Genomic DNA, 223,078 nt, shown 5'->3' with positions numbered 1-223,078 from the left:
AAATGCCCAAACAAAAGAGGTGTGGAGCACTTAGTAGTTTAAGGAAACCAGGAACAAACTGTAATTATCAGCTCTAGAAAAGCCATCCAAAAAATAGTACACTGAGAGCAGGAAGTGAAAAGGCCCAATACCCTGCTGGCTTTAGGAATTACAACTTATTGAACATCTGAGAAACTAAAAGGGTAAATATTTTTCACACCATTCCCCAAAGTTCCATAAGAATTTTATATTACAACCTACAGCAATAACGAGCCAAACTTTTGACAAGGGCCAGCTAGGTGTGTGAAAATCTGGAAGACTTGAAGCCTGAGATAAGGTATTAGAGTTAGGCATAAATTTCATCTGTTAATATAATCTTCATTTAGAAAAAAAAGTTGCTTTTTTATTGAAGATTTTCAGTTACCGTACACAGACTAAACCCTGGGGCAACTCTTAACAGATCCTATAGCTAAAGTGCAGTAAAAAGTTATCAGGGAGTTAGGGCTCCATTTCTGGGTGCATTACAGCAGTTGTTCTCAACTGGTGGGCTGTGGAGACCAGGGTCCCTGAATTACCCACTAGATATCTGCAAAAGGCAACCACCACCCCCAGTAGGCCTACATTTCGTATATTTTAATTACTTCTTCAGCAGAAAATTTTAATGAGCCAAAACAGTTAAAAATCACTGTATCACTCAGTTCCTGTGTTTAACTTAGCTTGATTCCTAATTTACAGGCCATCATATCATAAGAATTTAATTTCGGTACTAAAGCAAAAAACATCAGAGAGAGGTGTGCAAAACACCTCTGCTGCTTTAAACTCCTTTGTAACCCTGTCCTTTCCACCCAGGTACATTAACTATGGTGCAACAGTATTACCTACTAGACCCTTCTCTCAGCTGCATTAGAAGTTGTATCTGGGTTCATAATCACAAAAGAAAACTATGTGTCCTAGTTGTTCACCAGCCTTTACAAACTATGATCATGACTGAGTAATACCTTGCAGGAGTCCCACTAATTCTGCCCCGTTACCTGGTGAGGACTAAATAAAAATGCACAGAAAAATGCACGTTTACTATTGCTGCAGCTCACTCTATCAGCATAATACATTTATAGTCTTGTATCTCTCAGGTGTAATCATTAGCAGGTAAGCAGAAACATATTTAATGTTGGCATGTGGTTAAATCTGCACAAGGCTGACTATTACGAAAACTTGACAACACCTTTGGGTTCCACAAGCTCAATTCAGCTACGTATGCTATACAACTGAGAAGCCTAAAATTGCCTTTAAATGTTGTAAAAAAAAAAAAGAGACACAGAGTTCCCCTTGCAGAACACTCCCCCACAGGACCTAAATTAGAATAGGTACTGAAGTGTCTTGTGTTACAATGCAACAACTGCTTTTGTAGATGCCTCCGTTATTCTACTTTCCTTCTTCACCTCTCTCTGAATTTACAGCATAAATGACTACCCCATTTTTAATGCATTGGAGAGTTTCACATGCAAACTTACTCATTTTTTCCCATGCAAACCTATTCACTTGTACTTCTTCCACATACAAACTTGAATAATTTTTGTTAGCTTTATATGCTCAAATGATTCCAAAAGGCATTTCCTTTTGATGTACCTCACCTTGCAATTTTCCTCCACCACAGAGGAATACATCAGAGAAAGAGAAACAAAGCTTGCTTGGGCAGATTCCCCAATAGAGCAAGGATTTCCTCAGTAGCTGAGGAGAATAGCCAGGCTGAATGAGGATTAACTAAACCCTCTAGTGGACTGGCTGTTCACCCCACCTTTCCTCCTGCCTCATTTTGTCGTGGAAGCAGCTCCAATCTTCCATATATATTTTTGCCCTGCTTCTTCGAGGAGCTTAATGCAACCTGAACAGGGAAAACAAGATGTCATCCCAGGATACAAAAAGAACTGACATATTAAAAGCACCAATAATCTTTTTAAGTCTATCAACTCTAGCATATAAAAGAGAAGAGACTGTACCTGTATTCAACAAAGGGAACAATAAGGGCAAGCTGAGAATTATCCATCTGGTGTGAATGACACATAAGGATTTGAAAAACATTTTTAGAAAAGAACAAAAACACTTTGGTAAATGGGAAAAGGGGGCAATATAGACTAAGTTGAATAGAAATGCATTTTTCTTCATCAAATGACTGATATCCTAAACAAGGGAAATATATTCATGTGGGTTTGTTTTTTGCTTTTTTAACTTGACATAGTATTTCACATTATGCCATGGAAGATATTAAGATGAAGAAATGAGGATTAGTACAGATGGCAAGGGATGTGAACTAAAGTGTGGCAGTGGATGGTGCTCCAAAGAAAACAAACTGAGGAGATACAGTAAATGGAGTCCCTGAACAATCAGCCATGATACTTGCCTTTTCAATATTTTTGTTAGGTGACCTTAAAACAAAAACATGAGTGTGGTAATAAAGTTTGCTGACAACACAAACTTTAGAATCAACAATACAGCCTAGAATCAAAATAGATATATCATTCAGAAAAGAATGGATGACCCATGGAAGCAGACCATTAAAAAGAATAGGATTAAATATGATAGTACAAAGTTAAAAGTGATGAATTGAAGGACTTACAAATGTTCATTTTCAACTGAAGACATCAAGTAAAAAGAGAGGAGGAGAAAAATCTGTATCTTTCAGTCAGCAAGAGAATACCCACAAGGCATCAATTTGATGAGATCCTGAAAGAAGTTAATATTCCCAGAATTTCAAAGAGAGATCTGGAATGTAAAAGTGTTGCAGTGGTATTGGGAAGACTTCACCCAGAATTCTGCATACAGTTGTGATCAATTACATTAAAGCATGGTAAATTAAACTTGAAATGGGCACTGAGGAGGGCCAGGAGAGAAAGACATGACTGTCTATATGTTACTCTATTAAACAAACACAGTAATTTTGGCCTATTTTATTTGGTGCATTGGGGTAGGGTCCCTTCTTATGCATTTCATAAAAAGTTTAGCATTATAAAACCCTAGTTGTTCAAAGAGAGACCTTTGAATATGTCTACAATATTAAAAAAATCAATTAATATAACTTGCTCAACAAAGACCACATTAGAATATTAAAATAAATAGCAGCTGGTGGAAATACTTCCAAAGTCCCGAGGCTTTTCAGACAGGTGCCTTAATGGCAGAGATACAAATTTATATCGTTTTTAGCTTAAATCTACAGAGACCCCTGCCATATGTACTTTCTTTAAAACCTTTTATCATTTCTAAGTGTGGTCTCATGAGGAGTTTAAGTAAGAGGACAGCACAGCAAAGCTTAAGCAGTCCTTTTTTGTTGTTGTTGCAAAGTTCAATGGAGACAACATTCAAATATAGAGTTCTTGAAAAATGTGAAAGAATAAGGGAAAATCCATCAAAATATTCAAGGTCTTAAACACAATTTATCTCTAGAGTCCCAAATTACTTCCATGCTATCACCCTTCATAATAAAAAATACAGCAGAGGTTGCTGCAAGATCAAATGTTAATTCTTAAAAAGAAAAAAACCAAACAAAATAACAAAACCAAAACCAATATAATTACAGCATAATGCCTCCATTACTGTGTGTAGTTCTATAAAGGAACATGATCAAATATTTAAGTCCTTTTACTCCACTGAAAAAATAATTTCAACCTAGACTTAAGTATAGAAAAATACACTGCAAGAATATTACGAATATACTGAGGGGTTTTTCTTTTTTTCTTATGGTTTTCACGAAATATAATACAATGATAGAATGCAGCTCTAGGTCCAAATAAAATAATTTCAAAAACATCCCGTACTTTAACGAATACCTGATTAGGGATCTCACTGATCATTTTAATCCTAGTTTTAGAAGGACACAAAATGAATTCCAGATGTGAAAGGTCTAGTTAGCCTTATTAGCACCCCGGTTTCCTATGTTTGTTCCCCCTTGAAATCCCCACCACCTGCTTGAGGCTTATAATGCTATTCAGCATAAGGACTCCAAAACATCCCTTTCCTCTGTAAATTGTAAGAAATATTGTTGGGTAATGAAGAGTATCTTTCTCCCAAAAGGTGAGCATACTGTAGAATCATACAATCATTAAGGTTGAAAAGGACCTCTCAGATCATCAAGTCCAACTGTTAACCCAGCACTGTCATATTAACCATTAAACCATGTTTCCCAGCTTCCACATCCACATGCCTTTTCATGCCTTTTGAACACTTCAGGGGATGGTGATTTGACCACTTACCTGGGCAGACTGTTTCAGTATGCCTGACGACCCTTTTGGTGAAGAAATTTTTCCCAAGATCCAACCTAAACTTCCCCTGGCACAACTGAAGGCCATTTCCTCTTGTCCTATTGCTTGTTACCTGGGAGAAGAGACCAACCCCCAACTCACCACAACCTCCTTTCAGGTAGTTGTAGAGAGTAATAGGTTCTTCCCTGAGCCTCCTTTTCTCCAGGCTGAACAACCCCAGCTCCCTCAGCTGCTCCTCATAAGACTTGTGCTCCATTCTGTTCACCAGCTCTGTTGCCCTTCTCTGGACACGCCCCTCAATGACTTTCTTGTAGTGAGGGGCCCAAAATTGTACACAGTATTCGAGATGTGGCCTCACTAGCGTTGAGTACAGAGGGACAGTCACTTCCCTGCTCTGGCTGACCACAGCATTGCTCATACAAGCCAGGATGCCATTGGCTTTCTTTGGTACCTGGGCACACTGCTCATGTTCCTGCTGGCTGTAACATCTCCAGGTCCTTTTCTTCTGGGCCACTTTCCAGCCACTCATCCCCCAGCCTGTAGTGCTGCATGGGTTATTGTGAGCCAAGTGCAGAATCTGGTACTTGGCCTCACTGAACCTCATAAAGTTGGCCTCAGCCCATCAATCCAGCCTGTCCAGATCACTCTGGAGACCCTTCCTGCCCTCCAACAGATCGACACTGCTGCCAAACTTGGTGTCACCCACAAATTGACTGAGGGTGTCCTCAATCCACTTGTACGGATCATTGATGGAGATATTAAGCAGGACTGGCCCCAACACTGAGCCCTGGGGATCACAATTTCTGACCAGCTGCCAGCTGGATGTAACTCCGTTCACCACCCACTCTGGGCCCAGCCATCCAGCCAGGATTTTACTTAGCGAACACTGCACCCAGCCAAGCCATAAGCAGCCAGTTTCTCCAGAAGAATGCTGTGACAGACAGTGTCATAGGCTTAACTAAAGTCCAGGTAGACAACATCCATAGTCTTCTCTATTTGTTTTTATGACTTGCTTTGATTATGATATTCATGTAACTGTGATGATGATGAAAATTGCACTACATGAAAGCCTCCTTCTGTTTCAAATTTAGAGGTGTAGTGGGTTTTGTCTTGTTAGAAATTCAACCAATAAAAGTTCTTTATATGACCTTCAGAGTTCCCTTTGTTTTGTATTACGTTAAAATATGAGCTACATGTTGAAAAGGCAATCTCAGCTTGGTCTAATTTTTCATACTTGTAGCAAACAACTTCAGGAACCAACTTCTGAAACACATACACCCTCAGAAATCCTTCCTTCCCACTCCATACAGCTCATTCTGACACATGACGGGCTAAAGCGGCAGAAATAGCTTTACAAAATGCTACTCAAAGCCAAAAGGGGAAACATTTACTAATTCCAAGGCTTCAGGTTCTCAGGACAACATGACAGAATTGTTCAAATGCTTAGCTTTGCCCACACATCTTCCCTATTCTGTTTCTCCCCTTAAATGCTGTTTGCAGCTCCCTCTGCCCAAATGCTGACCTGGCCAGTAGCAGAAAGCTGTCACAGTCCTCTATCACACTGACTTTGTCATGGCTGTGCTTAACAATATCCATTCCAAATATTCCTTAAGAAACCACGCCTCTTTTGTCTTCAGTTTTATACTGACTTTATAACTTTCCTAAAATGAAAAGATAATGTTTGTTTTGACCAAAAGCAAAATCAAATAGAGGGAGCATGCTTCATTTTACAGCTGAACAGAGATTTTTCTTTTGTATTTTAATTTCAAGCTTTTTGATGATACAGAAGGCCATAATTATTCCAGGGTTACTCATCCCTGCTGAATCTCTAGCTTCTGGAATACCTGTATATCTAATGATATACATACAACACGCATGCAAAACACATTTTATGCTCAGTAGAGTTGCCAGTGTTGGAGAATGCAAAGATTAAAAGGAAGTAAAACTACACTATCATTCCATGTGAAAAAGTGGTCCCATCCAGGACAGGTAAAATAATAGGCATAAAATTAAGAAAACTTGCTCTCCCAGTCCTTGGGTTACATTGGCTCTGATGATAAATACAGGACCTTTTGTAAACCAATTAAGTTCTAGTTAATTGTAAGTCTATTTTTGGATACAAAATTAAAATTAATTTGGTGTAATCTCTTAGTCTTTATGCTCCTTCTGATTTTGTTCAATTTCAGAATTAACAGGAAATAATAGTTGCAATCCTGAAACACTCTTCCCCTCTTTCCTGCCTTCTTGCTTTTTCATCCTCTGATCTCACCCCTCTAGCTTTGATACATCAGGAACACAACACACAAAATGGTGACAGATCATAGGGCCTTGTTTGGTATGTGCATCTCTCACTACTAACAGTGTATCCCCTATGCCAACATTGTAGAAATGCAGAATTCTTCCTTATCTGCGAGTGATCTCTTCACAGCTGCAAGTGTACCCAATGTTCTGCGTGTCCTGTAATTTACAATGGGGGCCATCTTTTCTGTAATAGAAAAATGAACAACTGTATAGCTCTGACAGACAAATCCTTCAATCTATAGTCATCCAGCAATTTCGCTTGCTGTTTCTTTCCTGAGGGGCTAGTTATGTGGCTAATCAAATATCTGTCAGTTTTGATGTTGGATGGATTTTCTTTGGTGTGTTCAGGTACATTCCTGCATGGATATTATGAGTCTGCTTTTATTTTGGAAAAAGAAAAATATTAATTTGAAAATGACATTTCTTTCAGGAACCTTATACTTGTTACTAACAGGTAAAATTGCTCAGGTACAAAAAGCTAAAAGCTTACAGTAATACTCTAAAATTTTCACTTTTAAAATTTGTTCACTCACAGCAATGTTATAGTCTGTTTCTATTCTGTAGTTAATTTTCTTATTACTGCTACGCAATCAGAAGTGAGAAAATTACTTTTTCTGTTTATATGAGAAATACAATCACTAATATTCAAAGTCCTGAGGTTTTTTTCCCCTTCTTATTAAAACTTAATTGGTATGTGTTGTGGGGTATTTGTTTGTTTGTTTAGAGAACATACTGAATTTTACATTTATATAGGTGTAAACTAATAAAGCTATTCATTTGGGGGGGGAGGGCAATGAGGGAAAAACTTTCCATGTGTCTCATTTCCATGTAGTATTAGCAACACTGTAGGGATAGGGATCCCAAATCTTCGTTCACGAAGCCTAGCCATGATGATGAGGGATAGGGATGCAGAAATCCCCAGCGCAGACTGGAATACAGTAAGATTGAATGTTGTATATGTCTTCCATACAGTATGGTGCTTGTGCTCTGAGTAACAGCTACGCTACAATCACACGCATTTTGTACTGTGAAGAAATAAAGAGGGAAAAAATGCATAAATGTTACTTCTTATAAACAACATCTTCTTTTGATTTGCACCCACTAAAAATTATTTAACTTAGAACAATTCCTAAAGTAGGATCTTGGTGTGGAGATACACAGACCTACCGGTTAACATTTGAAGGAAGACCATACTTCAGACTCATCCTTTTAATGTAACATGACTGTGTACCTAAGCACAGAAAGAAAAAATTGCATAACTAAACATCTAAGAAATTTCTGAGCTAAAAATACTACATTCCAAAATCTCCTACAGCAAATAACTTTTTAGAAGGATCCTTTGAAGTTGAATGTTCATCTCTAGCTGAATGCCTATCTAATGCTCCAAAGCACCCTAAGTCTTTGACTCACCGCAGCCCAGGCTGCAATTTTTTTAATAGCAGCTTAAAATGTTGGTAAGAGCTCCCCTTACTGGTCTGTCTTTAAACTGTCAACTGTTTAGCTTTGAAAACCTGAAACAGCAATGTGTAGAATACTACTTCTATCCCACATAAAACCACCCCAAAACAAACAAACAAAAAACCCCAAACAAACAAAAACAACCCAAACCCCCCACAAAACCCAAAAAACAGCAAAACAAAAAACCCAACTCCACATCACATTTCTATCAGATATCCTATTTTTTAAAGTTCTTATTAGTTGTTAAGTCATAAGACCAAAGATAATTACTTAGTTTAGGAAGAATTTGTTCTTCCATCACCATGACTTTCAATTTATTGAATCCTTAATTCTGTATAATCTAATTTTGTAGGCCTTGCCACAGTCTGAATTACAAAACACACACAAGACACCCAATTTTGACATATTGAGTAATGCCTCATCTTACAGTAACCACTACCAGCTTTAACAGGATCATTTGTGGGATAATCAAGGAGTCAGGGTGGAAATTTGTGTGGAACTTGGAACTGCAAAAAAATTTATTACAAAACTTTACTGTTTTCTTCAATTGCTTGATTGGAAGAGCAAAATATACCTCTCAGACTGTGTTGGTTTATATGATGAAAGACTTGTCCATTTATATATATATAAACATATACACATACACATTACATACATTTATATATGCTTTTTAGAGTCCTATTTTTGCAAGTTCAGCCTAGGGGCTGACTGAAATTGGACAGTTTTATGGTGATGATGCCAACTAAGAAAGGTTAACACAAGTCACTTAAATGATACCATGAAATACCATTATCTTCAATTCAAAGTAAACAATCCTGTTAATGCATAAAATACATGTTCTCTAGATTGTTCTTGCATATGTGAGGTGGCCCTGCAGAGTTGAGTGAGAAAAAACAGTAAAAACTGTTGTTATGGCACATTAGGAAAAAAAAGAGACTCAGAAGATATGCTTTTGAATGCACCCTATAAACCTGGAAAGACTGTAAAATAGGATTTCTTAATGTACAACAGCACTTGGAGAAGGTTTAGTGTAGCACATCACGCAGACACCTAGATCTTTTTGTGCTAAGTAGCAAAAAAACCCCCAAACTACCATTATAAGCACATTAAACAAATAAACAAAACCACTGTAATTTCAAACGGATTCAGATGCCTCCCATTTTCTGAAGCAACACTGGCAGTTTAGATACAAAATCAAATCCACTCAGTCTGGGTTCTCTCAGATAAACTGGTAGAATTCCCTGAAGCATTCTCTATTTTCTTTCAATACAGTTTTCTTTCTTGGTGCAACATCCATTATCTCTAGTGATTATTTCCTCCTTTAGTTCACTGGACAATTATTCTTCCTGGGCTAGTTGTTGTACCAGAGAAAAGGAGAGGGGACTTATGAATTCGGCACAAGTAAACTAAGTTATTATAATCCCTATCTATACCAACTAACCAGGATCATATTCATTGTGCTGCCAAAACCCATGCTAAAATAACCCACTCTCCACAATTAGCTGATCCCACAATTTGTCTAAGTATCTAAATATATGGCAGCATTTAGGCTTATTTGCTTTTTACACGGCTTTCTTTGAAGTCCGTTAATAAACTTGAAAAAAAAAAAATCTAAGACTTGAACAAAAAACTCAAAATGCTCAATAGTATAATTTTCAATAAAAATGAGGTGCTTTAACAGGAAGCTGTATTTTCAGTTTCCACCTTCTCTTCCCATATAACATACTTTGTTTGAATTATTCAAATTCTCTTCTCTTGCTTTAGAGATCTCTCATCTTTCTGTCAAATATTAGTCTTTAGCTTCTGTATTTGTGTTAAGGAAAGCAGTACTTATGACCATGTTCAAGTTACAGTAACTACCCAAGTGCAACTTGGCTTACATCACAAAAGGCAAATAAATGAACTTGCAATCTTTTTTAGATTTAAGTATAAATAAGTAGCAAGTAATAAACGAAGTTCAAATAAGTGTCCTTTAGGTAATTGTTCTAACCAAGTTCTTCTTCCAGTAGACAAGATATTTTCAACTCAGACTGAAAGCAGAAAGTGAGATAAAATTTGGTGCTTTAACAAGCAGCAACAAGAAGTCTGTCGTTCGAGTTCTCTTTTCATTGCTCAAGCAAAAGCTGAGCAGAGCGAAGTTCCTGAGCTAGATATTAGCAAAAAAGTGAGCTTATTAGTAATGGATAAAGATGCTAAATTAACATAAAATATTCAAATAGAGTGAGAGCCTATTTTCTCACAATATCAACTCTATAACCAAAACATGTATATATTAACAAAGATCTCCTTCAGTTTTTTTATTCTCAAATGCTTCGTCTTTCAAATGTATTCTTAACATGTTTCACTCCAAGCTCTACTCATCAATATTTCACACCTAAATGAAAAAGTGTAAATGCTGACTACCTCAAAATGTCTTGATATTTTCAACACTCATATCTACTTTTCTCCCATCGGAGCATTATAGATACATATTTTTTAAATTATTCTTTGTTGTTAAAGCATGCAACTTCCAAGATTATATGCATTTTAAAAAAACCAAAACCTTTCAGAGGTCCAAGTTTATTCAAATACCAGAAACCGTTGGGTGTTTTGTTTGTTTAATTCATATACTTACTCAAGTTTCCTCATTGGATTTCCTTCACCATACTATGTGATTTAAGACCCTTTTTTCCCTAGGGACTACAAAGAACTCAGTCCCTTAGACCACATACAATGATACCGATTTGCTTCTTTACATCGTTTGTTTATTCTTACAGTACAGAATCAGTTAGGCCTTGTTAGGTTACAGAAAGGATCAAATTATTGACAAGTTTAGAAGTTAAAAGTCCATAAACTTGTTTGCTCAAAATAAGAAAAAAAAGTTACAAGCAGAGTATAAGAATGCATGCTTATTTAGTTTATACAGTTTGGAATTTCTATCCGTCTGTATTACATAAGCCATTATCAATTGTAAATGTAAGCCAAAACACAGGTAATGCAACAGCAAAGCTGTGCAATTAACCAGGAGAAAAACCCAAGAACTGCAAGAAGTTTATTATAGACCTAAAAAGAAAATCATAACAGAAATGGAGCACTAGACATGCTAAATATAGAGAAGCTTAAGAGGTGGAATTCCACACATGACTTTTCAAATGCTGTCATTTGAAGGAAGAGTGGGGGATGATTTACCTTTCAGCAAAATCTGGATGGAAAACAAACAAGGATTCCAAAGAAAGGAAACAGAAATTACACGATGCTAAATTCTACAAGCCTATTTGCTCATCCACGTGAGCCTGAATATATGCAATTCTACAGAACTTTCTTTGGACAGCTTTTTGATTAAAAATATCTAGTGAAACTTTCTCCTGAAGCTTCCCTATTCCTGAGGGGAAAAAAACAAACCAAAACAACCCCCCCCCATCAAACCAATGACCAACCAAAACAAACAACAAAAACAAACCCACCAACTAATCTGATAGCTAGTGGACAAAAAAAAACAAGCAGCAGTGGGAGAGTCAGCAAGGAAAACTGTTCCTTACAAAAGCTTTTCAACTGATACTTGTTTTTTCCCCGAAGATAAAAATGTGTCTGATGTACATGAGAAGCTCTGAAAACCAAGCTTCCCTTTGATGTAATATCCCAGAATATCAATGATTACTTATAGATCCAATAATTTTTACTATTTTGAGTAGGAAGTAGGATAAGAGAAAAAGTAATACATATTATTGTTCTTGTTTCTGTAATCTGTATGTGCCTGACCTGCAAAAAGGAATCTTCACAGATTCCATCATCATACACTAGCTCATTTACTAAATAAGCCAGTGTCTGAACTAGAGTTACAAATACAATGTAAAAACTAAAAACAAAAACAAAGCAAAAAAACCAAAACAAAAACCAAAAGACTATGAAACTATGAAACTTTTCCTTTGCAGCAAAAAGCAATAGGGGAGGAAGAGCCTAAGATGAAGGAAAAAACACAACACTCAAAAAAAAAAAATCCCAAACCAGCTTTCCTCTTTGCAGGTAGAGCACGTGAATCTCCTTCCTGATCACAAAGCTTACTGTGACCAAAGCAATTATATATAGGATTGGTCTCCCATTTCTGTTACCCCTTTAATTTGTGATTTGGTAAAAGTAGGCAAGTAGTATGGGGCATTTGTTAAACTTTTGGAAAACAAAACAAAACCACAACAATAAAACAGTCACACCGACTTTCATTCTGGTGTATAAACCCCATTAAGTTAAAGCACTATCTGACCATGCCTTCAACTTACAGAGATGTTCCAACAAGCACAGATCATACTTTAACAGATATGCTTTACTTTCTTTCAGTCACACTATAATCAGAGTCAAACAATTCTACAGAAACATAACATGTCAGAGGAGTCCATATAGCATTTTAATGCATAAACACTAATTTTTGGGTCACACCATTTTGCAAGATAAAAATCCTAAAGGAAAAACACAGAGCATGCATCAAAAATTTTTAGGCAAGTCCTCAACTGCAGAATTTTAAGGATTTTAGTAAAGATACCATAATCTTTCAAAATAAGAAACAAAATCCAGTTCCAGAGTATTTTGTCTATGAAAATTATGCATTTTTCAGAGTAGCCACTTCTATGTAGAACTCACAAATCACAGTGTTATCTATTAAAACAACCCATGCTATTGAAATTCACTTTCCTTTCAGTAATCCCATTTCTCTTGTCTTTTCACTTCTGAGTAATAGGAAATGAGTTCTGATCCATTAACTCGCCTACTCTCTCCTGGAGGAAGTTAACCAATTCAGCTAATACAAAGACATGAGTTTCATCCAGGTCTTGTATGATGAACTTCTTTCCCAAAGCATTTGACTCATCCAAGTAGAGCAGAAACTGCTTCATTGCTGGGTCACTGTAGAGACAAACATCCATCAGATCTCACCCCAGTATAATAAGATACAGTTACAAACAAAAAGAAGAAAACACCATTTGAAGACACTCCCAAAGATTTTAGGGAAATGATTACTAATCTCAAGAGTCACTCACAAGTTAAATACAGTATATGAAGCTTTTGAAAAGGTTGTTTCTTTCACAGTACTAATTTTAGAGACAAAAATAAACTGATAAAGTCTAATGACTAGAACCAGGTGCTTGAATAGCAGAGTTCTCCTATGCTGCTGCTAAAGCATCTTAAAAAACCCCACAAACAACTAAAACCCAAAAATCCAACCCTTAATAAACTAAGCTTGAACTTACATTTTTGTCTTCAGCAATAGTACTATGAAAACATGTTTTCTTAAAGCATACTTTTGTTTAGGGATAACCAAAACCCAGGAGAACACAGTTCTTACTCAAAGTAATATAGCATGGAGAAAAATTCAAGTATGAATTGTACATTTATCACACCCTAACCGAACAGTCACGATATCACCTCTTAAGTTAAATGTTTAGAAGAAAACGTTTCGGAATTATGGAAATTACAGGTAACTTAAACAGTTGCATCACAACAATTCCTTTTGTCCAGATTCTTAAGTTACTTAAGGTCTGGAGAAATAAGCAGGTTTTGACACAAGGAAAGGCGGTAAGCGCTGTCACTCACCACTCAATCAGAACACCTTTCAGAACATTCACCATCTTCTCGGTTCTCTTACAAACGCCGGGAGGGAGAGGCCGCAAAAACAACCCCTTGCTTCGGGTCGCACACGCGAATGGAGCAAACCTGCAAGCACCAGAAACAAACAAACAAACAACGCTTTGGTTAACCTCGTAAATTCTTTAGACAACTCACCTCCCCGGACCAGCAGCGCTGCTGGTCCCGCCCGCCTGGGACAGAGGGGCTCCCAGAAGCTCCGGTCCCTGCCTTGCCCCCGCCTCGCACCGTGCGACTCCCGCAGGCCACGACCCTCCACCTCCAACTCCGCCGCTCCCGGACGGCGGAAGCGCCTTTTTCGCGCACGCGCGGCGCCGCTCCCGGCAGCGCCCGCGGGTTGGCGTCACCGGGCGCGCGGGCGCCGCCATCGGGAGCGGCGGCGGAGGCGGAAGGTGGGAACTGCGCTGCTGGAGCGGGGTGGGGGCATGGCGGCCGGGACACAGGGACGGGGAGGGACACGGGGGGCGTCTCGGGCTAGCAGGTTGTTTTGATTCTGAACCCCTTCGGAAAGAAGCACAGAGCCACCCCTGCGTACGTTTTTCATCGCCTAAAATTGCGATGATGTTTGTTGTGGGTTTTTTTTGTTTTGTTTTTTTTTTTTTTTAAATAAGCCGCGGTGGCGCAGTCCCGAGGCAGCGGCGCCCCTGCCCCACGGTGGGTTCGTGACAGGCAGGTGGGCAGCGCACCCGCCGGTGCGGGAGGGGGCTCGCAGCTGTCCGGACCGGCTGTGAAACGGGCTGCAAAATGGGTCCTTTCGCGTTATGTTTGCGTATATCCCTAAACATAAAATCCTCAATATGAGCCGGCAATGTGCGCCCACAGCCCAGAAAGCCAACCCAAATCCTGGGCTGCATGAAAAGGAGTGTGGCCAGCAGGGCAAGGGAAATGATTCTGCCCCTCTGCTCTGCTCCGGTGAGACCCCACCTGTAGGTGCTGCATCCAGCTCTGGGGCCCCCAGCGTAGGAAGGACATGGACCTGCTGGAGCCGGTCCAGAAGAGGGCTGCGAATTTGATAAGAGTACTGGAGCACCTCCCCTGTGAAGACAGGCTGAGAAAGCTGGGGCTGTTCAGCTTGGAGAAGAGAAGGTTCCATGGAGATCTCATAGCAGCCTTAAAGGACTTGAAGGGGCCTGCAGGGAGGCTCTCCATCAGGAACTGCAGTGATAGGACAGGGAATAATGGGTACAAGAGAAAAAGGAGAAATTTAGTTTAGATATTAGAAAGAAATGCTTTACTCTGAGGGTGGTGAGGCCCTGCAACAGGTTGCCCAGGGAGGTTGTGGCTGCCCCAACCTTGGCAGCATTCAAAGCCAGCTTGGAAAAGGCTTGAGCAACCTGGTCTAGTGGGAGGTGTCCCTGCCCATGTCAGGGGGGTTGAGAATAGATGATCTTTATGGTCCAGTCAAACCCCTATGATTCTATGTGCACTCTTGGACCTGAACAGAGGCTCCTGGCAGCAGAGAAATGGCACTCATTTTGGCCTCCTGTGTTTGCAGGTGCTTGTTTCAGATTCAAGTAATTGTGGCACCTGCTGTCACTGAACCACATGTTTATTGCAGTTATAGACTGTGGCTAGGGAGAAGAATAAATGCATGTGATTCTGTAAATAAAGGTAGTAAAGGAACTGCCATCAGACAGAGTTTGGAGGCGGGAGAGGTGTCTCTAGAGGACTGATTGTCAGTGTCTTCACTGTTGGGTACTCTGCTGAAGTGAACGTATAAGCACAATGTTGAAATGACGGAAGTCAAAAAGTAGTCTCCTGGCAGTGATTGTGGGAGTGCTGAGGTAATACTGACGTTTTTCAAAAATGCCCCAAACACAAGCAAGAGACAAGTGAAAAATCAAAACTTTGGGGGAAATGAGAAAAGAGGAAGACACATTAATGGAAGGAAACAAACAGAAACCCCTTGTTTAGAGGAATTGGACACTGACAATAAAAGTGATATAAGTGTTTTTCTTGGTCTTAAATTCAAGGAGCTTATCAGGCTCCCATGTTTCAAGATCAGATTTACACAAGGGACATATCATCATTTTGAGTTAATTGTGATTGTGGTGATATAGACTTAATTTGTTATTTAATGAGAATGACTATCTTTCCAACGTAAAAGTGATTGATTGATTTGATTGATATGGGAGAGATATTGGTGTGGTTTTAAATCCACTTAAACACATTAACTCAATATTTCAGTTAGTATAAATGCACCAACACAGACACTAAAATTTCACTTATAAAATGCAAGTTTCATGTCACTGCTGCAGTGTATGCAAAAATGGTTTTTTTGCGTATTTTTGTGATTATTACGTTTCATATTCTTTCTGGGTTTTTCCATAATGCTTATGCTAAAAATACTATATGTTCTATCAACTAAGACTTGAGAGGAGGTCTTCGTCAGAAGTAACATGCAGAACTTTGTTGTTATGGGTTGCCAAAGCCAGTTTTTAAATTTTCCTAATTTAGACAAGTTTTACTTATATAAAGAAAGTAACTTCTTATATAAAGGCAGTAACTTTTGCTAATACATAAAATGGTAAGTATGTGTGAGTGGTAGGAACAGGAATTGGTGCTTTTGCCTGGCCTAAATTGACTTGGTTTTCTGTGCTTGACTAATGTAACTGTATTTTCTTTTAACTTCATTGTGCAGAGGTTAAGATACAGACTTGATCAGTGGGCTAAAGTGCATAGTCCTTCGTGAATAGTCCCACTTGTTAAAAGAGTCAAGGTAATATATAGGAAGTGTATGGAAGTTACAGCAAATTTTTCTTAACTCGTCTTCCTGCCTATAAAACCAGGAAAATTGAGTGCCTAATCATATATCTTAGAAGAATAAATCTTTTCATAATTCTGAAGGACTCTCATATTACCTTCATGAAGACTGCTACTGTCAAGAAAATTCATGCTTGCATTGGCTTGCCTGTACATTCAGAACTTTGGTAGTTCTAATATATGTATGTTTGTGACTTCGAAAAAAAATCTAGTTTTATTTCAGCATTCAATGAATACAGAGCAGTTATTCTGTTGGTATCTTGTGACTTCATAATGTTGAATTGCTAAGGTCTTGATTTTAGAAAGGGTTCTCTTCTTCGTGACTCAGGCTAGATTCTCGTTCTTTTGCACATGTTAGAACCTTTTCAGAATGAGATACATGTTTAACCTGTAAGCATGCCCTGTGAGTTTCATGAGCCCATTAAGTCAGAGCATTTGAGAAACAGTACTAATTTTTAATAACTGTAGAGGTTTCACATTCTTTAAGTATTAGTCAGATTTGCCATTTAAAGCCAAAAATATGTAGTAGTTCCTTGAGCCTTATTAATCAAAATGAAAGACTTACTTGCTAACACGATCAGTTATAAACTTTAAAAGCAGTTGGTTGCTGAGTTGTATTAAATCCCATGTCATATAGAGTAATGTCTTGATGGAGACATGAGCATATCTGGTATTTTAGGGGGAGTTACTAAGAAGTAGAAAAGGAAATTTAGAAGCAGAGAAGTTAATTGGAGATACGTGCTTACTAAAATCAACAGTAACACATAATTGATGAAAAAGTGCTTTGAACTTTTCTTGTAATTGAAATGCAGCCCATTAAATTAAGGAGTTTATAGATTTTTTTAATTGGAGCACTTTATAGGGAGTAAAAGGACACAACTATGGTTTATTGGGACATTTGCTATCATGACCTTTTCTGTAAAAAGACAGGAAAATCTGCTGCAGGTTTTCTGCTGTAACTGTCAAATCAATCATTACTTTTTTTTTTTTTTAATATGCAGAATGTCAGTGTCTGCTTACTGTATATTTTGCTACAGACAAATAGGAACCTCAGGTTCAGCCACGAAAACACACCTACCCTGGAATATCAGTAAGTACAGTTCACTATGTATTGATCTGAAGTGTTAATAAAAAGGAATGGTATGATATCATACATTATTTAGAACTAAAGTTCTAAATCCCTGAAGACTTTGTGATTAAAAGCTCCTATTAACCTAAAGTGCCTATCTGCGTCTGACCTTGCTTTGTGTAGTGATCTGTAAAATGACACCAGCAGATTATTTGGGAACAGATACAAACGTGATGGGAGGTCCTCTCCTCACTAAATGTGGTCTCATTAAGCTATCTTAAACCTCACTTGTATCTGATTTTTTTGGTAACTTCTAGAGCCATGAAATAATTACATCAATAAATGGGGAATAAAGTTTGTTTCTATTATTTATTTTATATCGTGTTGTTAATTCTGCAGTCTTTCTTGCTTAGTCCCTGCTTTCTTTGGTGCTTTCTGCATAGAATGACGATTCTTACAAAGTTTATTTCTGAGCATTAAAGATAGGATATTTCGATTTCTACTCTACAGGAAGCATTGCATTTTTTTTCTTTTTCAAACTTCTCTGCCAGTTATTTCTTCAACATGTAGCTGCTGCCTCTTGTCTGCATGCCAAATTCTTATGGTCTCACAAAGACGGAAGCTGGTAGCAGTGGTTGTGGGGCAAATCTCCCAATTCATGCTGAGGAAAAGAAATTATTCATGATAGGTGAGATGGGTTCCATTGGGTTTGCTGCTACTGGTAATGATAAAGAGTTTCTCTGTATAGAGATCCTTATATTCAGATAATCAGATCAATGTGGTAGGGACAAAATAGCTGAGATCTGACAGGAATTATTAGACTTAAAAGGAAAATTGTTGCAAGTAGTATGTGTTTATTAGCTCTTTGCTTTATAAATTAGATTCAATGGAATTATTTTTAAAAATAATTTTCTTATGGAGACTGCAGGACTTTTCAAAGAATGTACGTACTCCTGTACGTAATAATATACGTTGAAGATATAGCTACACCATGTAAGAAAAAATTAACTTCTTAAAATAATTTAGAGTTCAAAATGATTGCTAGTGATACAGGCAGAGAAAGTTTACTGTTGATTCCTGCAGCTGAGCAATGAATGCAATTGAGAGGTAGCAATATTCAAAGTAAATAGCAGTGGCAGGATACATGTTTTATCATCTTGCTTAGGAGAGCAGGAAATTCTAATCAAGTAATGTTTTCTCTGGTTGTAAATTTTGGTTAATGATTTCCTGAAAGGTGGAGAGCAATAGAAAAATTTTTAAAAGCTTATTCTTAGTGACTGGTGTTCTTACTGTTTGATAATCACATGGTAATTATGTTAATATTGAGGTGATGCACACAACTTTGTTTGACATGAGTTTTTCATTTTTTCAAGGAAAAATTGGAAAGGTAACTGGATCGCTTATACTAGGGTAAGTTGTAACTGACAAGCATATAAGTAATTTATGTACACAGTTAAAAGTTTAATATGTGTATCTCTCAAAAAATGTGACAATATCAGAGGATATTGTCCATTCCACCACAATAGACGTGGTGGAATATGGCTTGGAAGCATAATTTCTGATAGTCATTATTTATTTCAAGTATTTTATAGCCTTTTCTCTACTTTGTGAAATGAAAATAATTTGCAGACTATTATGTATGTGGTAAAATCTGGATGATTTATAGCAAAGTGATTGTTAACTTTTTTTGCCATCATATTTGTTTAGTTAATATTCATATGCAGTTCTCTTTCCTTTAAAGAGGTTTTGTATTCATTACGTATGAAGTCCTGTCCTTAAATAAGTTGCTGCAAATTGATACTCAAGCTCTACATCAAGAAAAACTTAAATCATATGTGTACGTACGTACAGCTTCTCTAAATCCAAGTGAATATCAAGGTAAGGTGCATAATTGTTTGCGTTTTAAAAACAGAATTTTAAGAGAATAGAATGTTTCTGGAAGTCACCCTTATATAGTAAGGAAAGTTATATTTCCTGAGATCTGTTATCAAAAAATGTCACCAAATTTATTTTAAGCTGGTGACTGATTATTTTTTTTTAAGATTGTTCCTTCTATACATAGTTCTCTATATATGAGATAATTTTCTTTATATATGTCCATATGTATATGTGTGTGTATTTTTTTTCATGTATTTACAAGGGAACTGTCTGTCAGACTTCCAGTAATACAAAAATACTCTTGTAGGGATCACATACAAAGCCAGAAAAGAAATCCATAAAGCAGTGAGGAAAATTCTAGAAACTGAAGCTAAAATATTCCGGAGACCTTTTAATGGTAGGTATTGAAAGCATGACTTTATCTATTATTATTGGTTTTTAACAGTGAAAAGTAAGACTTTTAGAAAGTAAAATATTTTTTCTCACAAACTTAACATGTTCTTTTCTGTTTGAAACAGTGATAACTTATAATTTCTATATTAATATGGATTATCGGTTGTCTATTTTCTATGTATTAAAACCATTCTTTTTCTTAAAGTAAACAAAAGCAGAGGTTAAGAGGGGATTTGAGGGTTGTTTTGTTCCTGTTTCAGAAGAGATTTAAAGCTTAAGATACCGGGCTAATATTTGATACCAGTTTTGTGTACAAAAGGTATTTGTGGGATGAAATACTCTCAAAATCTCATTATAGAAAAGTATGTTATGTTTTCATCAGAATTGATAATATTAACTGAAAGCAGCACAGTCTATTTGTAACACTGTCACTGCTTTTTAGAGTAATTTACAATAAGAACTTCAATTTGTATAAGAAACTCTGTTCCTGAGCCATACTGTCTATTCTCATTTAACTGTCTGTTAAATAATTATAACAATATGCATCTCCTATGAAATGTCATGTCATCCTATGAAATTAATTGTTCAAGGTCAGAGCCTCAAAAGTTGCTGGTAATTCTGGTTGATAAGTGCCAGCCAGGGGTTGTCACATATATTTGAAATACCAACTTGGTGCCACTAAAATGAATTAAACCCACCATTTAAGGATCAGCATTTTACTTATGTCATTCTGTGATTGTTTATTGTACTAATTTAATATTAAAACATTACACTCTCAATTACTGTTAACAACTAATATTCAGATATTAAAAGAAATGTATTTCCTTACTCAACAAATAGCAACGTGACTGTTAAAATGCTCATTAATAATAACATGTTTCATTTGTTTCTTGTTTATAGAACAATTCAGTACATTTGATGGAGAAGAGCATGAGTGTGCCTTATGGCTTCTCTTAAAGAGAACTCAGTCAGAAGACAAAATGGTCCGACTGCAGGCTGTACAAGACCTGGCAAGCAACAATCACTGGCGTGGTAATGTGTGCTGATGTAGCCTAATTCATCCCAGAAATGCAACAAAGTCTCAGTTAGCTGTTCCAAATCTGCTGCCAACATGAAGGAAAGCTAGTAGCTGCAAGAAGCATAATTATGCTCTGAAATTTGGTCTAAAATGTGGGGGAGTTATTTACATTTCAAGTAGCTGTTCTTTCCTAACACCCTGACACAGAGTGTGTGTCTGCAGTGCAGGCCTCTCTCTGTTTCCCACCAGAGCATTCCAACCATTGCTGTGTTGTGGGAGAGCAGTTCATGCTCCTTATTCCTAGGATTTTCTGTTGGGACTGCTAACACAGTCACTAGTTCTGAGAGTGATTTTTTTATAAGGCTCTGTAGGAGTGAGTTTAAAGCCATGGTTAAGTTGATAAAAATTGGTTAGGAGCTGATATGTAGTAATGACAAACCAGAGGAAAAGGACTTGTATGTGTAAACATGATTTGTAAGCCATTTTTTGTCCTAGTTATTATTTAGTAGTAATAAGTTCACCCTGTTGCTCTAGCAGCAAATATCCTTGAAACCCCAAGGGGAGGTGTGTGTATGTGAATATGCGTGTCCTTCTCCTTGCTCCATCACTAGGCCACATAAACTAGGTGACATTCTGTTCTGGATTCTCATTAGTCTGATAATTCAGTCAGTTGAGGATCTTTCACTCTTCCAATGCAACTCCAAGCCATGGGATTTATTTTGTTTCAAATCGCCTCTTTAAAAATCTAATTAATTTCCATGGGGAATTTACATCAACAAGTCGTGTTTGAAAAGATCTGAAAGCTAGGATGTACCAAAACTGAAGCTTTGCGTACTAGTTTAGTGTAACTGTCTGGTGTTTGTAGGAGAATACTATCTGTTAGCGGGTGATCTCAGGATCTCAGAGCACAGGGTGTCCAGTATTAGGAATTTAGTTGCTTTTTGTTATCTCCCTTTCTCTGTAGTGCTCATTGTTGTAGTATTTGGACGTTTCACAAACACTTATTGTTCTTGCCAACTGCCTTATGAGGGAAACAGGCTTTTTTTTAACCTGATACTTCAAAATGGAGTCCAAGAAAATTTAAGATTGAAAGTATGTGCTAACTTTTCACAACTAGAACCAAAGTGTTCAGCTTGTCCAAAGCACAGTTCCAGTGAATTCAGTTTGCAGATGTAAGTGATCTACACTGAAGAAAAAATATGACCAATCTGTGACTGTGAAAATTATATTTTAAATGGCTTGTCGGTTTTGTTCTAGAATTGGATAACAGTAACAAGAATAGAAGCAAATTTTTATTTTCTTTCCCTTCGGTTTGCCACTGAATTTCAGTATGTAATTTTTAGGTTTTCCAGCTTAAAGTAAGTAGGTTTTGGAAAGGCAGAGTAGTTGCTCTTTAAGTCTGCTTTCCCTTCAGTAGAGTAACTGAAAGTCTCTCTTGTATTTTCATTAAGGAAGGGCTACTTAAAACTGTGCTGTGCTATCAATTTTATTGAAACATGGCTTTTTGTATCATTTGAAATTTGGGGTGATCTCTTTGCACTATTTGGATTTAAGGCTCTGGTTTTTAATAATGTATGCAAAAGAGCATGCACGATGCCTTTTAAATTTTAACTCAAGCTTCGGTTTGTAGTTCTTGTATTCCTTTCACAGTGGCAATACTGAACATTTGCTTTTGCTTGTGCTCAATTTATAGCTGAGGACCTATGTTAAACTGGTCTATAATGAACAGTTAGTGCCCAGGTGTATTTCAGTTCAGCATAGTGCTGATCTAACATCTGCAGTTTTTAACTTCTGGAATTTGTGGTTACAAAATCAGAACTTGTTTAAGTAGATTGCAGAGAGGTGGTTCTTTTTTCAAGTGTATTTACAAAGTAGATCAGAAACTTAATTTAAAACCAAATGAAATGTTTAAGGTTAGTTTTAACCCTAACATTGAAATTCTTGTGTGACAGATTATCAATATGGTACAGTTGCTCAAACCTGTGATCAAAGGACTGCTATAGGTTTGGCTCGATCTAAAGGTGTTGACCTTCGCTTTTTCCTGCCTCCACCACCATTGCCAAAAATAAAGACTGTAAGTAAATGAAAAGTAGGTATTAGATGATTCTTAGTTGCTTATTTGTTTTTACTGCTTTTGTTATTGTTGTTTGTTGTTTAAAGTAGAGTTCTTCTAAAGTAACTAACTAGTAGTAAAATTAAGACTAAAATACAAAACCGTAAGATATGATATACCCCTGGGGTATATCTGCATTAGAGAATGGCATGATGGAAAGAAATAAGGTTGAACACATTGCTCAATTACTGTTCTTGAACTGTATATCCACAGTATATATTTACCAGCAGTGAAGTCTGAACCAGTTACCAGTATGATACACACACTGCTTGTCTGTACCTAATGGGCAATGCGAAGAAGTCATCCTGGATTGCCTTGTTGATCCTGACAAAATCCTACATATAGGTAGTGTTCCTGGAGGCCTTTGCATCCTCAGTGCTAGTGTGGTGCTCTGCTCTAGACCCACCTCTTCATTTCCAGGTTTTGGTTGTCAACAAATCTTTATTGGATAAACTTGGCCTTGTTTTTTCTTTCTGAGGTAATTTTTAAGGGTGTGTATATATATTATATACATGATGGTCAGAGCAGTCATGCCATCATCAGCTTCTTCAATAAACAGAATTGGCACACAAAGCATAATATATGAGGTGTTTTGTAATGCTGATAGAATGACTGGCAGAAGTCCCTGTCAAAAACTACCTGTCAGAAACTACCTGTATATGTTAACCAACAAAACTCTGAAACACCAGCTTAGATTCATGGTGTTATGCTCAGTTTTTCCTTTCTTATCTTAGGTTATACTAGTATATGGTTGTGTATATATTTCTACAGGAGTATGATTACTAGGTGATTGAAGCTAAGAGTTCCCAATCTACTGCTTAGCAAATTGAAGCAAATCATTGTGGCAGTTCTAATCATCACAAAAGTCTCCATGTCGGATTGCAGCCAGGATTAGAATAACTGTGAATTCCATGACAGTGGGCAAATAAACTTTGTTATTCAACTTTGTTGAATCTATCAATTGATCTACGGATTGTTAAATGAACACCTGTATGAATATTTTGAATATAAAAGCTTAAAAGAAATGTTGTCTTTACTTTTTACTAGTAATTTATACATTCATTTTAATGGAGTGTCACCAAAAGCACAGCATCATGAGCTAGTTGAGGAGGGTGATTGTTGCGCTCTACTCTGAGCTGGTGCGGCCCCACCTGAAGTACTGTGTGCAGTTTTGGGCACAACAACATAAAAAAGATATAAAGCTATTAGAGAGCGTCCAAAGGAGGGCAACAAAGATGGTGAAGGGCCTTGAGAGGAAGCCTTATGAGGAGCAGCTGAGGTCACTTGGTCTGTTCAGCTGGAGAAGAGGAGACTGAGAGGAGACCTCATTGCAGTCTACAATTTCCTCATGAGGGGAAGAGGAGGGACAGGCACTGGGGACCAGTGACAGGACCGAACGGAATAGCCTGAAATTGTGTAGGGGGTGGGTTAGGTTGGATATTAAAAAAAGGCCTTCACCCAGAGGGTGGTTGGGCACTGGAACAGGCTCCCCAGGGATGTGGTCACAGCACCAAGCCTGATGGAGTTCAAGAAGTGTTTGAACAAAGCTCTCAGGCACACAGTGTGATTTGTGGGGTGGTCCTGTGCAGGGCTAGGAGTTGGACTTCAATGATCCTTGTAGGTCACTTCCAACTTAGGATATTCTATGATTCTAGGAAAATTACTGTGTAGTTAAGGGTGAACTTTTAAGCTTCCTGTGCCAAGAGGAACATACCAAAGTATGAAGTGTAAAGTATGAAGCTTTTCATCACTTATTTGGTGGTTTTAGAATTACCAGTTTTCAAAGCCTTTACAGATATAACTACTAAAGAGTTGCAGAGCACTTAAGTCCAGGGTTCATATTTTATGGTCTCATTAGTATGGCTGATTCCATTATGTCAAATATTTATTTTCTCTGTGTTTTGCTTCATGCTTTGAACAAAACTAGAAGATACTTGTGCTTATTTCTTGCAGGATTATCCCATAGAAGATGAGCTTCGCTTGTTGTTAGTATCTTTACCTCAGACTGGTCTTGATCCATGTGTCCAGTACTTCACATCTCTTGCTTTACGTGAAAGTAGCCAGACTCTTGCTGCACAAAGGGTGAGTTCCCATCTGCAAAGTAGAACTGTTTGGGTTCTTTGTTCCTGCAGAGCTCAAAGATAAAAACCTATTTCCACATTTTTGAGCATTGTAAGAGGAAGAGAAATACAGAGACTTTGTGACCGCAGAACATAAGCAAAATCTCTTCTAAATACAGACTGTCTGCTTGAAAGCTTGTTTGTGTTTCCCAGCTGTATTAGTGGAAAAGTCTAGTGAAAGATTGTATCCTTCAAATCTTCCCATTAAGCAGATATTTCAACATTTTATCCAAAACATTCCTTTCCCTTGTAGTGCTCATAAAGTGATTTTTCACATTTTATCTTACTGTTGTTTGAATTTTCACTTACTGCAGACATGATTAAACCTCTGTTAATTCTTACTAGCAAACTAGTAGTTGTTAGCACACCTCAAATAGTAAACTCTGTTATATCACGTGGAAATTCCTCACTGGAACAGATCCCCATTACCAAACCAGAAATGGAATAGTCTAGTGGTCTGTGTGAACTTGGAAACTAATGGTTCTTCAACAGTGCAACAGCTTCTTTAAGTGGCTTTAGGAACATCATTTAAAGTACCATTATTGCTTAAAAATAATAATTGTAATGCCACTTTCATCCACTCTTTCTTGTGAATTTTATTTTTTATTTAAAAGTTGTGACTTCTTTAATGAGTGATTATTATTTTTTATAAGATGCAATAGCAAACATGAATTCATTTTAATAGTGATGCTTGTCAGCCTACATTTGGAGATTTCTAAGTGCAATAACTCTATAGTTCCTCTAATAGAGTTATGTGTATTATTTTTATGCTATCACTCCTTTATTTTTTTCACAGCCAGAGCTCTTGGTACAAAGTGAGCTTTGGTAAGACACTGCACTTGTAAGAATTTTGATTTTTGTTGAGGTTATGCTGGTCTTTCTGCTCTGTGATTGAGAGACTGGTTGTCAGAGGCTATGCCACATATTGGAGACCTTTTTTCCTCCTATTTTTAGTTTTGCAACTATGGAAGTCTAAATTTAGTTTGAGTCTTGCTTTTCACGCTTAAACAAATGATCTTAAAAGAAGATGTTCATTAACAAAATGAAAATCCTACATTTTTTCCCTTTATTTATGTTTTGAAGTTAATAGACTATGGAGACTACTGACTGAAAATCTAATTAATATTTTCAGTTAAAAACAGTAAATATTTTTGTGGTGTACTGTTGTGTAGTTTGTACATTTTGAAAAGTGTATGCGTGTTGTGCACTCTTTAAAGTCATTTCTATAGGTCATTACACACTTAACGGTTCAGTTTAGACATCCTTGTTTTATGTAGCCATTTGAAGTGTGTTATGATTTTTACTGTTTCTCATTTCAGGGAGGCTTATGGTGTTTTGGAGGAAACGGACTTCCATATTGTGAGACATTGAGTAAAATCCCTTCAGAAACAGTGGAACTCTTTTGCTTGCAGGCTTTAGTACAGCATTCTAAGGTAATTTGTCCTTTAAACTATCACTGAAAAACTACATTTATAAACATTCCTTTTTAATACTCTCTCATGTATTGGGAAGGAGTTGCCATTTCTTTGTCTCCTACCCCTCACTCCTTCTGTAAGGGTGTTCAGACAACCGAGACTGGTGTGAAACAAAGGCAGTGTAACAAGCTAATTTTTTTTTCTCATGGGGAAGTGTATGTAAGTTCTGTTCTTGTTTCTAATTAGCCCTTACAAGTTCTCCTGTAGTATACCTGTGTGTATCTTTCAAGAAGTAAAAGGGCAGCTCTGAGACAGAAAAGCAGGAGAGAATGCCTGAGGTCCGGGTGGCTTAAACGATTTCATCCTATGTGGGGCTACTTCCCACTGACAGCTAAAGTCATCGGAGATGGATATCATGAGGCAACAGTGTTTCCACTCTGCAGCTTCTCAGTAATCGAGATACTGATGATGTGAAATTCTCAATGCAAAGTATGTGGATTTGTGTGAGTGTACATCAGTTCAGAAAGCTTACAAGCAGGTATCTTCTTGCGGCTCTTAGTTCGACTCTAGTGCCCGGTTTTCACAAAGTAAAGTAGCCTGATGAATTCAAACCTTATCTATTCAAAAAGCTCCCTCCTTCAGGGGCCACTGCCTTTGGGCAGACTACTGCACAGCAAGCATCTAATACAGTGCCCTCCCAGGACCAGTCTGTTCTTTGCAGACACAGATGAAGAATATGGAAGACTTTTTTTAACAGTGATTCTTCTTGTTTCCTATTGCTGCACTCTTCTGTGTGCACTTCATTGCTCAGAAGCTAAACCACTGAGAAACAGTGTTGAGAACACCAAATTGTTATTGATAGTAGGGGTGGATAAAGTGCAGTTTGCTGGTATTTCTTTCACATCTTCCATATACATAGAAGTTCTGACTTAGTCTGGAATGTGTTATATTCCAGATTTTCAGTTTAAGCAAGTTGTGACTGTACTTGTTCGCACAAGTTGTGACTGTTGAAAGCCACAGACTTGAGGATATCAGCAGTTCGGTAGCTACCATGCATTTTTAAGCACTGTAGACAGTCTGTTCAAATCATAAGCATTTGGCCAATATTGGTAGTTGACACAACTAATTAGCGCATATTCATCTGCTTAGACTAAAATCTGTTGTTGCCCTTAGAATCAATAATGATAACGGTACTATTTGGAAGTAGAAATACCTTTGCATTTCAGTGCATTTTAGATGGTGGACAGGAAGACAAGTGGCTCTGGTTGAGATAATGCTCTAACAAATGCAGAATATTGGCCTGTTTCAGACTCTTGAACTTAAGTTGAAATTTGATCATGCCAAGTGGAGAGCAATCTCATCTCCCTAAGATGGGGAGGAGAGTAAAGTGATGGTACTCGGTGTTTTCCAGGTTGTCAATTCATAGGAATCATGCATTTATCATATTAAAATATTTACTTCCTCTTTAACTATGGCATAATAAATTCTAGATTAATAATAATTTCCATGTAATAAGTGCTCTTCATTATATCGGCTCCTTGAAACTCCCTAATCTGTGAATTAACAGCATCTAAAGAACCTTTTGCAGAATATCTAATTATTATCACTGTATTTACTGTATAATGCTAGATTTCTTCTCACTGTGATAAAATTGAAGCTAAAGGAGGCCTTCAGCTACTACAGAGGATATACCAGCTACGTAAAGATTCAGCAAAGATACAGAGGAACATAATTCGCATTATTGGAAATATGGCTTTGGATGAACATCTTCATTCGTCCATAGTACGTGCAGGTAAAAGGAAAGCAAGTGCGAGTAGTCTGAATGTCACATTTCTGTTCTGAAAATTTCTGAGGATTTGGTGCTTATGTAAAATGAAGAGGACCATGGTAGTGGTGTGGGTTTTATATTTGCAGGGCTGGGGAAGTGTTGTTCGGATTTTTTAACACAAAAAGTTTAGACTGTTTAGATGGTTTTGATTAAGAACTCTTGTTTGCTGTCTAGCCAATGTACGTCAATGAGAGCTGTCCAAAGTCTGATGGATGGTGAAAATTTGGACTTTGTTGATGTTTGGTTCACATTACTGGCAAAAATCTTTTTTGAGTTTCCTGCTCCTACAGATCATCTACCTTGTACATTTTTTTTTTTTTAATTTACTGTGTTTTAGTCTTGTATGGGAACAGTCCAACTTGCAATCCTCACCTTTTGGAACAAAGTGAAACGTGATGCCTTTCCCTTCCTTGTTTTCCTACTAACTTCTGCTAAGCTTTTCTCTCATACCCCTTTTTTAATACCCTCTAAATATCACAATGAAAGTTCTGTACCAAATAAATAAATCTCAATGTTTTATTAGAAAATAAATAAATAGAAAATATCAATATGCTGTTGTATAGGTCCAAGCTGGACCTTTTAAACACTGTGCATTTTTAATCTCTGTTACACAAGGGAGGAGTAGCAAAGGCACAGGAAAACACTGTGAGGATGATGAAAAATTTGAAATGGCTGTGATGTAAAGAACAAATAACTAAACTGAGATGTTTAGTATGAAAAAAAGCGACTGAAAGAGAATACAATGAAGATTTGTAAAATTCTCTTTGCTGGCATAGAGAAGGCAAAGAGGGAATGGTCATCTGCTGTTTGTTGTGATGCAAGATCAAAGGTTCTTGCACATTAAATTATGAAGAGACAGAACAAATAAATACATATTTTTCAATATATTGCATGACCAAACTAAAAATTGCCTTAAAACATGGTGATAGTTGAAGATTTACAAATTCATTAAAAGAAAAGTCCGTAAAGTTCTACACATGGAAACCAAGCTGACTGCAGAAAACCAGAGGGTATAGAGTAGAATCAGCGCTGTACAATTGTCCTTTTACTGCTCTATTCTTCTATTGTTCTGCAACTTCCACACTGCTCACTTCTGAAGAAAGGCAGCTGGACTACAAAGGCCTTTGTTCTGAGTTGTAGCACCATTCCTAAATTCTTATGATTGTTAAAAGCATATATGTAGAGGAAGAGATTGAAATAGGAGAGTCAGCAGCTCCCTGGGACAGAGCTCTTAGTACAAAATGAATTTTAGACAGTGAACCAAACTCCAGAGATGAGCAGTCGGATACTGCTGATCCAGAGTTGATAGAGCTTCTCTTTTATTGCTGGATGATGCATAAGAAGAAAGAACCTCTAAGGCTTTTTTACATGCAAAAACTGCTGGCACAGGAAGAGGAAGAAAAAGTGATGCCTTTTGTAGTAGCTGTGATGAGGTATCTGGAAACAGAAGGATTCTGAACACTATTTTTGACTCTTCGTCTTGGCTCATTTAAGAGAAATGCAAGTTTTAGTCAAACTGGCTTGGCAGTCTCCATTGTATTCGGGGAACTGAAAGTAGACTTTAGGTAGTATTCTTCTGAAGGAGAACATGCACAATGGTCAACATATATTCTGGTTAGAAATGTAATTTAAATACATAATTCTTTTAAAAAAATTTGTTTGTTTAAATCAAAATTCAAATGTCAGTTCATTCTCTTCCTCAGTCTACAGTGAACTATCCTGAATTAGCAACTTACTGAGTATACTAGTAGTAACATATTGTACATGATTTTGAAACAATGCTCATGAGATATATTGTTCTTTTTTTAAACCAGCCTCCATTTGATAATCTCTCTTCAAGGTTTTCCTTTTGAACTTGACTGTAATGTAATTGTGATTTATAGGCCACTTTTGCTAGCAGCAGCAAGATTTATCCGGATTTGAAAGAGACATATATATTTGCGTGTGCACATAAAAGATATTCCTTTGAATTTTTCAGTAGTCTGTGAACATCCCCATCCATGTTTAAGACAATTTTACACTTTAGGTAGAGTATTATAAAGTGTTTGTAAGTCATGGTAGCTATGAATTAAAATTTTATTGACAGTTGTATCAAATCTAATTATTATATGTTTCTGTGGTATAAATAGTATAGTATTTTTAGAATAGCAGGGATATTTTGATTCCATAATGAGTTTTTCATACATTGGATTTTAAAATAGAAATGGTTGTACTACTCTTACAGGGAGCATCAATTTTTTTCATCTACCATTGCTCCTGTAGGTTGTTTTTTATGCCTCTCTTGTGCTTTAAGATTCATTTTCACCATCTTTCTTGCATTTTATCTACAAAAAGAGACCTGAGATCTGTTCTCTCTCTGACAACTGTATTGACCTGCAGATACACTTCCTTTTTCTTCTGAGAAGACGTTCTCCTTCAGATCATAAGCTGAACAGTAATAAAATACATTGCCTCCTTGCCTCTCTGAATTTTTGAATTTTGGAGATTCCACTTACCTATCTTTGGCTTTCCTGAAGTAAAGAGTGGATTGAAATAATTTATTTTGATGTTACCCTTCTTAAGTTTTAACATCTGTTTTCACAAGTATAGTTTAAAGGGTGATGTTTCTGAATTCTTTCATTTGGGTGATGTTTCTATTAGTTAACCGGCTGCTTTATTTTCTCAATGTAGGTTGGGTTTCTGTACTTGCTGAAGTAATGAAATCCCCACATATCATTCAGTCTTCTCATGCATCCAGAGCTTTGGCTAATCTAGACAGGGACACGGTGGAAGAAAAATATCCAGATGGCGTTTATGTCTTACATCCACAGTATCGTAGCAGGTAAAGCAGAAGGAGACATTGTAAATGCTGTACTTTGAGTTTTTTACGCTGTTCAGTTACAAAACCTTGGAAGAGTTGAAATCAGAGTGCTGCTGTAGTGTTATCACCTGCTCCTCCTGTTTTTTGGTGGGTTGAAAGGACTGAATTTACATTCTCAAGTAGAAGAACAACAGGAGTGGTTGGAGTAGTCCATAACCATGAAAAGGGTATTACTGTAATGCATGGAAAAATCCGAACACAAAACATGAGATTAATTACTGCTTTACATGTGTTGCAACCCTTTAACCTTTGCACTGCATGTCTTGGATACCATGCCTTGTAATTATTCTACTGGCATCAGCACATGTTGGCCTAAGATGCAGTAAATTTTCATCTTAGCCTCTTTAAACAGCAGTTGTGGATCTGGGACTGAAGCAGTCTCCAGCATGCTATGTCACTTAGTAGCAACTATTCCTGGGCTCATTGGTATTACTCAGATTGCAGTGAAGATCTAATTAGATGATAAAGCTGCATTAATAGTAGCTGGAGGGAAAGCTGGTTTTCATTATAGAAAATTACGATTTGTGAGGTGGGTACTTTCCATACCTCTTTTTATATCTCTTCTAGGTGTATCCCTGTTTTTTGTCTTGATCTGAGTGTACTCTTGGAAATACCATGATATACTGTCCACAAGATAAGAAATCACATGTAGTGTTAAAAGAAGTGTTTTGGCATCCCTTAGGTTAAAAGTTCTAATTTGCTAAAAGAATATGTAACACATATCTCTTAAAAATTCCTTTTTCTTTATCAGTCAGCCCATCAGAGCAGACATCCTTTTTGTTCACGGTCTTTTGGGAGCAGCATTTAAAACCTGGCGACAGCAAGACATTGACAGGCATTTGGATAAAAAGGTCTCAGAAGGCGAAGAGGACTATAGTCAGTGCTGGCCAAAGGTAAAAAGGCAGTAACATTTTTACACATGGCTGCTGTTTTCTCATTAGTGAGAGCTGTCCAGAGCATCTAGCATCTGTCTGGCAGATGTCTTTTTTGAATCACATTAGTTGTAATGTGTTATACAAGTAGCACTTTCCAAGTTCCTGATAGATTTTTGTTAGTGAGTTGTTTATTGTTTGTGCAAGGAAAAATCTCTGCTAAGTTTAGTGCTTTCAACATCATTCACGTGCTAGTGAAATAGAAGGCCATGGCTGCTTTCCTTATGCTCTTTTTTTTTTTTTAATGGAATGTTATTGCTGAGGAAAAGATATATAAAATTACATTTTAAATTAAGTACCTTCTCTTACATAGATGTCTGAGTATGTGCAGATTGCTATTTAAGTATTGTCGGTGAATAAGGTGTTAGTGCTTCAAGTGACTCACACTGGTATAGCCACTGAAGTATCTCTGTAAAACTTGAACTGATCAGTCCTGTTGATAATCTTAGTCTTGTTTCACCCAGGAGAGGGAGCCAGGAACGCACGAGTTAGAGATTGGTTTTCATCCTTTGCCTACTTTGTGGCTGGGGAACAGCCTAGAGTTCCCCAGCATATAATAAGAATAATAATACAGGTGTAAAATGTATTTGGGGTTAATTGATGAGTAAAAGTCTTGCTTGATATTGTCCCCATAGTAACATCTTTGCTTCATTGCTGGTAAGTTGCTTGCAAGAGTTTAAGTACCCCAATTATAAGTTCTTTGATTTTGCTTTTCTTTTAATTTAGACATGGCTGGCTTCAGACTGTCCTTCCCTTAGAATCCTATCTGTAGAATATGACACCCATTTGAGTGACTGGAAAGCAAAATGTCCTGTTGAGGCTCACAGGTAACAAATATAGCATCTGCAGTTTAGAGGGGGGGAAGGAGGGAGACCTGTAAAGCTGATCCTTGGGATCTCCTAGTGTGAAACAGTGAATTTATCTTATGTGGCATTGGAAAATCAAATTTGGAAAAAATTAATTATAGTCATGATATGCTTGATTTTTTTTAGCCTCATGAATTACTTCTGGCAATTTCATGAATTCTTACAGGCCGTTCTACTCATGTTTAGGGGAGACTAAACTATGCTATTAGTTAATGCAAATCTTAAAGGGGATATTTCTTGAAGTGACCCTATAATGCTTCATAAGCACAGCATAAAAATCACTGTACTGTGGCTTTGAACTCCTGATAAAATGAAGCATATATTTTCATAGAATTGTTTAGGTTGGAAAAGACTCTTCAGAATATTGAGTCCAACCATTAACCCAGCATTGCCAAGTCCACCACTAAACCATGTCCCTAAGTCACATCTACACATCTTTTTAGTACCTCCGGGAATGGGGACTCAACCACTTCCTGGGTAGCCTGTTTCAGTGTTTGACAACCCTTTTGATGAAGAAATTTTTCTAATATCCAATCGAAACCTCCCCTGGTGCAACTTGAGGTTGTTTCCTCTCATCCTGTCATTTGTTACCTGGACCAAGAGACCAACCCACAACTGGCTGCACCCTCCTTTCAGGTAGTCATAGAGATAAGGTCATCCCCATGAGCCTCCTTTTCTCCAGGTTAAACAACCCCAGCTCCTTCAGCTGTTCCTCATAGGACTTGTTCTCCAGATCCTTCACTGGCTCTGTTGCCCTTCTCTGAACATGTTCCAGTGCCTCAAAATCTTTTTTGTAGTGAGGAGCCCAAAACTGAACACAGGATTCAAGGCATTGCCTCATCAGTCACTTCTCTCCTCCTGCTGGCCACATTATTTCTGATACAAAGATACTTTGTTCAAAAAGTGTTACTTTGACCCATAAAATTCAGCAACTGTATCTGATTTGGTCAGATAGTGTAATTGTCGGAGGAGTTGCATTTTTGCTGTTGGTGAACTGGATAGGTCAAAGGAATATGCAACCATCAAGCATTTTCTTCCTGAAAAATAAAAATACTTTGAGCCTGTAAGGGTTCTTTTGGCTTGAATGAATTTTAGACTTAGTAATTGTGATCTTTAAATCAGAACCTAAGTCCTTCAAACACTTATGCAGATACTTTAGCATGTTACTAGTACTGTAGATTCAACTTGTGTACTTCAATGGAGGTATGTGCATGACTGCTCACAGGTTAGGAACCTGAAAGTGGATTATGTTTTGTGCAGGGAAGAAAAAATTTCAGCGTGTTTGTAATAGACTGGGAACTTGCTACTTGTTCATTCCCTCCTCCTGGTTATATGAAAACTCAATGCAATTATTGCATTAAAGAAGATATATAAGCAGGGAAAAAATAAGGAAGGCATGACTGTTAATATGCCTATTTGAAATGAGGCAGAAAAATGACAGTAAGAAGCATGTAGGTGGTTACAGGTGGTTACAGGTCCAAAGAAAACTGGAAATGGCTTTAAGTTGTACCAGGGAAGGTTTAGATTGGATAATAGGAAAAAATTCTTCACTGAAAGGGTTGTCAAACCCTGGAAGAGACTGCCCAGGGAAGTGGTTGTCTCCCCATCTCTAGAGGTGATATGAAAATGTGCAGATATGGCCCTTAAGGACATGGTTTTGTGGTAGACTTGGCAGTGCTGGGTTAATGGTTGGACTCTATGATCTTAAGGGTCTTTTTCAACCTAAATGATTCTGTGATTCTAAGAAAACTCTTTTCTGTGTCTGTCTGAAGTATGTTTAAATAAATAAACATTTATTTCTTTCACTAAGATTAATGTCTTTTTTATTACAAAATAGAAAATTAATTACCTGCTATTTATGGTCACCCAAGCATAATATTTGATTATTTTATAATTTTATATGTTTAATAATAAATGAAAAATATTGAAGATATTTTTAACTTCCAGGAACAAAAATGTGGCAATAAAATCATAAACTTGGTTTGCTTTTAAGTGTATGGTCTCATTCACTGTTTCAACAGTGAATTTTTATGCCTCTCTGCTAGCCTAAAGCCTGTTGTTCAGCTGAAAAGACACACTTGAGTATCCTTTTCATATGTGTTATAAAGCAATTTCTAGTGAGAATGCTGAGACCAATAGAGATGAAGTGAATTATTTTGCACAGTGGTTGCCCCAGTATCCTGATGCTTTCATTATCCAAAGGCTTTCTGTGTTTGATTCTTGTTACACTGCAAGGCATAATGATGTTGCACTTTCAAGCTTGGATTGAGAATTGGGGTTGGTTTTGTTTTGGTTGTACCACAGATTCGTTTTCAGCCTCTAAAGTGTAGCTTATCCTTTCCAGAGTTCAGTCTTTTCATTTATAAAGTGGAGATTGTTATGCTTTCATACTATTCCAGTACAAAGCATTTGGAGATTTTTGTCTGGAAAGTCTAGCAGACATTAGCTGTGATTTTTTTTAATGTGTTGGTTGATCATGCACTTAGTTGTTAAGTTTCTGTACATTGCTCCACATTTGGAGCATTATTTAGCAAAATACATTTTTGTCAGACACTAGGTATGTTCCTGTTGCAAGGGATAAAGTTCATTATGTGTCGATGTTGCGTTCGTAAAATGAAAACATCATTTTGTTACAGTGCGTAAATGAAATTATTTAAAACTCCATAAAACAATTTGTCAAGCTAAGGGAAATGATTGGTAAGTGAAATTAAAACAAAACTTTCTTGCAAGAGCAAGAAACTGAATTTAGCTCAATTTCTGTTGTCCTTGTGAAGCCAACCTTAAAAAGTTTTTGCCATTTTTCACTGTAGTAACAATAATTAAATAATTAATGTTTCTGTAGCTAATTCACTTCCATAAACACACAGCACTGAAAATTCATTGTGTTTTAACGTTGCCTTTTAACCTATCATGCTTCATTATGCCTGTGTTCATGTTTCCTTTGCAGGAAATCTATTGCTTACCGGAGCAGTGAGCTGCTTGACAAGCTCAAAGCTGCTGGGATTGGAGACAGACCTCTGGTGTGGGTATCTCATAGCATGGGTGGTAAGCATGTTGCCTGTTTGATATAAAGTATTTTTTTGACTTTTTATTTCAGAATAAGCTGTTAAACAAATTCAGATTGAAATACAATTATTCAGAATAGTTTATTTTAAAATTTTGCAAAGACCTAAAAATGAAAAACAAATTTCTATTTTCTTAATGTGTTATACTCAATAGCATATACATTTTGAAACGATTTTTGTTGCTGTTTGGTTTTACATGTTGATTTAAAAACTCACTGAGTTGAAATTCATGTAAATGGAAATCCAGAGGCAAAATTTTCTCCATGATCAGGCGTATAGTAAATGTCATTAGCAACACTTAAAACAAATCAAAATTGGATTTGCATCATTCATTGACATTTTGTATTAATGCCTTCTCAGGTTTGGTTTGGTTTTTCTTCAGCTTAATCTTATATATTTGACTGTCAAAGGACTAATCAATGAGGCAAGAATACTGTTAATTGTTTCATGGATAATATAGCATGATCATTATTTTCACAGTGGTTTAAATCCCTGCATTAATTCAGTTTCTGTTGCCAGGTCTTCTAGTCAAAAAGATGCTGGTGGATGCTTCCAAGAATCCAGAAATGGATAAAATTGTAAACAACACCAGAGGAATCATATTTTATAGTGTACCTCACCATGGTTCCCAGCTGGCTGAATATTCTATAAATGCCAGATATCTTCTCTTTCCGTCTGTGGAGGTTAAAGAACTCAGCAAGGGTACGTTCACTTTGCTACCATCTAACAACAGGGAACTCTGCTAATGTGTTCACAAAGCTTTGTTTTTTCCATCGTGTTGTCAGAAGAAGCTAGGTAAAAACAACAAACCCCCTTTTTATGTTTTGGGTTGTGTGTTGAATTATTGCAAGTGATTCTGAGTAGCTGTTTTGTTGATTGCAGAGGTGAGGAGAAAAGGGGGAGTCAGAATAAGTTTAAAGAGTAGTTTGGGTCATTCAGCAAAGTAATAACTAACATGTACCAGCCCTTGGACTCTTATCTTCCAAACTAATTCTATGCTATGCAGAATTAAACAATTGTTGCATATGGTAACTGGAAAAAAGGGATTACAGACTAAATGCTACTCCTTTTACTGTCGTATTAATTTTTCAAAACCAACTCTTTAGCAATGCAGTCTTGCCATACAAATGCTATAATCTTATGTTCCAGATAACACTGCAAAAATTATGTTGCTCTTTCTTAGATTCTCCTGCACTTAAAGAGCTGAATGATGACTTCTTGTCTTTTGCCAAAGACAAGAAATTTTCAGTGCTGAGTTTTGCAGAAACCTTACCCACGCACATAGGCAGCATGTTAAAACTGCATGTCGTACCTTTGGAATCAGCAGGTAAGTCAAATAGCCATTTAATTTATTTAATTTTGTATATATTCATGTAAACATCGATAATGAGAAAGGTTTATAAATGTTGTGGTAGAAAGACCTAGAAAAATGCATCTGTTATGTTGTAGGGTATTTCACTTAAACTTTTGTCTGAGTTTAAACTGCAGTTTCCCTGCTGAGATCTGAAGCAGCTACATTTAGATTTTAGAACAGCAGTTGATTGTTTTGGTTTTTCTAAATGCAAGTAACATTTGCTTGTTGAAAAAAGAAGGATAAAACCTGGTCTAATGTTACACTGTTGGAGTCCTTTCCTTTGGAATTATGACTAATTGTGGTTTATATTTGTATAGATAGGCTGAATAGTGTTTCAGATGCTTCCACAAATTCTAGCTATTTCCTCCTTTAAGAAAATAAGACAGAAAATTAGTAAACTGCTAATGGAGAAAAAAATTCACAAAACTGGGTTTCAGTGTTAGGAATCTTTTAGCACATCTTGGATACTCAAGCCAGTAGAGTTTTCTTCCTGAAGAGTTTCCTCCATCTTTTTGCCTTTCGTAGGAGGAAGGAAGACCAGACAGTTTTTTCCCTTGCTTTTTTTGTGGGTGCTCAACTTAGAGAATTGTTTTAAGTCTTACATTTTTGGGTTTTCATGAAGCAAAACCTTCTTTTGCTCTACCCAAAGTATCTGTAAGGCCCTGAACAGAAACCATTGCTTTGCTGGGTTTCATATCAGGCTTTCCACCAGCTAAATTCACTACCTTAAGTCCAAGGTCAGTTGCTCTGAAGAAGGTGAGCTATACATCCCTGTTTTTCTGAGTCAATATTTAGCAGTATTTTTACAGTATGTCTTTTTGAGCAGCAATTGTTTGCAAAAATGTTGCTGATGCAATTTGATTGGCAAGGACTGAAAAACAGGACTTCGGTTGTTTTTTTTTTTTTGATTTAGCAAAATAAAATTAAAGAGAGGACTGAATGACAGAGCCCAAATTAATACTGTGTGTGCACTTATAATTTTGTAGCATTTCTCATCTTCTAGAGATGATACACAATGCAGCATGTGAGCACTCTTGCAAACCTTTAGAGGGTACATGACAATTCGGCAGCACAGCACTTGTTCTGTTCAAAATGCAGGCTGATGAGCAGTACACTCCATGTTTCTTGCATGTGTGCTTGAGCACACAAAAGCAAAGCTTCATTCTGCTCTAGTGTAATTTTACATGGTTAAAGATACAGAGTTCAAAGCAAAGTGAAGGATTTTGAGGTTGCTAAGTGAATAGATAATAAACCGGAATGTGGCAGTCATGGCATCTTAACTGGAAAGTTAGTAGTGATAGCTGTCAGGAAAGAATAAATGCCATAGTGTTAATATTTCATTTGCCCAGAAATGTGTGTGGTGATTGTGGCATATTTCAGGTTAATTCTAGTCCAATTTTTAATCTCCACATCAAAGCATTTTTGTGAGGAATAGGGGCAATTAGTGGTGATCAGATTCAAGATACTGTGGATTAAACCCTATCCCTGATCATATCAATGCTTAAACCTCAGTCACAACTGTGCTGTCTGTCAGGTGCTGGTAAATGATGTTTTGTGTCATCAGAGTTGTCTATATGAAAAAAATGTACATTTATGTATATCAAACAAACATGGTAGAACTCTGGCCTAATGGTTTACTAGTGTGGATTTTTGGCAGTGTATAGCTCTGTCTGACCGTATCAGTGTGCACTGATGTTTCTAGCACATTAAAAAATAATGAGGACCAAACAGTTACACTGAAGACAGGAGAAGTTGCTTTTGAGAGAGAAATTGCTAATACAAGATGTGCTTTTCAGTCTAGGTCGTCTTATGAACTTTAGTAGTTTTTTCTTCTTTTTTTTTTTCCCTCTCCCAGACTTAGGAATTGGAGACCTTATTCCAGTGGATGTTAATCATCTAAATATTTGTAAGCCAAAGAAGAAGGATGCTTTCCTGTACCAACGTACACTGAAGTTCATTCAGGATGTTTTAGCCCAAGAACTTAGAGATTGAGTATTTGCTATCCTTGGCTATTTGTGCCCTCCATTTGGTGTGACACAGAAGGTTCTTATTTGTTAGGGGATCTGCAGAACTACACGAGTACTATGTCAATAGTATCTGCGGCTGAATAATTTTCAGTACATCTCCAACTTAGACACCTCTGCAATTTATTTCTAAAATACATTCAAAACAAATACAGACCTGGCAAAAAGAAAATGTGTGCCCAGGATATCTTCTTTTAGCAAAAAGACACAACCTTGCTTTGGAGACAGGTAAATATACATCTGGGACAAAGTCTTATAGAGAGGATTAGAAACAATTAACTGAGGTGATTATTTATTGTGACAAAAAGGCAAAGAAGCTGCCGCAAAGTGTTGGTTTACTGTCCATGCTAAGTAGTCTGACTGGAGCCTGGAGAAACAATATCCAAATAAATGAAGGTAGCATTTTTGTCTAGTGGCCCAGTTACAGGAGAGAGAGAGTCATTTGCCTTTTCATTTAATAGAGCACCCAGATTTGTCAGCAAATATGGCATCTGTTTTCTGCATGAGAAAGAGATGGGTTGGTAGGTTGTCTTGCTTAGACAACTGTCATGGTTTTTACCTTGTCTGTATTAATGAAAACAAAAGAAAAGAAATATTCACCTTCTTGTACATTTCTCTCCTAATCTTAGCAATGTATGAGATTCAGTCAGACACAGGGCAGTTCTGTGCCTGTTCACAAGGAAGATACAGAACAGAGGCTTAGCTCTTCTGCTTTACTCTTGGGATGTTCGGAGAAGATGGTATATGTTCAAATCCCTGGCTCCCGTTTCTTGTACAGAACCTTTTCTTTGGCTGATTTAAAGAAGAGCGTTGAAAATGCTCAGGTGGATTAAGAAAAATGTAGGCCCTGACAAAAAGCTGATGTTTTAGTAGAGAAAAGTAAAGCAGGAAAAAATTCGGATGATCATAAGGCACCCCTGGAAATGCGGATCACCACAGATGTTTTGGTTTCTTGGGGCCCAAGTATATTTATTGGTGTAGATACAGAGAAAACCAGCAGTGTTGTCTTATTTGAGTTTGTTTATGTTTAGGGTACCTTAACAGTACTGATGAGAAATCAGTATTTTTAGACAAAAAAATGGCAGTGCACAGTCACTTTTTGAAGTCTTAGATAGTTTGCACTGTAGTTAAAAGCAACCTGGTCTAATTGTGGTCTCTTTCCTTCCTTTCTTTACACCCCTAACCCTCTTGAAAACAAGCATAGGCTATGATAAAGCTGTATTACCTTTGCTGACCATTTGTTAAGTAAGGCCTGTACTGATGACAGGCCTGGGGTGTCTCCTAACGTCACTTATGTGAGATGGATCTAATGTTACTGGCCTTAAAATTATGGCTAGGAAAGCTACCAGAGAGGTGGGATGCACCTCGTGGTTCTGTGTGGGCTTGGTTCTGGTGCCGGTGGGCGCTGCAGTCCTGCCAGTCCTGAGGCCACCTCGTCTGTTCCCACTTCAGAGCACTCCAGCCCAGGAAGACACTGCATCTTAAAATACACTTTTAGAAGTTGAGCCTTGACATGAGGGGGTCTGGTACTAAAATTCACAAGAACAGTACAGAGAATGTACAGCACTACACTGGCAAAAAGAGCATTCCCCCCCCCCCAACCAAGATGTAGGTAAGAATGCTGCATTGCAGTGTTTCCTGTAGAAAATGTAACAGACCTGTTGTAATTTCTAAACAGCTCTATCCTTTTTACACTGTGGTTTGACTTCAGAGTCTAAATATATTAGTACACTTTGTATTCACAAAGAAGAGAGTATGTGGAATTCATTGTGAATAGACAAGACTTCTAATAATTGACTGCTTGTTTAGTGTGACAAATCTACTGATTTTAATAGACTTCTTTGGCTTACAGGGATTCAGATCAATGACACTAAACATTAATCTTAGTAAATACATCTATGTTTTGTTACTGGAACTGGAATTCCTAAGGCAATGTTTTGCTTTTTGTAACTATTTATATATGTGTAACTTTTAAAACTAATATTTGGCAGGGGGGTTGTTGGATTTGCGTTTTTTGTTGGTTTTTTTTTTTTTTTGGAATACAGTAATAAAATGTGATTTAAAAAATGTCTTAGATACATCACAAAATGTATTAAAGGTTAATGATCTGCCAAATGAATGCTCTGGATCATGTTCACTTTTGTTAAAGTTCTGCATTATGGTTTAGTGATTGTGTCATGCTGGAACAATGTAATGTTCATCTTCGGTACTGAGGGGCAGCTGGTCAGTGATATTTTGCCAAACTGAATAGTTTTTCAGTTTCGCTTTTGTATTTGCAGTAGTGCCTCCTGAAGCATTTACAGACATTGGTTCAAGTGCCAGCAGGTCTGTTGCGTAGCATTCGTGTTTGCTTCCCATTAGGAACTTTATGTTTTTTGCTTCCTGGTGTCACATTAATTGAGAGCAGTGCCTTTATGTAAACTCTTAGATCTCAAACTATGCCCTTAATCCCATCTAGCCTGGGCCCCAGCTGCAGGTGTGGTTAGTGGATGTGTGTGAGTTGTCTGAGAAGATGGTGTTTCATCTGCATTGTGGCATCCAGGAGTAAAACAGTAAGACAGGAAGGGAGGGCTAACAGGGATTGGTCAGTCCTCTTGCACTTGTTGTCCAGTACTCTTGTATGACTGTACTGGTATTTCTAGTAGCAACAGTCATGGAGTTTTTAATGGCTGTGATTACAGTAGTGTGAACTGGCTTTCACTGTGATTTGTGCTTCATGGTGCCAGGTGGAGCAGCTGGCAAGAAATGAGAAATTCTCCATCTGGTGAAAAAGGCAATTCCAGACAAAAAGGAGAAAAGCAAAAATCTTTGTTTGGTCATGGTGAAAGTTCCCAGTAATATTTTAATTTTGGTTCTCTTCCTTTTTGTTTGTTTCAGTGATCACTCACCTGAAAAAACTAAATCAGGCAGTTGCTATACCAAGGAGAACCACTTCCTCACCCCAAAGCAGGATGCTTGCTGCAGCTTGAAGTTGCAGTGTAGTGTTAGTCTACTCTTCCCAAAATCTCTCATTAAATAAGCATGCAGACACTTGTATACTTGCACCTGGTAAATTATTCATACCTGGCTTTGCTGTCAACAGTTTTTAGATTCCAAGTGCTGGGTTCATGACATGAAAAATGTCATGGAATAGCCATTCCCTCCCACCCATTATATGGCCCTGAAGACTGACAGCTGTCACTGACAGCAGGAGTTTCCATTGATAATGTCTGAATGAGGATGAGCAGCAGATCTGAGGATAGCTGTGGACATTAGATAACCATGGTTCAGGTTACTTGGACTCTTTTCTCATGGTGCTGGGGCCTGGCTTAATTCTGAATAAGAAGGAATGAATTGCTGCTTCCTGCAGTCTAGTTTTCTGTGGGAGTTCCCCAAACACAGAGCAAGTCTGGCCCTCCTTTGCTTCCCCTGACCATTGAAACTATAACCCAGGTCACAAGTACCTGCCTCTGAGAAAACACTTGGCTGGGATGTTGGGCACCAGTGTGGAAGATAATTTATTGAGACAGGAGATTCCTCATTCTGCACTGTAACCTTTTCAGCTGGACTGTCTGTCCCTTTCCCTTGATTTGCTGCGATCGAACAGTATATGCTGTCACTGACAGCATAAACCAGGCTAGCTGCTGGGATTCATACTTTACTGGGCAGCTTGCCACATACATAGACATAAGATATAATGCTAAAGGCCACATCCGTCTCTTATTCAAGGAGGGTAATAAAGCAGATTTTATTTGACTTGTATAAATCCAGTTTAATTGGCTTTCCTGCTAACACTTTCATTAACATGTAAATTAGCTGTCCTAGAGCTGTTAATTATCTTTGCAGAAAATGTTGGATATGGTCATATAACGTACTCTTTCTTTTTTACTGCTCATAATCTTTTATACTGAGGTGTGCCCATAAATATTCACTGTATTTTTTTTTTAAGGAGGACAAAGAGGCAAAGGCTCTGTGTCATCTTGTAGGGAAACGATTATCTTACTTAAGCATTATTCACCAGCCTGCTGCCATGTTAAACTGACACTCACGTAAGAAGCTTAGCACTGGGTTTTATGGGCTTGGCCTTTGAAGGTTTGGGGGATTTCTTTTTAAGTGTCTGGCAAACGAGAGAGCAGAGGAGGATGACAGGTTCTCAGACAAAGGTAGCATCTTCTCTTCCAGGATGCCTTGTGTTCAAAATTTGGCAGTGGCAGTGAAACAGGTAGGCATTACAAGGAAGAAAATGGCTGAATTCCCAGTGTCCAGGAAGCTGAGAACAAGCCAATTAATTTTCTTATGGGAAAAAAATCCCCACCCTTTTTAAATGCATCTTTTCTGAAAAAAAATTTCCAAGTGAGGGTTTTTTCGGCTTCACCAACTGCTTAAAAATATTCTCCTTCCTTTAATAATAAAAGATCTTGATGCTTCTCTTAACAAGTTACCACGACAAGTTGCAATCTGTTTGTTTTTTTAGCTGCCTGCTTTGCACAAATGGCATCTGTCTTGTGCAGTTTTACCCCAAAGGCAAGGCAAAAGCCTGTGCAGCTAGAGCGGGACACATTTAGGTTCCAAGACCAGCTCTTTCCTCATCTGCACTGTAGAAATAAAATACTGACATGGCATTTGCTTATGAAGACACAGAATGGGAACAGGGACACAACTACTGAATTGCTTAAGTGCCTTTAGCATAAGACATCAATAAGTCAGTGACTGTGTCATTGGCTGCTCTCAAATGTTCACCATATTTCTTCAGGATTTGCATAGATAATATACAAGCAGACTGTGCCATTTCTTCCAAAAGGGACTGTCATTGTCCAAGTGCTTTTTCCCTGCAAAGTATGTTGTTGGACATGGGCTTATGAACAAAAACCAGGTGAGTTTTGGAACTGTGGTAGAAGACCAACTAGTGCTGATTTTGAGCTCACTGTAGGTGAGAGCAATGTTTTGAGAGGCAGCCCAAGGCTTCTGGTGTAGCTGAGGCACATTACTACAGTGTCATGAACAGCGCAGCACTTATGTCTGCTGTAATACAGGGGGCCACTTGCCTGATTTGGCATAAAACCAGGCATTTCCTCCTGGTCCCAGGCACCACCTCTCCTGGTTCTGCTTTATATCCAGGAAGTGGTACACACCACTCATTTTACTTCCAGAGAGGAATGTGTCTAACAGGGTAAGTGCTGCCAACACAGCCACTGGTAAAGATCTACAAGCAGATATGTCTGAGCCTTGTTTCCACAGCAGAAGTAGCAGACCAATACCAGTGTTACTGCTGTCTTTATACTTGTGTACATTCCCCTTCTGGATGTTCATTCCAGAATAACTGTGGCAATCTAACTATTAGAGGTAAGGATGCTTTATTTCAAACAATTGATTATAATATAAATTCCACAGGAAAATGTTTTTCTTAATGTCTTTTTTTCCATACATCATTACATGTTCTTACATATGATTCGTACCCAAAATGAAATAAAACATCTTAAGATGGATTAATAAAAAGAAATAACTTAGAATAAAGAATTTTTCAAACAAGCTGTGGATAATGTTAGGTTGTATGTACTCTATATACTTCCCTCCAGGGGCAGTATCTTTATCTTAAACATGAAAATGAAATGTAGCATGGACAGATGATCTATTTCATTAAATAAAAAAGATTAATTTTTTATTTTGCATCATAATTATGATTTCTGTAGGAACATTAAGGAGGCAAAATTTACAATTCTAAATCAGTATTTGTCTTCATCAAGTATTTTTGTTTTGTTCTAAGACAAGCAGTTTGTTGAACCCTTCTGACAATGCACTGCTGTCTTCATCATCACTAAATGTAACCCAATGACTGAAATCTTTCAGGTTGGGGTGTTTTAAATTCTCTGAAGTGTGTGCTGAAGAAGTAGCTGATGTTGCCTTTATGGAAAGAGGGCAGGAAGAGGGCACGTCCAGGTCCAAAAGACTGGTGTGCTCTGGAAGGGAGCTGGTATCCAAGCGTTGTGGATGCTGGCCTGCTGTTATAGGAAGGCCCTGGAGATTAGCATTCAGTTCTGCAGCAGTTGGTGTCAACAGTTTTGTTGTGCTGTTTTCTGGGCTGGTGGAGGCTGTAGGAGCTGAGCAAGCAAGGACATCAGTCTGGGGGCAGGACCCAGGGTTGTTGTTGTTGGAGTTGAACATTGACCCACTAAAAAGTGGGCTCTCACTGCTCTGGAGAACTTGCAGATGAAAAGCTGCAGGAGCAGACTTCTTCCTTCGTGGTGGCACCTTTGGGGCAAAGGGAACACTCTGGGGAGGCAGTACAATGGCCTCAGCCATGCTTGCTGAGGGGGGCTGCTTTTCAGTGTTTCCCCGGCTCTCCTGGGGCTTTCCAGCTTGTGGTGTTCTGGGTTTAGGGACTGGAGTGATCTTGGTTGGACAAAGAATAGCTCTGTCTTCTAGATGAGGCTCTAGCAAGCCAAAAGGAGACTGTACTATCTGTTGGTCAAACTGCTCTTCTGTAGACGTGGCCTGAGGGGGAAAAGGAAGAAGAAATGTGAGAAAAAATGGGTACCTTAAAGTTTGAGTCACTACTGTTGCAAGTCTTATTGATGGCGTTACGAAGAGAAACTGGCTGTCCTGGAAGAAAAAAAAAACCAGTCCAAAAAGGAGGCTTGACAGCACAGTTCTACACTGAACCTGCTGGGCTCTGTGCTCATGCATTGTGCCTTGCACTCGTGTTCATTTAGAGAGAGCTATTTGAGGACAGCCTTGTTTGCTCCCTGTGTGAGAAATACATCTCTTTCTGACCATCTCCCTTTCACATTAGGATTTTGCTCTGGGCCAAATTAACACAGTTCTGCAAAGAGTTATTTATTTGTGACATCTCTCCGCTGACTAATATTATTTAAGCAAGAATGCATAGGGAGGCCTAAATTAATGGGCACGTGCCTTTGGGTATATCCTGATAGATAAGAATGAAGGACAATTAGCTAATGCTAACCCAATAAATGCATTAATGGCTCTGCCCTGTCTCACTGATGCTAGAAACCGAAGATTAAAGTAAGCTCTCAAAGTACAGTCTAGCACATATCCACCATTTAAAAATATATAAATAATGAGCCCAGCTCAGTCTAAGAGGGCAAGGGCTCCTTCAGATTTCTCACGCTTGGTGTGATTGAATGTAAGCATTTAAATTCTTTATTATTTTTGCATAGAATTAAAAGATAATATAATTCTAATGCAGGCAAAATATTTACTCTGTATTTCATGATGGACATATCCCCTGCCACTTCTGTCTATATGCTGTTGTTAAGTTGCCTACATTTGACTGCACGCTTTTAGCGAGGTGGATTGGGTAGAGGTTTTCAAGTACACAGCTCCCATCTGACCTCCCTCAGGTGGAGGAAGGCGTGGAATTCCAAAGCAGAATCAAACTGAAATGGATCTATTCCTGCAGAAGCTCTCACATAACTAACACCAAAATAGCAATCCCTCTCAGCACCTTTCAGGAGTGACCTGGGAATGGTGACAAAACAAACAAACTGACTACTACTTGGCATGTGCTTTCTGGTGGGTATTTCTTTTGTTTGGGTTTTTGTGTGTGTCTGTTTTTTTGCTTTTTTTGTGTGTGTGTGTTTTTGGTTCATTGGTTGGTTTGTTTTTTGTTTTTGTGTGGTTGGTTTTTTTTTTTGGTTTTTTTGTTGTTGTTGTTGTTGTTGTTTTTGTTGGGTTCTTTTTTTTTTTTTTCTTTTTTGGTGACTCTGCTAAGTAAAGATGGCACAAAGTCCATTATAGAGAAGGGGTGAATGCCTTTAAGACAGGAAGGTAAGGCAGGAGCCCTGACAACTCAGAATAGAGTTTTCTTAGCAGAGGTTCTGTTAAAGGAAGAATATAAAAGGTTATATTTGTCTTTCTCTGGTACTTAAATTGCTTTCAACATTAAATAATTATTTCAGCAGCTCTAGAGGTGAACTGTTATCTTCACTATAGAGACCTGACAGAGATTAAAACCTGAACACCTACAGGTTTGTATTTTTAAGAACCTGAACTCTTGAGTAGACTCCAAAATTCAAATTGAAAGGCTGAATCCCATTACAAGGTGTGCAAGAAAAGCGAGGACACAGGATGCAGAACTGATGAAGAAGCTGCCTCAAGTCATTACAGAGTAAATCACTCATGGTCAAAAGTAAACACTGTGATGAAGAAGAGGTGAGTCTTAAATCCTGAGAAGGTTTAGACAAACCAGAAAAAAGGTAACAAAATCTAAGAGAATGAACTGACAAACAGAAAAGCGGAATATGGCTCTCTTTCCTTTCCAATCTTTCTTACATTTTATGCAAAATCATTTCAGTGCCTGCTGACGTGACAGGACTTCATACAAACTGTTTAACAGCCTACCCCTCCTGCCATTGTTCACATTGGGTAATGGAGGCTGGATGCATTTGGCTGCAACTGTCTTACATTTTCCACCTTGACTCCAGTCCTTTGCAGGGGTACTGGCTTCTTTGGAGTTGGAACTTTGGGTGGTGGACGGTGAGGCACAGGCACTGGTCCTGCCTGCGACCCTTGAAATGATGCTGACTTTAGGTTGCTGGGAAGAGGCTCGGGTTTCGTGAAAGTCTGGTTTCTGCTTGGAACAGGCTTTACTGCATCTTCCTGTAGTCCTGAAAAGCAAAACCAAATATGGCATCTCAGCCTGATTAGAATGCAGCTTCAAGGTATTTTCTTTCACGATCATCTTTCCCATAATGTTCAGGCCTAAAGGGCTGACTCAGGCCAAGAAGGTAGGTTTTAGAAATAAGCACAGACCTTTGCAATTCTATCACGTTTGTAATAATAAGCTGTTAGGGAAAAACTCCCATCTGAAATAATTTTATGCGAACTAGCAGTACTGTGCCACCATTTGGCCAAGTGGAAAAAACACTGGCTGGGGGTTCAGGAGTACTGGCCTAAAGTCCTGAGTCTCCTTTTGCTCCAATGTGAAAAGTCAAGATAATGATACCAAGCATGTCTTGTAGAGTACTTCGGGAAAAACTGTGAATGCCAACTGGTGGTACAACATAAGAGACTGAAAGTGATGCTAACCAGACTAGTTTTCTCACCCACCTCAAGAGAAATGTTTAATGTGAATTTCAAAAGTAATGGGAAGTAAATCTGATTTCAAAATGAAATGAACAGCACTGAGGAACAAACAGAAGAATTTATGCCTTTATGATATTTCTAAATAAATGGAATTAGTCCATTTCATTTTTCATTTTTATAAATGAAAAAGTGATGTTTTTCTCCTAAACTGAGAGTCTTGCAAACTCAGGTAGCCATTCTCATTCATGCACCGTCAGCAGAAAGACTGCATGCAACCCTGGAGGGTACATTCACAGTACCTAAGCTAGTTTCCTGCTCTAACTTGCCCTTGCAAAAGGCTCTCTATCCAGTCCCTGGAGAAGAGAGAGCTAACAGAGTAGCCTGTTAGCTTAACTATTCAAGCTGAAGCGCTGCAAGCTTCTATCTAGGTTACAACTATACTTGCTGTCCAAATGTGAACAGAATCCAGGTTATTTCTCCTGCAGCTGTATTTGCTCAGTAGTTCTGCTTGGAATAATAAACATTCACTAAATAGAGCAGCAAATATCTTTTACGCAACTCTGAGCTAACACAGGCACCACTTACTTTAGTAAGATCCCATCTTTATATTTTAATTTTTCTGACTAAATCTGGACATAAATAACCTAAGGTGCTCCTAGTAGCAGGTTCTACCACAGAATATAAAACTTTAATAATCTTCAAAAAAGGTTAATATTACCAGAACTGACAGAGAATACCATGTACAATTTTGCAAGAATGTGTTCAGGTGAAATTCTGAATAGAAATATGTGCATCTGGGCTATGATGAGATGGATGAATACACCTACAGTTTTCTTTATTTAAAGATTTTTAGAAGTCAGTAAGAAAGCTGTGCTCACCTCCTTTGGCTTCCATAAGACATCTAATAGCTTCTTCTGCTTCCTCAGCTGTGGTGGTTTTGATCTGCTTGACATTGTAAGGTTTGCTTATTCCAGTCCGGACTTTAGGCTTTAAAAAAAATATGAGAATGAGTAATCTTGAGAAAATTGATTTTTCTTGTACACCTGTAATTCTACAGCTAAGATCATACACCTGTAAAATTCTGTTCTTGCCAGTGGCAATTCAGAATTTAGTATAAATTAACTTAAGAATCTTTTGGCAAATATTACATTTTTGCTACCAGCACTATTCATTCATTCTCTCTCTCTCTCTCTCTCTCTCTTTGGCCTTCCTAATTCCTGGCACTTTATTAACTTTTTTCTAGTGTCTAGCAGGGCCTACAGTCTAGTATTACAGTACTAGAAGTTATCTTAGCATTTTCAGCTCAGACATGTGATGGACTTCCTTCCTTGTATGACAGGTGCATCCTGTACATGATGCTCAGTGTCAGTGTAGATGGAAGAGATCAGGACAATGGCAAGAGGCCATGCTGAGCAGCAGGACTCACTGGCTGCTGAGGGGCTCCAGGTAGCAGCTTTGCTGTTGCCAGGATGGAGCAGGTGGAATGGCTTCCTGGAGAGAGGGAACCATCTGAGGGGGACTTTTTGACTGATGTTCCGGCTGAAAGAGGAATAAAAAGAGCTTTTTACATTCAAGAGCTGGTACAACATTTTATCTGCAATGGAGCAAAAACAATGTGCTTGGAAACTGTTTGTGATAAATAAAAGAGATGAAGAGATGCCATCACCCTCCCTGCTCCTCCAGGGACAGATACATTAAGCAAGACCTTCCTGTAGGACACTGAGGACCTTGAGTCCCTCTGCGTGAGTGCCAAGAGTCAGACACTTTAATCTAGGCAGAGTGATGTGCTTAACGGTCACTGGTCTAATCTAAGGTGAAAAAAAAATCTCAACACAGAACAAAATGCTGAAATCTTGAACTGTTTCAGGAAGCAGTTTCCTAGTTAGTCTTACTTTCATTTAATTAATTAGATAACCTCAGTGCACTAACATTGCACACTAGGCACAGAAATGCAGATACTGGTGTTGCCACTTCTGTGCAACAGACTCAGAAATGAATGGGAATAGTCCTTCTAACAGGGAGCCTGACAGAACCTTTAATTTAAGACTGGAAAAGGTACACAAAAGAGAGATTTTTGGGCTGCAAGAAAAACATGATGTATAGCTTGTCTAAGACAGAAAGCGAAGATGATGTTGCTGATCTCGCAATCAGCATTCACCAAGAAGTAGCCATAAAAAAGGAGCAGCACAGCACTGATGGCATTTCAGGTGTGCAGAACTTAGGTAAAGAGCATCACTTCCCCTTTGTGCCTCACTGAAAATCATAAGCCACTTTGCATTTCTTTCATAAACACAAAAGCAAGCAAGAATTGCTTGCAAAGCAGGAAAGGAAAAACTGTCCAGAACAAGTATTTTGTCAAAGCTTTTTATAAGTATGATTACAATTAATTCAGAAACCACGAAACTGTAAGAAAACACTCAGTAACTTTGGAAGTCAGTAGGCATAAATACCAATATTTTTATTGCCACAAAGTGGCTGCTCAACTCACTAACCTGAGCGATGAGTTCGTGTGAAACATATAGGCCATTCTATCTTACTACAGGCACTTTTTTTGTGGAGTACCTGTCATTCTAGAGACAAACTTCTCCCAGCAGCCATACTCAAGCTGAAACAGGCTGGGAGGCAAGTACAAGTACCTCAACAGCCTGACGTTTCAGAACAAGAAATGGCAGGCAAAACCTGTTCAGCTGGGGCCAACACAGCATTAAAGAAAGTTAAACTCACCAGGAGGTGGAGGCCTCTGTGGCGGCTGAAGTGGCCGAGGCCTGGTAGGAATGGACAGAGACCTGCTTGGAATCCGGCGGTGGCATTCCCCACTTGCCTCCAGCTCCTGCTTCAAATCAGCCAGGTCTGTATCATCTATGGAAAATTTTTGAAGTATTTTTATTATTTATTTTTGAAGTATTATTGGGTGAAATGCACCAAATCCAAGTGATCAGGAGAGAGGTGACTGTGAATGGCTCACCTCAACCAGGTATCTCAGCAACACAACATGGCTCCTTTCATATTGTTTTGTTCTCCCCCAGTGTCTGCCTGCTCCCACTGCAGGAAACATCTACCCTTTTGTCAAATGCTTCTCTCTCTCTCCTTTCCCACCATTTATTAACTGTTTGTACCAACACAAAGACTTGCTTGCATATGATTTCAGGGTTACTAGTCACCTTGTTAGATTCTGAGCTTTTTACAGCCAGACTTGGTGGCAACCTGCTCTCATTCAAACTGCCATGGCTAATCATGGCCAATTCCTTGCTCTTCCATCCCAAACACAGGAATTTCATCTGAGGATTAGACACCTTTTCTTGCTCAGGACAACTGTTTTTATGCCAGACAAAAATCTGTCTGAATGGCTCACTCATCACATCTCTGCTTTCCAGCAACATCTCCTAATAGGTACACCTGCCTCAGTCTGCTAGACTTTGGCTGCACCTTCCATCACTAAGTAATTACTGCCTTTCATCTCATCTAAGCCTCTCTGACAGCTGTAGAGGGGAGAAGTAAGGATTGCTTTATTGTCCCTGTCTGCTATAGTGAAGATTTTCACTTCAGTTCTCTTGCCCTGCCATGGCTGCCCTGCCTCTGTTCTTTAGGGCTCCAAGATTCACTGGGTTTAGTTTCGTCCCTGTGGTTTGGAGGAGATGGGGAAGGAATTGTGTAGCAGCAGTCTCTCATACTTCAGGTATTTTTAAACAAGTTGTTGTTTTTCAGAAAGCTTTGTTCTGCAGGGAATACCAAGCTGCCTCACAGCCTCCTACTCCCACTCAGCAGCGGATGGCATCCAGAGAGACAGAGCCTGTCATCTGCCCAGCCCACCCTCCCTCTTCTCTGCATTTTTAATACTTCTGAGCTGCAGAAACGGGCTCATCGGTAGGATCCAAGCAGTCATGCAGGCACCTAGAAGCACGGTTTGAAGTTCTGGCAGTGAAACTGAACATGAAAAAACCAGCCATCACCACCCAATCCCTTCCCCCAAAAGGCTGCTGGCAGAGACATCAATTTTGTGAGGCTATGCCCTTCTCTGACCTCAGAAACACATACACACTGTTGTGCCTGTCACTTGTTTCCAGCTGTGTCTAACACCAGCTACACAATCATCATACCTTCAATTAGGAGTTACTGAGGCAGAATTGGAAGCTTATGGAGGCATCTGAAATTGCAGACACTTTAAGATGAATTGAATATATCATATTTTGAGTTGTGTGAGATCATGACCCCATCCTGACCTCCTTCAAACTATACTCCATAATCTCTATTTACTTTGTGATATTTTTTGAGGGGAAGAGTTAATGTGGGCGACAAGAGTCACTGCAGTTCTCTGTGGCTTAATGAATCATCACACAGTAGGCCAGAGGTGCTTGGAGGGCAAGGCACCCTATAATAAAAGTGATTGGCTTCACAGTATTTAATAATGATTCCTTGACTCAGGGCTAGGTTTCTGGGTCTGGCCACGCTGCACCGAGCCTATGACTCAAGATGGGCAAGAAAGCCATAAATCACTGTTGGAAAATTGGTCTATGTAAATGTAGGAATTTCATTTTATCTTTTTGAACCCTACTTCTGACTCAACCTTTGGAGGTATTAAAGTTTTCACTGTTATGTCAGAGGACAAAGCACTTCTGAGAGAGTGGAGAATCACAGCTACTGAATCACTTGGTGTCACAATCAAGTGTTTAATACGCAACCCAGCCTGTCAATGCTTGGCCACTAAAGCATGTCCTGATCACATCCCACTGGCTTAGCTAGTTCTTGGTGCAGTTTTTGTCAGTATTCTCTTCACAGTTTTATCTTCTCTTTACTGAGTCATGTCACAATAATGTGCAAACAAGCCATGTGACCAAGAAAAAAGTTAACGCACTTATGAAGTACTACAAGAATGAATATATATTTTCTGTGAACCTCTACTTTCTCAGAAATAAATCAAATAGGAACAAAGGAGAAACTTTAGGCCTCTCAAGTAATATGAACAAAACAACCTCCCAGCTTACACCTGACTGCTTTTACACTGCTACTACTCAAAGGAGAGTTGAGCCCATCACTGAATCAAACAGGATTCCTTTGGTTTGATTTTGCACTGGGCCTAAGAAGACAACATACAATCTTTTGTTGCATGCTCTGGTGCCAAACAATATCAAGTGGATAAAAAGACTTAGTTTCTCATGGCTATAAAACAGCATTTTTCAGCACTCTTGCCTTGCTCTGGGCTAGAGAGAAGGAGAATCTAAGCTTTATTGCTGTTATGCCTGAGGGCCTCAGTTACAGTCACTAACTCAATGGGAGTTGAGCATGAATAGCTACTACAGGAGGACCTAGAATGAAAATAAAAATGAATAGGAAAATACAACAGGAGAACAAACAACAAACCTTCAGGTCTTACTTTAAGGAAGGTAGATACTTTACCTTTATACAGCCGTGGGTTTTGTCCAGATTTGTTTGAAAGAGCTACAGATGCACAATGTCCGGAGCCATCAGACATATCTTCTGCTGTGTCTGCTACTAGGTATTGACACAAAGCGTCATCTAAATAATCATCTTCATCCTCTATATCACCTGGATTAAAATATTAGATAACACAGAATTAGTGAGCAAATGCATTCTCTATCTCTCCCTAGTACCAATGAATTAACCTATACTATCAATTAATTTAATACACAGGCTGGGCAAGATTCTTGTGTAACCAACCCATGTGTTTCATTACAGTGTGTCTCTATACAGACAACTGTACCATACACTGAATTTGCTAACATATATCAAAACACTAAATTGATAGGATGATCTAAGTAACAGGTCTCTGCCAAAGCACAGTGCCAGGTCATGACTTTAGTTACAATCCTCTCTTAAAAAAGTGTGGCTTTGTTACAAATCAAGATATAACTGACACTCACACTGTACCTTCCCTGTGTAACCAAAGTCAGCGAAGCAATTTCTCACAACTTTGCTTAGAAACCTGTTGCTTACCTTCTGAGTCATAGTCCAAACTTGAAAAGTCAAAATTTTCTTCCAGAAGATGGGAATTTGCCGTAGGGGACATGGGGACAATGCTGTCCCGTTTTCGAGCAATTTCCTCATGAAGGCCCTTTAGCCAGTCTTTAGTCTTGGGCTGGATCTTCACTGTTCTGCCTCTAACCTAATGCAAAGAAAGAATTGTTCCCCTTTGCCAAGCAACTGCACAAAACAAGAACACCTGAACAAAATAAGCAAATGTTGCCTGCTGTACAATTGCTTCAGAAACTGATGCAACTTCAGAAGCTAAATGAAAAGGAAACACTCTTCCTACCCCCATAACCCTGTTTTCAGACTGTAGCAATATTCTTGAAAGAAAATGAACTTCACAGCTCAAAAGCACTGCTGCTGCATTTGGGAAATATTGGAGAAATAGGTGAAACATCAAATATCATCAAAAGGATACTATGATAGTAATACTGGTGTGGGAGGTTTCAATTTTTGAGTCAGCGGTTTTAAAACACACAAGAATTTGTTGCCTGCTGCCATCTGTAAGGAGACTCTCTGATCATATATGGTTGATGTGTATGCAAAAGTATATTATTAAACAGGTTAGGACTACTGCTGTCTACCTGTGTTGCTCTATGACATTTGGGGTGAAATGTATCCAAGCCAGCAGGATATATTACGACAGGAAAATTAGCTTAAAAAGTTCTCAGCCCAGGTTCCCAGCACCTTCACACACTGTGTATATACAATTGTGTTTCAGTCCATGCTATCAATGGCATGAGTCAAAAGAGAAAACTGCAAATATTAAAGAAGAATGAGAGTTAAATCCATTACTTCAGGGTTGTGTTTACAGGGCAGCCCCACAAACAGTTTTGTCAGCAAAAATGAGGGGGTTGATGAATTGCAGAGTACATGCGTGGGAAGGAAGAGCAGGGGATGGGAAGGTAAACGCCTACTGCTAATGCTGAATTTGCCATGGAGGCCAATGAATCATGTTGTTCCAGCTTGGTAGAAGGAGTTTATTTGATACACTTAAGAGAAATGAAAAATCTCCAAGCCACAATCATGAGGATGCTTTGGCAACAGTATAAAGTCACACAGAATCTCAGGAGAACTTCTTCAAGTGCCAGAACAGTGACCAAGTCCATGTATTCTGCAGTGGTATCAGAGGCCAGATCCTAAGAACTGCTTAGGAGCTCCATGAAAGATCACCTCATGCCATCCTGAAACTGAAATACTGCATTGAAAGCCTCAGACGTGGTGAAAGCTAAGGACTTTGTGAGCACTAACTTCCTTTGAAATAATGCTACTTGATTTACCTAGAAACTCAACTACCTTATTCTAAGCAGCCACTTTTGAGAAATTTGTTATGAAATTATTGTTATAGGTTTGAGAGAATCTTACTTTGACACCATCTATATCCATAACATGAAGAGCTGACTTGCTGTCTGCAAATGTCACCAGCATTTGACCTCCAATGATCCTAGTGAAAAAAGGCAGAGGAGAAAAAACAGTGCATTTTACTCCACAATTGCATAAAACCCTTAAAGGCAAGTATGATAGTTTTCTATCCTATATAGATATATATCTCATATGATATATAATATATATGTATCATATATATATATGAGATACATAATAGCTATGTATTTGGTTTTAGTTGCATTTTCCTTCACAATTCTATTTTTTGGGGAGGAGTAGGTGATCTGTGAATCCCACTTCTCTCCCTTCCTCCCTTGTGTGACCCCAGCACCCTGTCCTTTACTGGATCGCTCCTGAAGCAGCAGTACAAACATCCCAACAGCTGTTGATGGGGCACCCAGTCCAATATCCACACTCCCTCTGTACTGACTTCTATGGTTCTGCATACCCTTCACCTCAGAGGACATGTTCCCAAAGACTAGTATACCACCAAGATCTAAAGCAATTAAAACTAACTAAACCAAAACCACCAAAGCATGTTCTTTTCTTGCTCATTTTCTTCACAAGCAAGGTGATGCTGCTGTTCCTGCAGGGCTGCTTTTGAACCCTCAGTTAATATTGGTACTTCACAAAACTACACAACAACAGATTATCAGCTTTCTCCATTAATAAATGGATCCAATACAACACAAACAAGTTTCTGCTGGTGTTTCCCAGAGGTCAACTGTTAGGTCTTTTGCCTGTATTTCTCAAAACAGAAGTCTCATAGCTGTGCTGGAGCCCTGTACAATCAGAATGAAATTAAGCTGCTCTGCCAGAAGGTATCACACTCTCCCTCTCAAACACAGCACATGACAGCACTGCAAGAAGCTGTACTATTACCAAAACAGCAGTAGACCCCCAACAGAAAGGAGACCCAGCCAGGAAATCCTACTGAGTGTGAAAGAGTTGTGGAAGAGAGCAGATCTCCTCAGAGGAGGTGAAGCAGGGCCCAAAGACCCATCAGAAACAGAAATGCATGGAAGTGAGGTCTGAATCTAAAGGTGATAATTTACATCAAAGCCTCTGCTTTATGATGGTGTCTTGAATAAAATTCTCTTCCACTCAGCCAAGAGAGCTGTTAGACTATTTCTTTAACAGGTTGTTGTGAGGTATAAGGTATTCAAAACATTTGTATTACATTTCTAATGAAGAATTCAACATGCAGGAAAGGAATTAAACATAGTACCTTGCAAAACAAAGTTAACTCTGTCAGGACAAAAGGGATTTTCTAGTCTGTGCTTTTAATAGATAACATACCATTTCAGATCCCAAACTTACCTGACCAGAACAACAGTGCCATAATCCTCAAACATTTGCATAAGCTCTGTACGCAAGTCCTCAGGAAATTCATTTTTCTCTTCAGGTGTTGGTGATAGCAGATTTACCACTACTGTGGCATCCAGTGGTCCCTGGAAAGATGACACTTCCCGGAAAACACTCTCACGGGCAGCTTCATTAACCTCCTGAACTTCCACTTCTACAATAGCTAACACTGGCCTACGTGAAACAAAGGAAAAATGCTTATTTAAAAATAAGAAATGCTTATATAAATCTAAAGTCTATTTCAAGAAGTAGGGCAGGTAAGCTTCATTTTTTCTGCAGTGGCCAAGATCATGCCTTGAGCACTATTAATTATATTTCCCAGCCCTGCATTACCTGAATGTAACAGTGAGGACACACCATAAAGGATTTTAAATAACAGTTGTATGTAGCACTTTTGGCAAACCCGCAGACTAAAAATACCAGGATACTTCACTCATTATCAAACAGCTGTGTCCCAAAACCTCTATAGATGAGGATGGAAATATATTATTTTCTGTTAGACAAGGCCACATAAAGATATCTTCTTCCAAAAATTAAGGACAAGGTACTCTAAGTGTATAATGTTTTTATGTAGCAAATATATGTCAATCATTATAAGCTGCCAAGGCTGCAAACTTGCTTCTTGAGCCGTTTCTTACAAATTACCTCTCTGTGTGTTAGATCTGAATAAAATTGAGAGAGCTGTCTGAAAGAGTAAAACTCATCTCAGTGGAAGCAATCCACATTCTCAGATTTCCACCTGCACGTACACACAGAGCAGTAACAGGAATGGCAGCTCTTATAACTATGTTAAAATTGCTGCCTCCTAGTTTTAATAGACCTGGCTCTTGAATACTCATTACCAGGGCATAAGAAAGCAACAATAGCAAAGCTAGAAAGGGATAGTAAAGGGGAAAAATGTATAGGAAGCATTACTATTTCCTTAAGCACTGTGAATCATAATGCATTTCCATATGTCACAAAGATACAGCTATGCCCTTTTTCTAGCACAGACTTTGGGAAAGAAAACCTGCTGACTGTAATTAAAAAGCAGTATTTGCAACCAAGTTTGCTGAAACAGAAAGCCATGTATAACAGCCATGTTTCACAGATTGCATCCTCAGGGTCCTGTATAATGAGTGCAGTAGCTCCACTGTGCTTTTTGGAACACAGCAATGTCAAAGCCTTGACACAGATAAATTGATTGCAAGAGGCATGTTCTTCCATTGCTGGAGGAATACAGAACAGTCCTTGCATGCAAGAGCACTATGAGAAGCACAGAGACAGCTCCTGGGAATCAATGAGCACTGCTAGGAGGAACAATATTGTAGCATTTCCACAGGGCATGCAAGGGGTGAGACAAATATTATTCTGAATGGAAGGGACCTTTCAAAGCATATTTATTACCAAATTTGTTTCTCAGAAGTGAAGCAGAGAACAAGTTTAACAAAGAAAGGTCATCATATCCCTAAAGAGAAGTTAATGATATGGATCAACCAGAAGCACTGGTCTTTGATTTTTCTTCCTTCTCCCATCTCCATTTTTAAGGGAGGTGCAGAAGACCCACACTTGACTACTGTGAAGAGGTCAAACCTGGCCCTATGTGGCCTGTCTTACACCTGTTCAGGTCACACAGTCCCAACCTCCTCCTCTCCTGCAGGAAGCTGAATGGAAGTCCATCAGAGCAGCTTCCTGAGGTGTCAGAGCTTTCTGAAACCAAGCAACAGAAAGCCCTGTTTTCTACAGCTGTTGCTGCAACTTATCCAGTGTTTGTTGAGATCACAGTGCAACAAAAATAAATACATGACTGTAGATACTTGCCACCCTGGTATAAAACCCACTATGAGGGGAAAAAACCCCACCAAACAGGTACTGAACACAGAATAAGGGTGTAATTCCTGTTATAATTAGACTTGGTCCCTCACTCATTCAGTATGACACAATCTAACCTGGCAGTCCTTTCTCTGATTGTTTGCGTAGGACTTTACCTGTGGTCTGATGCTTGCAGCTCTGCTCTCCCATAATACATCAAGGCTCCAGGGGTCCAGGTGTGCCTCACTTTAGTATCACTATTGAGATCACTGTCTAGAAGATTGATCTCTCCAGCTGTGCAGGACAAAACATGATTTAAAACTCACTCAAAGCTAGTTTTACTAACAGTTAAACACTATTTTATAAGAATGCTCTTCACAGACCCCAGTAGTGGGAGGTGGGTTTTTTTTGTTCGTGTATATAACATTCCAGGAAGAGCTTTTATCCTAAAAGATTTACAAATTAGGGACTAGAATGAAAAAATACAGAAAGGACTGGGAGTGCAACCAAGACAGCTGATCACTAGAATAAGAAACTTGCAAAATGGTTGACCTGAATGTCACCCAGTTAATTACTTGTACTCTCTCTCTTTTCTGGGTTGATAGAGTCTTATTAGTATTTTGCCTCCTGTCCCATTACTGAGATGGAAATTCTACTTGGAAATGACATTGCAAATCTGAATATTACACAGGTATTGGAGAAATAATACACAAGAGGTGGGAGAAAGCAAACCCATGCACATCCAGTCTCCAAATACTTCTTTTGCAATGCATTAAGGTGACAGAAAGTGCTCCAGACATTATGCTAGAGTGAGGTATTCTATTGTTGTTAATAAGAGGAAAGTTTTTAGGTCACTGTTTGGGCAAATGGATAACTATCTCTTTTCTGTCGAGCAGAAAATGAGTTAATATGGAATATGGCATTTCTGCCTAATCACTCACACTGGGGCTACACTTCTTTCTCAGAAAGCAAGTAGTCTTTTAGCCTATAACAGTACACAAAACAATTAGAACTGAGAGGCAGAAGAGCCTTGCCACCAGCAGTAAAGGAGAGGAACTCTAGTAGTGAACTAAGAAAAGCTTTGCAGGGCTTGGAAGTTGGGTGAACAGATAAGGGGTCAGTAATATACCCGTGTGAAATAGCTGTGAGAGGCCTACAAGCTCTAAAGAAAGGAACCCGCCTTGACTCCTGCAGACCAGCCAGCTAAATTCTACATTCTGTGTGTATTCCAAATACTAAAGTCCCCCAGGGGCAAGCTTTGCCATACAAAATAAGGAATATGCATCAAAAATGCGGAAGGGTGTTCCTTCTCTAAAATGAAAAGAGTCAGCACAAGAGGGCTGTCTTAACTTCCTTATTATGTCTCACACAGCTTTTTTTCCCAGATTGCATCTCTTATCGATGGGTTAAGCTCCTCATTTTACTTTGTTTTTCATTCCTTAAATAAGAGTGCATAACTGTATCCCATTGATATGTACTCTCTGATTGCCCTATTTTTGCTTTGTAGTTTTTACACTTAACATAATCATGGTATGACTTAAATTCCAAGCAGAAGTTCCCAGGCATGTGAAAAATCACATCTGCAGGGATAGGCCAAATTAATTCTCCAGTGATTATACTTTTAATATGAATTCATTCAAATTTAGAAACATCGGGGCATAGATTTTTCACAGACTGAGAGAATGGTTATGAAAACTGTCCCTGGATATGCAAAGAAATACTTCTTATTTTGTAACTGTAACTTTTGAATAACAAGTGAAAACAGCCTTCTGTTGTGCCAGTCATTCATGATCTCAAAGTACTTTGTAAGCACTAATTAATGAAATCTCCCCCAATTGCCAGCAGAAATATTCCTAAAAATTACCAAGACAGAAGAAATTACAGAAAACTGCTTATACATCTACTGAGGACAGCAGTTATAACAATCTAGCCATTATAAGACAGGAACTTCATGTGCACTACTGATTCTGCTGAAAACAACAGAATAATTTCTCCATTGCTACAGGTGATTTGTTTTCAGTTCTTCAGTGAGCTCCCAGCACCTTTTTGATCTGTAGCATGAAGCCTTTTTTCACACACTCAAGAAGAAAGGGCTTTTTCTATCTCTGCAAGTTAATCCAGTGAAACAGAAGGAACATCTGCTTTAATAAAGCACCATTCACTAATTCTGGATGAATTCTAAAACAACTTTCCAATTACAGAATCACAGGATATGCTGAGCTAGAAGGGATCAAGTCCAACACTTAGCCCTGCACAGGATCATCCCCAAGAGTCACACCATGTGCCTGAGAGTATCATCCAAACACTTCTTGAACTCTGTCAGGCTTGGTGCTGTGACCACTGCCTTGGGGAGCCCGTTCCAGTGCACAACTACCCTCTGGGTGAAGAGCCTTTTTCTACTATCCAACCTAAACCTCCACTGACAAAACTTCAGGCCATTCCCTCAGGTCCTGTCACTGGTCCCCACAGAGAAGAGATCAGTGCCTGCTCCTCCTCTTCCCCTCATGAGGAAGTTGTAACTGCAATGAAGTCTCCCCTCAGTCTCCTCTTCTCCAGCTGAACAGACCAAGTGATCTCAGCTGCTCTTCACATGGCTTCCCCTCAAGGCCCTTCACCATCTTCGTTGCCCTCCTTTGGACGGACTCTAATAGCTTAATAACTTTCTTTTATTGCAGGGACCAAACTGCACACAATATCCAAGGTGAGGCCGCACCACTGCAGAGCAGAGTTGGACAATCAGATAAAGGAGGAGGAAAGATTCTACGCACCTGTTTTTTCAAAAGGCAGTTTCTTTCTCCACCAAAGCACTCTGTCAGTCCATGCTGGAGTTCTGCACTTATCACTTGTATCATAAGCTTCTGAGCCAACATCATATTTATATGTTGGTCCAAAATTAATAGTCCCTTCATGGAAGTCTTTAAAAATCTATTAAAATAAATAATATTTCTTTGATTAAGTTACAGCTGAGGTAGGTCCCATTCTGAAGTATCAATTTCTTTGCAAACAAATAACATACTGAGTTTTAAACAAAGTGTTACATTCACGTGCTACAAACAAGGGTCTGAAAACACAACTTCTTCACTCTCTCAAGGAACAAGGGCAAGACAACATGCAGGTATTCAAGAAAATTAGATATACTGCCTTACTTTTCCACTGGATTTTTGCTGTTGCAGTTGATCAAATTCCAAAAGTGTCTTCCAATCTTGACGTTTGAGAAAATAAAAGACTTCTTCGTATGTTAGATCAATGCGATAGTTAAAGTCACCACACCAGAAGACATAGTCATGTGAGAACATGCTCTGCCCCTAGTTCAGAGGTACAGAATACCGTTAATGTTAAATCACATCCATGAAAATACCTTTAAAATGCACTGAAATGTACAACTCAGTCTCTCTGAATTACTAAATAGTAGACCCACTTGTCACATTCTATTTGTTCAAATTGATCTTGTGGTAAAATAGAATGGTTCCTTCACTGTCTTTGGCATCCTGCTGAGCTGAATTTTGTAAACAAGAGTGTCAGACTCTGACCCTTCTTTCCTGAAAGTATGTCTAAGCTGGAACCCAGCTTTATATTCACAATTTGGCTGTCATGAATATTTAAAATATATGTTTGTTTCTCTAACACATTCCACATGTATATATTTACATATTCTAAATATAACAGCAAATGTATTTCTGCTACCAAGGCACATTCAGCAACAAGGCTCCTGAGTAAAAACAAGCTCCAAATTTGATCTTATGTGCACGTCATAGTTTTATAAATGTATTGAAATAAAACGTCAATGAAAATTCACTCCAGTTCTAAATTTAGTATCCTGTCCTCTAACCAGTCTTCCCCCCTCCCTCACTCCGCCCCCCCCCACAGTTAAGCTATAAGCCTCCAAACCTGAGACATTTATCAGGGAAACATTACGGAGCTCTTGCTGTCATAGCACTAGAGGGCACTCTTTATATGCGTTATACACACAAGGTACGTTTAGCTATTGCAGATGTAAAGGACATCAAATAGTTAATAAGGTATTAGAAGGAAAAACTACCACAAACACAACTTTATGGCCATTTGGAACAGATCGTCTATGCAGGACGTCCAGTCTGTCAGTATTAGCTCCTACATAAACCAACTGATTGATATGCTGCATGTGCCAAGCCTCTAAACCTTGCAAACAACAGGAAGTTAAAATTTTATGCTTTGCAACCTAAATGCCATTTTTTGCTGACTAACCAGAATACAAAAACTGGTCCAATCCCACCCCCCCACCACCACCTCCGGCTTAGGACCTCTCTGGAGAGGTCCAAGAAAGGAAGTATTGTGGAAATTAAAGCAATCAACATTAAGGGAACCAAAGGAGTACTGCTATCAAATCCCATGGGTTATCTACTGGCCTGAGGAGACAAGCTGGAAATAAAAAACTAGGGTGATTGATTTGACACAATTTAGGGGAAAAGTTATTCATACAGACCAATAGTGCCTACTTGCCACACTCTAAAAAAAGCCAGCAGTTCCTTGACGCTGACACATTCACGAGGACAAAATGAAAGGAATGAAAAGTACCGTGTCAGTGACCAAGAACTGGTATATCATACCCGAGCAGGAGCAGCTAAAGCACTGGTGTACTGAATAGCATGGATGGTCTTTCAGGAATTCTCACTACCTAGTGCCAGCAAGAGCTATCAATATCATGCTCTCCAGCTCTAACCAGTCACTTAGATCTTATCCATGATGCCTTATAGATGCGTCAATTAAATTGCATTATTTTGAAAGATTGACTTGAAAACTGTGCATAGCTGAGGACTTTTCAAGCACTGCAGTAACTCAAATTTTGAAAGGAGTAATACTTTTGTAAAGCAAGTGCTATACTGGGTGGTATCTAGTCTCCTGTGAAACAGTTCCTTATTGTATTTTTTTTACCATTTTTTTTACCATTTTCTTTTATTCCCATTCTCTGTGGCACTGAGATGACTTCTTTGATGACCTGTCACCAAATACATCCTGAGGCCAGCTTTCACAATGTAAAGACACCACCTTTATCTCCAGTGTTTTTAGCATACATACATCTACACTTACCATTGGGAAGCTGAGTTTCTGTGTGATTTCTTTATAATCTTCATTCCTCTCTTTCACCTGAGTCTGCCCAGCAGTTAAGTGACTGCATATAAAGCAGAAACTGGTACTATAGAACTGAAAACGAATGCTCACTGCCCCTTTATTTCCAGCTTTTCCTCCCATTCCTGTTTTCACAGTGTCTATTGCTACATCCCTGGATTAAAAAAAAAAAATAGAAAGAGAACAGAGTAAAGGACTGCAGGGACAAACATTCAATTAACTTTGACTGCAACATAAAGGAAAAGCCAGTTTACTACGCCATGTTTTCTCTCCTCCAGAAAGCTTGCTGCTTTTAAGCACATCTTCTAGTTTCTTGATGATATTCAAGTACTTATGTTTCAAATTAAGTATAATACAATAGTACAGAAATAAAACTATTTGAAAAGATTTTCCTCCTCTACTTGTCCCTTCCAAACAGACCAGCAAGACCTGATTTCTGAAATACTGGGAATTTCTACAGAATATACTTTTCAAGTTTACCTCTACCATGATCCTTAAAATAAGGATAATAACTAAATTTACTGTTATGTTTCCTTTTACTTTTGAACATAGCAAAATCTGCTTTTCAGACATTTAAAAAATTAATTAGTGTTCATATGTATTGGAACCCAACTTCACAGTTCATGATGGATTTTTCATTCAATTAAACAGCAATAGATCATAATCCAGAGTTTATTAAATCAGATGTGATAAAATCAGTGATTATTGGATACAACTATTTATGTTTAACTCCTAAATGAGTTCTGTACTCATGACAAATTGCTTAGGGTCTCTATGTTGTTAATTACTTAGTATTTCAATGTCATGATTAGCATACACTTTACTACAGAAAGATAACTTGGTAAAAAGACTACCTGCTCTCAGGATAATTTCTCCCAGATATCCAGCATGGCTGTCTGATCAGATAAGTAAATGATGAGATCATTGCTGTAACCAACCCCAGCATCATGCCTATACTTCCCAGTGAGAAAATTTTACTTTCCAGAGAGAAGTCAAGTAGATCTGGGCTAGAATGTTACTGATTTTTAGAAGGGGAATGCAGAAAACTGCTAAGTCTCATTTGAAGTATTCTCAGAAATTCATGATCTAGATGATGCCGGATGTTACAGGTCCTCATTCCTCATGCCTCACATTTTCTCCTCTCTTCCTCCCCCATCTTTTGTATCTTTCTTCTCCCTCTTTAATTTCCTGTCTTTTCCTCACAGTAGGACACCACCAGACGACACCCTCAGGGAGGGAAAGGAAGAACATCTAAGTTTTCCATGAAACAATGGGATTTAAGCACTCTGAAAGAAGCACATGTTCAGGCTTTTCACTCTAAAGAGTCCTCCCTTCCTGCTGCCTGCCTACCCAACTCCTGATTGATATTCATCTGATTTGCATTCACGGCAAAGGTTATGCTGAGACAACCCACTGTAAATTCACTGCTTGAATTTCATCAATCCTATCACTGCTGTATAAACTTCAGCTACTGTCTCATTTTATTTCTCTATTCTCTCTTATGTCTAAATCTCTTCAATCTCTGTAAGCACAGAAGCCTTTTTTTGCACTTCTGATCATCTTTGTTTTCTTTTTCTAGATATGGGACAACTACGCAAGCATACAGGTTAGGTTTGATTATGCTCACGTAACACATAACAGTGCATTTGCATTAAATGGTGAAACTTAGTCACTAAAATCAAACCCTTCCTTTTTTCTCTTGAGTTTCAAAAGGCTACATCCAATTTTTAGCAGTTTGACAACTGTGACAGAGCCACTGTACTGTTCTGCTTTTGATTTTCATTTAAACCATGCACTTCCTACTGGATTACTCAAATTTTTTGTAAGCCAGGTGAAAAGTCAAAAAAAACAGAGAAACACTTCTCCTCTGGAATGCTTCATAGCAGGAAAAAAATAAATTTTTTGAAGAAAGATTACTGGGAAGGCAATGCAAGACCATCAGTTACCTGGATTGCATTCCTCTGCCTGGCCTATAGCACCTGATGTCACACAAGCTCTATTCTGATCTTTTCAGTAGATATGAGATCAGAGGGAAGAAACAGGCAGCTTTTGATATTTTAATCACAAAATGCAGTGGCCAATCAGTGTCCCTAATCGTAGAGAGGACTGTTTGAATCATTCTGGGCTTTATGGTCAGATGTTCAAAGATAGTTTTGGCTAATTATTCATTTCCTAACCATTTACACATAGCCTGCATAATTCTTGCCCAAGGCAAAGGCATTTTAATGCAGATATCCCTGTGGCTGGGTAATCATGGAGGAGTTTGATCACCCTCCAGGGACATCTGTGCTAGTAACATGAGGATCTGGAGCTCTGCACCCTCCTGACTAGGCACATAGTTCTGGTTCTCTGTGGCATCGGGGAGACAAAACACTTAATAGCTCTCAAGACAAATACTCTTTGCTCTCAATTCTATAAAATGTCAGGGGTCAAAATTAGGTCTCTTTTCCCCAACTCCCTTTCCACCTTTTCAATCATCCTTTTCAGATCTGGAACTAAACCTGTTTCCATAAGGAAACAGTAAGGGGAGGGTTCGAAAGTAAAACCTGCCCTTCAGGCAGAGGAAGGCACTTGCCTTCATTTGGTGCACCAAACATTCTTGGACTTACTAGTCCAGGTCATTCCTTTTCCAGAAAGACAGTACCCAAACAAGGTGCTCCACCCTGACTGCCCACCTGGAGCATACCTAATGCTCCAGACTACTGCCTCCTGGTAACATGTCTCTCTCCCACAAGGAGCAGAGACCAAAATCCAGGTCTGCATGACTCTCACCAAGCTGAAAAATCACTCCCACGCTCTCTGGCCACGCTCCAACAGCAGGTGTTACTGAAGACACAGGTTGGGGTTTTTTGTGGTGGGGGTGGGGGGCAAAGTTGGTTGGTTGGTTGATTGGTTTGGTTTAGTTCTTTTTTTACCTGATGAAGGGGACATGATATGGTCGTACAAAGATGAAAAGACAAACACCAACAAGCTGTGCTGATGTCAGCTGAATGTAGCGATGAGTCCTGGAAATAGCTTTTTGAAGCTGCTCTCCCCACATTTTTCTATTTGTTGTACTGGAAAAAACATAAAATCATTTAATGGAATCAAAACAAACCACATACAGTCAATAAAATGAACAGATTAACTGTGCCTTAGGTTTACAGACATCCCATTAGGCTGTAGAACTTGAGGTGCTGTAGGATGCATGGCAGAGACAGATAACACCTCCTCCTAAGCTAGCCCAGAGTTAGTAGGGTCAGTGAGTTCAAGAACAGCACACAGTTATCCTGCTCCTGGATGTGTGAGGGATTTTATTTACTATGGTTAGAAAGATCCACACTCACAAGACTCTTCATACACCCATTCACTGGAGATAACTGGAAGCTGATTATAGCAATCATAACTGTAAAAGCAAATATCCATACCAATCTCATGACTTGTAAGATTTCTTGTGCTCACAACCACATCTGTAGACTTAGCTTTTTCTTATCTCCAAATTCAACCGATCCATGTAGATATATCACCAGCCCTGCAGCCATACTAAGCACTGCCGTAAGTTGTCATTCCCAGAACAGATAACTAACTGGCCAGCCTGATGAATCAGCATTGGAAACATTATCCTCAGGGATCCCTCCCTTTCAGATTCAAAAGGACCAGTACACACAACAGCCTTCTGTACATGCTGACATGCCAAGCTCTGGCTTTGCCTTTAACTCCTTCTCTAGCCATAATTTTCACAAATACAATTAGCCACAGAGACATTTCATTCATTTTAGAATTTCCATATGAAGGCCAATTGTGTTTGTAGTCACTGAGCACATTTTTCCAACATCAGACAGGGGTTTAAGGACAAGTGTTAAATCAATGTCAAACATCAGAATTCTTATCTGCCAACGTAAGACTTAAGAGACTTAGAAAACACAGTGTATTCTACTGTGCAGAAGTTCACAGAGAAAGAACACTTTCAACACCATCCCAGTGACATTTGTTAACGGGAAACATATTTCCAGCCATGATTACAAGCAACAGACTAGGAAGGAAATATTCTATACATTTGACCATAAAAAAGAACATGGCTGGTTTCTTTGGGGAAGATGTTGCTCTTTTTGTTGGGGTTTTGGTTGGTTGGTTTGGTTTGGTTTGGTTTGAGTTGCAGGGGGTGGGGAATTGTTTGGTTGTTTTTTTGTTTGGTTGGTTTTGGGTGTTTGTTGTTTAGGGATTTTTTTACCTACCTGGCATTTACAATATTGCCCGCACTTAACTCAACCATCTCTTCAAATCCCACTGCAAATATGTCAGGAGGGCAGTTATCATCATCTGTTGGCAAGAGGGAAAAGTCATATCAGAATTACTATTTTGTTGCTTCTTCTAATGATTTGTATTCTAATTTCTGTCAGAGATCCTTCCTGTAGTTCTATCCCCTGCCAAGCTATACATATTCATAGCTCCTTTAATCTAATCTCACAAAACAACCCCTGCAGTTCCTCTGAATTTTTTTCCTGTTTTTCTCCCACCAGTTGGTCTCCATCTCTTGCAGGAAGCAGTTTAGAACAGAACATTATATTGTAGCAATGTTAAGATGGGAAAATATTCAATGTTCTCTCTCCCTCACTCCACTCATCACTGAAGCCACAACATCCCACTACCCACCATTTTTACCTGCTTGTCATTTTACCCAACATGCTCTTCCTTTTTGACACTGATTCCTATGTAACTGAAATTATTGTCCACACACTAGTATGTCACTTCCATCTCAATGCCTTTAGGAAGTTTATCTACTAGTTTAAGGAAGCTTTTGAAGTTTCTTCTTGTCTTCTTTCTTCCAAGTCCTTCTTAGATCACCCACACTTAAGGTTAGGTCACTCTAGAGCACAGTGACCCCTCCATTCCCTGGCCCAGGCCTGTGGATGTTACCCTGGTAAAACAGCAAAGATCAAACGCTCTCATATAATAGAGTGAAGAAAATCTGTTGACCTATCAGGTCTGTCCATTGCCTAAAGGGTTTTTATTTTTTTTAAACTGTCATATGACCATGGTGACAGTAACTTGATTCAACATGAAGACCTAAATAGTAGAGAAACATCAGATCTGACTCAGAAAGCACAAATGGAAAGAAAGGTGAAATATACAGCAACTCTCTGTAGACACAAAGATGAAACTAGCCCATGACAGCTAGCCTCCTTTATTGGTTTAACATGACAGGCAGTGTCACATGTGTATTTCCCATTAATAATTTTGGACAGTTGCCTTTGAATACTTACACATTTGTGCAGGCACTGCACTGATACTAACATGAATGCAGACATTTCCATGGTTGTACCCTAACTCTGCCCATTCATAACTCACTTGTCTTCTAAAAGCTGCTTAGACCTATCATGTAATGGCTGCCTGTACCATGGAGTCCTGCTCCTCTGGTTCTCTCAGGGGAAAGCCTGGCAGGGCTAACACATGACAGGCTCTCAACAAATTATAATATCATGGGCATAGTCATGTGCTAACACATCTGAAGTGTTTCTGAAACAGACTGGACCAATCACCTACCTAAGCTGCTCAGACAGTGGTCTGCACCTAATCATATATCACTCAAGTACTAAGGGTTCAAACAAGTCAACTTGTATAAGTAGCCAAGGATTTGAGGAATGAATTCCTGACCTTCAAGATTAGGTACAGAACTATCCCCGTGATACCTGCAGGAAGCTAAATATTCCACTCCAACAACAAGAGCACAGGTTTTGTCACAGTTTTGTAACTACTCGGTTTTTAAGTGACAGAAAGTTCACTTTTCATTTACCTTCATAAAAATCTGTAAATCAATGACAATACCTGACCTTGTTGCATAAATAAGAAATTTGGCTGCCAATTTCAGCAAGGTACAAGCACAATAATTTTCTATACTGCTAAAAAAAAAGAAAATCACCTTTATCATAATAAATCTTTTTGTCTGAAGGCTTTGATAGTAACATTTCCAGACAAGCTCAGATTGTACAGATATGTTTAGCTCCATATAGACCAAAGAGATGTTCTGATGGCACCTATGCATGCAGCTCCCTCTCATGATAAAGAACAAAGAACAGAGATATGGAAGAGGAAAATAAAATATGGGGTGCAGAATAAGCAGATACATCCCACAATTGACCTGCTGAAGGTTCAAAACAGTCACATGGTATAGACTCAGGAGATACTCTGACTGTCAGGAGCCCTTCACACACCATTCCACTTGTGCAGCGAGGCAGCACAAGTACGGAGGAACTGATTACTCCCCCAAGAACTGAGAGAAGATACCCTCCAAGATGCACTGCTTTTGAAAGTCTGGTCAAGTCTTGTGTCCTGACTCACTGGACAGAAAATACTGCTTGCACATTTTGACTGTGAAATCTTACCTTGAAATTCTGAAACTCCAGAGAGCTTGGGAGAATCCAGCAGCCAGTCTGTCAGCTCACTGGTACCAAGGATGTTGCTTCGAAACTGCTTTCCCCCATTCACGTTCCAGGTCCCCGTGGCAACACGAACTCGCTTGAAGCTTGTAAATTCAAACTGACGCTCTGACATGGCCTTCAAAATACTTGGAGTTACTGACAAAAGAGGGGAGAGAGAAAGAAGGTGTATAAAAGAAAAATGTGCTATAAAAAGACAGAAGTCATGCAGACAGCAGCAGCACAGTCACTGTGAAATAATGACATTACCCTAGCAGCAACAACACAAATGGCAATAGCTACAAGATAACTGGAGTTGATGTCAGCAATTTCTCTTCCAGAAACCAGGAATCCTTTGAAAGCTTGTGAAGGGCTGGTCACTCACTTTCACTGTACATTTTTCTGTACTTCTTCAAGTAATAAGCAAAAAAAATTCTTTTATCACCCATAATCCTTTCAGTTTAGTCTACAGCAATGTCATCATAGTTTAATCCCATCCGGCAACTAGTGCTTAGTAGTGCTTATCCGAGCCGCTCACTGGCTCCCTGCCCTCGCAGTGAAATGGGGGAGAAAATCACAAGAGTAAAAGTGAGTTGAGATAAAGACAGTTCAATGGGACAGAAAAGGGGGAAAAAATGATACTGATGATAAAATTAGAATACACAAAACGAGTGATGCACAATGCAATTGTTCGCTGCTTCCCAACCAAAGCCCAGCCAGTTCCAAAGCAGTGGCCCCCAGTCAGCTTTCTCCCCCAGTTTATATACTAAGCATGACAGCATATGGAAAGGAATATTCCTTTGGCCAGTTGAAGTCAACTGTCCCGGCTGTGTCCATTCCCAGCTTCTTGTAGCCCTCCAGCCTTCTGAATGGGAGAGCATGAGAAGCTGAAAAGTCCTTGACTTAGTACAAATGCTACTTAGCAACAACTAAAAACGTCAGTGTGTTACCAACATGCCATGGTTTAAACCCAGCCAGCAACTAAGTACCACACACTCATTTGCTCGGTCATTAGTTTCATATTAAATGCCAAACACAACAGTATATCAGATAGTAGGAAGGTAATGAGCTTTATTCTTGATAACAGGACAAGCAATCAAGCACATCACCAGTTATAAATTAAACTGAAGCCCTGAGAAGTTTAGAACATGGAAGGAAACGCGGAGAGCAGCCCAGAATCTCACCTCAGTCCAAATCTAGCACTATCATGGCTCTCCAGGCTGGTCAGACATCCTCACAGGAAACTGCTATATTCACTTATTTTTGATGAGTATAGAAATTAGCAGTGTGCTTTTGTTGCGTAAGCAACCAAAGTAAACTTAATCTTAATTACCTGACTTGCATTGGCAGTCAGGCACAGAAAAGCTATCTATATTTTCCTTGTGGTCTGCGTTATGGAACAAGCCTAGGATTGAAGTGGCACTGAATGATGCTCTGAAGTAAACTGACCACCCAATACTGCTTGTGGGTGAAATTATCCTACGTTTTGCATGTAAATAACTCCTCAGAGAGAGCTGCATTTACTCTAAATTGGTGTAAACAAATGTGTCTATGTTGTGGACTATCAGGGACCTGGAGTAAAGCACGGAATGAACCAAAATACAACTGAAATGTGCTTCTAAAGATCCAAATGGCTAAAAGCATGTGCAAATAGCAAGGAGAAAAATAAGGAGATAAAAACGCTGAACTCAAGAGACTTCCTCAAGACAAACTCAGGCAGGACCAGACTGGGAATATGGGTATATAGCCCTAAAATCCTTCCCCTCTGGTCCAACTCTTCTAAACTGTCAGAGAATATCACAGTCAAATACCAAACAAACATACTCAAAAGTTCAAAGGAAAATATGAGAAATAAGCACAGAGTTGTGCTATGGTCATAGTGTCGAAAGCAGTGTTTTAAACAATAGATTTGTGGGAAAGTAGCTTATTTATTGATTTTTTTTTCCCAAAAGCATACAATTGCTTGTATCTGACAGCTAAAAGCAAACACAAAAGAAAAGTGAAGGATTACACTGGCCTTACCCAGCAGTGCAGTCTGGTCCATGAGCATCTTGCCTCTGTCTGCATATTCCTCCCTGAAGAAGTCACCCATGAGTAGCAACTCGATAGCTTCCTGCTTTACTGTGTCAAAGAAATTTGACTGAATGGTGCGAGACACAGAGCGGGCACCATCCTTGAGCTTCCCAACCTACATCAGACAGGAATCATCAGTGCAAGTGACACTGAAGAGTAAATATAGCAAAACTGTTTATTCATAAGTAAAGAAAGTTGACTTTTTTCTTTACCTTGTTCTTCCCCTCAAGGGCACGATTGCCACTAAATACCCTGCTCAGATTATGACCATTGAGAGTCCACATCTCTTTGTAGGATTCCACAAAGCGCTCAATTATAGATTTAGAGTTCAAACGAAGGCTCTCTAATTGAGCAAGCAGTATCTGGATTAGGTGCAGGAGACAAAAAAAAAACAAACAACCAATATTGTTCTTAAATGTGTTTTCGCTCTTTATGCCCAGCCAGCACTATTCTGTATCATAAAGCTGCCAAGACAGACTTGCACAACTGAGATTTAGGCACTCTTTCCTGTCTTTCCCGTGCAACAAACAATGTATGCAGTACAGGTATCCCACAGAAGGCCCTCTGACAAACTCACCTCTAGTGCAACGAAGGACTGTACACTATTAGTACGATCCAGGCAGTCCAAACAATTCATTCGAAAAGTACCTGTCTGCAGGCTTCAGTAACCAAACACAAGAGGAGGGAGGAAAAAATGGTATATTTTAAAATAACATCTAATCATGAGTTGATTGAAGAAGATCATCAAATGTTCAGCCTGAATATACCCACTCACATTTTGATGCTACGAGCATGTTGTGCACAATATATTTAACACATCTAATTACTTGACTACATCTGTAACACTGTATTAGCAAGTCCATGCACTGGTAAATTTGCAGATTTGAAACAACAGAGATGCAGTTAAGCCAAATAATCCATTTAGCACCAAGAGTACACTTTGTCTCAAAATTGTATTTCAAGACGGTCATTTACGGTCATGGTACAAAAACAGCAAGAAATCTGGGAAGGCCAGGACAAACTGTGCCTGGCTCTGCTGGGACAGAGGGGCAGTGACACTCACCGTGGATTTACATGCTCGCCCTTTGTGAAGATTCCAAAGTCTTCCCAATGCAACTTCAGCTGAGGCCCCAGCAAATTTTCCAGTTTCTCAGCTTTCCCACCTTTTGCAAATTGGTGGTAGTCAAAGTTTATCATGGGAGTGCCTTCCGCATGGGAAGAGGCCCATAGAAGTTTCTGTTTAGATAAAGAATGAAGGAAACACATCCTGCTCAAGCCACATGTAAGGATTGATACCACCATGCTTTTTTCATTACTAAACCCTGCTAATTATATAATTCATAGGGAATTTTGAAAGGCCAGATGTGAAAAAAGCAATCAAAGTTCCCCATTTGTTTTCTTCACAAAAGTAAACCTGACTGTTAGATCCCAGTTTCTGCAGGGGAACTCAAACTGTAACTGCAAAGTATATATCAGAATTGTGCCTTAGCTAGTGGCAGCCCTGCTGCTACCTCTGTGCATGAGGGTGTACAGCAACAGTAACACTCTAGGCAGTCTCAGGGAGAGGAAGTAACATCAGAATTATGTCCCAGGAAATGTACTATAAAAAGTTCGTGGTAAACTGCAAAAGTGAAAGAAGAGGCACAAATAGCCTCGTTATTTCATCTCCAATTTTAATGACCTCACATGCATTACTATAATCACCACAAATTTAATTAAGGTATCTGTAATAGATACAACAATAATACATCCCGTTTTCCAAAACAAAGCCAGAGAGAACTATTAGATTAACTCTAACAAGCCTTTGTCTATTCCTTTCCCTTCTGCACATTCTCACCCCAAGAGATGGATGCTTTTTTCCACTTAGATTGTGACACACACTGGAAAAAAATAATCTGACACTACATTAAAAGTGTACATGCAGCAGCTACACCAGCATAATTGTATCAAGTAAGCCATTAGGCCTTCCTTGCAGAAGCAAATTTAAAGGTAGTGTTTGGAAACAGATGTGTAAAATGTATTTCATTACTGTTACTGTTGACACTTCAACTTGCCCTTACAGCTGCTGGCACTAGCAATGCACTTGAGGATGACATTTACCCACTGCCTTGGTGTAAATCATTGTCAGAGTATTTGCAACTCTACATTACAGCATTGCTTTTACCGTAAACATAATTACATTTGTTATAGAGAATGCTTATGGGAGGAACAGCGTTACTGGGAACAATATTGATTTTTGGTCTGGTAACAGCTGATTCAGGTAACAGATGCTGCATAAATGAATGGTAATGGTGCCATTCTGATCAGGAGAACCCAGCAGCAGTAATTACAAGAATATTTTGAACCAATGCTTTCAAGAATTACTAAGGTTGAAACAAGAGTTGAGAGAAGAGGAAGGAATAAAAGCAAAAGAAAGGTGGAGAAACAAAGAAATAAACTAAGGACAGAAGATAAGCTTGCATTCCTAATCATATCCCTACAAAGAACTTTATTTTTAATTCAAGCCCTTTAAAATCAACAAAGCAAAAATTAACTCTATATTCTTTCCTAACATCGAATTCTTAAAACACGAAGGTAAAAAAATGACCAAGAGGGAGTAATTTTGAATGAGTACAAAACTTTGGTTTTCAGTGCTGTCAATCTAAATTCTTTCAGCTAACAGAGTACTTTCATTTATTTTTTAAACAAGCAAAAAGTTTAAAAATTTAAACAAAATAGGTCCTTGTTTAAATTAAGTTAACAAATGCAAGGTCTCATCTTAGAGATGACCTATTTCTGACCTAATTTCTGGTTGCATGATACTGGCCAGAACATGATCTTCAAGAATGTGAGAGTTTGAGAAAATATCAGTATTAAATTCGCAAGAAATGTCGTATTTGTATCTTCCTTCAGAAGTGATTATCTCTTACCCTTAAATCTCAGTGCGTTTTGCAAAACAAGCTAGAAAAACTATTTTAAAGATAGGGAAAACAAAACATTACAGAGGCTTGGCTGTGTCATGCAGAAATTCAGTAAGAGGCTGAAAACAGAAGCTAGGACCAGACTTCACTTCTGTACCTTTGTCATTGCCTTGCAAGCTTTAGTCATAATCACTTTCTCTTGCCATATTCTGTGCAGGAGGAAACTTCCACTTTGCAACTTTCCGCTGGGGAAGCAGATAGTCCTTCCCAGCTATTTTGCAGGAGGAGGAAATGGCAACACAGAAAAACTGACAAAAAACTTGATACTCCTTTTGTCTCAGGTACATTATTCCAAGAGAGAGGGAAAGAAATCAGGCCCCATTATTTAACTACAATTTTTATTTTGCTTATTTTCACACAGTAAACAATTCAACTCAGAACTATTGGTATCATTCTTTACCAGTAATAAATACCCAGCACTTACTACAGGTGTGTACTTAAACCATATCTTATGATTAGTTTTAGAAACATATACTCCGAAGTATCTATGTCAGATTGCTAAAGCAACAGGTACTCAGGAGGCAGATTTCCATCAGAACTCAGCAGATTCAGGCAGCTATTGCACTGCTGCAAATCGCACTCACTGTCAACCTGTGGCTTTAAGTTCATAACTGTTTTAAAAATCTAGCCATGAGAATAACACAGTAAAACTCAGCATAGCTTTTATTCTACAAGGCCTGACATCCTTGCTTTCAGGTATTAGATGTGCCTAGGGACATTCAGGGGCCAGGAAATTCTCTCTCCATACACCAAACTGTCTTCTGGAGCTTGGGCAGACAAATCCCAACACAATCAGTGCAAGATAGCTACTTCCCATTACTGTTAGAGCAAGACAGCTTAGTGATGCTAAGTACCTATGCTCAGTGAGCAAGGCTCGGGGCCTGGACCCCAAGCAGTTCTGGCAAATTCACGAGGAACCTGACTGCATAGGTGGCTACATACTCTGCCAAAGCCAACCAGGATTCATTTTTGCAAAGGTGAACTACTCTTAAGAATATTAGGACAATTTCTTTTAAAGTTTGGTTAAAGAGAACGTACATAAATATATGAAGAAGTAAGCAGAAAGGAAGGGCTGGAAATTAAGCCATGAGACTAAGAAACACTATTCTCTCAGTCTGTAATGTAGTAAAGAGTTAACATAATTTCTTTAGATATAGTATTCATCACCTCCTGGGCCAGAAGGGAAACAGAAGAACATGGAGGCTCAAGGGAAATCAGTGGTTAAAAAGAAAATTATTGCTTTTACCTTAAAAGCTCTGTTGAGCACCTCCTCTCCTCCTCTGCTTCCCAACAGGTTAACGATCACTTGTTTTCCATACTGCTCTTTGAGAAGCATCATATGCCTACAGCAAAAGTAACCATAATAGGTACTAAACAAAACCATGTTATGTTGCCTACTACCATTTTCAAAATACACAAGTAGAGATCACTGGTTGTTTCATCCAGCAGATAATTTCAGCCACATCGTCTACAGAAGTCTCCCTCAGTTTCCTTGCAATCAATTATTAAAGTATAAATGTTGAAAGTATGCAATTAAGGGATACAGTATTTTGTAGTGTACATAGAGAAAGAAGCATCTTAGGAAAGAGGCCTCAGATCTTTTATGTCACTGTTAGCTATGACATTGCCCTTTGTACGCTCCCACCTCTTGGCTGTCAGCCTGGGAACTACATGGGAAAGACAAGAAGAGAGGAAAACGTATTACACTTCAACAGGAATTGCCAAGCATCTTGCAGGGCTGAGACTAAGAGTCAGCAGCAGCAATGGGGCCTAGAACTCCAATGCCAAGGCCAGAGAGGCACAAACACACGTCATAGGTCAAACATCTCTGAGCTACTACAGCGCTGAGACATTCACCTCAACTTAATTAAATCAAGCAGGAAGGTTAATAATCGTAAGAATTGCTGCACTGGATCAGACCAAAGATCCTTTTAGCCAAGTTGTCTGGCCCAGATTCTTCAGGAAAAACACAAAATAGGACAAGCAAAAAGTGGAGTGGTTTTTTTAGTCTATGCCACCAAACTCTCAAAGCTGACATTTAGATACTTTAAAATCAAGAGCTTTTAGCCAGATGCAGAGACACCCCTTCTCCCCTCAATACATCATTTTCAAGTCCACATGCATGTACTACAGAAGCCATGCCAGTCCACCAGGAAACAACTAGATCTTAAAGCCAACTTCCATCATGTACAAACACCACCTCTGTTTTCACACAGTAAACAATTCAACTCAGAACTATTGGTATCATTCTTTACCAATAATAAATACCCAGCACTTACTATAGGTGTGTACTCAAACCATATCTTATGATTAGTTTTAGGAACATATACTCTGAAGTATCTATGTCAGATTGCTAAAGCAACTACTTACTACTTAAGTAAGTAGTACTTAAGAGGCAGCTGGATAGACAAGAAGAATAAAATAAATAGTCACACACATGAAAAGTTACTACATGCTGCAAGATCCTACCTCTCTGCCAAAGTTGCTTCCTTACAATAAAACTATTGAAGCTCAAGTCACCCATTTGGGTACTGTAAGCAGAGTTTCCAGAGGATTTCTCAGGGAGACAGGATGAAAAAATATCCACTAACAAGATTACCATTCGCTTCTCACAGAGCCTTCTCAACACAATAACCTATCAGATGGTTAAATGTAACAGGCTAAATCCACTCTAACACTCTCAGAAAAGCTGTAGCAGGTTGTTAAATTCCAGTGTATTTTTCCATATAAGCAGTCACTTATTCCTTGCCCATTTTCAAAGGACTATCTTTTGCAAATCAGTAAGAAGAGATATCTCTAACTTCATCTAATCTAAAGGCACAAGGGGAAGAAGGAATAAGTGCAAGTTGGTCCCTATGTTCATGTTTCTGACAAGAAAGCTATTCACCAGTTGCATTAGGGTCAGGGCTAAATGGTCTTACGGAGTTGTTCCTTCCTGAGGTACTCTCAATTTCACAGGCAGTACAAGAGGATGATTGTTTTCCTCTTACATGAAATATATCTGCTGTGGAATGCAAACCTCTAAGATGGAGCTTCAGGGACACTGGCAGGGCAAGTTATCATGGCACCAGATGGCCACAAGACTATGAGTCTCAAAGGCACTTGAAGTCAGTAGAATTTAAGAGCTCTAAAAGCTTGGAAAATGTAGGCCAAGAACCTTTGAAAGAGGGACTGCTATGGTGCACAGTCCTTTAAGATTCTAAGCCCTGATTCAGAGTCTTCAGTGCTGCAAAACCAGTAACAGTCACTAATGTCCTGTTTGCTAACAGTTGCAGTAAATGAAATCAAGTAATTAAGAGGCCTTATTCAAAATCAACATACACTCCGATCTGCCAAAACCTAATCAAAACAGAAATTTATCACATGACATGGCACTTACAAGGTGAAAATTTCCCACAGCCCAAATTCTTCATGTCCTTTTTAGGCACTGTTCCCATGGATTTCAGTGGAAATATGCCCTTAAAGGACAGCACTTCATAGTCAGACATTCAAAGGAATCAAGGTAATGCATGTCTTTTTCTACAGTTTCCAGCTGACACAGAGTCTTAATGGCTTAAAAAGGTATACAAGCCAGTCCTTGTGTAAAATAGAAAAGCATCAGCATAACAGCATCATACAACACTGGTCATGAATAAGACAGTGCTATTTCTGTATAGGAGTAAAACAATGAGGAGAAAAACAAATCCAAAATGGAGTGGAAGCAGTGTTTACCCTTTAATTACCTGGGTTACAGTGGTAGAACACACATGATATGTGTACCTTAAGTGTAAATTCACATTTGTTTGCTCACAAAGGGTTACAGAAACCTTTCTTTTGCATATCACTTAGTATTTCTAAGATTTTGCAGAAACAAGCCAGAAGATGAAATTAATTCAATTACCACTGAAAACAAGAAGGAAAAAGCACAAAAGTAAGTGACTAAATTAAATAAACCAATTTAATAATCTGCAACAGCGGGGGGATTGGCCACATCATCTGAAAGATGTTTCACATTATCTCAGGATTTTCTAGGAAGACAAAGCTGTGGAATCTTGGTTAAATGCCAGGCTGCTGTGTTACTACCAAAGCGGAACAAAACCTACCTGTCAAAGGCAGGTGCATTAGCTTCCAGACCTCTGTTAAGCCTTAGATGACGGGAACCAACCTAAAATAAAATATTAGAAGAAAAAGAAAAAGAAATAATTTCTTAAACTGCTAGAGTCCTAAATCACTAGATGTCTCTGTTTTTCCTTCAGAGTAAAACATCTTTTTTAACAGCACCAGATACCTCTAGCTCCAACCACCTCCACACAAAATATCCTTAATACAAAAGCCCCAGCTTTTATTAGACAACATTTACAATTACAAGTGAAAACACAACTATCATTAAGCAAAGGGATACCTACACATCTTTTTATGGCCAAACAAATCACATTTCTTTGCCACCTTCCTCTCGCAAATAGCACACACTGCCTCACACGAGCGTACTGTGTGCCCATTCCTACTGCCCTTGTCTTGGTAGAAAAGGCTGAAATTACACCAGTTCCATCGGCTGTATGTCCTGAGTTCTTTCAAAAGAATCAGAACAGTCATTCAAATATATGAAGGATGAAATACTGTGCCATCAAACTAATAGGACATTTAATATGGATATCAACAACAGTAGCCTTAAGTTTCTTTTGAATGATAGCTATTGTTATTACAGTATGCAGAGGGCTTCTTTCCTCTCCAGAAACTACACTACTAAGTATTTACAGGATCATGCATTGTTTCCTGTACTTCATCATCTTTCTTTGTTTTTCATGAGGTTGGTTTCTGCAATTTTTTCTAACACTAGTGCCAGTACATTCACATCCAAGGAGTAAGAATACATAATCTAATCCAGATTAGGCAAAAAAACAGACCTACTAAAAAGCTGAAAATTCTGTTTAACTAGAGATGTTACTCACCAGCCAAAAATACTCGAGGAAAAGCTCAATGGCTTCATAACATACAGAAAAACAGTGCTGTATACAGCTACTTCATGGGCAGGATGTGCACAATCATACAGACAGACTTGCTTTATAAAAAGAAATAAGTATTGCACTGGATGGTGCTAACACACAAGAACAATCCTTTAGTCATTTCCTTTTGTGCTAAATCCAGTAGCTCTGAATAGTACAGTGCTTAGATTTAATGATTTTTAAAAATGTATCAAATAACCTTTAAAGCATCTAAAAAAAACCAGCTACATGATGCATTTTCTGTACTAACATATATGTGCATACTCATTTCAGTTGCTTATCCCTCTGTTAAGAGAATGCAAAGAGTGGTAGGATGATTCTTATTTGAGTTTATAACTGTGTATAAACTGCAAGTAACAGACCATTAAGTTTGACACAATAACCTCCTGATAAAATCCTACATCTCTGCCTTGCAGAAGATCAGGTTAGATCATTATCACCCTTTTGACTGAAATCAACACACCATCCAGATATTTTATTTTGTTTCAAGGCAGCATGTTTCTACAGAGCTCCTGGTATTGGCAGATACTTCAGTTTTATTGTGGAGGTCAGTATCATCAAGCCAAGCAGGCATTTCAGAAGAATAGGTTATTCCAAATCAAACTGAAAATGTTATAAAGATATTGCTGTAAGCTTCAGTTTATAACATTAGGACATAGTCCCTTACAAACAGTTCCCTGTAGAGGCACTCAAACACACAAAAATGTTAAACTTCAGTTACCTGTAGCCATTTGTCTGGTGTAGTTCTGTTTATCTAAACACAAAAAGCTTCCTAAAATGAAAAAGCTCAGCATTTCACAGAATAAGCTTTGCAGCTCATTTAATGAAATATAAATAAATTAAATTTTATGTTAATTCTAAATTATAAGTAGCAAGAGAGAGATAAGTAAAGTAGGCTTTTTGATTATTTGTTTACCTGATGCCCTGTTTGCTCCCAAAACAGTGGAACAGAACCTCTGATCTGCACAAAAGAAGAGACGTCATCATCCAAGTAAATTGTCTGCAAAAATAAAATAAAGGAGTTCTGCAGTTAGATCTATCAGTCTGTGACCCCTTCATCAGGTGACAGTTAAAGAAACTGAACTCAAAGGGTAAAAAAAGTAAACCATGTATCTCACTGTATCCACTTACTGCTCAGCTCCTTTTCCATAGTGTCACAGGCAGTGGAACAAAGAACAGTGTATTTGCTTTCATGTCATCACAGCAGATTCAATCCACTACTCACCAGAAACAAGAGAAAATTTAAAACATCACCACTGCCAAGAAGGAAGGAATCTTTCATGCACAATGAAGATGGATTTGATCTACTGGTGGAGATACTCAGACCAGCTATATACTCTCCCGCTGTCTCTCTCACAAAACTTAACTGTGCAAAATGTCATTGCTCCTTGTGACCGATGATGGGTAATGTCAGGTGTGGGATAAGCTTATCTCCTGCTGTATTTACTATTTCTTATTTCACTGCGTGTTGTGCCTTGTCAGAGAGTCCAAATAAAACTCAAACCAGCAGCTTTGCCACTCCCACTCCGAGATACAGTGAACAGCATGCGATCTACTTCTTTTCCAGGAGGCTTACAGCAAGAGGCTCCAAACCCCCCATTTCCTTCTCTAACCAAACCTCAAGCTCTCTCTTTACATGTGTTCCTATGATCACTGTTAACAAGCTGATTTTGAGTTAAATCTATACGAAGTACAGACTGATTTCCCCTTTTGCCTTCCCTCTCCACCAGCCCCCAATCATTATATGTTAACCTAGCACAAAAGGTGCTATCTTCAGATTCAGTGTGACCACAGAGCAACTGTGCAAAGCCCAGCTCCCTCCCCTAGGCTATACTTAGCAGCGGAATCCTGGCTGTTTTCCACGGGGGATACATGACACACGATACACATCTCCGTTATCCCATGCATGACAATGAGTGTTCTGCAGCCCTTCAGAGGAATGGTATCCAGGTTATCCAGGTAGTTGCTCTCTAACCACACCATATCATTTAGCACAACTGCTGCCAGCTGGCTAGTAGCTCTGAAAATAGAACAGAACATGAAAATGGGTTCCTCTACAGCTTTAATGTGGTTTGTCCTTTTGGAATTTGCCCTTAGATGTGGCAAATGGGTGGCTCAGGGAAAGTGCCTGACCTTGACCTCTCATCTTCATAAGCACTATCAATGTACAATTTTTAGAGCTACATGTGTGAAAAGAAGTAAAGCTGCACTAGAGAGGTAAGTGTTTAGATAAAACTGCTGACAGAATATTTAAGTATTATTTACCATATTTTTTGAAGAGCACTTAAAACTGTCTCCATTTCACTAAGATGAAAGATTTAAGTGGCTTTGTTATGGACACAATGTCAGTGTTGGAATGATAGCCAGCCCAGATTTGATTTTGATTATGTTTTGATTTTTTTAACCTCTCACTAACAAACTAAGAACCCTTTCTCTGTTGCATTGCATCCCAGCACAATCTCCTGCAAGAGAGGGGAGTACTCAGAGAAGCTTTCTTGAAAGACCTCTCTCACAGTTTGAGTAATGTCGCTCTAACGTGCTCTCCCATTAAAATTTTCTGAACATTGCTGGTACCTGAGTGCAGGAGCTAATTACGATGGCAACACATTGGTGCACCTTTTCTTTGCATTTTTATGCTCAGAAGAGTTCATGCCTCCTGCAGCTGGACTACAAGAGGAATAAGCAGACCCACCTTCTTCCTCTTTATCACATTCTCTCTGAGACAGGTTGTGCCAAAATGAGCCAATGACTTCTCCACACTGAATCATCTTTTCACTCACAGTCATGGGCCCAGAAGAGCTCATTCCAAGGTAAAGCAAATTAGCAGCACTACAAATTAATAGACAGTCCCAGCATTATCCTGACTAATATTAAATGAAGATCAGGTCCTGAATCTATGCGAAAAAGACTCAGGACTGGCTCACTTAAAAATTTGACAAAAATCATCACCTTAGCAGTGAATGAGTTGAAAGGAATCATCTACTGATGGCAAATACAGAAAAAGCTTTACCTGAAGTACAATTTGTCCACTCAAACAGCTTGCTACAGAGGATCAATTTTCTTTACAATCTCTGGAATGTCCTTGTTTCCACATCTAACTGCAAAACTGACAGCTCAAGTATCTCTTCAACCAGGTCTTCTAGACATCCAGCTGCAAATTCTCTAAACCCCACTGATTAACAGATAATAATTCCAATTTAATACCTGCAGTTTGACATCTTCTTGAGCTACAGTTTTAATGAAAAGCATTTCATCAGTTACAGATTATGAATATATAACCTTCTTCATTCCAAATACAGAAGAAAAATACTGACCAAACATTTCTGCCTTTCTGCATTAACAGATGCTCTATTTCCACTCATTAGTGAGTTAACAGATGTTTGTTGCTACTATCACTCACATTTTCTGTTCACTGGTTTTGACCCATTACCTCTTCTGTTTTCTTCTCTATTAACCTGTCCATTCAGAGAAATGAACAAACATCAAAATATTCAAACTACTTGGGGATCATTCCTGTGAACTAAACAGGATGCCTAAATCTTTAGGCAATAGGTTGGGGGATCCTCTGTCAAGCTGAGGTCTAATACAGTATGGACCCCCATATGATGACAGAGTATTTTAAAGAAACTGAAATTTTTATGCATATCGCCATGTAGCTTATAGAAATCAGCCTCTCCAGCACATTCATAAGAAAGTACTCCACATTAGCACCTTTTTTTTTTCTGTTCACTTACAGGGCTCATCATTCTGTTTTCTGGAGCAATTCTCTGGATTTCTGCAATCCTTTCACCTCACTCTCATGATCCAGAAGAATTCAACATTATTTTCTTCCAAGCTGCCAGTGAACTGGAAAAAGACCTAGTATTTTTTTAATGAGTGGGAGACTTAGTAAAATTACTTTGCCAGTCATTCCTTCCTAAACAGACTGGAACCATTTCATTAAGCATTATGACTCCGCAAATCTTCCCCCACTACCCTTCATTCACCACTCCAAGGAACATGACCCCTGATCCTGACACTGCCTTTTAGCATGTCCCTTGACCTATTAGTGGTAACAGACTTCCTACTAGCAGACTTGTTAAGCAAGGAGGTTTAAAGACTGAGACTAAGAGGACTTTTCAGATCGGGAATGGACATAAATAATACCCATATACACTGTAATTTTAACTATTTGTTAAAATCTTAAAAAAGCACTGATAATACATTCAAGTTAAAATTTTACTAATAAATAACAGATTCCAACTTTGTCGCTCACGCACGGACAAGTGCAGAATTTCTTTTCTCATATTCTTCACAGCCGTGATCATTTTTTGTGCACAATATCATGTTCTCTACAGCACATATCTGTCCCACTTTTTCGTCGTTCTATTTTTGACTTTATTACCCTGTCCTCTAGCAGATCCATCTCCCTTATTCTAAGGTACTAGACAAAAGATAAAGAGTTGTTTAAGAAAATAAAATTTAAAAAAAAATTAACAGCACTTTGTATCCAGAATTTTCCTGTCCTCTGTTTTCCTTAACTCGTGGACAAGAAATACATCCAAGAAGATCGTACTGGTTTTCCTCTAAAAGTTCAACAAAAACCAGTTACTTTTTGGACAATGCTTTGTCATTAGGATTGATGTATACTGCTAAATCTCTGTCTTTGGACTTCAAAAACTATTGTGGAGTCTTATCTCTTCCCTTAGATCCAAAATGACAGCAAGTTGTTGCCTACATGCCCCAGGGAGAATTTTCATTCCTATCAAAACCTCGAAACACTTGAAGACTAATTCAATAATCTCAAAGAGTCTGGCCCGTAGTACAATCCAATCCAGTCAGATGCATGAATTTTCAGACAGGTCTCCTGAAGTGTCCCATCAGATATCACAGTAGCAACTGGATACTCAATGTGGAAGACCTCTTTGCCTTAATAATAGATTGCTTGTCCTGTGACCCCCTGTGTTAGAATTTGCCATGTTTTTCTTTCAATTCCTGTTGTCTTTTTGGCCTCCTTCTCCAGCTCCAGTATCAAGGGTGAAAGTACTGACAGTTCAATAGGACATTTTTCAGTTTTTCTCTTCTGTTGCATAGGGCCAGACCTTACTCCTGTGATCCTTCCTGGTAACACGACCTTCACACACAGGTACTGCTAGTAAGCTTCTGGGCAAGAAGCAAACATCTATGTCAACCAGTTGGTTCTAATCCCAGCATGCCATGCCCATTCATTGCCTGGAATAATTTATTCACTAATCTCCATCACTCAGCTTTGTGAGAAAGAAATAATCATTCAATCAAAACTTCAAATGGCAAAATTCATTACAGACTCAGGGGGCACACAGAGACATAGTCCATGACGAAATGGATACTTAGATGGCTTATTCTGAGATCCCCAGCTCTGCCACACAACCCACAAAGAGCATGGACAACAGATGGCCTAAACATACCAATCTGTGTGTCCCTTTAGCTCAGACCACAGGATCCAAGGATATACTTGCCAAAACAATCCTTTTTTTGCCTTGCCTGCGGTCATACTAATTTGATCCAGAAAATAAATTAACCACATGATTGCATCCATTCCTCTCCTGGAAAGCTCTCCAAAACGATCCAGGAGTTATTGTGAAATGGGGATCATTTTCCTTAATCCATGCCTGACATTTTTTTCGTAAATTGGAAGAAAGGAAAGGTTAATCCAAATTCATGGTATTTCCTTTTAATGCTTTGTCAAGGTTTCCATTTTCTTTACTGAATAGTTCCATGAAGGGGAAAACAAGTGAAACCACTCATTTACCTTTGGTTAATTAGAATTGTTCCCTCTAAGTCACACACTAAGATACACTCTTAAGTGTAGCATGACTGTAGAATAACTGTGAAAGGAGTTGAAAAGTAAACAGTAACAGGCACACAAACTAAATGAAGAATGCATGCCAGTTTCTCAAAGCTATCAGCAGAAAAAAATTAAAAGAATGCAACACAGTCTCAACTTCAAAGGATTACTAGGAGGGGAAGAAAAGGGGAAGGGAAACATTTAAGCTACAGCTGAGAAACAAAGACTGAATTTAAAATTACTTGAGGATTAACTGCAAAGTTGCAATAGAAAGGGCTACCAACCCATTACAAAATACTGTCAGCAAATCTGGAAGTACACATTAGAGAGATTGCCGTCTTTTCTCTTCCCTTCATTTTGCTTTTCCTTAAGTGTTTCCTCTAATTTTTGTTTTCTTCTTTCTCTGTAAAGACGCAAGCCAAATGATCAAATATCTGAAAGACCTACTACTAGCTTTTCTTTTTTTTTTTAAGCAAAAGTGAAGTAAGATATTTAACTTTTCCCCTCTTCTTCTCAAACACTGTGAGTCACAGCAGTTTAGTGAGCCCACAAAAAAATGACTCATTGCAGAGCTAAAACGACACAAGGCTAACTCAGTGGGAGACCAAAGCATACCATCTATGCATAAAAGAGCTGCCTGGAGATAAGATTAATTGTTTCTCTCTCTTCTAAAAACAGGAAAATGTTAGAAGCAATTCCTACAAAGGGGCGAAAAAGTCCTGGGTTTTCAGAATCCTAGGGTGCTATTTATCCATGAAAGCACATAGCCAGCATGCCATTATACTGTACAGGCTGCAGCAAATGGAAACAAAATGTTATTCAGCCAAGATATTACCTCATAGGAGATTAGTCAGTAGTCTACTATGAAAGTAGGAGAGAGTTTATTCTAGGACTCTTCCTTCAAGGGGATGCCAGCCTGAACTGGATCTCAGGCATCCCAGTGGTTAGCCCAACTTTGCTTTCTTAGGACATGCAGCTTGGTAAAACTAGCATTTGGCACCAGTAGGAACAGCAACCTTCTTTACTTCTTTTAAAACAAACCCAAAGAAAAACACACAATCCTTTATAACTGCAAACCCTTGCTATAACTTAGAACCTACTCGAGCCTTTCATTCTAAAATCATTTCACTCTTTCACTTTTGCCAATCCAATTGAAAAAAACACCCCAAAGCCTTCGGTCCTGCACTTCAGCCTCTGGCTGAACAGAAACAAAGCACAGCAGTTCCCATGAAGAGCCCAACCCAGCCCCAGCTAAGGGAAGCATTAGCAATCAAGTACTGTTTGAGGAGCCAAGCCTCAGGTTCTCTGCTAGAATGGAAACACCATCTTATTTTTCATGCTAATCATTTGCAACATGATGTACTCCAGGAATATAATTAAACAGAATGAGTTACTTCTGACCCAAATAGTGAGCAGGATAGCAGAAGTATTTCCCATAATTAGATAACTGCTAAGTGCAGCGCTACGAATGTGAGACTGATCTGAAAGAAAGCTGATAACCCTTTCTAACATTTTCTTTCCTTTGCATTTCAGCAAGAGAACATTCTTCAAATCCTAAGTAACATGCTCTGCAATAATGCTCATGAGAAAATACTCAACTAAAATAGCAGAATGCACCAAGTTATTACTCAAAGTGGCATATCTCCCTTCTGTTCCCAAGTTTCAGGGGAAAATTTCTCTTTTCAGTAAGTAGTTCCATCTGCATCCCCCAATGCACTGACAGACTTTCTAGAAAGACGTAGATGCTGCAGGACGACTTGTAGTTAGTTTGGAACAGAGGCGCAGAAGAGTATTATTACCAGAGAATTCAGAGGCTGACATTAGAGAACCAAGCACTGCAGGGGAAGAGTTTAGCATCCAACAAGCAGAATTGGAAGCTGGAACACTAAGTGGAAAGCTGTCAGCCTTCCTGAAAATGCAGGCAAACAAGGAAAACAAGGGACATGAGCAAAACGTCATCCACATCCCCATGAGAACACTGATCACTGGGTAGAAGTCACACATATAACACTGTCCATGCTTTGAGCACATCTTGGGAATCAAACCTCACAGCAGGCTGGGAAATACCAGTCTGCAACCCCTCCAGGCATTCTCCTGAGGAACAAAGCACTGTCAAATCTAAGGTAGCTCTACAGGTGCCTTTAGGCAGAACCAGGTGAAGAGGTTAAAGATGCAACATAAAGGGAACATCTTAGAGGAAATTTGGAAAGTACCCAAACATTGCTGCCTGTCTCATGCAGTGGGATAACAAAAAGGACCACATCAGCTGTGAGCTGCTACATTCATGCACTGCCATGAGGAAATACTAGTAGCGATGAAGTATGGGCACATCCGACAGTGGATGCCATCCTCAGCCATGAGGCACAGTCCTGCAATGACACACTTTAACTCTTCTGGAACAAGCAATGACACAGCTTAAGTATCTCTACGCTATACTCACTGTGTCATGCTCCCCTTATGAGCATCACATAAGCAATCTATTTTCACTGTACATGCACCTAGATATATAGACACATATATACACATATAAAACAATCTATGCTACATGTGCAGTTGTGTAGATCTGCCCAGAAGATGTTGAAAACAACCAAATTTTAGGAGTAAATCCTTATCCTTTGTTGAAAACTACCAGTCATTTTTCTATTCTGTTTATAAAGTCATCCATTTCAGTATGATGGTTCTGACTGCTAGTAATTACTACTTCTGTTCAAAAAGAAAAAGGTGATTGTAATTGAATAAGTAAGCACTCATTTCAGCTTGCACTGAAGGCTTCAGATTCTTCAGGGTCCAATGTGTTTTACTGACTTTCAAGGTAGCAAGCTAAACCATGTGTAATAAAACCAACTGACTGTTATTTTGTTTGGCAGTGCCAATCAAGGGAGCCTGCTGAATGCATTTCACACACATATTTTGTCTCAGCATCAGCTTTTACCATATATGTATAAAACTGTCATACCACCTCTCACTGGAGAGAATCCCCCACAAATCAAAGAGGAATATAAAGCAATCTCCTCCAAAACGAGTTGAACTGGAATTTGCCTGACTCTGAGATGATGCTATTTTTTCTACATTTTCTTTAATAGCAAAAGATGATTTGACAGTGAACTTTACTAGCCAAAGATGATTTTCCAGCAAACAGAGTACCTTTGCTGGACAGCTTACTGAATAGTTTAAAACCTCATGTCTATATTTCACTACAGTATCAAATGGCCAGACTTTCACATTCAGGGAAAAAATCAAAAGTATGTGAAAATCGTGTGAATTAGAAACACAGAAGAAGAGCAGATCACAAAGAAATGTTTAATGGGCAAGAACAAATAGATCTGCCATGCAGTGATATTTTAAATATTCTTGGAAAAAACACTTGCTGAACTCCTTTAATTCTTGTTGGAAATTATGCCCCAATTAAATACGAGTGGACTAAATAATTCGAAGCCATTGGATACATCCACTTACCTGCTCTGTCTCAACAAAGTTAGACACATGTCCATCATCATTGACTCCTCGAACGTGGAACCGGACACCAGCTCGCTCACAGCTGATGCGAGAGATGAGGCAGGCTTTTGCCTTCTTGTGGGAGGCATAAACAGTGCGAATGTCCACCACACCACAGATCACTTTCAGCAACCAGTCAGAGCAGTTCACCTGGTAGTGTTTGAAGGGCACATGCAGTAGCTGGTTCCTGAAAGGTTCAACAACATACAGACACATTACTGAATAAAATAAACAGACAAGCATGGGTGCCACCTCCCAACAATTACTAATTGAATCAATTAATGCTTTGTGACCCCTTTTTTGTTGTACCTTTCCTTTATCCAAAACCAAGAAATATCAGGTAGAAACCCTTGTGAATTGCTCCTGTGAACTGAACATGGTAAATTTTAACACCACAACTACCACCAAGGTGCTGCTATCTTGTACCTGTATTTTAAATTCAGGTGCAAATGCCACCTCTTTCAGTTCCAGAAATACATTTCTATTTAGTAACTTTTTTGAAAAATTACAGTGCTGTCAAGCTAATTATTTTTTCGAACATTACTGCCTGGATCTTAGCACTCACTACAGGATGAAGAACCAGTTCAAAATCCACTGGGATTTTCAGACAAAAATTTCCAAGCAGAAATTGGAAGTCAATAGAGATACTGCAAAAAGTGCTACTAAAATTAATAGAAACGTCTGTTCTAACCTTCAATTTATTTTAAGATCAACAACCCAAGAAACCTATCATGCCTGGTTAACAGCAACTAGTCTCTTCTATTATGATGTTTTTCCTCATTTCACTTTTCAAAATGTGCCTTTAGTCACATAAGAGGGCCAAGAAAATCCCATTTATGATCATTTATTTCTCAACAGCAGGTCTGTACAAGAGTTATTACACCTAGTAAAACCTCTGAAGAATCGTTCTGAAAAAGCAGCTCTAAAACAATTATTGCTCTTTCTTTCACCCGTTTCTCCTAGTTCTATTTACAAAGGAAGTCCTCACTCGGACAAATTCCAGCAGAATTTTCTTTGTTGCAGTTCATTTAACGAGCAGTTTGTGTTGCTTATAACTAAAGTCCTCTGACACTTTTCATCGTGTTACTATTTTTCTCATTGTTTACTTTTCTCAAGAATCTATTGTTTGGTCTCAAATTTCCCATATCACCTAATCACCTCAAGATAAATTTTCTTTGGAAATCTTTTTGCCCTAAATGTGATGTTGTCACCATTCATCTCTGTTCTAAAACACATAGGAGAATGGAACCTCTTCAAGGGCTACATCTAGATTAGCCAGAAGCAGCAAAGAATGAAAGTTCAAATATACTTATCTTCCAAGAGGAAAAGTTTCAAAAGACAGCACAGGGAAAAAAGTTACTTTAAAGGTTGTTTCTTTGTTAAGGGATATTTCCAGCTTAGGAGACTCATCATTGGAACACAGCTCATTTCTGCCATGTGTCTGACTTGTCACGCTTGGTGAGATTTTTGAGATGGATGCAAAATTATCATAGTTGAAAGCAAATACTATATTTCTCTCTTTGAAGTTAAATTCAAAACACTAGATGTTACCAGGTAAAAATCACATCATAGTTAGAAAGATTATTTAGCCTCACTGAACTGCTCTCTCATGTTAATTTATCATCCATTATGAACTTTTTTTACTTATTTAATATTCACCTACTTTGGGCCACATGACTTATCGCACATTCTAGCAACACACCCACATTTAACCCTCCCAGTTATTTTCCACCTACATCAAACCCTCATTTATTTCCATTACAGCTATGCCTCCCGTGTGACTTTTTGTTTAAAAAGAAATGAAAGAAAAAGAAAAAAAAAGGATATAGAAATTCAAGCATTCTGCCAAAGCTTGTAAAGCAAACCAACCAAATTACATCAATCGCAAACCCACCTAGGGAAGACAAAACCCAGCACCGTGTTTTTTCCTTTCCCCTCAACCAATACTTACCACAATAAGAAATACTTTTTCTGTGCTTTAAAGGCACAAGAAAGTAAAAAGCACAGAACAGTGTATCACAGGACTTTCCTTCGTGCAACATACACTTGCACTGAACTGTAAACATATTAATATTAATGTCTGCAATATAAAAACTAGGGCACATTACTGAAACATTAAGCTACAGACTTCAAACACATAAGCTATTCAGAAATAGAAGATACTTCAACGTAGATTTATGGAAACAGATTTATGAAAAGGTCAAGTGCAGGTTTCTATTAGATAACTTTAAAGTAAATTATTAGAAAGAACTGAAGGGGAAACTATTAATGACATGTTTCTGTAATGTGAGCAATAAATCTTGTGTTTCCTTCTTTGAAGCGTAAATTGTCATTTTATAATTACTTTTCACTGTCAGAGTATTTTAATTAACAGAAGTTAATTGTTTGACCCAGGTTTACCATGAATTCACTAAGGCCACATGCCCTCTAAAATGACACGTCAATGAAATGAAAGAAGGTGCACCTGAAATGCACGTTCATTTCCCTCTGAAAGTGTCTGACCAGTAAGATACAGGTGGGGACCACACAAAACTCTGGTGTAACATGCAGTACTAACCAGAAGAACGAGTTACCAGATTCATAGTCGTTATCACCCTGCTTCTGAGCCCGCAGAGTCAGGTCAAAGTTTGAGCCTGCATTAGGCCATGAGAAATAGAACATCCCAGAGTTCAGTATTTTCTTCAAGGCAGTAACACGCTCATCTTCCTTAGTTTCTTCCTGGAGAGGACAGAAATCTGTTCCAGTAATTTTATAAACTTCAGTGTCCAGGATTTTTCCCACTGACGTACAGCCTGTCACCAGAACCAGAAAGTGCAGACGAGCGTTCCCTAGAAGGTGACAGATAGTTACAAAAGGGTTACATACAGGTGAACATAGTTTCTCATCGGTGCTGTCACATGCAATGCTGACAAGGCTCCAGCAGAGGCCAGCGTCTTTGCTTCACAAGATAAATACAAGAGACAGTCATGCATGCTGTGCTCTTTACATTTCTGAATTCCTCTTAACTGCGGGTGACTGCAATTGCACAATATTCCACACTACTTATCCATCCACATCCTTTGCTGCATTAGAGTGTTTTTCCCACTGACTTTATGAAAAGCATTTTTTGAAGCTTGCTGTTGGGACATTACTAAAAAAATCAAATGTCACCATCGTAGAGAACAAACAGCATTCAGATTCTTTACTGGCTTCAGCTGAAGCTGGATGTGTTCAGTCATTTAAAAAAATTCAGTATTATCAATTCTTGAGATTTTAGTTTTTATGTCACAAAAAAAATGTACACGATTAGACGACACCAATTATCATAAAAAGAATTACAATTGCCATGGCTGTGAAGCAAAATGTGAAATCATGAAGCAGCTGAACTTTAGGGCCCCAAAACTAAAAAGCTAAATTTTGAAGCTTCAGAACACCACTGTAATCTGATCTCTTGTACACAATCTCTGCTCATTGTCTCTGAAATTATAATTAAGAAACAGTAAAACAAGTGTTCTGAGAACATTGCTTTTGCCAGGGAGAAATTGTTTGATTCACTTAAATTGGCCTGTAATAGAAACAATGTCATCCTGTTCACCCTAGCTAGTAAGAAAAGGTGGAAATTAGCCAAGATTTATTAATTTAGCATAGCAGAACCAACATCTGACCTCCCAAGAGCAAGTTAATCAGCTAACGGCACAGTGACAATCTGGGACAGTATGGCTTCAGACAGCAAAAGGGAACACATTTTTTAGGATCACTTTTCAGCCCTCCAGGGTGACTCATCATCTCAAAACACAGAACAACATTCACACAACTATTTTTTTTCTGAAACACCAACAGAGGAGTCCTTGCTTTGAGATCACAGGCTGGCTACAGAAACTTGAGTTAGGGGTGGTTTTCAGCAGGGGCAGAATATTTGCGTAGGCACGTGGGACTGGCATGGCAGGACAAGGTGGGAGATTAGATCTTATTCATTCTGTTCTGCTGACTCCAGTTTTGCATAAAGGCCAGTGTAGGTGGTATTTACTAAAAAGCTCCGTTCATCACATTTCTTTCTGTAACAAGAGCATGCTGTGTTCTCCTTCTTGAGTGCTTTCAAGAAGTTCATATTCTGTGCTTTTGACACTGCAGCAGAGTGCTAGAAATACATAAAACCTGACAGTTTATTCCTCCTTTGCACATGACTGTGCATAACTAAAAAGAATTAAGAATAGGAGACACATCAGCTATCATTATGTAGTTCATAACTGACTAAATACCGTCTTGCAGCCTCCAGAAAGGGTTAGGAGGAGTTAGCTGTCTCTCGGGATAGCAAATAGCTTCCATGACTTAGTTGAAACCGTGCAAAACCGATCAACTCAAAGTAAACTTCAACCATGACAATTTGGGAGCAATGTAAAGAAACACTACTAATATGCCTTACTATCAGTTAGCCTCGGGGATAAGGAAAACAGTAGTGACAGACTCGGAGAGCTGGCTGGCTGGGATGCTGAGACAAAGAGTACAAGTCCTTTCAATGCCTTCAATGAACTTAAAAGTTTCCTAGACAGTTCAGAAGAGATCAAATGAGAAAGTCAACATTAAAATAGCCAAAGAGAACAAAAGTTTAATAACAGTGAGCTTGTTATCTGTGGTTCTGTCCTTTGAGAAGCATCCAACAGGTAGAAAATAACTGAATCTAAACAAAGCAATCCTTTAAGAAGACAATCCTTTAAGCATGACAGAAAAGCCAATTAACAGTATAGTTTTGCCTTACCTAGAAACTTGCTATTGCTCAGCAGAGACTCTAGACTCTTTTTACTACCTCCTCCACTCAACTACTCACCCCCCAAATGGAATACACATCTGCACATTCGAAGGTCCAACATCTCTACTCCCCCAGATCACTAGCTAATAAGCTCAAAAAGAGCAACCATAGCTAGGAAAATATTGAATTGTTCCTGAAGCATCAGGAGATTGTTTTTTTGAAGCTGTAATACTTTTCTGCCACTGTGCAGTAACCCCGTAGGAAAGAGTTGGGGTTGTTCAGCCCGGAGAGAAAGGCTCTGAGAAGACCTTATTGCAACTTTTCAATATATAAAGGGGGGCCTATAAAGAAAGATGGAGAGAGACTTTTTACAAGGGCAAGGGGCAACACTTTAAAACTGAAAGAGGGCAGGTCTAGATTGGATGCAAGGAAAACGTCTTTTACAATGAGAGTGGCAAAACACTGGAACAGGTTGTCCAGAGAAGTTGTGGATGCTCCATCACTGGAAGTGTTCAAGGCCAGGTTGGATGGGGCTTTGAGTAACCTGGCCTAGTGGAAGGTGTCCCTGACCATGGTGGGGGGGTGGAAGTAGATGGTCTTTAAAGGTCCCTTCCAACCCAAGCCATTCTACAATTCTATATATACACACAATAAGTCTCTTTACAGTACTCCAAATTATGGAGCAGCTGTCACGCACTTCTCATGATACCTTTGGACAGAGACAGGCTGGCAAGGCAGTTGACACTTACAGCCCAGAAAACTGGAGAAAAAGGATGAAAAGAAACAAATAGATTTAAGGTATGATAAAGCTAGCTTGCTTTGCCATTTTGTCCTCCGAGGCTGCTCTGTGAGCTGAGGTGGTCTTCAGATCCCTTCCAACTCAGCATATCCTGTGATTCTGATTCTGTAATAAGGCAGAAACATAACATTCCCAGTCATAGGAAAAATGTTTCTGCTTATTTGCCCATCTCTGAAAGTCTGATTATTATGAAATTACTAAAGAAAAAAAAAAGAAAAAAAAAGAAAAAATCCATTTATTTCTCAATTTAAACTTCAAAAAGTCATTGTGGTTTCTTTTCTGTTATGTAAGTGTCAACAATCCATAATCTTTCCTCTTGAAAATAGATATGCACATGAAAACTGCTGTAACAACCACAAACTAAATGCACTTAAATTTAAGAGTAGAAATTACTTAAATTGCTTCAATCAGAATGTATGCTGCTCCTGGAACAAGTAATTTTTATAAAAAGCATAATTAAAATCAACTTTCTCTATCCTAAAAAATTCAAATACTACATTATTTGGCAACTGTTCAGTCATTGCATGGAAAATAACATTTTTAGCTGACAAGAACTTACTGAAAATTTCTTTTAGTTCCTAAAATATTAATTTTTATTATCCAAGTAAATTTCATAAAAGAATGCACAAAGTTGCACTCCTTGTTTGCACCCCACAAACAAACAAACAAACAGTCCTGCTGTGAACACAACATGGAACTTCCTATGGTAAGTGGATTTGCGAGGCCATCATACAAGGAAGAGAAGATTTTTTAAATTGGTTTTGCTGCAAAACTGTTACAATATCACAACTTTAATGAAATAGATCAAACTGAAACATCCAGATATTCCTTAAACCCAGAAGGTATTTCCCCTTAAAACAAGACTATTCCTTTAATCCCTGCAGTCTTAACTTTTTGAAACTGCAGTTCACTACCATTTCCAATTCTATAATGAAATTAAAAATACTTCTCCTTTTAAGTTTCCAGTAAAATTGTTTTATACAAGTAGCATTTGAAGTACCAGACTAACACCAATCACAAGAAAAAAACATCAGCTAGTCCAACCCACCTGGCAGCATCATCAAGAAGCATACTATGGGGTTACAATTTTTAAAAGGAGCTAAACAGTATTCCAGATATTTATAGTTCTTCTGTTCAGAACATGAAGAGCAACGTTGAAAGAAAATTGCTAAAGTTATGAAATGAGCAGTCATCCCTTAAGTGCAAGCTCAAATAAGACTGAAAGTTGAGTTTTAAACGCTGGCAATGCATCCTTGAGATCAAAGGGAGTATTAACGCTAAATGAATTCTCTAAAGTTGGTGGCCCTGCCCGTACTACCACTGCAGCCAGTCTACAGAGGCTCCCGGCTCTCAGGAGCTCCCTGCATATCTGGAGCATGGGACAGGTCAAACTCATATCTTGAAACAGGAGTCCAACAGTTCTTATAAAAAAAAAAAGTAATTAATGGAATACACTGGGTGGAAAATTTATGCTAATTTCCTCTTGATTTCATGTGCAACACAGTAGCAGAAAACATGTTACATTGACCTGAGAGCTTCAAGGTGCATCATGAATGGGACCAGCACTAAGGCAAATAAAACACAATAAAAAAAGAAAAAAGGAAATTTTTTTCCTGTCAAGTGATCAAGGCTCCAGAGCTGGCTCTTACATTTCATTTTGTACCAACCACCACATCAGCTGCAGACTACTTACTGTCCCCCATCTTGGAAAACATTTTTTTTTCCTTTAATTTATACAAACAGTTTTATGTACCATCCTAATTCATATTAATCTTTCTAAATGGTACACATAGGTAAAAGTGCTTTAGGAATGTAAGAATTGCAACTGAAGATCACAATAGTAGAAATATCCCTCACGTCCTTGTGATGCAATCTGGAACATTCTAAAGAAATCTCTGAAATAATTTTAGAGCAAGAAATGAAGTGTTCCTTATTGGTCATTCTTTCAACACATCCACAAAAAAGTAAGACCCACCTACAGTACTAAAGAAAAAAAAATTCTTTCAAAGCTTATTGGTCAAACTTTCACCTCAGATAAATGGGTAGAAATGTTCATGTATTGTGACCAAGATCATTATTTTACCCCATTATAGTTATAAATCACAATAACCACCTGTAAAGAACACTTTCAAAGAAATTGAGAAATGTTTTGCTCACAGCGATATGTGCCAAATACCCTTTTATTAGGTTGCACAAGAGAGGCAGAGGATGAAGAATATTAGGCACAGAAACAAGACAGTAATTTCCATCCATTTTTTCAAAAGGTCTTGTGAAACCAATTGCCTTTATCCAAGTTGAACAGGAAACGGACTTCTGGAACGTCAGACCACACAGTAATAAGCTGCACTTTCTGTATTTAACCTCTTCACATGACTCAAAGCAATTGTTTCCCCTGTAGCTTATGGGATGACTTCCGTGTTGCCTATTATGAGCTGTGGTGAAAGAGGCAATATTCAATTCTTATTTTGTCCTTCTTAACTGTAAATATTTCACTCAAGACTGCATTTTCCTTTTAGAAATGAATTTGCTCCAATTTTTGCTCTTTCTCTATTCCATCACAGTCATGCCACCACCTTATGTTCCCTCAGCCTGTTCCATCTCCACTCCATATATACCTCCACTTCACTTTACGGTCCACCGAAAAACAATTTGCAAGGTATTTTTGGCTCTTGTCTGTCTTCAAAAATAGCAACAGAACACAGCAGAGCAGTAGATTTTAACCACCGAGCTAAAAATTTCTGAGGACATCTATCGCAGAATTACGAAAAAACCCAAGATTTTTCCAAACTACCATTTTAGTCTCAAAGATACTCCTTCTCCCTCTTCTAAATACAATTACATTTTTAGGAAATGTGAAAAAGCAATAGAAGACAGGTACTTAGTTGTCCTTTTCGCCTTTGAAATTTATTCCTCTCAACTACACATTGTATCTATGCAAGAGCGAGAGTATATACACGAATGAATTCAGAATGCCTCCCCAAATACAGTAGCTGTATTAAACTAAACAACCTATGTGGTGATGGTGTTAAAATACCACCTTATATATGCATCTCTTCCTGACATTACAGCCTAAACCCAATACTGCAAAGCCAGCTCTTTTAACACTTTGCTTAAGATGTACTTGTCACTGCTAGATCCTCTTTGGCAGCAAAAACTTGGCTAAGATACAGCTCAGAAACACTGTACAATTCATCCTACTGCCATCCATCTCACAAAAGAAAGCAGAAGAACTTAGTGAGTCATGTTAACAGACATAAGTACATAGAAGTGAATGTTATTACTGGTGGGAAACATTAACTTTGTGAGTCAGTTTCACATATTTCATCTACTTTCTTGTGAAAAGCACGGTCTACTTTGGCAGGCATACAAAGTGATTTATTTGGATTCCTAAGCAGAGATATTTACAGATTAATTAAAGTTTTCAGACACATCTTTCATTTCTTGGCAAAGAGTCTCCCCTTCCGCTCTACAAAGATACTCTTAATATCCCAGTGGAATGCATTTTCACAAATATTTTCAGTTAATTTAGTACTTACGGTCTGCAAGTTTCCAGTAGTAAGAAAAAAATACTGATACTCCCGAACAAAGTCTGTATGATCACTGATGCTCATTGAAGAGCTGGCCAATTATGCCTTGTTTGCAGCAGCTATAATACACTATATTAAGAAGAAAAGTTACATTGCATTCCCATGGTGGGTTGACCCTGGCTGGACACCAGGTGCCCACCAAAGCTGCTCTGTCACTCCCCTCCTCAGCTGGGCAGGGGAGAGAAAAAGTAACAAAAGGCTTGTGGGTCGAGATAAGGACAGGGAGAGATCACTCAACAGTTATGGGCAGAACAGACTCGACTTGGGGAAATTAGTTTAATATATCACTAATCAAATCAGAGTAGAATAATGAGAAATAAAACCAAATCCTAAAAACACCGTCGTCCACCCCTCCCTTCCTCCCAGGTTTAACTGTACTCCCCATTTTCTCTCCCTCCTTCCCCACAGCAGCACAGGGGGATGGGGAATACGGGCTGCAGTCAGTTCATCACACATTGTCTTTGTTGCTTCTTTCTCCTCAGAGGGAGGACTCCTCACACTCTTACCATGCTCCAGCACGGGGTCCCTCTATGGGAGACAGTCCCTCACAAACTTCTCCAATATGAGTCCTTTCCACGGGCTGCAGTTTATCAGTAACTGCTCCAGTGTAGGTCCCTTCCATAGGATGCAGTCCTTCAGGAACAGACTACTCCAGGCTGAGACCCCCACAGGGCAAAAAGTCCTGCCAGCAAACCTGCTCCAGTGTGGGCTCCTCTCTCCACAGGGCCACAGATCCTGCCAGGAGCCTGCTCCAGCATGGGCTTCCCTCAGGGTCACAGCCACCTTTGGGCATCCTCCCGCTCCCTTGTGGGGTCCTCCATAGGCTACAGCTGGATCTCTGTTCTACCGTGGACCTCCATGAGCTGCAGGGGGACAGCCTGCCTCACCATGGGCAGCACCACAGGCTGCAGGGGAATCTCTGCTCCAGCACCTGACACACCTCCTCCTCCTCCTTCCTCACTGAGCTTGGTGTCTGCAGAGTTGTTTCTCTCACATAACTCTCACTCTGCTCTTTTTCAGCTCCAGTTGTGCAGGTTTTTTTCTCCCTCTTAAACAAGTTAGCCCAGAGAAGCCACCACCATTGCTGATGTGCTTGGCTTTCACCAGTATTTGGAGCCTGCTGGCATTGGATTCCGGGGACATGGGGGAAGCTTCCAGCAGCTCCTCACAGAAGCCACCCCTGTAGCCCCTCCCACTATCAAAACCTTGCCTCACAAACCCAGTACAATTCCTTTGTAGTGTTACTCTCTTATGTCATCCTCATGGCTGGGCTTCGCGAAAGAAGATTTGGGGAGGGCTCTACCCACGTTTGTTACAAGTGCGCTGGTGGCTAAAAAGGCCAATATGAGATAGGAACATCCGGTTGCAAAAGGCACAGCAGAAAGACTCCTTAGGTGGTATGTTCTGCAAGGCACGATTCTTTCTGCGTTGTCTTTTCTCCTCGAGAGTGATCCTGCGTGCTTTCTCAAAGGCATCAACAGTGTTATAGATAGTTATTGCTCTCTTATGTAAGCAATAGCTAAAGGGATGGAACTCACTTACTGTAAGATGGAGACCTAAATAAGACTGTGACAAAAACCTGGGCTACCTCTTGAATGGTGAGATAGCAGACAAGCAATCAACTTCGCTTTTTTTAACATGTTCAGCAGCAGAAAACATTTGCTTACCTTTGCTTACGATTGTAGCATGACCCTCCAACTTTTCACACTATCATAATTAGAAGTTTGCCTCTAGTAGTTAACTTTTTATCAGATTACTGATAAAATTTTAACAATATCTTCCAAAGGAAGTCCTGTACCAGAACTTGTAATTTAGAGTAAGACAGAGGTGCAGTGACAGTGCTCAGAGAAAAAAAACTTAAAGGGCACTGAAGTTAAGCAGATGTTGTTCAAGAAGAAATAAGACATGAGAAAAAGTTAAGGTGAGAATATTTCACACCATATTTGAAATCATTCACCTTTTAATATACCTGGATATACTTAGTTCCCATCATGTACAAGAAACTACCCTTATCTGTAGCTTGAAGAGTTTGAATTCAATAGGTACATTCCTTTATTACTACAAGTTTCATTACAGTTCTTTGAAGAAAAGCAGATCCAAGTGCCAAGAAAAACTAACCACAAGCCTTCTATTTATAATTACATTAACAAATTGATATAAATCTCCAGAGAAACGCCTAACTAACTCCACAAGAAACAAAACAAACCAAAAGTACAAATCCACGTTAAAAGACTAGATGGGCCTACACAATTTAAATTATGACACACAAATCCTTCAGATTGCAGCTGCCTGCCTCTTCAGATCAATCTCAAGTCATACTTCTCAGGCTGCAAAATGGCAAGCAGGCTTGCCATTATTGGCCTAAATACACCAGTGCTCACACCACCACTGCCTTTGGTAAATTCCTTGACCAAGCATCAGGTTATATGGAAAAGTCTTGTCATTCCTCCAAGTGAAAATTAAAGAAGACCTTGGGAACGACGCATATGGTGCTTCTTTTATTCATGCATCTAATTCATCAGTGATTTTTAAGTACCGTGTAAGGTACTATTACCTTCAAATCCATCACTGCAGTTCTGTTCTTCAAACATGTTATTTCCATTAACATTCCTGCAGGCAGTGTAATAGCAAGTCCTTTGCTAAATCAAGATTCCCAAACTGTACAGAGATTTACAGCAATGACAATAAATATTCCTCACTATACTAATGGAAGTTAAAGACATGCTTCTGCAAATCTTTATCCATGTGAATCACCCAATTAAAGGCAACTGGGCATTATAGCAAGAACTGGCAATCTGTAGTACTGTAGTCTCAGATGACCCGATAATCAGTGTCTAAACATGATCCCTAAAGAAGAGAAAAAAGTAAGAAATCATAGCTTGCCTTGGAAGACGTGGTAGGGAAAAAAGAATGGCAATTATCTTCAGGCAGCTAAGAATGTTAGACAAAACAAATTAAGAAAAAATACCAAACTCTTAGACTATCATTAAGTGATACGCTTTAGGCACAGAACAGAAAAAGAAACAATCTTTTCCAGACTGTACATGACAAGGTGCAATTAGCTTTCACAATTTAAGGAATTGGGCAACTTTAGCCACTTGTCATTTATCATAGTCTGGGCATTTTATAATCTCATTCATACAGATGGCCACTTACCACATTTAAGCTGAAGCTCTCCTAAGCAGCCATAAGCATCTGTGAGTTTTTCATATTGTCCTTTAATTGCATCCTTTTCTTCTGGAGCTGAGCAACAAAACAGAAGAGAAACAAAACAGCTGAGAAACAAAAAGAAAGGCAGAAAATTTAGTTATCCAATCTTTATAAAATGTTCACATTGCTATTGCCTACACCAATGCTTCCCACAGTTGATTTTGCTCAGTACAAAGCTAAGGGTAAAATGCTTTAAAAAGACAGAGATTAAAAAGTGAAGGGACACAAATGCACAGCCTCTCCACACACCAGCCCAGAAGAAAGAAGAACACTCACTAAATTTTCAAGCAACATGTTTGATTCTTATTCTATGGTACGAATGTCACATCAGTTCCAGAATAAATAAAGAAATATACGGGCACATGTAAACTTTACACTTCTAAAATAAGAACAAAAAAACCAATTTGTCTGGCCATAAGCTAAAATGTACTACCTTTTCTTGATGTACAAAAATAGACGGTTTATGCTTCCAGATTCTCAGTCTAATTTCAGACAGAACTGAAAATTTTTATGCAAGATAACATAATTTGATGTAGACACAATATCAGATGTTGATTTCCAGAGGAATTAAACATATTTTAGTGAAGTGAGAATTACCTAATTAAATCAATAAAGGGTGTGATACTGATGTTATATTTGCGTATTTCTGCAACAAGTGACTTCCAACAGGCATACAATGAACATCTAGATATTAAGCCAGAACACAGATCAAACTTGTCACTGGCTACTTTAATGTAAAACCAGCATACTTTCTGAATGAGTAAGTCTGCATTTAGTATATATTTCCCAATGAGGAGAAAGGTTAGTTTCCCAAATGAGGAAAACAGCCTGTAACCCTCAAATATCCTTTTACTTCTTGAACTACAGATAAACAGCAACATGGTAATTTGAGAGATTTTCTAATAATTTGCAATCTTATGCTCCTAATAAACTTCAGCAGTTAAAAAACCCTAAGACCTCTGGGCATAAAAAGTATAAACTGAACCGCTTGCAATGGATGCTAGAACAGAAGAGACTTCTCTTTATAAATCTCAAGAGGCAAGGAGCTCAGTGAGAAGCATGGAAAACAAATAAATATCCCACATATTGCTTACATTTTGAAGTGAAAGAAAGGACAATTCCTCTCACAGAATTCCTTAGCAGGGGCAATCCCTAAAGGAAATTAAAACGTTTGTCTCAATTTTTGCACTGATGACAAATAAGGAAGAGTGGTTAATTTTTTTCTTAATTTTGTTTTTACTACCGTACTTTCACAACTTACCTATTCTGCTTTCTTAGAACCCTGAGTAAATCAGGAGTAACTTGTAAAATGCTGATACCACACACCAGTGAAACAAAAGATAAGCAACAGACAGAGGATAAAGTGATTTTTATCAAGTAACCTAAATCTCTGAACAGTAACAATTTAAATATTTAGTATTAGCACATCTTAAGAGCTGAGACTATGCAAGCTCAGTTCTCAGGCACTTCAAAAAAAAAAGCTTCACAAAACCAGTTTAGATAGACTATAACATTTCCTTTTTTGAAAAAAAGATTCCCTGTCAAGACTTCCTTACATATTAAAAAAAAAAGTACAGTGATACTCTTCAAAATAGAACTACAAGTTAGAAAGCTGGTTGTTAAAAGTGTCTGGTAAGGGCATGATCCAAAAGAATGGAATTTATTTCAGCATGCAAATAAGCAAGACACAACTCATGCCACTACTGTCAAGAAGCACCTGACACTGCCATGGATGGAAGCCACTAAAGTTTCCCAGGTCAAGCCAGTGGCATCACACACACATCCTGGCACAGGACTTCTCCAAACACGCAGACAAATAGCTGTGTTTTGCCAGTACTGGTACAGAAATATGCCGCCGTTCTGGGCAGGCCAGTTGTCAGAACAATGCCTCCACAGTAGCATCAGTCGGGGCATCGGCACCGGCACAGCTGTTTGGAAAGAAGGAGCAGGTTCCCAGCACAGAGCTCCAGGAGGACTCTGGGCTGCATTGCCACTCTTTCTGGCTGACTAACAACTTGCTAGTAACTTCTACCACATGGCAAATTCTGTTATTTATTCTAGGGTTCATTTTGCTCCCTGAAGCAATTTAAATTCAGAAACCAAAAAAGTGACCAAGTGATCTTTCCTTGACACCTCCATGCACTCTCTAAAGACATGGCATGCACCAAGACCTCACCTGTGGTTAGTTCAAGAGGAAAGGAACATGCCAAACAGACACAGCTACGTCCATGGGTCATGCAAATGGAGAGGTCAGAATGTTTTAGTGCATATGGATCAAATTTATTTGTGTGTGTGCATGTGTGTGTGTGTGTAAATTCCCTTAGTTAAAGATACTGCTGGAATTTGAAGTCTCCTGTCCCATTACACTCCTCGGTGTTGCACAAAATCCTAAGATGCACCATGACCATTGTCATTTTGTATGGGTGAGAGCAGGGTCCTCAGGCAGCAGAGGTCAGGCAGCAGCTCCAGCATGCTGCACCTCCTCCACAAGCCCTCACGACTGGGGGGATGACTCCTTCATGCCTCACAGCCTCCAGCCTCCATGGCACCGTCTTGCTCCATGCCCTGTAGGTGTGCAAGCAAGGATACAGGCATCACCCCTCCAGCACTGTGAGGTCCTAACTGGATTCTGACACACCCCAGCCAATTTTTTCATTATTTTGGAGGGGCAGAAGGAGAAGGAGGAGGAATTCCCAACAGCCATTATAAAAAGCAATTTATAGAAAGGATGACTAAAGGGTGACATTATTGCAGAGGTCTTGAGCCAGGTTCATATCTTACTGTTAAAAAGAAATATTTATAAATTCCAAAATCTTACTGAAATCACAAATAACTGTCATCAAGACCTGGTCTGAAACATCTCCTACAGCATTTGCAAACAGTGCTAGGACACAAGAGCCAGAATCAGAAAGAGAGTGACTAGACAATAAACTAAACTAACTGATGTGCTACTGCCTTTGCTGGATGAACAGAGTTAAATGGAAAAAGTACTATGAAACTCTAAAGGATTGTGATGAACAGGGAAAATATATACCAATATCTGATAAGTTTCAACAATACAGAAAATACAGTTTTACCACCATTTGGCAGCTATATGTGCTTAAAGACATAGCACTTTTCAGTGCATCTCATTAATGCATATAAATATCTCAAAGGCAGGTGCCAAGATGATGGTGCCAGACTCTCCTCAGTGGTGCCCTGCAACAGGATGAGGAGCAACGGTCATAAACTAAAACACAAGAAGTTCCACTTCAACACAAGAAAGAACTTCTTTCCATTGAGAGTAGAGCACTGGAACAGGCTGCCCAGGGAGGTCATGGAGTCTCCCTCTCTGAAGACATTCAAAATCCACCTGGACACATTCCTGTGTCACCTGCTATCTAGGGGACCTGCCTTGGCAAGGGGGTTGGACTGGATGATCTCCAGGGGTCCCTCCCAACCCTAACAATTCTGTCATTCTGTGGTAACATGAAAATTATTTCCATGTTTCTCTGTTAAATGTTCCTAAGTCATGGGGTTTATTCTGTAACAGCTTTCATAAAATCTCTAAAATGCAGAGACAGTGGGAGTGGTCTGCTTGAAAACCTAGGATGAGGATTCCATGTTTAACTATACTCTGCTCACATGTAAAATGCTTCCTCTTTCAAGCCAGCCAACTTGAGATACCAACATACATACATAGTTAACGCACAGTACAGCTACACAAGGTGATGAAACAAAAAAGTTTTCTACTTAGAGAAGAAGCTGAGTTTGAAATAATGTAGTGCATTTGTTTACTAGTTAATAATAACTCAGGTAACTTAACAGTATGCATAGTAATCACCAAACTCCACTAAAGCTTCCCATTAACACTTTTTTAGTAGTATTTCCTTCCACTAAGCACATAATTGAGTATCGACCCTTCTGCAATAATTACCACAGCCGTACTGTGTTCATAACAGCTTTATGGATCTGCACATGGTCTGCATTCCTTAAGCATTTTTTTAATTACGAATAAGCTCCTGATACAAATTATATGTAAGATTGGCACATCAGGTCAACATTTTAACCCTTACAAATCATGAGGCACACAATAATTCAATGAGACTAAGCTGCAATAAACTCAATTAAAAGTTAATTTTTCCACGCATTAAATATTTCAGAGCAAAAAAAACCCCCACACCATGAGAGGACATACAACTACATATACCATATGGTTTATCCAAGTGCAACTTCCTGCTTGTAAAACCTGCAAATTCAATTTAGCCAGCAGGAACTGGTCAAACATACGCAGTTTCCTTTATTCAAGCCCTCCTTAGGGCTGATCACCCAGATTTCAGCAGGAATCAGCACAGCTCTCACACATATGGAGCCCAGAAAGGTCAGTGATCAGAGGAAGAGAACAGAAAGGTAGTATAGTGCCAAGTCCAACACCAGGGCCACACTACTACCTACAACTTAAACATAAAAATGAGGAAAGAGCTCTTGAAAAAGAGTCTGGGACTGGGTTATGGATTCTGTATCTCTCCTGTGATTCTTAAGCCTGATTCTTGAAACAGACACCTGCTTAGCTGTCGGTGCTGCTATACATATATAATCCGAAGCATATTTCTAAGTACTTTTAGAAACATCGGTTTGATGTGATGGGGGGCTCTATTTCTGTCATTTAGCATTTTGGGGAAAAAGATGTGAACTTTCCCCAGAAACAAGGGAAATCTACAATCAAACAGAAATTTCATGCCAACCCCCCCATATATACACTACCATAACAATCTTACCAAGAAATAAGTCCAGTGTCTGGTATTATATGAGTTTAGACAAGTTATTTGCCTCCAAATTGTGTTTTCTGTCATCTGCAGACAGATTTAAAGTTGTATTTTCAATATCTTTCATCACTAAAATCTTCCTATTCACATTCAATCCAAGCTACACAGGCACTATGCAAGTCAGCCTGTATTCTGAAATATCATATAGGTAAAGCAGTACAGAGCTGGGAAGAACTCTGTGGTCAGAGTCACATTTTAGAGAGTCCAAATATTTCAAACACTAAGCAATGTATTTACCAATTTTCCGGTAAGAGGTATTTCTGGTTGAAAAGAACAAACAAAACAGCGAAGTCGCATTTTGGAAAGATCAGATCACTGGCTTTCTATATTAGATTGAGAATATTCTGCTTCTAGTGAGCGATTAAGTTTTCATACTTGCATGTGCATACATAAATATATTAATTCACAACCAAGGAAGAATGGATTCATAAAACCACCAGGTTTCTACTGGCCAGCTCAAGAAAAGAAAAATAAAAGAGAGTCCCTAAGTTACTTGTCTGAAGCTTGGCCATTATATTTATGTCGTTCCTGACATATATTACACATACTTACACAGAAACTTGCAGTCACTACAGACATACCCACAACATTTATCCCTCACAACCACTACCAGTTTCCGTAGAAAACAAGTCTTGTAATCTACACTCTACTTTTACACCAATACCTCTTCCCTCTTCTCTGTACCCGATTTGCATTTTGACAGTAGTGAAAGAACTGTAACACACTTTTCCCTATAATCTATAGCAGTGAATTTCAGCCTGAGAAACCACAGCTTCCAAGTGCCCACTGCCAGCAAAACTAAGGAAGGCAAGGCTTCTGCTATATAGATTACTCCCTACAAGTTCTCTAGGGATCCACAAATGGAAAAGTCTGAACACTACCAAATCACAGAAAACTTTGTAAAAATTTGTACTAGCTTTATGAATATTCTGACGTAGGAGTAGAAGTGAGCCACGCTGTAGGGCTCGTTGTTTTAGATAGTGTGTAGTACTTAGAAACACATTCACAGTATTCTTACACAGGTATTGGTGTTTGATATCCATACCCCACTCAGTGGCATAGCTGTCCACATAATACAAAACTAAACCTAACTGTAAACAGTGAATGTACATATAGCACAAAAACTGCACTCTGTAGGAAAAGATAGAAGGGTAAATATGGTTTTGCAAGACTGTACCCTGATTTCAGTCAGTCACATCAGGGAACCACACAGAAACACACCTGCAAGTGAAGCTGCAGAGCAGGCACAGAGCTGCTCCACAGAGCATACACACACCTTAACTCTGCATAAAGTTTCTCTCTATTAAAGGCCGACTTCCCAGATGTGTGGGTGAAAGTCTGGAAGAAAAACTTCAGCCTTATTTCCAAAAACACGCACTGTATCAGCTTTGAAGTTCCGTACTTTCAAAATGCCGCGGTCATTTAAGATCCACCATAACAGGTGTTGTAACATCCTTTACAAAAACAGTTGCAGAATCAAAGAGCTTGTGGAAAAGAAAGAAAATCTGTGCACCCTCTGGCTCTGCCCTTGAAAAAACATTATTATGCTGAATTTCAATAGCAGAGCACTTCTGTTGACAGCCTTTCACTGAAATTACCTGTTATAATAAGGTTAAATAACCATATTTTCAGCACTATAGTCTTAGTCTAGTTTAGCAACTGCCTTGACAGCAGTCCAGAACTACCTTGTGCACTTCACTTCATCTGTAAACCATTGAAACTGTAATGTGTTTCAAGCAGAAACAGTATCTGTATTTATACTCCCTGTTGTATTAAACAAAAACTTCTAAATCAATGCCAATTTTTCTTCATCCCTCGTGACTCTAGGTTTCTTCCACAGAATCTATTGATGTTCTAGTTCAGAGAATTCCTGGAAGAATTGTTTCAAGCTGTCACCCATCCTTCTGGAGGTGACTGAAGCTTGAGGACTGACAGTGGCAAAAAAAAAAAAGCCTCTTGGAAAATGTGCCATTAAACTCGAAACAGTGAGTTTTACCCTCCACCCTACAGTGACATCATGAGAGGAAGAAGAAAAACTCTCACCTTCAAAAACACTACTTATGATAGAACAGAAAACTGTACTGCTGATATTACATCACTATACAGATTAAGTTAATGGATTCAGGGATATGTAACTAGGTTTTCTGCAGTGATTTTTGATTCCGTGATTTTTCCAAAAGTTTCTTAGGTTAGGTTGTCATTACAGGTCAAATGTTCTCATTTTATAAATTGCTGACATCAAAGACAACTAATAATACTTTATCACTACTGATATAAAGGTGCAAATATTTTTCAACTATTAAATCTCTATATGCAGTAAGGAAATTCTGAAAAATAACCAATTTACAACTAGAACTGTCATCATAATCTTTACAATATATTGAGAGAAGAAAAAATCATCTATTCACGAGACATCATCAAATTGTTAGTTTACATATTTGAAAGTGTTTATTTTCATTACGAGTTTGCCAGAGGTTTATGGCCTGTATAGACACTGTGTTTATACAAGCGTGTGGTTTTTTCAGATTTCATTTTTTTGGAACACCACTTCTTCTAGGACAGTTCTCGCTCCCTTCTGCCACTTGAACTAGGTTAAATTCCACATTTATTTCTTCTAGTACAAAATTATTATAGAAGCAATTAAACTTTGAAAAAGTGTAGATGTCGTGCCTGTTCAAGGGCAGAGATACTTGGTAATTATGGAAAAAAAAATAATGAACAATGACTAAAAATTTTTCTCAGGCCTTCACTGTCCATCTGTCATTATTCTTCTCTACAATTCTATTGACATGAGGCTGCTATTGAAAAACAGCATAAACTATTGTACAACCTAAGTGCTCCAGGTATACGTATCTGCTTTTATTTAGTGTGGAGGTTCGCACAAGGCATAGTTGCACAATTCCTCCTCACAACAGATATGCAATTTTTTAAAAACTTTATTTTAGAAACAGAAAATTAGACAGAGAAGCCAAACCTAACACAATCCTTGGACGAGTATGTCTGAAACCACACATATGCAAAGTTTATGTTAACCTCCTTCTGTAGTGTTCTACAGTTAATAACAATCTAAAGGCAAGTCAAACAAAACAGAAATAATGTTGTTTCTATTACCACCCTGCTGTTGAGCTTCCTCTTCACAATTCTTCTAAATTTACCATCACAATACCTACTACTGGTTTTCCCTCCTTTTCTTATACTCTGCTGCATAAACAGAAGAAATGAACTGAACAAGCTTCACTGGATAAACTCGCTTTTCTTACAGTACAGGAACCAACCCAGGCAGGAACAGAGAAACCAAATGAAACAAAATTATGAAGTTATTAACATGGAGCGGGCTGAATGCCAACGCATGCATGATCACAGTTATCTCAAGAGGTGATATTGGACTTCCAAAAGGCATGGCAAATCAGTCTTTTACACTAGGCACTATACAAATCACTACTTCAAAATTTTTCTAACACACATTTTAAGAAAGACTATATAAATTCTCTATTCATAGAATCAGAAAATCATTCAGATCAGAAAAGATCTCTAAGATCATTGAGTCCAACTATTAACCTAGTACCATCGTGTTCATCATTAAACCATGTTTCCCAAATTCCACATCCACATCAACTGGATCACTTTCAGGGATTGTGATTCCACCACCTCCCTGTGCAGCCTGTTACAATATGCCTGACCACTGTTTCCATGAAGAATTTTTTCCTAATATCCAATTTAAACCTACCCTGGTGCAACTTGAGGCCATTCCCTCTTGTTCTATCACTTCTTACCTGGGAGAAGAGACTGACTCCCACCTGGCTACAGTCTCCTCCCAGGCAGTTATAGAGAGCAATAAGGTCTCCCCTGAGCCTCCTCCAGGCTAAGCAACCTCAGCTGCCCCAGCACTCCTCATAGGGCTTGTGCCCCAGACCCTTCGCCAGCTTCTCTGGACATGCTGCAGCACCTCAATGGCTTTTTTGTAGTAAGGGACACAAAACTGAACAAAGGATTCAAAATGCAGCCTTCTGAATAAACAGGAAAAACCACTTCCCTGGTCCTGCTGGCCACACTATACAGTCCAGGATGCCACTGGCCTTCTTGACCACCTGGGCACTGCTGGCTCACGCTCAGCTGGATGTTGACCAGCACCCACAGGTCCTTTTCCACTGGGCAGCTTTCCAGCCACTAAATCATTTTAATTATAGCAATTCAAATGGGGGATGGCAACACTGGGGGAGAAAAATCTACTTTAGGTTGATGATTCCTTTAATTAGTGAGATTGCAAATCATTCCACTGGTCATACAAATGGCTCAGGGCCAGCTAGATGAATACTGGTCTCTCCATTTTATTCGTGCACACTGGCTTTAGGAAGTGGAGCTGCTTTAGATTTGTATCAGAATAATGAAATACAAACCAAAAGCCACTGATATCAATATAGAGTTCCAATGTCAACAGATTCTAGAATCAGGGAAAGTGAGTAAAGTGCTGCTCAGTACTGAGACTTTTCACTGTCAGTTCATTGAAAACTAACACAAAAAAACCCCCTATAAAAATGTAACACATTCATGTCCACTATTACCAAAGAATTTAACAAGAAACTCCAATAAAATAAAGTAACAAAGCCAAAAACAAAACCCCACAGTGTGGCAATAACATCTTTTTCATGACAGGTCAAAATTTTTCCATTATCAGAAATATTCTCATGAAAATCAGTTGCTACCTGATGACCTTTTTGGCTTTCTTCATTCATCAAGTCCCCAATACCTGATGTGGTATTAAGCATCTTAGTCTGGATGTCCTGCCACTGTACATCGTGGAAGATTCAGCTCAGTGGACCCTGAGCTGATGTTGTGACGGACATTGTACAAACCACAACGTACATGCAGTTCTTACTACAACACTGCAAACAGCAACATGATTGCAGACACAAGTTAGTATTACATGGAAAACAATTTAAGAACACAGTACAAGCATGTATTCCCTTGTGTTGCTTTTTGCATCTTACACTCAGTCACCTCATTTTTTTATCTGTGTCAACACTAGCAACATTAGCACTAGCAACATTAGCATTGTGTCATGCTCATGAGTGACAAGTACCAAAACACAAGGTGAGACTACTCCAGCAAGAGCCAGACACTTAAGGAACCATATACCTTGAAAATCACAGGGGCAGGTTTGTCACCACAGCAAGAAGCCAGTTGTTGTTTTTTTAAGGGGCACAAATCTCAAGTCAGTTATCCAAAACAATCCCTACTGCGAGCTGGCTGTCTACATTGGTGGTGAGAACTCGATGCAGCTGAGTAGAAACTTCAAAAGGCAGTGGGCCTCATCCCTTTAACCTGGACTCTCCTCTGCTGTCAAGGTTACAGAGGATGTCTTGCACAGTAAAGGTGCCCTGCACCAAGACCCCACCAGGCGGGCGAGTGGCCTCTCCTGCTTCTTCCACCCCGGCTGCTGGTGAGGAGGATAAAGACGTCCAGAGCAGCGAACGGGCCGGTCGGACGTGGATCGGGAGGAGATGCTGGCCAACCCTCCATGCGTGGCAGAGCACGGGGGGTCACCCAAACGCGACAGCACGTGGCCAGGCCTGGGGGGCCGTGCTGGAGGTCGGGGTGTAAAGCGAGGAGCTTTCCTCAGCCAGCGTCCCACCGGGCCCGAGGCTGCGCTCTCCCCTTCCTCTCGCCAAGCCACGGGGGAAAGTGCCCCGAACCTCCAGGGAATCAGCCGCTGCCACCGCACCTCGGCGCCCCTTCGCAGGCACCGGGCGCGCACCCACCGACACGGCACCTCCCCGGCACCGCAGCCCCCCCGCACGCACTTACTGAGCGCCGCCACCGTGCCGGCCTCCAGCAACAGGCAGTCCTGGCGGGAGCGCGCCTCCAGCAGGGCGCTCGGCCCCGGCTCCTGCTTCCAGAGCAGCCGCAACCCTTTGCTCAGAGCCATGAGAGCCGCCGGCCGCGGGGAGGAAGGCGCAGCGGTGCGGGCGGACGGGGTGGCGGAGGAGCCTCCGTCCCCTCGAGGGCGCGGCGCTCGGGGCCCGCTGGCAGCCTCAGGGAGCAACTCCGGACCCGGGTCCTGCCCGCCCGCTTCTCCCAGGGAGGCGGGTCAAGGGGGAAGGCCGTGCCCCGCTCCCGATCACCTCAGGAAGCCTCCGAGCGCTTCCAGTGCGGGGACGCCCAGCGGTGAAGGGAGCGGAGCGTTTGCGACTGCAGCTCCTCCGTGTCCCCCACGGCTCCGCTGCTGCCTCCTCCTCCTCCTCCTCTCCCTCTCTCTCTCCCTCCACCTCCTCCTCCTCCTCGGGGAGCCCCCGTCTGCGGCCAGGGGGGCGGGAGCAACTTTCCCCTTTGCCCTCTGCTTTATCCCTTCCCACCCGCGGTAAACTTTCCAGAGTTAACTTTGTCCCTCCGGCTCCGCGGCTGCGGCTCCTCCTCTGGGACAGGTACCAGCCGCCGGCGGGGCGCTGCCACCAGCCCTGCCCGCGAGGGAAGGGAGGAGGGGAGGAGGGGCGGCCGCCACGGCACTGCCGAACCCGGCGGGGTGCTGTGGGTCCCGGCCCGGCTATTCCCGGCTATTCCCGGCCCGGCCCGGCCCGGCTCGGTGGCGCCGCTCCCCACCCCCGCGGGGGCGCGTCCGGGCCGCGGCGGCTGAGGCGAAGGTCACCGTCGAGTCCCTGGCAGCGGGGCGGGCCCAGCAATGCCTTGGATGCCGGCGTTGCTCCCGCCGCTGGCGTGGCAGGCGGAGGCTGCTCCGCTGGCTCTGCCCGAGGAGAGGCCGCGCTCTTTCCCGCTTCCCGCTTCCTGCGGGGAGCGGCCGCCCGGGCTCCGCGTCGCTCCCCGACAGAACCGGCAGGGAGCTCCTGTTGGGGGGAGCCGACTATGCCCTGTCCCACGGGCTGTGTATAAAGAGTCTCGGTTAAAAGGCACAGTGCACATTTTAGGTTCGCTAGTAATTCAAAAGAGGTGTTTCTTCATATAAGAGTGCTCTGTCCTCCCCTTCCTCCCCTACAGTATGTTGGGTGAGATTAAAAGTGTTGGGTAAAGTAAAGTAAAGGATCCAGAAACTGTAGAAACTAAGTGACCAGGATGAAAAATTGAGACAGCATGTAGTTCAAAGTCTGGGGGTTTAGAGGATATAAAAATGTAAATTAACCATGTTCTGTTTTAAACAGCAAAGGTATGCCTTTCTTACAGCTCTCCTTTGTGAATGGCAGACCAAGAATCAGTTTATGTCTTTGACATCTTTCACTGTGACCTTTTCACATGAAAGATGTGATCTTTTCACATCTTTCACTGTGACCTCCTTCCCTAGAGAAAAGTGCTCACTTGAGATGATATATTTGAAGTATCACTTAATCAGAGCTGCCTAAGACAGTTATATCACATTATTTTAAAGAAGTTGCCCCTGCATTATACACTTATATATTTTAAAATAACAGCAAGAGAAAACACACTTTTTTTTTTTGAGTTTGTGTCTTTGCCTCTGAGGAATAATTCTTCATTTTGCCCTTTAAACTCCATCATGAGAGTAAACTTTCACTTAAAGGACACTAGTGTGTCACTCTCTATTGCCTGTGCTTGTAACTCGTAAGTAATTTGTGTCATCAGTGCCTTTCACTGCAAATTCCAAGAACACACAATTTAGGATGGCTAATAAAAAACTTACTGTCAGATTTCTTAGGTAAAATACTAGAGAAAGGACTGTTGCACCTGGGATAGTATTTTTCAGCACCTCAATTATGAGGAGATGAGGGTGTGAGAGGAAAACTCAGATGAAGGTGGAAAGCTGGAAGCCTTAAGTGATGGGTGTGACAAAGCACTGCATCCACAGCTGGCTCTGTGACTGTATCCTTTCTAATCTGTTATGAGCTGATCTCTCCAGTGTGTTCTGGTTGCGAAACATCCACGGCGTAGAAAGATGCATTTTTAACAGTGTGATGTCATGATTACTGAAGAAGCAGTAAGTCAGTTAATTAGACTTTGTGTCATGGATCAGTTACCTTAGACACATAAGCCTGAGAAAGCACTGAAAAAACTATCAGAATATGGTGAAGAGGAGTGCTGAATAAAGCCATTCAATTTACAAACCTCTTTCACGCACAGAATGACGTCCAAAGTGAGAGCTCAGATAGGAATCTTGCTTTATGTGTTAGGAGTGTGTGCAAAGGTTTCCCTTTGATAAGATCTTTTCATCTAACCAAACTGTCTGTGTTTCAATGCATGGAATTCCATTTTCCAGGGAAAATGTTGAGATTGGCAGATCATCTTTTAGCTGATATTCGGAGTTGAGCTGTCTTACTCTGAAGCTTATGTATATGAGTATCATGGAAATGGATTAATTCCTGTAGTCATTTGAGAAGTCCCTCAGGTGAACTCTGTCTCTTCCACAGCACCTGTTTTCACCCAGGCCATATACCCTCATTAACTCCTCAGCAATTTTCCATTTCATCCTTCTTTCTATGTGGATTTTTCCCTTCTTTTAATCTTCTGCATTTCCAATCCCATCCCCTACCCAGCCCTTTGTTTGCTCTGAAGCCTGCTATGCACTATAATGACTCCTGCTCCTAGATCTTTATGGTAGTGGATGTTTCCAGGGTCTGGATAACTGCCTCACTGAAAAACAGTTCTGTGTGCTGATTTTGGCAGGTGGCATTGTATGTTTGTTTGGAGACCATCAGAAGAGGAACAACAGGGGTGTTGCAAAACAGAGTTAGCAGAACTGGATGGGGAGGGAGTATAGATAGCTGTTTGCTATCTGTCTGAAAGACTTTAGGGCATAGAATGGATCAATGTTCCTGTAGTACTACTTCTCTTACTATTGAGTGAACTTTGCAGTCTGGGACTCTACAAAAAACTTTGGTGATAGTAGTAACAAACAAAATATACTTGTCTGTGTCCAATATTCTGCTACTGGAATAAGTGGTAATTTTTTGAAGCTCGGAGGTTAAATATAAATTTCACTTATGACAGCATTTCCTGGAGATTTCTGGCCACTTGCACATAGCCTCAGTGGTCACAGATTCCTCAGGAAGTGTGTGCGCCCACAAGGTCATTGAAAACAGTTTGGGTTTTGCCTTTTATGAGAAGCTTTTGACTTCAGCAAGTACAGAAGAAATAGAGGAAATAACTCAGCGTAGTTTTTCCTGCACATGACATTCGAAACAACTAGTAACTGCTGCTAATATGCAAAAGCTTTTATTGTTTTCATATTTTCCAGTTAATATTAGAATAAATTTTATTTAAAGCTGAATTTGACACAAAGAAGCATTTACAACACTGGTAGGCTAAAGTGCTCAAAATGTTGATCTTAAAGTAGCTGTGAGGTATTAATGTCGCCTCTTACACTGTCAGTGAAATTGAGAGAACAGCTTTCATTTCTAGTTGGTTACACTTCTCTTGACCTAGTAAAGAACTTCGTGTGCAAAAATATCTGGTACTTTGTTACAGAGACAGTCTGATATACTTTGAGCTAGGTCACTATTTCTCAACAAAATCAACAGCATTTCCTTAAAAATAGCTCTGAAGAGCGTAAGAAGCACGAGTAACAAATTAGTATGTTTTATTTGTGTGTTTAGATTTTAACTAGGATAGTCTGACCTTGCCATGAGGGTAAGAGGAGTGACAGAGAGACATTTTCTTTGCTTCAGTCAGTGACAATATTTTGAAATTTCCACTCCTATTTACAACCTTTCCTGACAAGCTCCCCTTATTCCTTTCCCTTGGGGTCTGTGATCCTTACAACACGAAGAAAAACTTTTAATACTAATAATTCTGTATCATATTACACTTTAACCCATTATTTGGAAGGGAGAGGAGTGGGTTAACAAAGCAGACCTGAGCTTCTGGTTCAGCAGGACACTAAAATATATGCCTCACTTTAAGTATATCAGTAGCCTAAATCTCACAGCTCCTTGCTTGGGTGACTTCTCAAGTGAATAAACAGTGCAGGTTCTGCTGCTAAAGGTGGTTGGACTGGAAGCAAACTAGCTTTAGCCCTGACTGAGTCAGGGCCTATCTGGCTGCAGAGAGTAACTCCAGATTGGCAGAAGATTGGGTTGTAAATTCAAGCTCTGAAGATGTACCAGAAGTGGCTGAGAGATGCTCTGGTGGAGTGCTAACAGTTTTAGAAATGCTGCTAATGTGAAACTGTGTTGCTGAGAGGTCAGTGGAATTTCTCACCTCCTCTTCCACTTATATTTTAACCCTGTGTGTGCTAAATGAAAGAGATCTCTAGAGAGGCAGATTGACTGCATTCACAGACATTAGGCTTTTCTTATTAAGAAACTATTTTCAGTAACAGCAGCTGTTTTAAAGCTTAACATTCTTCATCCTAAAACTATGTGCAGATGAGCAGCATTAGTCAGATGGCATTTATTTAGGCACTAATAGTGACCAGACAACCAGATAAAATTCTTATTCTTTCTTCCAGACTGACATGCTTATGATTAGTTGTAGGTATCCCTCTCTCATGTTCAAAGGACTAGGAAGGCACAGAGTTTTCCACTGCTTCTTACCTAAGTTTCTGGAACTCCTGACAGGAAAACCAAAATGCTTGATAAAATAGAAAATTTGAGTTTAAAGTGAACTGCTTAATATCTGCACAGGAGTAGCTGCAGAATGTATGTTGGCAGTTTTTCTCAGTGAGCATATGCCTCTTCCTATTGTCTTAAAAATTATGCACACCTCTGTTGGACATCAACAGTGAAAGTGGAGTTTGTTGTTTACCCCATATTAAGGGATATGGTTTTGAAGAGGCAAAAAAAGGCATTCCTTTTGTCCATGCATCAGCTATGAGGAGAACTCCAGAAAGAGGCAATCTCAGATTACCTGTTGTGGCATTTCACTGGTATATAGCGGCCATCATTGTCACAGACAGAGTACTGGAAAAGACTGCCTGATACAAATGAAACTTCATTCTTAAATAAGATGAATTTTTAGAAGATATGTGCGTACCTTCAGAAACAGGAATTTGTCAAAAAAGCACATTAAATCGATGCTTTCCAAAAGAAAAAATGTCGTTAACTTCAGAGAACACAAGGGATAACAGTCTCTTGCTATTGTTTGACACTTAGTTCATCCTGTGAAAATGAATATATTATCAGTATTTTACTGTTTCATACTTTTCTTCAGAAAGATCTCACAAGTCTTCAAAACTGCTTTAAACACAGTGTGTGGCAGCAGTGATCTGTGCAACACAACAGCTATCTAGCAACCAGTACCACCACCCTACAACTACTGAGAAAAGAAGCCTTTTATCTCTGTAATGAGTAGGTTACTTTCTCCCGAATCTTAAATATAATCCAGAACCCCAATTCTTACGTAAAAATTCAATGGGAAACATTCCCCAGGTGTAAGGTTAAGGATTTGTTTTCTGCGTCTTCCTTAAGATACAGAATTTCTAGATAATGCCTTTGATAATGGACTACTGGTTGTATGCCAAATACTAAACCCATGTAGAAAAAAAGCCATGTATTCAGTCACTGTCTCAAAGTAACACAATATGTCTTGCATGCATAGATTTGCTCTTCCATGATCATATGTTCAACATTTTTTCCATTTTAGTTGTTTCCAGTACAGCATATGTGGTGCTTTTAAATTGAAGTTAGACTTCTTTCTTTCATTTAATTTTATAAACAGATGCTTTGTGATATTATGCCCTCCTCATGCTTTAGAAAGCCTTGTCCATTAATTTTCATATTTAGGAGGGATTCCAGACCAAAGAGCAAGGGGAGCAAGAGGCAGTGTAATAACACATTCCCATGAAGGAAAGAGAACATATTTGCTTACCTGGAAGAATGGAGGTTTGGGGTTTTTTCAACTGGTTTTGGTAAAGTTTGAAAAATCTTGTAGAAATGTCATTGAGCAATAAATCTCAGGTGTTCCTCTCCTTCTCAGCAGTTCTATGACAAGATGACTTAGACTGAATAGTTTGAAAAGACAGTGATATGAACTAATTCAAATCAGAATAGTTAATGGAGTTCCTCAGTACAACACCAGACACAAACTGGAAAAGGTAAAACAAAAGCTATAACAGTAAAATAACGCAAACTGGATAAGAAGTGAAGCTATTTCGCAGCCCCATTTGTGGTGAAGGTGGAGTGAATAACATATGTTTTCCTTGAAAGGAAAGGAGGACTATGGAATGAGGTATTATCTCTGTCAGTGCTGCTGTAAAGGGGTAGCTGACAAAGCACAGTATGTGAATGAGGGGAAGAGACCAGAAAAGAGAACTGAAGTAATGCCACGGTTTGAAGTTATTTGAACAACTGTTTTGGTATATTACATTATTCTTAATGCACTGGTTAAATCTACTTTAAAGACTTTGTGCAGGTGAAAGTAAACATAGGTAGGTTTCACTCCCCTTGCTAGTCAGTGTTTGTTTTTTGAAAATTTGACTTGTTTACTTAGGTGTGCCGTTCTGTTCTGCTTCACTAAAACAAGATTTTGCATTGCTTTTACAAAAAGAATTACCTGTACTTCTTATTCGTGCCACCTTCACCATTAACATATAAACCATTATGGGAGTTTGAGGTTGACTAGGAACGATAGATTCCACCCCCAGGGTGCAGGTGATTTAGATTTCACCTGTGCCTGTAGCTCTCATGCAATCCCAGTTAGCCTGATGATTGGTCATGGCACACATAGCAAAAATGATTATTCCACAGAGTTGAGTAAGCCAGTCTAGGCCTTGCTGGCCTGGCTGATTGAAAACAGAGGGAATTAGAGCTAAACTCATTTGTGGGCTTCTATCCTTTTTTTTTCTCCAAATATGCGTGTGTGTGTGTGTGTGCACACACCTTGAAAATTAACCAGGGTGAAAGGGCGGTGATAAATCATCTTTGCTTGTAATCTGCACTCTATTCCTAGGTCATTTCCTTGCTTTTGGTACCAGCCAGGACCACAGGCACCCTCATAGTACCAGTGACCTGGGAAGGCTGGTGGGTGTGGGAAGGGGTAAGCGCAGATTGTGGGCAAGCCAAAATAATTTCAGCAACTTGGTAAAGCAGGGAGGTGGTGGTGGGGAATGGGGTGGAGTGGAAAGACATCGTGTGAGTGCGGCTGGAAAAGCCCAGCAAAAGTGTGGGTTTGGGGGGAAGCCAGCTCTTGGGGTGTGAGAATTACTGTGCCGTGTAAAACTAACTTTGGAGGGCAGGGGAAGCTGGAGCACGACAACAGTGCTCATGTCAACCCTCTGAAGCCAGAAGTAACAGCCTTTCTTCTGCTGCACACCCAGTCCATTACCGTTCACCTTGTGCAACGTCTGTTTGCTGCTGTTTTCATTATCTCTACTTCAGTAACTCTTTGGATTGCCTTCCTCGCTGCCCTCATCACCAGCTTTATTTTCCTTATTGTCCTATTACCCTTTTTCTTCTTTGTCCCTCCCCCTGCTTTGTTCTCTGATGCTTTTTGCCCAGTTCCCGATGGTTAGATTCTGTTATTAGCGACCCTCCTACAAAGAGAGAGTTACTGCCATCACTTCCTCTGTCTTTTTAAAAGATGGGTGCAGTGACAGTTTTCCTGTGCTGCTCTTATGGAGTAGCTATCTTGAATAACGTTCTCTGTATATTTTGGTAGCAGTTCAGTGGAATACTCTCTTTACTGCTTCCAGAAATTTGAAATAGACTGTGTCTGGTCCTGGAGATTTATTGCAAACTACATGGAAGGGCCAGAACTGGTGCAGATCCTTTCCACATGGAAACACTGATGCGGAGAGTTCGTAGTATGCTTGAATAAAATCAGAGATGTTCTGTGAGCTTAAAAATGCCTCTGAGAAGACAGAGTTACTAAATTCAGTTTAATCCTAGAAGCTGCTGCTCAGAAGATCCTACCCTGATACAGGAACAGAAGTCCTGGATGGGCCAGGATACAACATATTGCAGAGAAATCTTTGTAAAATGACTACTTTTAAGCAACCTACTGCCTTAAGAGGCAGATCTATGCATGTTGATTTATTAGATTACTATTTTTTAATTATTTTCTGCACTTGAGTGCCATAGGGGAAAAATCTGAGGTATCCTGAGGCAGATTTCTTGGACTGTCTACTAACCATGCCAGAAGCCAGCTACACTCACACTCAATGCCCTCTCTGCCTTCAGAGCCACTAGCTGCCTAGCAGAGCCTCTTTGGCAAAGCACAGATCAGCACCAATATGCTTCATTAGATTTTAGCTGGCTCCACACAGAGCCAGCTGAGGTGTTGTTGCATCCTGGGGTTGAGGGGGAACCAGACAGTGACAGCACACATCTGTCTTGTCTTTCTCCATGCTGCAGAAGAGTTTATCACCAGACCTGTGTGCCACACACACACCTGGACTCAGCCAGGGTTCAGCAGTGGACCTGAGATGATTACTGCTCTCTGGCTCCACAGCAGTGAGAAACAGCCCAGAGCCCCTGTACAGCTGCAGATGTCTATTCAAGCGCCCTTGCAACCACCCAACACAATGTTTATTTGTTGGGATTTTGGTTTTTTCCCTTCAGGAAGGGCTGTTTTATTTAAAAATTGCTTAAGACCACTAGTCATTTTTATTAGAGTCTAACACTAATTACAATATAAACTTAGCAGCTCACACAGAGGGTAACTGTACCAGATAGCACCTACAAACAGCTTTTCTGAACTCAACTCTCGTTCTAGGAGCAGACCTTGAAACCACTGCAGTCCCTGTGAGTTGCCCTTTTCCAGTGCTGATTTTACATCACATTTGAATAGATCCCAACTCCTACGGGCATCCTGCAGACTTATTTTATGGTATAGCAATTCTTCGGATAGCAACCTCCTCTTACTGATTGTGAATTTGGTTTAAATTTGGAAGACTTGCATAAACATTTGCATTGCAGGTTTATTTGTTTGTGGGGGTTTTTGTTGTTGTTGTTTCCTTTTAGCCAAGCATTAACATCATGTTTATAAACAGTAGATAGACTGGCACTAGTTGTTACCCCAGTAAAGTCTATCTATTGCCAAGTAAGCATAAGCATACTCCTAGTAGGGAAGAAGTGTTCTAGACCTACCTTCTTCCCAAAGCTTTGTAATAATGTCCTTGCTTTAAGTTTGGTGGGTGCCATTTGTAACCAGGTAGAAAAGCATCACTGCTTAAGCAGGGAAGACAACTGAAGAGTTTTTGTACTTCTCAGCTTTCTTTGCTGGCATAACCAGTCCTGAGCAGTGCAGTCCGATAGGAGCCTTCTGGGGCAGTGCATCAAGCTCTAGCAAGCAGCCTGATTTATATGTTACTATATTGCAACAGATGCTATGTTTAACTTTTCACTTCTCTTCCAGCTGTTGAGTTTTCAAATAAAATCTTTACTGAGCTTAAAAGTACTACTCAACTAGTCAGAAACTAGTCAACAGTTGTAAAAATGTCCCTCACTGCTGTATGGCCCTCACTTTTGAGGCACCTTCTCCTTTGGCAAGAGCTTGACTCGATGCACCAAACTTGACAAAATTCTCTGTCTGGCTCAGAAAGAATTTGATTAAAACTAATAAAATACAGACTGATGAGCATTGGATAAACTGTCTTGTTTTGTGCTTTGTTTCCAGTGTGTCGTTGGACATTATGGTGGCAGGTTTTAAAAAACCAACCAAAAAAAAGATTGGATTCTGGCATAAGGATTTTAAGGGGCTCTAAGAAATGCCAACAGATATTTCAGATTCATAGTACAGTTGTGAGTGCAGGTAGTATTGTAAGGGGGTGCCATCCCTGCCAAAGCCCTCAAGAACATAGTAGCAATGACCCCCTCCCTGCCCTAGCAGGAGATGCAGGGTCTCAGAAATGCCAAAAAAGTGAATACAGTGAAATTTATGTTAGGAGTGCAGCAAATTTTGATGGGGCCAGAAAGGTCTAGATAAGCAGGCAATGCACAAGGAGCAGGAGATACTCTTCTCCCAAATGTAAAGCAGAAAAGCAAACATAATGAAGTGATGCATTTAATCTTTTCATTTAACAAGATTAAGAGAGTAATTTCCATCTAGATTTACAAATATTACGAAGAGTTTGTTGAGCTGTGTCTGAAACAGTAATACTGTTTACTGGTTATTTTAACATGATTATTGTTCTAAGTAATTCATAGTCCCAGAAACTGCTACCACTCCTGTATACCAAGGGCTATAGAGTACAACAGCTAGTATCTTAACAAACCTAACTCAGTTATCTTGATGTAGTTAGAGATCTGAATGAAGTCTGATAAATATTTGGCTTCTCCATTGGAAGTGCCATTATATTTAGTATCCAGATTCATCTATAAACTGTTTTTATTTGAACAGACAGATTTTCTTCAGATATTCTGTTATAAATGGTCAAAAATAAAAAGCTTGTCTCTCAATTTATTACTGCCCTGTTTTCAACCCCTTTATCCTCTTCTTTGATGCAGAAAGGGAGTATGCTCTTCAAAATCCCCATTCTATAAACTCCAGTCTGCTCTCCCACTGTTTTTGCATCTCCTGTGGGTAACCAAATTCATTAGTCATTGAGGTATTATGTAGATGAACGTGGATGTGAATGGATGCTCTGATGAGCAATTTAACAGGTACTTCTTGGATGTATCAGAAACTCGACCACTGCCAATTGTCAGGAGCTTTGGAGTTGGGCATCAGCTGAAGGGGCTGACAGGGAAGGCCCAAGGGAGGAGAATGAAGCTGGGTAAGAGTTAGGGATCATAGTCTTGGATTTAGATGAAATTCAGCATCAAATTCTTTCCTCCAAATTAGCAGTTGCATTCCATTCTTAGCCCTCCTACCTTCTTGGCATGTAACAATTCATTTGTCCCTCAGTTTCTTTATCAGTGAGACAAGAGAAAAAACTCACATCCTGGTACAGGCATCTGACAGTAAAAGGTAAAAATACCTGTCTGTCTGTTCATCCCCACACTAATATTTCCTGCAAGGAAGCTTATAGGAAAAATCACATTCCAAGTAGGTCAATTTACTTTAACTAATAACTGGAGAGCTCGCCTGGTACTGGCTTGCATATTGCTCCAATCTTTCCTAGTTCAGGGCAGATACTGTTTGTGGGCAGGAAGAAGTCTGAAGAAACAGCAAAATGCTGAAACAGCAGACAACAGTGTGCTCCCTCGGCCAGACACCCATTTAGCTATGTTTCAGTCCCAGGGCACTTGACTTGCTTTGTTTTAGATAATGTGCAGTGCTCTTCCTCCCTAATGTGGTCATGTTTACAGACATAGCCTTTATGTCAGTGGCCCCTTCAGGGGAGTGTACAGCTGACCAATTCCACAATACTGGAGCATCAGGACCAACCTTTCACTGACCCTGAATTCACCCTTTCTAGGTAGTCCAGCATGGAGGCGTTTTCCCAAGAGATATGTAGCGGCTGAAGTGTAGTTATTTCTGGCAGAGACCCAACAGCTAAACAAAATTAACTGTGCCGCTTCTCTCATTGCTTCTAATCTTTGGGCAATTTTTTTCAGGAAACCCTGAAGAGAATTCAAAACCCAAAAGGAGACCTTTAACTTTTTTTTATTAATCCCCCTCTCCAGTCTCACAGACTTTCTCTGCCTTTCCAAAGTCTCCAGGGAATGCTCTTGCACTTTCCAAGCAAAGCCTCTTCTAAGCTGGCCCATGACAAATGCTCTCTTCTGTATCCCTCCCTCCTCCCTTCTCAACTCTGTTAGATGGTCAAAGGACCTGCCTGGTTACCGACCCACTTGGCAGATCAGTTTTCTCTGATGCCTTTCTTTGCAGACTTGCCAGCCCCCAGGGATTGGCTCAGCAATCTTAACTAGCACAAACACTACACATTCCTGCATGCACATGCGTACACATGGATCATTTGTCCCCTACTCCTCGCTCTTGGTGAGTGTCTTTGGGGACAGGCTAATAACTAAGGTCAAATAACTATAGGATACAATTCAAAAGAAACCAAACCATTTAATACTATTTTTAAAGAAGTTTCCGCAATCTTTCTGTATTTTCTATTATTTTTATACTTTCTATTGTTTGTCATTATTGCGCTGAGATAACCTCTAACAAACTTCTTGGAGCTAGCAACTTTAAAAATCTTGAAAAATAAGTATTTTTAAAGAAAACTGTTCCTTGGAATAACACTTCATCACAGTATTTGGGTTTTTTGGGAATGACATCTCACAAGATTTAAAAAAAAACAGTGAAGAGTAACAATTTTAGATTTTGATCCACAGAGATTTAATTAGAATGGAAGGCAATGTGAATTAAAAGTGACCTTGCATTGACAATTGTGTGCAAAGACAAAATTAGTTTAATAGCAAATATTTTAAAAAAATGAATAGTCTTTAAAGATGCTAGGTATAAAAGGAAAACTAAGGGTAGCAAAGGTCTGCTGTTAACAGAAAACAGTACGATATGCCGCCTTGCTTCAGCCCTGACAGAAAAATGTGATGTACAAAAATCTACTTTAACAGGAGAATACAGCCACAAGTAAGAATAAGGGAACAACAGTGTTCAGTAAACATGAAAAACCTGGTTTCAGATTGACAGGACCAGTTCAAAGAAGCTAATCAATTCTATCATGAAGCAAACAGTTTTTAACTCTGTATATGACAAGAACCTAAAGTTCAGAAAGTTCAGCAGGAAGGCAGTAGGCATACTAGCTGGAATCTGAAGGAAGGCAAAAAAAATAGGATAGTTTAAGAAAATCTGACAAATTAGGAAAGACTAAAAGGCTCAGACAATTAAAAACAGGCAAACACATTTTTTAACTTTATAAAACAAGGATATTAAGTCAGTTTAAATCCAGTATCCCAAAGTTATTGCAAAGATCCCAGAGTCACAATTCATGTGCAGAGAGCCACAGGAGAAAAAAAAAAAAACAAAACCAAACCCAGCTAATCCAAATCTGTGTATTTGTGACTCAGATATTCTTTAAAATAGCACGGGTGTAACTGATACTACCACGCTACAGGATGGGTGGATTGGTCACCAGCCAGTCCATATATTTCTAATTCTGTAAAGTTGTTCTTGTTAGGGGTTCTTTAGATAGAAAAAAAACCAGCTTTTTTACTGCTCAAGTGATTACCTCTTCTGTTCTGTACTTGTTTGTTATACCAGTTATTAGCATTAATTTTATCAGAAGAGTTGTAGAAAAATATGGAAAATATGTAGAGTGGAAAAAACAACTGACTAAAGACCCCCCATACCCCACTAAGTGGCCTCTCCGTGGTGCATGCTCACAGGCCTTAGTGTGAAGCACTAAGAAATGCAGAAGCAGCAGTAGCAGGACACTTGCCTAGTGAATGCTTTCCTTGCTGTGGGAGGACTACACACCATGAGGCTATGGAGGGAGTAATTTTAGCCAACCTAACTGGCAGAGTGTTTGGTGTATGTCAAACTAAGCCATAGCACAAAAGCTGCATCTCTCTCTTTACAAGGCTGTAAGTCTGAATTACTCTTTTAACAGACTGAACTAGACTAGTTTTGGTAGCAATAAAATTGATGTATATTAATTAGGATTTATAGAATGAAGTGTATGTTATGATCATATTTTCTCAACTACCTTGTCACAGAAAACAGAAATTGCTGTAAAAATTTCAGTACTCATGCAAAGTTAGGCCTCATTAAAGAATACTCTTTCTTACTGCAGTAGACAGTACTCCTCCAAAACCGTACCACTGTAGCAAAATCTGCTGCTGCAGTCTAATCCCATGTCAGATTAACTGCAAACAAGAAATACAGGTAGCATTTCCCTCTGTAGAGCTACATTTTTATTGGTTTAAAATTGAATGTAGTAGCAGTAATGGAATAAGCAATTAAAATGTAAAGTTAAACCCAAGAGCTAGGGCATTTGATGTCTTTTATGGAGTCACTGAGCTAATGCTAGTGTTTGCCTCACCCTGGAAGGAAAACATAAGCCAGGAAACAGTATTTATGCTTTTTGATGCTCCAGACACTAATTATTCAGCTATGACAAACAAAATACAGGAGGGCATCACTCAAGTCTTATGCTACCTTGTTATTCTTGTTTAATGACTGCATCTTCAGTGTGCAGATTTTCTGTTGCCCCCAACTCACTAAACCTAACTATGCTACTATTCATGTCTGATTTAAAAAACAAATATCAAAGACAATCAAATTTCTATTCTGGGTCAACACCATGCCAACACAAAGCCAGGAATACACAAAGCCAGGAATACACAGTAGCACTGTGCTCTACTACTTATTTGCAGTCAGGAGGGTTCCATCAACCACAAGCCGGACTGACCTGAATAATGAAAGCTTAAAACATATGCATAGCCTTTGCTGGTTTGCAGTCACTAGCACTATTACACCATCCAGTTGTGATGCCTGCTTTATGGAAGACACATGGATGCTTTCTCATTCCTCAGCTGGTCAGTATGTGTATGCTGGTGAAAATTGCCTCATACTGCATTCACCCTGTTAAAAAACAACATGATGATTCCAAACAAAAAGATAAAATAGTCTGGTGGATATACATAAATATTTATTATCAGTTTAACTTCATTTTACTAGAAGTCTTTAAACAGTTTTTCTTTTTTTTTTTTTGCCAAAATGTTGCATCTATCTGACAGAGTTGCTACTGTCATAGCTTCCCTGCACTGGGAATGCACAGCTTACACTTAGATTCCAAAACAGTCTATTCAAGATAAAGAACCTTCAACTTTAGTGCATATGGAGCTATTTAAAGATTGGTAAGAAGAACTCCCCTTCCCCCTCCCAAATTAAGAGTCTGTTACAAAGATTTCATTATCAAAAAGTGAATATACAAATACTAAAAAAATGCTGGCTTGAAAAAGTGATTTCAGAATTTACTGTACACATTGTAACAATTTATTATATAAGCTGCTTCTACATGCAAGCAGATCTTACATTTGGTGTAAAACATTTATACACATTCTTTACAATTTGTACATATTTAAATGGCTGTATCAAACAACACCGCGCTATGGAATTTTGGAAGCAAACAACTAAAATTGGGAGGAGAAAAAGACAAGGTTTATAAAATGTGAACAAAACTCGTGACACTGAAAAGACTTAGGCTTAGTCTCGTTTGGTTTGGTTTCAGGTTATTCAGGCAGACCCAGATTTTACTTCTAGCACACAAAAGTAACACCAATGCAAAACAGAGTAAGGCAACTATTGAACCAGCAGACTGTACCCATCACTTAGAATGGCTTATAGGCAAAACGCCTGTTTTAGGATTTTTCTTTCCTAAAATGTTTATTTTTCTAGGCACATTTTAGCAAAACTGCATTTTGGCTTTCCTGCTTGCCTATGGCAAGAATTACTGTAGTTGGTGCCCATTGTGAACACAGGTGGTGGTGGCTTTTTTGGTTTGATTCTGTGAAAAGCCAAGGCCTCAAATGGTATTTCAGTAGTATGAAAGAGGACGCTGATAAAGGAGGATGATCAAAGCACAGAGTTTGTGTGGTAATTAATGTGGTTATTCAGTACTTTTGCCACCTTTTAGTTTGCATTAGAGGGCAACGAAAAGTTAACCCGACCCAATAGCATTCCATACCACTACACGAAGACCTGAGCTTAGTTGGAATCTGGGGACTTCTACTATTTGTGGTTAGATGTGGCAGTGTCCCCTCTGCTGAAACACTTCAAACTCTCAGAGGGGAAGCTGGCCCTGTACAGCACTAAGGAACACCAGTGCCTTATGACATAACATTGGGGGTGTCAAAGTGCTGGTATGGGAAACTGTTTTTCACATCTTCCTGAATGGCTCGTTCCTTGTTTGTACTTTGTCTTCTTATAGAGTGCATAGTGAGAAAGAGTGAGCCTGACATAAGCTCTGAGTTGGTGTGCCACAAGTACAAGATTTAGTTAGAAGGAAAAAGAAGAAAGGGAAGAATGAATTATATTTGCCAGAAGTCATAATTGGAACGATGTGCCATGGCTGCATATGGGAAGCAAAACTTAAGAACAAAACATTCATTCAGGAGATTATCATGAACATGTGCCAGAAACATACACAAATATAATTCCTCCTGGTTACTGAATTGCTAGAGAGGTCAATTGAATATAATACTATTAGTTAATTTTCTCAAGTTTGTCCGCTTTCCCACTTAAAAAAAAAGGATACAAATGCATAACTCTGATGTTGATTACAAGATTTTGGAAGAACATCTAATAGACACAAGTCTTCAGTAAGTCCATGGCAACACATCAGTTTGATAATTTAGATCCCTATAACTGACAGCATTATCTAGCTGTTTTTATTTAAATGATGATACAAATGGGAGAGCATTCAAGATAAGAACACCTTATCTTATGATTTAGACTGATAAAGTAAAATTTAAATAACACTTTTTTTCTACAACTGATTCTTCTTCTTCTTCTTGGGTTGTTTGTTTGGGGTTTGTTTCTGGGTTTTTTTCCAGGTTTGGAGTTTTTTTTTAATTTTCTTTTTAGCAAAGGCTTTTTATTAGCATTGCCCCCACATCAGAAAAGCACTTTGGAGTTGTTCTTTATTGTTGACTACTCCTTATCCTCTACATCACAGGAAAGCGGCTGAGTGCCTGCCTCAGCTTCTGTGCAATCTGAAACAAAGAAACACACCACATATTTAATATGTAGTTACTTTACACTGTGTAGAAATATGATTGCAGAGTAAGAAATTAATTGTTTCCTCATTTGATGAAAAACTGCAGGTTTTACTACAGGTTTTGTGTCTGTAACAAATGTGGATAGAGCCTTTCCCAAATCTTCATTTGCGAAGCCTAGCCATGATGATGATGTGTACGTAGGACTCTCAAAGCATTCCATTATAAAGACTTTCCTTCTCATATATACACTTTCTGCCTTGCTCATTTTGTACTTTCACTACTAAGGTTGTGTTGGAGAAAGCATTGTAGGCAGGGCTGTCATCCTGCCTATTTGCTTAACTAGCACTGCACTACACAGGAGAGCTACAGGAACAAAGCCAGATTTTTCAGGAAACTCACTTTCCTACTGAAACAAGGCTGAAATATCAGAACAGAGCTTCTGTGCACTTCCCACAGCTGTCATGGTAGCCAGTATCCCACATATGAACAGGTACTGGGGGAGAGAGGAGTGGTACAAGGAAACTGGTGAGGCTGCAACCAGGAGGGTCAGAACAGACTGGACAAGAGTCTGAAAGAAGGTAAGGGGAAACCTATGCCTAACCTCCATCAGATGTGTCAGAGAAAGTAAGCAAAGTGACCTCATGGGGACCTAAAGTTGTTGTCCACTAAAGATACCTTAGAAGTCCCACTGACAAATTTTACTGCTGTGAAGGGCAACCAGTTATTTATGAGACTCCTTTAAGTGATAGAAGTCAGTTTCCAGCACACTTAGACTTGCATGTTTTACCAGTATACCACATTAGAAAATTTATTTTCTGGTTTAATTATAAAAGCACAAGGAATGAGAAGAGTTGTAGGCCGAGTGCTCCATGTTAACATATTGAATGTCACCTAAACCCCTCCTGTCCCTTGTGCCCCACACTTGTCTACATTAGGCTTTAAATCACGGGAGCTTCCCTTCTTGCTCCCATCCTATGGGAGGAAAGTTCTGTTCAAATGTTTTACTGTTATATTCAGTGCAGTAGGCCTTGTTTACTGCACATCAGAGAACTAAAATTCTTTACCCTAGTAATGGCATTGAAAAAAACCCCTTAAGCTGTCAACAATAATGTTTCTGAAGACTGTTTTTTAGTTCTAATAGGTATGATAGTCATGTACCTAGGACAGTATCTGTAGGAAAATATTATTTTAACTCATTCTTTGGGATGTGGCTTTTTTAACAATACTTTTTACAATTTTTTGTACAATTCTTCAAATATCTGCTCTATGGGAGAGGCTCATACAAAAAGATGGATTAAGTACTGTGAGCATTCCTTATAAAAGTAGCAGCACAGCACATTCCAAGAAAATGGCACTGAAATACTGCATCTTACCGTTTCATAAAACTGTGCCTGCTGCTCCAGATAGAGACGAATGACGCTGTTGTAGTCATAAATCCGGTTACTGTGGAAGTGATTCATCTCAGCTGCAATGAGACCCAGGAGACAAATTATTTTAGAGAAGCATTTGTAATTAGGAACAGTTGCACTCAGTTCAGGTTGGTAACTGTGGAACAGACTCAGTGTCCAGCCCTGCCAGCACAGTTACTGTTCTCATGCTTCCACAACCTGCTTTGCCTGCAGCAATCAAGTTATAATGGAACTGTTTGTAAAATTGGTAGGGTGTCGGTTACGCACTGATAAAATCTGGACACTTCCTGGACAAAGACAGGTTCTTGTATTACAGTACCCAGGTGCACAAAGATTCAATAAAAAACACAAGCAAAATTTTCTCCTACTGAGGTAACTGCTCTTTCCTGAAGTGTTTCCAACAGATTTTGGCTAGGACATTCAGATTTCCAAGGGTATGGATATCAACTCATAAGCCACGGCTGTAAATATTTAGTTCAAAATAATAATAATAAAAAAAGATACAGCCAGTACTGTCTGACCCATTCTTGAATGAGGCTATTTCAACAGATACTTGAGAACCAGCATTACTGAATCTGTAACACCTTACATCACTTTCTACATCTCTTGTCAGATCACAGCTTAGGGCTCAAAGAAAAAGTTAAAATATATTTTGAGATATCAATAGAGGGAGAAGAAATATTCTAGATTGCAAAAGTCATCCTAGAAGCCTCTTCCACAATTGCCAGGTATACAGCACAATCCTCTTCTTTTGCTGTGACCAGGAAGAAGGGGGTAGGGAGTTTTCTTCATTGTTTTTAAAATCAATTTTGTGTGCTACTCTGACTTTGTCACATAAAATATTGAGTACTCTTGGCTTTAAGCCAGCTAAAAAAGATGCAACTCCCTCAGCAATGAGTAATCTCACTGAAGTCAATACAAGGATGCACTTAAGGGCTTGATATCCTGCAGGACTGAGCCCTGACTCCTCACTTTCCTGGTTTTTCAAGTGCAGTGTCCTGCATCTCATATTTACAACACCTCTAACCTAAAGAGGAAAAAATTCATTCAGTGAACATCCAGGAAATAAAATCTTATTCACAAGAACATGAATCTCAACTGAATCATCTGACTAAACCATGAGTCAGAAAAACACCTCTGCACATGATGAACTCCTTCTTGTACCAGGGTCAATGCTTTTAATTTGAGACATTATCACTTCAAAATCAAAGAATCAGCCTGGGGCAGTCGTTTTGGGATTTTTAATTGCATTTTCAAAACATGTATCTTTTGCTATAGGAATGTGAGATTTAAAAAAAAAAAGGGGGGGGAGGGGTGCAAAATAACTGCAATTCAAGAAAATCTAAGCAGGTTACAAAAAAACCACTCTACAAACAACCCATGCCTAGCTCTTATTCCAGTACAAAGATTTTCTTTTGAAGTATGTTACTTAACAAATGTCTTTCAGAGGTCTATAACTTTGCCATTTAGCTCAAAATTTGGTTTACCTTGTAGTGCATAAGCCATGGTGCTCACACGTTTCACCATGTTCTGTTTGTCTTGTGGCGTTATTTTACTGGTTGCAACTAACTTATCACTTTCCTTCACTCTTTCTATTGCTCCCTGTAGAAACCAAATGCAGAAAAGATTAAAACAGTAGTCAACTTAGAGGCCTCTGTAGTAACCTAAAACACCACTAGCTACATTTTGAGTTTGCATGCTAGACATATATATACACACACAATGACCGATTCTGCCTTCTCACATTTTCATCCAAAGTTTGTTATTTCACTTCATTGCCTTCAAGAGTCCTTGCAAAAAGTGAATTCGAACACAGGCATGAATAGTCATCAGCAAATTGAGTTTGGTTCAGGCAGTAATGCACAAGGGTATATACAAAAAGGACAAAAGGACCAAGTTTCAAAATACAGTTTTAGTATCAACTATCACATAAGACTCAAATATTACGAATTTACACTACTGCTATTCACTACACTGGGACATGAAGAAAGTCATGAAGCTTCTACTGCTCTCTTATAGCAGAAAGTCATAATATTCTCAAATCTTGAAAAAAGTTCTAGTTTCCTTCCCCTCTAAGCACTTCTTATTTTAAAAATCAACACATCAGTTTCACAGAATTTTTAGTGTTTCTAGAAACAGGGGCCAGGCTGCAGCACAAATGCAGTGTACCAGACCACCACTTTTGCTGCTGTCCCTACTGCCCAACCCTTGAAAGGAAAGGCTCTTCACATACCTTATGAGCTGCTATGATGTCAGGGAAGCAACCGAGAAATCCCTTATATTCATGATTCGTTTCCATCAAAAAGTGAAGATCTTTCTTTGGCTAATAAACAAAGTATAAGCATTAGTAAAACTGTCTGTGGCATATTAACAATCACAGAAGAGAAACTATGATGGCAAAAAAGGGTGAAGGGGAAAAAAAGGAAGGAAAGAATACAAAAAACCCAAACCAAAATATTGTTTATTGAAAGTTTTTCTTATATGAAAAGGTTTTTATTAAAATATAAACCTTTTAGAGAAAGGCACTGAGCATCAGTGAGCAGATACCTCTGTTCCTTGTTTTACTCAACACTAACTTACGAAGTGAGGGGTTTTGCCTTAAATTTTCAAGCAAGATGACTTACCAATACAACCTCATTACATGTACAATCTCATTACATATACAAATATGTACAGGCAAAGGTGCATCTTCTTAGTTGTCAACCAGGAAAGCTGTTTTAAGAATCTTGTCTCAACCTTGAGATAAACAGGATCTGCATTTTGGATACTTTAAGCTTAACAGACTAAAGATCAATTTATTACTTGAACACCAATCAAGGTTTATTTAAGCTAGATTTTTACTGAAGCAAGCAACTGCATGTCAAAGCAATGAAACACAGCCAAGATCTGGATCCTGTTGACATCTGGAGAGTGCACAGGGAAGGCAGAAACCCTATCCTTGGTTAATCATTGTTTTGTATCAGTAACAAAGGCAGCTCACTGACATTAGAAAACAAATATATTTAAAGAGGAAGTAAACATTTTAGTATTTTAGAAACCAGAATGTGGCTTTCTGATCCAACTGAAATACCCTCACATCACATCCCCTCTACGCTGAAGCAGTGAAGAAAGGAAGATGAAAGTGCATTGGAAAGTCTTAATAGCAATTTCATTTAACTGGCCTACAGCACTAGCAGTTATGTTTTAACAGAAGAGGAAAAAAAAGTCAGAAGCATCCAAAAGGTGACATGTTTGTACACAGTATGCCAATGCATTCATAATACTCCTACCTGATCTGCTACAAGACTGGCAATTTCTTCATAGGTTTTCCCTGCTTCTGTTATTGCTCCATTTAGATCAGATTCTCCTAAAAGTAAACATAAATGTTCAAATTACAGTAAGTCAATTACAACAAGAAACTTGCCTTGATTCAAGGCAAATTTACAAAATAGTTTATTTTAAGCAATAAATACCTTGCCATCCTTTTACAACCAACAGTAATAAAGAATTTAGAAAAATATTAAAGGAGGAATAAACTGAAAATCTTGTAGAAAATGAAAGTGCTAACACAGTATTAGCACTATTTACTTTGACATTTCATATTTTTTGTAGTTTAAGAACATAGATAATCCCCCATATGTGGCAACAGAAGTGTACCAGAATGGAAAGGAAGGAAGAATAAGGAGGGTGACAAGAGAAGATCAGCTAACAAAACTGAAGAACACCTGATGTTCTGATTTTTAGTAAATGATTTTCATACCTTATAAGCAGTCAATTCTGCACAATGCCCTACAAAATAGTGATACTATCCCTGAGCTCTCCAAGAGTACTGAACCATAGATCAATGGGCAGATAAGCAGAAGGAGGCTCGAGTAACTTTTTTCTTTGCCAACAAGATTTCTGACCCTTTAGGGAACTCTCAGATAAAATTTTCAAGGTCTGTAAAAATCACTGGCTTTCAGAGTGAGTTTCTCACTTTCATCATCATACAAAAGAGATCAAAGGGCCCAACAATCTACACTTAACAATACAGACATCACCACAAATCCTAAGCTAGACAACATCACAAGCACTCATAACACTGTATTACTAACAGGACAATACTACGTGGGACAAAGATGGAAACAAGCCTTACATTCTTGTATTTTTCGTGCCACTTCACTTTCCCAAAAGACCACAGACTTTTTCCATCCTTTTTAGCTTGTCCAAAGCATGTAGTCAACGGTACAGAAAGCAAGTTGAGGTAGAGAGTAGAAAGGGGAAGGTATAGTTTCCAGATATCAAACTTTGGTTTAAGAAAAAAATATGTCTTGATATTAGGCAGGGGTTAGTCTTTTATGAACGTTTTGGTTTTATTCTATAGATATTAATCAGTGACTTCATTGAAAATTACCATCGATTTCATTAACGATTAATCTGAACATTAGTATCTTCTTTTACTATAACATATGGTTTAATCTATGTTAGAGATTTATTATATAGGATCCCTTCATTTTAGCATATCCTAAAGGAAACAATGACTGAATGTTGCTTCAGGTCTATCAATCGATTCTTACTTTCCATTAGACTGGTTTCATAAAGTTCAAAACCTTTGAGGGAAAGTGACTGATCCTAAAAACTAATAAGTCCAGTAACAAAACACTGCTAAAGAAATCATTATTTTTCTCCTATTTGAGCCTATTAGGATAAAATAAAACTAAAACTACCATAAATTCCCATTGTGAGATCTAAGAGGTATATAATTCAGAAGATAACTTTGCCTTTTTTGTAAAATAATAAAAAAACCCTGGAGATGATCAATTTAATTATTTTGAGCAGGCTTAAATAATTCAGTATTTCAGAATTCCCATGTCTGCTCAGAAGGAACCTGGAAGTAACTCCTGCTTTTGCGTTAAAACATGGGGTGGATTTAGAGTCAGAAGCCAGGTTGGTCTAGATGATGCTGTTCATTTTATAATGCCGTAAAAGACAATGACTTTTCCTATCTGGACAAAAAGAAAGAGGAAGAGCATGTATATTTAAGTTGAAAGAGAAAATTCTCCCTTTCTGTGCAGAGCTGACTCAAGGAACCTTCATAGATTGGAGCTTTAAGGAATCTGGACACACCCTCCCAACACTGATCCTCTTTCATTTGGGGCAACAGGGCACAAAACCAGCTTGTAGAAGGCACAGGGTGCATTAAGAGTTTTTTCTACTAGCAGAGGCATTCATATGTCTTCAAAAGGGATAGTATACCTAAAAATTGTTCCAAACAGTGGATCCCAACAATAGATAGGCACACCAGTCGTAGATAAATTTCTGCAGCTCCTCAAGCTGCATCCTTTTGTTCTACTGTCTCTTTTTTGGGTAGTGCTGGGGCATTCTTAAAGAGTCAGAGTTCATCTCTCACCTGAAGCACCTGTCAAGTTACACATTATCAGCAGTGTCATGCCATGCTCACTTGTGTAGGTCACTCCCTACACCAGTCCACCTGTCAGAGGTACCACTTGCAACTTGCATGGCCATCCATTAGAACTTGAATTCCAGCAGCAGATTGCTCACAATTACTTTTTCAGCAGGGGTTTTGGTCAGAGTTTTGTTAATTGGATAGGGAAGAGTCTCTAGCATTCTCAGCTTCTGAACTGATGCAGCTTCTTAACTCAAACCACGAAAGCTGAGCTGAGTCCTAGTGCAAGGGTATACCAGGATGTCAGGGGTTCTTTAATCAAGAGAAAAGTAGAAAGCCCCAAGCACTTCTGGCATTTATAACAAAATTATGCCAGTGTGCAAGAAACAGAGGGGGCTTAAAAGCATTGACTGAAGGTAGTTATAAAAAGAACAGTTAAAATGGCCAGTAATATTCTACAGATATTTTAATCCAACCAGAAGGAGAAACTGATATTTTTGTTTACAGACCTGCATACTGTCACAAGGAGATGAAGGAAGATGTAAAACTATAACGAGCCTTTTGGAGATGTTTGATAAAGCATCTCTTAGCAGTTCAACTGCTTTGTAAAAGCCAAGGATAATAATTTCTGAAGGAATACACCAGACATACTGAGGGAACCAATAATTTGTAAGGTTTGACTGGGACAGCAGAATTTTTTTTTTCAAGAAGTGTTTTTGTTTTCTTTTCTTTCAAAGCATGTTTTAATATAATTCAATGAAAAAATTGTAAAGTTTGATGTACTAGTAGCAAATTCTTGCAGCAAAATTTTTCTTGATAAGCACATCTCAGACTGATGAGTTTAGCACACAAGAAGCTTTTAAGGCAAGATTTTTGTTGCTAGCTGGCAGGATAGTGAAACTTGCATGTAACACCCTAACAGAATTCCTGAGGGGTGATGTGGGATTAAGAGATTTTACTATGGTTGAATGGCATACCCATCATTCACGTTTTCTTAATATAGGAGAAAGTCTCAACCAGATTTGGTGCTGCAAACGAGAAGCCATGCTATTTAAGGCTGTGTTGACCTAAGAGCATCATACAATACAGTAAGATAGGCAACATACTGCCAGGCTGAAAGACACTTCCAGCCATGTTCTGGTGCTGTCCAATATGCATTTTTAGACAAGGATCATACTTGCCAAACACACACACATTCTTAAAGCCAATTGGACAGTATATAGGCCCAAGGACAATTTAAATCAGAACCTCTCAATGTGTCCTTAATAGTTTTAAAGGTACCCTTGCCTCTGCAAATACTGGGGACAGATTGCTAATATGCACTGTGGCTGGCAACTAATTGATAAGGCTCATTCTGTAGCACGAGAAAAAGAGCTCGTGTGAGTCAGATTAACAAGTGCATCTTGCCTGGTGCAGTCTTAAACATTTTAGGCTGGAAATCAGAAAAGGCAGTAGACATTTGCAGAGCAAACAGGCAGCACTAATGAAAGTGGTGAGGACAGTAGATACGTCCCATCCTAACTATGCAAAGGAACCAACTAACAGTGTATTCAGTATGTCAGAAGTCAGCTACTGGTAGTTGGAAGTGTTTGTGTCATCAAATCAGTCGCTGCAATCTTTAGTATGCTTGAACTTCTGGAACTCTAGTATTTAAACAAACCAACCAACCCCTCAAAACAAACAAACAAACAAACCCACAAACAAACAAAACCCTCAAAACAAACAAACAAACCAAAACCAAAAGGCAAGGATGAAGAGATTCAGTTCCCAACAGAAAGTGAACTGAGTGCCTTTAAGCATGGCTGAATGAGCCGTTCCTCTTTACTGATGGTCCAGAAAAATCATACCGCATACTCAGCCTAGATACTACTTCTTCATTTGAAGGAATGTGCCCTCTTTTAAATACTGAGATCAGGAAAGCTGCATCCTATCGGTTTAAATCCAGGTGCTTACATCTCTTGCACAGAATCGGCTTAATCCACAGACCTGTACCACATGGAATGATCAAGTGAAATTGTACATGAACAGCAGGCAGGACAAAGTGAAGGCAGCAGTGATGAAGATATTTAAAAGCCACATGTCCATTGTACTTGCTCTCTCTTCCTGGGAACTCCAAGTAAAAAATAAAGAATCCTATATATTATTAATTCAGAAAAAATACACTGGTATACCAGTTATTGAAAAGAGCAAAATATATGGAATCAGAGCAAAGGCATGTGTGGGAAGGGAACTTTCTGCAACAAGATACTAGGGTGCAACCAGACACAACTGGGCAAACGGCAAAGAGACATCCTTGCCTTGTTCTCAAGCATCATGGGATCTATTTTTTCATACCATTCCAAGATGCTGGAAATCAAATTGAAGCTTTCTTTCACTTGCTGATCTGCAATTTTGTATCCTTGCTTTAAGCCGTATTGTTTTCCCTTTACCCTGGCAAAAAATATGTGTCATAGCTCAAGCAATTTTCAGTCCTTTTTCAAGAATTCTTGCTGCAGATTCTATCCAGCTAGGACTTACAGTTTTCTAACCCATGCTAAGAGTACATAACCATGTGAATCCTTTACTTCATTCTCACATCCAAAAGTAACTTTTTAGGCAATATGCTGTGCTCCAATTCTAACCAAGCAGTCATCCTGTTGAAGAACAGGACACAGATGAGAGCAAACTACAGGGACTATGCCTATTTCCAATGCTTCCAGCCACAGAGAATCTGAGTTTCAGAAGGTTGTACTTCAATACATGGTTTATGGGGCAAAATATTCCAAGAGTACAAAGCAAGAGATAAATGAGTTATCAGAGTAAGTACTGGTCAACTAATAGTTCAAAGACAGAAACATTTCAGGAAGCCTCTACGCTATAACATATAAGGTTTTAGAACAGAGCAAATCTGCTATCAAGTCTAGAAAAAAAACCCAAAAGCCAAACACATTTGAAAGGAGAATTCCAGAGGAAACTGACTCAATAGGCTTCCTCTATATATGAGGAAATATTTTCCAGTTATCTGGAAAACATCAGCAAAGCTTAACATATCAAAGCAGGATTTGAAGTTTGATCTAAAGATTACATTTTAGGAGAACTTTGAGCAATTGATGCCCTCCTTTTCCCTCCCACAACTTTCATACCTAAGATGACAGGCTCTAAGGGCTCTTGAAGAGAAGCAAGGGTGAAGGACAAGAAAAGGCTACAGTAGCCAACCCTCCAGCCCACATAATCGATTACAAAATACTGTAATAAGTTTTCCATCCTCATGTGGAGTTGTTGTATCATGAAGTCACACAATAGTTCTGTGACAACTATTTTCAGTGCCACATTTTCTTTCCTTTTGAAATCACAAAAATGCTACAGCAGGTTTTGTCAGTGAGGTCAGTGACCAGATTATATATTAAAAGATCAAGCTAAACTTCTCCACCACCACTAACACACCACATGATTATACAGTGAGAGAAAACAAGACTGCAAACTAGAATATGACAACCCTATAATATATACAGGGAAACAAGTTTTCAATGTTTTCCGGAATCATGTTTGACATCTAAAGCTCAAAGAGGAAAGCATTAAGGTCTTCAGAAAAAAAAAAAAAGTAGCATGATATAATTAAAATACCTCTTTTAAAGTACAAATGAAGCTATAGAAGTACCTTGGTATCCACTAGTGCTGAAGACCAGTGCCAGGGTCTGCAATGCTTTTCCTATCTTCTGGTATTCCTTGGGTAGTGCTGAAAGTGGGAAAAGGATAAGGAAAAGAGGGGAAACAGAAGAAAAAAACCCATAAGGGTGAGATTAAATCTGCAGCATTTCCAAAACTTGATAGAAGCAGATGTCAAAAATAAGTTTCATGTTTCCTCTAGTGACACATTTACAATCACGTTCTTACCCCCTCCCCTGCTATACATGTTACAAAACTGGATAAAGCAATTGCAATCTGTACTCTTGAAAGGTACAAACAGTTAGGGGAACAGTGTGTGAATGCTATTAGAAAACAAAAAAAATTCACTGCACTCCTAGCTCTGTCCTCCTAAGCCATTGGTGAGATTTTTTTCCCTCCCCCTCATGGGGGGAGAGGGGAAGTGCAGGAACTGATATGGAGATATGATATGGAGATTTTAAGGGAAGAGATTATTATACAGATCTATAATGGCTAAACTCTCCTCAAATCATGAATTTTATATTTAAAGGCACCAGAAATGAAGATTATCTAGGGATAAAAATTAATGCAAGTATCTGAATAATAAAATTGTTTTTATAATCTGTTTATTGAACACGCATGCATAAATTGTTTCATCACAATTAACTCAATCAGCTGTGATTTATGAATGCATTCATTATTAACACTTTGAATAGCACCACTCCAGAAGCTTAAAAAGCAATCTGAAAAGCGAAAGCAATTTTTTATATGCTACCTATGCTAGCAGAAAAAAAACCCAAGTAGATGTCGATTTTCTTATTAAATATTTGTATTCAGAGGGTACACTGTTCAAGCAAATAGAAGGTTTTTAGCTGCCCTAGCATTAATTACAACCTGATTTTTACAGAAGAACCCCTTTGTGTGGTATAAAAAACACCACAAAAACCAAAACCAAAAACCAAGCCCCCCAAACTACATAATTTTATTGATTATCTTTGATCAAGCTCTTGTCCAGAAGTTAGACTATTTATGAGAACTGGTATGTCTTATACAACAAGTAAAATTCAGACTACTAGAATTCTCTTATCAGCCATTAAATTGTTACTGAATTCCCAGTGTAAACTTCAGTGAAGATTGGTTTCTTTTCACTTGCATTTAAGAAGTTTCCACTGCAAGTAATTTTAAATATCATTGAATGGAAGGCACGTAATTATGGCTCAGGAAGTGCCAAAAATACTTCTGATTAAGAGTCAGGACTAGAGCTGACAGGGAACTTAAAACCTAAGAGACTAATAAAATTCTTCAGTTTTGCATGTCCCAATTTACTTGTCTCTTTTTTTGTATTCAGTATGAATGTCTGGAAATTAAAAGTTAATTTTTTTGACAGTCATAATGGTATTACTGCATTTATGCTAACTAATTAATAGCTGTAAGTATTAGAAGAGTCATTCAATATCTTAAGCACTAGTGTCATAAGTGTAGGAAGATTTTAGCGGTTAAAATAATACTGAATTTCTACTGTAAGCACAAGTCACAGCCAGCCCTTTGTTTGATCATTGCTTCTATAACTGCAAAGCAATACCATTTTTCTAGTCTCATCTGAGGAACCTTATTCCTTCCCTGCTCTTCACTTTCCTCTCAGTATAATTTCCTAATGAAGCAAGATCTGTACCGTGTTAGAGCTCTGTAATGTGTTAGACTATTTTTGACCAGCAGGAATGTCAGTGACATGTAGAAGGAAACCCTCTCATTCAAAGTGGGGAAACATAAAGTTAACATCCTATAGATGCTCAAGTCTAGTGTAATCACTGCCACAAGAGATGGGGCTTCTATACTTCCCATCCTTTCTGGTCAGCCCCAGATATTCAACTGCAGTGTTAGATTAGAAAGAGGCAAAAAGATAACTCAGGAGATGTACTTACTCCAAAGTCTGGGGGCAATGTTTTTTTGTGGGAGTTAAAAGGAGGGGGAAAAAATTAAGGAGATTTGAGGAGATTTATGTGATAGATCTTTGGTTGCCAGACACTACAGCCTGCCCTGAAGTGTTTCTTATTATGATCCTCAGCTGTAGTACCTGCTTCCTTTCAATAGCTGCCTTGTGGTGGCCACAAACACTGAACACTGCTGTGGACTAGGAAATTAGAGCCCAGGCAGAGTCATAGGGACTTGAAGTTCTGCAACCCTAAATATCTGTGGGAAGGAAGAGACAAGATAGGAAAAAAAAAGAATTGGGCTAAAGATTAAGTTAGAATCAAGTTGGTTTTCTTTTCTTTTTCTCTTAAACTCATTTCATCTTTAAATCACTCCTCCTGGCATGCAATAATCCTAAATAAGGGGTTAATAAGATGCAATTATTTATGATTTCATCAAATAGACAGGTCTACTTTGCCCATGTCACTAAAATGTAGATAAATGACAAATATATGTGGACACGTCCTACAAGGGCTTTAGCTACATTGCTAGAATTATTTAACTTTGAATATTTTTAAACCTATGGGCAGGGACCAGATATTTCTCTTATGAGATAAAGAAAAAAAAAACAACCCAAAAAAAAACCCACATCAAACATATCAACAAAAAACTTGCACAATTTATACTCGCAGACACTGAAAGCAGCTAGAATGCTGCACAATTCTCATTATAATTTAGGATTTCCTTTAGTTTTAAGATGTGCCTTGAATTATAGACATCAAAACCAACAATAACAACAAAAAACCAAACCAACCAGAGAAAAATCAAGACAGAAATGACTGCTGAGTTCAGAAGGACACTTACGCCCTGTACACCTCTTCCAGTGCTCTTGTCCCACAGTCAGCAGCTCTTTAACTCCATCATCCATTGCTTTGGTGAACCTACCCACTGCATCACATTTCTGTTCTCTGTGGCATTTTAAAAAAGCAGAAACAAAAACCAGTTTAATAGATGCATAATGCTAACTTTAAACACAATACCGAAATGTTTAGTAGTGCCAACTAGGTCTTAAAAACATATCGAAGAAATAAATAAATTCCTTCAAATCTCTGCCATTTCACTGAGTTCAGAATTCCCCTCCTTAGATAGAGGCATTGTTCATTTTGTTTTTCACCCTCTGCTAGAGACAAAGTACTGGACTATCATTCCTGTTATGGTTAGACACCTTCCAAAAAAAAAAAAAAAAAGAAAAGCTGCTGCCTAAATACCCAAATATCCTCCCCAATGAGATCAAATCATAACAGAACAGCAAAATCTGATCTGAGGATGATGCATGCCTAGAGCACTTAACAATTAAATATAAGGACCCCACATTGGTGGGATTTACACGTTAGAGTAACAGAAGTAGTAAAATTCTTACAACAATGAAAAAACATTAAGAAAGTAACTGTTCCAGATGTTTTACTGAAAGTCTAATATAGGTGAATAAAAGTAATGTAGCAGTTCTCCTAGGGAAACATATAAGCATAGTTTCATATCATACTGACAATACCATTTGTGCTGAGTTGTATTATAGGGAGCAAAAAAAAAAAATCAGTGATGCTCAAAAGAGAATTCTGAACTAGTACATGCCTTTTTACTCTTCTTTAGGCATGTTTTCATGCAGCTATCAAAGTTTTCCATTAACACAGCTCTGTGTACACAGTAACGATCTGTGAACTCTACAGAAGAAAACTGAGCATTTATAATTTTCAGTGATAATTATTTAAACTGCATCAGATCTTACAAATACTCTCAGCCAAATGCAGCATGAGACAGCTTTCATAGCAGGGTGACACTGAGCAACTCCCTAGAGCCTCGGCAGCAGCTCCAGCTGTGGCCCAAGCAACTAAGAGGCTCTCACTTCCCCACCAGCACTTCCTTCCTCAGCTGGAAACCCTACACAAAGAGTTATTTGCACAGAAACAGCACCTGGGCTTTCCAAGAGACTCTTGTTTTACTCCCCTTATCCCAGTAGCAAAACATCTTTTAATTTTCTGTACTTCATACTTTATGGTATCATGATCACAGAAAGAGCTCATGCACCAGCACAGGGTTATCACCCTTCAATCAAAACTAGGATGACACAGGACTGTCAAAGTATTAACAAAATTTTTTCAGTAAATAGTATCTTTGCACTGAAGAACCTAAGAATTATTGGACAAGACAGTTTGTCCACTTACAGGAGTAATGGCTTTCAACTGCACTCATACACTTTTAAGAGCACTCCCAGGCACTAGAACATGTGGACATCTGAGACGTTACAGCCATCCCTGCAATTGCTTGGAAATAGGTCTTCAGAACCAATCCAGGCTGCCAGCCCCAGCCAGGAACCCACACCCTCTGGTGACCATTCCCCACAGGCTGCTTGTCTCCCCTCCGTATTTGAGGACAAACTGTTTAGCAGACCATATGCTGGTCGCTCTCTGCCAGGGTTCTGTATGTAGTACATACTCTCTCCTAAACCCTATGCATGAAATCTTCCTTCTCGTTCACCCCTTCAGCTTTTATGCCACTGGGATATACATAAACCACATCACTCAGGAAAAGTAGTCAAGTTTGAAATCCTCATGTTCAAAGTGGAAGTGACCTAAAAATGTCCATGTTTTTAACTAGTACAGATCTGCTACCACACAGCTATTATACCTGTCTTAATATGCACTGAATTACTTGGATAAAGCCTATGCTGCGATATTTCCAGTTGTAGGTACATTACTGCTTTGCTACTATAAAAACTTCTATCTAGTTTATCGACACAAAGTTTCTGTGTTCTACAACAGCAAGCAATGCGTGTCATGCATACTACAGATCTTATAAGAAAAATTATTAAGCCTAAAGGAGTGAAATAAAGGCTGCAGAATAAATCCGATCTTTCGCACTATGAAACCCAAAGGTCTATCACCAAGAGAACTATACATTAAGAAGTGTACAACATATACATATGTAAAATAAATATATCCATTTGAACTTCCAGAAGGATATCCCAAAAAATTTATTAACCCATTTAAAATGAAATTTGGTAATTTAAATCACTTTTAATTTTTAATAGCTTTCCATGGATTACAGATATTAGAATCATACTGTGAGTGCAATATATATAACTATTTCACAGAAACACTGTTTTCCTTATTGGTCCACCTACAGTTATCCTAAGCTACTTGGTAAGTCTAGCACTTTTTTCTATTGTTGGAGAATTAGAGATCAAAATATTCTTCCATGGCAATATAAAACATAACTCCATAGGATATGATAGTACTCTATTCCATCAACTAGGTTTACATAAATTGTTTTAGGTTTAGTATTCCGACACTGAAGTCAAAAAGACATCACACAGAGTTCCACCAAGCTTTGGAGGGTTTGATATGAAAATCTCATATTTAAACAATTTTTCAGCTCTGCCTTGATGAATATCTCTTCAAATCCATGGATATGTGTGCACACTTACTATTTGAGTTTTGTATTAGCTCAGTATCAGTTATATACCCAGATACATAATGCCCATGCAAAAATAAACCACCTTACATTTCTACCATATCCAAGTCAGGAGCTTCTGGTTCCATTGTAGAAAAGATCAGGACTCCTACAGTTTCATCTTTTTCTGCCTTCCGCTTTCCAGTTTTCCACTCCTTAAGAAAAAAAAAAAAAGAGACAAAAGAGGTTTTTAAGACCAGATTGGATAATTTACTCTTTCAGCAAGATCTATGTGTATTTAGAAGTGTGATTATTTTGAGGAGAAAGAAGCAGAGTTTTCCTGTTTATTTCCTCATTTATAACAGAGCTGGAGCTCAACCATAAAGAAACCGTTATTTACTGAAGGTTTATTTACTTTATTTATTATTTAGTGAAGATATTAAAACCTCTTTCTCAAAAAAAGTATAAAATAAAATATGTGTATGTGTAATAAAAAATGGCTGTTTATATCAGACTGCAGCATAATGCTTTGACAACCCATTTCAGTGAAAAATTGTGGTTTTGAGGGAGGGGGTTTTTTTTAGATACCATATAGGATCAGACACAACCTAGATCTACTATGAAGTAGCTTTTGTTAGCACAGCAGTACCACTCAGAGGATCACAGTGATTAGTAAATCCAGCAGAGACAGAGCAAGGCAACAGTCAAGAGTATTTATGTATTATTCTGTCCTCTGATGGAAGACACAAACTGTCCCTTAAAAGACTGGCAATAAAGCTACTTTGAAGAGCACAACTCTGTTGGAATGGTATATAGTATTTCACATGAGCAACTTTATGCCTTGTTTTGATCACTCAGCTGAGTTAGGAAATGCAGCAGTTTCCAGCCTGTCACTACTGCCCACAGGAGCAGTATGAGGCAAACAAGGCGACTACAGAGCTGAATTCTTGGTTTGAAGGGAAATTTGAGGGGGACAGCAGTGCCTCAGTCTGTGTATGAACTTTATCTCCCACCTTCTCATCTCGGAAGTTGAGGAATTGCTGGAAAACTTCACTTTCTGAGACAACAGGATGGCGACACATTCTCGTCATCCAAGCTTGCAGTCTCTCCATACGCATTTTGATAAATTCTTCTTCAAAGCGCCCTGTTATATATTGAACAATAATTATTACATTTCTACTCTAGCACCCTCAATTTTTTTTCTTTAATTTAAACTGAAACAGAACCTGTAATTCATCTGGTGAATTATTAACCATTTAATGACTCAGAACTTACAAGAAGGAAATATTGCTGACAAATCAGGACAACCTTAAATTACAGTATAGTCATTACTGACCAAGAGTCCTCCTTTTTAAGACTGCCATGAAATATAAAAAACCCTATAACATCTACCCACAATTCAAATACACTTTTGGGTAAAAAAAACCCAATAAACTTTTGGATGAAAAAATTAGGTATTCAGATGACCAAGAGAGAAACTAGCCACAGGCTTGGAATGCAGATATTTTTCTGATACAATCTGGTAAACTCATGGTCAATGTAAGGCTCAAACATTGGAGAAAAAGGAGCTAATTACTTTACAAGTTGTCATGTACTAGCTAACAAAGCACTGAAATTTGACTGTTCAAATCAAATCACAGATTTAAAAAAGCAGCACGTCCTATAAATATATTTCCATATAGGTAAATTGGGGAAAAAGTAAAAAAATCTCAATAAATCATATGCATAAACTGTCTACATACATGTAAGTGTGTAACTGAGTTTTTTGTAAAGATATTTTTAACACAAACTAAAAAAGTAACCACTTTTTTAAAAACCAGTAGTGCATTATCACTGTGTATTTGTAAGAAACTTTTAGTTTTAACAAAAACTGTCTTCTTGAGAGAATCCTTTATAATTTTAAAAAATGCATGACATCAGACTTCTAAAGCATACAGTGAATAGGATGTATTTGAAAGGAATGAGAGAATCCTCTAGCACCCAACTCTTCTAATTTCCATAGCAGCACAGATGACAAGCCTTGAACGCATGTACTCTTTCAATATAATTCTACTGTATAGTTACTATGGCAGCAGTTCTACAAGGGTGAGTTGTTTGTGGTTTGGTTTTATTTATTTATTTATATTTATTGCAAATATGGAAACTAGCAACACTAGCAAATAAAGAACACAACTAATGAAAAATGAACTTTGGGTATGGGTCCTTTTCCTGCAAACTAGCAAAAAAAAAAAAAATCATCATTATATACCCTTCGGTAATACTTTATTTCATCTTTAACCTATACAGAAATCTCCACAGCATTTGTGCAAGGAATGCAAAGCAACAGAACAGTAACACTTGGAAATTACATGCTGGTCATTCAGTACATCATCATCAGCAAAAATAGGACCCTAACAAAGTCAGTCTGTAAAGAGTCTTGTTTCCTCAAGACCAACAGACAGAAATAGTTCTCTAGACAATCTTCGGAAAGAAGCCTCCTAAACACAGTGAAAGATAAGCACCATTTTCCCCCAGAGTATCCCTGTAGTATTTCAGAAAAAGAGACATGTTTTTCTTTTCATTTTTAGTGCGAGGGAAGTTACTCTCTCCCACGGACTCCAGAAGACAGAAATCCACAGGCAACATTTAACTGTGATGCCAAACTCTTGAGTCTCTTAAGTTACAGTAACAACGAAATCTAGAGACCCCATCAGGTCTTCTGGTTTCCTTTTAGTCCACATGCACATGTTTAAATAAAAATGCTGGTCAATTCTAAACACGAGGCTAAGGGGAAGAAGTCACTTCCTCACTTTTCAGTTTCCTCGGCATTTATCCCAGCAACTTCATCAATGCTTAGCTTTCTTCAAATACAGCAGAGCTGCTGCATTTTCAGTGATGCCCACAGCCACGTGGTTGGCAACATGCCGGCACTTGTATGTTTGTTTTTGGCTGGTTGTCTTACAGACTGTATAAAAACTCTTACCAGAAAACATACAAGAGGAAATAGACAAAAGTAATGCAATTCCATCCTATACAGGTGTCCATTCTTTTCTTGCATTCTAGAATGTCCTTCTAGAAAGTAAGCCAGAGACTTCTGAAAATCATAGGCATTGCCATATTCTATTGCAATGACTGAACTTCTGTGCATTTAAAGGGTCCAATCCCACTTTTCTTGAAATCAGAACAAAGGACTTCCAGAAGCTTCAGAGAGTTTGGTCAAGCTGAACTGACATCAAACCAGAGCAGAATGCTATACAAATGAAAGATGCTTTCTAAATCAAGTGTGCAATCAAGCAAGAGGAGAAACACTGCAACATTTCACTTCTGAGTGAAAAAGCCAGTTTGTATGGGGATGCTCCCTTTCTTCTGGGAGCTTTGCTTCAAAGTTCTGACAACGTAACATATGTGCAATCAAATGTAAAAGAAAAAAACCCAAATAAAATAAAACACAATGTACCCCTTCCCCTCCCTAAAAAAAAAAAAAAAAAAAAAAAGACCAAAAAACCCCACTTAAAAACATTTGTTCAGACAATCAGCAAATATGCAGCATAAATAGTTATCTCTTCTCTCCAATAATAAATATTATCTTATGTAGTAATTAGGGAGGGTTGTTTTGTTTTGCTTTTAATTACCTTTTTTTTTTTAATCACCGGACTAGATAATTAAACCTGACTTCTGAAATTATTCTCTTAGTACTGATCTTTTATGATCAATTGGCCATAACAATTCATCGTAAGTTTTGAATGATGAAAGGTTGGGGTTTTGGACACCTTCTTTAAAAGTAATGGGAAAAACAAACAGTAAGAAATAACTGAACCTTAAAAAATTGATCTCCTTATTTCCCATTCCATGAATATTACCTGTTACTTGCTTGTCTGGAAGAGAAGGGATTGGAATGGCTAATCCAAATTTAACCAGGAGCCGCTCATACAACCAGTCAAAGTGCTTGTATCTGTGGTTGACAGACCGATTAGTGTTCTGTAAGAGAAACACAGCTCTGAACTTTGACAGACATCTACAGATGGTGACATGAAACATGACCAGAATGGTAACTACATGGAATGTAAATACAATTTATGATTCAGAGCCTTATTACAGATGAACTTGAAATGCTAGAACAAAGCACTACTCTTTGTGGAAAAAAAGTATGACAACTACCACTTACTCTTATGATGCTCTTACCAAGTCACACAAACTGTATTATTTTTGTGTAAAAATGACACGTATTTGCAAGACAATAGATCCTGTTTCAGATACACTTACAGTGCAGGTCAGCTGGTATTCAATGTAGCTCTTGAGACCATACATTTTAGAACCTTTTTTGGGATCTGCCACCACACAGTCAAATGTAGAGGTAGGATACACCCACATGGGGCCATAATCACCAATCTGTAAGAAATAGCAAATATTATCTTTAAATATATCATGTTGTACAAGCTGCAAACAAGAAGACAAATATCTTCTCTCTTCATTTGACAGTTGCCATTGATTTCAGTGAGAGACTGAGAGTCTGGAAATAGAGGGGTTTCTTGCAACCAGGGATGATTGACCACAGTTGAGTTTATCTTGCAAAAATTTCCCAAATAGCAAAGGAGTGATGAATTCCAGGGCTATTTCAACCACATTTCACAAAACAGCACATATCCAGAAGAGTTTGTTTTTTAGATCAGAAAACGACCTGACCATAGTACTGAAAATAATAAACATCATCATCATTATCACACTTACCTGTTTTATTATGACAGTTCTATTTCTAATTATATGTTCAGTGTCAGTTTCTTCTGACCCAAATACATATAGCAACCCTAAGTCTAAAAGTTCAGTTGGAAAAAACAAATAAAAAACCTAGTCCCAAAACAAAGCACACCACCCACACAGAAAAATTACACACATGTCCCCAACTTACAATTATGGGAATTTTCTCTTTGGGTTTTGCTAGCTGCTTTGCCAACAGATACTGTTCCATTCCAGGTTTTGCAAATCCAGGAAATCTAACAATAAAATGAAGTGAAATGTTTATTCCATATTATCTTTCATTTGACATATGCAGAATTACCAGCCATTATGGGAAAAAAAAACCCTAAGTATTTCTCAGGTATAGAAAAGAATTAATGTGAATTACTTTAACAACCAACAATTTGCCCTGAAAAAAGCAGAAAACTTTTAGCTACTGACATGTAGCTTTTTCTTTTGTGTGTGTGTGTGTGTGTGTGTGTGTGTGTGTGTGTGTAATAGGGGCCCCTTCTTCCAGAGCAAAGTGCTATTTGAGCTCTGCAGGCCATCAGAGCAAACATAATAGGAAGACACAAAGTAACATCTGTCACTCCCCTGCAGCCCACCGTCTCTGAAAATACACACACACACAGATGCTCATGCACCTGAGATTTCATATTATGACAAGTAAAACCCCTGAAAGAATGATAAACAGCAGATTTTTCAACGAGTTATCTCAAATCATTTATCCACCGATTAGAAAGAAATCTGCACAAAAATGACTGTAATGTCCTTGAAGTCTTATAAAAAGCTTTATAAAAAGCAAATTGTAGTGCTCTTTCTAATTAGGAAGATAATTAGCCCTTGAAGTATTGCCAATCTACTGCCTGCTTGCAGAAACATGAGGAGTAAAATGGGACTTACTTCACAGACAAATAACACTCTTAAATAAGGCATTTTTGTGGGTTTATAAGTAGATGCCACAACGATGCAGAGTTACTCTTGCAACATTGGACAAAAAACCCACTGATGAACAAAATTAACAAATAGTCATGAAGAGACAGTTGATATTAGTTACACACCCAAGGAACCATTATTCTAAGATTTTTTCCACTCTGCTTCTATCCACTTAGAGATTACTACACAGTAGCTCTAAGAGTAACAGTAGTTTTAGAAAACAAACATTAAGTTGTAACATAAAATAATGCTAGTATAGCCCTGACAAAGTTTGATGCTACTGGAAGATTTTTATATAATAATCAAACTTTCTGTGGCTGAGGAATCAACTTGGATGATACACAGTAGAGCAGAACCTTTTCCCACTGGAAACTCAAATTGCTCAGGAACTCTGGGGCAGCATCTCTGATCAGTCTCTACTGCATGGATAAGACATCCATCACCTTTCATTTTCATTAAGAACACAAACTGTCAAAGACAGTTACATTTTAGAGACCAGTAGGTCCAGAAGTTCAGACATTGTGAAAGGGTCCTTTGCCTGTATAACACCTTGAAAAATTATACAACTTTGTCATGTACTTTCAAGCTTTCATGGATCTGCCGTGTCCTCTGATCACTCATGGAGTATGCTGAACTACAAATCCATCTTCTCTTCTAACCCAAAACTGTAATATTTACATTGCATATTTCAAGAAGGTTGAATGTCACACATTTACACATCTTGACAAATTCCAGTCCTCTTCAATATATACACATTCCCCCTGCATTTTCAATTACTTGTTAAGTGGTAACTTCATAGCAGCTGCACGAGAATTTCCACGCTGGACCCCCCCAGCCTCTGATGCCTCAGTTTCCTTGTAACCAAGGTAAGACGGTGAAGCTGATTTTGGGTCATCCCAGTCATCATCCCAATCATCGTCATCAGCAGCTGCTGAAGTACAGGAGGGGGCAAGGGGATAGGGAAAAGGAGAAAGTTAAATAATTTCTCTTCATAAGAAGAACCAGGTACTTCAGCACTCAAATAAATAATCAACGAGGTAAATATATTAAGATCTAGTTCAGCCTTCTGTTTTATGATTCCTCCTCAATTACCACTGTCCTCACCAAATACAACCTGCAAAGCAGTACACTAGAAATCCATTGAGGGAGAGCAAAAGGAAAAAGAAAATAAGAAAGAAAAGATGATGGTTTAAGATTAATTCAATGGGTTCCATACTCACAGAATCCAGGTTAGCATTCCCCAGTTATGGGTTCACCTCTTAATTAGGCTTTTACTACAAAAAGTAGAGAAGCCTTCTGAAAGGTTAGTCACTTATTTAAATTAAGTATTTAAGAGACTACTTCTTCACAAGCCTGAGGGCAAATATTCAAGGATGTTTAAAAGTTCCAGTTATGCAAGATGAACTACATGCCTGAGAATAGATCATGTACGCACAAGACTTTGGTTTGCCAGATTTCCATACAAGTTTCATGTGTCTGTTTTGATCTGATTTTAAAAAAATGTATTTCATTTTCAAAAATACTATTATTTTAGTGTCCAGATTACCCATATGGCAATGTACTACTAGGAAACTGGTTTCGTTGTTTTTTTAATAAAGCATGTTCTGTAGTTATGAAAGATTAAATAATTCTTACCTCTACTGTCCACCTACTCTAATTTATGAAAAAAATAAGAGCATTATTAGCACACCTGGTCCTTGATAAGCCTGTGGATGACCAAATGCTGCTGCTGCCTCCCAGTTATTTGAAGCACTGTTTCTCTGGCCAGCTGCACTTTCAGGTTTCGTCGCCCAGCTGTCAATAGCATTTCCATTATCCCAGTTCCCAGACTTCCCAACATTCCAGCTGGACCAAGGATCATTGGCAATGCTTGCCTACATCGTATAAAGACAAAAGTAAAGAAGCAATTGCTGAAGAAATGAGCAAAAACCGTGTACTTTCCTCTTGAAGTCTTTGATCTCCTGCTAATAGGCTATGAGTTTGCATTTAGCACTTCACTTGTTGATTTAGGAGCAGGTGTCAAATCTTATGTTTCCAGCTACACAACTTTTACATGCAGCAAGCACCTGGAAAAACTGACCAGCTTTCCATCAATGTAACACCAATACATACTAATAAGAGTGTTTCTCCTCAGGGAAATTACCCTGTCTTTTGCAACAGTGTTAGGAAGCAATCTCACATGGTAATTATTTTACTCTGACACCATAAGTATGGTGCATGTGAACTATTAATTACCTAAAGCCATGGACTAATTAGAACATTTAAAACAGGAACTCGGAAGTCAAGGATTAGGTTTTTGCAAATACTTATTTTATCAAACTCATATTAGTTCCTTTTACTAAAAGCAAATCATAAACTGCCCACCCACATCATTACTATTGATATGACAATTAGGGAGTTAAGGCCAGCAATCTGCTGAGCTACCCTGTCAGAGCTTAACTCATTCACAGTGAAGATGAGAGAATGGAACAAGCATCTGCCAGGGAACAGTCTGGCATCTCCCTGGAGACCTACTCTCTCAGCATAAGCTTGTGGTGAAGGTAATCACATATACCCTTCTGCTGATGCTGTTGTGGAGGTGGAAACCTCAGTGAAAGAGTGTAGAGCACACATGCCTCTAACTACTGCATCAATTTGTCAAGTTCATCTGCCAGTTAATCCCGCTCAGCTCCTTGATTTTAACACTACACTTTGAAAAAACATTGACTAGTTAAGCGCTGTCTGCTTCAGACACTTAGTACAGAGACTTGCTGGCAGAAAGAAAAGATTGCACACATATCAAAACCCACATACCCAACATGTAAGAGGAAGAAAGAGGAGAAGGGGAAAGAAGGCAAACAAAGCCAAGAAGGCTTGTCTTGTTCAGCAGAGAGAAACTGGGTTTTGTAAAAGGAAGACTCAAATCCTAAAGAAGTTAGTGCATTATTTTTATCATGAAGCAGCATATCAAAGAAGAGATGCCTAATATAAATTAATTGCTACTAGACAATAACATTTACATGTATCTCAGAACATTTGCGGGAACAGAAAATTTAACAGACCTCCCACTAAAAGCCAAATTATTATTTGCAAAAACATTGGATAACTTTTTCTTACAGAAAAAAGGTACAGCTACTCCACATCCCATTTTTCTCCACTAAACATTCTCTCCTCTCATTTCAGCTTTGATATACTACTTAGGAATAAGAACTCTCACTTCAGTTTTTCAGATTTCACAGACACTATCTAACCTTAAAGACTTGAAAATGATGCTGGTATCATATAACACCTGTCCTTTAGGTTCACAATCCCCAGGATCTGGAAATTAAGACCAAGCCCCTGGGGAAAAAAATCACCATTCAGAAGACTCATAAGAGACAGTGGGTCTCTAGGAACTGATGGAGAGAGACAGATTATGTGGACAGCTTCTATATTGACAGTTTGGGGACTTTTTTCTTTTTTTAAGGCTGAAACTGATGCAAGAACACTACCCTATAGTGGAGCAATATCATTGAGGTCTACCTAATTCTTGGATAGCTGATACACAGTGCTACTCTCAGCAAATTACAAAGAAGTTGCTGGTAGTTTATACCAGTCTGCTCTCTTCCTGTGGTGTTCACCTGACATGAGTGTATGTAAAGTGAAATAACCATACATGGCATTAGTTAGAGTTCACTATCTTTGCTAAATGAAAAAACATACACTGGGGCCCAACCACACGGAAAAGCATGCTTGCTTCTAACATAACTTAGAGTACCTAGAAAAGAATAGTTTGCATAATATTAATTTGCCTATACTTCCACAATATATGGTGTGCTGATTACCAGCAAATCAAAGCCCAGAAGTGGGATGATTGCCAGAAGACTGAGTAAAGTCTTCCTCTTCTCTGTAGTAGTTCATGTGAAATATGGTACATGAGTAGGCAGCAAAGAAACCTTAAAATCTGCTGCGAAACAAGGGTGAGGCAATAATATTAACACTGGGTACACTACTAAAGAATGACTGTCAAGAGCAATCATCAAACTTGCAGATAGTTGCTGATATACAGTAGATTCTGTACAGCAATGGGAATTGTATTACTTAAATTGCACTCTCAGATGTCTTATCTCTGTGTACCTATATGGAAGCACTATTCAAATCAGAAAATTTTACTTCTGAGGTATCCAAGAAAGCTCTGGGATAAGCTCTTGCCCTTAGGTGTATTGCCCACAAGCTATAATAGGGGTGGAATAGGCTACTCCCCCTCAGTTCCTTTCAGCCAAAGGGTCTACATCTCTTTCTGAGGCAGTGGGGAAGAGGGCAAGAGGTGGGTTAGGAATCTATATATACAGACAACAATTTTCAAAGAGCAGGACTCCTTTCAACTTTCTTGAGATGTTTGCCTACACACTTCGGACACTCCTAACTGGTAGTCAACAATCAGGAAACATGGAGAAGGGTTCAGGAATCAGGCTTGTCGTCCTCAAGGTTCTAGGGCATCATGGAGGACCAAATAAAGACACATCAATTATTAAAAGGGTAATCTCAGCTCCAGTCAGCAGTTCTGTGGATTTCAGCAGCTGACAAATGCTATACAAGAAGCCACTGGCATGGCCTGGCTCTGGTTGAATACCCTAATTAAACCAGCAAGTATTTTGCAAGTGATTAAATTACATGTTCTTACACCTTTAGTTTTCCATAACTGAAATTGCTAGCCCTCTGATCTCTTCTTAGTCATCACAAAAAATGTGAACAGTCCTTGCAAGAAACTGATATTTAGTCAATATTATTTGATACAACACACCTAATATCCAAGTATGCAAGCAATCTCAAATGCAAGCACACAAAAAAAATGCCATACCACACAACTAAGAAACTAATCAGCCTTCAAATTAAGCATTGCATCTCTTCGCTCCCAAAGGTAACATGAAACAAGTACATTGAGATCAAATTCAAGGACGAACCCCTAAAAGGCAGCTGATTTTCCTTTTTGGAGGTACTATGGACTTGCTCTCTTCTACTGTTTTAGGAGAAAAAGCAAGACAGAAAGACTATATGGGGAACGGACAACAGAGGGAACCATTACTGAATATTTTAAGAGTCTTCCACTAAGGGCAGATTCAAAACCACTACAGAAGCAGATCGTTACTGGCAGAGGGCTAGGAGATGGGAAGAGAAATCTATATCTAATACTAGTTGAATGAGAAAAAATTCCACCAAACAGAAAAATACTCAGCTTGGTGGAACAGTGACATATTTGCTATTTTCCAGAGAATCCAAAGCTATAGACAGTAAAACTAAGGTAAAGCACTGAGGTGTCCCTCTGCCCTGGCTAAAAATCTTTATTTGATCTCATAGCCAACTAAGTTGTTCCTGGTAGACTCCTTCCTCATATTAATGCATGCTCCTGAGAGACAAATCATCCATTCTACCCCTGAGGGACAAAAGCCAAAACAAAAACAATGCTCAGATGCTAAAACTAATTTAAGTAACTAAAAATACCTAGGTAACTGTGCCATCAAAAATAATGACCTCCAACTGTAAGAAATACACCTTGAAATCTACTCTGAGACAGAAGCCATGCTGAAGCAGTGAATAGAGAAAGTAAGTCTGATCAGATCAAGGGAAGTTCAGGACAGTCAAAGCTGCAATGTGAAGTGTTATGCTCTTGAAGGAGGATTTAAAAGAGACAGACAGTACAGAGCAGTGGCAGAAAACACAAGAAAAGTCATGGTGGCTCAGCCGAATAGCTCACAGGAATGAACATACTTCTCCAGTTTTATAGCTGCCTTAGTTACCTGCATGGAAACAAAGCCTTAGGCATACTCAGACATTGCACTAAACTTCAGTTCTTTGGCTAACAATCTCTGACAGATACATTAAAAAAAAAAGTAAGTGAATTCATAGATAGTCACCCAAAAAATCAAGTGTTTTGCTCCAGGAAGAAAGAGAGAGGGCTGAAAGCCTATATTAGCAGATAAGTGAAGTAGCTGCCATACCCATGATATTTTATGGCTAAGCTTTCTTAAAGGTAAATCATAACCTTAGCATTATGGTGCAGGACATTTTTTTCAATTCTGAAGGAAGGTCCTCTTTCCTATAGTACAACTTAAAAACTTACACATCCTTAAAGAAATGCTCTAGGAAAAGCAAAAATGGAGATGGGCTAGATTTTAGAGGATAATCAACCTTAAAGAATCATACTAGAATGTTCCTGTGGATAAATACATGAAAGCAACACAGGAGAGGACCTCCAGAAGCAGCTGACAAGGAGGCAGTGGCAATGCTGTCCTAGGAATCTGTTTGTTCCTCAGCCACTCCTGTCACCCTATCAACTCCTGATTCAGCTAAAAAAAAAAAATCCATATTTGAAGTACAAAATGTTCTTTTAGAAAAATACCTAATTTAGACTTGAGAAAATAATATTCAGTGATGGGACAAGGGGAGGCAAAACACGTTGTCAGCCTCACTGGCTAAAGGAAATGCCTTTTTTTTTAAATTAAAGTCTGCTTAGTTTCAAATTTCAGACACTAAAAATCCTATACACATTTATTCAGTGGAGCTCCCTCAAGCTTATTTTTTTGTTACTCTAAATGGCAATCAAATCACTTCTTTATATCCTTGTCTTCTCTTGAGCTGATTTCAATCCCTAATGGCTTCTTCTTGAAACACAGATGAGAAATTTCAGACAGTTTTTCAAGTACCAATCACAGCAATGCCAGAAAGAGAAGAAAGGCTCCCTGTTTCTCTCTGATGTTCTCTAGACATCCCAGGATCAGGCTACCAAAATTAAATAAGGCTTTATCCTTCCTTTTTTGGGGAAAAGCACTCCCTATTTCTGTCTGGAAACAGAGGACAGGAGTTACCCTTGTTGCCTTCTTTTCGGAGGAGGAGAAGTTGGAGAGTATTATTGGCTAAGGTTTTTTAGCTTACCACTTTCAATTGCAGATGCCCATGATTCCACTTTAAAATAAGTGCTCAGTGAACAATAAAAATTAAAATCAGGAAGGAAACTATATACTGCAGTAAGCCCCCTGCTGAGCTGAAGGGGATTGTGCAACACATGCGTGCCATCTGCCACTGTGAGTGTGCAAGCAAGCAGAAATGCTCATAGGAGGGCTGACAAGATTGTCAGCATTATCAAGTTAAAGCATTCTTTATATAGTCAGTGACAAACTGCTAGATCACAAGTTATGATCTCATGAAATAAGAAGTCAAATGAAAAAAACAAGGGTAATGCAGGGTCCTGGGGAAGAATAACTGGATACCAGTACAGGCTGGGGGTTGACCTGCTGGAAAGCAGCTCTGTGGAGAGGGACCCGGGGGTCCTCTTGGTGGACAACAAGTTGCCTCAGTTACAAGGAAAGGCTGAGGGAGCTGGGCCTGTTCAGCCCTGAGAAGAGACAATGGAGAGGGGACCTCATCAATGCCTGTAAGTATCTGAAAGGAGGAGTGTCAAGAGGATGGAGCCAGGCTCTTCTCAGTGATGCCAAGCAATAGGACAAGAGGCAACGGGCAGGAACTGATGCACAAGAAGTTGCATCTAAGCATGCAAAAGAAATTCGTTACTGCTCAGGTGACTGAGCACAGGAACAGGTTGCCCCGAGAGGCTGTGGAATCTCTCTCACTGGAGGTATTCAAGAACCATCTAGATACAATCCTGTGCCATGTGCTCTAGGATGACCCTGCTTGAGCAAGGAGGTTGGACCAGATGACCCACTGTGGTCCCTTCCAAACTGCCCCATTCTGTGATTCTGTGAATCATACAAGAAAAAAAAGCATGCCAACACTCTAATTTGTGTAAAACTATTTCAATAATCAGATTTTGCCTCAGGGTATGGTGCAGTTGAAGATGGGGAGTGATCACAGTACTACAGCAGTTTAACAGCTTCCTGCCTGAGCCTTTGCATTTCACTGGGTCATCCACAAAAAAGCTCAAGACAATTCTATAATTGGAATTGGTACAACCACTGTCACGTGTTGGATGGTTATTTTTAAATATGTGAATGTGATTCATTTCAAAGCAAGCAAGCCACTATTTGCAATACTGTAGAGAAACATTGCCTTGTACTTAAACAAGAATTGGTCACAAATTCCTGTTACAGGTCTGAATGCAATATTGTGATTGAGATGAGGGAGGGGGAAAAATTGCTTTCAAATTACACGTTTCAATAGAGGATGTTACACTGTCATTATCTCTAACAGGAACTAGAAGTTACGATTGTAATTGTAACTCACATAGTTAACCTACCCACATATTTTTAAAGATAATTTAACATACTGGTTTAACAAGATAAACTGGACTAAACCAAATACAAGTGAGTTACATTTCCCATGGCGATACTTCTACTTTACTACACACACAGAATCGTCAGAGAATGGAAATGCTGTTAAAGGAATGCAATAACATACATTTCAAAATTTGCACGAAAGGAGAACAGTGCACTCTTAATAGCAGTGCTATGTCTATTTTCTTCAATCTTAGCATTTATCGCTACTCGTAGCAGTTCCAGGAAGGGGAGAGGGGAGGGAGTGTTACAGTATGCAAATTTAACAATGTCAATTTGCCTGTTCAGCACTAAGTTGCAAAAAATGTAAAAAATATGAGGTAAAATTATAGGAATAGCTTCCTTAGTGTTCTCCTTATGCATGTTCAACAACTTGTGTCTACACACCAGGTAACTTCAGTTGCCTCAACTCCTGCACATCAAATTATGTGCTTCCACTACTATTTATTCATCCTGTCTGTACATAAGTCCCACAGTTTTCTGAAGGAAAAGGGTTTTCTACACATAGGAGTGCATTTATCTTATTTTTTGTCCAAGAGAGAAACTATTCCCAGTGATTTCACACTTACAACTGGATAAAACAAAACAAATATGAGAGGTTTCTGTTAGTTGCTTCCTGTATCTACTCATGGGGCCTTATTGCTCTGCCCACAACATAACTAAGAACACAAAACGTGGATTCTCTAAGGTCAACAGCAATTAACTGAAAAATCTGCAATTCACAAAACCACGAACTCTCAGGATACTTATTTTATCCTGAACTAAGAAGAGCTGTACAGCCATCTTCATACAGAAACAAACCTGGTGGTGATTAGAGAATCAGTATCAAGAAAAGGGAACAAACTCCTCTAGAAACACAACTAAGAGTTAGCTACATGAACTATTTTTGTATCTTAAAATATAGGGAAGCCACATCTACAGCTCTTACGTCAGCATAGCTGATGATCCACTTCCACCCTGAAACAGAGAGGCAGTACTCCAATCTATTTTCATGTATCAGTTTTTAATACTAGCTTTCTATTCTGCAGAGAGGGGGGGAAAAAAAGGAAAAAAAGGTTAGACTGAGCCCTAGAGGGAAGGGAGGAGAAACTACACAAACTAAAATATACAATATATTAAAATTTATAGTATTTCTATCCTATGTTCAAACCTGTATGTTACATATATTGTAAACAGCCAAACTACATTATGGGTAATTATACATACAGTCTGCTTACAGACCACTAATGAGATTACTGTACAGATAGCATTTTAACTTCTTAATAAGAAGAACTAGCTTGGGCCAATATGACTGTAGCAAAATCTAAATAATTCACATAAACGCTACTGTTAAAACAGAAGGCTGATACTTGTTCACAACTTTTAAAGCATTTTAAGTTAGATAAATTAAAAACCACCACAAGTTGTGGTACAGAATGGGGAGAGAGATAATTGCTGTTAAAACAGCAACTTCTGAACTCGCAACATGAGCAAAATAAATTCAAGTACATCTATGACTTGAGAAGATGTACCAGTCTTGACCACAACAAAAAAAACCCAAACCAACGCAGTTGGAGGAGACAATTCAGAATGAATTTTACATTAATGATTGTATTTCCATACATAGTAAAATTATGAAGTATTCAAATGCCACCAAGCTAATAACCTCTTGGTCAACTGCAATGAGAAGCACTATGCAAAAGTGTGGATATCCATTATTGCTACTGCCCCTGGAAGAAACTTGGCATCAAAGAAATACTACAAGAGAAAGAACCTCCATTCATTTTTTGTCAAAAACGAGAACTTTTGTACTCAGTGTATTTTTCAGATTCATTTGGTTTAAGCTGACAAAATTTATATTTATTTCAGTGCCATTATTGCCAGTATTATTCTAATACCAGAAAAGTTTACAGGTAAATTACTTTACTATTTATATGCAATTCTAAAAAACAGAAAAAACATAGTGTTGATATACTTACTCACTGGCTGTTCCAGATGACAGTCTAAAATTAGCACCCTGCATTGCCGCTCAGAGGAACAGTGGATTGACAGAGAGGAAAGATTTCTCATTCCCTCTGCTTCCTCTACTTGAGGGCTACCAGGTCAAAACAAGACAAGACCCACACAAAAGCCTAGGAACAGCCTCCATCTTTGGCAACTGAGGCTTCCTTAACTTGTATTTTCTTTAATCATTTCTAAAGATTTTTGGACAATAAACTACAAATGTTATGGGCAGATGCAACATTAAATTCTCCTATCTGCTTATCTCCTGCTGACTGTAAAAATAGTCACCTTGAGTAAATTTTTTCCTCATTTTGTGTTTGATTAGCTTCATTGCTTCCTCTGATTGCTTTCCTGTCCCAAGAATCTTTTACAGATATCTCTCTTCAAAAGAGCAGCTGCAAGCTTTACCAAAGCAGCCATTGCTGGGACACCACTGATGCAAGAAATGAGCTGGAGAGAGTGAACTGCCAAGGGTCAGGTAGAATTCTTCTCCTTAGAATGTATCTCTGTGCCCCTTTTCTACTGCCACTTTACATCTGTGGCAAACCCAGGTAAGGTACACTACTAAAGTGTTGCTCTGGTTATTAAGGCTTTATCAGTGAAGAAAAGGAAGGAAAAGCAACTGCTTTTCAGTATTGCTTATTAATTACTTTTCAGGAGATTATTTACTGAACAACGACAAAAAACCTTCTTAGGAAAAGATAGTCAGGGAGTAGGGCAGTGTTTGAGTCAATGATATTTTCTTAACATCAAAAAGTTACAGTTTCCAGAGCAGGAAATCAAAAGCCTCTTGTTTGCCTGGAAAGCAAAAAGGAATGGGGGACGAAGGAGGAAGAGAGAGTCAAGTGATGGTATTTGTCTTCCCAAGTAACACTTAAGCATGATGGAACCCTGCTTTCCTGGTGATGGCTGAACACCTGCCTGCCCATGGGAAGTAGTGAATGAATTTCTTATTTTGCTTTGTTTGTGTGCACAGTTTTTGCTTTACCTATTAAGCTGCCATTATCTCAATCCATGAGTTTCCACATTTTTATCCTTCTCCCCCATCCCGTTGAGGGGGGAATAAGCAAGCTGCTGAGGGGGTTTAAATGACTACCAGGGTTAAAACACACCACTGTGGCTTAACTGGTCTCTTAAAAATAGAAAATTAATAAGCACCACACTCACATTTCAAATCAGCCAGATCTGTTATTTTTAATAAAGCTTGGTGCTAAAAGACTACACAACAACCTGTGGGGTTTTTTTACCTATTGTTAGAAGAATGGAAGGAATTCTAGGAATTAAAACATTTGGCTTATTGAAATTGGGGAGTTGAGGCATTGTGTAACTATGTCTGTGTTAGAGTGACTTAATGTTTACAAAAGGGAATTTCTTCAATGCAGTAGTAGTAAGAAAAATCCTAAACCATCCTATTTATTTAGAATAGCTTTTATAAAGATTTCTTGGAATAAGCTTTCAACCCCTGATGTTATTATAAAATATAAGATACCATAAAAAATATATCAGCATTTAGGAATACTCTATTTTTTACATAGTCTACCAGACTAATCTATTTGCGAACATTTTAGTTTCCACTACTGTGCCACCTCCAGCATCAATTCCCTTTACATTGACACATAATTTGTCAGGTTTTTTTCACTCTCCATAGCCTGAACAAGAATTTCATTTAACATTAAAAGCTTTGTATATTGACCTAGTCAGTTATTAAAGCACTTGAAAAGGCTATGGCAATTGCTTACAACTGAGCATCTGAACACAAAACAATCCCAAGTGTCTCAGCGAACTCTTGTTACACAATATAAATGTTATCATAACCAAATGCAGAGCAATACGTCTAGGAAGAGGGGTCATACCAACAAAGTAGAAGATTGTATTCTCATTAGCATTGGCACTAAAAGAGATGCCAGTATGCAGGGGATGAGGAACTCAGTATAACCTGCTGACACAGTATTACAGGAACCAATGCAATCTTTATATATCAGGTGTTTCCAGACCTGCATAGCAATGTCACATCTGTTTGACACCATGCAAAGTACACAGGAGCAATGCACCTGTTTTACAGACAAGTCACAAGATCAAAGTGACTGTAAAAGAAAGGTTGCTTTTTTCCTAAGAGACGGAAAAAAGTGTCTTACATGAGATAGACAGGATAAACAGAATTTCTTCATTAAGAAGACAATTAGCCATAGAATTTTTGCAAGGAAAAAATACCTTGCACTAGAGAGCTCTCTGACCTGGGAGAAATGCCTAAGAGCCAAAAGTGGAAGCCCAAATGCCTAGTGTACAAATCAAATTCCCACTAGCAATAAGCCGCTGGAAAAAACTACCAGATATATGTCAGAATCTGAAGAAACCAGTCTTTAAATCAAGATCTAGTTTTTTTTAGAAAATATATGTAACCATACAGCAGTTATTGAACTCAGTTAAAGAAAAAAAGACTGGAGAAAAGAAAATAACTTATGACATAAAATCCTGACCACACAACAGGATGGTTTATGCTATTAAAAAACAAAAAAAAAAAACCAAAAAAAAAACAAAAAAACAAAACAAAAAAAAACCAAAAAACCAAAAAAACAAAAACAAAACAAAAACAAAACAAAAACAAAACAAAAACAAAACAAAAACAAAACAAAAACAAAACAAAAACAAAACAAAAACAAAACAAAAACAAAACAAAAACAAAACAAAAACAAAACAAAAACAAAAACAAAACAAAAACAAAAACAAAACAAAAACAAAACAAAACCAAAAACAAAACAAAAACAAAACAAAAACAAAACAAAAACAAAACAAAAACAAAACAAAAACAAAACAAAAACAAAACAAAAACAAAACAAAAACAAAACAAAAACAAAACAAAAACAAAACAAAAACAAAACAAAAACAAAACAAAAACAAAACAAAAACAAAACAAAAACAAAACAAAAACAAAACAAAAAAACCCAAACAAAAAACAACAGGGAAACTGAAGACCCAAATACACTAGGTCTGAAGAAATCTGCTTCCTCTCCATGTTGCATGGCCTTGGCTGCATCCAGGTGCACACTCTCCTCCTCTCTCTCTCCTATTAATGTCAGCAATATAGTTTTACTATAATGCACTGTGGTACACTGGTTTTTCCAGCTGTTTCACATAGCATTTGAAAGGAATAGGACACTTATAAGAGTAGGGCACTGATGCAGATGAGACAAGCTGTTTGCCTGAAGTTGCTCCTTTTCAAAACTTACTATGGAAATACCTGCAATTTGTACATATTATAGGCACAGTATACTGTTGACCCTGTGTAAACAACATTGCAAAGTGACTATCTTCAAGCTTTTTGTTCCTCCAGAAATGTAACTTCCAAGACTATATTGCCATAGTAATTCTCTATTATTTGGAATATAATAAATACCTCTATTTTAACCTTTCCCTCTACACAGGCAAGAGCTTTTTTCTCCCCTTCTACAAGCACAAGTACCTTGTGTTAAGCACAGAACAAGCTGTCACAGATACCTCTAGCACCATTCAAAATATTCTGTTTATTATATTAGTAAGTAATCCTTCCTAGATCAAATTAAGTTATATGTTTCTCTTCTGAGAAACAGTATTCAGATTTGACAGAAGTAGTTACTGCAAATATCTCAAGCTTCCCCAAAAGTAAAGTTTTGCTAGAAACTTTATAGCAGGAAAAAATGGGGCAAGGATAACAGACAGCACAGAAGAAAAGAGGTTTCTCCACTCTACCTTCAAATTACTGTAAGTTTTGCTGAGGGAAAACTAACCTATATTCAATACTTCTGGCTCAGTCTGACATGAGAAATTCATGAGGTATTTCAAAGTTCTGCGTTTAGCCTTACATATTAACTGGGCATCAATTAAAAAAAAAATTTATAAACTTTGAGACAGTCACAGTGAGTTCTGGAGTTCTCTAGTGAGAACATGTGATCACAGAATAACAATCCTGGCATTGTCCAGCTGAATACAAGGAAGCACAAATCAAACATTCACTGTCATACAAAAATGCCCCATGTACGGTTTTCAAAAGATCTCACTTCATGTCAAAGTCCTGTGGTGCAATTAAGAAAACTAACTGATATTTAACTGACCTACAAACCAGGTGTGTCCCCCCAGCTGTTACAATAAGTAAAGCATTTACTTTCCAACACGAAAGACCTTTATGTATTGCTGTTGGAAAAAAGCAGATTTTGTTCTTCTGTTGACCTATGGACTTCAAAATGTTTAACTTCCTACATGTGGGACATGCAGCAGTCGTAGACTGCAATAAACAGTTTTTGTTTAAGATAATGCATGTCCTCAGATATCTAACCTGAAACTAAATATTTGCTGTTTAATGAACTGATACACCAGGCAAAAAGCTATGAATAGAGGGATTAAAAACCCTACAAAAATATTCTTGCAGCAAAACAAAAGTCAGTCTCTTCTCCAACTGACTTGGGACAATGTATGAACTTGCTTCATCTTTTTTAATCCAAGAAACAACTCTTAAACACTGAAAAAAATATATCCTGAGATTAGCTCACTTGGTTAGAGGCTGGTGCTAATAACACCAAGGTCATGGGTTAATTAATCCCTGTAGGGGCCATTCACTTTAAAGTTGGACTCAATGATCCTTGTGGGTCCCTTCCAACTCAGAATATTGTGTGAAACCTCTGACACCCATTCACTCTGGCTGATGATGTATAGACCACTCAATTGTATTAGAGATAAATTTGCTCAGAGTGCACTTACAGAGACTGCAGTAGGCACAGATTTATATCATTGCAGACTGGAAAGAATAAAAACACTCAATTTCTGAAAGTGTTAAGACTACTGAATTTTCCAGCAGCGACAGTATTTGAGCAGTCAGACATATCATCAATATTCAACAAATTGTTCCCTAATGAAAACACAACTACTTTATTGAGTACTTTTATGAGGGTTCACAAATATGGTACTGCAAGCAATTACGTCAAAAAAACTTTCCATGCCCACTGTCTCTGAAAAACTGTGAGACATACCTGATTAGTGCTTTTTGCAGCAGAGTTGGTCTGAGCTGTATTTGAAGAAAGGGAATCAAAAAAGGCTTGGTCAGCTAACGAGTTACCGCAGCTAATGCCGTCTTTTGCACCTTCAGTTATAATCTGGAATGGAAAAGGTTGTAAAAGATTTTTCATATATAATAATATATATATTATTATATATGAATCATCATATGTAATCATCCTAACATCCTAACATTCATATCACTAGATTTTAAGATGATTGCATATAACATTTTTGAATTCAAATTCAATAGAATTTTAGACAAGAAACTGATGTGATGTTCTGGAAGATTTACTTCCACAACAGATGGAACTGGTTTGCATTGTAACTGTAACACACAAGATTGTTGTGGCAGTGGACACCTATCTATAAATTCCTTAGGGATTAAAAAGTTTGTTAACATTACTGCTTGGAGACTGGGAACTCAATACTCAGAGGATGAATTTGGGACAGTAAGTTTGGAGAGCCAAAATCTACTAGACCATGAGCTAATCAAATGAATAAAAACACAAGGCCATGTGAGCCAGCACAGTCCTGCTTTTCCCCTCCCTTCACCTCCACTTTTATTTTTAAATAACACAGCACTGGTGAAGGAAGGGAGGCACGTGCCTTAAGAGGCTGCCAGAGTCTTCACCTAACTGGCAACCTGCAGACATACAGACACAGGCCCTCCAAGTGTGAACCAGGTTCCGGTCTTTGCATTGAGATCCCCATTCCATCCCCAACCCAATACCACTAGTCTTCAAACAAAAAACAGATCAACACACACTGAAGAGACAGCAAAGGCCCTCAGTAAGAAAATAAGCTGAGTAGTCTCTGGACTTGGGATCCCATATCCTGGGCCCTAGAACTGCGACTCCATTCCAGAGATTTACAAGAGTGTGACGAATCCGCCACAGCAACACCGGTGCAAACTTGCATTACTTCTTTCACTTCCATATTCGTATCGTCAGATAGGAAAAGAAAACAATTATTGGATTATGATTCAAAACAGCTCATGTTCTGCAGATCACTAGTATTTACTACAGACAACTTGTTGTATTTCTTGGGAAACTACTAAGAGGCACAGCAGCTTTGCATGGTATGTTTGCACTGGTCTCCAAAGCCAGCTACAGCTGCAAAAATATGATTATATATCCCAGGCTGTAACACTGATAGTTTTATGTTTGAGCATTTCAGTCTGATCAGCAAACCAGAGGATGGCCTTTTTAGTAGTTCCACTTTCCTAGTGCAGAGCAGTGTAGTTACTTACCTCAACATAATCTGTTGGAACAAGTCCTCTCTCACCTTGGCTGTTTTTTCCCTCTAACCAGCCTCCACCAACATCCTAGAAGAAGTAATATAGAAATAATTTTGCTAGATGGATCCCACAGCTTGTTTCAAACAGCTCAGAAGAAAGCACTGTCTCACTGTCAAATGCAATGTTCAAAACACAGTTATGGCTGTATAACCATGAACAAACTCACTCAAAGCTGCTGAAGCAGCAGATACTCATTTAAACAGAACATAGACTGTGCCAGTTTCACACAGCTATTGTGGACTTTAGATTTTAGCAAGCATGAGAGGAAACAAAAGTTGGTTTTTCAGCACTTCTCATCATTTATGAAACCACAGTCAATTGTCTGAACACAGACTGCATAAAAACAGAGCTATTATCATGTCCATTTCAAAGCATTAGTTTTAATCAATAGACTATAAAGAAACAAGACACAAAGAATTAAGCTATTGGTAATATCTGTAAAAATCTCTGCTTCATTTACTGAAGATGCAGAGATATGTGATGAGTGAGAGCTATTACCTGCAAAATGTTAAGGGTATTCTCAAGATTAAAAGAGCCACATGCCATACAAGATCTGGAGACACTCTTTCTACTTCACATTTATTTTCAGAGGTAGATCTCATGCTATTAGTTAAAACAACCAACACAGTTCAGCTCTGATCTCAGTGGGGCATCCTGATACTGTTTGGTTTTTTTAAACACATGTTCTACATACACTAAGAAACCTCTGCAGACCTTTTCAGTTAAGCACGGTTAATTCCAGGACAACATTATCTGGAATAACTCAGTTCTGTTTTAAATCAAACTGTTTATGGAACACATGTCAAGCTAGCTCACAATTGAAAATTGGAACCACACATGCTAGACAGCAATTACTGAATTTTAGGTTTTCTTAATTTGCTTTTTAATGGATATATTTGTTTATTCACAATTTTGTTCTTTCATTTGGAAATTTTATGTAATCTTGCACTTAGCAGAATTCTGTCTATGTATTCAAGATTTTAAACAGTAAAGATCAGTTATTGAAACAACTTTACTTTTCACTCAAGAACACAGAAATAATTAGACATCTCAGATTATAAATTCAATTAGCTTGGTTAAACTGCAAGAGCAATGACATCTTAATTCATAAGTCATATTTGCACTGCTACACTTAAAAGCAATCTTCACTGGACTTGCATGACTTACCCTATTGCTGTCTAAATTTATCATATCAAAAAAGATCAAGAGCCTTTGTGGAAATCTGTCATGAACAGTATAAAATAAAGTGTAACTTGGTTTTAAGTATACTGCCTTAATCCACAGATGTCTTTTCAGTGAGAACTAGCTTAAAAGTTGTGAACTATTTATTTATATTTAGTCCTACTTTTGTGACATGTCATTAAACTCCTGAACTCATTTAAAATGTAACCGCTGCCACAGCACGGCACAGTATCAAAGAGGGTTCTGGTTCTACTAAATATCTCCTTCAAGTATTTAAGATCAGTGGAACTAAAAATTATAAGAATTACACATGATTAAGCTCTCCAAAGAACTAGTTTATTCTGCAGAACCTATGCTTCCTATACAACTAAATAAATAAAACCTGACTTTAAAATCAGGTGGGTTTTGTTTGTATATGTTTTACAAGCAAAATCTATTTGCTAAGCCATATCACCAAACAAAAATCAAAAGCAGAATGAATCAACACCTTGTTATCAAGGGTAAGAATTACATAGAATAAAAGTGCATTCAAATTCAAAATGTCCACATAAATAAAATACCAGTGTTCAAAACTACAGTTCATTTAACAAGTGCCTGATAGTATTATCAATAGTATTTTCACCACTTCTTCCCTGTACCTTATTCATATTTCTTTAATTATGAAAGAATACACAAATGTAGTAAGAAATATTTGGACTGAGTTCTTCAACAAGCTTGGAATGTTGCAGTAATTGATTAAGAAACTCAAAATCTAGAAGGGAGCTGGCATGTCACATTTAAATGCAAGTGGTAAGCACCTGAAAGATTAATACACGCAAAATGTGGAACATTAGGCACACAAAAAGAGATTAATTCAGATGTAAATGTTATCACCATCATTAGCTCTTTCCTCTTCCTTGGCACTCTGCTCTGTTTAGAAGGAAACAAAGCTGAGCACATTCTTAAGTGTGTGGGCACAATTTGAGAATCCCCTCTCCTCCAAAACTTCTCACTGCATTTTTTTTTCCACAAAACTATTAGAAAATTCTTTGATTTCAGTTTATTTGCTCATTCTTCAAGGAAGGGTAGCCATGGCTTCAGATGTCATCTAGCACCATTTTTCTTCCATCTGCTAGAAGTAGGTCAGGAAAGCGCACTGAAGCCCTGATTCCATCTCGGTTTTCTTACCGGGTTGGTGATTGTGATGATCTCCCCTTCACTGACTGTCAGCTCGTTGTTTCCAGGCTCAGCAGCAAAATCATACATAACACGAGCCTGTATGTGAAAAAGAATATAACAATGAGCCTTCCAGCTTATTTAGAAGTATCAGCACAACTTAACTAACAGAAATAGTAAGTGAGGTCAAGCTGAAAGTACAAAGAGCAACTCAGCACGCAAGATGCTAACGTTTCCTAGATTTGAACTCCAAACGGAACAGTAACAAAAACTTTATGAGATAAAAATCTCATGTAGAGCTTGTTGGAGATAATTTACCAGAAGGATTCACAGTTCAAGGCTGGCTGCCATGTCCAGAACTATCCATATGACATTTTCCGGGGGAAGAAGGAAAGGATTCTAACTTTAGCGAACAATGCAATTTTTTTCCTACAAGACATATTCTAGCTCCAATTTGGGTAAAGGGAACTGTTTCATAGAGCAAGCAATTCAGAAAAAGAAAAACAAATAACTACAGATGTAAGTAACCACTGCATTACATAAAATGTAATATGTAAAATTATGTTTTGAGACTATATGGGAGGAACTATGCAAACACACAAGCAATCAGTGAGAGTAGGCCTGTTACATATTGCCATGTTGGGGAAGGAAAAACAAAACCAACCTAATTTTTAAGTGTTTAGATGCACAAAGGCTTTGCTATGTACTGACTCTGCTACTACACTACATAAAGAAATGTTACTTTTGAAACACTGACAAAGTTGCCTAACATTTAAAGAATATTTTTGCTCCTTTATACCAAGAACTGTGACATGACCTAAGATTATATTTATAAAGATATTTTCATTGTCTTCTATTAAATTCCTTTCCGATCTAAAAAGTAGAGGAATTACAAAGGGACTGTATTTACTTTCTTAGAAACTGTTGAAATAGATGCATAGAGAAACTATATATATTTTCCCCATGGAAAAGGAAGATCTAGAATCAGATTTTTAGCTTTCCATTTAAACTGGCATATTAGAAAACTTTTAAACCTGATCCTTTATCTGAGCTTCTCTTCCCTTTAAATAAAACTCAGCACAGTAGTAGAATTCATAAAAGATAAAACTCTTATTATTTACACCTCAAGTCTTTATGTTAGCCAGGTATCCAAGAAGTAATTAATACATTATTTTATCTGATTGATGCCAATGCTGGGGTATTTAAGAGCAGCAAAAGAGACAGCTAGACTATTGGTCAGGAAAGGCAAACAGAAAAAGTACAGATTTTCTCAGACAGTGCTGACACAGAAGAAAAATATCAAACTCAATGTATATTGCATCATAGCCCTTATTTCTACAGGTCATACAGGATTTAATGTAGCAGAAAGTTTTTACTTCAGGAAACACACCAACTTCCCTAGTGTTCCCTAGCACATTTTGAAATGCACATTTGCTAAAGCACATGCTTTAGCTACCTCAGCTCATACAGAAGTGAGGTTTGTTCCTGCAGGTTAAAATATTAAATTTAAGACAAAATAAAATTTTATATTGGTGTTTCTAATAACATCAGACACTGTACAGCAAAGAGTTCCTTCCTGTACGTGGAGGTTAAGAGGAAGGAAAAAAATCACTAAACAAAAAGTAATTGTTTCTGATAGAGATGACAATGCAATAATGATTTCTGTTGAAAGCAAATTATGTGATAGAAAAAAAAAATACCATTCACCATCAAGTCTTGCCTGTCTCAAAACTTCAAGTTGTTATGATTCCCACCTAGACACCCCTTTTTTCTGACATAAAACCATAAAAAGCAGAAAAATCTGGAAGTATTCAGCTTGTAGGGAAGGAAAGGCCAAGGGAGATAAAAAGAATTTAATAAAGTCCTTGTGCCAAAGTCCATCTATTCACCTGCTCTAGATGGTTGCTAAAGTTGTTTTAAAAAGTAGAAGAGGGGAAAAAATTACAAACAAACTTTGCTTACTGCAGTTTAAGAAATTGAAAATTAAAGAAGATTTCCAATATCACATAAATGGATTATTACAGAGCATTAAGAACTGAGGTACCTGTAACCTGTTGGAGGTAATCTACAACCTGATCCATATACTGACGTCTCAAATAAATTCCCCAGTTTTTTCTGCCAGTACTCTCCATTCCACTTGCATTTCTGGGGGTAACTTGCCTAGGCTGGGAATTAAGTCCCTAAGAACTTCTGGTAAGCTTTAACACTACCCCCTTACTGTTGAGATTTAATGGGGAAAATAGTATAAACTCAACCAACTCCAAAGTAAGTAAAACTAAGTGACTAAATGTTTTCCCTCAATTAATAAGTGCACTGTTAACAATGGAAAGCCCCTGCCCCTTCTCTGGGCAGAGGCTTCAGCCCGAACCTTATTTAAATTTCTAACAATCAGTTCCAAAGTACTACAAAATGGAAAATGGTTTGGTTTTGCAATGAGCTTTTTCCTTCTTACTGGCCACAAATATTGCATCCAAGTAGCAGTTAAGGCTTAGAGATAGATCTTTGCAACTTATGCAAAATAGCAAGTGGGCATGGAGAAAAGCATTTAACAAGAAAAGCGTTTTAGCTCCTAGGCACTGCAACACATGCATTGAATATTAGGTCTAAGCTTCAAGACACTTTGAATATTTATAAAATGAGAATTTCTGATGAATTCCAGATCACAGAACTAACACCACGAAGACAACTTCTTCAAAACAGAGGTTAAAACAATATAAATAAAATACTTGCTACAGTAACTATTGTGCTTCATATTTACTTCTGATCATATATAAAAGGATCAAACAATCCAAGAACTACAGAAACCTCACAGATTCAAACATTTTGTTGGTGGAAATAGAAAGGAAAGCAGTAATTCTCGTTGTTGTATCAATTCTTTGGAGCTGGTTCTAACTGCTGTAGTTACAAGACTGGACTGCAGTTTCCCAATTTACAGATTTACTGAACTTATTACAGTCTGAAGTCTCTTAACACTGAGAAGTTCTAAGCATTGCAATCAATCCCTGTTACTGTCTTTTTAGAATTATAATAGTAATCATGCCTAAGCATATTAAACCACAACAGATTCTCCACACTAGAAAGCAGTATCTAGATTAGTAAAAGTATTATTCCTCTGCAGACCTGGAGCAGACTTAGCTTTCCTCTATTACTTCTGTCTCAGTTGAGTACCTCCCCCTTCTTTCCATAATACTAAAAACTAAGAGGAAAAAAAGCAACAAAACAAACAACAAAAAACTAAGAGCATTTGCCAACTTATTTCTGAAAGCAGACGTAAGACTATGCAACTATACCTGTCAGTGTGTCAAGACTAGTAAGAGTAAATTAAGAGGAAAGGAAGTTGTCTAGCAAAAGTCACTAAAATAAAATTCCAATGAAGGGTTACACTATCTCTACACTAAGTTACTAGATGAGTATCCAAGATCTCTGCAAACATCCTGATCCACTGGCTCTTCTGTGTGTCCCCCAGAATCTTGAAAGAGATGAGAAAGCAACAGAAGCACCTACTTCTATTAAGAATCTTTCTGCCTTTTCCAAGGTGTTTCACTCAAGACTAGGCTCAGATGGAAGAGCAACTTACCCCCAAGCTGGACAACCCTGATGTGCACAGGCACACGCCTGCAATACAGTTCCCCTGCAGCAGGCTAGCTGTGCACAGAGAAGGACAAGGAAAGCTGTGTATTCCTCTCTATCCATAAGCATACAGGCTAACAGCAAATGCACAACATTTGTGCTCAGAGAAGCTTTCCTAATAGCTTCCCTGTCTAAGCCTTTCTTAATAAGAATGACTAATGATCCATATGAAGCGATTACTGGATTTTCTTTAAGGTCACCCTTCTGAACCAAAATGTTTTTGTAATGCTGAACTTCCTGATTGTAACACAACACTCCTGCATCAAAGTATGCTTTATAGCACCAAAGTTGGAGAAGTCACTCAAAAATTTGACACACCTTTGAAAATGCTTTCCCTATGGACATTGGTATTAGAAAGAGCTCTTGTGTAATGCAGTAGATTCATCTGTTTCAGCCATGTGTTAGAGTTTGGGAAACTTGGACCACAACTGCTTCACTTGGTCAGCTGGCAGTGGCAGATAGTAGAACGGAAATATCCATAAAAGTTTCATAGCATGAAATTCTCATAATAACTGCATGCCTTCCTTTCTGTAGTTAGCCCTTCAGCAGTTCAGTGCTTCAGGCACCCAGCAGTGCTGTTGTCAAGAGACAAGGATTCACAGGTTTAAATTGCTTGGTGCCACTGTCAGAAATTCATCTACTGTATCACAGCAGCAAGATGGCAACACCTTACAGGTTCATGCTGGTGGCAACAGTTCCCATATTCACAGAAAGAAGGTCAAATTCCATACTTCTGATTTGGAAAATATATGGGGCAGATAAGTGTGGGTTTAAGAGAAATCTGCATCCAGTGGAAAAGCGGAAACCATAATTTGGGAAGCCTGGTAAAATGTCAAAAATCAAATTTAAAAAAAAATTTTAAAATAAAGAAAAGTCCATTATTAGTGCTTTCCCCCCTCTTTCTTTACCTAGGACTCTTCTGAGCAAGTCAAGTCCTTAAATTTTAAATAGCCTTGTTAGTAAGACCTGAACTTTTCTTCTAGGACGGCAGCTTAAGCTTTTAGCTGAAATGAACAACAAAGGGCTTTTGATCACCTCAAGTAACTCCAGTAACATTTCTATTACAAATAAACTTCAGAAAGGTTTGCTATAAAAACTGCTTCAGTTAGTAAAAATATTCTTTGGTAGGTCTAGTAAGCATAAGCCTTTGAAATCTGCTGCTTGTGAAAAACTGATAAGCAATACGTTGATCACACCTGGAAACACAGAACAGGAAAATGCATTTCTGTCTGCCCAGACTTTGTTTTATTCATTCTCTGCTACAAGCTTTTTGGATGTGGGTTTGGTTTGAGTTTTTTAATACATTTTTGGCAAGGTTTCTTTGGTTAGGTTTTTTTTTTCAGAATTATTTTTTCCCAACAGTATTGTTTGTAGAAGGAAAATATTCATTCTGAAGGGCAGTTCTAAGAGAACAAAATAGAAATAGCATATGTGGGATATAGGTTGGGATCCCAGGATCAGAGAAATTGAGGAAGCAGACAGAAAATAATAGAGATGAAAACCTAGCTGCAAATAAATTACTTCAGAAATTAACAGTTTATTTTAATTACATCCAAAAGAATGGTTCAAAATTAAGCAATTAATCTATAAAGTGGCAATACTCTGCAAACAAAAAGCAAAAGTTTGAAAAAACTCTCTCCAAGTCAAAACACATGCCAAGTCTCACTGTGGATATTATTAAGGGTACTGCAAGAAGTTTAAAATAGCTGGTGTCCAAAGAGCTCAGAAAAACAGTAAGGAAAATGCTTCAGAAATACAGACAGGAGCCCCTCACCTCTTTCCCACCTCAGAGGATTAAGGACACTAACATTCTTCCAACAGTGGCTAACATTTAGGCAGATTTAACCATTTCCCTACCCTTTATCCTGAAACTTAAGCTCATTCCAAAAGCTAAGTTATCCAAGTCTGAAGAGATTTTCACCGCAGCATCTGCAACATTGAATTATGGAATCATAGAACAGTTTGGATTGGGAGGGACCTTAAAGTTCTTCTAGTTCCAACCTCCCTGCCATGGGCAGAGACAACTTCAACGAGACCAGGTTGCTCAAAGCTCCATCCAACCTGGCCTTGAAAGTATAAAAAAAATTTATACTAATAATAAGGGAAACACCTGGGGCTATGATTTGACAAAAAATGCCTTTTCATTTTAGTCTATCACAACTGTGTCAGACTGCTAGGCAAAGTGTGCATTTTAATAGTCTATACCGAAATATCAAGTGGCTCTCCAAGTGCCTGTGACTCAGCCTGAAAAGGCAGCTACCTTCTGTCTTGCCACAGTAAAGAAATCTCCACATGTTTCTCTCACAGGCTTTCCCTAAGAGACAAGAAGTAAACAGAAAACTGATGATGAAAGCATAAGAGGACACTATAGGGATATTGTCTTCTACGACAAACTCCTACAGAAACCTTACCTTAGGAATACAAGAGATTATACATTATAGCTGAAACTGCCGGTTAAAAATGATAAAGATTTATTATAAAGAAGAAAAGACACCAATGTTTATCTTTTTAACTAATACAGAGCAAATGGAGAAAATGTATATTGCCTCTATAATGCTAGAATCACTTTTCTTGTGTATGTGCTCAATATATGCTTAGGAAAAAACCTACTAGCCTGAAAAAACAGACACATTTGATACTATGACTTTATTAAACAACATGCAAAAAATAAAAGTCACCTGTTTAATTAAAACTTCTAGTATTACATTTCTTTTCTAATACAATTATGTTTTGCTTTCAGCAACATCAGCATTAAAGCAACTCATCCAAAATGTGAAACTAAGTTCAGTCTGGACTAAGAGAGGTCACACTTGTGGACTAAGAGAGGTCACAATATTCACGTATTATTTACACTGAATTCCCTCACCAGCTGTAACTGCTGGATCCTCACACTACTCTAGAAATTCACATTAAAAATGTCTCTTGATCTGCTGGCTCACTTTCCTCAGAACAATTTTTCAACACTAAAATAAGTTCAATAGCCTGAAGCTAGTCATTAGAAATCAACACCACTGACTATAAGCACATTAGAAGCAAATTAAATACAGACAAAATGCTAAGAAACAAGGACTCGCATAATTTCTTCCTGCTAATAAAACATGCTTGCAGACAGAGGAGACACAGAACAGGGAGCTTCCCTTCAAGCCTCAGAAGCTGCATGTACCTACAATACTTCAGTCAGGTACTTAATTAATCATTCACACTGGATTAAAAGGTCCATCTCATATTGGAAGTAAATTGATAACAAAACATGAAGAGTTTCCAAAAAGCACAAAACACGAAGCACAAAAGCACAAAACCACTGGCACTTTCAGAATTAGAATAAAGGTGTAATAAGCTTCTCTTGAAACCATTTCTGTATGATTTTGTCTAAGAAAGAAGTGAATAGGCAAGTTTTCAAGTGTTAAAAAGACTTGGAAATGTTTTCTATAGTATTAATAACTAACTAGCCTCTTCAGCAACTTGGGTTTTCCTCATTGAGGACAGATTAGCTCTTTAGATCTACCACACAGTACTGTCTTGCTGAAAATCCCTTCTTGGTCAGAAAAGAAGATCTGAACTCTGTTCAGGCTAGTCTAACTCATTTTTGGTTACATATCTTATTTTTGCTTCACAGAATGTGAACTTCTTTATAATAGCTGTCTACCTGCAAGCAAGCAAGCAAGCATCAGCACATCCCAAAGCCCACTGAAATGTGCTCCTGGTCAGCATTACAGGCAGCATGCACACCAAGAACTTGCATTCAAGTGACTTCCTACGGAGTAGGCCCTTTCTTCATCTCAAGCATCTAGGACTAAAAGTTACCGATGCAGTATGAGGGCTCAAGTGACTGAAATTTCTTAAAAAGTGTTAGAAAGTAACAGATCTTAAAATCTCCAGGTGTTAAAACAAATTACAGTTTCTGTTCATGCAGTTATAAGTCAGGTGGGTAGATAACCACTGCCACACAGCATGAAAAAAAGCAAAGAGAAACTGCAATATTTTCCAGATTTACAACAGTACTTAAGAATGTTAAAGTCTGAGGATTATCTATAAGCAGTTCAGGGGTTTTAAAAAGCAGCATTCAAATTCTGATACTTTCAAAATAACCATCACAAACTCTTAAAAGATGTGCTTGGTTACCTTTTGTAGTGTTCCTACAGGCTTATTTAGGGGTACTGTCAAACCCAGTAACAGAATCCCCCAGCACCCAAGCAACACAGAAGCAAGGGAAATTCACTTGCAGAAATACATGCACGACACCCATGTGATTTAGAGATGTTTCCAAATACTGACTCAGATACTCCTCTGAATCACATCTGAGCTTTCAGTTGGGTTAAGCACCTGAAGGTTTTTTTTCTTGTTTAAAACATTACTTATAAACAAGTTATCAGTTATTAAAAATGTACAGCAAATCTTTTCCTGTAAGGAGTTCCAATGATACCAGCTCCTTTTCAGAATCAATGACCTACACTGCTCTAAGTGCCCAGGCTTCCCCATATTTTCCTTTCTGGATATCAACCTATTCCAGATCTCCAAATAGACTGGGGACTAAACAGTTTTAAATTTGAGAACATGAATTCCAGTTTCACCAGGACATACAACTGCAGCAAATACAGAATGGGTTTGTATTTAGGGATGTTAGGCAGGATGCATTTATCTCAAGTGTGATTAAAATCTCTGCCTAGATTAATCATTACTGCGTTTCTGAAATCAAACTGCAACATTTGCAACTGTTTGCTGAACCAATATTTAACAGTGCGTTTTAGAAGTCTGTTGTGTCAAGTCCCCTGATGTTTGCCTGAAACTTTAGGGGCACCAGTATTGTACCCTCACTGTTCTGTCCCCAGAAAACAAAGCCAGTAAGAGGTGAAGGTTTCAGAAAAAGCCTGCAGCATTCACCAGAAAAATTGCCACATTGTGACCTACTCATTAAGACAGCTTGTAGACACACAATAGCATCGCCTCTATGAGAGCAGAGATTAGAAAAAACAGTAATTATCCTAATAACTGGAGAGGCACAAAGTTTCACTAAGGTTATCTAATGAACTTCAAGCCTTTTCAGACTCAGCACACTATTACACACTGTGCATCTCAATGTACCAGTTACACAGGCCAGTCTACGAGCAAATGAATACCAAGCAAAGCAAACTATCTGCATGCTAAAATGATGCTACTTCAAATACAACCTAACCCATAAAATACAGAATGGAATAGCTGTACTACTTTGAAGTCCCAAACACTGGTAAATACTAATAGGAAAACAGGTATTATTGCATGTTCACTGAAGGCAGCTGGGAAGGAATCTAAAATGCAGCAGAACAAATTCTCAACATAGAATTCTGCTAAATTCTCTGTTACTTGAGTAACCAACATTAACAATATACTAATGTTTTGGTATGTCTTAGTTCTTGTTAGAAACACTTCTTTATGAAAGCCTGTGTTTACTTTTATTTTATGAACACAAGTGAGGAAACTGTTATACCAACATCAATGCACTGCCATTCTATCAGAGGAAGCTTCTTTATTCCAGAAACGAAAAAGGTTCACATTTTTTGGGTTCTAATGTATCCAAGCCTAGAGTTATTTTAAGCTTTTCTGTCAGCAGCGTTGAAAAGTACAGGATCCTGTAAAGTTACAAACTGGTCATGATAAATGGCAGCTCAAATAAGCAAAGCTCAGTCATTGACCTGGCTTGAGAACACCTGGCACTTGAACTGGACATTAAGTACCTGCAATTTAATGCAATGTGCACACTAGCAGTGATGGTCTATCACACTTTAAAACAAGGAGAAAAAAAAAAAAAAGAAGAGAAACAATTCCTGAACAGATGCAATAACAAAAAAAGGAGATATATCTCTGATATATGAATGACAGAAGTGGATTAAGTCATAAAACACTTAAAGTTTAATAGGACAGCACACAAATTTTTCTTGTACCAGCAACCTTTACAGTGACAGAAAGCATCAAAGAAGTCTGAAAAGTAAGTTTGAAGTTCTGCTTCCTTACGAATTACTAGAAAATGTGGCAGCTTGACAGAATGTGACAGAGCTGCCGATAAAAAAATTGTAATTCAACAACCTTCATACAAACTTCCAAGACTATGGTCTAGTTATTTGCAGAAAGGAAGATGTTTAATCTTGTATTCCATAAGCAATCATTTTCAGAGGACAAATACAGGGCTATTAAGGGAGGAAATTACAGTACTGCTGAAAAAACTGTGCTGTAACGAGGTAAGGACTAATTACATTATGTTATCATATGTTATTGCAATATTCAATTACCGAATTAAACCTTGACCCCCAAAAAAGAATTAATGCAGTGGAGGAAATAAAACATTTAGGTTTGACTCTCAAATCTGATGAAGCTGTAGGTTGAAATGAAGCACCTCATCTGACATGACCTTACTGCTGAAGAAATGTGAACTGTATAAGCTCTCCAGGCAATATCAGGATTTAAATCAGAACTAGAAGGAACAATAAATGTAATAGTGTTATATCAATTGCATTTCTTCTGGAAACCACTCACATAATCATTGTAAAGAAAAAAATCCTCATACAGAAGAGAGAAACAGTTTAAAGCTATTCTAAGGAAATTTTTATAGCAGTTCTTGAAAATTAGCCATTTTGTTCTATCAACCAAGAAAGAAAACACTTTGTTTGAACTGAGAGGACAACTTATTTTTGCTCTGAACATTAAGTACTGCAGTCTCCTAAGGCTGGGAAAAGCAAAGCAAGTCCAAAACCTACTGTGTATAAACAGAGATACCATATGAATACACAAAATAAAAGCACAACAGTTCCCTTGCCAAGGAGGAGCAGATGGCAACTCAGAGTAGAAGTCAGTAACTATGACAAGTCAGAAGAAACCAGTACACCAGTCCCACTTTTTCCAAGAGCTAAACTGAATGATTTCACCTGGGCAAGTCCCACTTGCAGAAACCCCAGGTCAGACATGACTACCCCTGCCCAGAAGCAGCTGTTTTGCTTGGGCTCCCCAGAGACCTCCCACAAGCTGCACTGCCTGCCTCCTTACCGCCTCCTCCTCCTTCCAGCCACCTATTTTGCACATTGGAAACCCCTCCTGTAAAGTGGCTTCCGTTAAGGGGCAGGGCCTGGGGGGAAGAGCTGCACCAAAATACAGGAGGAAACAGAGCTTTTACCCCCAAAAAACACGTTCACACGCAGAGTCGCTGGTTTGACTTTACCAGCACACTTACCGTGAGCCCGCACCCTGTCACTAGCAGTGCCCAGGACGGCTCATGTGCCCTTCATATCGAGTCATGTCCTGAATGTTTCCTCGCAACTACACAGCAGCTGGATCAGCCTGCCTAATGGCAGCTCCCTACAGGAAGAGCTGTCCCTCGTGCCATTCTCCCTTTACTATGGGTATCACATAAGACTAACTGTCAAAGTCAAATGATTCTGGTCTTAACAGTTTTTTGGGGGTTTTTTTGGGGCGTGTGTGTGTTTTTTGTTTGGTTGGTTTTTGGGTTTTTTTTCAACAGAGGTTTCTAATCCATATGAAGCTCAAAGAGAAAGAGTGCTTTGGAAAAAAAAAGGATAAGGCTCAGAAGCTTAAATTAATTTTTCCAGTAAGCAATATCCATATATTTGCTTCTCTTCAGCAGCATTTAAATTTTGCTTATTGGACTATTACAAGATTGCTCTGTTTTTTGAACTTCGTGTTACTTGGGAAGCTCTTTTCCAATCATAAATTGCTGAGAAAGCAGAAATACAACTAAAGAAAGTAAAAGCACAAGTTCTGATTTTCAGCTCTCAGAGAAGTGTAAAGTGACTTTGAATGAAATTGTGATACAACCTTTGAAATAGAAGAGGTTTAGCTTTATATGCTGAGCACTGCAATACCTATTTATTTAAAATAATTCTAGATAACTAATGTCGATCTATCTTTTTACAGGCTGGTTGAAACAAATCACTCTCACCATTTTGGTCTGTATTACCTGCTTTTGTAATGTTTTGCAAGACTGCTTCCAACACCATCCATGTTGCAATTGCTTGGCAGTTTAATACAGGAAGGAATCCATATATTTAAAATGGCAAAGTTCTCATATTAGTTTTCCCTTGATGGCCTCTGTAAACTCTGAAATTTGCCAGGTACCCTAATTAAAGGAGGAGTTTATTGAATATTCACACATTCTTCTGTTTATATTCTAGGAATTTTTTCATGACCTGAAAATCAGAGGTTCTAAGGGGAAGATAATTCACAGAGGAAGACCTTTAAAGAATGGAGTAAAATAAAGCTTTTTCCAAAGCTGCAGTTAATTGTAAAGCCTTCTTGCTGAAATAATACCAATGTATGGAGAAATTCTACCAGAGTGAAAATCTGAATCACTGAATCTATAAACCAGATGAAGCTTAGGACACCTGATACCAGACTTCCTTCTCTTTAGCTGCTGCAATCATGTTTTTAAATGACGACCTCTGGTAATGAGTCTCTGATGACTCAATGCCTAGGTGCTTAAAATAACTTTGAAAAACTGAGTCAGAGGAATCATCATCCAAGCACAGCATCACAGAATCTCACCAGCTCTCCAGCATAGAAATGAGAAGCCTTGCACTAGTAATTGCTGCAATGTAACATAACCCACTTATCACTGAACCTTTGAAAAAATTATAAGGCCTGACAAAGAAAAAAGAACAGAAAACCTGTGTCTTCATAAAATTAGACAGTATCAGTTCTTGTGCTCATCCTAACACCTCACCCCTTCGATAGGTCAGGAATCTGTGGTAAATTTGCATAACCAAATATTTTCACCTTTTATAGTCATTTTGTTGCCCCTTAGAAAACAAACCACCAAACCAAAATACTCAGAAAAGCCCAGGAAGTATTTTCACATGTACTTAATCACAGCCTAAAAACCCAAACATTTTCCACATGATTAAGACCAAAAAATCAAAATTATTACTTTACCTAATTAGTTTTGTTCCATCACATCTTACATATATAAATCAACTGTGATCTCATTCTTTGCATTATGTCTTAAATAAATTTAAATAATTTAAATTTAAATAATGAATTTAAATAATGGAACATGTTGAACGGATTATGAAGTGATCAGCATAGTAGAAGTTAATCCCAATTCACAGATAAATTAAGATTTAGTAACTGAATATTCTTTTAAGATGAGATTTCCTAGAGGAGTTTACTTCCAAAGTTATGACAATACAGAAGGCAGACTTGCAGAACACAAAGTCTGGGTATTTTAAAGGGTTTAGCACAGAGAGATGCTTCAATTCCCAGCTGCAAATCAGAACAAAGAATTGTTTCTGACCCATTCATAATGCAAACATACAGATTCGTGATGGTACAAAGGAAAATGGGGGACTTCTTTGGGGAAGCCTTACACTAGTGAGAGAAATAGGGAATCAAAAAGAAAGATGGAAGGAAGGAAACACGCTAAAGGATAATAATCTTTATTTTAAGTCTAATGTGTTGTCACCTTTTCCTACCTGAAATTTTCATATGTAAATCATGACCTTCCCTCACCACAACTACAAAATCATGCTAAATTCAACTATACCTGGTAAGTGGCATTCACAAGAGAAAACATGATTAGATGGACAAGAAAGCCTTGAACAGCATTTCCATGTTGTAGAAGTATCACTAAGTTTTATCTTCTTTAAAGAACAGAATATTCAGTCTAAGCTTTCATCTCAAGCGACTTCTTCCCACAAAAAGGGCCCAGTCCTACAAACAGAATCACCTAAATGAGTTCTCAAAGCAGACAAACCATTGAACAATCAAGAACACAATGGTGAGATACAAGTGCCCCTAAAGTCCCAAAATAAAAACTGTTGGTATTGACGCTAAGAGAGGCTTTAACCTCATGAAGTTTATCAATAGTTGCCTTGTGAAATACCTCACTTGTGAAAGTGATGTCACCAACTTCAGTGGTGTTACTCCTATAAATCAGCTTCTAGTTCTAACTTCAACTTTTAAATTAAAATTCTCACTGTATGTTAGTAGCACAGGTTCCAGAAGAACTGTCTTGCCCATCAGTGTGCCATAACTTATCCAGTTCTTGTAATAACATCATACTTCCTTCTGAAATCAGGACTTAACAAATGGCAAAACATCACCCTTTTCAAGAAAAGGACTTGACTACATTTCAAAATAAGTCTAAAAATAGACTGAGGTAGGGAGCACATTATTTAAAAGCCAGCATATTGCTTCCTGGCATTTCTAGCTCTCCCTACTGAATGAAGCTCAAAAACGAAAGAAAGGGCATGAGTAAAGCTGGAGCTTTGCAAACTCTATTGGGGAAAGAAGAGGAAAGGCCAAAGAAATCAAAAAAGAATAAAGAGAAAAGTAAGAATCTCATCTACAGCTTTTGTAAGCAACTATCACAGAAACACATTTACAATACTGCATTTTCTTTGCGACCAAGTTTTGAAAATTTTTTAGGCTCAGGCACTTTCTGCCATCATTTGTGATGCACAGTTACAAATAAGGAATTAGTGAGGTTAACTCTGTTTCTGAAGGAAACATCCAAAATAAAGTATCTAGATTAAAGAATCAGTTCTTAAATGTGGATATGAAATTGCTTACCTCTGAAGTCAGGTTCAGTTAAATTACTGTTAAACTTTGGAAATTAGCTTCTCCTAAACCATCTATTTTTTTTCTTATTTTGCTTAGGTGTTTTTACACTTGCTTCAGTTTTTAGAGCACGTAACCTTGAGCAAACCACAAAATCCACTGCCAAGTTATAGTAAGGATCTAGCCAACCAAAGAACTGCCTCCAGAAGCCTCAGATCATCCATTTCCCACTTATATTTCTATCCCTCATTATATTTCTACCCCTTCACAACGAAAGTCTCCCCCCAGCCAACTCTGCCATCCTACTCAACCTTTTGTATCAGCTCTAAGCAAACTTTCAGCTACCGTAACTCCCTAGAACTTGAGAAAATGGCCCTGCTGTTTCCGCTCAGTGAATTTTTCGCTATTTCAGCAACTTACTGCAGCTCAAAGGCAGGCCTGACTCCTGGCATGTACATCAGCACAGGATGAGGAGCGAGAAAGGAGAAGGAGCAATGGAAACTGGGTTTAGCTCATGGCATCAGAGACAGCCTCTACAGCCTTCAGAGTGCCACGACAACCCCTTTCAACAACAGACTCCCTACCAAGATGCCAGTTAACAAATATGCAAGGAAACTATCGGTAAAAGCCTCTTGGTATGAAAATAATAGTCCTTTCCCCTGAAAGTTTTTATTATTTCAGTAAGAAATGCATTGAGTTTGAATGGTACAGGGAAGAGCCAGCACATTACACAATTGTAGATCATGTCTTCACACTGGAAAACTCCAGGAACTTAATTGCTGTGGTTTATCAAAGTGGGCTGCAAGAAAACAGACCAGGGTTTACAAGCTAGTTGTGGAAGAAATCCCTATTTGCATCCTCCATCCCCAGGAAATCTAACACTTTCATACGAACATTTGTAAATCTTGTAGACAAAAGTATAAAACCGAAAACAGACACTGGGCAAATTTCAATTCAAAACAAAGAAGCATCCATCAGCAAGAGAGTGGATGGTTTAAAAAAAAAAAAAAAGACAGACTGAATTTTCCATCACTGAAAGCATTCAAATCAAGACTGAATTTTCCAATAGCCTTCCTTGGAAAGTATATTTTAGTTTAAATAGGAATTAATTCAGAAAGTGCTAATAGCCCAAGCAGCATAGGCCAGGCTGGACTGTCAGTCACCCCTACCAGCCATATAGGATTTGATATCATTAAAGTTCAAAAAATTCCTACTCCAGATAGCTAATGACAGTTTAGGTTTTTTAGCATTTCACTTACAAAACAAATACACCTTGCATATTTCTTTTTAAAATAGGTCATTTTAGAAAGAGCACGAGCAGAAGGTGAGAAGTTTGTTTCCAATTTAAAAAACAAAATTTACTTTCCAAGTGAAATGGTGACTGGTTAGTAGGCCGATTTCCTAAAAACTGTTTTTTGAGCCAGTTACTCCCTTACGCAGCTCAAAAAAACGATGTATGCTTTACTATCACTGATGTTTTCACAAACTGAAAAAAAATAAAATCCAAATCAGGGCCATTTGCAGAGAGGGACCCATCTCCTGGGTAGAGCTCACAGAAAATAAAGTAAGCTTCTCTTCACTACTGCTCTCAGTTACCAGCATGACAAAATAATAACAATAAAATACCAAGTCTTTACTGACTACCACTTCCCAATTTTAGCCCCCAAGTTAAAGCACATTACCATAACTTGCAATGTGTAGAATGAAAAAAAACTGCACCACCTGATTTCAAGCCAATCCTAGTTAGGAAGTTAGAAATTATACACCCTTCAGTGTGGGGCCATAACAGTTCCAAAAAAAAAATTAAAGAAAAGCAAAGTGAAAATTTCCAAATGTATGAATAAAATGGCTTTGTGTGTTCACCACAGAACACAGGATCCCATGAGGATACTGCACCTCAAAGTGAGGAGAGAAACAGTAAACTGGCTTAGTACAATATCTGCCTAACATGCTGTGTATTATGTAGTGTATGTGCACCAGAAGTCATGTTCTTGCTACATACAATAGTTAGGCTGATTACAAATCATTCATACACACATCTCACAAATCAGTGGAAATCACCAAAATCAAGTCTATCAACAATGTTCTAAAAGCTCAACAGAACATAATTTCACTATATTGACACTTTTTAAACTGCCTAAGTGGTTTTGAAACTTAGAATCAATTTCCCTGTGCTACTGAAAAAGTTTACTAAAACATGAGTAAACATCAATGTACATGGTTACAGAGACAGCTACTTTTTGACAAGTTCAAGATGTGGAATTTTTTCAGCACTGAGAAGTACAACACAAATAGTGCACTTCCTCAGTAAAAGGAAGTTTTAAAACTGCTAGCCAAGCTAATGGAGTCAGGTGACTCAAAATAATACTTCAGATACCAAAAAAGTCTTCCTGAGATACTTAGACAAGTCACAGATGAGTTGCTGGTGGGTGTTAACTCACACCTACACAAGCAGAGACGCTTTCATCAACCAGTGTAGTAAACAAATATTTTTTACTTAGAAAGTTTCAGATAGGATAAGCTAATTTTGAGTGTTGCATTAATAGCAGATACTGTTGAAGAACTGAACAGTATAATTTAACTTCCTGCCTCTTATGTGTGTGCGTGTGTGTAAAATCAGAGCTTACTATTAAGAGGTCGCACAGTGCAGACCCTGGGCTCCCACAAGAGACACAGCACACCCTTCCCCCGGATGCACCCGAGGGGGTCAGCATCAGCTGCCCTGACGCGACGCGAGGGCCAGGAGGGCGAGGCGGTCGGGCCGGCCCGTCCCAGCCCCGACGGGCAGCCGGGACACCCGGGACCGGGGCCTGCCGCCGGCCGAGGCCTCTCCCCGCCACCGCCCGGTTCTCCGGCTCGGTGGGAGCAGGGCAGGGTCGCGCTGCAGGAGCAGCGCCCTCGGCCTCCGGCAGCTTTTCGGCCCTACAGCCGCCCCGAGCGAGCGGGGGGTGGCTGGGCGAGGAGCGGGGCCAGCGGGGCACAAACACACCAGAAAACAACTTTCCCCCGCCCCGGGATCGGTGCTGCCCCGCTGAGCCCCGCGCAGGGACCGGGCGGCGGCGGCGAGGCCCGAGCTCGGCGCTCCCCTCCCTGCCTCCCTCCTGCCTCCCGCGGCCGCCGGCGAGGGGCAGGCTCCGAGCAGGGCAGCGGCTCCCGCGGCCCCGACACGCCGCCCGTCCCCCGCGGGACCCCCGCCCGCCCGGCCGCTCCGCCGGGCCCGCTCGGCGCAGGGGGCGCCCCGGAGCCGCCTCCCGACCCCCGCGCTCTGCTCACCTTGGTGGCCATGGCGCTGCCGGCGCGGGCTGCGCTGCCGCTCTGCCCTCCCTCCGTCCGTCCGTGCCGCGGCTGCTCTGTCGGTCGGTGTGTCCGGCCCGCCCGCCGCCGCCGCTGGGCCGCGCAGGCGGCTCCTCCTCAGCGTCCCCCGGCCGCCGCCGCCGCCTCCTGGGGGCCGCTGGGCAGCTCAGCAGCCAAGCCCCGGCGCTGGGCCGGCGAGGGCTGATGAAGCCGCACGGCAGTGCCCCCGCCCCGACCGCCCTGTCCCCCCGCTCGGCTCGGCACCCGGGGGCAGTGGCGGGGCTGTTTGTCCGCCGCCTCTCCGTCAGGGCCGCAGGGAGGGAGGGAGGCACCCACGGCGCTCGGTGATCCCCGGAGGAGCCGCCCCGCCGGTCCCCGGAGTGCGGGGGTAGGCGGACGTGCCCCCCACACCCGGTGCCCGCAGCGGCTTCGCCCTGTAGTCAGTGTTTGCCCCTAAATCGTCGTTCGCGTTGGGGAGAGGGCCCGCAGACAGGCGTTATCGGCCCCTCGGTTGCTTTTGAACGGAAATTTTGAAGCGACTGTACAGTAAGGAAAGCGATTTTTCCCCCGGCCAGGCTCCATCCGCAGCTGTCAGTGGGCTGTGCCTTGTCCCTGACCTGTTCCAGCCGGGCCTTGGTGTATAGCAGTTAGCAGCAGCAGTAAATAGCCCCAAGGAGCTGCTCAAGGTCGGTAGCGTTCCTTTTGGGTGCTCTACAACCGTCTCATAAAAACTGTGACCCCACTTGATTTCCAGCCTGCAGGAGAGACGAGATGGGAGGCTAAAACAAGGGGAATATGAAAATCCAGTGGCAGTGATCATGCAGAGTACTGCACCATCCAAAAAGTGCAGTTTCTCATTTGTACATGTATAGTGGTTGGCCTGGAATCAGGAGACGCTTCCTTTCTGTAGAAGGAAATACATGGTGTAATTGTCACGGATGCCAAGGAGAGCCCTAAGAGGCAGGTAGGCAGTTGGGAAACTGCATAGAACTCTTCATCCGCATTTCTTTGTTCACAGAACTTACAAGCCTCTCTTCTGATATTGGTATATTTTCTCAGTGAGAGAGCTTTATTAAAAGAGAAAAATATGTTCACGGCAGATTTTTTTTAAGTTGGAGATAGGGAAATAATTTCTATGATGAAGTAAGAAGAAGCTGGCTATTTAGCTGCCACCACTTTCTGAGTGACTGATTAACTTCAGATGTTTTCGATCGCCTTTGCTGGAATTTTTAACTTTTCCAGAATTCCATTAAATACAACGATTCCAAGTTTTTATTCTTTATAACAGCAGTACCTAAAGGGAAACTTTTGTGCGTGACCCACAAATGACACCACCTTTAATTTGAAGTGTTGTATTAAGGATCAGTTTTGCCATGTGGTCCCTCACAGATTGGTATTTCACCCACCTTACTAGCAAAACTCCCTGAAGCTGGCTTCATCTCTGTACTAGTGGACCCTGCTCTTCCACTTTCTTACTAACAATCTTGCTATCATTCTATGTTTTTACCCAGTCATCTAGTAAGCATCTTATAAAAAGGATAGGGGTATGAAACCCAGAAAACCAGTGCTGTCTCATTTAGGGATTGCCAACTGATAGGTATGTAAAGCACCCTCTATCCCTTCTCCAGATGCTATGTTTTGCTATGTGAAATATAATAAACTTATGGCTTTAGCACAAACTCGAGTCTGTGCCATTTTTTACCTGTGGTCAGAACAACTGCCAGAAAAGTTTAGTCTACCACTGCTAACCACTATGCTTTAACAGAGCTCTGCTCGCCATCTGGGGAATGAAGAACACAGTCATGATTTATTCAGCCTCTCTATATGCTTGAAGTTTCCAGTTTACAGTTTTCCACTGTGAGGTACTCCTAAAAATAAACCTTGCCTGACTTTTTTGAGGGATGAAGGAAATGTTAACATTTCTGTCAGCATGAGAGAATGTTCTGGGAAAATATTTTTTATGGGATCTTTCCAATACTATTTGCAATTAATTGCCATTAATTCTTGGTATTCTTAGGAATCACTCTGGATTGCAAGTAAACATATCTCTTCTTAGCTGTAAGCTTTATTACTGCTTAACGCAAAGGGCCAAATACACACAAATTGCTAACGAAATCATCTAAAATTTCCAAAACTTCCTAAATTAGTTGCTTTTCTGCTGCCAAGCTGTGTTGTAGTTAATTAAGACTAGATGTTTGTTTAGTACTAGGCGTGAAAGAAATCTCAGTAGCTTCAGTGGGGTTGTTTACACACTTAAGCATAGGTTGGAAGTGTAGTGCTCTGTGTGGAGCTTATCAGTTTTCAAACAGAGTTGGCTCATTATTAACTTTGTACTAAAGCCCAAATGTATGCTATAATAAATATCTCCACCTCAGAAGAAAACAATCAATAACAGAAGAAAATCCATTACAGTCACATAAGTCACATAAGTGACTTCTCTCTACAGATTTCTACTAGGTAAGTATTTTTGCAGTTAGCTTGTCTGCAGTACTTCCCAGGAACAACTGCTGCAGCAGAATTCAGTGAGAAGTGATCTATTGCAGAGCTTCATCAAATGAAAAGTTCCTGCCAACAGTGCTATGCAAATTTTTTAACTAAAGATGGGCTCTGAGAAAGGACATGGAGAACATTTGCTGAATACTGTTCTTTGCTTGGCAAGGCCTGCCTGTAGCTTCAAGATCACAGAAAGTCAGTGACCTTGTATGTTCCGATTTACGCAAACTTGGTGGGTAATGATAAAGAAAAAATGTTATTCAGATAGGCTTCAAACTGAAACCCATCTGGAGAAAGAACTATGGTTTGTGTTTGTAAGCTACTGTTCTCAGGAGCTCCTTGAGGTGATGCACTTTGGATTTCTCCCTGCTAGCAGGCTGTACCCTTAGCATTACCTAGGCAATGCACTGGGGTGACTGAGGTGGCCCTGAGGCATTTACCACAGCTGTGGAGGAATTTTGAGCAACAATTATTATCTCCAGTGGCAACAACTTTGCAAATGGAACAGGTGTCAAATACATATATTTCCAAAGTCTCTGCAGGAGGTGTACAGAGAGCATATTGTCCTGGGTCTTTATTTTCAAAGGTGTTTTATAAAGTAAGAAATTATTTAATTGTTTTCTTGTTGAAAGTATAACAATGTGGTGTGCACGATAACATCAGTTCCACACTACATGCTTTTAGCTCAAGATTTCTAACCCCATTAGTCAGGAAAGCCTAACAATGACTAGGGAGTAATTACAAAAACATTTCAACTATTCCTTTTAATTACCATGTTTACCTTAGTCACCTGATACAGACCTTTTGTTTTAAGAACAGCTAGAGATTTCACATTTCCAAAGCCTTAAAATTAACTGTACTGAGCAATTACTTAGTTTCTTAATCAAAAATAGTAATACTGTATTCTTCATCTCAAGGCATATCTGCACACCTTTACCTACCTTTCCTCAAGAGGTTCTTTGGGTGTTATGTTTCCTCTCAGCTGATCAGCATTTCTCTTTCAGTGTTGGGTTAACACCATTTCTTTGGTGTTTCTGAGAAGTCTGCCTTCCTCCTATTTTCTGTCTCCTTCCCTGCCCCAAAATTGTACAAAAAATGATAAGAGCTGCCACAGGCATGAAACCTAATGTTATCTGCACAGAGCAACAAGGAGCAGCTGCTGAATCCCATTTGTGCACTGATCTGTATAGTGTGGCATCATTTGCAAATCCTATTTGAAAAATACATTTAACAAAATGAGTTCTGAGGAAAAAAATATTAATATTTTCCTTTTGTGTTAGGAGTATTTGGACAGAAAGGACATGGAATCTTGAATCATATGGCATTTGCAGCAAAGCACAATTTTACCTCTCACTTACCCAGAATGTTACGTGGCAGTTTAAAATTGTGCTCAAGAAATTACAGACACGCTTTCCAATTTTGTTCTGCACCTGGTGCTGGAGGATCACCGTCTAAACAGTAAGGCAGCCAGTCCTGAAATATTGTTGGAATTTAGGTACAGATTTTCCTAGTTCATAAAAGCTGCTTCAGAAAATTGCACTCAAAATTGCACTCAGATTCCTGTGAGTTTTTTAGTCTCTGAATTTATCTCTGAATAAGCAGTTCTGAAAAAAACTGTACTTCACACATTTGCTTTTGACTTAAGTGTTTTGTCTCCTTAGCTGGTAATTGAATGCCATTATAATCTGAACTGTGGCATATAATGCGGGCCTTTTTTGAGGTAAGTTCTCATTTTACATGGTTACATTTTTAATAAACACACAGCTAATATTGGTTTTGTGCTATGTATGAATATGTTGCTTTCTTTACACTGTGGGGAAAGTGCAATGCTATGCTATGCTAAATTCTGTACTCTGAGAGTGTTGGGGTGTTTTTAACACATCCTTGTGAAGCCAACAGTTTTAAGTCATGGTGGACTCTCTGGACTCAGTTTTCTCTTTAAAAATCAAAACAACCAGCTGTTGACCATTGAGGATGTGAAAAAGCTACACACAAAAAAAAAAAAAAGGAAAAAAAAAAGAAAAAAGTTTCAGTGTTCCAGAGACAAGATGTTGCTGCAATGTGCTTTTGGACATAGTCAATTTTTCAAAAGCGCCTTTTTTTTTTTTTTTTTTTAATTTTGCGAAGCTGATTGCAAAGGTCATGTTTTGGTGCAAATTTGATCACACTCCAGGGAGAGTGAGATGTGTGGACTAAACACCTAGTACAGATCCTTATGGATGAACACGATGGCTGCAACAGTTAGGACCTTGCTTGGTCATGATGATCTGTTCTTTCTTTAGATAATAGTGTATAAAACAATTATTTTCTCCCTTTGTTTCTTAAATGTAAACAATATTTTGACCAATTCTGGTATTCCTTTTCTGACTTTTCAGCAGTATAATCATTGATAGGTATGTGTAATTTTTTAGCAGTATAAGCTTTGGATGAAATTATACAAAGAATCATGCTTTCATGTGCAAGGGATAAAACAGATTTGTCAAAACACCTAACTCTAATATCATTCTTACTTTTTGCATTCTCTTCTGAGCTATACACTGTTTGGTAGTATAATAATATATACATATATATTTGCATATATGCTTATATCTGAGCTAGGATACTTGTGCATGTATATATGTCATGCAGTTTAGTTGGTTTGCATTTAGATTTTTTAAAATAATTTATGTTCATTTGTGTTTCAATGCAAGGGCTGCTGATCAGTAGGTTTTGAACTCAGCTTTCCTGAAAAATAGAATATAGTTTAGTAAAAAGTACATTTTAAAAGGGATAGATGTTTCCATTTTGATGTTTGCTAGCTTTAGTAAAAGTGACATACCATTAGCACTATTGATTCTTACCACTACTGACCCTTCCCATCTGGAGTGCTGACTGCCTGTGGCTTATTTCCATTTTTCCCGTTTTGGTGCTGTACCTTCATATCCCAGGGAACTGCAGTCTCAACAAGCAAAGCAACAGGAGTGTGATCTACTGTGTACTTCACCTAAATGTACAGGTTCACAAATGATGAGATCCTGTCAGCTTTAAGGGGCTTTTGCTTCTTAAGCTTGCACCCAAATTGTGTTCCAACACACAAGATTGGTGATTGTACTAAAGATGTAATTAATTTTTCTTTGCTGACATGTCTAGATGAAGGTCCAGTTATTCATCCTCATGAGTAGCTCATTGAGAAGAAAGGTACAGAAGGCTGCAGAACTAACCTGATCTGAGCCATCTTGTGCCGGTCTCTGAGTTTCTTTGGAGCGTAGCAGTGGCACACTGTGTTTGCCAGTGTAGCACCAGGCTGTGTTTTTTTGAGACAGCTTAATGAAAGTAGGATCAAATCTATGGCACTTGGCATATATCACATTTACATCCAAATTCAAAGGGCAGCCACTATCAAACCTCTGTAAGGCAGGCTTTGCTCTGCATTGTGATAGTGAGCATGCAGAGCTGCAGACTCTATGAATAAATGCTGTGTGTCATGAGCGTATGCTTTTTACTGCAAATAAACTAATTTAGGTGCTCTTTTTATAAAAATAAGAATTATCGTTTTACTGACCTGACCAACAGAGATTGCAGATGTGTTTTATCCCTGGTTTACTGTTCACTCTCCAGTGTATGCACATTCACTCACACTTTTTCCCCCATGACACAGACAGATGTTTTGGAGTAGTGTAATTCTGAGTTTTCAAACTGCTTGTGATTCTCCATTTCTAACAATTCATTACCTCGTTACATTTTTTTCTGTTTTCATCATGGAAATGTTGGGGATTTCAGGGTCTCTAGTTTTCTGTGTTTCCGTATACAAGAAATTCAGTCCTGAAGCATTCGTATAATGAGATCACCAAAAGACTAAACCGGGCCTTAGTGTCCTTTACCCTTAAATCTTGTTTTGAGTCACCAATTCCACTAGAAATAATTGACAATGAAATTACTTCGCAGATAGAAGCTGCTAATCAGCAACCCCTGCCACATTCATAAGCCTATTTTTAATGAGTGCAGGTCAAGGTGATGAGAACTGTTCCAAAGCAAACGCAAAACAATATTAATTTCCAGGAGCTGTTGTTCATCTGCATTTTCTCTACTAGGGTTAAGGTGTTCTGCAGCTAAAGAGAGTTATGAAGCCTCTTTCTAGTGAGTATATGTTTCTCATTCGTGTCAACCCATGTTAGATCTCTAGTGCATAATCTGTCTTGTAGCCCAGACAAGCCCAAAAGGGGATAAAGGGAGAAAGTAAACGCTTTGCTGAATTTCATTGTGCTATAACCAGATTTAGTCCTTTTATAAGTTTCTCCTGTGTTAAAGAAGGATCTTGGAATCTTAAAGTCCCTTTGGCCCTACTGTTTGTGATTTGTTTCTGCACACTGTAGCCAATAAAGATCAGGCTATCCTAGTACAGAGATAATAACATACAACAGAAGAAAAAGGAAACCCTGTGGCTAGATGATGGGCTACAAAAGAGGCTTTGTAGGCTGCATACCTTACATTTTTGCTGAGAAAATTATGTGACTGTGGGCAGGTCAGAAAATTTCAAGTATCTATGATTTTTTTTTTTTGTAATCGCTACCTCGGATTAGGTTTCACAGAAAGCATTTTTCTTTGGTTACAAGGCACAGGGTCATTCATTAGTATGAGTCTTAAATAGTTGGCAGTTCCAAGATACTTTATAGAAATAAATATTCAAATCTTTTTGAAAAAGCCAGTATTACTAGCAAGATTAGCAATAAGTCTACTCGAGCATTTAATTTATTACCAGTGTTAAAATAAAAATGATACCTTAGGGATTTAAGTGCTTCATATCTTTCTGCATGTGAGTATTAAGATATTCAAACTAGCTGACTCTTCTTTTCTTCAAACTACCAGAAACAGCCCTAAGGGTAGCAATAACTACCCAGGAAAGACAGATGTAAAAAATCTAAAAATATTTCCTAGAAACCTGACTCTTGCACTGAGGTTAAAGAGAGAAGACAGAGGGGAGCAAATTCTGTAGCTCCCTTTTCTAGAGTAGAGATTTTCTTAAATTTTTGTTTGGTGGAAAAGTTTGAAGCTTGCTTTGAAGAGGAGCTCTAAACACATTCTGAAAATTGAGAGTTCCCCTTTAGGTTTACAGAATATTTTTGTCCAAACTGTTTTAACTGAAGGGGAATGTAGCAAATGCAGCACACAGTCATGTGTCCTGTTTGTGGTTAGTCACACAAAGCCAATTTTTTCAGATGCTAAGCTCTACTGTGTTTTTTTTTTTAAGAAAAAAGACTGAACACAGCTGCTTTTGACATCAAAAACAGTCACTGAAGAAATAAAAAAGTACTGTGCTGTCAAACTAACAGCTAACATTTAGAAATGACTGTAGTGAGTTTACTTAAGAGATGCTGAGGACAAGAAAAAGACCTGCTATACCACAAAGCACCTTTTCTCACTTGCTTGAACTCAACCTGTGCCTTTTTTCAGCATATGACATCATTCAGTTTGTCTCTGGTGATACGTTTACCCAAAAGGTCTTCTTTATCAGGGGGTTGCTGGTGTTTGCCTGTCATTGCTACATCAGTCCAAGGTTTTTACAAGAATAAAATACTATTGCTACAGACAGTGTTGTCACAAAATTAAATTGAAGTTACATTAAAAGGATATCCCTTAAAGTTATGATAAAAAATGGAAGAGGAAATGTGACTGTAGTATGACATTTAAAAACCCTAAACAAACAAATACTCCTTAAGCACTGCAGTGAGTCATGAAACCTGCTAATATTTTTAGTTTTCTTTTGTGAATCTTCTATTTCCAGGCTTTGTTTTCCACCATAAACATGCAGCATCCACCCTGCACCTTTGTGAGGTAAGACTGTATTATACATTTATAATTTTATCGTGGTATGGTGGCAGTCCCTGGCCATCCTAATTATGATCATGGCCTTCTATGTGAAGGGCTGTACCCACACTGAACATTTGGCCACATTTCCAAATAGTTGAACCTGTCTGTCATGTTTCTTAGATGTCTCCTTCTTTGGCTTGCAAGGCAAATTCAAAGCTTTAATTCCAAATCAGACCCAGGGGTTTCTTTTCCCTTAAATGTTCAATGGCAGTGAAATTGAATAGAAGAGTTTCCTAGCACTTTTTCAGGTCCACAGTGTCTCAGCAGAGAAGCAAGTCCTGGGCACCAGAGATCATATCGAGCTAGCAAGGCAGTTACAACACAGATAAAAATCCCTCATCCTGATGCCTACAGAGGGTTCCTAACCTGCTGACTTGTTTTTCCCAGCTCACAGAAGCTCACTTTTGATTGCACCCTCTAGGCCACTTCTCCTATTGCTAATCTCTTCACTACTCCTTAGTGCTCTCCAGCCAAACCTTGATGAGCTTCTGCTTTGACCCCAGCTGGCAACAACAATTTGATGGTTTTTTTTTCTTGGGCTACAGCTGCTCAGCAGCTTCCTCACACAAAGCAGTTCTAACTGCAGACTTCTCCTCAAGGACAGATGATTTATAGGCTTAAATTCTCTGGACTCTCAGTCACATGATTTGGGGAAGAATGGGAACAGGCAAGGAGGAACTTCTGGGAAAAGATTGTTCACCTGGAGCTAAGAGATGTTCCCTGACACAGGCAAATCCATTCATGTGTATCCTATGCCCAATGAGATAGCCAGATGTGCTTTCTTTAAACAAAGAGGACTGTTCCTTTAACTCACCCATTGAAATATCCAGATCCAGCAGGGATATCTCCCATCCATGTAGATGTCATTATTCCCATTGCACCAGCTGACTACCTGGAAACATCTCTGCAGCCAAATCTACAGCGGTTTCTCCTGCAGCAATTGCTGCTGGCTCACTGTCCTCAGCCAAATGCCTCTGGCTGTGTTACAACCTTGGATTTTGTATTCTGGAGTAATTTTCTATCATTTCCTTTTATGTAAGATGTTAAGTCCCCCTTAGGAGTGTTTTATCTGAAGGGAAATCTTTTCTTATGTTTAATTACAAGGTATGTGAGAAGGGACACTTCAGGTTGTTTTCAGCTGAGTTCCTCTGACACCATGCCTCTTTCAGGTATCCCCATTAACCAGCAGTTTTTGCTCCAAGTGTCTTTCCAGTATAACTGACTCTGATAGCTGTTATTCCTACCAGTTGGCTTCTGGGACAGTTCAGAGTAACGTAATAGCATTTATTATTTTTCCTACCTGCTTAGCAAAGTCCAGGTTTCACAGTATCAAAATAATTGGAATGTTAGCATCCTGTGGAAGAGTTAAACCAGCAGATTTTGCTGTGGACTTTCAGTAAGCCAGTCAAATGAGGAAAGGGGGTGTAGTCTTCTTTTAAAGCACTGGTAGATATATTGCTGTGCATTGAAGATCTTTGTTGGCTCAGTGATGACCTGAATCAGCGGAGGCTTGGCAGGGATGATACTGCTGCACTTTGCTCTCTAAGGCTTATTCTCTGCCACCAGTGGCAGAAGTGCCTGGGGAAGTGCCCTGCTTGTACTAGGGGCTGAAGGCCATTCTAAAATAAAAGCTGGAAGTGTAATATCTTTTCTGTGTGTTCATGTCAGCTTTGTGTTTTCGTACCATTATTTGGCCATTCTTTCTCTTAAGTAGAAAGTTGTCTCTACAGATGAAGGATGTCACAGTATTCCTGTTTAAATCAAATTGGTGTCTTATTGGTCAAACAAGAAGAGAACCATACCCTTATGGCAGAACAGCTCGTGGGTTTCTCCATAAATTCAGCATAAGTGCTCCCAGTGACAGTTACTGATTCTACTTTCTAATACCACACGGTCACAAAATCTCTGGAACTGGCACACTGCTGTTGCTCTGAACATCAGTCCATGCAGAATATACCCATGCTGATTCCACCACCTCTGCTGATCAAATAGGCAAAAGTTCAACAGTATTATAATATGAAGTCATATACTGCAGTAAAACCAAATTGCAAGAGGTAACACATGAATATATAAAAGAAGGAAAAAGGGACCCATGGATAAGCATCGCCCAAAAGCGTAGACCCTGTGTAGGGCAACAGAATTCAGTCCACTATGTCCTCTCTGTGACATTAGTAGTTTTATTGAGTGGAGGAGCTGGTCTCACAAATTCTTCTGTGCCATCCAACAGCCAGAATAAGACTTTTAGGGGAAGATGTCACTGGACCAGAAGAAGAGAAACCAGATGTCTGCCTGGATTTAATGAGTTAAAATGTAGGTGAATGGAATCTACCTCTGAATAAAAGTTCTTGGTTCTGGCCTCATTAATCAAGTCTATGAAGTAAACATAGCCTAATACACAGTATTAATCATGTAATATTTTATGATAATATTGGATTAATATATTTCCCAAACAAAAAGTTTCTATAGGACTTAAAATTCTCAGGAACTGCAGAATTTTTAAGTGGGAGGAAAATACTGTAAAAGTGACCATATGTAAATTCAAAGTGCTAACAGATTGAGAATGGTTTAACCATAGAGTTGTAGGTACCTCACAAAATGCCCTGTATCAGCTCCACCCTGGACTTGTGGCAGATAATTTGTCCCCACAAAAGACAATGCTCCTGGACAAGATCTGCTCCTTGCTTGCCATTGAAAATGCTAGACCAGATGCTGGCATGGGAGGCAGCCATCTCCAAAGGGAGAATTAAGGGAGGACACAGCTTGCTAATTTCCATTTTCCCTGTTCTCAAGTGTAAAGTGTGTTTCTAAGTTTATGGTAATGATTTCTTGAGAAGGCTTTTAAAACTCAGATGTTTTTGTCCTATGTGAGTCTGAAACAATGCAATATTATTTGTGAGATAAATGCTAATTGTTCATTATAAAAACTTTCTGCCCATTTCCAAACTCTTTTGGCTTTGCCCGAGTTGATGAATTGTGTATATTTGGATTTATAAAAGCAAGAGAGTTTTTGACTACAGAAAATTTCTTTTTGCACTTAAATAGCGGTTCAATACAAAATAAAGCATTTTACATTCTCACAAACTTCAGGAAATTGTAAACACCTTAATCCCCCCCCCCCCCCCCCATTTTTCAGCTTTTCATAATAGCATAAATAAAGCTGAAGGTTCGTTTGCTTTTTTTGTTTTGTTTGTTTTGGAGGTTTTGTTTGTTTTTTTTGGTTTGGTTCGGTTTGGTTTTTTTTTTTATATGGAGATTTTACAGCCTGGGAAGCAAAGGAATTCTTGAATTAACTCCGCTCTGCAATCTACTGGCACAGACACTGCTCAAATACCACACTCTGCTGAAGTCTACACTCTTCATGTTGATTCTTAAAACTAGACATTATGTGTTACTTTTTGTAGCCAAAGAGGCCTTGCACAGATTTATCTCGACACTGGGAACCTTCACACAGTTTTAGTCTCACCCAAGCTGACACTCCTTTACTCACCATGGACAAGCTTTGGATCAAGCCTTATGTGGGGCATAAATCAGAACTGTTGTTGGGCAGACAGATTAACCTCTTTTTGTTGAAGGGAGCATGACTCAGTACAATGAGCAGGCAGTTGTTGCCTGCCAACAGGCAGAGCTGTCTTTTTATATAATTTAAATTGATTGCCCTTTAAACCCACTAGTTTTGCAGAAGGCTGCAGAGTTAGGTTATTGCTGTCCCTGGACTCTCCTATGTGGCAATCAGGGAGGTACAGTGAGATAAGTCCTGTATTTCCTGACTTCTTACAGTTCCTAAAACAGTAACAGCAATGATTTGTCAAGTTTTAATGCATTGCCCTCCTCACTCAGTCCTCTCCGGGGGAAGGGGGCGGGGGGGAAGAGCTGGCATGCCACAGCAACAGCAGTTCTGCCCAGACAACAGAAACTTCTGTGAGTAACGAGGTCATGGAAGCTCATGACAGCCAAACCCTCATTTACAGCAGCACTGATGCCTAGAAGGTGCTGGCCATCACTACAATTACAGTGATGTCTGTTTTCCTGGAGCACAGGAGTCCTCTTTATGCAGGGACAGGTAGTTTTGCTTGCTGTGCTATCTTGTCTCTACTTCTTTAGTTTTTTGATAACTTATTTGTGAAGGTACTTACAGTGTTACAAGATAATCTATTTTACAGAATATCACAGAGCGCTATTGTATAAATAAACACAGTTACCCATACTTACTGTGGTAAAAACTTCATATGCACTTTAAAAACTCTGGAGCATGTTAAGGTTTCTTAAGCACTTTGTTCAAATACTATATTTTTAAGAGGGATACACCATTCTGTGATCACAGAAATATGACTGAATCCATCCTTAAGTTAACTTAAGGATGGATTTGATAGATCTGCAGCAACATTATATTCAATCACAAGTTTTCAAAACCAAAATCTGAATGTCTCACCCTCTTTGCAGTGGCAAAGAAGGGAAAAATCCCTCATGGTTTTTGTACAGTTACTGCTGCCTTTACAACTGAAGTTCACTGCAGTTTGAATTACTTTTCTTTTGAAGGTAGTATGTATAATTATCATCTGTTGAGCTAGATGCTAATAGCATCTATCTGGCCTCAGACATGTAATGGAGCTGTGGTCAAGCCTTGACAAATTGCTATTTAATCCTAATCTTACAATTAAACTCTAACTGTGTGCTCTGTGTTGCTGACCCACTGCCTTTCACTTCAGAAAAGCCTCTGAGCTGTGCCAGTGAGCTTGTTGTCAAGGTCACTTCCACTCTGGCCAACATCTTCTCTTTACCTGAGGGCTTACACCCAGAAAAACACTCTGATTCATCACTGCAGCCTGGAGAGATTCCTAAGCCATGAGTTTGCTGCTATTTCATCACATGCTTTGCTCTGGATTATAGGCTATTTCCTTTTCCCAGCCCTTTAACTCTGATGCGTCAGCAGGAATTTAATCCACTCTCTGCTACTCATTATTTACATATCCTCCCTAGATATGGCTGCATTGTGTGCATGGGTGTGTGTGCACATGCGCATGTTTTAATAACTTGCTGGCAAAATTTCTTCATGAAGTGAATCACGCTCTTCTGCCAATCATTCCTCCACCCGTCAGCCAATGGAGCCTATTCATGCTATTCTGATGCAATGATCACAAATAAGGACCATGTGATAAGGAATTCAGGAGGACCTTGAAAAACATAGTGACAAGATCATGCCTCTGAGAAGCAATCTATACTGGAGTAATGCAAATACACAGGGCTGGTGTCCTGTATGGTTGCTAGTGCTGAACTTCATCCGCAAAACAATGTTGGCTGTCCCCTATTTTTTCTCTAAGTTCCTTGTACTCTCATCCCTACAGAGAGACCCGCTGAATAAAATGACCCAGTAAACACAATTAAACCCAGAACTGGCTCCGTATAAATTGCCTATGTGGAATATCTGACTACTTTTTCCAATGTAATATAAATTCTCCAAATACGCACATTGTTTCATTTTCAAATAAGCTCATCTTACATGTAGGCATTAAATGAAACATTTTTCAGATGAATCTTGCACTCAGCGCATCATCATCATGGCTGGGCTTCGCGAACAAAGATTTGGGAAGGGCTCTACCCACATTTGTTACAAGCCCGTTGGTGGCTAAAAAGGCCAATACGAGATAGACACGTCTGGTTGCAAAAGGCACAGCAGAAAGACTCCTTAGGTGGTATATTCTGCAAGACACGATTCTTCCTGCGTTGTCTTTTCTCCTCAAGAGTGATCCTGCGTGCTTTCTCAAAAGCATCAGCAGCCTTATAGATGGTGTGTCTCCAGACCTCCCTATTGGAGGCCAGAGTAGACCAGTTATGACGATCAATATGGCCAAGGCTGAGATGTTGTTTCAGGGAGTCCTTGTATCTTCTCTTCGGGGCTCCTCTCATGCGGCAGCCAGTGGCAAGTTCACCATAAAGCAAGATCTTAGGGAGGCGGTGGTCCTTCATCCTTGAGACGTGCCCTGCCCAATGCAGCTGTGTTCTCAGCAACATGGCCTCAATACTTGTGACTGCTGCTTGTTCTAGAACAGATGTATTGGTCACATAATCTGACCAGTGGATGTTTAGGATTATACGGAGGCAGCGTTGATGGAAATGTTCTAAGAGACGCAGGTGGTGGCGGTAGATGACCCATGATTCAGATCCATATAAGAGAGTAGACAGCAGTATGGCTCTGTAAACACTGATCTTTGTGCTTTTCTTCAAGTGTTTATTTCGTCAAACTCTTCTATGAAGCTTTCCGAAGGCACTGTATGCCTTTGCTAACCTGTTGTCTATCTCTCCGTCAATCTTACCATCCGAGGAGATGAGGCTACCTAGGTAGTTAAACTGCTGGACTGATTTGAGCTCTGATTCGCCAATGGTGATATGGGAATGATGGAAGATTTCCGTGCATAGAAATCTTGGAAAAGCCAGCCCTTGAGAGCTGCTATGATGCCTGTCACGAATACTTTAGAGGAAGCAGCAATTATTATACACAATAAGAATCGATATAATTTAGATTATAATTAGATTTAGATCAGAAGAAATAGTTTTGACACAGATCCTTAGGTAAAAGTCAACATTTCTTTTCCATGAATCATATAGCAACTTTCAAGGTTACATCCAGTAGAGGCAGTGAGAATGTAAACACAAATCTTGAATTTCACTCTAATGACCTACACAGCTTTAATCAACCTTAACTGCTATATCTGTATGCATCTATTTCAGACTGGGGTTATGCATAATTACAAAATATATTACAAAAAGACCTTCAAAGAACTTCATAGTATCTTTGCATATTTAAGTATCTCAGAACCGTCCTGACTAGCAAATGACATAATTAGATCCAAACAGGAGCAAAATTCAGGATGTTTGATAAAATATTTCTTTTTCACAAGCTAGCAGAGGAACTTCAATGTCAGACACATCCTGAGAAGATGGATGGTATCCTGCAACTAAGAGGCCTCTCTATTCCACAAAAAAGGCATTTCCCTTTCCTACCTTCTCCACTCATCAGAACTATATTGCTTACTTGGGGAAAAAGAACTAAGAGATGGGGCTATTTTTTGAACAATATCATGCTAAACTTAGGTTAACTCCTTGTTTGCCTTGGGGCGATATGCCAGAGGGATCAGGAACTAATTGCTAGCACCACATTGTTGCAGGAATGTCAGAACATACTGTGGAGACAGATGGATTCACTCTGAGGCAACTTTTATTTTGCCATCCTCTGAAAGAGCAGAGGACATTCCCTTGGACTGTGTGCAGTCAACTAGCTCATCCTTTCCACAAAAAAAATTGGGCACAAGTAAGGGCTGCTGAACTGAAGCAGCTCCTCTTGTTTCATTGGGAGCATTGTGTAACCACTTCATGCTGGATCCCGGAACAATCCTCTTTGCTGTCCCACTACTGTTTTTGTCTAATATAAATTATTAAAAAACACACATGGGCATTAACATACATCATCTCATACAGCTTTTATTTCCTGTACTTTTCTGCCCTGTATCCCAAACTGTTCACTGGAGATTGAATTTCCTGAAAACTAGTCCTTAAATCCAAATTTTTATGTTGCCTTTTATGTTGCCACAGTGCATTGTAACTAGAAGGCACATCAGCACCTTGCACGCTATGCACCATCCCCTGTCAAGCCACCTGCCCAAATCTCATCAGATCAGAGTAGTTCAAGCAGCCCGGCACCCTGAAAATATGCTATTAATATTGCTATTTGCTTTATTTGTGAAAGAATTACAGAATCACATAGAATCAACTAGGTTGGAAAAGACCTCTGAGATCATCGAGTCCAACCTATGACCTAACACCACCTCGTCAACTAAACCATGGCAGTAAGTGTCACATCCAGTGCCATATCTTCTCTCAAGTAATTCTTGCCACCACTGGCACCACTTGCTATGTCCACTAGAGTTTGGCTGTAATTACTAAATTCATTTTTAGAAGCAGATGATTATGACTATTGATATGTAAATGGTAAGTATTAGATTTCCTTTTCAACTGAAGAACTGAGCTTTTTTTTTTTTTTTGACAGAAAGCACAAAAGTATTTCATGGCTGGGCTTTGCGAACGAAGATTTGGGAAGGGCTCTACCCACATTTGTTACAAGCCCGTTGGTGGCTAAAAAGGCCAATATGAGATAGACACGTCCGGTTGCAAAAGGCACAGCAGAAAGACTCCTTAGGTGGTATATTCTGCAAGACACGATTCTTCCTGTGTTGTCTTTTCTCCTCAAGAGTGATCCTGCGTGCTTTCTCAAAAGCATCAGCAGCCTTATAGATGGTGTCTCTCCAGACCTCCCGATTGGAGGCCAGAGTAGACCAGTTATGATGATCAATATGGCCAAGGCTGAGATGTTGTTTCAGGGAGTCCTTGTATCTTCTCTTCGGGGTTCCTCTCATGCGGCAGCCGGTGGCAAGTTCACCATAAAGCAAGATCTTAGGGAGGCGGTGGTCCTTCATCCTTGAGACGTGCCCTGCCCAGTGCAGCTGTGTTCTCAGCAACATACAAAAGTATTTAGGATACTAGAATTAAGTTCTTAGGTATTCTAAGAACTAAGAAGAATGGTACCCTATATGCTAAGAAGCTTCAGCTTCTTCCCAAAGTTGTATGCCTATGCTGACATGAATTTGTTTTAATTAAGCTATACTGATGATTACATTTTGTGTTTGAAGCAACATAATTTTCCTCATCTTGACTCTTACCCTTCTAGCTGAGTTCTCAGATTTCATCAGATTTTATACTTTGTTATACACTTGAAAGTTTTGGAGAACTGTTTTCCTGTGATTATGTAGAGTACAGATTGTAGTGAAAACACTCCAGATAGACCTATACAGGGTCTGAAAAAACCCCAGTTGCACAGAAGGCCAGCTGGAAAGAAGCAGCTGACTTACAGGAAAAACAGCTGTATTTGATCTTGAAATGGATCACCAAGGGGGACAAGAATTTCCATCTTGTGTGCGAGGAAACAGAAGTAATTTGGGGTAAAAGTTACAGCATATATTATCTGTATGTCGGAGTCCCTTTAAATAGATACCAAAAGTATCAGTATAAGAGATAATAGATATTGACACATTTAAACACATCCTAAAAATTGTAAGTTTCCTGGTTTTGTTTAATCAAAATGTGTCATATTTTATTTGGTTTAAATGTCTAGTAATTGATGTTTTTAATCAGATGCATGCAGCTGGATCAGACTTGTTTCAGATGAGTATTTTCCATTTACCTCACATTAGTCACTTTTGGGAAAGATCAGCTTTCTGAGACTTCAGACCATTTGTTCCAGGGTCATCTCTTACTGACATAGAGTCTGTTTAAACAGAGGTTTTTTACACACAAATATTGCATAAAGCATAAATATAGCATGACACCCTTAGTGACTGTCAGCTCAGTGACAGAACTGAGTGCTTCTGCTAAACAAAGCCAGGAAACAGTCAAAAGTATCTTGGAATAAAAAGGTAGGAGGACAATGAAGGTGACCTTTCAGTCACCTCATATTGTCAGGGCCAGGAATACAAGCCTCCTCACTTTATTTAATTCAAGCATCATACTGTCCTCTGGCAAGTTCATTAGATTTAAAAAAGTCACACATTAAAAATGTAAAGCAGTAAATCTTTTAAATTTTATATGCATATCAAGTGGCACTGTAAGAAAATGATTTCTAATATTGCCATTCACTGCATTTTAAGGTATATTGTTCTTTCCATGAGCAACTCCCTCATGGAGAGGATGGATTTCATCTGTGTAAGTTCCAGTCTGGACTGAAATCTGGCACCAAACCACCTGGATTCATAACATTAATAATACCGATCAAAAGTATGCACTGCTTTCAGAAGAGCTGTTTTCATCCATTGCGTTGACACTGTAACACATTTTCCTTGTCATCTTGCAAAGTATGGCCAAGGAGAGCGCCCAGAACTCAGACGTGAAGTGGATCTTGGTGTCTTGTGGGTTCCCATGTGCTCCAAATTATGGAGGCTGGAGGAGCGCCCCGGTGTGTTTCCTTGCCAGCCTTCTGCAGGTGCACACAAGTCCTCTGTCCCAAGGTATGAGCCCTCCAGCAGACCCAGAGAAAGCTGTCATGGCACAGCACACTAAGCCTGAGGTAGTCCTTTCCTGCCAAGCTGTGCCAGTCTTGGGGGCACGCTCCTCCAGGCAGCACAAAGCAGCTGCAGTGCAGGAGAGGATCTGACTCTCCACTTTATGACAGGAACACACACTGAACTCCTTCTCAGGGCACCAGGAGTGAACAGACGAGGTTGTGTTCACTCGCACATAAGTGAGTATTTATTCAGTCCTCTGCAGACTGCCTCTCTCACAGGCACCCACCTCTCAGCTTCCTGTCTCCTCGAGCAGGAGAGAAAACACAGGAGCAGAAGCCAAGGACTCATGAGCTTCAGTTTAACTGCTGGTATTGACTCATTGTTTGGCCTTACTTAGTCGTTTAACCTCTCCGTCTTTAGTTCCCTCATGGAAAAAGGACAAAGCATCTGGACTCAACTGGGCAAGACAGCTCTCCCAAGGAAAAAAAACGGGGGCTATTTCAGAGAGCAGAGGCAGCAGCTCTCTCCCCAGGGCAGCCAGCTTGCAGCAGAGACAGGGCAAAGTACAAGGGGCAGAGTTGTGCTGTGATTCGAGGTATACTGCTGCTAATCTTTAACATCTGAAAGCAATTTTCCTGAGCTCCAGCAGCACAGCTCCCTGCAGCTGGTATAACATAGACACCAAGCTATTCTCTGTCTTTCTGTTGTAACAAAAGAAATCATGGCTTACCAGTGCTTACCAACAGTGTGATGCCCCCAGTTCAGAGATGGTGGCTGGCTGCCACATTCCCCTTGGAAAGAAGTCACAGAAAGGGCAGCAGGTAGGACTAATAGGCCAAGCCTTGGACACTGAGAGGCATTTGAAGGAAGGGAACTGCTCTGCCTTGGAAAATACCCATGTGTCCTTGCTGATAGCAAGGGACCTTGTACATACCAATAGTTATACCAACAAGCATGAAAGGCAAGTAGTGCTGCCCAAATGGCTGAACAAATACAGAATGAAGATTCGTGTCACAGTGCTGTGGCCTGGAGAATTTCCTCCTAGCAAAATCTCAAAATTCTGTGGCCTTTGGTATGGGTTCTTCACTGCCACATGTGTCTCACAATGTGACTAGCAGTATAACATCATGGTTTTATTACTATTAACAACAATGAATAGTCAGTTCTTTTTTTTTTCCTTAGTTTCTAGATTTTAAAATTCTGATATGGTGGCATTTCTTTCTCGGCCATAAAAAACCCCCAAGGATAGAGGTCGTCATTTATCATTTGGCTGCAGGAGCCAAAGGAAGCTTAACAGACCAACCCAATGGCTTTTCACAAAAGCAGGAAAGCTGCCAACACAGGCACTTGCCAATATTAACAGATAAAAGAGATAGGAAAATATTTCAAAGCACCCAGTGAAGACACTGAAATGCTCTTTAACTGTGGGGTGTCTTTCTGCATTTTTTAGCCAGGATAAAGGCAGAAGACAGAGCTGTGCAGTTCTGGCCAACATAGCTACTCTAAGCAGAGCTTGAATACTTGCCAGGGCACAAGCTGGCTGGCTGCTTTATAATGCCTATTTCTCTTGCAGGGATGCAGCAAAGAAATGTCGAGCAAGGGTAGAAATCAGAACTTGGCCATGTGTGCACCATACACATTCTACTCTCACAGGGCACCATCCGTAGGCAGGAGCACGGATGGGCTACCATCCACAAGGCTAAAGACTGTGCTGGGGGCTTGCCCTGGAGAGGAGATGCAGTTGGGGTGGGCCAAGAACAGACTTGACCTCTTTTTTTCATCTCCAAAAGAGGTCAGGAGAAAGTCAATTTGGTTGGCCTTGGAAGGCATACTTCAACTCCCTGCTCCAACATGGCCTTACTCAGATGCTTCACAGGAAGTCTGCAAAGTAATTTAAGCACTAGTCACCTATTTATGCACATGCACTCCTACCAAAATTCCCAAGGCAGCTGTAAGGTACCCATTATCTTTGCAGAGCTGGTCTTTATTAGCTGGGTGTGACTGCGCTGATGTAGAATCAAAGGCACAAACAGTCCATCTCCAAGACTTGAAGGGAGGTAATGGAGGAGCCCAACCATACTTACCACCTTAGCATAGAAGCACAGGCAGACTGAGCAGGGGTAAGGTGCAGTTTGCTGTCAGAGCTACCAGCAGTGTGCCAGCACACATCCTGGGCTCGTCATAAGAACAAGTGTGAACCATTCAGATGTGACAGTGACAGATACTGAACCAGCAACTCAGACAACAGTGACATCCCCATACTGCTGGCTGAATATCCCAAAGCAGCTGCAGCTCAGGGTGTTGAAAGCTCCTACACAGAAGCACAGAGTCCTTTACTAGGTCATGTAAAGTCCCAGGTTTTGCCACCCCTTGGGGAGGTTACTATGATACATCATACCATAGTATCCCCAGCGAGGGACTGTGGTGCAGTCTGCTGGCAGAAATTCTTGTCCCTCAGCTTCCCCTAGGCCTCTTTTTGCAGAAAGAATGAGCTGGTCTTAGGTAATGTTTCAGATCTCACATTTAGAGAAGAAAAGCCAAAGCATGCTGCTTAAAAACCTGATAAAAGATATTTCAATGACTAATATGTCACATGGGGAGATACCCACTGTCTATTTCAGAAGTAGGGTTTGGGCAAGCTGTTCTTCACAGAAGCTACACTTCAATAAAAGGATTTCACCAATACCATGTCCAGGGTAATGGATTATGTGCATTAAAACCCATGAATTTATAGTATGAAAATATGTAATAAAAACTACTGCATAAATTCATGTGCTCATATCAAATACATGGATAATTATGTGAAAAAAATCTGCAATCTGCAATATGAATGTTGTCCAGCCTCATGCGGAAGGACATTCTGCTTCACAGTGGGTTTGCAATCTGTTAGGACTCAGGTTGGCTCTCAAGTGCTAGTTACTTAACAGTTTAACATTTGGGAAGGCAGGAATTGCAGCAAGAGAGGACAGCAGAAAGTTTGGCAGAAAGAAAACTGAAACTCCAGGCTCAAAAATAAAGTAAAAGTGGGATATACTAATGATCCTACTTCGTTAATCTGAAGTTCTCTCTTGCAAATGCATCCTGAAGAGAGAAGACACAATATAGATCAACTGCACCTTGAGAAGACAGAATACATAATGTTATAAAACCCTTTTTAGCATCTACAGCTTGTCAGCTACAGAAGGTGGATTCAAAATACTTTCACCATTAGATAAGTAAGCATGGCTTTCTTTACTGTGTTTTATAAGAACCCAGAGGGAGTTTTACTAAGACAGAAAAAACACTTTAGGCATGACTTATTGAGCACAGCAAAATGATAAGGAAAAGGTCACAAATAAGTCCTGGTAAAAGTAAAGCTGTTTCAGAGCACAAGGTTTTGGGTGCTTTGCTGAGGGAACATCTTCTGCAGAGATTCTTGATTGAGCCTCAAACTCCCTAATTTGGGAAAAAATGGCTATATAGCACCATTAGTGCTGTACACAATCTAAACCAATGACCTCTGCTGAGAATACCTTGGGAGAACTCATTTATTCTGCTTCTATTCACTGGAGAAATTACTTGTTCAAACAAAACTATTTAGTTCACTGGAGTAGTGATGGAGTTACTCCAGCTGGATATCCATGCAGCAGGCAGCAGAATGCACTCCTTTCAAAAAATGCTATATGAAGAAGGTGACAAGTGTCACGCAGGAAGGCTATGAAAACACTGACATTCAGGCAATCTCTCTTTGCTTTCTAAGAGCTCCTTTGAGAGATAACAACACAAGCAACCACAAGGCAGCCAAAGCTTCCTTGCCCTTCTTTCCTCTTGCTGCCTGAGGAAAGCCTGGGGATTTCTCCCAGAGCCTCTCAACCTTGGTGGTCAGCCTTTCCTGCCCTTCGAATCACAAGGTCGGATTTGACTAAAAGCAGGCACAAGAGGAGAGGAAAGGAAAAGCATGGGCACAATTAAAGCTCTCTGGAATACAACTGCATTAGCTGGAACCCCTGTGGGTTTATAGAAATGTACTCTAAGAGCAAATAACACTTCATAGGCTGAGCACAAGGCTTGGGTGACAGATACTGGCTGTTGCCACCACTGCACAAATATCAGGGGGCAGAAGTGAAAATGACATGTACAGTGTTTGTAGGCTCTAATAAACAGTGCAGCTTCCCATGCAGACACTGTGAAAGTGCCACATAAACAGTCATCTGTCCACATTATGGTGGAAGATGCTCTCTGGAGAAACTAATGTATGCTCTCTCAGCCTCTGCTGAAGAACGTTTTGTACATTTCTACATTTAAATGAACACTTTGATGGTTAAAACTCCGCAGTTTCTTGCACTTGCACAAAAAGAGGTACTCCAGTTCAGGTCCAAAGCCCAGGTAGCCTAGAAGGAACTCCCGTGGTGTTTGCCTAGGGGCAAACCTCGAGAATAGATTGAGGCTGAACACATTTTTCTTAAGCGATTTTACTGGATGCAAGTCCTGGAGAAGGCTGGAGACAGCCCAGGGGGTCCTGAACTTTGCTCCTGAAGAGGAACCTGTATACAGTCTGCAGGGAGTGCTGCTCTCAAGAACTGGCCCTGCATCTGTCTCTATGTGTAAGAAGTTGCAGTAAGCCTAAATTAAGTGATGACCTAATACCATAAACAAGCAATCCACCTATTTGCTTTGCCTCAGAAGGCCATGAAGAAAACAAAACAAAACCAAATCCAAACCCAACAAAAAAGATAGAAAGCTAATATGGAGATCAAAAGTAAGAAAAAGTGTTTGAAAAATTATTTTTGGAGAGGAAACATGTATTGACTAATTAGGGAAACACACTACTACATATATCACAAATGCCAAGATCTTAGTAGGAATGAAAAGCACTGGGAATCTCCAGGGAAACAGAAATCCACCTTTTTTATTTGTTTTTTTAAACAAAAAGTGAACGCCATCATCCTGGATATTATGAAATGGCTAAAAGTCATCAGGCTTCATATCTTGGGCCTGCCCTTCCTCTGAGAGATTATTTCCTCACTGCTCATGCCAGGATATAGTGCATCTTCCTTTTAGCCATTGCAATCAAATATCACCACACTAAACAGATCAATGACCTGATAACTGCTCTGGTTCTATGTTGTATTTGTAATTAAGTTTAAAGAAGAGGTCAAGTTTAAATTTGCAGCTTATAGTAACACATCATTCTACTTCTGAAACTTGCTCTGACTTTCTATTTTATTAATTGTACAGAGACATCTCAAAATGATTACAAGTATCCTGAATAACAAGGAAATAAATAAATTAACTAGTTGCAGGAACCTTTCCACATGAAACCAGACCTGATCAAATTAATCTAAATGATTTATTAGGACACCACAGATGTCATTCCTCCTTCTCTAAGGAAATTAAATAAAAAGAAATAAATGCTTAAATTCAATTTATTTTGAATAGATTTGATCTAGTAGTTGATTTTTAGAGAACAAAACTATGATATTTGTCAAGACTTTTCTACATGACAGTTTTTTACTTTTACACTAGTGCTAGTGAAAAACAGAGATAAAACCAAATTTTTTCCTGAAGTTTGCTGAGATGAGCTTAATTTAGAAAAGTTCTTTACAGTTTTCTGACCTTTTCAGTAGGAAAGAACTTATCCATATTCATTTCAGCAAGATCATTTGTACAGAGCAAATGCTTCAGAATGAAATAAAATTCACTGAGCCCTTGGCATTTTTTCTTGTTCCTTTGGGCATTGGGAGAGCAGTTGCAAGCCAAGCAGATACAGCTGGTCCTCATTCCCCTTATATCACTGCCATTGGCTGACTGAAGTCACAATCCTTCGTCTCTTTGCAATATGTTTGCTTATTAAAGTAACCAAAATATTAAAAACCAAACAACCAACTAACCAACCAACCCCCCCCCCCCCCCCCCAATCTGGAAAACTGGTCATTCAAATTTCAATATGATTTAATGATAGGCTGAAAATAACATATCTACCCTTCAAAGGTGTAGTCATTTTAGCCAACATGAAGATATCTGAATCATCTTGAAATATGGGTTGAAAGGACAAGATGTGCAGAAATAAGACTGTTACAGATATAGGCCTATGTACCATGCAGAAACCCAGATTACAGAAAATACCTTATTACACATTTTTAGGAGGTAATAAAAGGCATCCAAAAGAGTAATAAATAACAAGGATAGCTACAGCACAGGCACATGTTCAGCTCTGGATGACCATGAAGGTATGGAAGGAGTCATAGCTATTGGCATACGTGGCATACTTGAAAACTTGCTGTCCACATTGGAGATAGCTCTAGATTGCAAGGGAAGGAAGTCAGAAGGACATTTGTCTTCCCTTTCCTATTTTGCATCCACTAAGGACAGCCCTAGCATTCGGACAAAACGATTTCATCACTGCTTCTCAACTCTCTCAGCACAAAAGTCTGCCAGACATCAGCAAATATAATCTATGCCAACAATGAGAGACACTCATTCAGGCCACAGCCCAAATATAAGAAGTCAGAATACCTCCTCTTCTCTTCCAACTCTATGTGCTTAAAAAGGGACTGGCCTAGTTTCTGGTTTGCACAGTCATTGCTTTGAACCACCCTGGCAGCACTAAAAGGCTCTAAGGCTGATGTCATTGCAAGGTCTCTACACTGGAGAGTAAATCTCCAGTGGCACCATGACTGTGTAGCATCTGCACTGCATTCCTCTTGGATGAGGAACTGTGGATCCTAGCACTCTAACATCTCTTTTCTGCGCACTGGATTCCTGAAGATGTTATCAGATAAGCCTGGGTTGCAGCAAATTATAGGACACCAACCTGCTATTTGGAGAGCAGCAGCAGAGCTCTTCAGCTGTCACTAGCTGGGGCAGCACAGAGACTGAAGCTGGTTTGTGCAATCTCCCTCAGAGCTGTTCCATCCAGCCTATGACCACTGTGTAGGATTCATCTCTTTTGCACTGTGGTATAAGCAATAAGGACTCCATAAAAACTTTCAGGATCTGGAAGGTTGCAGCAAAATGCCTCAGAAAAGTGTTTTCCTGATGCCTTGGAGAGGCAGCTGGGGGAGAAGAGATATGATTTAGCATTTCGGCATCTTAGCACGTCTGAATCCCTGTGCAACTCTCAGAAATCTGAAGGACAGATTTATAATGAAGTCAACAAAGCTGCACCAAGATCTTCTGAACCTGGGCTACAATCTGTCCCCACAGATTCTGGAAGAGCAGGAAAAGGTTTCAGCTCAGTACAAAATCATGTGAGTTGGCAGACACTGCAGAAACACTGCCTGGAATAGTCTGGCAGAGCCAGAGGTTCTCAGTTCAGTTCCTAGACTGTGAAAATGACTGCTCTTCCTTCTGCTAGCAACTGATAACATCTTTATGGCAATGACAGCCATTTTTTTCTTACCGAGGTAATAAATTAAAAAACAAATTATAAATTAGGGCTTCTGTTAAGTCTAGTGCAGCAGCAACAGCAAACAAGAACAGCCCATTTTTTTTTTATGAACTACTATCAAGAAATTCAAAAATTGCAGGTAGTCTGAGAAAGAGATTTTGGAAACCATTATTTTAGCTATCATTAGATCCCTATATAGCATCTAACATATGGTCAAAATTATCACAAGCTTTTTCTTTCAGCAGTGAATCATAGGAAATGCATTCCACTTAAGAAATATAATGATACTTTGCATTATATATTAGTTAATAGTAAAATATTTATTTATTTCTTAATAATTATATATTAATAAACTGAATAAGTTAATTAATTAAGTTAAAATTAATTAATTAAATTAATTTAAGTGAAACATTGTCACATTTTCTCTCCAAGATGGCGCAAGAATGAAGCATTCCTGAATAGAGGCAGTTTAATGTCTGATAATAACTCAGATAGGGGAGCAATTTTCTTCTTTGTTGCCTGTAACCTGCCATGACTATCAATGTCAGAACACATTTATCTATACACAAATATAGTTATTACAATGTGTTCAGGTGTAGGTACACACGTACACATGCATGGAGTAAATACATATAGTAAATGTCTGTGAGAAAAATACTTGATTCATGACAAATCTATAATGCACTATAAAGTACACTTACACCACATCACAGTACAGCACATATTACTCCATCAACCCAGAGCACCTAGGAACTGCAGAACACGATAAACCTGAACCTTGGAATTCTGAAGTTCAAAATCTCTGGTACGTGTTTTCAGTGTAGTAAGCAAATTTAAACTAAATGCAGTTCCTCTCTGGAGGGAAGTGAGGGAGGAAGAAACCACATTCTGTGTATGAGGAAACAGAAATTGCTTTTCTGCCTGGGAATTGCATCTTTGTATTGTAACACAACATTAGTTCCCATAATGAACCCAACCAGTTTGTAGAACATTTGGTACCGTAAACAGGAGGACAATAAACAACTTGCTTGAGATCACCCAGCAATCAGCAATCCAGCTTCATGACTGACAACTCACTCACTAAGGGTAGGCCTGCATGTCACACTTACTCCAGATGACTGGCTCTACTGACTGAACACCAAGATTAATTAGCCTACGATTACTGTGCAGATGTGCCTTAAATGGTTCCCAATCTTACAAAACCCCCCTTAGTGCTACTGTCTTGTATTCAGAACAGGGCTTTCAGCTCAACAAAAAACATAAGATCATGAGGTCTGAGTGTTTGGGAAGTATCAAATTTCCATAGCAATGGCTATTATAATTTTTCTTTTGTGTTTCCTGCTTCTTTTTGTTTCCAATTCCCTGTGTAAGCGATAGCTTCAGCCAAGTTCAGAACTCTGTTATTTCCAGGTCAATGACGTTTTACTGGATTTCTGAGGACTGTTACCTTCATCTCTATTCACGGAGATGCCAGTCTTTTCACAAGTTTTTTCTGCCAAGTGCTGAACTGAAACAGAGCCTAACTTGCATTCTAGGCTCTACTTGTCTTTCATACTTCTCTCTTCCTCTGCAACTCTATGTTTTTACCCCATCAAGTCATTTGTAAACAATAATTGAAATTACTCTGGAAAAGCCTGAATAGTTGAAAGTAAAGTTGCCTGTTTAGGGCAGGAGGTACATGTACCCAAACTTTCTTGCTTACACACCTTTCACTTGCTCCTTAGAGCTCCCTTTCAAATCCTTTGAACGCCCTTATAGCACTGCATGAACCACAGTGCAAGACACGTGCTACCTGCCAGTGATTAGTAGCACCCTTCTGGCTCTACACAGCATCTCATCAGAGAACATGAGTAACACTGCTAAATTCAAGTTCTCTGAGAAATAAATAAATGCAGCAATAAATCTCTCATAGAAACAGGCTGCATTTCTAGTATGGGAGGGGAGGGAGCTAAGGACTCCTGAACTGATCAGTCTGCATGCTCACAGGAGGAATGACTGCTGCTGGAACAGCTGAGGCCCAGGATATTTCACACCAGAACAAGTAGACTCAGCACTTACTGGACCATTACTAGGGAGCACTGGTGCTCACCAGGACTGTGAAGGGAGCCTGAGGAGCATTGCAAATGCTTTGTAATTGGTAGGCAGCTTGAAATTCCATATTAGGTTGCATTTGGTTAGGTATCTGCTATTTTTGCCATTTTCTCTGGGGTGAAAGCAGGGGATGTGCTGCTTTTAAGGTCCTTTCCACAGAGTAATCAGAAGGCAGCTGCTGGAGAGTAAAATCTGTTTACTCTGTATGCTGAGAAAGCAGAACTTGTATGTAAAAGTGAAGCACAGGCTCCATATACCCAAATTATTTCAGCACAACACATCGTAAAACACAGAACAATGTACAATTAATCTCCTTACTTAGACTTAAAATATGTATTATTTCATCCCTGTAGAAATACGTGTTCCTTCTTTATTCCCTTCCTTTCCTTCTCCCCTTCTCCTTCCCCATCCATCTCCCAACAGATCTCCATTATTGAACAAGATGAAGACATGAAACTCATGGTTTACATACAACAAGACGCTCAAAGGGTGGTCAGACCATCACACACATTCCTCATGGAAGTATCCCTTTTCCAGAGCACAGGAACTACTGGCACCACATGCACAATCCACCCAGCTTTGCAGCTTTTCTGACAGCTGAAAGTACCTGAGAGTATCCAACAGAGATGTACCAATGTCATGCCTCTTCTGCCACTGTGCAGTACTGCCTAATGTAAGACATGATCATCAGCAACAGACTCTCAGGTATGTCTGGAAAATGAAGACTTCCATAGTACCTATGTTGTCATAGCAAAGACTGGGGATCTGCCTCGTACCAAAATTTGATATCAGAACTACATGATGAAGACAAGTTTTCTTTCCAAAGAATCATATCAGTTATATTAGGAATTTTGGATGAGCTGGCATAAACAGACTGTCACAATGCATTCACTGAAACTAAGTTATTTAAAATCTCCATCGTCTTTCCCACGCTTTCAGGTAATTTAGTAGGATCTAAGTACTTGTTCAGCTTTTCCTCACTTCTATGGCAGATTAGGAAAAAAAAATCAAAATAAAATCAAATACAGTAAGATATTCTGAATCTTCTGTAAGTAGCAAAGGCAAATATGGTTGTCAGTGCTGAGAAAATCGCTGCCTGCGCAACATGTCCCAAACAGCCATAACGTGGAATAATGGGAATGAGTTATCTTGTGGGAGATTTAATTTAGACCCTGAGAAAACATGTCTAATGGTGAGGCTACTGAAGCAACAGAAGGTTGCCTGGAGAGTCTGTGAAGTCTCCCTCATTACACACAGTATAACCAAGAACTGTTCAGGTGTGACAGAGACAGGCATTTGTATGTGTTGGGACACAAGGATAGGTTAGAAGCTTTCAGGGTCCCTTCTAGCAGTGCTTCTTCTCAGTAACTATTTCTTGAATTTAAGCTGAGATTTAACACTGAACTTTTGCTTTCGCTTTCTGTGAGATATAATCTACTGAACTACTAATATTTATTTAACAACTTGACTGGGCCACACACCTCTGATTTAGTTTCCTTACTGCGAAAATGGGAGTGGAGAACAAAAAACACCCTTAAAAATATATTTCACTTCCTTGCAGAGCTAAACTTTCCATTCCCAGAGCCTAGAACATGGGTTAAATGAGAACAAATGACACTAATTTTGAGACTGGGAGGTTTCAAGCAGAAAAAACTCCCAGCTAATTTCCTGAAAGACAAAAAAGCTTCTCACTTTCTTGGAAATTATAAAAGACAATAAAAACTCAAAATCCCAGAATTTACTAAGGGCAACATTAAAGTAGTAAACAAGAGAGGATAACAAAATGTAATCTGTTTACTAGGTCACACATGCATCTAACTCTTGTCACTGCAGAGCGGTGCCGATTCTACATTTTAAGAATTGAAGTTGGCATCGATGTAAACCTATTTAGTTAATTGTTTTTGTAAAACATTAACCTGAGGCAACAGTGACTCAAAGTTTGGCAGATATGGCAATTAAGAGGTCAAATGAAAAGGCTTTTTTTCTAATTGTTAATCATACCTTAATCTTAGCTGATCAAACCACTGGATGTAAACACACAGTTTAGTATAAATCCCTGTGTGCTAGCTTCCAACTCCTGTTACAGGCAATGGGAAAAACTATCAGTTGCTTAGCCCATTTTGCAGCATTACAGGCAGGTAGGAAAAGACTTTCAGAAGATCTTGACTGCAAAATTTTATCTCTTGGAAATGGGGTCCTTCTTTTTCTTCATGGGAATTATTACAAAATTCTTTCCTATTCACACCATTTTGCTAATTTTGTCTACATCAGATCTTAAAAAAAAGCAATTATTTTTCTTTGGCTGATAAATATATTAATTCCCAGTGAAACATTTCAAGAACAAGGTCCTCACAACATAAAGATATAGAGAGACCACAGTTACATACAAGTGTCTTATGTAAAGTCACACTTCACAGAGTGTTTTTTCACCAGTTTAAACTAAAAGCTACACAAGAAACTTCCCATATTATTGCAAGTGGGCAAGATTATTGCCTGAAACTTTCCTTTTTAGAAAAATGGTAGCTATGAACTATATTTCAGTAAACAAACATTTACTTAAATGAATGGAAGAGATGCATCTTAAGGTGATCTGATAAACAACGCAGCTGTTTACAGCACAAATGCCTTCTACGATACTTATTTTCCCAGGAAAAGAACCAGTAAATTTTCTGGGGGAACAAAATAGCACCTCACTGAACCCAACTGCACTGAAATAAGCAGTTTATTCTGAAAGAAAAAAGAACAAACAACATTTGTTTTTATAACCAATAAGTTTTAAATGTTCTGATGTAACAGCACAATTAAACAGGGTTGTTACTGTTCCTGTTACCTTTCTAGACCTGGATGTATACTCCTACATACCTAACTTCATTTAACATAGAATGAGGAACATTAAACAATGATGAAGGAAAAAAAATTACATGCAAGAGATTTGCTTTAATACCGGGTGAATCATAATTCTTTTTGTATGTGCCTGTTCACTGAAGTGTGAAGTATTTTCTGAATTATAGAACATATAACCCAGCTTCAGCCATTCTGGAAAGACAGGTACTAAATCATTTATAGGTTGAGTCGTCCAGCAAGCCACTTACACAAAGTAATCTGCTATCTTGAAGCTTTCAGCAGACTTAGAAATAAGCTCAAGGAATTACTTTAGGTAAAACTCGGAAATACTGGGGAGCTGCAGAAGTATACTGAAAGAAGCTCTATGTTATGGCTTATATTCTTTGAACAGGAAAACAACATCAGATATTAGTCAGCATTACGAGTATGTGGATGAAAGTCCACGCTATCTATAGTTGACTTGCATGTAAAGAAAATCAAAGCATAAAGTAAAATTGTATGGATTCTTTAGAAGTGTTTTCTAAAAACAGACTTAAGCAATCATCCTGAGCTTGTGGGTATGCATGTGGGTGTGGATCCTACTAATAACCTTGAAGCTACCAGAGGATGATGCCAACAGTTGTACGGTGGGGTGGAGATGGGGGTTCAGCCAGTGTGCAAAGGGAAAGGCTGACATTCAGGGAGCCTGAGGCAGGCTGGAGGACTACACAACATCCCTGTTAAGTTCAGCAATAAACAACGCAGAGCTTGGCAGCCGGAGCACAATAAGCCCCTGCAGCGATACAGGGAGCGTGTACGTGTATGTATTTATACATACACATAAATATATATATATCTCCATTGCAAGTCTGTGGGAGATGGTCATGCTGCTGTGGCAAGCAAATCACAGAAAATGAGTTTTGGGCAGGAAATTGGTATTCCAGGGCTTTCAGATTAAGAGGATAAGGCAATATATTCTTCCATTACCTAGCTCAGACTCAAAACTGGTGTGTTCCCAATTTAGGTAGCAAATGCAAACACAGAAGTGAGTAGTGGTGACAAGGAAAAATTTAGTGTAAGTAACAAAGGTGAGTGTTGCCAGACAAAAGGACTACTTAAAAAGCCCAGAACTGTAGAGCAGCTCTTTTCCCATGTGAACTGAATATGCCTATTTATTTTTTTTGAAACATAATTAATTGACAGAACCAGTACAATCTTGTTATTCCCTACTCTTTGAAATTCATGCAGCCATGAGGAAAACTCTTTTCAGTTCATGCATCACCACAAAAAGTTTCAATTTATCCACTCAATCATAACTGCATCTTTGTTATACCTGTAAATTCATATATTCACTAGGGAAACTAATAAATACCTCCACAACTATGGAAACCCCCCCCCCCCGTATATAAAGTCCTGTCTCAAACAGGAGACATGACACTTCAGGCACAATGGAAGGCTACAGACCTCACCAGCTTCCAATTTAAGAACTGAACATTTGAAACTCTGTTTATAGCTGATCCCCTCCAAAGAGTTGTAACTAGAAATCCAAAGAGAAACACAGCTAAATGTTCCATTAGATGAAACTTCCTAGTAGAACACCTTCCTTACGAACAAATGAGAAAAACCATGCAGGACAGAGGAACATCCAGAAACCTAGAAGAAGGAAATGCAGAAGAAATTGCAGAGGTAAGTATTTATGAAACTGAAGTGGCAGAAAAGAAGCCTGAAAGCAGTTCCTGCTCCTTGTTTGGGGCAGAACTGTGACCAATTGCATTGTCCGTTAGAAAAAGATTAAAGCAGAGCACTGCCTAAATCTGTGAGGACAGAAAAACCACCTCAGATCTACATGACAGATAAGGCCTTGGGACAGCACCAGGCTCTGTAAAATCAGCAGAGCACCTTGGCAAGACGTCAGACCTGGATATTTGATTTTTTATATGGGTTATACATTATCCAATATAATAAAACAGAGTATTGAAAAGCTGTGTTAAAAAAAAATAAAATCAAACAGACTTTCTACACTCAGGAATAGTACCCTGGTCTTTTAATATATCTTGTTTGGAAAATATGGCCTATTTAATTACAGAATTCTACATATGTCAAGAATGTTACACCAACACAGTATTTGCCATTTATGTAACCCTGAAATGGTAAAAACAAAATAAATAAAAATCCTTTAATTATGTGAGGCTGCCTGCACTGGGTCAGAGATTTTGTCCTCTGAGCTGTATTTTTCCTTTAGAAATTCCATGTCTATCTAAACTCAGCAGCACTTCCAAGATAAATATCCAAAATTGTGATTTCACACGCAGACACACATGTGGTTATATTTCTAAATTATTTACAAATTTTAAAATTAATTTTAATAACTAATCATTTCACACTGCATGTTATTGCTCAAACATAGTTATATAAAACTGCCTACTTATTACTGGGGAATGATTTGGAAAGAGTTTTTTTTTCCTATGAGAAATAAGCAAAAGCCAGCTGCAGAAACATCAAGAGAAGTTTCTGTGCTTTTAGAACAATTACTCACAGTATGTTTTACTATAGAATTCTCACTATGAACGAATCTTTACAATGCAGATGTTCAAGGACTGATAACGTGAATAGCATGCTGGGTCAACAGCTAATATCTAGAATAAGATAAAAGTATTAGCAAGTTGTAATTTTTAAGTGTGTCAGCATCCTTAATTTGCACACAGTTGTTGTGAATCACAGGCTGCATGCAGCATTCCCCACTCTTATTTTTCTTTCATGTATAGGCAATGCATCTGCCACTGTACTGGTGCTACCAACAGTTCATTGCTGTGAATCCCAGTGGAAAGACACTAATATAAAGACTTTAAGGCTACCTCTTTATACTTACATTGCTTTCCCACTAACACTAGTGTGACCACAGACAAGTATCAGTTTGTGTGAATGTGATGCTGCTCAAATGAGACTAAATAAAATCCAACACACTACTCTATGTTTCTGTTTTCTCCAATGTAATCTGTTCTTTCCTTACTGTCGGTGGGAGAAATGCATCTCTTTAAGACTTTTTAGGTATGTATTCTAATCAGTGCTGTGCTCCTTAATTATCCTTGACATACGTGTAGTAAAATTCTGTAGGATGCTATTGTCATTATAGCTGAAGTGCTAAGCAGAGGTAACGAGAAAACAAACTTCAAAAGTGCATTGAAATACTAATGTGAATACATACAGAAACAAAGGCCAAAAGAAATTCAGTCCCAAGCATTTAGTCAGAAAGTTCTGGATATAAGTCTTTTTGCTCTCTCCTCACCCATATATTCCTTTCTCACAACATATTTTAGCCTGTCAATACAAATTTGTAGTGGGTTTTTTCAGTCTGGTTTCCTATGCAATTATACGGCCAGTGTGTGTCTCTGTCTCCCTACCCCTAAATAAGAATATATTTCAATCAAATTATATATATCTTGGAAATACAGGGAACTTTTGCTTTTCATGAAAACGAACAACTGAGAAACAACTCCTATTCCTGTGTGCCTCCCAGAAAACCTCAATGACAGGACTGGTTTCAAGAGCATCCCCACATGAAGGAGCAGAGAAAGCCTGGCTGGTTTTGTTGCAGACTGAAGGTTTCTCAGGAGCCACAGCAGTAAGGGAAGCTGTGCACCAGGGTGCTGGGTAGGCACAGAGAGGGGGGTTGTGACTAAGGGGGTAAAGGCCGAGTCAGACGCATCTGTCTGACAGATGGGACGATCCAAAGTTTCTTTGTCCCAAGATTTTCTGATTAAGTGGGGAAACAGGAGGATGAAAGGGAAAAGACACTCTAAAATGGAAGATAGGAATTTTCTCTGCCTCTCTTTGATATCAGAATCTGGAATCTTGAGCAAGTCATATCAACTGCAGTTATACTATTACTATTGTGAAGTCTTGTGATCAAATTAACAAAAAATAGTATTTTGGGGTTTTCTCCTGATATGTGTGAGCTGTTTTTAATAGTCTTGACTTATCCTATCAGAAATTTATTAACTAATTAAAAAAGATCAGGTACAATGCGTTACAGAACATTGATTTAGAGACGAAAGAGAATTTTAAATCTCTGATATGAGAGAGAAAAAATATTCAAGAGTAACAGAAAAATATTAGAAACTGTTGCTACTCATGTAATAATTGCATAAAGCATTTGTTTTCTTCTTCAAATGTAGCTATAATAAGAGATAGTGTGCACCTGCCTGTGGCAGGCGGGGCTGAAACTAGATCATCTTTAATATCCCTTCCAAACTATTCTATGGTTCTATGACAGACACTGTGAATATGAAAACAACAGTAGAGCTTGGAGACGATTTTTTTAGTATCTCAATATTTCAATTTTGTATAGGTAATGAATTAAATACTAAATACATAAAGGTACTATTTATTTAAAAATGAAACACCATTTGTGTTCCAAAAGGTTTTTCGATCGAAGTCTTCAGAACCTGTGGAAACTTTTTTGAACTTTGTTTTTCCTTTCAATTTAGAAAGTACACAAAAATATTAGGTATCTTCTGCCTGCTAGAAAATTAACTGGTCAGCACTACAGAGCATGCTTTTAATTTTCTGTGATCTACATAGAAAGAAACTTAACACTTCACTAAAAAAAGGAAGTTTGGCTAGCTGTGTCCTTCCTATTTCAGCCAATAACCACAATCAACTGCTTCACTACCACAAGGCAGGTAGCAGGGCAGACGAATTAGAAATCCTATAACCAATTTTCTGTTTATTGCAACATAGTTGTGGCTCACCTGCAAAACCATGTTGTGCTGGCTTTGACTGGGATAAAGTTAATTTTCTTCATAGTAGCTGGTATGGTCCTATGTTTCAGAATTGTGCTGGAAACAGTACTGATAATACAGTGATGTTATTGCTGAGCAGTGCTTACACAGTGTCAAGGCCTTTTGAGCCTGTCACATCACCAGGGAGCAGGCTGTGGGTGTACATGAAGTTGGGAGGACAGCTGATCCCAAAAGACCAAAGGGACGTCCCAGACCATACGGCATTGTCCTCAGCATACAAAGCTGGGGGATGAAGAAGGAAGAGTGAAATGTTCAGAGTGATGATGTTTGTCTTTCCATGTCACCATTATGTGTGATGGAGCCCTGCTCTCCTGAGATGGCTGAACGCCTGCCTGCCTATGGGAAGTGGTGAATGAATTCTTGTTTCACCTTGCTTGTGTGTGCAGTTTTTACTTTCCCTATTAAGCTGTCTTTATCTCAACCCATCAATTTTCTCACTTCACTCTTCTGATTCTCTTCCCCATCCCACTGGAGAAGGGTGTGTGAGCAGCTGTGTGTTGCTTAGTTGTTGGTTGGGGTGAAACCATGACATCCCTGAATTATTAACTCTTTCCAGCAAAATCCCAAACATAGGCCCAT

At 39.0% G+C, this 223,078-nt stretch overlaps 4 protein-coding genes across 13 annotated transcripts; 1 reads left to right on the top strand and 3 right to left on the bottom strand.

The window, feature by feature from the left end:
• Positions 1-10,713: 10,713 nt before the first annotated feature.
• GTF2H5 (general transcription factor IIH subunit 5) lies at positions 10,714-13,942 on the bottom strand. Of its 3 annotated transcripts, none has more exons than XM_064649263.1 (3): positions 13,830-13,942; positions 13,551-13,670; positions 10,714-12,863 (listed from the first exon to the last, which is right to left on the bottom strand). In XM_064649263.1, exons 2-3 carry the CDS (start codon positions 13,583-13,585, stop codon positions 12,683-12,685), a joined length of 216 nt encoding a protein of 71 aa, XP_064505333.1. In that variant the 5' UTR covers positions 13,586-13,670; positions 13,830-13,942; the 3' UTR covers positions 10,714-12,682. The 3 variants fall into 3 exon arrangements, with proteins under 3 accessions (XP_064505333.1, XP_064505334.1, XP_064505332.1); XM_064649264.1 differs by having other exon boundaries at positions 13,861-13,909; XM_064649262.1 differs by having other exon boundaries at positions 13,812-13,886.
• On the top strand, positions 13,937-41,418 carry SERAC1 (serine active site containing 1). Of its 3 annotated transcripts, XM_064649253.1 has the most exons (18): positions 13,978-13,993; positions 17,366-17,454; positions 17,985-18,121; positions 18,807-18,843; positions 19,175-19,311; positions 19,619-19,708; positions 20,605-20,736; positions 22,675-22,796; positions 24,789-24,917; positions 26,275-26,388; positions 28,000-28,162; positions 30,869-31,019; positions 31,810-31,951; positions 32,717-32,817; positions 35,804-35,901; positions 36,441-36,623; positions 37,105-37,248; positions 39,131-41,418. In XM_064649253.1, exons 3-18 carry the CDS (start codon positions 18,022-18,024, stop codon positions 39,265-39,267), a joined length of 1,980 nt encoding a protein of 659 aa, XP_064505323.1. In that variant the 5' UTR covers positions 13,978-13,993; positions 17,366-17,454; positions 17,985-18,021; the 3' UTR covers positions 39,268-41,418. The 3 variants fall into 3 exon arrangements, with proteins under 3 accessions (XP_064505325.1, XP_064505323.1, XP_064505324.1); XM_064649255.1 differs by lacking the exon at positions 17,985-18,121 and having other exon boundaries at positions 13,937-13,993; XM_064649254.1 differs by lacking the exon at positions 13,978-13,993 and having other exon boundaries at positions 17,944-18,121.
• Positions 41,419-44,615: 3,197 nt separating this feature from the next.
• Positions 44,616-113,401, bottom strand: SYNJ2 (synaptojanin 2). Of its 3 annotated transcripts, XM_064649250.1 has the most exons (27): positions 112,597-113,401; positions 101,933-102,019; positions 92,222-92,492; positions 89,626-89,851; positions 81,280-81,363; positions 79,464-79,525; positions 76,628-76,724; positions 73,485-73,657; positions 72,999-73,080; positions 72,634-72,783; positions 72,371-72,536; positions 70,316-70,507; positions 68,168-68,252; positions 66,869-67,009; positions 63,915-64,107; positions 61,994-62,152; positions 61,616-61,772; positions 59,024-59,141; positions 57,012-57,230; positions 55,674-55,752; positions 54,276-54,444; positions 53,718-53,867; positions 51,048-51,182; positions 49,750-49,862; positions 49,202-49,310; positions 47,703-47,905; positions 44,616-45,770 (listed from the first exon to the last, which is right to left on the bottom strand). In XM_064649250.1, exons 1-27 carry the CDS (start codon positions 112,715-112,717, stop codon positions 45,018-45,020), a joined length of 4,494 nt encoding a protein of 1,497 aa, XP_064505320.1. In that variant the 5' UTR covers positions 112,718-113,401; the 3' UTR covers positions 44,616-45,017. The 3 variants fall into 3 exon arrangements, with proteins under 3 accessions (XP_064505320.1, XP_064505321.1, XP_064505322.1); XM_064649251.1 differs by lacking the exon at positions 112,597-113,401 and having other exon boundaries at positions 92,222-92,382; XM_064649252.1 differs by lacking the exons at positions 89,626-89,851; positions 92,222-92,492; positions 101,933-102,019; positions 112,597-113,401 and adding an exon at positions 81,589-86,609.
• A 14,115-nt stretch (positions 113,402-127,516) lies between these two features.
• SNX9 (sorting nexin 9) lies at positions 127,517-187,138 on the bottom strand. 4 transcript variants are annotated; one of them, XM_064649249.1, is made up of 18 exons: positions 187,005-187,138; positions 169,575-169,661; positions 167,178-167,252; positions 165,901-166,023; positions 152,362-152,545; positions 151,449-151,602; positions 149,908-149,992; positions 149,265-149,390; positions 148,862-148,979; positions 146,036-146,166; positions 145,134-145,237; positions 142,437-142,540; positions 139,675-139,752; positions 133,942-134,018; positions 132,906-132,995; positions 132,160-132,274; positions 130,637-130,728; positions 127,517-129,257 (listed from the first exon to the last, which is right to left on the bottom strand). In XM_064649249.1, the coding sequence occupies exons 1-18, from the start codon at positions 187,014-187,016 to the stop codon at positions 129,210-129,212; spliced, it is 1,803 nt and encodes a 600-aa protein (XP_064505319.1). In that variant the 5' UTR covers positions 187,017-187,138; the 3' UTR covers positions 127,517-129,209. The 4 variants fall into 4 exon arrangements, with proteins under 4 accessions (XP_064505319.1, XP_064505318.1, XP_064505317.1 ...); XM_064649248.1 differs by having other exon boundaries at positions 151,449-151,599; positions 187,005-187,136; XM_064649247.1 differs by lacking the exon at positions 187,005-187,138 and adding an exon at positions 186,359-186,577 and having other exon boundaries at positions 151,449-151,599.
• Positions 187,139-223,078: the final 35,940 nt, after the last annotated feature.

The sequence above is a fragment of the Pseudopipra pipra genome, chromosome 3 (assembly GCF_036250125.1).
Source record: "Pseudopipra pipra isolate bDixPip1 chromosome 3, bDixPip1.hap1, whole genome shotgun sequence".
Lineage (NCBI taxonomy): Eukaryota > Metazoa > Chordata > Aves > Passeriformes > Pipridae > Pseudopipra > Pseudopipra pipra.
Note: the sequence above shows the minus strand (reverse complement) of the source record. Positions and strands in the feature narration are given on the sequence as shown.

Bases quoted from the DNA above. Each gene is read 5' to 3' on its own strand.
- GTF2H5 (XM_064649263.1), bottom strand. From the start codon at position 13,585: ATGGTGAATGTTCTGAAAGGTGTTCTGATTGAGTG. The intron at 12,864-13,550 runs GTGAGTGACAGC...TTGTCTCTACAG, and splicing joins AAAGGTGTTCTGATTGAGTG to TGACCCAGCAATGAAGCAGT.
- SERAC1 (XM_064649253.1), top strand. From the start codon at position 18,022: ATGCCAAATTCTTATGGTCTCACAAAGACGGAAGCTGGTAGCAGTGGT. The intron at 18,122-18,806 runs GTGAGATGGGTT...CATTTTTTCAAG, and splicing joins AAAGAAATTATTCATGATAG to GAAAAATTGGAAAGGTAACT. The intron at 31,952-32,716 runs GTAAAAAGGCAG...CTTTTAATTTAG, and splicing joins ATAGTCAGTGCTGGCCAAAG to ACATGGCTGGCTTCAGACTG.
- SYNJ2 (XM_064649250.1), bottom strand. From the start codon at position 112,717: ATGGCTCTGAGCAAAGGGTTGCGGCTGCTCTGGAAGCAGGAGCCGGGG. The intron at 72,537-72,633 runs GTAAAGAAAAAA...TGTCTGATGTAG, and splicing joins CCCTTGAGGGGAAGAACAAG to GTTGGGAAGCTCAAGGATGG. The intron at 57,231-59,023 runs GTAAAGTCCTAC...TGTTTCACGTAG, and splicing joins CTGCAAGCATCAGACCACAG to GCCAGTGTTAGCTATTGTAG.
- SNX9 (XM_064649246.1), bottom strand. From the start codon at position 186,445: ATGCTGACCCCCTCGGGTGCATCCGGGGGAAGGGTGTGCTGTGTCTCT. The intron at 169,662-186,358 runs GTAAGCTCTGAT...TTTCACATACAG, and splicing joins CACTGTGCGACCTCTTAATA to GCTCGTGTTATGTATGATTT. The intron at 145,238-146,035 runs GTGGGAGATAAA...TTTTTTCTTAAG, and splicing joins TCAACTTCCGAGATGAGAAG to GAGTGGAAAACTGGAAAGCG.